Source organism: Scyliorhinus torazame, chromosome 2 (assembly GCF_047496885.1).
Source record: "Scyliorhinus torazame isolate Kashiwa2021f chromosome 2, sScyTor2.1, whole genome shotgun sequence".
In the NCBI taxonomy this organism is placed as follows: Eukaryota; Metazoa; Chordata; class Chondrichthyes; order Carcharhiniformes; family Scyliorhinidae; genus Scyliorhinus; species Scyliorhinus torazame.
In genome coordinates this window covers 261,363,739-261,633,062 of record NC_092708.1, presented here as the reverse complement: position 1 = coordinate 261,633,062, position 269,324 = coordinate 261,363,739, and the positions used below count along the sequence as shown (strand labels likewise).

The window sequence follows — 269,324 nt, the reverse complement described above, 5'->3', positions numbered from 1 at the left end:
GAACCTTCTTTCAAACAATGTTTTCTCTCAATTGTTTCCAGCACGGATCGACTTCCAGGATTTCCAATTCTTTTTTCAGTAATTCCTTTGTCTTGAACAGCCACGTGCTTTCAAGTTATCACACTATCTCTCAGGGGTCCAGCCACCAGTTGTTTTGCAATTACTTCACAGGTAGGAAGATGTCGCCATCCTTATGATTATTACAGATCTCTGGATTTTCATTAGCTGACTTCACCAGGTCAGCATTTTTCAGCTCTCTCCTGAACTTTGATGAACAGTATCGTGGGCAGGGTTGTCGGGGTGGGGATCAATGGGGGAATAGAGGGTCCCGATGTGGAAGACACAGCTATTTGTCAATCTCACAACTTCTCCCAAATCCTTACAGATATTGATTTTTATTAATCTAAATCGATTTACAAGAAAGTGTCTTCCCTACAACTAGCCGTGGCCGCCCTTTCGACAGCATACATATTTTACAATCTCCAAAATGGCCAGAGCACGTATTTAGAAGTGTGTATTTACAGTTTGGTTTGGGCCTTAGCTTGCCTTCGAACCAGTCCTCTAAGGCTTTGTTCCTAGCGTTGTTTTTGCGTGACTTCACCCTCCTTCTCTTTGCCCCCCTTCCCTCTCCTCTCGCCTTTCCTTTTCCTCTCTGTCCCATGGCCCATCCGTGTCTCTATGTCCACCAATCCCCCCCCCCCCCCGCCCACCATGCCTTCCCCCACCGCCCCCCTTACTCTAATGTTTGCTGACTTGAAACATGTTGGTGAAGCCTTCCTCCGATTCCCAGATGGAAATTTGTTTTTCTCCAGCCTGAGAAATTCCGCCAGGTTGGATAGCACCCTGCAGCCTTGAGTAGTGCTGCCAATCGCCAGCCGAGCAGGATTCCCCAGCGGGCGATCAGGGATTCAAAGGCTATGCCATTGAATCCCCCATGAAGAGCTCTGGCTGATCTGATACTCTGAAGGCTACCATTTTGGGGCATGGCTCCACCCTCACAACTTTGGACAATGCCTCAAGGGTTGTCCAGTAACCAATATCTCTGGGGCATGCCCAGAACATGTGGGTGTGATTGGCCGGCCCTTCCAGGCATCGTTCGCATTGGTCCTCCACCTCTATCAGGTCGCCCCTCAACCTCCTTCGTTCCAGTGAGAACAAACCGAGTTTATTCAACCGCTCCTCATAGCTAATGGCCTCCATACCAGGCAACATTCTGGTAAATCTCTTCTGCACCCTCTCTAAAGCCTCCACATCCTTCTGGTAGTATGGCGACCAGAATTGAACACTATACTCCAAGTGTGGCCTAACTAAGGTTCTATACAGCTGCAACATGGCTTGCCAATTCTTATACTCAATGCCCCGGCCAATGAAGGCAAGCATGCCGTATGCCTTCTTGACTACCTTCTCCACCTGTGTTGCCCCTTTCAGTGACCTTTGACCTGTACTCCTAGATCTCTCTGACTTTCAATACTCTTGAGGGTTCTACCATTCACTGTATATTCCCTACCTGCATTAGACCTTCCAAAATGCATTACCTCACATTTGTCCGGATTAAACTCCATCTGCCATCTCTCCACCCAAGTCTCCAAACAATCTAAATCCTGCTGTATCCTCCGACAGTCCTCATCGCTATCCGCAATTCCACCAACCTTTGTGTCGTCTGCAAACTTACTAATCAGACCAGTTACATTTTCCTCCAAATCATTTATATATACTACAAACAGCAAAGGTCCCAGCACTGATCCCTGTGGAACACCACTGGTCACAGCCCTCCAATTAGAAAAGCATCCTTCCATTGCTATTCTCTGCCTTCTATGACGTAGCCAGTTCTGTATCCACCATGCCAGCTCACCCCTGATCCTGTGTGACTTCACCTTTTGTACTAGTCTACCATGAGGGACCTTGTCAAAGGCCTTACTGAAGTCCATATAGACAACATCCACTGCCCTACCTGCATCAATCATCTTTGTGACCTCCTCGAAAAACTATCAAGTTAGTGAGACATGACCTCCCCTTCACAAAACCCTGCTGCCTCTCACTAATACGTCCATTTGCTTCCAAATGGGAGTAGATCCTGTCTCGAAGAATTCTCTCCAGTAATTTCCCTACCACTGAAGTAAGGCTCACCGGCCTGTAGTACCCTGGATTATCCTTGCTACCCTTCTTAAACAGAGGAACAACATTGGCTATTCTCCAGTCCTCTGGGACATCACCGGAAGACAGTGGGGATCCAAAGATTTCTGTCAAGGCCTCAGCAATTGCCTCTCCAGCCTCCTTCAGTATTCTGGGGTAGATCCCATCAGGCCCTGGGGTCTTATCTACCTTAATATTTTTTAAGACGCCCAAGACCTCGTCGTTTTGGATCTCAATGTGACCCAGGCTATCTACACACGCTATTCTCCAGACTCAACATCTACCAATTCCTTCTCTTTGGTGAATACTGATGCAAAGTATTCATTTAGTACCTCGCCCATTTCCTCTGGCTCCACACATAGATTCCCTTGCCTATCCTTCAGTGGGCCAACCCTTTCCCTGTCTACCCTCTTGCTTTTTATGTACGTGTAAAAAGCCTTGGGATTTTCCTTAACCCTATTTGCCAATGACTTTTCGTGACCCCTTCTAGCCCTCCTATCTCCTTGCTTAAGTTCCTTCCTACTTTCCTTATATTCCACACAGGCTTTGTCTGTTCCCAGCCTTTTAGCCATGACAAATGCCTCCTTTTTCTTTTTGACGAGGCCTACAATATCTCTCGTTATCCAAGGTTCCTGAAAATTGCCGTATTTATCCTTCTTCCTCACAGGAACATGCCGGTCCTGAATTCCTTTCAACTGACACTTGAAAGCCTCCCACATGTCAGATGTTGATTTGCCCTCAACATCCGCCCCCAATCTAGGTTCTTCATTCCCCGCCTAATATTGTTATAATTAGCCTTCCTCCAATTTAGCACATTCATCCTAGGACCACTCTTATCCTTGTCCACCAGCAGTTTAAAACTTACTGAATTGTGGTCACTGATCCCGAAATGCTCACCTACTGAAATTTCTACCACCCGGTATTCCCCAATACCAAGTCCAGTTCCGCCCCTTCCCTAGTTGGACTTTCTACATATTGTTTTAAGAAGCCCTCCTGGATGCTCCTTACAAACTCTGCCCCGTCGAAGCCCCTGGCACTAAGTGAGTCCCAGTCAATATTGGGGAAGTTGAACCCTGTTGTTTTTACTCTTTTCCAAAATCTGTCTACCTATCTGCTTCTCTATCTCCCGTTGGCTGTTGGGAGGCCTGTAGTAAACCCCCAACATTGTGACTGCACCCTTCCTATTCCTGATCTCTACCCATATAGCCTCACTGCCCCCCGAGGTGTCCTCCCGTAGTACAGCTGTGATATTCTCCCTAACCAGTAGCGCAACTCCGCCACCCCTTCTACAGCCCCCTCTATCCCGCCTGAAACATCTAAATCCTGGAACGTTTAGCTGCCAATCCTGCCCTTCCCTCAACCAGGTCTCTGTAATGGCAACAACATCATAGTTCCAAGTACTAATCCAAGCTCTAAGTTCATCTGCCTTACCCGTAATACATCTTGCATTAAAACATATGCACTTCAGGCCACCAGACCCGCTGTGTTCAGCAACTTCTCCCTGTCTGCTCTGCCTCAGAGCCACACTGTCCCTATTCCCTTGTTCTCCCTCAATGCTCTCATCTTCTGACCTATTGCTCCCGTGCCCACCCCCCTGCCATACTAGTTTAAACCCTCCAGTGTGACACTAGCAAACCTCGCGGCCAGGATATTTATGCCTCTCCAGTTTAGATGCAACCCGTCCTTCTTATATAGGTCATGCCTGCCCCGGAAGAGCTCCCAGTGGTCCTGATAACGGAAACCCTCCCTCCTACACCAGCTGTTTAGCCACGTGTTTAGCTGCTCTATCTTCCTATTTCTAGCCTTACTGGCATGTGGCACAGGGAGTAATCCCGAGATTACAACCCTAGAGGTCCTGTCTTTTAACTTTCTGCCTAGCTCCCTGAACTCCTGCTGCAGGAGATCATGCCCCTTCCTGCCTATGTCATTAGTACCAATATGTACAACGACCTCTGCCTGTTTGCCCTCCCCCTTCAGGATGCCCTCTACCCGTTCGGAGACATCCTGGACCCTGGCACCAGGGAGGCAACATACTATCCTGGGGTCTCTATCACGTCCACAGAAGCGCCTATCTGTGCCCCTGACTATAGAGTCCACTATTACTATTGCTCTTCTGCGCTTTGACCCTCCCTTCTGAACATCAGAGCCAGCCGTGGTGCCACTGCTCTGGCTGCTGCTGTTTTCCCCTGATAGGCTATCCCCCCCCGACAGTATCCAAAGTATACCTGTTCGAGAGGGGGACAACCAAAGGGGATTCCTGCACTGATTGCCTGCCCTTTCTGGTGGTCACCCATTTCTCTGCCTGCACCTTGGGTGTGACCACATTTATATAACTGCAATCTATGACGCTTTCCGCCACCTGCATGCTCCTAAGTGCATCCAATTGCTGCTCCAACCAAACCATGTGGTCTGTGAGGAGCTCCAGTTGGGTGCACTTTCTGCAGATGAAGGCAGATGAAGCCATCCGGGACGCTGGAAGTCTCCTGGATCTGCCACATCTCACAGTCAGAGCACTGCACCCCTCTAACTGACATTGCATCAATTAATTAGTAAATTAAAATTAAAAGTTTAAAGTTACTGTTAACTATCTGTTTCCTAGCACTAGATTTCTACTATAAATGTGAAAGCTAAATATAGTACTCTCCGATCTCTGGCTTAGATACCCCTCTAAATTATAGTTAAGAAATTATGTTTAATTAGTTACCAATGCTTAATTTTTTTTAATTTAGTGTAGATTCCCAACCAATCATTCAGGTCACAGCTTTTCTGTGATGCCACTTCAGTCCCCCCCCCCCCCCCCACCCCCCCACACACACAATTTGAAAAGGTAATAAAAGTAAAAATGAGTAAAAATCACTTACTTACCTTCGGAGGGTTTTAGATGTTCTCAGGTTCTCTCCCTGACAGAGACTGCTCCTCCTCCTCCGAACGGCTCCCGAAACTAGGCCGCTCTTTTTAAATCACCGCTCCGACTCGCAGCTCCCGCGCTTTTGAAGACAAGCATCCAGCAGAGGGCAGTAGAGCGAAGCTGCTGATTGGCCGTTGCAGGGGAAATTTGCATACGTCCGTGTGCTCACCCTAACTTGGAGACGTACCTGAACAAGAGACCCTAGCTGTTCAAGTGAAGACAAGCATCCAGCAGAGGGGAGTAGAGCGGAGCTGCTGATTGGCTGTTGCAGGGGAAATTTGCATACGTCCGTGTGCTCACCCTAATTTGGAGGTGGTTTGTGGAGGAGCTGTTGTTAAGTGACACTTAAACCCGAAACACTTCTTCAGTGTTTCCCTCCCTACCCCCTCCTCTAACCAAAAAAAAACAACCGCTGTAAGGATCAAGAGGAAGGCTCGAGGGCAGGTAGAAGCGGAAAGTTGAACCGTGATGTCACAGCCTGCAGGTAAGGGACTGGCTGGTGACTGGTAAGTAGTTTTTATTTTATTTTCCCTCGGGTGTTATCGTGCGGGGCAGAGGTTGCTGAGTGAGTGCTTGCTGAGAAGGGGAGTGAATAACAGGTAAGCTCTTTCTTTCTTTTTTTTTTAATCTAGAGGGGATGACAGGGAAGGTAGTACAATGTTCCTCCTGCAGAATGTTTGAGGTGATGGACGCCGTCAGTGTCCCGGCTGATTTCATCTGTGGGAAGTGCACCCATCTCCAGCTCCTCAGGAACCGCGTTAGGGAACTGGAGCTGGAGTTGGATGAACTTCGGATCATTCGGGAGGCAGAGTTGGTCACAGATAGAAGCTTCAGGGATGTAGTTACATCGAAGAATAAAGATAGATGGGTGACGGTGAGAGGTGCTGGGAGGAAGCAGTCAGTACAGGGATCCCCTGTGGCCGTTCCCCTTAGTAACAAGTATACCGCTTTGGATACTGTTGGGGGGGGGGGGACGACTTACCAGGGTTAAGCCATGGGGTACAGGTCTCTGGCACAGAGTCTGTCCCTGCTGCTCAGAAGGGAAGGGGGAAGAGGAGTAGAGCATTAGTCATTGGAGACTCCATAGTTAGGGGGATAGATAGGAGATTCTGTGGGAACGAGAGAGACTCACGGTTGGTGTGTTGCCTCCCAGGTGCCAGGGTGCGTGATGTCTCGGATCGTGTTTTCGGGATCCTTAAGGGAGAGGGGGAGCAGCCCCAAGTCGTGGTCCAAATAGGTACCAACGACATAGGTAGGAAAAGAGATGGGGATGTAAGGCAGGAATTCAGGGAGCTAGGGTGGAAACTTAGATCTAGGACAGAGTTATTATCTCTGGGTTGTTACCCGTGCCACGTGATAGCGAGACGAGGAATAGGGAGAGAGAGGAGTTGAACACGTGGCTACAGGGATGGTGCAGGAGGGAGGGTTTCAGATTTCTGGATAATTGGGGCTCATTCTGGGGTCGGTGGGACCTCTACAAATTGGATGATCTACACCTGGACCAGAGGGGTACCAATATTCTGGGGGGGAAATTTGCTAATGCTCTTCGGGAGGGTTTAAACTAGTTCAGCAGGGGCTTGGGAACCTGAATTGTAGCTCCAGTATACAGGAGGTTGAGAGTAGTGAGGTCATGAGTAGGGTTTCAAAGTTGCAGGAGTGTACCGGCAGGCAGAAAGGTGGTTTAAAGTGTGTCTTCTTCAATGCCAGGAGCATCCGGAATAAGGTGGGTGAACTTGCGGCATGGGTTGGTACCTGGGACTTCGATGTTGTGGCCATTTCGGAGACATGGATAGAGCAGGGGCAGGAATGGTTGTTGCAGGTGCCGGGATTTAGATATTTCAGTAAGCTCAGGGAAGGTGGTAAAAGAGGGGGGAGGGGTGGCATTGTTAGTCAAGGACAGTATTACGGTGGCAGAAAGGACGTTTGATGAGGACTCATCTACTGAGGTAGTATGGGCTGAGGTTAGAAACAGGAAAGGAGAGGTCACCCTGTTAGGGGTTTTCTATAGGCCTCCGAAAAGTTCCAGAGATGTAGAGGAGAGGATTGCAAAGATGATTCTGGATAGGAGCGAAAGCAACAGGGTAGTTATGCTGTGGGACTTTAACTTTCCAAATATTGACTGGAAACGCTATAGTTCGAGTACATTAGATGGGTCCGTTTTTGTCCAATGTGTGCAGGAGGGTTTCCTGACACAGTATATAGATAGGCCAACGAGAGGCGAGGCCATATTGGATTTGGTACTGGGTAATGAACCAGGACAGGTGTTAGATTTGGAGGTAGGTGAGCACTTTGGTGATAAGTGACCACAATTCGATTAAGTTTACTTTAGTGATGGAAAGGGATAGGTGTATACCGCAGGGAAAGAGTTATATCTGGGGGAAAGGCAATTATGATGCGATGAGGCAAGACTTAGGATACATCGGATGGAGAGGAAAACTGCAGGGGATGGGCACAATGGAAATGTGGAGTTTGTTCAAGGAACAGCTACTGCGTGTCCTTGATAAGTATGTACCTGTCAGGCAGGGAGGAAGTGGTCGAGTGAGGGAACCGTGGTTTACTAAAGCAGCCGAATCACTTGTCAAGAGGAAGAAGGAGACTTATGTAAAGATGAGACATGAATGTTCAGTTAGGGCGCTCGAGAGTTACAAGTTAGCTAGGAAGGACCTAAAGAGAGAGCTAAGAAGAGCCAGGGGACATGAGATGTCTTTGGCAGGTAGGATCAAGGATAACCCTAAAGCTTTCTATAGATATGTCAGGAATAAAAGAATGACTAGGGTAAGAGTAGGGCCAGTCAAGGACAGTAGTGGGAAGTTGTGCTTGGAGTCCGAGGAGATAGGAGGTGCTAAATGAATATTTTTCGTCAGTATTCACACAGGAAAAAGACAATGTTGTTGAGGAGAATACTGAGATTCAGGCTACTAGACTAGAAGGGCTTGAGGTTCATAAGGAGGAGGTGTTAGCAATTCTGGAAAGTGTGAAAATAGATAAGTCACCTGGGCCAGATGGGATTTATCCTAGGATTCTCTGGGAAACTAGGGAGGAGATTGCTGAGCCTTTGACCTTGATCTTTAAGTCATCTTTGTCTACAGGAATAGTGACAGAAGACTGGAGGATAGCAAATGTTGTCCCCTTTTTCAAGAAGGGGAGTAGAGATATCCCCGGTAACTATAGACCAGTGAACCTTACTTCTGTTGTGGGAAAAATCTTGGAAAGGTTTATAAGAGATAGGATGTATAATCATCTGGAAAAGAATAATTTGATTAGAGATAGTCAACATGGTTTTGTGAAGGGTAGGTCGTGCCTCACAAACCTTATCGAGTTCTTTGAGAAGGTGGCCAAACAGGTGGATGAGGGTAAAGCAGTTGATGTGGTGTATATGGATTTCAGTCAAGCATTTGATAAGGTTCCCCATGGTAGACTACTGCAGGAAATACGGAGGCATGGGATTCAGGGTGATTTAGCAGTTTGGATCAGAAATTGGCTAGCTGGAAGAAGACAAAGGGTGGTGGTTGATGGGAAATGTTCAGACTGGAGTCGTTACTAGTGGTGTACCACAAGGATCTGTTTTGGGGCCACTGTTGTTTGTCATTTTTATAAATGACCTGGAGGAGGGCGTAGAAGGATGGGTGAGTAAATTTGCAGATGACACTAAAGTCGGTGGAGTTGTGGACAGTGCGGAAGGATGTTACAAGTTACAGAGGGATATAGATAAGCTGCAGCGCTGGGCTGAGAGGTGGCAAATGGAGTTTAATGCAGAAAAGTGTGAGGTGATTCATTTTGGAAGGAATAACAGGAAGACTGAGTACTGGGCTAATGGTAAGATTCTTGGCAGTGTGGATGAGCAGAGAGATCTCGGTGTCCATGTACATAGATCCCTGAAAGTTGCAACCCAGGTTGAGAGGGTTGTTAAGACGTCGTACAGTGTGTTAGCTTTTATTAGTAGAGGGATTGAGTTTAGGAGCCATGAGGTCATGTTGCAGCTATACAAAACTCTGGTGCGGCCGCATTTGGAGTATTGCGTGCAATTCTGGTCGCCGCATTATAGGAAGGGTGTGGAAGGGTGCAGAGGAGATTTACCAGAATGTTGCCTGGTATGGAGGGAAGATGTCATGAGGAAAGGCTGAGGGACTTGAGGCTGTTTTCGTTAAAGAGAAGAAGGTTAAGAGGTGACTTAATTGAGGCATACAAGATGATCAGAGGATTGGATAGGGTGGACAGTGAGAGCCTTTTTCCTCGGATGGTGATGTCTAGCACGAGGGGACATAGCTTTAAATTGAGGGGAGATAGATATAAGACAGATGTCAGAGGTAGTTTCTTTACTCAGAGAGTAGTAAGGGCGTGGAATGCCCTGCCTGCAACAGTAGTGGACTCGCCAACACTAAGGACAATCAAATGGTCATTGGATAGACATATGGACAATAAGGGAATAGTGTAGATGGGCTTTAGAGTGGTTTCACAGGTCGGCGCAACATCGAGGGCCGAAGGGCCTGTACTGCGCTGTAATGTTCTATGTTCTCTGCCTGGTTCCCCCTCCCATTTTGTCCTCGTCTCGTCCAGGGGGGAGCGTACCTCCTCCAACAGTCGCCCATACCGGTCCGCACACTTCCTTTCCCTAGGTCACCCGTGTCCAGCAGTTCTTCTACTAACGAGTGTCCTGGTTTCTGGGGGTCCATCGTTGTTTCCTTGTGGAGGAATTTTTGACCTGAATGTAATGTCAGGTCGTTTCCCCTTGGTAATCGAACCTCTCCGTGAATTCCCCCAGAGTCACTACTCTATCGTTTGCGTTCATGTCCCTAACAGTCAGAATCCTCTCGTCCTGTCCACACCTTATGAAGGTGGCATCCATTATTTGGGAACTGAACCTGTGGGTTTTGCCATTTTTGTTAAACCGAAGCATTACCTCATATGGTACCACGTCTGGCGTGTGGCTACTACCACTGGGCTCCTTGAGTATTTGGCTGCGGGGGGGGGGGGGGGGGGGGGGGGGGAGAGAGAGAGAATGGGAGAGCAACTGGGGCTAGGGCTTGGAGAGACATCCCTGTGCAGGAACTTGCTTCTACGTTCCCCCACTCTGCTTCTGGTTCCTTTTTAAAAATAAATTTAGAGTACCCGATCATTCTTTGCCAATTAAGGAATAATTTATCGTGGCCAATCCACCTAACCTGCATATCTTTGGGTTGTGGGGGTAAAACCTACACAGACATGGGAGAATGTGCAAACTCCACACTGACAGTGACCCAGGGCCGGGATTCGAACCCGGGTCCTCAGCGCCGCAGGCAGCAGTGCAAACCACTGTGCCATGTGCCACCCCCTGCTCCCGCTTCCTTAACTCAACCCTTTCTGGGTTGGTCGCCCAATAGGTTCGGAAGGGCCAGGCCTCTCTCGCTTCTTCTCCTTTGTAGGACCTTGTGCTAATCACTGTGCTACCGTGGCGCCCTCAGTCGGCCGGGATCCATCTGGCCCCGGCGCCTTTCCCGCCTGAATGGACTTGATACTCTCCATGCTTGCTTTTTCAGCGGGTGAGCCAGCAGGCGGTGGCTTTGTCTCCATATAGATAAAAGGCTTCTGTGTCTGCGGGGCTGGAACACTGCTTTCCCATTGGACAGCAGGTCAAAGTCCATCTGTAGCTTCTTCCTCTCCAACAACTTTGCCACAGTTGGGGCAGAGGTGTACCGCCAATCCACGTCCAGTATGGGGTTAACGTGCTGTTGTCTAGCTGCTCTCTCCTTCCTACCTTTGCGTACTTGTACGCAATAATTTCCCACCTTATCACAGCCTTCAGTGCCTCCCAGAATATGAAGGGTGAGACCTCCCCATTTTGGTTGTGGTAACGTAACCATCTATGGCCTGTGATATCCATTTGCAGAATGCCTCATCGGCCAGGAGGGCAGTGTCCAGCCTCCAAGGGGGGCCTTGTGCCTGGCCTGTTTCCAACCTCACATCGACGTAGTGTGGAGAGTGGTCGGAGATTACGATTATACTATTCCTGGAAGCACCGCTTTCCCCTCTACGAAGAAGTCGATCCTGGTACCGGGTGTTGTTATGTTCTGTGTTGTGGCCATGGTAAAGATGCACACAGAACATCTAGTTCTTTAACTAGTAAGATAGTTTATTAACAAAATGAACACGTGGAAAGATAACTAACAAGCTATAATACAAACGGTAACGAATAAGTGAATTCTTCTGGAGCTACTTCTAATTCGACTATCCTCTTGTATGGCTTACTACCAACTGCCCAATCTCTGGAGTCACACCCCACCTGCTGGTTGGACGTCTTATATCTAACGATATGCATACATAAGCATATCACCACATCCCCCTTCCTTTGGAAATGTGAATGTTTAACAAATATAACTGTGCCCGACCAAACATATGCATATCAATTTCAAACATGTCACATATATAAATATAACTGTGCTTAAACAAAACATGATATGCATTTCAATTTCAAACATGCAACATATACAAATATAACTGCTATACAAAACATGACATGCATAACAACTTTAAATGTATCCCAGTACACAGTTCATTACAGGTTGTCTTTCAGGTTAATGACATCTTCTTGTTGGTCTCCTGAGCATTGACTGAATACATGATCTTGTTTTATTTTTCAAAAGGCCGGTTTTCTGTCTGGCTAGTCTTTGAGTCACCAACTCTTTCAGCTTTTTGAAATGATGCTTCCTATTCCATGTGTTCTTGTACATTGGCCTTATTGCCGATGCTCATGTCTTCATCGTCATGGCTGCTATCCGGCCGACAGACTGTGTCCGCCATTCTTCTCTTACCTTTCCTTTATTTTTACATAATCAGCTCTTTCCTTCTCCTTTTCTTCGGAGCTTTAGTGGCATCTCTTCACACAGAGTGGTGAGCTTGTGGAATTCATTACCACAGGACGTAGTTGATGCTAAAACTTTGAATATATTCAAGAGGCGGCTGGGTATAGCACTTGGGGAGAATGGGATCAAAGGTTATGGGGAGAAAGCAGGATTAGGCTATTGAGTTGGATGATCAGCCATGATCGTGATGAATGGCGGAGAAGGCTCGAAGGGCCAAAAGGCCTCCTCCTGCTCCTATCTTCTATGTATCTATGTATGTATCATCCGTGAAGTTTGTGCGGTCCACACTCACATCTGCCTGAGCACCTAGAGCATCATTCTTGCTACTGGTCTCGGCCAACGGAATTAGCTGTTTTTGGGTCCCTTGCTGTAAAAGCTGCTTCTGGATCTACTGCTGTAGTTGTTTCTGGCTCTTCTGCTATAATGGCTGTTTCTGGAGCCTTCGCTGGATTGAGGAGTTTGGGTTGATCCACGGTGCTTGCGCTCGAACGCTGTACTGTATGCCCATCAACTGGTGAGGCATCTAATGTCGGCATACTTTTGGACACTTTTGAAGTTGCAAGTGACTTCAGGAATTATCTGCAAAGCCTTGCATTCCGGTATCTTAGCTCGATCAATTTCCTCAACATTAGACATTACTTTTTCACTGTGTTTTAGTCTCAATTAGTGGCTCATCCTCATAAGATAGAATGATACATGATTCATCTGTTGTTGGAGAACTGCACAAAGATATATCCATCTGTTCTTGCTGCAAGTCTTTTCATGGACTGGCCTCTAGTACTTGGGAATCCACTGCAGGAACTATGCCATGGAGAGGATGATGTGGAGATGCCGGCGTTGGACTGGGGTGAGCACAGTACGAGGTCCCGGGGATTCATGTCACATTACATTCATCCCCCACCATCTGGCCTGCGAAATCCTACCAACTGTCCTGGCTTGAGACAATTCACACCTCTTTAACCTGGGGTTACCCCATCTCTGGATCTGTAAAGATTTAATCACCTGCTAATGCTCGCATTCCAAGCATTGTTTGGCATCTTTGAATTTGTCTATATATGTGTTTCTGGAACAGACCTCTTCATTCACCTGAGGAAGGAGCAGCGCTCCGAAAGCTAGTGACATCGAAACAAACCTGTTGGACTTTAACCTGGTGTTGTAAGACTTCGTACTATGGAGAGGATAAATCATCGTACTTCTCTGGAGCCAATTTCTCCAAAATGGGGATTATTTCTTCAGTTACCAGTTCGCAGTTGATTTGTTCTGTTAATTTGTCTGCTGTTGCAATCTCACTTTCAACCTCTGCACAATCCATCTTAGAGCTTTCACACTCATAGTTGTACTGCACAAATTGGATGCGACTTGTGATCACCTCTTCATTAATGTCAAATAAACTCAATAAACTTTCTCTTCCTCTTCTAGCTCATCATCCACTTCTTCACTTTCCTCATCGTAATCCTCATCGTCTGCAATAGCTTCTCCTGTGAAGTACAACATTGCTTGTGAAATTATGTATTCATGCAAGAAGCGACCAATTTTAAAGTCAGCAGCGAGTCTTGCTGCAGAACCTTCATCCAGCTCTCCATGCTCTGGAACTTCAGGAGAACTAAAAAATTAAAGAGTCATTTGATAAGTTTTCGTAACTGTTCTACCAGTGCCCCAACCCCTTATGCCTCTGCTTTGTTTTAATGATTTTCAATGCGATGTTTTTTCCTTTCTCCCAATCAATCTGGCACCCTGTGCATCCCGTGATTTCTGGTTCAACAAAGAAGAAAAAGTCTGACTCATCAGGCTGCGACTCCATCTCGTATGCTTTTGTGACTGCTTCATTAGTGAAACTCATTTGGCTCAAACGTAAACTCCAGAGTAAAACTCATTGGCTGTCCAGGATCATAAGATTTCCCGACATTCCTCAAACTGGCTGAGGTGGAGATGGTTGACAGGTTCAAATTCCTAGGTGTGCACATCACCACCAATCTGTCCTGGTCCACCCACGTTGACGCTACGACCAAGAAGGCAGAACAGTGCCTATAATTCCTCAGGAAATTAGGCATGTCCACAATGACTCTTATCAACCTTTACAGGTGCACCATAGAAAGCATCCTATCTGGCTGCATCACAGCCCGGTATGGCAACTGCTTGGCCCAAGGCCGGAAGAAAGTACTCAAAGTCGTGAACACCACCCAGTCCATCACACGAACCCGCCTCCCATCCATTGACTCTGTGATTGGGCAGTGGTATATAACTTTGTGTAATATATTTATTACTCTTTTGAACCAGCCGAGTAGATCAAATGAACAGTAGTCTTCTTGTAAAGATAAACTAACTTATTGAGTAATATAAATAAATATTGAGTTGAATCATAGAATTTACAGTGCAGAAGGAGGCCATTCGGCCCATCGAGTCTGCACCGGCTCTTTTGAAAGAGCACCCTACCCGATCTCACACCTCCACCCTATCCCCATAACCCAGTAACTCGACCCAACACTAAGGGCAATTTTGGACACTAAGGGCAATTTTAGCATGACCAATCCACCTAACCTGCACATCTTTGGACTGTGGGAGGAAACCGAAGCACCCGGAGGAAACCCACGCACACACGGGGAGGATGTGCAGACTCCACACAGACAGTGAACCAAGCCGGGTATCGAACCTGGGACCCTGGAGCTGTGAAGCAATTGTGCTGACCACCATGCTACCGTGCTGCCCTTACTTAATACTCAACTAGTAAAACAAAGAAACAATTGTAGAGATAATTAATTAAATTATACAATACAATGCTTTGCTAACTAATAAATTATTTTCTCTCTAGCTTTCCTATACCTGTTCTCTCTGCACTCCTGATACACACTCCTTCAGAAAGAGCGGGACAGCTATTAATATATGTCCTGATAGTGAGACATCTAGTGTTCAGTTGCCTGTACTAGCATTACATATATTGATATAGCGATCACTACAGCCCCCCTTTAAAAAAAAAAAAAAATTCTTGCAAATATTAAAAGAAAATTTTATATTTGAAATGCAGTGGTTACACAGTACAGCAATCACTACAATTATATAAAAGTTCACAAATTCAGTCGATTTGGTCTTCTTCTTCTCCTTGTGGATCATCTTAATCTCAAAGGTGATGAAGCAGTGTTAATGTCCTTGTTGATTGTCAGATTGGAATGTAGTTGTTGTTCAACTTGCTTTGAAATTGTGTGACGTAAGTCAAGATGAGGAAAAATCTGTGTTTGATCTTTGACTTGAAGTAGATCACGACGATTTCTTACAAAAATGTTACCATCTGAAGTTTCAATCAGATAAGATCTGGGAGAGAATTGTCTAATGATATGAGCAATGTCAGACCAACCTCCTTCAGGAAGTCTGAATCGAACAGTATAATTTTCCTTTAGAATTGACAAATCTTTTGCATGCAGATCAAAATACTGCTTTTGCTTCAGTCTTTGTTGCTGAAGTTTCTTCACAACAAGATGTTGTTCAGGATCAGGAATATGTAGCCGAGGTAAAGTTGTTCTTATGCTCCTGTTAAATAACATCTGAGCTGGAGATAAACCTGACGATAAAGGTGATATCTGTAAGTAAGTAGTGTTAAATAGAAATCAAATTGTGAATCTTTTGATTTGCTCAGTAACTGTTTAATTATGTGGACGCCTTTCTCAACCTTCCCATTGGACTGCGGGAAATGAGGACTTGGTGATGTCTTCAAAATTGTAAATTGTTGAAAATTCTTTCCACTCATAACTCGAAAAACATGGGTCATTGTCAGACATGACGGTGCAAGGAATACCATGCCTGGCAAATATTTCTCTGCATGCTTTGATTCCAGTATTGGATTCAAGATGATTCAACTTCATAACTTGCGGAAAATTTGAATAATAGTCAATGACTAAAATATGATCCTTACCAAATGAATGAGAGATCGATACCTACTTTCACCCATGGTGACGTAACGATGTCATGCTGTTGCAATGGTTCCTTGCATTCTTGACCCTGATGTGTTTGACACATTGAACATGATGATACCATGTCAGAGATATCTTCATTTATACCAGGCCAATATATTGATTGTCTGATTCGGCGTTATATATTTCTCTATGTCTAGATGACCTTTGTGAAGTCGAGTAAACATTTTTGACTTCATGCTGTCTGGAATGACGATTCGATGTTGTCTCAGCAAAATACCATCCAAGATGGTCAGTTCAGACTGTATGCTCTGGTATTGTGGACAATGACCTTTTGGCCATCCATAGTGTAAATGATGGATAACTTTGGTCAAAGCGGCATCTTGCTGTGTTTCTGTACAAATTTGTTGAAGTTTTGAATCAGAGGCTGGAAGTAACTCTCTGAAAAGCTGCAGGTGAGAATCAATGTCATTGATTGATTCCTCTTGAAGAATATCAGTGTTGATGGATCTGGGCAAGGTGTCAGCTATGAATAAATATTTATCTGAAGTATATGTAAGATTAAAATCACATCCGCACAGTTTCATCAGAAGTCGTTGTAGTTTTGGTGTCATCTCATTTAAATTATTTTCAATGATGTGGACAAGTGGACGATGGTCTGTCTCTACAGTAAATCTGGGTAAGCCATAAACGCACTCGTGGAACTTGGAAATTCCAGTCACAAGTCTAATCTGGACATACCGACATTCAGTCGCAGTCATGGATCTGGATGCATAGGCGATGGGAACCCAATCATTGAAATGGTCTTGTTGAAGTAGAACTGCACCTATGCCATTCTGACTAGCATCAGTTGAAGTTTTGGTGGGCCTGGTCGGGTCAAAGAAGGACAAGCAGGGAGCTTGGATCAACTGTTGTTGCAAATCTGTCCATTCTTTAGTCTGACTCAGAGTCCAGTTGAAATCAGTATTCTTCCTGATCAGCTGACATAATGCAGTTGTTCTACTGGAAAGATTCTTGATGAACTTCCCTAGAAAGTTGACAAATCTTAGAAAGCGTAAGGCTGCTTTCTGGTCTTGCTGTATTTGCATTGACTTGATGGCTTGTACTTTGTCTTCGTCCGGCTTGATACCATTGGCTGTAATGTTGTCACCTAAGAATTTCAAAGAAGAGGCGGCAAACATACATTTAGCTTGGATCAGCTTTAAACCGTACTTGTGTATTCTCTTGAACACTTCGGAGACGACTCATGTGTTCTTCTGGTGTTCCAGACCAGATGATTATGACATCTACATAAACATGAACGCCTTCAATGTTCTTTGTCATTTGTTCCATTGTATGATGAAATATTTCTGATGCAGAGATAATTCCAAAGGGCATTCTGTTGAAACAATACCTCCCGAAAGGTGTTGAAGGTACAGAGGAGCTTGCTGGAGTCATAAAGCTGCATCTGCCAAAAACCTTGTGAGGCATCGAGTTTGGTAAAAATTCTGGCATTGGCTATTTCTGATGTGATTTCCTCTCTCTTTGGTATTGGGTAGCATTCTGTTCTAATATTACGACTGAGATGTTTAGGATCCATACAGATTCTAATTTCACCCGTTGTTTTTTTCTTTTTTTTTTTACACAGACTAGGGAGCTAACCCAGTCGGTTGTTTTACCTTTGATATGATTCCTTGCGATTGCAATCTTGTTAGTTCAGCCTTCAATCTTTCTCTAAGAGGAGCTGGTGCACACCTTGATGGATGTATCACAGGCTTGGCATCTTTTTTCAAAAGTACCCTGCACTGATATGGCAGTGTTCCCATGCCTTGAAATACATCAGGGTATTCATGTAAAAGTTGCCGGATGTCTTCTTTAATTGTAGCTGATTCACAAGTATTGAGGAAAATTCTTTGAATGAGCTGCAAATCTTTGCAAGCTTGAGCACCCAATAGTGAAGAACGACTGTCATCCACTATCTCAAATCTGATTTGTTTGTGAATGTCACTGTTGGTGGCACTCAAATAACACGAGCCATGTGAGAAAATTGGATTGCCATTATCTTTTAAAGAACACTCTGGAGGAAATATGTCATGATGACTTTTAATCATAGATAAATCTTTGGAATTGAGAAAATTCGTTGAAGCACTAGTGTCTAATTTGAATGAGATTGGAAGATTATTAATACCGACAGTAGTCATCCATTCGTTGCTGACGACGTTGACTTCTTGATCTTTTGTTGCTTGAAGATCCTTTTTATTTTCGTGAAGAGCTTTTTTTGTTGCTAGAAGATCATTCGTGCTTGCGTGCAGATAGTCTTCGTGGATACCTCAACTAAATCTAACAAAGAAAGTATTTTCTAACGAAAAAATTTCATCATCTTGTGTAAAATCTTGTTAAGAGTGTTGATTTGTTCCACTTTGTCAACAGCTCTCACTTTGTTCTTCTTTTTATGTGCAGGAGAATAACTTGTGGATGATTGACACTGAGAAGCATAATGATTCATTCTGGAACATCTCACATTTTCCAAAAGCAGGGCAGTGTCCCTTTAAGTGGGCATTGTCACACCTATGACATGTAATCCTTTGTCGCTGTGACGTATTCGTGATGTTCGCGCATGCGCAGGCCTCTTTTGCAGAGTCTCGCATTTCTGTGCGAGGTGCGCATGTCCCGAGTTGGAAAATGTGTGCGCTGGATAGCTGCTGTTCCAAACAGTCTTCTGTGCTGCTTGCGACACCATTTTTATTTTCTCTGCCTCGTGGTAGACTTTCGCGCCTTTTTCTTTGGGATAAAATTCTCAATACTGACTTTTGGTCTGTTCACTGGAGATGCATTTCTCTATCGTGATTTTCAACATTAAATCATTTTGCCGAATTAAAGCTTCTCGTAGAGTATCAGTTATTCCATAAACAATTTGATCTCTTACAAGAGAATCATGAAGATCAGCATAGTTACAGGTTTGAAATCTGTAATGAAGTTATTCACCAGTTCACCAACTTTTTGGACTCGCTTATGAAACCTGAATCTTCCTAAAATTTCATTAGTTTGCATCTTGCAAGGGTTAGCGAATTCCGCGATAATTTGTTCAAACTTCAACTTATCATCACCAGCATCAAAATTAAACGAATTATATATTTCAATTGCTTGCTGTCCTGCTAGGGTCAAAAGCAAAGCGATTCGTCTTGCATCAGATGTAGCATTTAAATCACTAGCTTCCAGATAGAGTTGGAATTGTTGTTTAAACAACTTCCAATTTAAATTCAGATTCCCAGTGGTTTTAGATGTCTGGGAGCTTGCACTTGGTCCATCGATACTCTGTTTTTGCCGAGGATTCCGAAGTTTCGATGACTTCACCAGTCGAATAGTTGATTCCGATTTTTCTTATTTTTTATTATAATTTTCTTTGTTAGACTTTCTTAAAAGCCTAATTTATCCTGGTACCATGTTATATTATTTTGTGTTATATATTATTCTTTTGAGCCAGCCGAGTTGTTGAAATGAGCAGTAGTCTTCTTGTAAAGATAAGCTAATTTATTAAGCAATATAGATAAAGTTCTTTTTACTTAATACTCAACTAGCAAAACAAAGAAACAATTGTAGAGATAACTAATCAAATTATACAATACAATGCTTTGATAACTAATAACTTCTCTCTCTACCTTTCCTATGTCTGTTCTCTCTGCACACCTGATACACTCCTTCAGAAAGAGCGGGAAAGCTATTAATATAGGTCCTGATGGAAAGACATCTCGTGTTCAATTGCTTTACATAAATTGATCATGTATATTGATATACAGAGATCACTACAGTCAGAGAATTGGTTTGGACACTAAAATCGTGGCAGGTGCCTATTTGATGCCAAATCGCAATTCTCCGTCGCCTCGCTAGCGGCGTCAATGGTCCGGAACACATGTATAATAAACGCTGTTTGTATATCATTAGCGGGGCCGACATGGTCTTCTCCGTGGACTCTGCGAATCTCCGCCTCCGATGGGTCGAGTTCCCGATGGCACAATTCACTTGTGCCTTTAAAATCGTGAAACCGGCGTTGTGGCTGACGAGGGAGAGGAGGTAGGAAATAGAGAAGCGCAACTGTACGCTGCCAGGGCAGACACTGACCGGGTTGTCTGGGGCCCAGAGAATAGGCTGTGTGGCCAGGGTGACCTTTCATGGTACTGCCCAATCAAAGACCGCCATTGCCGCGGCCTGCAAGGCAGCCATCTTGCTGTGCACTCCACTGACCACCGACCTTGGCCCCTAGTTCTGCAGTGACACCGGTCGTATGGGTGCCCCCAATTCTCACATCCCACCCTCTGCCATACTGCACCCCCCCTCAAACCGGCCACCATTATGCAGCCCACTCAAGGGCAACGGCCACTGTGGCCCCCGGCTGCAGAATGTACCATTGGCAAGGGTAGGGCCAACCAACAGTACCCCTGGCAGCAGGGACGGAGGCCAGGGCCAAAGGCCACCACGGTGCCAGAGAACGACAGGGCCAGGGATGCGGAGACACGTGCGGGGGCAGAGTCCACAGTGTCAACCCAGGCCACTATGTAGCCCGGTGGAGTTGGTTGGGCAGGGTGTATATACCTTTCACCCCCCCCTGCAGACATAGATACTGGAATTCAACCAGCAACCGCGGCCTTCCTCCTAGTTGCCACAGCTCTGGGGGATGCCCTGCGGCTGTACAAGCTGGAGCTGCTTGAGGAGGAAGCTGCAGCAGCGGAGAGTGCAGCAGAGGAACAGGAGACAGCTGTCCAGGATGGAGAGCTGGTTGACCAACTGGCCACGGAGGAGGATGTGCAAATGAGGCGCCCCATGAGGCCTCATGTGCACTGCATCATCTATCATTCGAGGACTTACCGAGTCGAGCATGCCACCGAACACTCCAGTTGAGCAGGGAGACCGTGACATAACTGCCAGATTATAGCAGGCCTGGCACGACAGGGGTATGGGGGCAAGACACCCACTCCCAGTGGTCATCAAGATGATGGTCACCCTAAACATTTATATGATGGGGCCCTTCTCTGCACCGAGTGGGGACCTGTCACGGGTGCATCCGCGCCGGCCCTATATGCCCAGTCAGCTCAATGCATCCATTTCAATGTGGACCGAGGCCACCACAGCAGTGGGGTTTGCCGCCATCGCTGACATGCCCCGGGTCCATGGGTTGATCAACAGGATGCATGTCGCCCGACGAGCACCTGCAGATGACACACCCATGTTGCGTTCGCCTGGGTGGCACACATGGTCGGCACCACCTCCTGGCTCCTTCACACGTTTGGACTCCTACAGTTGCACCAGCAGGTGCTGGATGCTCGGCGGCAACCCCTCATGTAGTCCTTGGCTCTGCGACTGCATCTTCACGATCGATGGGACTGTCCTTTCCAGAATCCTGAAACCCGTCTGGATGGCAGCTTGTCCCTACCTCCACCTGATGTACCAATGCAGCTGTGTGGTGCGCACCAGATAGTGTCCAATGAGCGTTTTCACTACAGTGCCCAACCGACGCAAGTGTCTCTGGGATGGTGCACGAACTGATCAAAGGTAAGCAACCCAGTAATACACTAACACAATACCTGACGTTGCAGTGTGCATTTTGTGAACTAAAAATGGCTCTGCCAACTTGAAGGTTAACCTTTTCAAAAATCAAACATCAGAAACTGTAGGGGGAGAAATGTGATAATCAGCTAGCTATTCATAATATTATTTGTACATGTAGAAATAATTATAACTAAGCCGCTTGGCATCTTTTCTGCCACACTATTTTCGCAGGCTTTATTTATCACACAAAAAGATTAAATTCAATAATATGAAACAAATCTTTATTAATAATCTTTATTAGTGTCACAAGTAGGCTGACATTAACACTGCAATGAAGTTACTGAAAATCCCCGAGTCGCCACACTCCGGCGCCTGATTAGGTACACGGAGGGAGAACTCAATGTCCAATTCACCTAACAAACATGTCTTTCGGGACTTGTGGGAGGATACCGGAGCACCCAGAGGAAACCCATGCAGACATGGGGAGAACATGCAGACTCCGCACATAGTGACCCAAGCCGGGAATCAAACCTGGGACGTTGGTGCTGTGAAACAACAGTGCTAACCACTGTGCTGCCCAACTTGAACATACTAAAGCACATCAAACTAGATAAATATCTATAATATCATGCCAATTAGGAATTCAATCTGCTATTTTGGTAATCAAACTATAAGTTTAGCTCAATACTTTGTTTAGCCGCTGGAAGTGACAACCCAGGATAGAGCATGAAAATGAAATGAAATGAAAATCGCTTGTCACAAGTAGGCTTCAAATGAAGTTACTTTGAAAAGCCCCTAGTCGCCACATTCCAACGCCTGTTCGGAGAGGCTGGTACGGGAATTGAACCGTGCTGCTGGCCTGCTTGGTTTGCTTTCAAAGCCAGCGATTTAGCCCTGTGCTAAACCAGCCCCTTATAACAGCTATCTAACAGCTATTAACTTCACATTATATTCCGAAGCAGATCAGCTAGAAATAATCAAAACAACATGTTCAGCAGCTTTCCACAAACAATATAAATGAAGTTCCACTGAGTCACAAGTTTTTTCTAATAAGCAGTTTGATCTTGTAGTTATAATCATGGGCAGCATGGTAGCATTGTGGATAGCACATTGCTTCACAGCTCCAGGGTCCCAGGTTCGATTCCGGCTTGGGTCACTGTCTGTGCGGAGTCTGTACATCCTCCCCGTGTGTGCGTGGGTTTCCTCCGGGTGCTCTGGTTTCCTCCCACAGTCCAAAGATGTGCAGGTTAGGTGGATTGGCCATGATAAATTGCCCTTAGGGTCCAAAATTGCCCTTAGTGTTGGGTGGGGTTACTGGGTTAAGGGGATAGGGTGGAGGTGTTGACCTTGGGTAGGGTGCTCTTTCCAAGAGCCGGTACAGACTCGATGGGCCGAATGGCCTCCTTCTGCACTGTAAATTCTATGAGTGAATTTAACCAAATAAGCCAACACTGCAGGAACATTGACAATGCAAACCTTATGTTCCTCAACTGGAGTTACTGATTGGATAATAAAACAATCTAGATCAGTGGTGGGCAACCTGCGGCCCACCTGGATTCAGAGATATTTTGCAGACCGTTGCCAACTCATGTTGCACTTCCACTGATTTCCGTCTGTGTAGTGTTTTTCCTACCAGTATGACTAAAGTAATACACACATAAAGCAAGGTCTGATTGCTCACAACATTGACTGCGAGAGCCGTGTGCTCCCTCTGCATCCAAAGTGCAAATATTTATTTTGTTTTTGCCACTGGAAGTTGATGGTAGTTCTATTAATATATAAATGACTCACCGTTTACTATAACTCATTATGAAATATTCAGCATGTATTAAATAGATGTAATGTGATTCATGGGGTCATGCTTAGTGAACAAGCCTGATATCAATCTTGCAACCCACTGAGATGAAAGAGGTGGCCCACTCACAATGTGTGTTGCCGATCACTGATCTACATTAGGAAAGGAGTAAAAGAACCTTATGAGCACAGAAATTATTAAAGTGACAACGAAACAGCAAACAAAGCACTATGTGGTCCATTTCAAGAGCAACAGATTTGAAAGTATGTTAAAGTTACATCAAACGAAGGATTAATCACGTTTGGGAGTACAGTACATATTTCTGGATTATATATTATGAAAAAGATATAGGACACTAGAAAAGATGCAAAAAAGAGTTACAAAGGTGATAGCAGAACTAAGAAGTTATACTTATTAAGAAAGGCTGATCAACCTGGGTGCTTTTCTTTATAAAAGAGAATGCTGAGGGGTGATCTAATAGAAGTCTTTAAAATTATGAAGGGGTTTGATCGGGTTAACATAAAGATGATGCATCAATTTATTGGCGAGACCAAAAATGTGTAGTTGCCAATAATTCCATGGAAGGGATTTATGAAAATTTTCTACACCCAAAAGGTGGTAAGAATGTGAAGTTCAATACCAGAAGTGGTAAAGGTTTATAGAAAGAAAAAACTTGCATTAATATAGTGCCTTTCAGCATCATACCTATAGATGTATTTTTGAAGACTATGTACTGTTGCAAATGGGGAATGCGGCAGCCAATTTTATCACAGCAGGCTCCCACAAATAACAATGTGATAATGATCAGGTAATCTGTAGTGAATCTGATTGAGGAAGTGGGCAGAACACTGGGAAATAACTCTCATGCTCTTCTTCAAAATAGAGCCATGAGATCTTTTTCACCCGATAGGGCAGAAAGAGCCGCAGTTTAACATGTTCCCCTAAAGTCCATCAGGGAAACACTCCATCATCAGTGCTTGCCTTTTGTGCTCAACTCAAGTGCATAGATACATTTGAACGGAAGCTGAGTAGGTACGAGGGAAAAAGGAATAGAAAGGTGTGCTGCCAGTGTTAAATGAAGAGTGGTGGGAGGAACCTCGTGTAGAACATAATATAGAATTTGTTTCCATACTGTAAATTCTATGTGATGGTGCCTGCATTGTTTGCTGTCTTACTGAGTGCGTCAAAGGCCAAACAAGACCTCTCCTCTGCAGAACTCACAAATGACAATTCAAAGGAGAACAGAACACTGCAAGATATCAATGTGCCTTACTAAACAAATCAATTTGATCAGCAGCAGCAAAGGAAAGCAATACTTCTGTCAATTATGTCACATAAATTGGCTCATTGTTAAATCTCGATAAATTGTTAAACTACTGGGTTACACATAGGTCTTTCACCTTCAAAATCTGGCTTTAATTCCTGCTCAGACTGATTGGATTAGAGTCTCCTTGCAAATGCTTGTTACATGATTCTTAAATGAAAATAATCTGAACAAATCATGGCTGCTGTGGATACAACTGAGCCAAATGAAGAGGTTGTCAACATCAATTGCTGATTTAGGAAACATTTAACATTGTTCTTCAATGTTCACAGCTGAGACACAATGGGGAAAAATGGAAGAAGCCGTACTCTGCAAACCATGCTAACCCGACCCAGTAATGCTAATTTTTCTGTTCTCCACACGAAGGCTGGTCTGACCCACAGCGCATCAATCTCCAACACAGTAAGGCAAGAAGGAAGGTCCAAAATCTACACCAGCTGGAATGGGGACCAAACCACATGTTGTTTCACCAATCTGACCCACACCAACTGGTAACCCCCCCCCCCCCCAAAGGGTTTGAGTTGCTATCAATTGTGATAAAGTTCCAATTTTCTTTCTATTGCATGGTTGTCTGGAAATCTCTCCACCCTTAACATCTGCCATTGGCATATGGAAGAAGTTCCCATTTCCCCTTACGACAGTTCTTGGACTGCAATAATTACAAGAGCAAAATGCACACTACAGAGTTTGGTGAAACTTCAGTTTGATTTGTTTATTTGGCTGATTTGTTTAAGTCCCTCCTGCGACTTATTGGGAATTTTCACAAAACCCAAAACTCCCTTTACAAAGTTGACTAAAACTTACATGAATTACCATAGTTAATGCCCTTCTACAATTTGACTGCAACTTACAATATGACCCCAGTGTAAATCTCTCTTTTTGGCTGGGACTTACAATTACTCGCACAGTTGGTCATTACTGCTGTTGATTGTAGGCCTGGGTCGAAAGATGACCAATCCCATCGTTCTTTTTTGACTGCAGTGACCACGATCTGGTGCCATTCTCCTTTTATGATGATTCATATCACAATGTCACAAACACATCTCCTGTTGACATCCTGAATTGTCGAGTGGTAAATACCTTTCCAAACCTTTAGTTTATTCCATGTCCTGATCTAGATGGGACTGGATGGGCATAATCAATTCTCATGCTGGTTCCATAACAGAAAACAGTACAATCCCTGCCCAGGTGAGGAATACAATGGCAGTCGTCCTGTACCACAGTTTGTGATAATGTCTCTCCCAGTCTCAGAATTGCATTAGGCAATGGCAATTACCTTGCACCATTGTTTGTGATAATGTTTTCTTCCGGTTTCATAATAGTCAAAGTTGCTTACACTTCTGTGATGTTATAATTAACCCCATCATACCTGTATAGCTGACTTCTGTATGTCATGCTGCGGCTTTTCTATTTATATTTTACAGTTCAAGGTCATGTCCATGTGTTGGCGTTTAATATCTCACGATTTTACAGTTCGAGGAGGAAGGATTCGCAGGTTATGCTCAACCTGTTTGCTACATTACAAATGCACCTTCCTTGACCATCAAATCCTGGTGTGGAACTTGAATCCAGAGCTTCTGGCCCAGTGGGACACTACCCACTATGCCATAAGATGTCACCAGGAATACTGTGATGTTCAATGAAACTTGGTTCACTCTGCATCACTACCAACCCTCAGCTTGAAGAGCACATTTTAATAAAGTAAAAACTGCATAGATAAAATTAAAGTAATTGTCATAATAGTTTATTGACATGAATTTCAAGTTTTCCATCATTACCAAGAATGGCTTGTTATTAGCTTTAGTGATAAAATATAAATTACACCCTGTTTAGGATGCATTAAGAAATCAGAAGCATTGCAAATTCCTCTGTTAAAGCAATGTGTTTTTATTGTTACCCAGTTTAACAAAATTATGCACTAAATATACCCCATTTCTACACCCTCAACAAACCTTGGTACTTCAAACAAATCAAAGAAACAAAATCAAAAGAAGGGAATATGCTTTCTCATAATCTTGTTGAAGCATAGATAGATTCAGTGACCCACTATAGGATGGCATGTGAGCCAATGTGTTACAGTTGATCAATGGTCTCCATGTGGTTCATTCTCTTCCACTTCCAGAAGGTACTTATCTATAAAACTGGAAACGCAAAAGTATCATGCAGTGCAACCTGTTGCATTCAATAGGTTTCTAGTTTGTTACCAATCGCCTCCACAGCAGTGTCTCACAAGCAGAGGTTCAAGTTACTGCTACTGAAACTGCAGCTAATGACCCTGGAATTTAACACAAACGCGGAATGAATCTTGTTCAATGTAGTTTTCTCTGCCCACTTTCATGTCTGCCAAATGTTATAAATATGGGGTCATAAGAAATCATCAGCCCTATGGCTCCCAATTTCAATATTTCAATGTCTGAAACATCAGGTGACAACTAAGCGCAGCTTTATTTCCTGAAGCTGAAAGCTGACAGAAAGTTCAAAGAGCTTTCAACACTCACCATGTCAGTGCAATGTCTACACAAAGTATTACTGACTGTCCTCTTAAGTGTGATCACTTGCAGCCAGTAGCTTCCTGTACAAGATTAGGAAGGGTCATTCACATTTAGTCTTTAGCATCCCCAATTCCATCAGAATTGATAGCAAACATAGCCTCTGCCTCAGGCAAGCAAGGAGAGTCGTAAATCTTACAGATTCGGGTTTCACCTCGCCCTTTCCTCAAGTACAACCTGAAAAAAAAATGAAGGATAGGTAGAAAATGTGCAATTATCTTGCAGCTGTCCCCACAAATAAAAATTTTGCCACCTTTATGTAACAATGTGCCTTTTCACGGTCCTTTACTCTTCATTCACAAGAATATTTAGTCCCCATTATTACGAAAAGACACCTTAAAAGGATCCTTTAATGGCCCAGTTAGTTAATTCAGCAGGCAGCTGAGTCATAATGGATTCAAATCCTGATGGGTATTGGGTTTGTTCTCAGAGAAACAGATGGTTGCTACAGTTAGTTGGAGTTTGAGGGTGATGATCAGCTAGAGTCACTGCTCTTTATTGCTATTGAATACCCTCTGTTGAAAATTCATAAAAGGACGTTGGCTGAGAATAGGATCAACTTCCATGATGGGCTAACTTGTTATCACATCAATATTTCAAAAGTAATTGAATAGAAAACAACCTATTCCAGGGAAATGTGAATGTTTAACAAAGGAGGAGAAGAATTTGGCACAAAAAAAAACAAGAGTACTAGCTCTCCAATGAGCTGGATGCTCCTGACAGGGTCAAGTACAATGTCTTGAGAGGAGGGGCACTGTCTTTACTATAGAAAAGATCCTAAGTGTTACCAAAAGCCTGGCTATAAAGATGAGGTTTGAAAAGTGTTTTTCATAGGAAAAGAGGAAATTCAGAAGACACTTCCAGAGAACAAGTCCAAAGCAATTAAAGTCTTTCACCAATGGTGGGGCAAAGAGAAGGCAGATAGTGAAAGACCAAAATTAGAGGATCAATCGATATGACAAGAGTTGTAAAACTAAAGGAAGTCGCAAAAATATGGCTGGGCAAAGCCTCAAGGGATTTGAAAGACAAGAACTTGGAATTTTGTTTGAGGGATTGGGAATCAATATAGGCCAACAGAAAGGTTACAGGTGAGCTGAATGGTGCAGGTTAAGTTCCAGATACCACCAGCCTTTAAGAACTTTTCGACTTTGCAGATATGAGGATAAAAAGGCAGCAAAGGAAATTTTAGGAAGAGTCTATTAAGATTCAAAAGCATAGGTAAGCATTTGGATGGCAGATAAATGTTGATGAGTACAAGGCAGCAATTATTGCAGAGGTGGAAATTGACAACCTAGATTGTTTATCAACGTTTTCCCCAGATCAAAGCTGGGAACTAAATATTCAAGGGTGTGCGACTTTTCGTAAGGGCAGGCAGGAAAGGGTGGTGGGGTAGCTTTGTTAGTGCAAGGTGGACCAAGTACATTAGCAAGAAATGATCTTGGATCAGAAGATGTGGAATCCATTTGGGTTGAGGTAAGAAATAACAAGAGGAAGCAGATACTGGTGGGAGTAGTCTAAAGGCCCCTATACTGTAGGATGGAGATTAAATCAGGAGATAATGAGGGCATGTAAAAAAGGCAATACATTAATCATGGGTGACTTTAATCTTCATGTGGATTGGGGAAACATAATTAGCAGAGGTAGCCATGAGAAAACATTCATGGATTGTTTTAGGGACAGTTTCCGAGAGCAATATGTTGTGGAACCAACCAGGGATCAGGCTATTTTGGATCTGGCAATGTGTAATGAAACAGATTTAATAAACAATCTCAGGGTAAAAGATCCTCAGTGGTAGAATTTAGTGTTCAGTTTGAGAGTTGCGAAACTTGGGTCAGAAGCAACTGTGCTAAATGTAAATAAGGGGAATTACAAAGGAATAAGGGCAAAGTTGGTTCAAGTTGACTGGGAAAGGAGTTTAGCAGAAAAGACGGTTGATTAGCAATGGCAGACGTTTATGAAAACAATTCATGACTCACAATAAAGTGAGGAAGGAGGATTGTAGGAAGGGGATACATCAACCATGGCTAACCAAGTTAGTTAAGGATAGTATTAAACTCTTCCGGTGGCGGCCATGGAGGAGTAGGTCGCACATTCGATAGCTCCCGCCTGAAATGGACTTTCGGACCTTTTTTCCCCGGATTTTTGGGGACTTTATGAAATAAATTGGTGGAGTGAGCAATCGTAAGGAGGATTTCTCCCCCCCCCCCCACCCCCACCCCCACCGATGTATGGATAGCTGGACCAGAAGTAGCCGTGTGAAACGAGTTAGTCCCGATAGAGGGAAGCGAGTGGAACTGGCAGTGCGGCGAAGCATGGCAGACGGCAAGAACCAGGGAGCGGTGGCTCACTGGCCGAAGGAGCAGCAGATGGAGTTCTTCAAGAGTTGCTTTGCCGAGATAAAAAAGGATACGCTTGATCCGATGAAAGCATCGATCGACCAAATGGTCGCGACTCAAGTGGCCCAGGGGAAAGCGATTAAGGAGATGGAGTTAAAACTATCCAACCAAGAGGATGAGATAACTGTACTGGAGCACAAGGTGGAGGTGCTAGATGACTGCCACAGGAAGATGCAGGAGGAGCTGGAGAGCAGGACCAAGAGGTAGAATTTAAGAATCGTTGGCCTTCCTGAAGGCATTGAGGGGCCAGATGCGGGAGCATATGTGTCGGGTATGCTGGAGTCGCTGATGGGAGCGGGGGCTTTCCCTCGACCCCTAGAACTGGACAGAGCGCACAGAGCCCTCGCAAGGAAGCCCAAGGTGAATGACCCGCCGAGGGCCATGGTGGTTCGTTTTCACCGTTTTTCAGATAAGGAGCGTGCCTTGCAATGGGCCAAGAAGGAACGAAGCAGCAAGTGGGAGAACACTGAGGTGTGCATCTATCAGGACCTGGGAGCGGAGCTGGCCAAGAGACGTGCTGGGTTCAACCGGGCAAAGGCGACCCTCTTTAAGAAGGGGGTGAAGTTTGGGGTGTTATACCCAGCAAGGCTGTGGGTAACGCATGAAGATCAACACTACTATTTCGAGTCGCTAGATGATGTTTGGACATTTAGTAAAGAGAAGTTGGACTCACGTTAAAAGGCACTTAAGCTCCGGAGATGGAATGTAGCGGTGGTTTGTAATTGTGTTCTGTTTACAAGATTGTATTTAGTCTTAGGCAAGAGAATGGGCTGGAGGGAGGGCGGTTTGTTTCGCAGGGAGTTGATACGGGGGGGGGGGGGGGGGCTGAAGTTAGCATTACCCTTCGGGGAGACTGGGTCTTGTTTTAAGTGAGTGTTTCTGTTCTGGTTAATGGTTATGTTAATGTCTTCTTGAGCGCTGTTGTTTACTTACTGGGGAATGTGATCCTGTAAATAGCTTTTTTCTATGTGGGGAGAGGGGTCCGAACAAGAAGGTGATAGTCTGGTCGGTGCCAGAGGCGGGGGTTATCGGGGTCAGCAGACTCTCGGAAGCGTAGTGGGGGGTGAGCTAGTGTTTTGGTGTCTGACTTGGGAGATTAGGTTTCTGGTGCTACGGTGGGGGTCGGGGGTGGCTGCATTGCTGGCAAGGGAGACATTTTTTTCAGGAAATAAATGGGAGGTCGGGGGCGACTGCTGCTTAAGGGGGTGCTCGGGGAAGTGGGGGACGCAGGCTCGGGGCTGGCCAAAAAAGGGTGATGGCTAGTCGGCTGGGGGTGGGGGTGGTAGCCCCCCGTCCAGGCTGATTACATGGAATGTGAGAGGTCTGAATGGGCCAGTTAAGAGAGCACGCGTGTTCGCGCATTTAAAGGGACTAAAGGCAGACGTGGCAATGCTTCAGGAGACACAGTTTAAGGTCACAGACCAGATGAGATTAAGGAAGGGCTGGGTTAGTCAGGTGTTCCACTCAGGGCTGGACTTGAAGACCAGGGGGGTAGCAATTTTGATCAGTAAGCGAGTGGCATTTGAGGCTGGGAGAATTGTGGCTGATAAAGGAGGTAGGTATATAATGGCGAGTGGGAAGCTGGAGGGGGTCCGAGTGGTGCTCATGAACGTCTACGCCCCGAGCTGGGATGACATGGACTTTATGAGGCGCGTGTTAGGCAAAATCCCGGACCTTGAGTCACACAACTTGATCATGGGGGGACACTTTAATACGGTTATTGAACCTGAATTGGACCACTCAAAATCCAGGACAGGGAAGAGGCCGGAGGCGGCAAAGGAATTGAAGGGTTTTATGGAGCAGATGGGGGGGGGGGGGCGTTGACCCCTGGAGGTTCACGGCCGAGGGCAAAGGAGTTTTCTTTTTTCTCCCACGTCCACAAAGTTTATTCCCGTATTGACTTTTTTGTTCTGGGCAAGCGTTGATCCCGAGAGTGGCGGGGACGGAATACTCGGCGATTACAGTCTCGGACCATGGCCCGCACTGGGTGGACTTGCGGCTTAGGGAGGAGAGAGGGCAGCGTCCGCTGTGGAGACTAGACGAGGTGTTAGCGGACGAGGTGGTTTGCGGGCGGGTAAATAAGAATATCCAGAACTACCTGGAAACAAACAACACGGGAGAGGTATCGGCAGCGATGGTCTGGGAAGCCCTGAAGGCAGTTGTTAGAGGGGAACTAATATTGATCCGGTCTCAAAGAGAAAAGAGGGAAAGGGTGGAGAGCGAGAGATTAGTGGAGGAGATACTTCGGGTGGATAGGAGTTATGTGCAGGCCCCGGACGCGGGGCTCCTGAGGGAGCGGTGTAAGCTACAGTTTGAATTGCTGACCACAGGGACAGCGATAGTACAGCTGAGAAAGGCGTAGGGGGCGGTCTAGGAGTATGGGAGAAAGCGAGCAGGATGCTGGCACACCAGCTTAGGAAGAGAGAGGCGGCCAGGGAGATTGGTGGGGTAAAGAATAAGGAGGGTAATTTGGTGAATGACGTTTTTAAGGAATTCTACAGCAAATTATGAGAGTCGGAACCCCTGGCGGGAGCGGAAGGGATGAGGCAATTTCTGGACCAGTTGAGGTTCCCGAGGGTGGAGGAGGGCCTGGTGGAGGGCCTGGTGGCCCCGATTGAGATAGACGAAATTATTAAGGGACGAGAGGGCATGCAGTCGGGCAAAGCTCCGGGGCCGGATGGCTTTCCAGTGGAATTTTAAAAGAAATTTTCAGAGACATTGAGCCCACTGCTGATGAGGACCTTTAAATGAGGCGAGAGAGAAGGGAATCCTCCCCCCTACAATGTCGCAGGCCTCGATCTCACTCATTCTTAAACGGGAGGGGGACCCTGAACAGTGTGGGTCTTACAGGCCAATCTCGCTTCTAAATGTGGATGCCAAACTATTGGCTAAATCTTGGCCACAAGGATAGAGGATTGTGTCCCAGGGGTGATAGGGGAAGACCAGACTGGATTTGTTAAGGGCAGGCAACTTAATGCCAATGTGCGGAGGATTTTAACTATTGTTATGATGCCCTCGGAAGGAGGGGAAGCAGAGGTTGTGGCAGCAATGGATGCAGAGAAAGCTTTCGATCGGGTGGAGTGGGAGTACCTGTGGGAGGTGCTGGGTCGGTTTGGGTTTGGTGAGGACTTTATTCGGTGGGTGCGATTGCTGTACCAGGCGCCTGTGGCAAGCGTGCGCACGAACTGGCGGGGTATTTTAAATTGCACCGGGGGACGAGGCAAGGGTGCCCCCTCTCCCCGCTATTATTTGCTCTAGCCATTGAGCCGCTGGCCATGGCGTTGAGAGCCTCAAGGAACTGGTCCGGGGGGGGGGGGTGGAGCACTGGGTCTCGCTCTACGCGGATGATCTCCTCCTGTATATTTCGGACCCACTGGAGGGGATGGGGGAGGTCATGCGGATCTTGAGGGAATTTGGCAGTTTTTCGGGGTACAAACTGAACGATGGGAACAGCAAGCTGTTTGTGATCCAGGCTAAAGGGCAGGAGAAGAGACTGAGTGAGCTGCCACTTAGGAGGGTAGGGAAGAGCTTTCACTACCTGGGAATACAGGTGGCTCGGAAGAGGGATTCGTTGCATAAGCTTAATTTGACCTGGCTGGTGGCACAAATGGAAGGGGACTTTAAAAGATGGGACATGCTCCCGCTGTCACTGGCAGGGAGGGTACAGACCGTGAAAATGACGGTCCTCCCCAGATTTGTATTTGTATTTCAGTGCCTTCCCATCTTCATCCCCAAGGCCTTTTTCAAGCGGGTGAATAAGATCATCTCGGGATTTGTGTGGGCGAATAAGACCCCGCGAGTAAAGAGTGTGTTGCTGGAACGCAGTCGGGGGGAGGGTGGGCTGGCGTTGCCAAACTTTTGCAACTACTACTGGGCGGCCAATATAGCCATGATTAGGAAGTGGGTATTGGGGAAGGGGTCGGCATGAGAGCGGTTGGAGGCGGCGTCATGTAAAGGCACCAGTTTGGGAACGCTGGGAACGGCACCTCTGCCGTTCTCGCCGGCCCATTACTCCACAAGCCCGGTGGTGGTGGCGGCACTGAAGATCTGGGGGCAGTGGAGGAGACACAAGAGGGTGGAAGGCGCATCGGTCTGGACCCTGATATGTAATAACCACAGGTTTCTACCGGGCAGGATGGATGGCGGGTTCCAGAGCTGGGAGAGGGCAGGTATCGAAAGGATGGGTGACCTGTTTATAGATGGGAGCTTTCCCAGCCTGCAGGCGCTGGAGGACAAATTTAAACTGCCGCCATGGAACGGCGGGGATACAGGATAGAGTAGTTTCCGGTACCTGGGTGGGGGAGGGGAAGGTGTCGGATATCTACCAGGAGCTGTTGGAGGCGGAGAAAACCCCGGTGGAGGAGCTTAAGGGCAAATGGGAGGAGGGGTTAGGAGAGTTAGAGCTGGGTCAATTTACTTAGAAGCCCTAAGTAGGGTCAATTCCTCCTCATCATATGCTAGGCTCAGCTTAATCCACTTTAAGGTGGTCCACCGGGCACACATGACGGCGGCGAGGATGAGCAAGTTTTTCGGGGTAGAAGACAGATGTGCGAGGTGTGCGGGAAGCCCAGCAAACCATGTCCATATGTTTTAGGCATGCCCGAAGCGTGGAGGGTTTTGGCAAGGGTTTGCGAAAGCAATGTCCACGGTGCCAAGTCCAGAGGCGGCGATCTTTGGAGTGTCAGAAGACCCGGGAGTTCAGGGTGTGAAAAAGGCCGATGTTCTGGCCTTTGCCTCCCTGGTAGCCCGGAGGCGGATCATTTTAATGTGGAGGAACTCGAAACCCCCGAGTGTAGAGACTTGGGTCAGTGACATGGCTGGGTTTCTCAGCCTCGAGAAAATAAAGTTTGCCTTAAGAAGATCAATGCTAGGGCTCTCCCGGAGGTGGCAGTCGTTCGTCGACTTTCTTGGAGAAATTTAAAATGTCGGCAGTAGCAGCATTCCGAGAGGGGGGAACTTACAATTAAAGTAAGTTTTAATTTATGTTATTTCATGTGGCGTGTGAAGATAGAGCCGATTGGGGAAATGTCTATTTTTTTACCATGTTAATGTTCAATGTTTACTTTTTTTTTGTTATTGTTAGAAAATTTTACAAATACTTCAATAAAAATATTTTTTAAAAAGGATAGTATTAAACTGAAAGAAGAAACACATAGATTGTGGCATAGATTAGTGGTAATCCAGAAGATTGGGTAAGTTTTAAAAAACAACAAAAGATGACCAAAAAAAAAGAGAGAAGATAAACTATGAGGGTAAACTAGCAAGTGCTATAAAAATAGACAAGAAAAGTGGGGGAGGAAATAAGTACTATATCTATATCTATCACTAGAGAAACTAATGTGGCAAAAGGCCGATAGGGCCCCTGGACCTTATGGGTTGCATCCTAGGGTATTAAAAGTAACTACAGAGATAGTGGATGCACTGGTAGAAATCTTCCAAGAATCCTTAAATTCTGAAAAAGTCCAAGGATTGGAAAAATTCAAAAAGGGAGATGAAAAACAGGTAAATGTAGGCCAGTTAACGTAACATTTGTCATTGGGACAATGCCAAGAGTCCACATTAAAGGATTTGATAGCAGAGCATTTAGAAATACATAACGTAATCAAGCAGAGACAACATAGTTTCATGATGGGAAAATCATGCCTGACAGATTTATTAGAATTCTTTGAGGTGCTAACGAACAGGATAAAGGGGAACCAGTAGATGTATTATACTTGGATTTCCAAAAAGCATTTGATAAGGTGCCGCACTAAAAGCTATTTGATAAGATAAGAGCCCAATGTTTTGGGATAGTATATTAGCATGGGTAAAGGATTGGCTAACTGATAGAAGGCAGAGAGTTGGGATAAAAGGGGCATTTGCAAGATGGCAACCTGTAACTATTGGAGTGCCACAAGGATCAGTGCTGGGGCCACGATCATTTATAATATATACGATTGACTTGGACAAGGGAAGTGAATGTACTCTTGCCAAGTTTGTCAATTACACAAAAATAGATGGGAAAGATGACACAAAGTGGCTCCAGAGGGATTTAGACAAGTTAAGTGAGTGGGCAAAATCTTGGCAGATGAAAAATAATGGAGGAAGATGCAACATTGTGCACTTTGGTAGGTAGAAAAAAGGAGCTGAATATCATTTAAATGTAGAATGACTGCAGAAAGCTGCCACAAAGAGATTTCGGGCCCTTGTGCGTAAATTATAAAAAGCTAACGTGCAAATACAGCAGGCGATAGGGAAGGCAGATGGAATGTTGACCAAAAAACAACCAAAAGGAGGTTAAATAGTACACAAAGTGCAATACAAATCAGATAAACTCCTGCAGCAAAGTGAACACAAGCACCAAAATGGTGCTGAGATGAAATGCATCAATTACATTTTCAACAGCTTATTTAAATATTTTAAATCATAAGGCATTGTGCATTTTTTTCTCTATTCCTTCATGGGGTGTGGGTGTTGCGGGTTGCGCCTGAATTTATTGTGCTTCCCTAATTGCTCTCAAGGCGGTGACGGTAAGCCTCTTTCTTGAGCAGCTGCAGTCTATGTTGTGTACACCCACAGAGTTGTTAGGAAGGGAGTTCCAGGGTTTTGACACAGTAGCTGTGGAGGAACAGCAATATAGTTCCAAGTCAGGATGGTATGTGGTTTGGAGGGAATTTTGCGGGTAGTGGTATTCAAATGCATCTGCTGTCCTTGTCCTTCTAGGTGGCGCAGTGTTCAGGGTTGGAAGGAGCTGTTGAAGGAGCCTTGGTGAGTTGCTGCAGTGCACTTTCTTAATGGTACATACTACTGCCACTGTGCATCAGTGGTGGAGGGATAGAATCTTTGAAGTGGTGGATCAGCTGCAAATCAAACAGGCTGCTTTTCCCTGGATGGAGTCAAGCTCGAGTGTGGAGTTTTACTTATCCATGCAACTTCACCACACTCCTGACTTGTGTCTTTCAGATGGTGGACAGGCTTTGGAGATTCAGGAATGAGTTATTTGCAGGGAACTGGGAACGGTGGCCTGCCGCAGTCTGGGCGAGAGGAGCAGCGCAAGCAGGGGCGAGAGAGCAGCGCAAGCAGGGGCGAGACTGTTGCTGTCAGTGTTGTCCATAAAGGTCCTGACGTTCCAGGTCCCACGATTCAGTGGGTGGGTGGGATGGGATTGGGGTTGACGAGACTGCAAGGCATAAGAGAGAGGGAAAATGTCATCACCCTTTACAAGTGACATCACTAACAGGCAGGCAGATGATCGGTGGATGATGAGTGTTTGTTAGTCCACATCCTACAGCAAAACTTTTCTCCAGTCGCCTCGGATTTTCCTACCACTGGACCAAGACTTCACGCCGCCGGAAGCATGGCGTGGTTGGTGTTAAAAGAATCCACATACAGATACCTTCCAGCCCAACCCCACCCCACCCACTGAATTGCGGTACATGGAACGTCAGGACCCTTATGGACAACACCAACAGACCTGACCGTCGCATAGCCATCATAGCCTGGGAACTCCAACGCCACAACCATGACATTGCTGCCCTGAGCGAGACATGACTGGCAGAAGGTCAGCTTAAAGAAAAGGATGGTGTATACATCTTCTGGAAAGGCAAACCAGAAGAACGGCATCTCAACGGGGTTGGCTTTGCCGTAAAAAACAAATTGGTTAGGCATCTCAAAGAACCCACCTGCGGTGTGAGCGAACCACTCTTGACCCTATGGCTCACCCTGGCCCGGCAGCAGCACATCACAGCCGTCATCTCTACACCCCAGCACTAGATGCATCGCACAAGACAAAAGAAGCATTCTACTCCAGCTTAGATCAATCGCTCTCCCGCATCCCAAAGGGAGACGAGCTGATTCTCCTCAGCGACTTCAATGCTAGAGTCGGGAGGGATGCAAACCTTTGGAAAGGCGTGTTAGGCAGAGTAGGCTTGGGGAAAAGAAATGCCAAAGTACTCCTCCTGGCAAAATGTTTAGAACATAATCTGGCCATCACGAACACCCTGTTCCGCCAGAGAGACTGAAGACCTTCTGGCAACACCCCACAATGCTCCAAGTACTGGCACCTGATAAGACTATATCATCATCCGAGCAAGGGGCCACAAAAATGTCCACATCACCTGCGCCACTACCGGAGCCAATGACTGCTGGACTGGCCTGCGACTAATCCGTTCTACGATCTCCATCATCCTGGCCCCAAACCAGCAGAGGCAGAAAAAAAGCTACAGGAGACTCAATGTCACTGGACTCAAAGACCCCGAGAAGAAAGAGCTACTCAGTCGGCGCCTCACAGTTAACTTGGCGACGATCAATGAGCCAAAGCCGCAGAATTCCCACGGCGCCTTGTCCACTTAAAAGCCACCAGAGTCAGCACCTGCGAGGAGATGTTCAAGCTCTCAACTAGGAAACATCAAGACTGGTTCTACGGGAACGATCAGAAGACGCAAGTAGCTCCTGAACTGGCAACGCCACCAAAACAAGAGTTTTAAGAGGAAACAGACGGCTGAGTGCAACAAAGAACTCGATCTAAAGAACAGATGGTGGGTGGACAGAGCTCAGAAGACTCAGGAGAGGGCACTTTGAGGACCTCCTCAACCAAGACACAGCCTCCGACCCAAGTGCCCTCAACACCATCCCGCAACACGCTACCCACCACCATCTCAGCGTAACCTCATCTCGCCACGAGGTTGAAAAAGCCATCCGACAGCTGAAAAATAAGCCAGATGGAATCCCCACAGAAGAATTAAAATGTGGTGGAGAGGTACTCGTGACAAGAACCGACAACCTAATCACCCTTGTCTGGAAGGAAGAAAGCAGACCAGGTGATCTGAGACACTTTAATTGTGACCATCTTCAAGAAAGGAGACATTTCTGACTGCAGAAATTAGAGGGATTTCCCTACTCTCCTCCAGGGGAAAGGTCATCGCGAGAATCCTCCTCAGCCACCTTCTCCCAGTGGCTGAAGAACTCCTCCCCGAGTCTCAGTATGGCTTCTGCCTATCGAGAGGCACAATGGACATGATCTTCAGCACATGACAAATCCAGGAAAAGTGCAGGGAGTAGCATCAACCTCCGTATGTGGCTTCCTTCGATCTCGCAAAGGCCTTCAACTCTGTCAACCATGAAGGATTGTGAAACATCCTCCTCAAATTTATTTGCCGCAGAAATTAGTCACCATTCTCCACCTGCTACACATTGACATGCAAGCCATGATCGTCACCAATGGAACCACCACAAAACTAATAAGTGTATAAACTGGGGTCAAACAGTACTGCGTTATCGCACTTCTCCATCTTCCTCGCACAACACTCCAACCCATCACCCTTAAGCTCCCGCTGGAGTGGAGCTAACCTACCGGATAAGTTCAACCTCCAATGGCTCCAGGCCGGAACTAAGACCACCCCAACTTCTGTCATCAAGCTGCAGAACATAGACCACCCTTGTTCACGCACACACTAATGGGCCGAGCTACAAATCATCATCGACTCATTCACCGAAGCATACGAGAGAATTGGCCTCAGAGTAAACATCAAGAAAACAAAGGTTCTCTACCATCCCGCTCCTGCCACACAAAACTCGCCCCGACCATCATGATCTCCAGTGAGCCCCTGCACGATATAGCTCAGGGATGTTCAAACTCAGGGTCACAATCTGCAGATGGGTCATGGGCAGGTGTCGCAGAGTGATCGGTCGTGGCTTTCTCGATCGCGGAAGAAGCGCCCAATGGCCACAACTGCCTTTTCAGAATACCGGCCGCAACCCGCCTTTAAATGTGAAAGTTGGAGTTTTCCCGCCAGAAACGGCGGCAGAGAACTGGTCACACACCCGGCACGTCCACTGATGCACCCTGTGGGTCCACGGTTTGGGCGCAGAATCTGGAGGAGAGATTCATCCATTTTGTGACTGCCAGCAAGCAAGAGGACTGTGTGAACAACTGAAGACAGATCATTTTGTAATAAGGAAGAGAGGGCCAGAGACAAAAACAGCCAGGATCTCACGATTGAATCTACTGGAGAGAGCTTCTTAGGAGAGTCCACTGCAAGACAAAGCAGTGCTGGCGTGAGCTATATTCATTGCTCCAGGAACTCTGATAAACAACTTATGAAGAAACTGAAATCGGGAACAAAGCAGTACCAGGATGATTTCTTGCGGTATGACATTGTTAATTTTGCCAATGCAAATCAAGATGCAAAGCCCATGTGTGTTATATGGAGGGAAGTACTGGCAAGTGAAAACTTCAAATCCTCAAACTTAAAAGGCATTTGAAGACTAAGCATGGCGAGTTCAAGGACAAACCTCTTGCAGCGAGAACATAAATTGTCAGCTGAAGTCCTTAGCATAAATGTAACATTGAATGACAAAGCAAGTGAGATCATGAGGACCAAGCAGGTTCATCTGTTACGTCAAAAGTAAGTGAAAATTGTGGGTCGCGAAGGCTGGCCAGCGGGGTCGCGAAGGCTGGCCGGTTAAGTGGGCCCTGGAGGTCGGCCGGTTAAGTGGGCCCCAGGGAAAAAAAGTTTTAAAGACACTGAAGTAGATTACTTCCCATACTCAATAGCCTCCACTTGGCGAAAGCAGACATTAACGATGAAATCCAGCATCGACTCCAATGCACTAGTGCAGTCTTCGGACACCAGAGGAACAGAGTGTTTGAAGACCAAGACCTCAAATCCACCATCAAGGTCATGGTCGACAGAGCAACTGCAATCTCCATCCTCTTGTATGCATCAAAAACATGGGCAAGATACAGCAGACAACTCAAATCCCCGCAGAGATATCATCAATGTTGCCCCTGCAAAATCCTGCAAATCCACTGGCAGGATAGGTGTAACAATGTGAGTGTCCTCTCCCAGGCCAATATCCCCAGTACCAAGGAAGTGATCATGCTCGACCAATTGCGATGGCCGGACCGCATTTTCCACATGCCCGTCACAAAACTCCCGAAACAAGTGCTCTACTCCCAGCTCAACAAAGGCAAGCGATCACTAGGAGGGCAGAAGAAACGCTACAAGAACACTCTGAAAGCCTCCCTAAATAAATGCAACATCCCCATCGACACATGGGAATCGCTTGCCTTAGAACCCACAAACTGGAGAAGAAGCATCCGCGAAGGTGCCAATCACTTTGAGTGTCACAGGGTGGAGTATGCGGAGGCCAAGCACGAACAACAGAAAGAGAGCACAGAATCCAGAGCGTCCCACCCACCTGCCAAACCTGTTGCAGAGTCTGTGTATCCAGGATTGGATTATTCAGCCTTCGCAGAACCCACCTCCCCAGAGTGTCCGCAAGTCAGAGATTCAGGGGCAGCACGGTGGCGTAGTGAGTGAGCCCTGCTGCCTCACGGCGCCAAGGTCCCAGGTTCGATCCCGGCTCTGGGTCACTGTCAGTGTGGAGTTTGCTCATTCTCCCAGTGTTGCGTAGGTTTCACCCCTACAACCTAAAGATGTGCAAGGTAGGTGGATTGGTCATGCTAAATTGCCCCTTAATTGGAAAAGTAGTAATTGGGTACTCTAAATTTTTTTATTTTTTTTAAAGTTGGAGATTCAGCAGTGGTAATGGCATTGTGACTCCCTATTGCTGTTATTTATTATTCCAGGAACTACCCAAGGAATGTTAGAGTCATATTTTTTTTAAACCCTGGCATTTTTACTGCTTTAGTAATGCTTATTATCCACTTTTTTTGCATTTGTAATAAATAGCATGAGTTCAATACCACACTTGTCTCCTAAATTTGTTCCTCAGTCTGATCATATTGAGCCGTGACAATGTAGGACAAATTCATCATAGATATCTACCGTTTGCAACCCTGTGCATTATCTTTCAGGTCTACTTAGGTAATTCCCACTGGTTTTCAAAATGGGGCATTAATTTTGCTTGATTATTAGCACACTGTTGCCTTCAAATTCTCTGGAGACAGGTCCTAGAGTTCAAATATTTTTAAAAACTGCTTGGGTTTCCATTCCAATTATCATCCAGCAATTATCAAGCGAATGATCACATATTATCCTCCGTAGTGAATAGGCACCCTATATTCAGCATCAAGGTCCACATATGAACGCAAGAACTTAATAGGTGGTTCTATGGCCACTCAAACTGCATCTCCATTCAATAAGATCATGGTTGATCAGATCTTAGCCTAAACTTCACTTTCTTGCCTATTCCCCGATAGTTAAAAATTCTGTCTATTTCAGCTGTGAATAAACTCAATCACTCAGCCACCAGCATGAAAATTGATCACTTTTCTATGGTGTCAGAGTGACTAACATCCATAGTGCCATATTTGAGTTAAAGATTTATGCTTCTATATGTGGGGGTCAAACAATTGGAGAATTTTGATCAATAATTCTCAAATAATTGAAACTAATAATTGGGAGAACAACTTTAAGGTGACAGGTTCATAGCACTTGGCAAATGCATTCCAATTGCAAACAGTCCAAGGCAAATTTTAAATCAGATAGTTCACTTTACCATGTAGAAACACATGTGATAAGATTATTGATTTATTCATAGTTTTAGGTGCTAATTGAATGCATAGCTGAAGAATGAAATTATTAAAAATGTCTTGACTGTGGGAATACCATCAGTTTTTGATAATTAGTAAACTATCAAACTTTGGTGCCATGTCTGCAGAAATTCAAAACATTGTGCCATGTCTGCAGAAGTTCAAAACCTTGTTTCATGAAATGTTGCGTAAAAGCCTCTTGTAATGAACAAAACTATTGTTCTTTAGTACATCTAGCAATAAAAATGTATCAAAGCCTTAACCATAAAAAGGTTAATGCAAGCACCGTACCTTTGTAGGAATGGCATACGTGGCGGGTATTAGTAATTTTTTTTAAATGACCAATGTTTGAATAACAAATCATTTTCTAAGTGACAAGACATCTATTTGAACAAATCAGGAGATTTCAGCTGAGAATTAGAAGCCAATGAGTAAATGAGGGATTAGGCCATAGGATTCCCTTAAAATACCTCGTGGGCGAGGTTTCGTTCTTGAATTCCTCCCTTCCTGAATTCTTGAATTGTCTATTTCTTATGCTTTTATGTTTACCACTTTTCACTATGTTCTGACCAGTTTATGTATTATTTGATACAAGTTTTGATTTAGTTCTTATGCAAGTGTGTTGAAGTGAATTATTAGCAACAAAGTTTTATTTTTGGACAACTCCAATCAACCGGACCTTGGGCTCTTATTTGAAGCACTTGTCAAATGCATCCCAATTGCAAACAGTGCAAACAAATTTTAAATCAGATAGTTCACTCTATCATGTAGAAACATGTGAAATGTCATTTTCAAACTGTTTAACACAGAAAAACAGCAAACCTTCCTGTCAACTCTGCGCAATCACATCTGTCGGTTCATAAATCCAGCAAGCACTCACCACCTTATAAAATCATCTTACCTCGTTGTTGATGCATGAGCAATGATGTTTCCACCAATTGGCTTTTTTGGGTCAGCAGCAAACATTGCTGCCCCATCGACCTGTGCCACAACCTGGTTAGTTATTGCCACAGCTACCCCAAACTAGAAGAAGAATAAGTGCAAGATGTTAAAGTGTGATGCACACTGCTCCAATCTCAAGACAAATTATGGAAATCACAATCCTCTTTCAGTTAATGTCCCTTTTGGCACACTGCGCTAAATAGCTGGCTTTAAAAGCAGACCAAGGCAGGCATGCAACACGGTTTAATTCCCATACCAGCCTCCCCGACAAGGCGCCCGAATGTGGCGACTGGGGGCTTTTCACAGTAACTTCATTTGAAGCCTACTTGTGACAATAAGCAATTTTCATTTCATTTCACTAAATATATGCACAAAGGACATATTAACATATCCAGAAAGCCAAAGCAAACAACATTTTTGCCAGCAGAGTTAATAACCCAAAATTACAGAACCCTGTTGCACATATCATTATTTGAAAGAGTAAGAACTGATATTGTGTCAATTAATTCAGACCCTACAGACACATCCCGCTGACTGAAAGCATATAAACTTGAACTGCTGGAAAACAGGGCTATGGAACTTTCAGTAGAATCACACTTTTCAGTGTTCTTTGTGTAGTGCCAATCTTGCAATTTATCTTCATGGAATGTAATATGAAGCTGCATTGCAAACTATTGCAAATCCCTGTGGTCAAATGCGCATATTAAAAGCGGCTAAGCCCCTTTGGTTTTAGATTAATTATACAAATTAATAATACAAATGCCAAATGCTGCAGATTTAAGTAAATCTGAAAGCTGGAAACAATCAGGTCAGGCAGCACCTATGGGGAGAGAAACAGTTGATATTTCAGACCATCAGAACCAGATTTGAAAGGTCATCAACCTGAAATGTTGACTCTTTCTCCAGATGCTGCGTGATCTGTTGAACATTTCCAACATATTCTGCTTTTTAAAAAAAAAATAATCACTTTATTGAGGTTTTTCTTTTTGGCATTGTAACTAACAGCAGCAATATAAACAATGTACATAAAAATATAAACAGTGCAAATAACACCTCCCTCCCCCACAGGTCCCACCATTAATTAACCCCCTAATCTACGCTAACCTAACCCCCCCCCCCCCCTTTCTGCTGACGATTAATTCTCTGCGAAGTCGTCGATGAATGGTTGCCACCTCTGGGCGAACCCCAACAGTGACCCTCTCATGGCGAACTTCATTTTCTCCAGACAGAGAAAGCTAGCCATTTCCGATAGCCAGGTCTCCAACTTCGGGGGCCTCGAGTCCCTCCATGCCAGTAATATCTGTCTCTGGGCTACCAGGGAAGCAAAGGCCAGAACATCTGCCTCTTTGTCCTCCTGAATTCCCGGATCCTGCGACACCCCGAAAATCGCCACCTCTGGACTCAATGCCACCCTTGTATTTAATATCTTGGACATGACGTCCGCAAACCCCTGCCAAAATCCCCTCCGTTTTGGACATGCACAGAACATGTGGGCATGGTTCGCTGGTCCTCCCGCACATTTTTCGCACCTATCCTCCACCCCAAAGAACCTGCTCATCCAGGCCACTGTCATGTGAGCCCGGAATTGAATCAGGCTGAGACTGGCACATGTTGCGGTCGCGTTGGCTCTACTCAATGCGTCCGCCCAAAGGCCCTCCTCTATCTCTCCCCCCAGCTCCTCCTCCCACTTTTGCTTCAGCTCCTCGGTCTGCGTTTCCTCTGATCCCATAAGCTCCTTATAAGTGTCAGAAACGCTCCCCTCTCCTATCCATCCTCTGGAAACTACCCTGTCCTGAATCCCCCTTAGCGGTAGGAGTGGGAAGGTTGGTACCTGTCTACGCAGAAAGTCCCGCACCTGCAGATATCGAAATTTGTTTCCCCCCGCTAATGCAAACTTCTCCTCCAGCGCCCTCATACTCGGAAAGCTCCCCTCTATAAACAAGTCCCCCATCCTAACATATTCTGCTTTTAATACAAATTCATAACTAGGATCCTGCAATTTACCAATCAAATTTCTTCAGTACACCTACGCAGTTGTCCTTTACTTCAACAAAAGAACAGAAGATTTCAAATTATGGGTTTTGATGGGAAGCTAGTGGTGAAAGTCAACAATCAGAGTAAGCAGAGGTTAAGAGCAAATATTCTTCTGCAGAGTTGTTGGAGCATGGAATGCTTTGCCACAGGAATTAGTGAGGCAGAAAGAACACCCCATGAAAGTGGAGAAATATGTGAAGAATTGGAAGACAAGATTACAGGGAGAACACAGGATTGTAAGATTGGACACATTGGCACACAACCCAAAGATGTGCAGGGTAGGTGGATTGGCTGTGCTAAATTACCCCTTAACTGGAAAAAACATTTTAAAATTAGATTTTTTAGGAAAGAGCTACTGCAGACGACATTGATTAGACAGCCTATGTTCTGCTGTAAATGTTTCTGATTCTGAAGAACATTCCTGGAAGCTCGTCCCTAACTATTCTAGTCTAGGAATAAAAAACATTTTGCAGATTGGAAGGTTTTCAATTATTTGGATTCTACTTAATGATAATCCACATACCCAGAGGTTGCCCCCTACAAGGTTTAATATTCACACAAAATGTTTAAAGCTTGCTCAGTGATTCTCAACTCAAAGCAACATTACTGTGCATGTTGCTTCTCTTATCCTTTACCTTCAGACATTTATTACATGTCTACTCTACCTTGCCACACACCCCCTCCAAAAACCATATAACTGGCCTAATTCCTACTTAACCTTGGTCACAAATATATCTCTGAATTCAAAGTTGTTAAAAATATTAACACAAATTTGAGAAGGCTTACCTCATCTGCCAGTCGCAACAACATTCGTAGAAAACGTGCTAGATGCATCTGCCTTGCTGACAGTTCACCTCTACCAGAGTAGTCTGTCCTGTACAAGGCTGTTGCACTGTCCACAATTAACAATGCATATCTACAATTGAAAGAGGTGTTTTAAAAAAATTGCATGCAGCAATCATTACATAATTCTTGACACTATGAGGTCAAAAGTACACAAGGAAAAATTATTTCTCCCATCAAAATTCATCTTCAGCATTCTTTAATCCAGTTGAATTCTGAATGCACTGATTTATGCCTGCCTGGAAATTATTCTTAGTAATTATCGCCCTTTGAGTAAAAACAACCCTGCATCTAATTACTTTGAAATTTTGTTTTCTGATCCTATCCCTCTAACCGCAAGATCTGCTTGTCTATATTATTTAATGCTGCACATACTGCAATGGCTGCCCCCAAGACCTTGAATACTTTCTTTCTGACTTTAGAACTAAAACTTCATAAAACCAATCAGCCCACTGTGCTTGTGCCAGCTCTATGAAAGAGCTACCAAATTAATCCCACTCCTCTACTCTTACTCCATAGTCATGTAACACCACTCACCATAATGAGTAAATAGTTAAAAGATGAGATGGGCAGAAGATTACTTGAAATTTTGCCCAGCATTCTAAATCACGAAAAGCAAGAGAAATCCAATCTAGGCAATTGCCACTCCATCAGTCTACTTTTGATCATTAGCAATGATAGAAGGTGTAGTTGCCAGTGCCAGCAAGCAGCATTTACACAGCGGTAATCTGCTCACCAGTGATCAGTCAGGATTTCACCAGGGTCACTTTGGTTCCAGACCTTAATGCAGTCTTGGTCCAAACATGATTTGAAGAGAGACCAAAGTGACTGCCCTAGCATTAAGGCATAATTTGACTGACTGCGACATCAAGGAACCCTAAATTGAAGACAATGGGAAGACGGGGAAGATAGATAGGGCGAATCGTTCCACTGGTTGGAATCATACCGCGCACAAAAAAAAAGACGATTGTGGTTGTTGGAAAGCAATCATCTCAACCTCGGGAGAGTGATGCAAGAGCTCCTCAGGGTAGTGTCCTAGGCTTAACCATCTTTAGCTGCTTCATGAATGATCTTCCCTCCATTATAAGATTAGAAGTGGGCATGTTCACTGATGACTGCATTGTGTTCAGTACCATTCACAACTCCTCAGATACTGAAGCAGTTGGTGTCCATATGCATCTACCCATCACGCCAAGATATTCAATGATATTACCATCATCAAAAATCTGGTGGTTACCATTGATCATAAATTTAACCAGATCAGCCTTTATATACTGTGGCTACAAGAGTAAATTAGGAACTGGGAATTCTGTGGTGAGAAGCTCACCTCCCGACTTTCCAAAACCTGTCCACCATCTACAAGTATGGGGAGTCAGATGCTGAATTACTCACCTCAATATATCATGTATCTGACATGTTCTTGCAACCATAGTATTTATCTAGCTGGCACAGCTAAGCTTCTGATCAATGGCAAACCTAAAGGATATCAATGATTGGAGATTCAGCAATGAGTATGCTTTTGATTGCCAAGGGAAGGCAGTTACTTTGTCTCGTTAGAGATGGTCATTGCCTGGCACAAATTTTACTCTTCACTTATCAGCCCAAACCTGATGCTCAGTGAAACATCAATCAATCTTGAACTCAACCTTAAAAGAGTATCGGCTACTTTGGTAAAATCGACATTTCCTCTACTAGATGTTTTGTATTTTCTGACTAACATCTATTGACTATGTGTATCAAATGAGGGAAATTGCAATGCTGTAGGCCTGGAATCATTGGGGCCTGGGTTAATAAAAGTTTACCTATGACAATGATAAGTTTAGAAATGAGCAATTCAGAGATGATGTACAATTGATTCAAATTCAAGACTTAGAAGCTGAAGAATCAACAGTAACACCAATTCAACTCTACTTATAAACATATTTAAAACATAAATTCTGACATTTATATTTATTTGTAACAATGGAATCTTTATTAAAATGGAATCCTTACTAAAGGAGAACAGAAAAAACTAAACTAAAAATGCAATAATTAATTAACATCGATTTCAAAGGAGAAAATCTTGCTGGACCAATATTATTTAATATTTTGAGGCGGTAACAGGGAGTGTACAATGCTAATGTAGATGTAAGTGAGCTGGATTATTAAAAGGTGGATAAGGTCAGAGAATGCGGATTCAGGGGACAAGTGGCAGAATGGATTGTTAGCTGGCTTCAAGTCAGAAAGCAAACGGTGAGAATAAATTCAGAGTGGTAGAAGGTGAAGTGGTGTTCCACCAGAAACACTTCCGGTCATAATTTACATAAGTTCTAAATTTGTTGATGACAGCAAATTGGGGCGAAGTCAATATTAAGGAGGACTGCATCAAGTTGAATGATCAGATTAATAAACTTGTAGTGTAATTGACAAATGAAGTTCAACACAGATAAATGGGAGGTCATACATTCTGGGAGGAAGACTATGGAGGTCACTTATTACTTGGAAGGTGCAAGTCTAGGCTGGGTAAAGGGAATAAAAGAGTATAAATACATCACTTACTAAAGGTTGTACCGTAGGTTAGCAAGGCCATAAAAAAGCCAACTTAAAATACTTTTTAAATTTTTTTTTAAATTTAGAGTACCCAATTCTTTTCTTTTCCCAATTAAGGGGCAATTAGGCGTGGCCAATCCACCTACGCTTCACATCTTTGGGATGTGGGGGTGAGACCCATGCAGACACTGGGAGAACATAAACTCCACATGGGCAGTGACCCGGGGCCGAACTCGGGTCCTCAATGCCGTGAAGCAGCAATGCTAACCACTGCGCCACCGTGCCACCCCCTAAACACTTAGCTTTATTTCTAGAAGGATAGACAGGATGTTATGTTAAACCTATACTCAACCTTGGGTTAGATCACAGTTACGAGTACCACATGCAATGTTAGCCATATCATACAAAGGACAGAGGGCTGGAGAACATGCAGATACAATTTATATGGACAACAGCAAAATTTCATGGGTATGTGGACATTTGGAGAAAGAATTGACAGGCTGGTTTCTTTTCTCTCTTGAAAATGGCTTAAAAATCATGATAGGTTTTGATAGAGTGGAGAGAGAGAATATTTTCTTATGGTGGAAAGAGCATAAGTGGAGACCATCAATTGGGTTTGTGTTTATCGTCACGTGCACCGAGGTACAGTGAAAAGTATTGTTCTGCGTACAGTCCAGGCAGATCATTCAATACATGTAAAATCACAGGACATATGATAAAACACAATGTAAATACATAAACACAGACATCAGGTGAAGCTTACGGAGTGTAGTACTACTCAGTAGAGAAGATGTGTGGAGAGATTAGTTCAATCCATAAAAGGGTCATTCAGGAGTCTGGTAACAGTGGGGAAGAAGCTATTTTTGAATCTGTTAGTGCATGTTCTCAGACTTTTGCATCTCCTGCCTGATGAAAGTGGTTGGAAGAGAGAATAACCCGAGTGGTAGTGGTATTTGATTATGCTGACCACTTTCCCAAGGCAGCAGGAGGTGTAGACAGAGTCAATAGATGGGATGCGGGTTTGTGTGATGGGCTGGGCTGTGTTCACGACTCTCTGTAGTTTCTTATGGTCTTGGGCCGAGCAGTTGCCATACCCAGGCTGTGATGCAGCCAGAAAGGATGCTCTGACTCATTGTTATTCGAGATCCAACCCACTACGGTCCTGTCATTAACAAACTTGTAGATGGCGTTGGAGCCAAATTTTGCCACACAGTCATGTGTGTATAAGGAATATTAAAGTGGGTTACGTGCACAGCCTTGCAGGGCCCCGGTATTGAGGACTATCGTGGAGATGGTGTTGTTGTTTATCCTTACAGGCTCTATGGGTCAGGAAGTCGAGGATCCAGTTGCTGAGGGAGGAGCCGTCCTAGGTTTTGGAGTTTTCATATGAGCTTGGCTGGGATTATGGTGTTGAAGGTGGACCTGTGGTCAATGAATAGGAGTCTGACATAGGAGTCCTTGTTGTTCAGATGCTCCAGGGTTAAGTGTAGGGCCAGGGAGATAGCATCTGCTGTGGATCGGTTGTGGCGGTATGCGAATTGCAGTGGATCAAGGAATTCTGGGAATATATGCAGTGGATCAAGGCATTCTGGGAATATAGAGTTGGCATGTCTCATAACCAACCTCTCAAGGCACTTCATAATGACAGACATCAAGGCCACCGGACAGTAGCCGTTGAGGCACGTTGCCTGGTTCTTCTTTGGCACTGGTATGAAGGTGGTCTTCTTGAAGCAGATATAAGATAGTCACCAAGAAAACCAATTAGAAATTCAGAAGGAACTTCTTTACCCATAGAGTGGCAAGAATATAGAACTCACTACCATGGGCAGTGGATGAATGGACTAGAATAGATGAATTTAAGGGGATGCTAGACAATCATTTGAGGGAGAAGGCAGAGACAGAAATGGTTTGGAAGAGATGGTTATGATTGCAGGCTTAGATCAGAAAAAAATGGGAAGAGGCTTGACTGCAGCATGAACACCGACAAACTCATTGAACTTAATGGGCTATTTCTGTACCACAGACCCTATGTGATCCTATTTATTTTTCATGTGAAGAGAGCAGTATGGCTTTGAACCAAAAAGGTAACAGGAGAGTGATTTGTGTGCAGAATAGGGTTTAAATGCAAGTCCAATCCATGTACTGAATATCTAAATGATCCTCATTTTTCCTGGTAGAAAATTAGCCTTTCCACGTGAACTTGAGGAACAGCTATTTCAATACAATAGGTCAAGATTACCGATGAGACACAAAAACAAATGGAACTAATGAAATTAACTTTAATGTAGTACCTGAGATTTTGAACAGTCTTACAAGTGCTCATTAAACAAATTGGTACCTGGATTCTGTCATCATGGCAGATGCTTGGTATAGCAGTTGGGTCTGGTGATCGGTGTTGAAAGCTCGAGCATATGCAACATTGTCAAGTACATCACTTCCTGAAAGGTTGTATCTAAAAAGATACAGGAAAAGATGCACAGGATCACAAAAAGTATTAAGCACAATATCATCTCAAAATTTGCAGCCACTAAATTGGTAGATAAAAGTAAATTATTGTGGATGCTGGAAATTTGACATAAAAACAGAAAGTGCGATAAAAACCTCAGCAGGTCTGGCAGCATCTGTGGAGAGAGAAACCGAGTAAAATTGAATTTAATATGACACTTCGTCAGAACTAAAGAGGTAGAAAAGTAAAGGTTCTATCTTGTTCAAAAAGGGGGAGGGAAGGAGAAGGTTAGGAAGAACAAAAAGGTCAGGGATAAATCAGATGGCGGGAGAGATTAAATGACAAAGATGGAACACAAGGCAAAGGAAATGTTAATGGCTGCAGTGAAGAAACAAAGCAAGAAACAAAGCAGTTCTCCAGAGTATATAAAAACAGAAAATGCTGGATAAACTCAGCAGGTCTGACAGCATCGAGTAGAGAGAGACTGAAGGGTCAAGTGGACTCAAAATGTTAACTCCGTTTCTTATCCAGCATTTTCTGGAGGGTTTTTCCAGGTCTTCAGCATTCATAGTATTTTGCTTTTATATTGGTTCAGAGTAAGCGTTTAAGGGCATAATAAAGAATAACTACATATGAAAGCAAAAGCATGAAAACAGAATGGCACTCAGGGGGAAACAAAGTATCAAAAGGGACAGCACAATCAGGATCTGAAGTTGTTGAACACCATGGAGTCCAGAGGCTGTCAAATGCGTAATCGAAAGATGAGATGCTATTCCTCAAGCTTGCATTGGGCTTCACTGGAACATTGCAGCAGGCAGAAGGCTGAAATGTGAGCATGAAAGCAAGGTGGTGAATTAAAATGGCAAGAACTGGAACGTCAGGTTCATGCTTACGAATTGAGTGGAGGTGTTCAACAAGCGTTAACCCAGTCTCTATTTAGTCTCCACAGTGTACAGACCACTTAATTGGGAGCAGTGAACATAAGTGTGCTAAATTGATGCAGGTAAAACACCTCAAGGAGTGTTTAGGGCCTTGGACACGGAGGAGAGAGAAAGTAAAAGGCAGGTGTTACACCTCCTATCATTACATGGGAAGGTGTTGTAGCTTGGCAACAAGATGTTGGGGGTGAGAGAGGAATGACTAATGTGTTTGGCGGTGGCATTGCTCTGGAGTTGGTGTGAGCCTATGAATGTGGAAGCTGGGAATAGAAACTGCCAAAGTGGGTGGGGGTGATAGCGGCAGGTAGTGGTAAAGCGAGGTGGACACTGGGAACCTGCAAGGCTACGAAAGGCTGGAAGGTGGGGTTGAAAACTGTAGCTTGTTTTTTTCAGCTGGTGGAGACATGATGGGCTGAATGGCCTCATTCTGTGGCATAACTTTTCTATGGATGTGGGGGAGGGGGAAGAAGCAAAATTCCCTCCCTTTAGGCTGCATGGACGGATGGCGGTTTTTAAACTGCAACTTATTCCTGCTCCCAGCTCTTGATCAGGCTAATTTTCCAAGTCTTACCTCCTGCTTTTTTTCATCCTTTCATAGGATGTGACCATTGATGGCAAGGCTGACATTTATTGTCCATTCCTAATTACCTGTGAGAAGTCACCTTCTTGCCAACTGAGTGTCTTGCGAGGCTATTTCAGAAGGCAGCCAAAAGTCAACCACAATACTGAGAGTCTGGAATCACATGTATGCGAAACCAGGTAAGGACAGCAGATTTTCTTCCTGTTATACATCAGAGAATACATTCCTGCTGGTTTATGCGTCACGTGATGCGTAGCAATGTCAGCAGAGTGTTTGCGCAGGCTTTGGGCAGTTCACCATCTTTGACTGTATGAGAAACACATCTTAATAAACCTCTCATCGTGTTTTACAAGTATCCAGAGTGTGGACACCTCCATATATTTTCTCTTTGCGGTCTTGTGCATGAATCACAAAAAGTTGGTTTGCAGGTGCAGCAAGGGCGGCACGGCAGCACAGTGGTTAGCACTGTTGCTTCACAGCTCCAGGGTCCCAGGTTCGATTCCCAGCTTGGGTCACTGTCTGTGGGAGATCTGCACGTTCTCCGTGTCTGCGTGGGTTTTCTCCGGGTGCTCCGGTTTCCTCCCACAATCCAAAAGATGTGCTGTTAGGTAATTTGGACATTCCGAATACTCCCTGTGTACCCGAACAGTCGCCGGAATATGGCAATGAGGGGATTTTCACAGTAACTTCATTGCAGCGTTAATGTAAGCCTACTTGTGACAATAAAGATTATTATTATAATTAAGAAGACAATCAAAATTTTGTCCTTCATTGCTAAAGGGATGGAGTTTAAAAACAGGGAGGTCATGTTGCAGCTGTATAGGGTGCTGGTGAGGCCAAACCTGGAGTACTGTGCACAGTTTTGGTCTCCTTACTCGAGGAAGGATGTACTGGCACTGGAAGAGGTGCAGAGAAGATTCACTAGGTTGATTGCGGAGTTGAGAGGATTGGCTTGTGAGGAGAGACTGTGTAGACTAGGACTATACTCATTGGAATTTAGAAGAATGAGAGGGGATCTTACAGAAACATCTACAATTATGAAAGGACTAGATAAGATAGAAGCAGGGAGGTAGTTTCCACTGGCAGGTGAAACTAGAACTAGGAGGCATAACCTCAAAATAAGGGGAAGCAGATTTAGGACTAAGTTGAGGAGGAACTTCTTCACCCAAGGGGTTGTGAATCTGTGGAATTCCCGACACAGTGAAGCAGTTGAGGCTACCTCATTGAATGTTTTAAGGCAAAGATTGATAGATTTTTGAACAGTAAAGGAATAAGGATTATGGGCTCACCAAGTCCACTAAAAGATCAGCCTTGATCTTATTGAATGGCGGCGCAGGTTCGAGGGGCCGGATGGCCTACTCCTGCTCCTAGTTCTTATGTTCTTACATCCTTATGTCCTACAGGAAGTTCAATTTATTGATCACCCTTATCCATGCAAACTTTCATTGGGCCTTTATCCTCCGATATTTGGGATTCATATGCGATGTCCTTGCTTACAAATTCCGTCATAAACCTAATTCTGTAACTCCCGTCAACCCATATTCTTCGGTCCTCTGAAACTTGCCTTCAGTGTTCCCCTGCTGATCCATTGGAGGCAGAGCTTTCAATTATCTTGGATCCACTTACAGCAACTCTATAAACTTTTGTCTTGTTACATCCTTCCACCAAATATGCATTTTGACCACAATTTTGTTAATTTCTCCAAATTCTTACCACTGCTCAACACAGTTAGTACAATCATTTTTTAAATATAAATTTAGAGTACCCAATTCATTTTTTCCAATTAAGGGGCAATTTAGCGTGGCCAATTCACCTAGCCTGCACATCTTTGGGTTGTGGGGGCGAAACCCACGCAAACACGCGGAGAATGTGCAAACTCCACACGGACAGTGACCCAGAGCCGGGATTGAACCTGGGACCTCAGCGCCGTGAGGCTGCAGGGCTAACCCACTGCGCCACCACGCTGCCCTGTTAGCATAATCATTATGGATAATTGTCTTGGGATAGTGCACCTCATTCAGATCCAGTGTGCCTCAGTAGTCTTATTCACACAACTAACTGGAAGTAATAAGGTCAAACAGTCTTGAAACTTTCCAACTTAATAAGGAATATTTCCCCACACACCCCCTCCCACCCCCACAAGTATAATTGTCAACTATTAACTTTCAAAGGTCATCCAATCTGATGATGATAAATCTATTAGAATTATTACACTGCATAACAAACCTTTCAGCAACAGCAAGAAGGCGTTCTGGCCGGAAAGTACCTTCAGTATCAATGTACATAGCTTTTCCCTCTCCACCACCACGGTCAATAGGTAACTGTAAGCCAATGAAAGGGGAAAAATGAATACGCTTTCAACAAAACAAAAAAAATTTCCTCCTTTAACATCAACAATTTCCATGTGCTTATAACCACCTTCAACTGGAAGGTACTGAAGGAGTTCACTTCACTGCAATAGCATTCCACAATGAATGGATATCATTTCCATGAGAAACTAGTGTCCCCATAATTAATTTGGAATGGCAGAGGCAGATTCTATGCATTTTTCGCAAGTATTTGTATACTACTCATTTCAAATGAAAACTCCCATTAAAGCATGGTGTATTTTTTCCCCGGAGGTATAATTAAGAGCAGGCCCTGAGAAAATATCAAGTGTAGTAAAAGCACTACTGCAGAGAACAAAATAAACAGAGAAGAGCAGATACGTAGGTTCAGAGTGGCACTAGCAGAAAGAAAAGAGCACGGTCAACCGTTCATGAAATATATAAAATCAAATAAACAATACTTGGTGGAGGCGACAGAAGGTGGAGGCGACCTCAGTAAGCGGGATAATTGAGGACTACAATGATTTAACTAATGTGATGAAATGAGAATAATAGAATACTGCTGCATTAGGTACCTGGCATGTCACTGCCAATGTGTGACAGAGCTGGGTCTTCCCAGTACGAAACTCTCCAAACATCTCAGTGATTGAACCAGTCTCAATTCCACCTGCAACAGCAAGCACAAATCATAGTACCACAGCACAATACATTCTGACAGGAGGGTCTCAATCCAGAAAGAAAGAAAACAAATTAATTGCTGGTTAAAACAATAATGGGATAAATTTTTAAGCCACTTATTGTAAAGGATCCCACAGACCACTCGTTTCACCGGGTTAATTAAGATTCACTAGATTGATTGCAGGGATGAAGGATTTGTATTAAAATGAGAAACTGAGCAATTTAGGCCTATGTTCCCTGCAGTTTAGAAGAACATAGAACATACAGTGCAGGAGGAGGCCATTGGGCCCATCGAGTCTGCACCGACCCACTTAAGCCCTCACTTCCATCCTATCCACCTAACCCAATAACCCCTTCTACTGTACCGGCCTCCCCGAACAGGCGTTGGAATGTGGCGACTAGGGGCTTTTCACAGTAACTTCATTGAAGCCTACTCGTGACAATAAGCAATTATTATTATTAACCCTTTTGGACACAAAGGGAAATTTATAATGGCCAATCCGCCTAACCTGCACATCGTTGGACTGTGGGAGGAAACTGGAGCACCCGGAGGAAACCCACGCACACACGGGGAGAACGTACAGACTCCGCAAAGACAGTGACCCAGCAGGGAATTGAACCTGGGACCTGGCGCTGTGAAGCCACAGTGTTAACCACTATGCTACCATGCTGAACGAGAGGAGATCTAGTTGAGGTATAGAAGATGCTAAAGGGAATTGACAAGATAGACGTAGAGCAGATGTTTCCACTTCTTGGACATTTTAGAATGAGAGGCCATAGTTTTAGGCTAAGGCATGGCAGATTTCAAAAGGAAATGAAGAGGAATTACTTCTGTGGAATTCTCTACACCACAGTGCTGTAACACCACAACACTAAACAAATGATGGGTTTTTAATTAGTAGCAGGATTAAGGGTTCTGGGGAATGGACAGGAAGATGGAGAAGAGATCAGTTATGTTTGTATTGAATAGCGAAGCAGGCTCAAGGGGTTGAATTGCCTACTTCTGCTCGTTGTTCTTATGATGAAGTTTGAGGAATCCAGAATTGTGACAAACATATTAATGGATTTTGGTTTTTCTAATTGGTAGCTTAAAATCAGCTTATCTGCATCTGTTATGTGTAGGGATCAAATTGGGAAGATAGAAAATAAAATTTGATCGAAATAAAATACAATCTAGCAATCTACAAATTATTCTTGAAAACTGCATCAACCTTGACATCGCTCTTCCACTTAAGGCAGTGGCTCGTGCAATTTTCCAGTTTTACAAATGTCAGTCGTGCAACCGTGCCACTCCTCTTGTTTAAAACTAAACAGCAAGCTTTTTCCAGCAATTGGTTTCCCTCCCACCCTCAAAGTCTCACCCCTGGTCTCCATATTTTCCACATCTACAAGTGGCCCCTGACAGCATCATGAAGACTCAAGATCTAAATCCACAGGTATGCAAATGACAAGTCAGCTGTACCTCTCAACAACACCCATAATTTCAGACTGCTTGTCCAGCATCCGGTCTTGAATTGGCTTCTCCAACTATGCACTGGGAAGACCAATGCCACGTTATATTCAGCCCCTGCCACAGACCGTGGAACTACACAGCCACACTCATAGAACAAACCAGATTGTTTAGAACATTGGTGTCCTGTTTTGCTCCAAATGAGCTTCCAACCTCACATTCCTTCCATCTCAAGGACTACTTTCATCCCTGACATTGTCTTCCTTCAATCTGTCATAGTTCACCTCACCTGCCTCATTTGTGCATTTGCCAACTCCAGGCACAATTACTTTCATGATCTCCTGGTCAGCCTCTGATCACACACTCCTTCGACATCAGTTCACTCAGTGGTTTACAGCATGAAAACAGGCCCTTTGGCAACTTGTCCAAGCCGTCCAGTTTTTATCACTAAGTTCATCCTAATTACCCGCATTTGGCCCATACCAGCTTTCCCATATAACTGTCTAAATGCTTTTCAAAAGACAAATGGTACCCGCCTCTACTACTGCCTCTGGCAGCTCGTTCCAGACACTCACCACCCTCTGTGAAAAAATTGCCCCTCTGGACCCTTTTGTATCCCTCCCCTGAAACCTATGCCCTCTAGTTTTAGACTCCCCCACCTTTGGGAAAAGATGTTGACTATCTACCTTATCTATGCCCCTCATTACTTTATAGACCTCTATATACAGCTCATCTTATCCCACACCAAGTCCTACTTGCCCCTTATTACCGTCCTCATTGACCTATATCAGCTCCAGTCCTCCAACACAAATATCGAATTTCCATGCTTGTGTCTAAATACATCCATAGCCTCAACCCTCTATACCACTGTAACTTCTTCCAGCTCTGAGCTAAAAGACAAAAGGTGGGATTATCAGGCCCCTCCTGCCAATAGGATCTTCCTGTCCCACCATAGTCAATGGAATGGCTCAGTGCACCCACCACAAATGAACCTGCCGCGAAGAAGAGTCATACAGACTCAAAACAGTTTGTCTCTCCACAGATGCTGCCAGACCTGATTTTTCCCCCCAGCATTTTGTTTTTATTTCAGGTTTCTAGTATCTGCAGTATTTTGCTTTTAGATAACTAAGCACGTTTTCTTAAATATATCCTCTTAAATTCTAGGCATAAATCCATCAGTACAACTGGATCGTAGACTCTGTCTACAACTTGCGTCTGCAAAGAATTGAGAGCTGTGTAGTAGTGGTAAAGGACTGGGGGGAGTAATTTGAGGCTATGAATTAAGAACACCACAAGACACATAATGACATAGAAAAGCAACACATCAGCATAATCACCATAGTCCTATGGCATATTATCACTGCAGTAAATAAGACCAATGACTTTTTAAAAAATTGAAACGCCAAGATAAAAGGCTAAGACCCTGGGAGTAAGAGACTACGGTTGAAAAGGGGAAAGAAAGTAGATAATTTATCTTAAAAAATGTTATTATGTGATGTGATGTGATGCTTTGTGGAACTAAAGAAAATGGAGGTAATGTCATGGTAAAGTAAGTAACACACTGCAACATATCTTGGTCATAAGCTGTCACTAAGAGATAGTTTTCCGGCAGATATTTACTGCCTTATGAACAAAATGAGGAAAATTCAGAGGAGCATCACTGATTGCAGTATCAATAAAATAGGCACAGAATTGGAAGTAGACAGTCTGAGAAAAGAATAGGGAATGAGACAAAAATATATACAATGAGTTATACTATGAACCATCAGTTACAGCACTGATAAAAAATGATGGAAGAAAGTCTGACCACAGCTTTAGTGGGAGGCTCTAAGATCATGTATAGATGCACACAATGCCGGAATTTGGCAAAGTCTATGGAGATATTCATGGCAATGCAAGATACTTACTTCACTGGTGTTTAAAGAGCAACAAGATAAAACATGAAATGGCTAAGCTATGTTGGTGAGGTAGATCAGGCTAGAACTTTGAAGATGATGGATAATGAGACTTAACAATTAATTTAATAATTTTAGAAGGCTCAGTTAATACAGGTCAAGTATCCTTTATCTGAAACCCTCAGGGCTGATTGTATTTCAAGATAATTTCAATTTTAAGATACTGCATCTATTACATTACAATAGCATGAGCCTAGGTTAACTATAGTCTAAAGTAAATAAAATGGCGAGAAAATAAGATGCATTACTGAATAATAAATACAGGCTGCGTGATTTTCCTTCCTGAGACTAAGTGTTGACATTGGGGCAGGATTCATGGACTTCTACGACAGCAAAACTGGCACCGCAACTGGATCGATTCAGTGACAGTTGAGAGGCTACCACCGGGGCAACATGGAACACAGTCGATCCCAATGGAAAATGGTGTCGGACTTGCCAGGGTTGGGATTGACACTCTAGAGGCTGACAAGATGTAGCCGCCTATTAGCACTCCACTCCCCAAGCACACTCATCCCAGCCAACAAGATGGCACTAGTTGCGCTGTGCACACCCATCCCGCTGATGGGCCGGCTGGGGCCAGATGACACATAGGGGGGTGACCTGTGGGGATACCCGTACGGCCGTGGCAATAAGTTCACAGTGGGCAGTCAGCACCGTACGCAGCCGGGCGGCTGCGGCAATGGTGTTCCATGCCCATCCACCCCGACCCTATAGCCCACCTCCTGGACAACCCTCACTACTCTCTCCAGTCATGGATGAAGGCCCCCGGCCAGCGGCACAACTGTCAGCAAACTATGGCGTCATTGGACACTTTCCGTACCCCCTTTCTCTCCCTTATCAGCCACGACGCGTTTCGCGATTTTTAAAAGCACAAGTGAACTTCGCCGCTGGGAATTCCCCCCAGCAGAGAATCACAGAGGGCTTGGAGAATACCGGGTTAGGCCCACTAATGATATGCCATGGGTATTTACGTGTGGAGTGGAACGCATTGACACCGGCGTCGAGGCACCAGAGGATTGCGATTTGGCATGAAATCAGTGGCCACCACCCGATTCTCCGCCCAATCGCGTTTCCCGATTTCGGAGTTGGCCGATGGAGAATCCCACCCAGGATGCTTGGAATAAGTTTTGTTTGACACGTTCGCCACAAGAATCGCAAGGTGAACAGTGCTGACAAACAACTAGACTTCCCGTGCTGAAGGTTGATGACGTTGAAAACAAATACGGTTTTTGATTTTCAGATTTACGGATCAAGGATATTCGACCTGTATTGAAGACTGAAGAGACAGCAAGAGGGAAAGGCTGAAAGGCACACTGTCCTCATGCCTTTGGGGCTAGATTCACATTTGGCTTTTGGAATCTTGATGGGGGGGTTCTTCTGGAGATTAGTGCTGGTTTTTGTTTTTTAAAATCACTATTTTCAGGATTCCTCACAGTATGGAAGAAAATCAGGAGTGCCCCTCAGAGATTCCAGGTCCAGATAGTTAATCTGTTCAAACAGAATGGAAGGCAGTTTCTGACTACAATTATTAGGATTGGAATTAATGGAGAAAAGTAACTCAAAAGGTTCCTGCAGGGAAGTTTTGTTTTCAAATACTATCCCAATCACCCAGTTTAAATATAGCATGCAAGATTGCAGAGTGGAATTTCACAAGTGTTTTTCCCACTATCACCAAGTAAAAAGTTTCAAATAGCACTGTACTGTAATAAAAAGTAAAGTAAAACAGTGTACAGTCTTTTCTTGCCATTGTTCCAGGTAATAAAATACAGATTCTTTTATAATTATGTGAACATATCTTTAGTTTATTTAATCTTCCCTCGATTTCACAAAATCTCTGACTGCACATCGACATGGTTTCATTTTGCCCCTGTGGTTTTTCAAGTGCACACAAGACAGCTTCTCAAGCCTGCCCTGCCATTCAGTATAATCATGGCTAATCTTCAGCCTCAAAGCCACATGCCTGCCCGTTCCCGAAACACCAAAAATCTATCTCAGCTGTTGTGAAGATGTGCTATGTGGAATATAGATTGAACTTTTCAAAAATAAAATTGTGCGCTAAATAAAGGACACCGACTTATTAAGTTGCGTTTGTCAAGACCACAAGCCACTTTATGGAGACACAGAGTGAAATACCCTGTTCTTACCAACATTGTGAATCGTGGCTGACAGGGCTGTAAGATTTGTCAGGAGGCCAAAAATGAGTTTCTCAACATCCGGAAATTGGTTTGGAACCTTGTTCTCTCATTTATCATGGAGGTTTAAAGGCGAGTCAAAGGTCTTATGGAGCTTTGCCATTTGCATCCGATGAATGTTCTTTAGAACAAAGAAAAGTACAGCACAGGAACAGGCCCTTCAGTCCTCCAAGCCTGCGCTGACCATGCTGCCTATCTAACCTAATATCTTATACACTTCCAGGGTCTGTATCCCTCTATTCCCATCCTATTCATGTATTTGTCAAGACACCCTGAAACATCACTATCTTACTGCTTCCACCACCATCTCAGGCAGCGAGTTCCAGGCACTCACCACCCTCTGTGTAAAATGTTTCCCTCGCACATCTTCTCTACACTTTGCCCCCCATATCTTAAACCAAAGTCCCCTAGTAATTGACTCTTCCACGTTGGGAAAAAGTTTCTGACTATCCACTCTGTCCATGCCCCTCATAATTTGTAGACTTCTATCAGGTCGCCCCTCAACCTCGTCGTTCCAGTGAGAATAAACCAAGTTTATCAAACCTCGCCTCATAGCTAAAAATGGCCTCCACACTGGAATCTTTTTCCCCTCTGTAGCGCACAATGACTTACGAGAGACGAGAAGTGATGAAGTCGATCCAGGCGTTATTAAGCGATGCTTGTCCCCAGCAGCTCAGCAACAGAATGAAGCTGCAGGGAGAAGCTCGGGTTCTTATACTCCGCCTTCAGGGCGGGGCCAGAAGTCGGCAGATCCAACCAGGACCCGGGATCTGTCAGCCAATAGCATCTCGGCTTCACAGGTCCCACATGACCCCTAATACGTACCACCACATTCACCCCTTGTTAAAAAGGAACCCGGCGGGGTGGTGGTACGCATGGTGGTAGGGGTTTACAAGGCTGGCCCTGGAACAAATTTCGGACAGTGTTACTACAGCTTTAGCCCTACACTGGGCTATGTACAAGTTTGTGAAAACTATTTACAATATGAGCAAAAGACTTTTTTTTTTGATACAACAACATTCTTGGTGTCACGCGGATTCCCCGAGTCGAGCGGGCGGTCTGGTCTTCCTCGTCGATCGCCTCAGCCCCGGTGGTGGTGCAGGTGCTTGCTCGGGTGTTGTCGTCTCCGGGAGCGTTTCGCTGTTTGTTCCTGCTTTACTCCTGGGCGGACACGGGAGGAGGACCGATCCCCCCGGGAAGGGGGCGGTCGCGGGGTGCGCCGGTGGCAGGGAGGGGATGATCGGTGTCAGGGGTGTGTGTGTGTGTTTCCGGCGGGCGCCAGGTCCCGCAGGGAGACCGTGTCCTGTCGGCCGTCGGGGTACGCCACATAGGCGTACTGCGGGTTCGCGTGGAGAAGGTGAACCCTCTCGACCAACGGGTCAGATTTGTGCACCCGCACATGTTTCCGGAGCAAGATGGGTCCTGGGGCCGCCAGCCAGGTCGGCAGCGACGTTCCGGAGGACTTCCTGGGGAAGACAAGGAGGTGCTCATGAGGCGTTTGGTTCGTGGTGGTACACAGCAGCGACCGGATGGAGTGGAGAGCGTCTGGGAGGACCTCCTGCCACCGGGAAACTGGGAGATCCCTGGACCGTAGAGCCAGTAGGAAGGTTTTCCAGACCGTGCCGTTCTCCCTCTCTACTTGCCCGTTCCCCCGGGGGTTGTAGCTGGTCGTCCTGCTCGAGGCTATGCCCTTGCTGAGCAGGAACTGGCGCAGCTCGTAACTCATGAAGGAGGACCCCCTGTCGCTATGGATATACGCAGGGCAACCGAACAGTGTGAATATGGTGCCAAGGGCTTTAATGACTGGGGCCGCTGTCATGTCGGGGCAGGGGTTGGCGAAGGGGAAACGAGAGTACTCGTCCACCACGTTCAGGAAGTATGCATTGCGGTCGGTGGAGGGGAGGGGCTCTTTGAAATCCAAACGGAGGCGTTCAAAGGGGCGGGAAGCCTTGATCAGATGCGCTCTATCCGGCCTGAAAAAGTGCAGTTTGCACTCTGCGCAGATGTGGCAGTTCCTGGTGACTGTACGGACCTCCTCCACAGAGTAGGGGAGGTTGCGGGACTTTACGAAATGGTAGAATCATTTAGGTCAATTAGGTAGACAGATTTTGGAAAAGAGTAAAAACAACAGGGTTGTGGTGATGGGAGACTTCAACTTCCCCAATATTGACTGGGACTCACTTAGTGCCAGGGGCTTAGACGGGGCGGAGTTTGTAAGGAGCATCCAGGAGGGCTTCTTAAAACAATATGTAGACAGTCCAACTAGGGAAGGGGCGGTACTGGACCTGGTATTGGGGAATGAGCCCGGCCAGGTGGTAGATGTTTCAGTAGGGGAGCATTTCGGTAACAGTGACCACAATTCAGTAAGTTTTAAAGTACTGGTGGACAAGGATAAGAGTGGTCCGAGGATGAATGTGCTAAATTGGGGGAATGCTAATTATAACAATATTAGGCGGGAACTGAAGAACATAGATTGGGGGCGGATGTTTGAGGGCAAATCAACATCTGACATGTGGGAGGCTTTCAAGTGGCAGTTGAAAGGAATACAGGACCGGCATGTTCCTGTGAGGAAGTAAGATAAATACGGCAATTTTCGGGAACCTTGGATGACGAGTGATATTGTAGGCCTCGTCAAAAAGAAAAAGGAGGCATTTGTCAGAGCTAAAAGGCTGGGAACAGACGAAGCCTGCGTGGAATATAAGGAAAGTAGGAAGGAACTTAAGCTAGGAGTCAGGAGGGCTAGAAGGGGTCACGAAAAGTCATTGGCAAATAGGGTTAAGGAAAATCCCAAGGCTTTTTACACGTACATAAAAAGCAAGAGGGTAGCCAGGGAAAGGGTTGGCCCACTGAAGGATAGGCAAGGGAATCTATGTGTGGAGCCAGAGGAAATGGGCGAGGTACTAAATGAATACTTTGCATCAGTATTCACCAAAGAGAAGGAATTGGTAGATGTTGAGTCTGGAGAAGGGTGTGCAGATAGCCTGGGTCACATTGTGATCCAAAAAGACGAGGTGTTGGGTGTCTTAAAAAATATTAAGGTAGACTGAAGGAGGCTGGAGAGGAAATTGCTGAGGCCTTGACAGAAATCTTTGGATCCTCGCTGTCTTCAGGGGATATCCCGGAGGACTGGAGAATAGCCAATGTTGTTCCTCTGTTTAAGAAGGGTAGCAAGGATAATCCCGGGAACTACAGGCTGGTGAGCCTTACTTCAGTGGTAGGGAAATTACTGGAGAGAATTCTTCGAGACAGGATCTACTCCCATTTGGAAGCAAATGGACGTATTAGTGAGAGGCAGTACGGTTTTGTGAAGGGGAGGTCGTGTCTCACTAACTTGATAGAGTTTTTCGAGGAGGTCACTAAGATGATTGATGCAGGTAGGGCAGTAGATGTTGTCTATATGGACTTCAGTAAGGCCTTTGACAAGGTCCCTCATGGTAGACTAGTACAAAAGGTGAAGTCACACGGGATCAGGGGTGAGCTGGCAAGGTGGATACAGAACTGGCTAGGCCATAGAAGGCAGAGAGTAGCAATGGAGGGATGCTTTTCTAATTGGAGGGCTGTGACCAGTGGTGTTCCACAGGGATCAGTGCTGGGACCTTTGCTCTTTGTAGTATATATAAATGATTTGGAGGAAAATGTAACTGGTCTGATTAGTAAGTTTGCAGACGACACAAAGGTTGGTGGAATTGCGGATAGCGATGAGGACTGTCGGAGGATACAGCAGGATTTAGATTGTCTGGAGACTTGGGCGGAGAGATGGCAGATGGAGTTTAATCCGGACAAATGTGAGGTAATGCATTTTGGAAGGTCTAATGCAGGTAGGGAATATACAGTGAATGGTAGAACCCTCAAGAGTATTGAAAGTCAAAGAGATCTAGGAGTACAGGTCCACAGGTCATTGAAAGGGGCAACACAGGTGGAGAAGGTAGTCAAGATGGCATACGGCATGCTTGCCTTCATTGGCCGGGGCATTGAGTATAAGAATTGGCAAGTCATGTTGCAGCTGTATAGAACCTTAGTTAGGCCACACTTGGAGTATAGTGTTCAATTCTGGTCGCCACACTACCAGAAGGATGTGGAGGCTTTAGAGAGGGTGCAGAAGAGATTTACCAGAATGTTGCCTGGTATGGAGGGCATTAGCTATGAGGAGCGGTTGAATAAACTCGGTTTGTTCTCACTGGAACGAAGGAGGTTGAGGGGAGACCTGATAGAGGTATACAAAATTATGAGGGACATAGACAGAGTGGATAGTCAGAGGCTTTTCCCCAGGGTAGAGGGGTCAATTACTAGGGGGCATAGGTTTAAGGTGAGAGGGGCAAGGTTTAGAGTAGATGTACGAGGCAAGTTTTTTTACGCAGAGGGTAGTGGGTGCCTGGAACTCGCTACCGGAGGAGGTAGTGGAAGCAGGGACGATAGGGACATTTAAGGGGCATCTTGACAAATATATGAATAGGATGGGAATAGAAGGATACGGACCCAGGAAGTGTAGAAGATTGTAGTTTAGTCGGGCAGCATGGTCGGCACGGGCTTGGAGGGCCGAAGGGCCTGTTCCTGTGCTGTACATTTCTTTGTTCTTTGTTAATCGAGTGACCCCCCAGGTGGCAGAGGTCCTCGTGGAGGGCTTGGAGGCGGTCTATTTGTGCGTTGGCACATGTGCCGCGGGATAGGGCATCGGACGTCTCGTTCAGCCTTCTGGGACGATACAAGATCTCATAGTTGAAGGTGGAGAGCTCGATCCTCAACCTTAGGATCTTGTCATTCTTAATTTTGCCCCGCTGTGCATTATCGAACATGAAGGCTACCGACCGTTGGTCGGTGAGGAGAGTGAATCTCCTGCCGGCCAGGTAATGCCTCCAATGTCGCACAGCTTCCACTATGGCTTGGGCTTCCTTTTCCACTGAGGAGTGGCGGATTTCTGAGGCGTGGAGGGTCCGGGAGAAAAAGGCCACGGGTCTGCCCGCTTGGTTAAGGGTGGCCGCCAGAGCTACGTCGGATGCGTCGCTCTCGACCTGGAAGGGGAGGGACTCGTCGATGGCACGCAGCGTGGCCTTTGCGATATCCGCTTTGATGCAGCTGAAGGCCTGGCGAGCCTCTGTCGACAGGGGGAAGGTAGTGGACTGTATTAGCGGGCGGGCCTTGTCTGCGTACTGGGGGACCCACTGGGCGTAATATTAAAAGAAACCCAGGCAACGTTTCAGGGCTTTGGAGCAGTGGGGGAGGGTGAATTCCATAAGGGGGCGCATGCGTTCGGGGTCGGGGTCTATTACTCCATTGCGCACTACGTATCCCAGGATAGCCAAACGGTTTGTGCTAAAAACGCATTTTTCCTCGTTATATGTGAGGTTCAGGGCGTTAGCGGTCTGGAGGAACTTTTGGAGGTTGGCGTCATGGTCCTGCTGATCGTGGTCGCAGATGGTTACGTTGTCGAGATACGGGAACGTGGCCTGCAACCCGTGCTGGTCAACCATTCGGTCCATCTCCCGTTGGAAGACCGAGACCCCGTTCGTGACACCAAATGGGACCCTTAGGAAGTGGTATAGACGCCCGTCTGCCTCGAAGGCGGTGTACTTGCGGTCACCTGGGCGGATGGGGAGCTGGTGGTAGGCGGACTTGAGGTCCACGGTGGAAAAGACCTTATACTGGGCAATCCGATTGACCATGTCGGATATGCGGGGGAGAGGGTACGCATCTAGCTGCGTGTACCTGTTGATGGTCTGACTATAGTCTACGACCATCCTTTGCTTCTCCCCGGTCTTTACTACTACCACCTGGGCTCTCCAGGGACTATTGCTGGCCTGGATTATGCCTTCCTTCAGCAACCGCTGGACTTCAGACCGAATAAATATCCAGTCCTGGGCGCTGTACCGTCTGCTCCTAGTGGCAACGGGTTTGCAATCCGGGGTGAGGTTTGCAAACAAGGACGGCGGTTCAACCTTGAGAGTTGCGAGGCCGCAGATAATGAGTGGGGGTATTGGGCCGCCGAATTGGAATGTTAGGCTCTGCAGGTTACACTGGAAATCTAATCCCAGTAATGTGGGCGCGCAGAGTTGGGGAAGGACGTAGAGCCTGTAGTTCTTAAACTCCCTCCCTTGCACCGTTAGGTTTGCGATGCAGAACCCTTTGATCTCTACGGAATGGGATCCTGCAGCTAGGGAAATCTTTTGCGTGCTTGGATGAATGGTCAGAAAACAGCGTCTTACCGTGTCTGGGTAAATAAAACTTTCAGTGCTCCCGGAGTCGATCAGGCATGGCGTCTCGTATTCGTTGACCAGCACCGTTGTTGCCGTCGTCTGGAGTGTCCGGGGCCGCGATTGATCCAGTGTCACCGAAGACCCCGTGGAGCCGTCAATGCTGGGGTCTTTTGTTGTCAACCAAGATGGTGGTGTCCATGAATCGCACGCAGCCAGGGGTGGACAAATTGGCCACCCCCATGGATCGCACGTGGTCGGGGGTGGACAAAATGGCCGCCCCCATGAATCGCACGTGGCTGGGGGGCGGCGCCCATCCTCCCCTCGTGGTGCCCGGGACCCAAAATGGCGGCGCCCGCGGGTCGCACAGGGGGGGGGGGGGGGGGTGTTTGGGATGTGCTGGGCTCGTTCTTCACCGGGGATTGCGGCGACCCCCCGGGACCAGCACACTGCCGCGTAATGGCCCTTTTTGCCGCAGCTTTTACAAATAGCTGCGCGGGCCGGGCAGCGCTGCCGGGGGTGTTTCGCTTGTCTGCAGAAATAGCAGCGGCCCCCCCCGGGATGGTCTGGCGCTTTAACCGCGCAAGCTTGCGAGGGGGGGGGGGTTTGTCGTGACGGGGGTCCACGGAGCCCAAGGGGCTGCCGCGCGGTCGGGGCCGTAGGCGCGGGCGTTTTGCGAGGCCACATCAAGGGAGGCTGCAAGGGCCCGTGCCTCTGAGAGTCCTAGCGACTCTCTTTCCAAATGTCTTTGGCGGATTTGGGGAGAGTTCATACCTACCACAAATGCATCACGAATTAGCAGGTCCGTGTGTTCGATCGCGTTCACCGGCGGGCAGCTGCAGCCTCGTCCCAAAATTAGCAGCGCGGCGTAGAATTCCTCTAGCGATTCTCCGGGACTTTGCCGTCTCGTCGCGAGTTGGTGGCGCACGTAGACCTGGTTAACGGGCCGAACGTAGATGCCCTTCAGCAATGCGCCGTCGGGAAATCCTCTGCGTCTTCTATGAGAGGATAAATTTCCGGACTTACCCTCGAATGCAGGACCTGCATTTTCTGGTCTTCTGTGATCCGGCCGGGGGCCGTTCGGAGGTAGCCTTCAAAGAATGCTTGCCAGTGTTTGAATACTGCTGCCGAGTTCGCTGCGTGGGGGCTGATCCGCAGGCATTCCGGGGCGATCCGGAGCTCCATAGTCTTTTAAGCTCGCTTAATAAATTGCAGCGCACAATGACTTACGAGAGATGAGAAGTGATGAAGTCGATCCAGGCTCTATTAAGCGATGCTTGTCCCCAGCAGCTCAGCAACAGAATGAAGCTGCAGGGAGAAGCTCGGGTTCTTATACTCCGCCTTCAGGGCGGGGCCAGAAGTCGGCAGATCCAACCAGGACCCGGGATCTGTCAGCCAATAGCATCTCGGCTTCACAGGTCCCACATGACCCCTAATACATACCACCACACCCTCCAAAAAGCTTTCCTATTAGCGAATGGTAGAACGACTAGAGGGCAAAGGTTAAGGTTTCGAGTAAGAGATGCAGGAAAAAGCGAGGAAGAACCTTTACTTTTTTTGCAGTTAGTGGTACTGGCCTAGAACCTGCTGCCCATCAGGGTGGTAGAAGAAGAAATAATTACTTCAAAAGGAAATTTGATGGACACTTGAAGGAAGTAAACGTACACGATAAGGGGAGCAACTGGGGGTGTGAAGCTCGATGGTCCAAATGGCTTCCTCCTGTGCCTTAACTGACTCATTTAGGCATACTTAATTCCCAAACTTGTTCCTCTTGCAACTATTACGCCAAACCTATTTACTTCTATTTGTGTCGTTCTAGATAATTTTGCTAGTTCCAAATGCTTCATGCATACTCCAAGTAGTTATTACAAACCTTGGCTCTGGCAGGCAACCAAAGCATCAGAACCCTCAGTCTTGGCTGCAGAGAACAGTATCTATTCCGCAGACTATGATATTTTCTACTCATTCCATTTCACTCTCCACATTTGAATAGCCTCCACCAGCATGGTGCTATGGTCAGTTTGCCATATCTGGTGGTCAACTATGTTAATCAATGCCAGGATTGGTTGCCTGCTGAATGCCAAGATTTGGAAGATCTACTTGGGAGTGTGAGAGGGATAATCAAGTTATCATGGTTCAAGCAGGAACCAACAACAGAGGTGGAACCAAGAATAATATTCTGCTACGGCATTGCAGCTGATCCGCCCCTTGGTTTATACATGTATAGTTTTCAGCAGAGGTCAATGTGCAACAACCAGGTTCAATTTCAGCCTGCCTAGCAATACTGAGGATTACTGCATTCTTCCAACTGCTGCCCTAGATGAGCTAACTCAGCACATGCTGTAGCCATCTGGGATGGCCACTTCCAACTAGGTACAGAGCAACTCGCACAGACTGATGGGTAAAATGGACAAGACATGGACAATGCATATTTGTCACAAAGTCCAGGCGGCATCGAAACTCCATCCTATTAGCATGTTAATCAGGCCGATTAGCAGGTGATGGCCCACCTTTCCCAAAACAAAGGACTGGTACTCCAGCAACCGGGACAGTCCCAGACATTTCGGCGCCACTCCCTGTCCAAGGGAAACGCAAACAACGGGGTCAATGACCGCTTGGGACACGCCCAGCCATCCAGATCCCCGCCCACTTATTGGCTAAGGAATCGAACAGAGTGATCAGGGATCACCCAATTAGTAAGACCCAAATCGAAGAACCACCCAAAAGAGCGTGACCCCCCCCCCCCCCCCCCCCCCCCCCCCGAGTATAAAGAGTTCGCCACATGTTCACTCTCTTTTGGCCTTGGTACCCCGGTCACGGCCATTGCCAATTACAGCAACACCAGAGGCAAGTTCAAGTTCAACGCCCACTACCAGACGGATGAGCCCAGCTGAGCATCAGTTACCACTTCAAATCCAAGAGATCCAGAATTGAACACTGTTTCCTGACCTAAGCCGGGTGCCCGAAGTTAAGTACAGGTTGTCTTAGTAATAGGTGTAGTTAACTAGTAGAGCTTATGTTGCATGACTGATTGTAAGTAAATAAAGTACCCTTGACCTTGAACTAACTAACTGGTGTTTGGCTCTTTGATCGATAGCCAGTTGAAACTTGTGGTGGTATCACTCGATACCTGGCGACTCTAAGCATTCGGACATAGACAATATAGAAAGAAGGCAAATTCACGGATTGCTCTAATTGGAACAGGGAACCCTGTAAGGGCACATCAAGACCCTGCAAGGGTAAATGAAGGCAGAGGTACAGCGCAGCACCACAAGACACAGGAATGCTATAATTGCAGACACGGAGGACATTATGCTCGAGAATGTCAAGCCCCGACTTCCGGTTATGGCTATGCGGAGCTAAGTCGCACGTTCGGCAGCTCACGCTAAAAACTGACTTTTGGGCTCTTTTTAGGGTCCGTTACGGCGCTTGTTCGATGCTTCCCGGTGTGGGAAGGGGACAGCAACATTCCCCCGATAGTGTATGGATTGGACCAGGAGCGGGGCGATTAAAAAAGTGGCATTAAAGCAAAGAAAGGTGCGAGGGAGGAGGACCAAGGTGGGGGCGGGCGGAGACCAGGCAGCGTGGAGGCAGTGGGCGCAAGAGCAGCAGGAGCTTCTCCAGCGCTGCTTTAAGGAACTGAAAGCAGAGCTGCTGGAGCCGATGAAAGCTTCAATTGATAAGCTGCTGGAGACCCAGACGGCCCACGAGGCGGCGATCCGGGAGGTCCGGCAGGAGGTCTCGGAGAACGAGTTTGAGATCCTGGGCCTGGCGGTGAAGGTGGAGGCGCACGAGGCGCTCCACAAGAAATGGCAGGAGAGGTTCGAGGAGATGGAGAACCGGTCGAGCGGAAGAATCTGCGGATCCTGGGTCTCCCTGAGGGGCTGGAGGGGTCGGACGTGGGGGCCTACGTGGTCACCATGCTGAATTCGCTGATGGGAGCGGGGGCCTTTCAGGGGGCCCACCGAGTGCTAGCGAGGAGGCCCAAGCCCAGCGAGCCGCCGCGGGCGGTGCTGATGCGGTTCCACCGGTTTGCTGATCGGGAGTGTGTGTTAAGGTGGGCCAAGAAGGAGCGGAGCAGCAGGTGGGAGAACGCGGAGTTCCGGATCTACCAGAACGGAGGTGGCGAAGAAGAGGGCCGGTTACAACCGGGCAAAGGCAGTGCTGCACAGGAACGGGGTGAAGTTTGGTATGCTGCAGCCGGCGTGTCTGCGAGTCACCTATAAGGACCGACACCATTATTTTGATCCCCGGAGGCGTGGGCCTTCGTTCAGGCCGAAAAACTGGACTCAGACTAAGGGTCTGGGACGAGGGGTCGCGGTGGAGGGATGGTTGCGGATTGTTGTGTTGTGTTTCGAGGGGGGGGTTCTTTGTTTTTCGGGGGTTGATTGTGCATTGTTTTGATTAGGTCCGCCGGGCGGGCTCGTTGGGGGGGGGGTAGGTAAACTGCTTGGGGGGTTGATGGTCGATTGGGGAGATGGGGCCCCTCGGCGGGGAGGGGAAAGTGGCCTGAGTTGGGGGTAGTGGGACCGGACCTGGAAAGGGAGCTACGCCAGAGGAGGCGGGGCCGGAGCTGGGAAGCGCGGGCTTTTCTCCCGCACTGGGAGTGGAATGGATGAGCGCCTGCTGGGGGAGGGGGGTCGTCGATGGAGCGGCGGGGTCAGCAGGAGTCAGCTGACTTACGGGAGTGCAATGGGGGGAGCAATGCAGCTAAGGGGGGGGGGGGAGACAACCTAGCTTTGGGGGGGGGGGGGGAGCCGGGTTGCTTCTGGAATGGCCAAGGGGGAGCTGGAGTTGATAGAGGCGGGGGTCTGCTGCTGTGGGGAACGGGTCGTGCGGGGGGCGCGGGCACGTGGCTGGCCTAGGAAGGGCTATGGCTAATCGGCGGGTGAGTAGCGCCCTTATCCAGCTGATTACCTGGAATGTAAGGGGACTGAATGGGCCGGTTAAGCGGGCCCGGGTGTTCGTGCACCTGAAGGGGCTGAAGGCGGATGTGGCCATGCTTCAGGAGACGCACAGGAGGGTGGCGGATCAAGTAAGGTTGAGAAAGGGTAGGGCAGGTGTTTCATTCGGGTTTGGATGCAATGTATATGCCCCGAATTGGGACGATGCGGGGTTCATGCGGCGTATGCTGGGCCGGATTCCGGACCTGGAGACAGGGGCCCTAACAATGGGGGGTGATTTCAACACGGTGCTGGACCCGGCACTGAATCGCTCTAGGTCTCGGACGGGCTGGAGGCCGGCGGTGGTCAAGGTGCTGAGGGGGTTCATGGACCAGATGGGAGGGGTGGACCCATGGAGGTTTGTGAGGCCGGGGGCCAGGGAATTTTCATTCTTCCCCCATGTCCACAAGGCCTACTCCCGGATTGATTTTTTTGTCATGAGCAGGGCGCTGATTCCGAGGGTGGAGGATATGGAGTACTCAACGATAGCCATTTCTGATCATGCTCCGCACTGGGTAGACCTCGAGTTGGGGGAGGGACCAGCGCCCTCTGTGGCGCCTAGGAGGTGGGGTTGCTGGCAGATGAGGTGGTGAGCGGGCGGGTCCGGGGGTGTTTAGAGAGGTACCTGGATGCTAATGACAATGGAGAGTGCAAGTAGGGGTGGTCTAGGAGGCGCTGAAGGCGGTGGTCAGAGGAGAGCTGATCTCCATTAGGGGACACAAGGAGAGGGGGAGAGGAGAGAGAGGGAGAGGTTGGTGGGGGAGATGGTGAGAGTGGACAGGAGGTACGTGGAGGCCCCAGAGAAGGGATTGCTTAGGGAGCGGCGCAGCATCCAGGCTGAGTTTGATTTGTTGACCACCAAGGCGGCGGAGGCGCAGTGGAGGAAGGCGCAGGGGCCGGTATATGAATACGGAGAAAAGGCGAGCCGGATGCTGGCGCACCAGCTTCGGAAGCGAGAGGCAGCTACGGAGATCGGGGGAGTTAGGGATGGAGGAGGGAGCACGGTGCGAAATGCCGTGGGTATCAATGGGGTCTTCAGGGACTTCTACGAGGAACTGTACTGGTCTGAGCCCCCAATGGAGGAGGGAGGGATGGGTAGCTTTCTGGACCGGCTGAGGTTTCCGAGGGTGGAGGGGGGGGCAGGTGGCAGGGTTGGGGGCGCCGATTGGGTTGGAGGAGTTGGTCAAAGGGATAGGGAACATGCAGGCGGGGAATGCACCGGGGCCAGATGGGTTCCCGGTTGAATTTTACAAGAAGTATTCGGACCTGCTGGGCCCGCTATTGGTAAGGACCTTCAACGAGGCAAGGGGATGGGGGGCCCTGCCCCCGACGATGTCTAGAGCGCTGATTTCCCTGATCCTGAAGCGGGACAAGGATCCCCTACAGTGTGGGTCATATAGGCCGATCTCACTCTTAAATGGCGATGCAAAGTTGCTGGCAAAGATTTTGGCCATGAGGATAGAGGATTGTGCGCCGCAGGTCATACACGAGGATCAGACTGGGTTCGTGAAAGGGAGGCAGTTGAATACTAATGTACGGAGGCTCTTGAATGTTATAATGATGCCGGCGATGGAAGGGGAGGCGGAGATAGTGGCGGCGATGGATGCGGAGGAGGCCTTTGATAGGGTGGAATGGGGGTACCTGTGGGAGGTGTTGAAAAGGTTCGGGTTCGGGGAGGGGTTCGTCAGTTGGGTGAGGCTGCTATATGAGGGACCGATGGCGACTGTGGCCACGAACAGAAGGAGGTCAGAGTATTTCCGGCTACACCGGGGGACGAGGCAGGGGTGTCCCCTGTCCCCCCTGCTCTTTGCGCTGGCGATTGAACCCCTGGCCATGGCGTTGAGGGAGTAGAGGAACTGGAGGGGGCTGGTGCGGGGTGGGGAGGAGCATCGGGTGTCGCTCTATGCGGATGATTTGCTGCTATGTGTGGCGGACCCGGTGGGGGGAATATGCCGGAGGTGATGAGGATCCTTAGGGAGTTTGGAAATTTCTCCGGGTACAAGCTTAATATGGGGAAGAGAGAGTTGTTCGTGGTGCACCCAGGGGAGCACGAGAGGGGGATTGGTGAGCTCCTGCTAAAAAGGGCGGAGAGGGGTCCAGGTGGCAACGAGCTAGGGGGCCCTACTCAAGCTTAACTTCACGGGGCTGGTGGAGCAGATGGAGGAGGAGTTTAAGAGGTGGGACGTGCTGCCACTCTCCCTGGCGGGTAGGGTGCAGTCAGTTAAAATGACGGTGCTCCCGAGGTTTTTGTTCCTGTTCCAATGCCTCCCCATCCTGATCCCCAAGGCCTTCTTCAGGCGGGTTAACAGGAGCGTTATGGGGTTTGTGTGGGCGCAGAAGACCCCGAGGGTGAGAAGGGTGTTCCTGGAGCAGTGCAGGGATAGGGGGGGGGGTTGGCGCTGCCTAACCTTTGTGGGTATTATTGGGCTGACAACGTGGCGATGGTGCGTAAGTGGGTGATGGAGGGGGATGAGGAGGCATGGAAGAGGCTGGAGATGGCGTCCTGTGTGGGCACAAGCCTGGAGGCGCTGGTGACGGCGCCGCTGCCGCTTCCCCCAACGAGGTATACCACGAGCCCGGCGGTGGCGGCTACCCTCAAAATCTGGGGGCAATGGAGACGTCACAGGGGGAGGTGGGGGCCTCGGTGTGGGCCCCGATTCGGGGGAACAACCGGTTTGTCCCGGGGAAGATGGACGGAGGGTTCCTGAGCTGGCCCAGGGCAGGTATTAGAAGGATGGGGGACCTGTTTGTGGACAGGAAGTTCGCGAGCCTGGGTGAGCTGGCGGAGAAGGTCGGGCTCCCACCGGGGAACACCTTCAGATATATGCAGGTAAGGGCGTTTGTTGGGTGGCAGGTGGTGGAGTCCCCACTGTTGCCGCCACACAGGGTCCAGGACAGGGTGCTGCCAGGGGTGTGGGTTGGAGAGGGGAGGATCTCGGCAACGTATCAGGTGATGCAGGAGGAGGAGGCCTCGGTGGAGGAGCTAAAGGGTAAGTGGGAGGAGGAGTTGGGTGAGGAGATTGTCGAGGGGGCATGGGCGGATGCCCTGGGGCGAGTGAACTCTTTCTTCCTCCTCTTGCGCAAGGCTCAGCCTCATACAATTTAAGGTGCTGCATAAGGCTCACATGACCGGGGCAAGGATAAGCCGGTTCTTTGGGTGCGAGGACAGGTGTTAGGTGCTCAGGGAGCCCAGCAAACTACACCCACATGTTCTGGGCGTGCCCAGCGTTGGAGGACTTTTGGAAGGGTGTAGCGAGGACGGTGTAGAGGGTGGTAGGTTCCAGGGTCAAGCCGGGCTGGGGGTTCGCAATATTTGGGGTGGCAGAGGAACCGGGAGTGCAGGAGGCAAAAGTATTCTGGCCTTTGCATCCCTGGTAGCCCGGCGAAGGATTCTTCTTCAGTGGAAGGTCGTAAGGCCCCCCAAGCGTGGAATCCTGGATCAACGATATGGAGGAGTTTATTAAATTGGAGAGGGTGAAATGTGCCTTAAGGGGTTAGTTGCAAGGGTTCTTCAGGTGGTGGCAACCGTTCCTAGACTTCCTGGCAGAACATTAGAAGATGGTCAGCAGCAGCAGCAATCCGGGGGGGGGGTTTGGTTCGTTTTTCTTGAGGGAGCGTGTATCTTTGCCTCTGTGTTGATGAAGGCTGTTAATTTATTAATTATGTATATATGGGGGGGGGTTGTTCTTTTCTTTCTATCTTTTGTTGTTGATATTTTGTGAAAATTTGAATTAAAATTATTTTTTTTAAAAAGAGAATGTGAAGACCCCCCGGAGCAGCAAAGGAATCAGCACACAAACGCACCCCCCTCAGAAACAATACCCGACCCATTCACAGCATTAGCACCCGACCAGTTAATTCGGCCAAGAGTGGCACTGATTGACGGTATTCGGGCTCCCCAACTTGGGTCTGCGATTCCCTTTGGGATAAGTCCGGAATACCGGTATTCGCAGGCAGAGTCCGGGTACACCCCATAGCGTTCCTTTGGGACACAGGAGGGTCCCGAACTCCTCATGTTCCAGGAAGACATTTGGCCCACTACAGATACCCTTAGTGGCTTTACAGGTCACCTCCAGCAGGGATACATCACAGTCCCTGTGGACGTACAGCTCGGTAATATTAGGACAAAATATTTGGTTGTTTTAGTAGACTTGCCCCAGGCAGCAGAACACATTGTATCGATTTCATTAGTACACACAACCTCTCATTCGACCCAGTTAACCGATGCATCTGGAAAATGGCTAGAGCAGCACGAGCCCCCGCCATGCCCACAGTCGGAGATCATGCCCATAGAATCAGCTCAGTCGGAGAGTACGGTTTTGATCCACAAACCATTACCACAGACAAAGCAGTTAGGGAGGTCTTGAAAAGACGTAAGACAGCATTTGCCCAGCACAAGCACGACTGCGGTAAAATCCCAGGTGTTGTAAATATTACAGGTCCCGATCCCAAGCCCCACAAACAGTACGGCTTCCCCCAGCATCCAAGGGAGAGATAGCCAAGGTAATTCAAAACTTATTGAAGCAAGGCGTGATTCGACCCATTGCATCAACAAATAATGCCCCGATTTGGCCAGTAAGAAAACCCGATGGATCATGGTGACTGACCATCGGTGACAGAGAATTGAACAAAGTGACTCCCCTAGCAGCCCCCACCGTTGCCACAAGTCCCGAGACCATGTTGAGACAGGGACTCCAGTCGAAATCTTTTTCGGTATTAGACATCAGTAATGGCTTTTGGTCCATTCCACTGGACAAAGCATGCCAGTATAAATTTGCGTTCACCTTCCAGGGACAGCAGTACACGTGGACGTGCCCTCCACAAGGCTTCCACAACTCCCCCCTCCATTTTCCGCAGACAATTGGCAAACGGATTATCTAAATTTTCCCGCCCTGAATGCCTTGTTCAGTATGTGGACGACTTGCTCTACAGACTGACACCAAGGAAGAGCACATCGCGCTTCTTTCTGAATTATTGGAACTCCTTACAACGATTGGATGCAAAATTAACCCCAAGAAAGCCCAAATTCTTCAGGAAAAGGTCACTTATTTAGGTACAGTCATCACGCATAGGAAGTGTGAAATAGAACTCAAACGGATTGATTCCATCGTCAATTTGCCCTTGCCCCAAAACGTTACAGCCTTCCGGTCATTTTTAGGACTGGTTTGTTATTGTCGGAACCATATCGACTGATTCGCCACAAAGGCAGCCCCACTCTCCGATTTACTGAAGAAACAGGCACCATGGAAATGGCTTCCACAGCACATGGATGCCGTGGATGCATTGAAATGTGCCCCGAGCACAGCCCCCGCTCCCCACTCCCCGTACACATAGAGGTAGCGACCACAGATTGCACCCTTTCGGCCGTACTCCTGCAGGAAAGGCACGATCGTCTGGACCCGTAGCCTATGCCTCACGAGTCTTAGATCCGGTCGAACAAGGATTTTCAGCCTGCGAGAGACACCTATTAGCAGTTTTCTGGGCGGTACAGTACTCCTCGTACATAACCGGACTCAACCCAGTAACCATTTGGACCGAGCACACCCCGACACAGCTTTTATTGGATGGCAGACTAAAAGACGGCACAGTAAGCTAAATTCGAGCAGCGCGATGGACCCTACTCCCACAGGGCCGCAACATCACTGTGAAACTGACCAAAATGCACACGTTTCTGGCCGATAACTTGCATTATTCAGGGACCCCATATGAGTGCGAGATCATAGCCCCAAAACACACCACAGGACCCTTTGTTCCAAAGTCGGTACCAAGAAAGATAGTTATCGGAACCTAGCCCACAGACAAAGCCCTGAAAGAGTGCAGAAAAGATTTACCAGGATGTTACCGGGACTTGATGGTTCGAGCTATAAGGAGAGGCTGGATAGACTGCGACCTTTTTCCCTGGAGCGTAGGAGGCTTAGGGGTGATCTTATAGAGGTCTATAAAATAATGAGGGGCATAGATAAGGTAGATAGTCAACATCTTTTCCCAAAGGCAGGGGAGTCTAAAACTAGAGGGCACAGGTTTAAGGTGAGAGATTCAGAAGGGCCCAGAGGGGCAATTTCTTCACTCAGAGGGTAGTGAGTGTCTGGAATGTGCTGCCAGAGGTAGTAGTAAAGGTGGGTACAATTGTGTCTTTTAAAAAGCATTTAGATAGTTACATGGGTAAGATGGGTATAGAGGGTTATGGGCCAAGTGCGGGCAACTGGGACTAGCTTAATGGTAAAAACTGGGCGGCATGGACTGGTTGGGCCGAAGGGCCTGTTTCCGTGCTGTAAACTTCTATGATTCTATAATTTATGTAGATGGGTCCTCCACAGTCCTCGAGGGTAAAAGGATAACAGGCTGTTGCACTTATGTAGAGGACGCGCTTTAGAAGAGATAGCTTTAAGTTTCCTGGACACTTAGGGTCGCAGGCAGCCGAGTTAGCGGCCATTGCTTACATTGTCCAGCACCCCGATTCATTCCCGACTCCCGCAGACATATATTCAGACAGTTTGTACGTCTGCAACAGCCTTACGGAATTCCTACCCCTGTGGGAATTTGAGAGGATTTATTTCCACGGATGGAAAACCTCGACCCTCAGCCCCACTACTCAAACATATCCTTCAGACAGCTAAAGGCAGAGAATACAGCATGATCAAAGCAAGACGTCACCATCACTCCACCCCACCCGGTAATGTGAAAGCTGACGTCCTAGCAAAGGCAGGCTCACGACATGGCCATTTTTGGCAACCCCCCGAGAGTGCCCCAGTACACACAATTCAGATCCCACAGACCAACATCCAAGACCGAGCCCAGGTACAAAACGAAGACGAAGCATTAAAGGAGATTTTAAAAGGAACCTTCCCAGCCCTCTCTGAAAAATTTTGAAATTCTTTGACGGTCCATGAGGCAATCGTTCTCAAAGATGGAGTTTATGTAGTCCCCACCCAGGACAGAAACGAGATAATTTGCAAGTTCCATGACGGACATGGACATCAAGGGATTGAATCCACCCTTGCCCACTTCCGACCCCTCTGCTGGTGGCCCGAGATGAAAACCGATGTGTCGCACTACATCGACAACTGTTTAATTTGTGCTCAAATCAACCCCGATAGGTATGCGAGAAAAGCCCAGCTCCGACACACCCACCCTGTAAATGGCCCATGGACAAACCTCCAATTGGATTATATTGGCCCCCTGCAGAAATAGTTACAAGTGGTGATAGACACGTTTACGAAATGGGTTGAAGTGTTCCCATTGAGAACAAACACAGCCAAGGCCACCACAAAGGTCTTAACAGAACAGATTTTTACAAGATGGGGACTCCCCCGTAGTATTGAATCGGACCACGGGCCCCACTTTATGGAAAGGGTCATGAAAAATGGAATGATGATGTTTGGAATTAAACATAAGTTCCACATTGCCTATCACCCGCAGTCCAGCGGCATTGTGGAGCGCATGACTCGGACGCTAAAGGCCACCCTTAGGAAAATGGTGCAGCAGCACAATACAACATGGGACACCATGCTCCCATTCGCGCTGGTGTTTATTAGAAACACAGTGTCGAGCTCTACAGGATATACTCCCCATACCCTCATGACCGGACGATCCATGAAGGGTACCGAATACTTATTCGGACTTGATTTGGCCAGCCCCGCAGTCACCACCCTGACCCATGAGAAAGCAGTCCAGCACATGGTAGAGAATATTAAAGCAGCACAGCTCGCTGCAGCTGTTCGACTAGGCGCTAAACGAAAGCAGAGTAAGGCCTGTTTTGACAAAACAATACACCCAACAGTCGGACAGCAACTAATGATCACCTTGTACAACCCTAGTTCGTCCCTCTCCCCTAAATTTGCAAGACCCTATTCAATTTCAGACAAAATAAGCCCCTCGGTTTATAAAATCACGTTTCTAAACGGAAAATCAGGATGGTTCCATGTAAATCACCTTAAGGTTTATGGAACACAGTGCTGCCACTCGCACCACCTATCATTGATGATGGCAGACACTGAGGACCCGCCCACTGACAACCAGAGTTCCCCCTCCCCAGCAGCACGTCCACAGACAAGACCTTGACCACACCCCCAGAATTAAATTTCATCCGGCGCTCGATTCGGCTGTCAGCGACAGCGACAGCACTACCGAAGCCCGAGAGACCCGAACAAAGATCCCTCGAACCAGGCCCCCAGTCACTACAGGCCCAAAGACCCCGACGACGATACTCTCAGCCTCTTTGAAACAATTCATCTGCCCAATCCGGAACCTGACCCACCACCCGACGATAGCGACACCCCCCTGACAACTTCCCTACGGACCATGAAGCACTGGGCACCGCTTGACGAGAAATGACAAAATGGACCCCACATCGGCACACGCCGCGTTAGCACGCAAACTCCATGAAAGAGTTTGGCACCTGGGAGATGGTGACAGCTATGGGCTGGTTTAGCACACTAGGCTAAATAGCTGGCTTTTAAAGCAGACCAAGCAGGCCAGCAGCACGGTTCAATTCCCGTACCAGCCTCCCCGAACAGGTGCCGGAATGCGGCGACTAGGGGCTTTTCACAGTAACTTCATTGAAGCCTACTTGTGACAATAAGCGATTTTCATTTCATTTTTCATTTCACAAGCCTGACTCCCACCATGGTAACCCCTTTGCAAATCTTTTTGAAATGGAATCTTGAGGTGTCCAGATGATGAGAATCAGGAACTGATGGAGATTTACGGTGTCCTGTACCCTGATTGAGCCTGCCCGCTTTTCTTTCTTTAATTTGTTATTTTTTTAAATGTTGAATGTTTCTTCTTTGTGCAACTGTGTGTGTCGATCTGACTGAATTTCTTGATACAATTTATTCTTTCGGCCTCACACCAAAGTTCTTGATGCAGCCATAATTACTCGCCTAACGCCACATGGCAGTTAGTGAAACACGTTTGTCTGGAATCCATATCGTTACAAATTCGTACCGCTCTTGGAAGGTCACTTAGGCAGTGGAGTAACGGCACTGATCCCCGCCATGCCTGGGGACCCCCTATTCATTTGGTCAGCCAAGCTCGGGTAGTGGATCAACGACACTGATCACCGCCCTACCCGGGGATCCCATCCATTCTTGCCCTGCCGCGGATCATACGCACCACCCCATTTGACTACTCGGTTTCGACGAAACTCTTTCTCTGTTCCCCCCCCCCCCACAGTCCTGTGGTTTAAAGAATGCTCTTTGTCATTACTTTTGCCCTTCCCGGCAACCCTTCGATTGCTATCCCTCCACACACTATTTACATGTAAGAAACACTTGGTTGGAAAAATAAGTTTGCAGAGGACGGAGAAATTGTCTGCCCACTCAGCTCATCGACCACAGGCTGCGAGAGAGCTCGCGCTGTGAGACAGAATTTTTTTCCGGATGTCGTCTCCGCGAATGGTTTACAAAAAAAAAAAATGAGGGAGTCACATATGGTGACGATTATAATGGGAAAATTGACATTAAGGAGACACAGACGGACATACGAGATGTTAAACAACACGATGATAACAGACACTATGCTTGTTCCGTTAGAGAGATACGAAGACACTCGACAGTGAAGGAAAACCGAAAGAAGTTGAAGACAACCCTGATGATCGGCATCATGATCGTCGCTGGAACAGTCCAGTTGCGCACGTTACCTACCTCTACCCCCTCACCACACAGGCCCCCGAACACGACCACCCAACGCAACACCCCCAGCCCAGACACTACACCGCACACACACCCAGCCACCGATATCCCACATGGTTTGAGAACCTCATCAAGTGGTACTCACTATCCTACACAGTGGAAGCCTTGCCCGTAATAACCATATTGTACAGTGTCATTCAGACAATTAGATTGTGGAAATGGAGACAGAGAGCCTCCCGTCCCCTAGTATATACATTTAGAGCCCCTTTCCTCTGACTCCAGCAAACCCCACATTCCTTCTGAATTTTTTCTTTAATAAATTCGGCAGTTGTTGTTTTTGTTAATAAAGTTTATTTTCTGTGTATGTGAATGTCAGTGATAGGCAGAAATGTGTTGCTGCTATCGGATATTTTTTGGTATTGTAAGATAAGTTCTTTGTTTGTAAATAGCAGCACGAGTGTAGTCTAGTTAGAGACAGTTAGAGGTTCCCCTTTTACTGAATGTTAAATGGCCCCCTAGAGATTCTTAGACATGTGATGTTTAGGGAAATTAGGTGTATGTTTTTGGACCCATAGGACAGAGTAGAGTAGAACCTGTCCTTGGTTAAGGGTACCCGGCATCCCAAGAGAACAAAGAAGACCCAGTATTGTGATCCTTCACGCTTCGCATTGAGGATCAAGAGGGCGGAGTGTAGCCATCTGGGATGGCCACTTCCAACTAGGTACAGAGCAACTCGCAAAGACTGATGGGTAAAATGGACAAGTCAAGAATCAAGCAGGCTCAGAGCCTGAAATGCGTATTTGTCAGCAAAGTGCAGGCGGCATCGAAACTCCATCCCATTAGCATGTTAATCAGGCCGATTAGCAGGTGATGGCCCATCTTCCCCAAAACAAAGGACTGGTACTCCAGAAACCGGGACAGTCCCAGGCATTTCAGCACCACTCCCTGTCCAAGGGAAACGCAAACTATGGGGTCAATGACACGCCCAGCCATCCAGATCCCCGCCGACTTATTGGCTAAGGAATCAAACAGAGTGATCGGGGATCACCCAATTAGTAATCCCAAATCGAAGGACCGCTCAAAAGAGCGCAACCCCCCCCCCCACCCGGAGTATAAAAGAGTTCGCCATATGTTCAATCTCTTGTGGCCTTGGTACCTCAGTCACGGCCATTGCCAACTGCAGCAACACCAGAAGCAAGTTCGAGTTCAACGCCCACTACCAGACGGATGAGCCCAGCTGAGCAGCTGTTACCACTTCGAACCCAAGAGATCCAGAATTGAAAAGCGACCACTGTTTCCTGACCTAAGCCGGGTGCCCGAAGTTAAGTACAGGTTCTCTTAATAATAGGTGTAGTTAACTAGTAGTGTTTATGTTGCATGACTGATTGTATGTAAATAAAGTACCCTTGACCTTGAACTAACTAACTGGTGTTTGGCTCTTTGATCGCTAGCCGGTTGAAACTTGTGGTGGTATCATTCGATACCTGGCGACTCTAAGCATTCGGATATAGACAATCTAGAAAGAAGGCAAATTCACTGATTGCCCTTATTGGAACAGAGCCACAGAAAAAACCATATAGTAGAGAAAACGCACAACAATGCCAGTGACCGAACCTGGGTTCTTGTGAACTAAATGTGACATATTGGTGATGCCTTTACTTGGAGATTACTTCAATACTACCAGCAAGCAGAAACTTGATTTTTGACCAAATATATACAATACAAAATAGGGAGCTTCTCATTAAGCTCTTGGGAAAATATGCTGCTTACTTCATACAAATTAAATTTGAACTAAACTCCAGGGCTTATTCAAAAAAAATCTTCATTAGTTCTTTTCAAGTTGGAAGAAGCTAGAGTACATGAAAATTACATGGTTGTTTCTGAAGACAAACCAACGATGGAATTATATATTTTGGAATACACTTTCCTCTTCTGCCAAAAGCATCATTCAGCAAAAAACAAAAAAATGCTTTATGTACCATTGCATGAACAATCTACAAATGTTAAAATCCTTCCCACTCATATGCTAAAGGTTCCTTTAACCCCACACTCGAAAAGTGTTAATTTTAAGAAACATAAAATTCTTACATTCGTGGTTTTTCATCATTGCACAATCAAAATGGAGAATGACCACAATATTTTTGAAGAGATTTAAAAATACTATTCTCAATTAAGTTCCTAACTCACTTCACCATAAATTAACCAATGTAGCAGATAACCAACTACAAAATATCCATTCGAGTATGGATATATAAATGTGGGGTTGAAGAAGGGGAAATTTCAATAACTAATTTCAAAGTTGTATTCTCTAATTACAAAGTCATGATAAGCAGTAAAGAGAATGTATTTTCAGGAAAATTAAGGGATACATTAATCCTCCTCAGATTACCATGGGAGGTTGGTCCATTTTAAACAGCAGTCTAGTGAATTAGAGAGTTGAAGGTATACAATCCAACAAAGCAAATAATGTATTATTAATGTTGCCCAGCAACTTTTGGTCAAGGATACAAAAGCAAAATACAGCAAATGCTGGAAATCCGAAATAAAAACAGGAAATGCTAGAGATACTTGGGTCAAGCAGCATCTGTAGAGAGAGAAACAGAGTTAGTTCATCAAAACTTCTTATATTTCTGATAAAATGTAATTGATCTAAAATATTGGCTGGGTTTTGCTCTCCATGAATACTGCCTGGTCTGCTGAGTATTTCCAGCATTTTCTGTTTATAAACCTTTGCCAGTGATTAGTTTACAATCAAACCATGTAAAATCCCTCCTCTGTATCCGATGGCACAAAGTCACATGACAAGGCAATCCATTTGCGGACCCTAGACCAGAAATATTAGGTCATGTGATGTTGCATGTTCATGAGTCAGTTGCAGGCTAACAAGCTGTTTCCAAGCTTCTGGTCACACTCTGTTCATCTTAGGAGATAGATGGTGGGTTTTGGCACATCTGCAGGTAGAATGTGTTTCAATGGCCCTCCCTTTGTTACAGGACAAAGCTTGGGAGACCAATCGTCTGCTGGTCCCTGTTGATTAGAATATGCCCTCATAAAGAGGTCATAGAGGTCAACAGCACAGAAAACTCCCTTAGGTCGATCGCATCTGCGCCAGTCAAAAACAACCACCGAACTGCTCTAATCCCATTTTCCAGCACTTGGTCCATAGCCTTGTCTGCCTTGGAATTGCAAGTGCATATTTAAATAGTTCTTAAATTTTATGAGGGTCTCTGCCTCCACCACCTTTCAGGCAGTGAGTTCCAGACTCCCACACCCTCTGAGTGAATAGGTTTTTCCTCACATCCCCTCTAAACATCCTCCCCCTTACCTTAAATCTATGCCCCCTGGTCATTCATCCCTCTACCAAGAGGAAAAGTTTCTTCCTGTCTACTCTATAATCTATGCCCCTCATAATTTTATACATCTCAATCATGTGCCCCCTCAGTCTCCTCTGCTCCCAAGGAAAACAATCCCAGAAAACAATCCAATCTCTCTTAATACCTAAAACTCTCCTGCTAAATCTCCTCTGCACCCTTTCCATATCCCTCCTATGATGTGGATTCCAGAACTGCACACAATGTGAGATTCCATCAGGCTGAGCTTTTGTCCTGTAACTGCTGTTGGAAATTTCCAGAAACTAGCCAACCTGTGAGTCATGTGACCTGTTGCGGCCATCTTTTGGATCAGCAAGTTCAGCTTTTTGAATAAACAAAAACGTATGATTTTATTTATACAACTTATAATCTCTTTCATGTCACAAGGACATGGCAGTAAAGATAGACAGACTCTCATGAGAAACAGGAATACTCTTTTTACCGATATGTTTTCTTAAAAACATGAACACACCCCTTAAATGCAGCCCTTCCATATTAGGAATATTGTAATACAGATGGGGTGGTTGAAAATAGGTCCTTCAAAGTTGGAGGAGCATTGGTTTACACATGAACAATGCAGCTTGGCAAATTCCAGTTATGTTGGACGCGATTTTATTGCTGCATTGCGCTTAAACTAGAGCGTGACGCTGTCGTTAAATCAAGGGAGGCGCCAGAATTGAGAACCGGCTGTGCGCCGATCCGTTTGCGATCGAATTGGCCCGCTCCCATTGGTGAAATCAGGATCTTGCCTGAGTGTGGCGAGAAACCAATAATCACCACTTAAGCCCAATCTCCATACAATTATCGCTTCTTCAGCCAATTTCAGTTTCTTTGCATCCTTTCCATGAATTAATATTGGGGTCAGATTTTCAAAATTGCATCTTTACCAATGTATCCTATCGGTTTTGGTGAAATTCAAAATATGTGAAATTTATGGCTTTCTTTCCACTCCTGTGAGATCAATAATTTTGAGGCTCAAATTTGGATCAATCCAGAAAATCAAAAGTTTTTTACTTGCACCCTACTGGGCAACCAGCTGGGGGGTTCATAATAAAGTCAGAATTCTACAGTTGGGGATGGAGGTGGTTGTGGCAGCAGCAGCAACCTTCAATAATCTTCAGCTGATCTCCTTCCCTGCATCTTATACACAGCTGTGAAGCAGCCTCTGGCATGAAAGGACTTGGCCATCATGCCTGCCAGCATGTTGAGTCACAAATGAAAACTGGGTGCATTTGGAAGCCAAATTGGTTTAGTTATGCTTTTTTGGTGCTCTTAAAGAACTTCCAACAGACATAATATCTGCCAAGGTTATCAAGAAGATTTGTTGTTCAAAACTGCGTTTCTTGGAGCCTAGGTTGCAGATTAAGTGAAAACATGATATACGGAGCCAGACATATCTACAAAGTATCACTTGAACTACAATATAATATAACTCCTTACATTAAAGCAATGAATTGTGAACGTCTAATTTACGTAGACCCCCATCTTTAAAAAAGGTGACATGATGGACCCAGATAAATCTTGGCTCATTAATTTCACATTAGTAAATGAAAAGATGCTTGAAGCAGTGAAGTCGTCAGATGCAATATATGATTGCGTTGCTGGGGAAGGACCTACTGGAAACAATCAAAATGGTTTCATAAAAATGTTATCTCTTATGAATTGTATTGTACTTTCGAACTTGCCACGGTGATGGACGAGGACGTCCAGAGAATACGGACTACTTCAAATTTCAAAAAGCTAATAGGAATCAGGGGAAAGTCTTTCACTGACTGGGGCCATATCCAGCGCAAAAGGAAATGTCTGTGGTTGTTGGAGGCCCATCATAGCAGTCCCAGGACATTGCTTCAGCAGTTCCTCAGGACTGGGCCCTCGGTTCAATCATCTTCAGCTACTTCATCAATGATCTTCCCTTCTTCATGAATTAGAAGTGGGGTTATACACTGATGATTGCAGTTTTAAGTTAGTTTCCTTTGTACCTCCTCAGATAATGAAGCAGTCAGCTCACATGTAGAAAGGCCTGGGCAACATTCAGGCTTGTTAAATAGCAAGCAAGTAACATCCACATCACACAACTGCCAAGCAATGACCATCTCCTAAGGGATTGTGTCTAACCACCTGCCCTTGACAGTCAATGACATCACCATCTACAAATTCTCTACCATCAACATCCTGGAAGTCACCTTTGACCAAAGCCGAACAGAAAAGGCCACATAAATACTGTACATAGGTCATTAAAATATGAAATAAATATAAAATGTTAAAATGTAATCCATTAGAACAGTGTACAGTATTAAGGAGCAGTCATATGGAAACTGTAGTACAAAGGTCTCCAAGCTGGGGTTCTTGAAAGGTCTATTAAATAAACTAGCACTGGTTTGTCAATTGCATATTAATTGGGTTTTGCTCATTCACTAATATGAGCATTGCTGGCAAGGCCAGCATTTGTGTCCATCTCTAATTGCTTTCTTTATTGTATTCAGGTGATTGGCATTAATCAAAGGTTCACTTGGTGCTTGTTGGAGGAGCACAATATGTAAAGTGACCCCCCCCCCCCCCCCCCCCAGAAGATAAATGTTTCAAATTGTATAAGACTAAACTCCAGTTCTACACTATTTGGCGATCTGAGTTGTACCCATGATTTGCACAAAATAAATGTAAATTGTCTATGGACAGAGCAGGGAAATGTAATTGGGTCCCTGGGTGATGGGAACCCCATACCTGACACAGAAAGATGTTTGGTGGTGCCATATTTTGACTGTAGTAAATAGCAATAAACCTAAAAACGAGGATGTCCTCACTTAAATGTGTATCTGGAGTGCAGTTTAACTGGAAAGGTGAGTTTGATAACTTTACTGTGCCATTGACTGTAAACTGCAAAATAGAAACTTGTTTTTTGGCTAGATGTTTGATGGTCAGTTAAATATATTTTGTGCGACTTCCCGATGCGGCGATGCACTCCTAAGCCGCACGTTTCGGCAGCTCCCGTTCTAACGGACTTTTGGGCTATTTTCGAGAGCCCCAACGGAATTTTCTTTAGACCAAGCCCAGTGTGGGGTGACGAAGGAAGATTCCCCCCCCCCCAGTGTGTGTATGGAAAGGACCACTGGTAGTGGCCAGATTGCGAAGGATCCTTTGGAGCAGCGGCAGAGAAGAGAAGGGAGAAGCAAGATGGCAGCGGATGGAGCCCAGGCGGCATGGGGCCCGGACCAGCAGGAATTCCTCCGACGATGTGTGGAGGAACTAAAGAAAGAGGTGCTGGCGCCGATGTTATTGGCAATCGAGGGACTGAAGGAAACACAAAAGGTCCAGGCGATAGAGCTCCGTGGAGTGAAGGCAAAGGCAGCCGAGAATGAGGATGAGATACAGGGCCTGGTGGTAAAAACGGAGACGCATGAGGAGGGGCTATGGGCTGATGCCCTAAGCAGGGTAAATTCCTCGTCTTCGTGTGGCAGGCTTAGCCTGATTCAATTTAAGGTTCTACACAGAGCACATATGACGGGAGCAAGACTGAGCAGGTTCTTCGGAATGGAGGACAAGTGTGGGAGGTGCTCGGGAAGCCCGGCGAACCACACACACATGTTCTGGTCGTGTCCGGCATTGGATGAGTACTGGGGGGTCGTGGCAAGGGTGAGTTCAAAGGTGTGAAGGTCCGGGTCAAGCCAGGCTGGGGGTTAGCGATATTTGGGGTAGCGGAAGAGCCGGGATTGCAGGAGGCGAAAGAGGCCGACATTCTGGCCTTTGCGTCCCTAGTAGCCCGGCGTAGGATTTTACTCATGTGGAAGGAAGCGAAACCCCCCCGGCGTGGAGGCCTGGATAAACGACATGGCAGGGATGTCGAATAAAATTTGCGTTGAGAGGATCTGCTCAGGGGTTCTCCAGGCGGCGGCAACCGTTCCTTGACTATCTTGCGGAACGTTAAGGGTAGATAGAGAGGCAGCAGCAGCAACCCGGGGGGGGGGGGGGGGGGGGGGGGCACTATTTTTTGTTAGCTCACTATATTATTTAAATAATGTTATTTACTAGTTATTGTATTATTTTTATGTTGATTTGTAAAAACAGAAAAACTTTGTTTGAAAAATTTAATAAAATATATATTTTTTTAATATATATATATATATTTTGTGCCCAAAAGCTATAAAATCACATACTTGCATTTTTGGGAGAGTGCAACATACGCTATATGCGGAAATAAAAATAAAAAAACATGCATTTTTCACAACCTCAGGATATCCTCAAATGATTTACAAAGAAGTGTTATGAAATGTAAGGAAAAAGACAGCCAATTTATGCACAGCAAGGACCCATAAACAAAATGATAATAACCTGATCATTTTTGCTTTTTAAAGTGACTTTGATTGAGGAATGAATGTTGGTCAGGATACTGGGGAGAAGTCCCTTGCTTTTCGCACAAATGGTGCCACAAGATCTTTAACATTATTTCTAAGAGCCAGTGGGGCCTCACACCAAAGACAGTAACTCCAAAACTCACTCAGCCAGTCAATAGGCTGTGTTCTGCTACCAGAGTGGAAGTTGAATCTACAATTTTCTCACTCATAAATAGCAATAAGGCATAGTACAATTTAACCATATCTTCAACCGTCCAACTCCACACCTGCTGCCACCACCCCCATCCCAAATATAAAACTGACTTCATCCTTAAAAATTGAGCAGTAGGTTGCATGTATTTGACATATATTTGTTATGTTAATCACAACCATAACTGCATTTAGCACTTAATGTTCCACAATGCAATGCTTAAAGCTTTTTTAAAAATTAACCCAGTTCCTTCACTTGCACTTCACTACAACAATGGGGAGAGCTTTTTCCACTAAAGGATCTCTTGCATAATGCTATTTAGTTTGTCGAACAGCATAAGAATCAACTTTGGGCAGGTAGTTTCTGATCCAAAATTTAGTCATGATATATATATATATATATATATAGTTTTTTATTGGTTTTTTTTGGCGTACATAACAAATATAAATACGAACAGAACAGTGAGAGTTTCACCAGAGACTGCATAGGGAGTACTATTCAAGTTATTTACAGAGAGATCGGTTTTAACTATTTACATGGATATATCAGTTTCCCCTTTCCGTTCTTTTGTCCTTCCTTCAGACTTTTGCTGAGGCAGTTGTGGTTCCCTGTATATCGCTCCTCGTCGGATTTCCCCTTTCTTTTCTCCCCCCTGGCTCCCATGGTCGTCACTCCTGTCCTCCCCTCCCTTGTGTCCCCCGACTCTCCTGTACCTCTATGAAAAAATAGACAGGAGTATTATGAGCTTTGTGTGGGCAGGGAAGACCCCGAGGGTAAAGAGGGGGTTCCTGCAGCGCAGTAGGGATAGAGGGGGACTGGCGCTGCCGAGCCTGAACGATTACATACTTATGTAACGCCCCCAGCTCTTCTTCCCATTTTCCCTTCAGCTCCTCTATCATCGCCTCCCCCTCGTCTCTCATCTCCTGATATATTTCGGACACTTTGCCCTCCCCGACCCATACCCCAGAAATCACTCTATCTTGGATCCCTTATGTAGTTTGGGAAGAATGTTGCCAGAAAAGGTGGTAATATGTGGAATTCAGGGTGAGAGGAGTAGTGTTCAATTATATACGGTAAGGTTGGAAAGTCCAGTGAAGAGTGGTACGAGAAGTAATAGAGAAACTATCTTGTCCAGGGATACAGGTTATCTTGGGTAATGATATAGCTGGATCGCAGGTGGGAGTGATGCCTACTGTGGTTGATAAGCCAGTGGAAAATTAGACAACTGAAGTGTTGAAGGACGAATGTCCTAGGATTTTTCCGGATTGTGTAGTAACAAGGTCGCAAAGTCACAGGTTAAGACAAGAGGAGAAATCAAAGAGTGAAGATGAAGTGGAATTGCAATTATCAGAAACGATTTTTGATCAGATGGTTGAAAAAGAACAAGAACAGGTGGAGGATGAGGCGGATATTTTTAGTTCAGGAAAATTGGCAGAGTTACAACAGAAAGATGTAGAAATAAAACGGATATATCAGAAAGCATATACGGAAGAGGAATCTGAGAGTATACCAGAGTGTTATTACCGTAAAAGTGATGTCCTGATGAGAAAATGGAGACCTGTACATATGGAGGCGGATAAAAAGTGGGCAGAAGTTCATCAAGTAGCATTGCCGGTAGGGTATAGAAAGGAGGTGTTGCGAGTGGCACATGAGGTACTAGTGGGAGGTCATTCGGGGATAAGGAAAACTCAAGCTAAAATCCAGAAACATTTTTATTGGCCTGGACTACATAAAGATGCAGTTAAATTTTGTCAATCATGTCACACATGTCAAGTGATAGGGAAACCTCAAGCAGTGATAAAAGCAGTGCCCTTAATACCCATTCCAGCATTTGTGGAACCTTTTAGAAGGGTCCTAATTGATTGCGTAGGACCGCTTCCTAAATCAAAAAGTGGGAATCAATATCTTTTGACTATAATGGATGTGTCTACTGTAGCCACCCGAGTTCGCCACTTCCTGACTTAAAATGGAGAAACGCAAAGGGTGAAGGGAAATTCAGCCAACACAGGCAAAGACTAGCAAATATAGAAATCATGTGTATTGAGATCTGTAAGGAACCAGACAGCACTGAAACCAGCAGCCATCTGCATAATAATGTAACAGCATTCTACACAGTAATGTGAGATTCCCAGGCACAATGGCAACAGTTAAGGTAAACAAAGCCAAGCCAGACTCCTCGGCGCCAGCAGGAGCCAAGACAAAGGAAGGCCAACGAACATTTAGGGACCGCCTAGCAATCAGGGAACCGCTCCAGCATTGGAGAAATCGATCCAAGTGATCGGAAAGTAGTCCAATCACTTGGAACCAGGAACGGGGTGTGCGCCGAAGGGCGGGAAGCCATTGGGGACTATAAAGTAAAGCCCCCAAGTTCAAATCGTCCTTCTTTGGCAGGGTCACTCAGCAACTTGAACCAACCCTTGACAGTGACCGGTTTTGTTGCATCCAAGCAAGTAAGTCTCAAGTCAACGCTCGCTACGATAGGTGCTCCTAGCTACCAGTCCATACCAGCTTTTGAATCCCGCTGACTCAGGACCTGAACGAAAGGCCATTTGTTCCCCTGACCTGGTGGGTCAGTCCGAAGCTAAGTATAGGCCTGTTAGTTATAGAAATAGCCTAGAAAGTAGAGTTTATGCATGAGTAGCGATTTACTGCGTATAATAAATGTGTTTTGATTTGTATCTTACTAATTGGTGTGTTGAGTTATTGATCATTACTTGAACTTGAACCTCGTGGCGGTATCATAAAGATACCTGACGACTCTAGAGCAAAGGTTATAAAACAGAGCCAACTGAACCAACCAAAAGTTAGCAACACTACTAGGTTTCCAGAGGCCATTCCAGTACGTAATATTACAGCTAAAAAGATTGTGGAGGAGTTACTTAAATTCTTTACTGGATATGGACTACCACAGGAATTCAATCGGATCAAGGATCAAATTTTACCTCAAAGTTATTCAAAGAAGTTATGGATAGTTTAGGAATAAAACAATTTAAATCAACTGCGTACCATCCAGAATCGCAGGGAGCGTTAGAAAGGTGGCATCAGACATTAAAGACAATGTTGAGGGCTTATTGTCAAGATTATCCAGAGGATTGGGATAAAGGAATTCCATTCGTACTGTTTGCAATTAGGGATCCACCTAATGAGTCAACCAAATTTAGTCCTTTTGAACAAAATTTTTGGTCATGAGGTAAGAAGTCATGAGATCGGGGCTGGTTTAGCACACTGGGCTAAATCGATGGCTTTTAAAGCAGACCAAGGCAGGCCAGCAGCGTGGGTTCAATTCCCGTACCAGCCTCCCCGAACATGCGCCGGAATGTGGTGACTAGGGGCTTTTCACAGTAACTTCATTGAAGCCTACTCGTGACAATAAGCCATTTTCATTTCATTTCATTTCATTTCAAGAGGACCACTTAAATTAATTAAGGAAAAATTGGTGGGTGAGAAATCGGAAATTACATGATTGGATTACGTGTCAAATTTTCGGCAGCAATTAAATAGAGCAGGTGAATTGGCAAGACAACATTTGAAAGTTGCACAAAATGTGGTGAAATGGGTCGCGGTCAAGAAATCCAAAGCCGTAGTTTTGCCAGTGGAGATAAAGTTTTAGTGTTGTTACCAGTCGTAGGTGAACCTTCAAAAGCTAGGTTTTGTGGACCGTTTCAGATTGAAAGGAAATTAAGTGAGGTGAATTATGTGGTAAAAACACCAGATAGAAGGAAGCCTCACCGAGTGTGTCATGTGAATATGCTTAAAAGGTACTTTGAAAGGGAAGGAGAGAAAAAGGAGGAGGTTTTAATGATTCTAACTCAAAATGACAAACCAAATCCAGATGACTGTGAATTTGACATACCTCAAATTAAGTTGGAAAATGAGGATGTTCTTAAAAATTGGGATAAATTGTTGAGTTATCTTCCAGAGGAAAAACAAACTCACCTGAAAGAGTTATTGATATCACATGGGCAAGTTTGTGGAGATAAATTTGGAAGTACTAAAATGGCGATACATGATGTAGATGTGGGAAACGCTGTTCCTATCAAACAATATCCATATAGACTTAATCCTTTAAAATTGGCACAGGTTAACAAAGAGATTGAGAGTATGCTTAAAAATGGCATCATTGAAGTGGGTTGCAGCCAATGGAGCTCACCCATAGTGATGGTACCTAAACCAGACGGTACCCAACGGTTGTGTGTGGTCTATAGAAAGGTGAACGCAGTTACAAGAACGGACTCTTATCCTACCCGACGTTTGGAGGATTGCATTGAGAAAGTGTGACAATCAGCTTTTATTTCCAAATTGGATTTACTGAAAGGTTACTGGCAGGTACCTTTTTCCGGAAGGGCGACGGGGATTTCAGCTTTTGTGACTCCAGATGGTATGTACCAATTCAAAGTTATGCCATTTGGTGTGAAAAACGCCCCAGCCATATTTCAACGGTTAACTAATACAGTTGTTTAAGGATTAACCAATTGTGCAGTATATATCGACGATCTTGTGGTTTTCAGCCAGACATGGAAAGAACATTTAAAACATTGTATGGAGTTCTTCGATCAACTTCAGGTGGCGGGTTTGGTGATGAACCTAGCCAAAAGTGAATTTGGAGAAGCCCGAATCACTTTCCTTGAGGAGTTTCCGATACCCTCAAGACAAAGGGAAATAATGCGATCTCATAGCATGAATGAATTTGATCGAACCTTTGTGCAAAAGATGGGCAGCGTGGTTGCTCCACTGATGGAATTGCTGAAGAAACGTAAAAAATTTCAATGGACAGGGGAGTTTCAACAGGCATCTGACTGCCTGAAAGCTGTGATCACCAATGTTCCTGCATTCAGAATTGCAAGGGGCTCTGTGGTCAGATTGAACTACAGTATCTGATTCTAAAGAGAAATGCCGAGGAGTAGAGGAATGGATGGATCATGCAGAGACTTTCTTGTTCAAAGAGACTGTCAATCGAGAAGGAGTTCGGTTGGAGGAAAAAGAACTGGGGGGGGGGGGAAAAAAATGAACTATATTATGCCTGTTTGCGTGTGTTGTTTTTATTTTTGAACTGGTAAAGTGTTTTTATTGTGTGCATTTCTTAATTGATGGTGCAACGGTGAAAAATGAAACCATCTTGAAGTTGATGGGGTTTTTTTCTTGGGGGGAGGTGTCATGTGAGAGTACCTTTAAGAAATGGATGTAAGCAATGTACCTTTAAGAAATGGAGCTGATCATATTACTGAAGTGAGGTCAGAGGGTGGGGGGAGCTGAGCTCACTTCTGCTTTTGGTTTCAGTTTGAGGAGAAAGCTGGGAGTGTCTGTGTGTTTTGCTGAGAGCTGCAGGAAGAAAACACAGCTTGCTGAGAGCTGCAGGAAGAAAACACAGAGCTTGCTGAGAGCTGCAGGAAGAAAAACACAGAACTGGTCTGTTGATGTCTGCAAATCCAAAGACTATAAATATATTGAATGTAACCTCATGTCTGTTTTTGAAGGTTTTGAAGTCTTTTGGATGTTTAAAGGAACAGTTTGAAGGATTATTTAGTGTTGTAGTCTTTTGGGGTTATCTTTGAAATAATGGGTGTTAAGATATTCAATGTTTGTTTTAAAAGGGTTAACTATAGTTCATAGAATAAACATTATTTTGTTTTAAAAACCATTTGTCCATAATTGCTCTTTCACACCAGGAGAGTATGCCGTGTGCTCCCCACACCACAATCTATTACAAGTTGTGGGTCGGTTGAACTCCATGAAACACTTTGGGGTTCTGTAAACCCGGACCCATAACCCCTACTGCAAAGAAGTCGAGCTGGGAATAGACATTGTATACATAGGGAAGGAAGGAGACTGCAGAATATAATTTTACAGTTATAGCAAGGTGTAGAGAAAAGATCAATTTAATATAAGGTAGGTCCATTCAAAAGTCTGATGACAGCAGGGAAGAAGCTGTTCTTGAGTCGGTTGGTACGTGACCTCAAACTTTTGTATCTTTTTCCTGACGGAAGAAGTTGGAAGAGAGTATGTCCGGGGTGCGTGGAGTCCTTAATTATGCTGGCTGCCTTTCCGAGACAGCGGGAATTATAAACAGAGTCAATGGATGGGAGGCTGGTTTGCGTGATGGACTGGGCTACATTCACAACCTTTTGTAGTTTCCTGCGGTCTTGGGCAGAGCTGGCTCCATATCAAGCTGTGATACAACCAGAAAGAATGCTTTTTATGGTGCATCTGTAGAAGTTGGTGAGAGTCGTAGCTGACATGCCAAATTTCCTTAAGTCTTCTGAGAAAGTAGAGTCGTTGGTGGGCTTTCTTAACTATAGTGTCGGCACGGGGGTACCAGGACAGGTTGTTGGTAATCTGTACACCTAAAAACCTGAAGTTCTCGACCCTTTCTACTTCGTTCCCATTGATGTAGACAGGGGCATGTTCTCCACTACGCTTCCTGAAGTCGATGACAATTTCCTCCGTTTTGTTGACATTGAGGGAGAGATTATTGTCGTCGCACCAGTTCACCAGATTCTCTATCTAATTCCTGTACTCTGTCTCGTCAATGGTTGAAATCCGACCCAGCAAATTTGAAAATCAAGTTGGAGGGGAATTTGGCCACAGTCATAGGTGTACAAGGAGCAAACATTTCTAGTTAAATAGTTACGTTTCTATTGTTCTTCCCAGCACTTCATCTGGACTCCCAACAGTCCCTACCTACATCACAGTAGCATTTCCATTTCCTATATCACCAATCTTTTTTCTTCTTCATAAATTTAGAGTACCCAATTTTTTTTTTGCAATTAAGGGGCAATTTAGCGTGGCCAATCCACCTACTCTGCAGATCTTTGGGTTGTGACGGTGAAACCCACGCAGACACGGGGAGAATGAGCAAACTCCACACAGACAGTGACCGGGTGCCGGGATCGAACCCGGGTCCTCAGCGCCGTAGGCAGCAGTGCTAACCACTGGGCCACCGTGCCGCCCTATCAACAATCTTTATAAAACCCACATTTTCAATTTAATACCAATTTTTAAATCAGCATTTTATAAGGGGCTATTTCTCAAATGTGTCCAGGATAGTTTCCTGCAGCAATATGTTCTAGATGTAACAAAGGGACAGGCAATATTAGATTTAGTTACAAGTAATGAGCCAAATTGAATTAGTAGTCTAACTGTGCGTGAACATTTATCAAATAGTGATCACAAACATGATCGAATTCAATGTATTCAATGAATTCAGCTACTAGAATTTTAGACTTGGGTATGGCTGACTTTAACGGAATGGGACAGAGACTGTCCACAGTAAACTGGAAAGATCTGTTAATGGGTCAAAATGACTGAAGAACAGTGGAATTTTTAAAGAAACGTTTAACGAAATACAGAGCGAGTATATACCCAAGGGGAAAAAGTTCCACTTCACACAAAAAAAAGTCATGGACAATTTAAGTGATTAGGGACTAAAAGAAGGGGTTGACAAAAAGGCGAAACACACCACAGATCCAGGCGAATGGGATAGATACAAAGAGTAGCAAAGAGTCACAGCCTCTTATAAGAGCTACTAAAAGGAATTATGAAAGGAAACATGAAATGGACATAAAAATCAATAAGAAGAAAAGTGGTAGTTATATAAAAGGGAAGGCAGGTAGTCAAGAGCAACGTAGGGCCACTAAAAGCTGAAAATTGAGATATTGTTATTTATATTTGGGAAATGGCAGCCATGTTGAACAATTACTTTGCCTCAGTATTTAGAATTGAAAACGAGGATAACTTGCCGGAATCCTGAAAAAATTAATAGTCGATACAAAACCCTGGTTAGACCCCACTTGGGAGTCTGGGCACCACACCATAGGATGGATATATTGGCCTTGGAGAGAGTGCAATGTAGGTTTTTACAATACAGGTATTAAGTTACGAGGAGAGATTACACAAATTAGGCCCGTTTTCACTAGAATTCAGAAGATTATTGGTGATCTGATCAAAGTCTTCAAGATATTAACATGAAAAGGACTTCCGGTGGTGGAATGTGGCTGGAAGTCGCACGTTGGGTGGCTCCTGCTTGAGACTCAATTTTTTGGAACTTAATGCCTGATCTCAGGAGCAATTTTTAAACGAACAGGTGCAGGAAGACACAAGGAGGAGGGGGATGTCTAAAAACCAGAAGAAAGCCGTCGGGAAGAAGAGGGCAAGTGAAAGTTTGTCATTGAGCGAAAGGGTCATCTTGGCAGCGGTAAAGATGGTAGAGGCTGAATCGCTGGGTGGGACCTTGCCCTTCACAGCAGAGACGATGACCAAGGTGATGGCTGAGTAATTTGAGAAACAACTTTACCAAACACATGGAGGTGATGAGGAAGGAAAGAAGGTAGCAATGAAAGTGGAGGAGCGATTGCCTCAGTGAAGGCGGCTGTGTCGAAGACATTGGCCAAAGTGCGGGAGCAGGGGGAGAAGCTGAAGGGGGAGGAGGAGGCTTCGTCGCAACACAGCGACCAGTTCACCTCGATGGGTGAGGAGCTGCGAAGGGTGGTGGAGGCCAATAAAGGACTGAGAGTGAAGGTGGAAGATCTGGAAACTAGGTCTATGCTGCAGAGCTCAAGAATTATGGGTCTGCCCAAAGGAGTGGAGGGCCCACGGCCGACTGAGTACTTTGCCAAGATATCGGTGAAGCAGCTGGGGAGGGGGAACTGGATCAGGCTCATTGGTTGTTGAGGCGTAAACCAAAGGCAAATGAACTGCCATGGGCGGTAATAATTTGTTTCCACAGGAGGTCCTGATTTGGCAAAACAGAAGCATGTGGTGCAGTGGGCAGGAGCTGGTATACGCATATACCTGGACTTAACAGTGGAGCTGGCGAGAAGGCGGGCAGCACTGTACAGCAGTGGTGTGAAGTTTGGCATGGTGTATCCAGTGAAATTGAGGGCGACCTACAACTCAAAGTACTTTTACTTCGAGACAGTGGAGGCAGCGAAGGCAGAGTGACTAGATGAATCTGGAGGAGGATATGGTCTCCATGGATGGATTAAGGCCAAGAAGAGGTAATGAAAGGTCTGTGGTGTGAGGTGCTATGAAGGGTGAATGCCTCAACCTCTTGCGCGGGTTTGGGGCTGAGACAGGTGAGGTCGTCAGAGGGTGCACCTCACGAGGGCGAGAGTGAGCTGGCTCTTCGACAGTGGAGCGGTCTGTGAGCGGTGCGGGAGGGGCCTCGCAAACCATGTACATATGTTTTGGTCCTGTCCAAAGTTGGAGAGATATTGGAGCGAGGTCTTTAACATCATCTCGGGGGTACTACATGTGGACTTGGAACCTGGTCCTTCAGAGACCATTTTCGGGGTGGCTGACCCTCCCGGGCTGCAGGTGAGTGTGGGGAACAGATGGTTTAGCCGTCACCTCGCTGATTGCCTGGAGGTGGGTCCTGTTGGGGTGGAAGTCAGCTTCTCCGCCCTGTGCCTTGGCGAGGCGGGGGGACCAACTTGAATTCTTAACCCTGGAGAAGTTGAAGTTTGAGCTAAGGGGGGGGACGAAGGAGGGGGTTCGACAATTCACGGAGACTGTTTATCATGCACTTTCGGGAACTTGTTGCCATTGAACATGGAGGGGGGGGGTTCACTTTTTCGCTGTTTTGTTAACTTTTACTTGGAATGGATGGTTGAATGTATCAGACTGTATATTGAGGGGGCTGTTGGTTTTTGGCATTGTTATTTTGTTTATTTTTCTTTTGTTGTTTGCTTGATGAAAATGGGGAGAATAAAAAGATTTTTTAGAGTAAAAAAAATATTAACATGAAAAGACAGGGTAGATGGAGCGGCATGGGTAGTGCAGTGGGTAGCACTGCTGCCTCACGGCATCGAGGACCCGGTTTCGATCCCCAGGTCACTGTCAGTGTGGAGTTTGCACATTCTCCCCGTGTTGCATAGGTCTCGCCCCATAACCCAAAGATGTGCAGTGTTGGTGAATTGGCCAAGCTAAATTGCCCCTTAATTGGAAACAATAATTGGATACTCTAAATTTATTTTGTAAAACAAAGACAGGGTAGATAAAGATAAACTATTTCCACTGGTTGGAGATTCTAAAACTAGGAGGCATAGTCGCAAAATTAAGGCTAGACTGTTCAGGACAGACGTGAGAAAGCACTTATTCACTCAAAGAGTGGTAGAGGTTTGGAACTCTCTCCCGCAAACAGCAGTTGACGCTAGAACAGTTGTTCATTTTAAATCTCTGATAGATGGATTTTTGTTAAGCAAAGATATCAAGAGATTATGGGCCAAAGGCAGGTATATGTAGTTCGGCCACAGATCAGCCATAATCTCATTGAATGGCAGGACAGGCTTGAGGGGCTAAATGGTCTCCTCCTGTATCTATGCACTATACTGAGACCACCCAATTCAGTTCACACAAGACAGCGAATAGAGAGAATCATCTGGATAATGCTTGAACATGGAACATAGAACTTATAGTGCAGAAGGAGGCCATTCGACCCATCGAGTCTGCACCAGCCCACTTACGCCCTCACTTCCACCCTATCCCCGTAACCCAATAACCCCTCCTAACCTTTTTGGTCACTAAGGGCAATTTATCATGGCCAATCCACCTAACCTGTACATCTTTGGACTGTGGGAGGAAACCGGAGCACCCGGAGGAAACCCATGCAGACACGGGGAGAACGTGAAGACTCCGCACAGCCAGTGACCCAGCAGGGAATCGAACCTGAGACCCTGGCGCTGTGAAGCCACAGTGCTATCCACTTGTGCTACCGTGCTGCCCAAACATGGATCGCAAACATAAGAACATAAGAACTAGGAGCAGGAGTAGGCCATCTGGCCCCTCGAGACTGCTCCGCCATTCAATGAGATCATGGCTGATCTTTTGTGGACTCAGTTCCACTTTCCAGCCCGAACACCATAACCCTTAATCCCTTTATTTTTTAAAATACTATCTATCTTTATCTTAAAAACGTTTAATGAAGGAGCCTATACTGCTTCACTGGGCAAGGAAATCCACAGATTCACAACCCTTTGGGTGAAGAAGTTCCTCCTAAACTCAGTCCTAAATCTACTTCCCCTTATTTTGAGGCTATGCCCCCTAGTTCTGCTTTCACCCGCCAGTGGAAACAACCTGCCCGCATCTATCCTATCTATTCCCTTCATAATTTTATATGTTTCTATAAGATCACCCCTCATCCTTCTAAATTCCAATGAGTACAGTCCCAGTCTACTCAGCCTCTCCTCGTAATCCAACTCCTTCAGCTCTGGGATTAACCGAGTGAATCTCCTCTGCACACCCTCCAGTGCCAGTACGTCCTTTCTCAAGTAAGGAGACTAAAACTGAACACAATACTCCAGGTGTGGCCTCACTAACACCTTATACAATTGCAGCATAGTCTCCCTAGTCTTAAACTCCATCCCTCTAGCAATGAAGGACAAAATTCCATTTGCCTTCTTAATCACCTGTTGCACCTGTAAACCAACTTTTTGCAACTCATGCACTAGCACACCCAGGTCTCTCTGCACAGCAGCATGTTTTAATATTTTATCATTTAAATAATAATCCCTTTTGCTGTTATTCCTACAAAAATGGATAACCTCACATTTGTCAACATTGTATTCAATCTGCCAGACCCTAGCCCATTCACTTAGCCTATCCAAATCCCTCTGCAGACTTCCAGTATCCTCTGCACTTTTTGCTTTACCACTCATCTTAGTGTCATCTGCAAACTTGGACACATTGCCCTTGGTCCCCAACTCCAAATCTATGCAAATTATGAACAATTGTGGGCCCAACACTGATCCCTGAGGGACACCACTAGCGACTGATTGCCAACCAGAGAAACACCCATTAATCCCCACTCTTTGCTTTCTATTAATTAACCAATCCTCTATCCATGCTACTACTTTACCCTTAATGCCATGCATCTTTATCTTACGCAGGAACCTTTTGTGTGGCACCTTGTCAAAGGCTTTCTGGAAATCCAGATATACCACATCTATTGGCTCCCCGTTATCTACTGCACTGGTAATGTCATCAAAAAATTCCACTAAATTAGTTAGGCACGACCTGCCGTTTATGAACCCATGCTGCGTCTGCACAATGGGACAATTTCCATCCAGATGCCTCGCTATTTCTTCCTTGATGATAAATTCCAGCATCTTCCCTACTACCGAAGTTAAGCTCACTGGCCTATAATTACCCTCTTTCTGCCTACCTCCTTTTTTAAACAGTGGTGTCAAGTTTGCTAATTTCCAATCCGCCGGGACCACCCCAGAGTCTAGTGAATTTGGGGAAATTATCACCAGTGCATTTGCAATTTCCCTAGCCATCTATTTTAGCATTCTGGGATGCATTCCATCAGGGCCAGGAGACTAGTCTACCTTTAGCCCCATGAGCTTGCCCATCACTACCTCCTTAGTGATAACAATCCTCTCAAGGTCCTCAACTGTCATAGCCTCATTTCTATCAGTCACTGGCATGTTATTTGTGTCTTCCACTGTGAAGACCAACCCAAAAAACCTGTTCAGTTCCTCAGCCATTTCCTCATCTCCCATTATTAAATCTCCCTTCTCATCCTCTAAAGGACCAATATTTACCTGAGCCACTCTTTTTTTGTTTTATATATTTGTAGAAACTTTTACTATCTGTTTTTATATTCTGAGCAAGTTTACTCTCATAATCTATCTTACTCTTCTTTATTGCTTTTTTAGTCGCTTTCTGTTGCCCCCTAAAGATTTCCCAGTCCTCTAGTCTCCCACTAATCTTTGCCACTTTGTATGCTTTTTACTTCAATTTGATACTCTCCTTTATTTCCATAGATATCCATGGTCGATTTTCCCTCTTTCTACCGTCCTTCCTTTTTGTTGGTAGAAACCTTTGCTGAGCACTGTGAAAAATCGCTTGGAAGGTTCTCCACTGTTCCTCAACTGTTTCACCATAAAGTCTTTGCTCCCAGTCTACCTTAGCTAGTTCTTCTCGCATCCCATTGTAATCTCCTTTGTTTAAGCACAAAACACTAGTGTTTGATTTTACTTTCTCACCCTCCACCTGTATTTTAAATTCCACCATATTGTGATCGTTACTTCAGAGAGGATCCCTAACTATGAGATCATGAATCAATCCTGTCTCATTACACAGGACCAGATCAAGGACCGCTTGTTTCCTCATAGGTTCCATTACATACTGTTCTAGGAAATTATCGCAGATACATTCTATAAATTCCTCCTCAAGGCTGCCTTGACCGACCTGGTTAAACCAATCGACATGTGGATTAAAATCCCCCATAACTGCTGTACCATTTCTACATGCATCCGTTATTTCTTTGTTTATTGCCTGCCCTACCATAATGTTACTATTTGGTGGCCTATAGACTACTCCCATCAGTGACTTTTTCGCCTTACTATTCCTGATTTCCACCCAAATGGATTCAACCTTATCCTCCATAGCACCGATGTCATCCCTTAATATTGCCTGGATGTCATCCTTAAATAACAGAGCTACACCACCTCCCCTACCATCCACTCTGTCCTTCCGAATAGTTTGATACCCTCGGATATTTAACTCCCAGTCGTGACCATCCTTTAACCATGTTTCAGTAATGGCCACTAAATCATAGTCATTCACAATGATTTGCACCATCAACTCATTTACCTTATTCCGAATACTATGAGCATTCAGGTAAAGTACACTTATGTTGGCTTTTTTACCTCTGTTTTGAATCCTAACACCTCTCCTAAGTTATATTTCCTCTTAACTTTTCTCCTAATTTTCCTTGTCGTTGAACCCATATCTTCATGTAACAACCTGCCGCGTCGCTTACCATTAATGTTTTTACTTCCCGTTTTATTCCTTTCAGTATTACTAGGCCTATTCACTGAGCTCCCCTCAGTCAGTGAACCCTGTACTGTCGCCCTTATTGATTTTTGACTATGGCTTCTCTGCCTTACACTTTCCCCCTTACTGCCTTTTGTTTCTGTCCCTGTTTTACTATCTTCCAACTTCCTGCATCGGTTCCCATCCCCCTGCCACATTAGTTTAAACCCTCCCCAACAGCTCTAGCAAATACACCCCCCCCCCCCCCCGGGACATCGGTTCCAGCCCTCACAGGTGCAGACCTTCCGGTTTGTACTGGTCCTCCACCCCCCCAGAACAGGTTCCAATGCCCCAGGAATTTGAATCCCTTCCTCTTGCACCATCTATCGAGCCACGCATTCATCCTATCTATCCTGACATTCCTACTCTGACTAGCTCGTGGCACTGGTAGCAATCCTGAGATTACGACCTTTGAGGTCCTACTTTTTAGTTTAACTCGTAACTCCCTGAATTCAGCTTGTAGGACCTCAACCAGTTTTTTTACCTATATCGTTGGTGCCTACGTGCACCACGACAGCTGGCTGTTCACCCCCCCCCCCCCCCCCCCCCCCCCCACCCCCCACCCCCCAGAATGTCTTGCAGCCGCTCCGAGCCATCCTTGACCCTTGCACCCGGGAGGCAACATACCATCCTGGAGTCTCGATTGCATCCACAGAACCGCCTGTCTATACTCCTTACGATTGAGTCCCCTATCACTATAGCAAAGGTGAGAAGAATTACATATACATATTACAACAAGGAAACAAGCCGCTTGGTCCAGCCAGTCTGTGTTCATATTCATTGTCCACTTAAGCAACAGGCATAATTTCATATGCCTGCATTATTCTCAAATCTCTTTCCCCATCTTAAGTTCAACCACCGACACAGAAGAATTTTGTTTCAATCTGTCAATTTAAAATACCTCAATCAAATTGCCTTGTTCCATCAAATATAGTGCCAATTTTCTTTCAACTGACCACTTGACAGCCGTTTGGACTCAACATTGATCTCAACAATTTGGATCATACCCTCTGAACCAGTTTTGTTTATTTTTTTGCGCTGGCTTGGTTTTTCCTCATTCTTTCTTAATCCTTTTACTTTGCATAGAGGCAGCTGTTCTCTTGCCATTCATCTTTCATCTATGCACATTTTTGTTTCTTTATTTGTCTCTTTACCATTCCCTTTGGCTTTTGTACCATGAAACCTTTTGCCATTTAACCAATCATAGACCTCCCTTATGTTTTTTTCCTGGCAACCTCACTCTCTCTTCCACTTGCTTAAAATCTGTTAGATTTCTAACTTTTCACAGTTCGTCATAAAGTTGAAATATTAACTCTGTTTTCACCCCATTGATGTTGCCTGACCCAAGTATTTCCAGCATTTTCTGTTTTTATTTCAGATTTCCAGCATTTGTATTATTTTGTTCTTGTGCCAATTTTCTAGGTCAATGTTCATATTGCAATTCCTCCCAGTATGTGGACCTTAAGATAAGAATAAAATCATAGGATATTAGAGCAGGAGTTGGCCATTCGGCCCATAGAGCTTGTTCCTCTATTCAATAGAATTATGGTTGATCTGATTGTGGCCTTAACTCCACTTCCTGCCACTCATAACCCTTGACTCCTCTGTCGATCAAAAATTTGTCTAATTCAGCCTTGAATGTATTCAATGGCCCAGTCACCACTGCTCACTGGGGGTAAGAATTTCAAAGACTAAATAAAGACCGTCTGAGAAGAAATGTCTCCTCATCCCCATCCTAAATGGGAGACCCCTTATTTAAACACTGTTCTAGATTTTCTCACAAATGGCAACATCCTCCCAGCATCTACCCTGTCAAGTTTCCTTTGGAGCTTATGTTTTAATAAGTTCATCACTCAATTTTCTAATCTCCATCTTTTAAAGTACGTTGAGTATAGGCCCAATCTTTCCTCATAAGACACATGCCATAGCCCAGGAATCAGCTTTGTGAACCTTGCCTCAATTGATTTCAATTGAGCTTTCCCAACAAGTAAGGTGGCCAAAACTGTACACAGTACACTACGTGTGGTCTCACCTCCCTGTCCAGTTATAAAAGGACTTCTTCACCCCATCCCCCTTGCAATAAAGGCCAACATTCCATTTGCTATCCAAATTACTTGCTGTACCTTTTTTATTCTTTATTTGTTTATGGGATGTCGCCAGTGATGCCCACATTCTGCATGCTGATATTTTGAGATTAATATACAAACATACCCAGATCCCTTTGTACTGCAGCATTCAGCAGTCTCTGTCCATTTTAACTACATTGCGTTTTTATATTCTTCCTTAGACGATTCCTTACAAACTCAGATTTTCGCCCCATTATAGTTCATCTGCCAAATTTTTCCCACTCAATTAACCTATCAATATGAATTTGCAGGCCCTTTGTAACATTTTCAACTTGATTTCCTACCTATATTTATACCGTTACCAAATTTGGCGAGAATACAGTCTGGCCCTTCATTCAAGTCATTAATACAGATCGTAAATAGTTGAGACCCCAAGTTTTCACAAAAACATAAGAACTAGGAGCTGGATTAGACAATTCAGGGCCTCGAACATGATCCGCCATTCAGTATGATCATAGCTGATTTCACCTTGGCCTCAACACTTTCCTGCCCATTTTCCATAACCCTGCAACCCATTAAGAATTAAAAATCTGTCTATCTCCTCCCTAAATTTATTCAATGTCCTGGCATCAACCGCACTCTGGGGTAGTGAACTCCACAGATTCATGACCATTTGAGAGAACTAATTTCTCATGTTTTAAATCTGCTTCCCCTTATCCTAAAACTATGACCTCTCGTCCTTGATTGCCCCACAAGAGACAACATCTCCGTCTACTTCGTCAATACCGTTTGTCATCTTGTATACCTCAATTAAATCTCCTCTCATTCTTCTAAACTTGAGTATATGCCGAAACTGCTCAATCTCTCTTCATATGACAAACCCTTCATCTCTGGAATCAATCTAGTGAACCTCCTTTGAACTGCCTCTAATGCAACTATATCACTCTTCAAATAAGGGGACCAAAACTGTACACAGTACTCCAGGTGCGGTCTCAACAATGCCTTGTACAGTTGCAGCAACACTTCCTTACTTTTATATTCAATTCCTTCAGCTATAAAGGCCAAAATTCCATTTGCCTTCATTATTAACCCCTGCACCTGCATTGCTGATTTTCTGCGATTCATGCACGAGGACAGCCAGTTCCCTCTGCACCAATGCACTGAAGTTTCTCTCCATTTAAATAATAAGTTACCTTTCCATTTTCCAAGCAAAATGAATAACGTCACACTTGTTCACGTTCAACGCCATCTGCCAAATTTTGGCCCACTCACCGAACCTATCCATATCTATCTGTAAATTTCTTGTTTCCTTCCTTATTGGAACTTAGTATCCCACCCATTTTGGTGTCATCTACAAATTTGGCTCGGGCAGCATGGTGGTGCAGTGGTTAGCACTGCTGCGTATGGCTCCGAGGTCCCCGGTTTGTTCCCGGCTCTGGGTCACTGCCCGTGTGGAGTTTGCACATTTTGCCCGTGTTTGCGTGGGTTTCGCCCCCACAACCCAAAGATGTGCAGGGTAGGTGGATTGACCATGTTAAATTGCCCCTTAATTGGAAAAAATGAATTGGGTATTCTAAATTTATAAAAACAAAAACAAAATCTACAAATTTGGCTATCGTACCTTGCAACCAAGTCATTAACATGTGCTGTAAATAATTGGGGCCCTGAGGACCAAACCCTATGGCACCCCACTAGTTACATCTTGCCAACCAGAAAAAGGCCCATTTATCCCAACTCTTGGCCTTCTGTCGGTTAGCCAGTCTTCTATCCACGCTAATAAATTAATCAAACACTGTTTATCCCTCATAAAACCATGCTGACTCTGATGGATTGGGTTTTAACTTTGTAAATGTCCTGTTATTAATTCCTTGATAATGGATTCTAACTATTTCCCAATGACAGATGTTAAACTGGTCTATAATTTCCTGCATTCTGCCTCCTTCTCCTCGCCCCCTCCCCCTTTTTGAATAAGGGTGTTACATTAGCCTTTTTAAAATCCACTGGAACCTTTCCTGCATCCAGGGAATTTTGGAATATTATAACCAATGTATCAACTGGGCTGGTTTAGCACAGTGGGCTAAGACAGCTGGCTTGTAATGCAGAACAAGACCAGCAGCGCGGGTTCAATTCCCATTCCAGCCTCCCCGAACAGGTGCCGGAATGTGGCAACTAGGAGCTTTTCACAGTAACTTCATTGAAGCCTACTTGTGACAATAAGTGATTATTATCTCCGCTGCCACTTCCGTTAAAACCCTAGGATGTAGGCCATCAGGCTCTGGGGACTTGTTTTCCTTCAATTCCAATAGTTTGTTGAATATTTTTTCCCTTTTGATGATGATTGTTCGAAGTTCCTCGCTTTCTATTATTTGGGTAAATTATTGGAGAGAATTCTCAGGGACAGGATTTATACCCATTTGCAGACTGGTACAAAAGTGAAGTCACACAGGATCAGAGGTGAGGTGGTAGGATCGATACAGAACTGGTTCAGTCACAGAAGGCAAAAGGTAGCAGTAGAAGGGTGTTTTTCTGAATGGAATGTTGTGATGAGTGGTGTTCCATAGGGATCAGTGCTGGGGCCTCTGTTGTTTGTAGCATACATAAACGATTTGGAGGAAAATGTAGCTGGTCACGGATGACACCAAGGTTGATGAAGTGGCAGATAATGTTGAGGATTGTCAGAGGATACAGCAGGACATAGATAGATTGGAGACTTGGGCAGAGAAATGGCAAATGGAGTTTAATCAGGACAAATGTGAGGTAATGCATTTTGGCAGGTATAAGAGAGGGGAAATATACAGTAAATGGTAAAACTCTTAGGAATATAGAAAGTCATTTAGATCTGGGCATTCAGGTCCACAGAACTTTGAAAGTGGCAACACAAGTGGACACGGTAGTCAAGAAAGCATATGGAATGCTTGCCTTCATTGGACAGGGCATTGAGTCTAAAAACTGGCAAGTCACGCTACAGTTGTCTAGAACATGGGCATGGCCGCACTTGGAATATTGCGCACAAGCCTGTTCCCTGGTTGGTTCCACTACTTATTGCTCCAAGAAACAATCTTGAATACATTCAATGAACTCTCGCTCGAAGCTACCCTTGCCAATTTGATTAATCCAGTCCATGTGCAAATTAAATTCACCCATGATTATTGTTGTATCTTTCTTACAGCCCCCAGCATTTCCTGGTTTATACTGTGTCCAACTGAGGAACTTCTTTTGGGGACCTATAGATTACTCCCAACAGGGACATTTTTCCTTTGCTATTTCTTATTTCTACCCAGGCTGATTCCACGTCTTGATCGCCAGTGCCTGCAACATTTCTCACTACAGCACTGATTCCTTCTTTTACTAGCACAGCTACACCACTTCCTTTTCCTTTCTATCTATCCTTTCAAAATACTGAGTACCCTTGGATATTCACCTCCCAAATCTGGTCTCCTTCTAACCATGTCTCAGTAATCGCCACCAAATCATACCCCTCGTCTCTATTTACGCTGTTAACTTATTAATTCAGACTCAAAGCCTTAAAGTTTGTTCTATTATCAAATTTCCCGACTCTTGTCTGATTCTATGGTGCAATATGACATTCACAAGTTCTGTCACTTCCTTTCAGTTTCTACTAACAACCTCAACACTAATATGCACTCCATTTTCTCCTTTAACTTTGATTTTCTAATTTTCCTTGCAATAGACCCCCCCACACACACACTATTTCGTTTAAAGCCCCATCTACAGCCCCAATTATGCGATTCACCAGGACACTGGTCTCAGCATGATTCAGGTGAAGACGCATCTTCTCACGGAGTAGTACTACACTCCGTATGCTTCACCTGATGTCTATGTATTTACATTGTGTATCCATCGTATGTCCTAGGTTTTTCATGTATGGAACGATCTGTCTGGTCTGCAAACAGAACAATACATTTACTGTGCTTTGGTACACGTGACAATAAACCCAAATTCAAGTTCATTCGCAGCACAAATAAGATAATCCAAACCCCGACACCAGATAAATCCTGGTCATTGTTTAACCCCAATTATGACTACATTTCTCTTCTCTCACCCCACTTGAATAGCTCCCTGTACTACAGTGCTGTCATCAGTTTGCTCATCCTTCCTCCAGTCCCCACTTTTGTCCACACAGGGAGCAAGAATCTCAAACCTGTTGGACAAGGACAAGTGCTGAGGGTCCTGTAACCCTACCTCTAGGATCCCTCTAACTGCCTCACTCAGTCACACCATCCTGACCCTGACCACCGGCCGAATTCAAGTTAATCTAAAGCATATGACTGCCTCTTGAAACACAGCATCCAGGTAACTCACCCTCTCCCCGATGGGTCACAGCATCCGAAGTTCAGATTCCAGCTCACAAAAATATGTTGTATTATGATTTTCTAAATATCCTGCAAATATATCCTTGGTAATGGATTCTAGCATTTTACCAATGGCAGACGTTAGGCTAACTGGCCTAGAGTTTCTGGATTTCTGTCCCCTTTCTTTCTTGAATAGAGGGGTTACATTTGTTATCTTCAAATCCACTGGAACTTTACAGAATCTAGGGAATTTTTGGAAAATTACAAACAATGCACCCCATCTTTGCAGTCACATGGAATCCATAGATTCCCTACAGTACAGGAGGCCATTCGACCCATCGAGCCTGCACCAGCTCTCTGAAAGAGCCTAAGCCCACTACCCTGCCCTATCTCCGTAACCCCACCTAACCTGCACATCTGGACACACTAAGGGGCAATATTGTTTTTTAGCATGGCCAATCCACTTAACCTGCACAACTTTCAACTGTGGAAAGAAACTGGAGCACCAGGAGGAAACCCACGGAGACACGGGGAGAACGTGCAAATTCCACACAGAGAGCCACCCAAGGCCGGAATCAAAACTGGGTCCGTGGCACTGTGAGTCAGCAGTGCTAACCACTGTGCCACCCTTCTATTAAGACCCGAGGATGCAAACCATTAGGTCCAGAGGACTTTTCAACCATTAGTTTTCCTAACTTTGTTTTCTCTAGTAATTGTGATTGTTTTCAGAAACCCCCTCCTTTTCTATTATGAAGACAAATACAAAACATTGTTCAAAGTCTCTGCCATATCAGTGTTTCCCATTACTAATTCCCCAGTCTCACCCTCTGTGGGACCAACACTCACTTTAGCTTCTCGTTCCTTTTTTATATACTTATAGAAGCTCCCTATATTTTGACAATTCTTGCTACTTTTCTCTCAAATGCCAAATTCTATCTCTATTATCATTTTCGATATCGTCTGCTGACTTTAAAAATGTTCCCAATCTTCTTGCCAACCATTAGACTTTGCAGCATTGCACATTTTTCTTTCAAATTCATACCATCTTTTATTTCCTTAGTTTGCCACAAATGGTGCATCATAGAATTTTATATCATAGACTTTACAGTGCAGAAGGAGACCATTCGGCCCATCGAGTCTGCACGACCCTTGGAAAGATCACGCTACCTAAGCCCACACCTCCACCCTATCCCCGAAACCCAGTAACCCCACCCAACCTTTTCGGACACTGGCCAATCCACCTAATCTGCACATCCCTAAACCGTGGGAGGAAACCCTAGCACCCCGAGGAAACCCATGCAGACACGGGGAGAATGCGCAGAGGCTCAGCACAGACAACGACCCAAGCCAGGAATCGAACCCAGGACCCTGGAGCCATGAAGCAACTGTGCTAACCACTGTGCTACCGTGCCGCCCAATATAGTGGACCAAAATATATACATTTATAATATACAGCCATATCTCCTAGAGATATCCTTCAAATGCCTGCCACTGTTTCTCTACTGCCTTACCTTTTAACATATGTTCCCATTCCACTTTTGCCAACTATATTCATAAACATAAATAAAGCCAAGTTTCAGACCCACATTTCTCATCCTAAACTGAATGTGAAAAACTATGTTATGATCACTCTTACCAAGAGGATCCTTTACTTTGAGGTCATTCGTTAACCTGTTTCATTACACATTACCAGGTATAAAAATGTCTCTTTCCTGGTTGGCTCCTGAATGTATTGTTCTAAGAAATTCTCCTAAATATGAAAGCTGCATTTATCACTTTATTTGTCTAAGCCTTATGAAGATTGAAATCTTCCATGATTATTGCAGTACCTTTCTTACAAGCTTTCATTATTTCTTGATTTCTCCTCTGTCCGACAGTGTAGCTCCTGACAGGGGACCTATAAACTAATCCCACCAGTGATTTTGTCCCTTTGCTATTTTCTTATTCCACCTCAACTTGTTCTTCATCTTGATCCTCCGCACAAGATAATGTACCGATCGAACCATTTGTTAACAGAGCTATGCTGGCAATGTCTTATCAATTACATTGTTAAGGGAAAGAGGCAATGGGAATTTGAACACATATAAATAAGGGGTGGCTGAGACATTGGGTTTCTATTAGGAGTGTTGACACCGAACCAAGTCAATAAACTCTCTCAGCAAGTAAAGTTCAATATTATAAATAAGGTATAGTTTTAAGTGGGTTTAATTTAATTTAATGTTGCTGTGTAAGGAAGGGCAAAACTGTAGTTGATTTATGCTAGACAAAGGTGTTTTGTACGTGAGAGTTGGTCAGTCCAAACTGTGCTTCTATTGTGCTTAGAAGGGTTACAACATGAAAAGTAAACAAGCAGGGAGAAGTATAAAGTTGTTGCTTCGTAACCAGGGGAGCCTTTAGGGTTAGAATGTTTTTTGAATTTAGTTTTAGCTGGATTTAAAGCAGTTGGGGCTGGGAAGCAAGAAGCTGAACAGCTCTCAGCTCTGCTATATATTTTTGAAGCTAAGGGAGAGTAAAGAGGTATTGCATCATAATCAAACTTTACATGTTTAACAAAGGTTTTTTTTCTTAAAACTAATTAGTAAATCTGTACCTCCACACTTTCTAAAAGTAAAAGTTACAATCTTTTGAGCCAGGGTTCCATTCTGGAATCTTCCCATCCAGCAGTAAAACCAACTGGGATCGTAACAGAAACGTACCAAATCACTTCACTTCACGGGAGCATTAAAAATTATGATACCAAGCCACACATGGAGATGCTAGATCAGATGACCAAACGCTTGGTAAAAGGTAGGTTTTCGGAAGTGTCCTAAAAGAGGAAAGCAAGATAGTCAGGCAGAGAGAGGAAATTCCAGATCTTGGGGCCAAGGCAATTGAAGACAAGTCTTCTAATTATGGAACATTGATGTATGAGAATGCATAAACGGCCAGAATTAGAGAGACTCGGATATCTTAGAGGGTTGTGGGAATGGAGGAGATTACAGAGATAGAGACACAAGGCCATGGAGTGATTTGAAAACAAGTATGATCATTTTAAAAGTCAAGACATTGCTTAACCAGGAGCAATTGTAGTTAAGCATAGGGGCGATAGGCAAATGGAACTTGCCTAGTTGAGCCACAGCTAGCAGAGTTTTGGATGATTTCAAGTTTCCAAGGAATAGAGTGTTGGAGACCAGTCAGGAATGTGCTGGAATAGTCGACTCTAGAAGTTACAAAGGCGCAGACGAGGGCTTCAGAAGATGAGCTGAGATGGGGTGAAGTTGAACGATATTATGGAGATGAAAATGGATGGTCTTAAAGATGGGACAAGTGAGGCCGGAAGCTCATCTCAGGATCAAATGTAATACCAAGGTTGTGAACAGACCGATTTAGTGGTTACGAATTAGGATGGTTGTTAGGGATTGGAGTTTGGAATGGGGACTGAAAATAATGATTTCACTCTTCCCAACATTTAACTGGAGGAAATTTCTGCTACTCCAGTACATGTTGGGTAGCAGTCTGATAGTGGACAAGTCGAGAGAGGTGATGGCAAGGCAGAACTGGGTGTCATTAGCATACATTTTGAAAAAGTTACATTTAAAAATTGTAACATGCTTCGAATCTTGCCAAGGGCAGCATGTAGATGAGAAATAGGAGGGGGCCAATGATTGATTCTCCAGGGACACCAGGGGTAACTGTACTGGAACAGAAAGAGAAGACATTACAAGCGATTCTCTGGTTTCAATCAGGTAAGAATGGAACCACGTGACAGCAGTCCCACCCAAATCGATGGCTAGAATAGGGCTTGCCACCATTTTGGCTCCAGGAGAATTGTTTCAGAAAACTATCCCAGAAGCACTCAAGAAATTTACCTATTTTCTGACATATGCTAACTGCTGTCCAAGTCTCTAAGAAAGCTCAAATCTATTATAACCATTCTGCCATTGCTACATGCTGGTCTCATTGCTGCATTTATAAAACCTAACTTTTCATTACTGATGCCAGGAGCCCTATGCATGACTTCCAGAATTCTCAAGTTATTTTTTAATTCTTATTTCTACTGTGAAAGTCTTCACTTCCTGCTTACCTCTCATTACTTCTTCTCTTATCATTAAAGTGATTTTATCCTTACTCAATAAGGCGACTCGTCCTTCCCTATCTTAAGAGTCATTATGGCACAGGAGGTGTCCATTTGGCTCATCAAGTCCCTGCGCTCTGTACAGCAATCCAATCAGCCCCATTTCCCCACTCTTTCCCTGAAGCACGACATATTGATCTCCTTTAAGTGCCCATTCAATTTCCTTTTGAAATCATGGATTGTCTCCAGTTCCACCCCATCATCAGCAAGTTCCAGATCATTACCACTCGCTGTACAAAAATGTTCTGCTTCACAGCATCCCCGTATTTTTGCCAAACATTAAATTTACATCTCCCAATCAGTGAACCATTAGCTAAAAGGAACCTTTGTCTACCTGTCAAAATTGTGTACACCTCTCAGATTACCCCTCATTTACTCCAAGGAGAACATCCCCAGCTTCTCCAACACAACATTGCAGTTAAAATCCCTCATACCTGGAACCATTCGATCAATCTCTTCTGCACCACTAAAGAACGTTCCCATTCTACCTAAAGTGTGGTAACCAGAACTGGATGCAATACTCCAGTTGTGGCCCAACCAGAGTTTTATAAACCTTATATATACAGACATCAATTAGGAGGAGTATGCCATTTGGCCCCTGGAGCCTGCCATTCAATAAAATCATGGCTAATCTGCTTGTAGCCTTACCGCCACTTTCCTACCTACCCTATACTCTTTGACTCCCTTGTTCGTCAAGAATCTTTCGATCTTGGATTTTAAAATATTCAACGACCCTGCATCTACCATTCTCTGGAGTTCCACAGACCAACGACAGAGATAAAAATGTCTCCTCCTCTCTGTTTCAAATGCTAGACCCCAAATTTTTAAACTATGTGCCCTAGTTCTGGTCTCTCCCATAAGAAGGAACATAATTTCAGCATCCAGTCTTTCAGTTCCCCTCAGGATATTATATATTTCACCAAGATCACTTCTCATTTTTCCAAACACCAATGGATACAGGCCTAACCTATCCAACCTTACCTCACAAGATAACAGCCTCCTCTCATGAATCAGTCGAGTGAACTTTCTCTGAACTGCTTCTAATGTAATTATGTAATTTCTGAACTAAGGAGACCAAAACCGTACACAGTATTCTAGATGTGATTTCACCAATGCTCTGTACAACTGGAGCAAAACATCCCTACTTTTATATTTCATTCCCCTTTTACAATAAACATTCCACTTGCCTTCCTAATCACATGCATACTATGTTTTTGTGATTCTGTACCAGGACACCCAGATCCCCCTGTACCTCAGAATTCTGTAATATCTCTCCATTTAGATAACATGTTGATTTTCTATTCTTCCTCCAAGTATGCAAGTTCACATTTTTCTACGTTATATTCCACCTGCTAAAGTTTTGCCCATTTACATAACCTGGCCAAAGCCCTTTGCAGACTCTTTATGTCCTCTTCACAATTTACTTTTCCACTTTGTGTCATCAGCAAATTTAGCGACTATACATTTGGTCACTGTATCCAAGTCATTGATATAGATTGCAAATAGTTAAGCCCCCAGCATGAATTCCTGTGGCACTCCACTAGTTACATCCTGCCAACCCGAAAATGACCCATTTAAGCCGATTGTTTCCTGTTCGCAAACCAGTTCCTCTAACCATGCTAATATCTTACACCTACAACATGAGCTCTTATTTTGTGTAGTAACCTTTGATGTGACATCTTGTCAAATGCCTTCTGGGAATCTAAGTACACCACATCCACAGTTTGCGTTTGGCCACATTGTCCACCTGCTGGTTACTTCCTCCATAAACTCTAATAAATTAGTCAACACGATTTCCCTTACACAAAACCAAATTGACTCTGCCTGATTACTTTGAGATTAACTAAGTGCTCCACTTTAAACTCCTGAATAATAAATTCCAGCATTTACCTATCACAAATGTTAAGCTACTGGACTGTAGTTTCCTGTTTTCTGTCTCCCGCCTATCTAGAATAGGAGGGAGACAGAAAACAGGAAACTACAGGAAATTGCTATTTTCCAATGTTAGCCAAAAACAATGCATCTTTCCTCTAGTCTTTTTCTCTCCCACTGGAATATATTTTTTCTGAGTATCATGAAATATCTCCTAAATAACTGCCACTGCATCTCTATTGATCTATCCCTTATCCTAGTTTCTCTGTCACTTTGGCCAGCTCTGCCTTCATATCCTAAAATTGCCCTTACTGGCCATGACCCCCTATCTCTCCCTTCTAGCTTCCTTTCCTTCCGAAAATGGTCATATACCATTGGAATATTCGGGTCCCAGCCATTGTCACCTCGCAGCCATGTCACTTCAATGGCTATCAGATCATACATTTTTATCTCTATGAGATAAAAAATTCATCTGTTTTGTTACGAATGCTTTGTACATTTTGATGGAGCCTTTAGTTCTGTCCTTCTACTATTTTCACCTCTAGCCATAACTGCTGGCTTACTCTTACATTTGCACACACTGTCCCTTCCGACAATGCTCAGTTTAACATTCCCCATATTACAACCTGCTCACTTGAAATTCTTCTTTTTAAAATGTTTTTATTGATTTTCATATTTTATGGTACATAATTCCATTATCACTGACAAAGTCAAAGTTTGCATATTTACATAGTTTCTTCTATCTATCTGGCCACGGTAGGTTAATGGTGGGGAAATCTACAGAAAAGCAGTTGGGGGGGGGGGGGGTTCAAAGAGGAAATGGGAAGGGTACAGGCCCAACATGTTCCCTCTAGGGTAATAGGAAGGAGTAACAAGCCCAGAGATATTCAGGATACAATGGGAAGGAAGAGAGAGGCTTTAATAAGCACAAGGGGAGCAAATCAACAGAGGCCTTAGTGGAAAACAGAAACTGCAGGATGGAGCTTCAGAAACCAATTAGGAGAGCAAAGAGGGGATAGGAGAAATCTCTAGCTGGTAAAAGTAGGGAAAATCCCAAGATATTATATAAGTATATCAATGGGAAGAGGATAACTGGGGAAAAAAGTAGGGCCCATTAGGGACTAAGGGGGAAATCTGTGGGTGGAGTCAGAGAACATTGGTAGGGTGTTAATTGAATATTTCACATCTGTCTTCACCCAAGAGAACGAGGATGCAGATATGAAACTCGGGGGGGGAGACTGTGAGGTTAATGAGTAAGTTGTCATAGGGAGGGACAAGGTATTGGGGGGTGTTGGCAGGCTTAAAAGCGGAGAAATCTCCAGGTACGGACAAATTGCGTCCCAGGTTGCTGTGGGAGGCGAAGGAAGAGATTGCAGGGGCTCTGATTCAAATTTTTCAATCTTCTCTGGCTACGGGAGAGGTGCCGAGGACTGGATAACCGCGAATGTGGTCCCACGATTTATGAAAGGCTGTAGGGCTAAGCCAGGGAGCTACAGGCCAGTGAGTCTCACATCAGTGATGGGGAAACTAATGGAGAAAATTCTAAAGAAGAGGATCTATCTCCACTTGGAGAGGCAAGGTTTGATCAGGAATAGTCAGCATGGCTTTGTCAGAGGGGATTTAATTTTTTGAGCACATGACTAAGTGTGTAGATGACGTTAGTGCAGTTGATGTAGTCTACATAGATTTCAGCAAAACATTTGACAAGGTCCCACATGGGAGACTTATAAAGAAGGCAAATGCACATGGAGCACAGGGGAACTTGATAAGGTGGCTGAGCTTTCGGAAACAGAGGGTGATGTCAAACGGCTGCTTTAGTGACTGGAAGCCAGTGTCCAGTGGCATATCACATGGATATATGCTGGGTCCCCCATTATTTGTCATTTATATAAATGACTTGGATGACTGTGTGTGGGGTAGGATTAGTAAGTTTGCGGATGACGCAAAGATAGGCCGGGTGGTTAACAGCGAGGCTGAGAGTCTTGGGTTACAGGAAGATATTGACGGGATGGTCAAATGGGTAGGAAAGTGGCATATGGAATTTAATCCTGAAAAGTGTGAGGTGTTACACTTTGGATGGAGCAACTTGACATGGAAATATTCAATGAATGGCACCACACTGGAAAGTCCTGAGGAATAAAGAGACCTTGACATGCAAGTAAATAGATCTCTGAAGGCAGAAGGTTAATAGGGTGGTGAAAAAGTCATATGGTACACTTGCCTTTATCAATCGTGGCATAGATTACAAAAGCAAGGAAGTCATGTTGGAGTGATAAAAAACATTGGCGAGGCCACAGCTGGAGTACTGTGCGCAGTTCTGGTCACCACACTATCGGAAGGATGTGATTGCACTGGAGCTGGTGCAGAGATGCTTCACCAGAATGTTGCATGGGGTGGAACATTTAAGTTATGAAGAGAGGTTGGATAGGCTTGGGTTGTTTTCGCTGGAGCTGAAAAGACTGAGGGGTGACCTGATCGAAGTGTACAAGATTATGAAGGGCATGGACAAGGTGAATAGGAAACCAGTTGTTCCCCTTAGTTGAAGGGTCGGTTAAGAGGGGACACAAGATCAAGGTGAGGGGAGGGAGGTTCAGGGTGATTGGAGGAAAAAAAGGTTTACCAAGAGGGTGGTGATGGTCTGGAACACACTGACTGGGAGGGTGGTAGAGGCAGGTTGCCCCATCCTTTACAAAGTACCTAGATGAGTACTTGGCACGTCTTAACATTCGAGGCTATGGGCTAAGTTCTGGCAAATGGGATTAGGGTTGGCAGATCAGGTACCTTTCATGCGGTGGTGCAGACTTGATGGGCTGAAGGGCCTTTTCTGCACTGTATGAGCGGCATGGTAGCAGTGGTTAACACTGTTGCTTCACAGCGCAGGGGTCCCTGGTTTGATTCCCAGCTTGAGTAACTATCTGTGCGGAGTCTGCACATTCTCCCTGTGTCTGCTTGGGTTTCCTCCGGGTGCTCCGGTTTCCTCCCACAAGTCCAAAAAGACGTGCTGTTAGGTAATTTGGGCATTCTGTACACGAACAAGCGCTGAAATGTGGCAACTAAGGGCTTTTCACAGTAACTTTGTTGCTGTGTTAATGTAAGCCTATTTGTAACTATAAAGATTTTATTTTTCTGTGTTTTTTTTTAAGGGGAGGAGCGGGGGGGGGGGGGGGGGTCAAGACCCCACCCCCTCTCCACGGACAGAGGAAAGGGAGTGTACATGCATACATGTTTCAACCCGGAACGTTCTGATTGTTTATCTATTTCTTTCCCCCCTTCTCCTGTGGCTGCGGGCCCTATCTGGCAGATCTGCCCTGTTTAGGCACTTTGTGTTGGTCTTGGCATGCATCACCCAGCATGCTGATTTTGACTCTGCTCCCTCCCTCTCGATTTCAGCCCCCTCCTCTGCGGCTTTGTTGCCCACGTTCTGTGGTCTGCCCTGCAGGCGTTTTTGCTAACCCCCCCCCCACCTCACGCACTCCCCTTCAGGGTCTGGCGGCGCTCCTGTGCCTCCCCCCACCCCTATTGGCTGCTGGCTACGAACAGGTCTTGGAACAAGTCGGTGAACGGCCTCCACGTCTTGTGGAAGCCCTCTTCCGACCCAAGGATGGTGAATTTTATTTTCTCAAGTTGGGAGGGATTCAACAGGTCGAGCAGCTAGCCTGCAGCTTTGGGTGGTGCTGCCGATCACCAGCAGAGCAGGATTCTTCGGCAGGCGATTAGGGAGGCAAAGGCTCGAGGGTTGGCCCCTTCCCCATGAAGAGTTTTGGCTGGTCTGAGGCCCCGAAGACTGCCACTTGTGGGCTTGGCTTCACCCTCGCGTCACAATTTTGGACATTGCTTCAAAGAAGAAAGATTGTCCAGAACCCGACAAGTCTGGGGCAGGCCCAAAACATGAGAGCGTGGTTGGTCAGTCCTCCCTGGCCTTCGGGAAGAACCTGTTCATTCGGGTTCTCGTTAGGTGCACTCTGCGCACCACCTTTGGTTGCATTAGGCTGAGACCTGCACATGTGGAGTTTGCCCTGATCAGTGCTTCGATCCAGAGCCCCCCACCCCACTTCTGTGCCTAGTTCTTCCTCCCATTTTTCTCTCATCTCATCAAGGGGGGGGAAATGTGCCTCCTCCAACCGTCGCCCATACAGAACCCCGCAGTTGCCTTTCTCTAAGTCGCCCGCGTCCAACAGTTCCTCTACCAGCGAGTGCCTCAGCGTCCTTGGGTCCCTACGGAGGAAGTTTTTTAATTTTTATATATCTTAACCCATTTCCTTTAGGCAGTTAAAACCTCTCAAGTTCTTCCAGCTAATCCATCATCGGTGTATAAGTCGCTGCCAACATCCTCTCGTCCTGTTTCCACCTTTAAAGGCGGCGTCCATTGTTGCTGGCGTGAACCTATGGTTGTTACAAATGGGGGCCATGGCGGACACTGCGGTCAGGTCGAAGTGTTGCCTCAATTGGTACCATGTCTGGAGCATGTCTTCCACCACTGGGCTTTGAGTCTTTTGTTAGCAGGGGTGGGAGTGCTGTCGCGACTAGGGCTCGGAGGGAGGTCCCCGTGCAGGAACTCTGTGCCGAGAAGGCTCGAAATTCTTTCAGGAGCTTCATGATTCCTTACATGCTGGCTTGGGGGTCTGAGACGTAGAGGAGCAGGTCATCTGCATAGAGTGAGACTCTATGCTCCCTGCCCTCTCCCTGGATACCTCTCCTACTATTCGCCGCTCCGAGGGCAATCCACCAGTGGCTTGATTGCTAAGGCAAACAGAAGCAGGGACAGTGGGCATGCCTACCTTGTGCTTCTGCACAGCTGAAAGTATTTAGGGTTGGTGCTGTTAGTCTGCACACTCACCATGGGAGCGAAGTGCAGAAGTTTCACCCAGGCAGTAAACCCTGAACCAAGTCCAAACCGCTCCTGTACCATGAGGTATCTCCAGTCAAATCTGTCGAAGGACTTTTCTGCGTTCAGGGAGATGATCACTTCTGGTGTTCTCTCCTCGGGTGGGGTCATTATCATGTTCAGCAGGCGCCTGATGTTCAATGCCTACCCTTGACAAAGCCCATCTGGTCCTCTGCGACCACCTCTGGTACACAGTTCTCCAGTCGCCTAGCCAGGATTTTGGCATCTACGTCGAGCAGCAAGTGTTGGTGCAAGAGCTCCCTTTACTAGTGAGTCTGCGAACATCTCCCGCAAGTGCGGGGTCAGTGCTGTCGCAAATTTGTTTGTAGAAGTCTGCCAGGAATCCATCTGGTCCCGGTGCCTTCCCCCGCCTGCATGGAGTTGATGCTCTCCATAACCTCTCCCGGTTCTAGGTATGGAGCTCTTTCAGAGGGTCGGTGCAGACTCGATGGGCCGAACGGCGTCCTACTGTACGGTCTAAATTCCATGAAGGATGTGATAACTGGATACTTTGAAAGTAATGGTAAAATGGGCAGAGTCAACATGATTTACGAAAAGAAAATCATCTTTGACAACCTGGAGTTTTTCTTTGGGGATGCTACGTATAACATAGATAAAGGAGAACCAGTGGATGTGGGGTGTTTGGGTTTTCAGAAGGCTTTTAATAAGGCGAGTAAACAAAATTAGAGCGCATGGGATTCGGGGTCGTATATTGGTATGGATTGAAGATTGGTTAACAGAGAGAATAGGAATAAACGGGTCATTCTCAGGATGGCAGTCTAGGGTCACAGCTGTTCAAATGATATAAATGATTTGGATGTGGGGACCAAATGTAACATTACCAAAGTTGGGGACGACACAAATTAGGTGGGAATATATGTTGTGAAGGGGATACAAGGAAGCTTCGAGTGGACCTGGACAGGCTAAGTGAATAGGCAAGAGCATGGCAAATGAACTGAGTAAGTGTGAAGTTATCCACTGGTAAAAAAATCAAAAGGGCCAAACATTTCTAAAATGGGGAGATGTTGGGAAGTGTTGATGTTCAAAGGGACCGAGGTGTCCTTGTCACTAAAATGTGCAGATGCAACAATCGATAAGGAAGGCAAATAGTATGTTGGCCTTCATTGCAAGATTTGATTAATGATGTCTAGCTGCAATTGTATAGAGCCATGGAAGGAGTGTACTCCTTAACTGGAGTAGTGTACAGTTTTGGTCTCCTTACCTGAGGAAGGATATACTTGCCATTGAAGGAGTGCAATGGATGTTCACCAGGCTCTTGCCTCAGATGGAAGGGTTATTTTGTGAGGAGAGATTGAGGAAACTGTGCTTGTATTCTCTAGAATTTCAAAGAGCTGATGGTGATCGCATTGAAACTTACAAAATTCTGACAAGGTGCAACAGGATGGACGTAGATAGGATGCTTTTCCCTGGCTCGTGAATCAAGAAGCAATCCCAGAATAAGAGGTAGGCCGTTTAAGTCTAAGAAGAACACTTGTATGGTTCACATGCCCAAATTTGAACTTCTGCTCTAATGTTTTAAATCGCTTTTGTAGTAATCCAGGAGACACAAAGATAAGGGTTTAAACAGATTTATTCTAAACTCGAGGTCAGAATCAAACCCAGGTTCCTGACTGTGGAGAAACAATACATTCAAGCTAAATTGCCTCTTAATTGGAAAAAATGTATTGGGTACTCTAAATTTAGAATAAAAGGGGGACCTTTGAGGAAGTTAAGCCAGGTCTGATAGTAGAAAGTGGCAAGCAATGGAGGCAGTTATACAGCAGCCTCAATCTTTAGAAAACAAGAGCCTATGATTGCATTTATTGTCAGAACTGAGGGTGCAGTAGACAGGGAAGAGGAGTTGAAGACAACGGTTAGTAGTGAAGATAAGTCAGAAGCATTTTTGCCTTCCTGTTGATCTTTGAATAGTGGGCAGTTTTAGTGATAAAAAGCAATGGCTGATAATATTTTAAGCAGTCCAGTCAGATCTGACAATGAATGATTAAATATGTTTTTCAACAAAGATGTTTAAGGCTGCATCCATTGGACTTAATGGAATAGAGATGTGGGTTATATCAAGGGGGAATTAATGGGGCAAGAATGAATGTTAGTTCTAGTGAGGACAAGGCAACAGTGATGGAGAATGTGTGATTTAGGAAATCATTAGCTGCCAATAAATGAAAGGCAAAAAGCTATATGGTTGTGAATTTGAGAGCCCAGCGTTAAGTGACTTGCGGGAGAGTTTCTCCCCAGGTCAGACACAGAAAGTGAGCGGTGGGAGTGGTTGCAGATGGAACGTAGGTGGAGAGTGACACAAGGAAATGATCAGCGACCACATAGGAACATCGGAATTAGGAGCAGAAATATGCAATTCAGCTCGTCGAGTCTGCTCTGCCATTCAATCAAGTCATGGCTGATCTCTTCCTGGTCTTGTTACTTGTTCCCTACATCCTTTTAACCTGTTGTATTATTCAAAAATATATCAATATCCTTCTTTAAACCATTTATTGATTCAGATTCCACTGGGCTATGGGGCAGCGAGTTCCACAAATTCACCACCCTCTGCGAGAAGTAGTTCCTCCTCATCGCCCTATCATTGATAATAACAATGTGGGTAATAAGAGATGGCAAGATTGAGGGGTTGGCAGTATATGTGGGTATGACAACTTATATGGGAGGAGAGATATGGGGAGGAGAGATATGGGGAGGAAAGGAGGGTAGTAAACTCAACAGGATAGAGAATAAGAGTAGACAAGCAGATTAATATCAGGGGATGAGAAGTTGCTCATTGCAGAGGCAGGAAAACAGAAATATATCGGAGGAATTTGGTGTGACATTTGGGTGGGCAGTACAGAACAAGGATTTTAAATGAGCAGTGTAACAGTGGAACAAGGTAATATGCTTAGAGTTGCCGGAAGATGCAATGGTTTGAGCGGAGCAAATGGTGGAAGATATAGCCTTGACAAAGCTCAATTAAAAGGGAAAAATCTTCACCACTACTCAGCCATTTCTTCATCAAGGCCATGTCAGAGTGATCGTCCACATTAAGTCGATAGATGGCAAGGGCTCTATTAGCAAGCGAACATACATTCTGGTGGTAAATGTGGAGAGACGCAGTGATAACTATCTGCAGGCAGAGTTCATAGGTTCAAAGCTACGTGTGACAGGAAGGAGGTTTACAAGATCAGCCCCGGGAGATGCGCAGGGCAGGAGAGAATAGGATGAGGCAACTGGTGTTGCTTGAATTCATTCAAACACTTATCCGAACACAGAAACTTTTGAACAAAATTATATATACCTTGTAGAAGTTTATCAAGTTCCTTCGACCCTGTTGTGACCTGAATGATTTCTGAGCGCCTCAGGTGGAACTCTGTAGCTGTCGTAAAGCCCATCGGCACAAGTTTAGCTGCTTCAGCCTAAAAAAGAAAACAAAGATTAGATAAGGTGGCAGCTGTGCAATGTGGGAGGACATTCAAATTTAACCACAAAGCTCATAATGGAGTGTTAATAAAAGCTATAAATTTCCTCTGAGTCTCTGGTCCTCTGCCAACCTCAGTAAACATTAACTGACAGGGACACAGGAATGCCCTCAGAGCATAATTAAATCAAGAAACCAGATTTTTATTTCCAAGTTTTCAAGAGTTCAATATTGGATTCAAGGACTAAAATCTGATCAAATATTGGTTTTCGTAATAATTTTCTGCCCTTGGGTGCACTTATCCCATTTTGTCTACATGATCTTGCATTTACAATATGTGCTAGTGCCAGAACAATACCTCACTAAAAAACGATTTATTTGATTTCCAAGAGCTGCCTAATTAAATGGACCTAATAAGTCTAAGTCAAAATCTGCTTTTTTTACTTTTATGTGTCATCATTTTATGTGATGGAATGCAAGATGCACCAAACTGATGCGACATGGAAACCTGTTTGAAGGGATTCAAACATGGCAGTTCCGGGAAAGACACTAACAGATTTGGGAGGCAACATGTTCAAGGACAACCACGCCCAAACGTTCTGGTCTTGCCCCAGCCTTGCCGAGTACTGGACAGCCTTCTTCGAGGCTATGTCCAAAGTGGTGGGGGTGAGGGTGGAGCCATGCCCAAAAGTTGCGGTCTTCGGGGTATCAGACCAGCCAGATCTCTTTATCGGGAGGAGGGCAGACGCCCTTGCCTTTGCCTCCCTGCTCACCCGCCGTAGAATCCTGCTCAGCTGGTGGTCAACAGCACCAGCTAAAGCTGCAGACTGGTTGTCGGACCTATTGGAATGTCTCCAAATGGAGAAAATCAAATTCACCATCCGTGGATCGGACGATGGCTTCCTCAAAACATGGGAGCCATTCACCCGACTGTTCTGAGACCTGTTTTTGGCCAACAACTAAGTAGCCAGGATCCAGGAAGAGTTGGCCAAGACATGATAGAAGAGAGGAGAGTGAGGGAAGACCCGGGAGGGGATCAACAAGGGGTAGCCAATCCCAGCGAGAGAGAGAAAGAGGGAGGGAAACAATAGAAGGGAACCAGAAGGGAGAAGGGAACACAAAAGGTGTGTGTGGGGAGGGGGGGAGAGAGAGAGAGAGAGAGGAGGAGAGAGCACAGGGGAGGACAATGGCCACAACAAACACTGCAGTGCGAAAAGAGAAAGAAAGAACGGCAACAAGGAACGACCCGTGGCCGAAGCTTATGCAACTAAACTGTAATAAAAAGCTAATCAAAATGCTAATAACGTTAGGGGGACCTGGGCCCCCTTCCATTTTGTTTTGTAAAATAAAAGGGGGAAAACTCCTTTCTCATTACTTGTTTTTTCTTCCTTTGTTTTTGTGTGCGTATATTTGTATTTATACCATGTACAAAACCCAATAAAAACATTTTTTTAAAAAACATGTTCAAGGATTTTGATGCATGATTTTTATACAAATAGATTGAACTTTTGAAAACAAAACCAGCCCTAGCATCTCTTCTTCCCCAGCAAACTAACAAAACGTCAGAATTAATAGAAACTCAGATTCTCAACTCACTCCCCTCTCTTCATAGTTTCAATTTCTAACCCCCTAATTCACAGTCAAAATTCCATGAACTACTGGTAGTCTTTCAAAAGAGTGGGCTGGATTTTGTCAACAAATGGTTGCACAGCATTACTTCTGTGGGCAGTGTGGCTTTTGCATTACAACCTAATTTCAGTGAGCTTGGCACAAGAACCCACACAGTTCGATAATAATTTCCAATTCAATTTCAGCAAGTTATGTGGTCTTTTTAAATTAAAATGATGCAACAAGTAATGTTGATATTTCCTATAATTAGTGTCACTGGCATGGTGCACACATAAGAACATAAGACCTAGGAGCAGGAGTAGGCCATCTGGCCTGCTCCACCATTCAATGAGATCATGGCTGATCTTCTGTGGACTCAGCTCCACTTTCCGGCCCAAACACCATAACCCTTAATCCCTTTACTCTTCAAAAAACTATCTATCTTTATCTTAAAAACATTTAATGAAGGAGTCTCTACTGCTTCACTGGGCAAGGAATTCCATAGATTCACAACCCTTTGGGTGAAGAAGTTCCTCCTAAGCTGAGTCCTAAATCTTCTTCCCCTTATTTTGAGGCTATGCCACCTAGTTCTGCTTTCACATGCCAGTGGAAACAACCTGCCCGCATCTATCCTATCTATTCCCTTCATAATTTTACATGTTTCTATAAGATCCCCCCTCATCCTTCTAAATTCCAACGAGTACAGTCCCAGTCTACTCAACCTCTCCTCGTGATCCAACCCCTTCAGCTCTGGGATTAACCTAGTGAATCCCCTCTGCACACCCTCCAGTGCCAGTACGTCCTTTCACAAGGAGACCAAAACTGAACACAATACTCCAGGTGTGGCCTCACTAACACCTTATACAATTGCAGCATATCCTCCCTAGTCTTAAACTCCATCCCTCTAGCAATGAAGGACAAAATTCCATTTGCCTTCCATTTGCCTACCTGTAAACCAACTTTTTGCGACTCATGCGCTAGCACACCCAGGTCTCTCTGCACAGCAACTTGTTTTAATATTTTATCATTTAAATAATAATCCCTTTTGCTGTTATTCCTACCAAAATGGATAACCTCACATTTGTCAATATTGCATTCCATCTGCTAGACCCTAGCCCATTCACTTAGCCTATCCAAATCACTCTGCAGACTTCCAGTATCCTCTGCACTTTTTGCTTTACCACTTATCTTAGTGTTGTCTGCAAACTTGGACACATTGCCCTTGGTCCCCAACTCCAAATCATCTATGTAAATTGTGAACAATTGTGGGCCCAACACGGATCTCTGAGGGACACCACTAGCTACTGATTGCCAACCAGAGAAACACCCATTAATCCCCACTCTTTGCTTTCTATTAATTAACCAATCCTCTATCCATGCTACTACTTTCCCCTTAATGTCATGCATCTTTATCTTATGCAGCAACCTTTTGTGTGGCACCTTGTCAAAGGCTTTCTGGAAATCCAGATATACCACATCCATTGGCTCCCCGTTATCTACCGCACTGGTAATGTCCTCATAAAATTCCACGAATTTAGTTAGGCACGACCTGCCCTTGATGCTAGATTCCAGCTATTTCTTCCTTGATGCTAGATTCCAGCATCTTCCCTACTACCGAAGTTAAGCTCACTGGCCGATAATTACCCGCTTTCTGCCTACCTCCTTTTTTAAACAGTGGTGTCACGTTTGCTAATTTCCAATCTGCCGGGACCAACCCAGAGTCTAGTGAATTTTGGTAAATTATCACTGGTGCATTTGCAATTTCCCTAGCCATCTCTTTTAGCACTCTGGGATGCATTCCATCAGGGCCAGGAGAATAGTCTACCTTTAGCCCCATTAGCTTGCCCATCACTACCTCTTTAGTGATACCAATCCTCTCAAGGTCCTCACCTGTCATAGCCTCATTTCCAACAGTCACTGGCATGTTATTTGTGTCTTCCACTGTGAAGACCGACCCAAAAAACCTGTTCAGTTCCTCAGCCATTTCTTCATCCCCCATTATTAAATCTCCCTTCTTATCCTCCATAGGACCAATATTTACCTTAGCCACTCATCCAGAAAGCAAAACTGTTTTTTTTTTTTTAAATTGCAGTTCAGTATGCTGAAAAACACAAATCAAGCTCCCAATACTTTTTCATTTATTTTTGCACTTATACATGCTTCAGACCACATATGCATAATCCATCATATGTACACAAAATATATTTCAAGCTTTCAAGTTAATTGTGCGAGCTGACAACAGTTTCAATCCTATAAATGGCATTGTAATCCTGGACGAGACAAGGGGAAATTAAATAAATCATAGTTTTCACTCCTGGAGGTAATTCGAACTTTGATGGTGTAAAGTGAACAACAGCCAACTGGCAAACTGTTCTAAATCTCTCCAATGAGGCGGCACGGTGGCGCAGTGATGGGCTGCACATTCAGAGGGTGTCTAAATAGCTGGTCAACAAGCTCAGCCCGGGTGCACATTTTGGAGTACACATGCATTACTTTGTCTTTAAAAAATTACTTCCAACAAGACATCAGAAGACTTTTGAAAATATATTCTTGAAAGAATGAACATTTTTAGGAAAGATTGGGAGGGGAGAGATTTAGAATTAAAAATAATTAGGTAACAATTTAATTGGAACTAACCTCATAAGTCACCTGCAAATTTGAACCCCCTATGCTATTTAGCAGGCCTGCAAACCTTACAAACCCCCCCCCAAATTAGGCAGGGGGCACATAATGTAATAACGAGTACACATAAGCAAACACTATTGCTGCACGCCATTTAAGAAACATACACCAAGTGATAAAGGATTAGGACCACTGCAAAATAAAAGTCCCAGGCATTTCTGGACTGCTCCATGTCTTGTAACATGAAAAACAGACCTATAAACCACAAAAGTTTGTTAAATTTAGCATGCCTCACAAAATTCACATATGGAGTTACTGAATACCATGTCCATTCTACTATTGATTGAGTCATGTTTTACTTGTTCATGAATTCATTCTTCAAGATTGTCCAGTAACCGCTGACTTGTGAAAAAAGAAATTCATGTTTTCACATGGAGCATCCTTCATTTAGAATACATTTGCAAGAATTCGTATTTAAAACATTCTGGATTAAATTCAGTCTGTGAAAATATGTGTAACATTCCCCACATAAACTAGTGTGCAACCCATCAATAATGGCTACTTACTGCCACCAACAGCTGGTTTAGTGCAAGCTCCCATGAAACCACAAGATGAAGGAAAGCAATATCATGCTGTTCCATCATTCTGGCCTCCCCCACTACTTGCATCATTCACTAGTTTCACTCAAAGAAAACACAAAAATTAGAAGCAGGATTACACCATTTGAGTCAGCTCCTCCATGCAGTCAGATAATGGCTGATCTGATTTTGGCCTCAACTCCATTGTCAATCCCCTGTAACCGTGGACTCCGCTGTCGATCAAATATCTAATTTAGCCTTGAATGTATTCAATGACCAAGCCTCCAATGCTCTCTGGGGAAGAGAACTGCACAAACTAACAAATCCTCAGAGAAAAAATTCTCCTGCTCTTCATCTTAAATGGGACACCCTTTATTTTTAAACGGTGTCCCTTAGTTTTGTACTCCCCAAAAAAGTGGAAACATTTTCTCAGCATCCACCTCATCAAGTTCCTTCAGAATCTTATATTTTCCAATAAGGTCACTTCTCATTTTTCTAAACTCCCAACGGGTAAAGGTCTAGCATACTCAATCTTGCCTCGCAAGATAACTGCTTCATCTCGGGAATCAGTCAAATGAATTGTCTCTGAACTTCTTCCAATACAATTATATTTTTCTTAAGCGAGGAGGCCAAAACTGTACACAGTACTCTAGATGCAGTCTAACTAATGCCCTGCACAGCTACATCAACACTTTCCTACGTTTATACTCAATTCCTCTTACAATAAACAGCAACATTACATTTACTTTACTAATCACTTGCTGCATCTGCATTCCAACAATTTGATTCCTACTAGGACACCCATAACCCATTGTACTGGAAAGCTCTTCAGTTTCTCATCATTCAAACAACATACTACTTTTGTACTCTTTCTGCCAAAGTGGGCAAGTACACATTTTCCAATATTACACTCCATCTGCCCAATATTTGCCCACTTAATTAACCTATCTCAATCACTTTGTAGACTCAAGTCCTTGTGACAACTTACCTTCCTACCTATCTTCGTACTGTCAGCAAATTTAGCGACCATACGTTCAGTCACTTCATCAAAATCATTGATTATAGTGTAGATAATTGAGGTCCCAACACAGTACTGTTAACAGCGTCCCAACCTGAAAATGAGCCATTTATCCCTACCCTCTGCTTCCTATTAGATTTTTAAAAAATTTTTTATTAAATATATTTTATTCAAGATTTTTTTGGCCAAACAGAACAGTACACAGTTTTTCTTTTTAACAACAATAAAGCAATATAAATAACAGTGGCCCGTTTTAAACAAATAAATAAATAATATATAAACAAAAACTAAATGGCAACTGCCTTATCAAAAATAGTTACTCTCCAAAAGTACAATCTAACAGTCCAATATACATTACCTAAAACAAATTCCTGTACATATACAGTGACATCCCGGAGAGCCCGCCTGCCCGGGTCCTCCCCCCCCACCGCCCCGGGTTGCTGCTGTTGCCTTCTTTCTTTTCCATTCCCTCTATCATTCTGTGAGGTAGTTGACGAACGGTTGCCACCGCCTGGTGAACCCCTGAGCCGAACCCCTTAATACGAACTTGATCCGTTCTAGCTTTATAAACCCTGCCATGTCATTTATCCAGGTCTCCACGCCCGGGGGTTTGGCTTCCTTCCACATAAGCAATATCCTGCGCCGGGCTACTAGGGGCGCAAAGGCCAAAACATCAGCCTCTCTCGCCTCCTGTACTCCCGGCTCTTCTGCGACCCCGAATATAGCCAACCCCCAGCTTGGCTCGACCCGGACCCCCACCACCTTCAAAAGCACCTTCGCCACCCCCACCCAGAACCCCTGTAGTGCCGGACATGACCAGAACATGTGGGTGTGATTCGCTGGGCTTCTCGAGCATCTCCCACACCTATCCTCTACCCCAAAAAATTTACTGAGCCGTGCTCCAGTCATATGCGCCCTGTGTAAAACCTTAAATTGTATCAAGCTTAGCCTGGCACACGAGGACGACGAGTTTACTCCACGTAGGGAATCAGCCCATAGCCCCTCTTCGATCTCTTCCCCCAACTCTTCCTCCCATTTCCCTTTCAGCTCATCTATCATGATCTCCCCCTCGTCCCTCATTTCCCTATATATATCCGACACCCTACCATCCCCCACCCATGTCTCTGAGATCACTCTATCTTGCACCTCCTGCGTCGGAAGCTGCGGGAATTCCCTCACCTGTTGCCTCGCAAACGCCCTCAGTTGCATATACCTAAACGCATTCCCTTGGGGCAACCCATACTTTTCCGTCAGCGCTCCCATACTTGCAAACGTCCCATCCAGGAACAGATCTCTCAGTTGTACTACCCCAGCTCTTTGCCATACTCCAAATCCCCCATCCATTCTCCCCGGAACAAACCTATGATTATTTGTTATCGGGGACCGCACCGAGGCTCCCGTCCTTCCTCTATGCCGTCTCCACTGCCACCAAATTTTTAGTGTTGCCACCACCACTGGGCTTGTGGTGTATTTCTTCGGTGAGAACGGCAACAGTGCCGTCACCATTGCTTGTAGGCTGGTCCCCTTGCAGGACGCCCTCTCCAATCTCTTCCATGCCGCTCCCTCCCCTTCTCCCATCCACTTACACACCATTGAAATATTGGCGGCCCAGTAATAATCGTTTAGGCTCAGTAGTGCCAGCCCCCCCCTATCTCTACTACGCTGCAAGAACCCCCTCCTCACTCTCGGGGTCTTCCCGGCCCACACAAAACTCATAATACTTTTCTCAATTCTCTTAAAAAAAGCCTTCGTGACCATCACCGGGAGGCACTGAAACACAGAGGAATCTCGGGAGAACCACCATTTTAACCGCCTGCACCCTACCTGCCAGTGACAGGGACACCATGTCCCATCTCTTGAAATCCTCCTCCATCTGTTCCACCAATCGTGTTAAATTAAGCCGGTGTAAGGTTCCCCAATTCTTGGCTATCTGAATCCCTAAGTACCGGAAATCTCTTGTCACCTTCCTCAGCGGTAAATCCTCTATTTCCCTGCTCTGCTCCCCCGGATGCACCACAAACAACTCACTCTTCCCCATATTCAATTTGTACCCCGAAAAATCCCCAAACTCTCCAAGTATCCGCATTATCGCTGGCATCCCCTCCACCCGGTCCGCAACATACAACAAATCATCCGCATACAAAGATACCCGGTGTTCTTCTCCTCCCCTAAACACTCCCCTCCACTTCCTGGAACCCCTCAGTGCTATGGCCAGGGGCTCAATCGCCAATGCAAACAATAACGGAGACAGGGGACACCCCTGCCTCGTCCCTCTGTGAAGCCGGAAATAATCAGACCTCCGTCCATTCGTGACCACACTCGCCATCGGGGCCCTATACAGCAACTGTACCCATCCGATATACCCATCTCCAAAGCCAAATCTCCTCAGCACTTCCCACAGATAATCCCACTCCACTCTGTCGAATGCTTCCTCGGCATCCATCGCCACCACTATCTCCGCTTCCCCCTCTGGCGGGGGCATCATCATTACCCCTAGCAACCTCCGTATGTTCGTGTTCAGCTGTCTCCCCTTCACAAACCCGGTTTGGTCCTCATGGACCACCCCCGGGACACAGTCCTCTATCCTCGTCGCCATCACCTCGGCCAGAATCTTAGCATCCACGTTTAAAAGGGAAATGGGCCTATAGGACCCGCATTGCAGCGGGTCTTTTTCCTTCTTTAAGAGGAGCGATATCGTTGCCTCTGACATAGTCGGGGGCAGCTGCCCCCTTTCCCTAGCCTCATTAAAGGTTCTCGTCAAAAGCGGGGCCAGCAAGTCCATATACTTCCTATAAAATTCCACCGGGAATAAGTCTGGTCCCGGGGCCTTCCCTGCCTGCATGCTCCCAATCCCTTTCACTACCTCCTCCATCTCAATCTGTGCTCCCAGTCCCGCCCTCTCCTGTTCCTCCACCTTAGGGAATTCCAGCTGATCCAGAAAGCACATCATTCTCTCCTTCCCTTCCGGGGGCTGAGCTTTATATAATCTTACGTAGAATGCCTTGAACACCCCATTCACTCTCTCCGCTCCATCTCTCCCTCCTCATCTCTCACCCCCCCTATCTCCCTCGCTGCTCCCCTCTTCCTCAGTTGGTGGGCCAGCAACCGGCTCGCCTTCTCTCCATATTCGTACTGTACACCCTGTGCCCTCCTCCATTGTGCCTCTGCATTACCCGTAGCCAACAAGTCAAATTCTACATGTAGCCTTTGTCTTTCCCTGTACAGTCCCTCCTCCGGTGCCTCCGCATATTGTCTGTCCACCCTCAAAAGTTCTTTCAGCAACCGCTCCCTTTCCCTACCCTCCTGCTTTCCTTTATGTGCCCTTATAGATATCAGCTCCCCTCTAACCACCGCCTTCAACGCCTCCCAGACCACTCCCACCTGAACCTCCCCATTGTCATTAAGCTCCAAGTACCTTTCAATACACCCCCTCACCCTTAAACATACCCCCTCATCCGCCAATAATCCCATGTCCATTCTCCAGGGTGGGTGCTGTTCTTTTTCCTCTCCTATCTCCAGGTCCACCCAATGTGGAGCATGGTCCGAGATAGCTATGGCCGTGTACTCCGTCCCTGTCACCTTCGGGATCAATGCCCTTCCCAAAACAAAAAAGTATATTCACGGATAGACTTTTATGAACATAGGAGAAAAATGAGAACTCCTTACTCCTAGGCCTGCTAAATCTCCAGGGGTCTACTCCTCCCACCTGCTCCATGAAGTCCATGAGCACCCTAGCTGCAGCCGGCCTCCTCCCGGTTCTGGACCTCGATCTGTCCAGCCCTGGGTTCAGCACCGTATTGAAGTCTCCCCCCATTACCAACTTTCCCGCCTCTAGGTCTGGGATACGTCCCAACATACGCCTCATAAAATTTGCATCATCCCAGTTCGGGGCATATACGTTCACTAGAACCACCGCCTCCCCTTGCAATCTACCACTCACCATCACGTATCTACCCCCACTATCTGCCACTATGGTCTTTGCCTCAAACAGTACCCGTTTCCCCACTAATATAGCCACCCCCCTGTTCTTTGCATCTAACCCCGAATGAAACACCTGCCCCACCCATCCTTTGCGTAGTCTGACCTGGTCTATCAGTTTCAAATGCGTCTCCTGCAGCATAACCACATCTGCCTTTAATTTCTTTAGGTGTGCGAGTACCCGTGTCCTTTTAATCGGTCCGTTCAGCCCTCTCACATTCCACGTGATCAGCCGGGTTGGGGGGGCTCTTTTACCCCCCCCTTGTCGACTAGCCATCCCCTTTTTTAATCCACCTCCTCGCCCGGTTCCCACGTGCCCGTATATCCCCCCGACGGCACCCTCCCGCCTCGACCACCCCACCCCGTACCAGCTCCCCCTTCTCCCCAGCAGCAGCAACCCAGTTAACCCCCCCGCTAGATCCCTTTCTAGCGCAGTTGCACCCCCCATGTTACTCCCAGAAGTCAGCAAACTCTGGCTGACCTCGGCCCCCACTGTGCGAGGCCCCCTCCTTCCTGCTTCCCTGTTCCCGCCATGATTACCATAGCGCGGGAACAAAGCCCGCGTTTCCCACTTGGCCCCGCCCCTAATGACCGGCGCCCAGTTCCTCATCATTCCTCATCCTCCCTCCCCCCCCCTCCCCCACAACATGGGGAAGAGAGAAAAGTTACAGGGTCGCAAGATTAACAACTTGAAAAATCATCCCCTCCCCCTTTTTCCCCCCTTCACCCCACGTAATCACCCCACCACTTTGTCCCAAACGTTCTTTTTCTTGTCCACCTATTCCAGCTTCTCGTCCACAATAAATGTCCACGCCTCTTCTGCCGTCTCAAAGTAGTGGTGCTTCCCTTGGTGTGTGACCCACAATCTTGCCAGCTGCAACATTCCGAATTTGACCTTCCTTTTGTGAAGCACCGCCTTAGCCCGATTAAAACTTGCCCTCCTTCTCGCCACCTCCGCACTCCAATCTTGATATACGCGGATCACCGCGTTCTCCCACCTACTGCTCAGAGTTTTCTTCGCCCATCTGAGGACCATCTCTCCGTCATTATAGCGGAGAAATTTCACCACTATGGCTCGAGGTATTTCTCCAGCCCTCAGTCTTCACGCCATAACTCGATAAGCTCCCTCCACCTCCAACGGGCCCGTCGGGGCCTCCGATCCCATTAACGAGTGAAGCATCGTGCTCACATATGCCCCGACGTCCGCCCCTTCTGCGCCTTCGGGAAGGCCAAGAATCCTTAAATTCTTCCTCCTCGCATTATTCTCCAGCACCTCCAGCCTTTCCACACACCTTTTGTGTTGTGCCTCGTGCATCTCTGTCTTCACCACCAGGCCCTGCATTTAGTCTTCATTTTCAGCGGCCTTTGCCTTCACGACCCGAAGCTCCTGCTCCTGGGTATTTTGCTCCTCCTTTAGCCCTTCAATCGCCTGTAATATCGGGGCCAGCAGCTCCTTCTTCATCTCCTTTTTTAGTTCTTCCACACAGCGCCGCAGGAACTCTTGTTGGTCAGGGCCCCATACCAAACGGCCACCTTCCGACACCATCTTGCTTTGTGCTTGCCTTCCTTGCCGCTGCTCTAGAGGATCCTCCGCAATCCGGCCGCTTTCCTCTCCTTTTTCCATCCGTATCCAGGGGGGATTCCCTTCTGGTTTACCACACTGTTTTTAGCCGTTAAAATTGCAGTTGGGGCTCCTATTAAGAGCCCCAAAATCCGTTCCACCGGGAGCTGCCGAAACGTGCGACTTAGCTGGTCATCGCCGCACCCGGGATCCTGCTTCCTATTAGTTAACCAATCCTTTATCCAGGCTAATATATTACACCCTGCACTCTTGATTTGGCTGCAACCTTTCATGTGGCATCCTCTCAAATGCCTTTTGGAAGCCCATGTACACCTCATCTCCAGGTTCCCCCTTATTCACCTTGCTTGTTACTTATTCGAAGAACTCTGATAAATTACCAAACATAATATACCCTTCACAAAGTTGTGTTGACTCTGCCTGATTGTATTGTGAGTTTCTAAACGTCCTGATACAAATCTCCTTAATAACTGATGAAAATGAAATGAAATGATTGTAGCATTTTCACAGCATGGGAGCTTGACAGAAAGGTATGGTAATAATCATGAGGGATTTTAATCAGATGAGGAGTTCATAGAATACTTCCGGGATAGTTTCTTAGAACAACACATTCTGGAGTCAACGAGAAAGCAGGCTATACTAGGCCTGATATTGGCAATGAGACAGGATTAATTCATAACCTCATAGTGAAAGCACTCCGAGGTAGGAACGATCCCATAACTTCCTGGCCCTGCAGCGCAGATTTGGGTGGAACCCTAAAAATGCGCTGGGGAATCTGTCTGCGAGGTTGCCAGGTAAGGAATTACGCTGCAATTGTCCAAAAGCACCACTGGACAATTGTGCTGTGCTGGGAACCATTCGATAAAATTTAAATTGCAAACTACAGATGGTTCTGTGCCCCCCCCCCCTCCCCTAAGTAAATAAGGGCAATAATGAGGGCATGAAAGCAGAGCTAAAGCAAATGAGGTTCAAGGATCACTCAACAGAGATACAGTAGCAGGCTAATTCACAGGGATATTTCTAAATACATAGAATAGATGCATTCTAATGAGAAAGAAAAATTCCAAGAGGAGGATCCACGATCAGTGGCTAATGAAAGAAAGTTGAAGACAGTGACAAACTTAAAGAGAAAGCATAAAATTGTTAAAGACAGGTGGCAGGTCAAAAGATTGGACAGGACATAAAGCATTGCATAGAATGACAAAAAGATTAATAAGGAGGAAAAAAATTAGAGTTCAAGAGAAAGCGAGTTAGAAATATAAAGACAGATAGTAAGAGTCCCTATAGATATTTAAATAAGAAAAGAGCTAACAAAGTGGGCATCGATTCCAAAGAAAGGGAGTCTGGGGAATTAATAATGGAAAGTAAAAAGATGGTAAATGAATTAAATGGGTATTTTGCATCATTCTTCACTATAGAAGATACAAGTAGCATCCCAGAAATTGCTGTAAATCAGGAAATGGAAGGCAGGAATTTAGGAAAACTACACTCACCAGGGAAGTGATATTATGCAAATTGTTGCAGCTGCGGGCTAGCTATCCCTGGGAAGAAGTGACTAGTGAGATAGTTGACGTGTTGATTTTAATCTCCCAAAATTCCCTAGATTCAGGGAAGTTTCCATTAGATTAGAAAATAGTAAATGTAACTCCTTCATTCAAAAAGGGAGGCAGAAAGCAAGAAACTACAACTTGGTTAGTCCAACGTTTGTCATACGGAAAATGTCAGAAGCCATTATTAAGGCTGTTATAGAAGAGCACTTGGAAAAATAAAAGGCAATTAGTAGTCAGCATGGGTTTGCGAAAGGGAAATCACGTTAACCTAATTTGTTGGGAGTTCTTGAAGGAGTCACATGTGCTGTGGATAAAGGCGAGCCCGTAGGTTTACTGTACTTAGATTTCCAGAAGGCATTTGATAAGGAGCCACATCAAAGTTCATTGCGGAAAATAAAAGCTCATAGTGTAGGGTGCATGAAAGAAAATTGGCTAGTTAACAGGAAACAGAGTAGATATAAATGTTTTTTTAAGGTTGGGAAGCTGTAACGAGTGATGTGCCTCAGGTATGAGTACTGGGGCCTCAACTTTTCACAATTCATGTAAATGACAGATGATGGGACTGAAGGAATGGTTCTGAAATTTGTTGATTATGCAAAGATAGATAGGAAAGTAAGTTGTGACATGGTCAGGGACGGAGGAAAGGGCCATCTGGGATGGGCTAGGTATAGGATGGAATTAAGGGGGCGGGAGTTAAGTGAGGAAGATGACGAACAGTAGAGGGGATTGGAGGCGTAAGCATCCGGTAAGGCTGGCAACGTGTAACGTCCGGGGAGTAAATGGGCCGGTTAGAGACGCACCTCCGTGTGAAGGACCAGGTTAGGTTAAGGAAGGTGTGGGTCGAGCAGGGTTTTCACTCGGGGTTTTATTTGAAATTGAAGAGAGTGGCAATTTTAATGAGCATAAAAATGGGATTTGTGAGTGCGAAGGAGCGGAGGGATTCGGGTGGGAGATATGTGATTGAGAGTGGGGTACTGGAAGGGGCACCAGTGGTGTATGCCCAAAATTGGGATGATGTGGGTTTTATGAGGGAGTTGCTGGCAGCGATCCCAGATTTGGCCACGCACCAGTTGATCATGGGAGGAGATTTTAACTGTGTCCTAGAGCCGAGGGTGGATAGGTCGAGCCCCAGATCGATGGGTAGGGTACGAATGGCGAGGGGTGTGGGGGTGGGGTTTATGGAGAGGATGGGTATGGTGAACCCATGGCGTTTTCAGAACCCAGGGAGAAGGGGGTACTCCTTCTTTTCCCACATCCATAAGGTGCATTCGAGGATTGATTACTTTGTAGTGAGTCGGGAGATTTTGGTTGGGGTGGAGGGGGCAGAGTATGCGGGGATAGTTGTCTCGGACCATGCGCCCCACTGGCTGGAGATTCGGTTTAGAACTCACGAGGGCAGAGGCTGGGGTGGAGGTTTGACTCGGGGTTGTTGGCGGATGGGGGTTTTGGGGGGGTGGGGGGGGGGGGGGGGGATTATTTTGTTTAATTTTTATTAGGAATTTACTGCTCTCCAGGTCCTATCCAAGAGTCGCTTTAATGTCCCCAATGACTCTGACTCCACCATCTCCGCTGGCAGTGCAATCCACGCACCCACCACTCTGTGTAAAGAACTTTCCTCTCACATCTCCCCTATACCTTCCTCCAATCACCTTAAAATTATGTCCCCTCGTGACAGCTATTTCCGCCCTGGGGAAAAGTCTCTGGCTATCCACGCCTCTCATCACCTTGTACACCTCTATCAAGTCCCCTCTCTTCCTTTTTCGCTCCAGTCAGAAAAGCCCTAGCTCCCTCAATCATTCTTCATAAGACATGCCCTCCAGTCCAGGAAACATCCTAGTAAATCTGCTCTGCACATTCTCCAAAGCATCCACATTCTTCCTATAATGAGGCGACCAGAACTGGACACAATATTCCAAGTGTGTGTGGTCGAATCAGGATTTTATAAAGTTGCAGCAAAAACCTCACGGCTCTTAAACTCAATCCCCCACCATACGTCTTCTTAACAACCCTATCAACCTGGGTGACAACTTTGAGGGATCTATGTGCGTGGATCCCAAGATCCCTCTGTTCCTCCACACTTCCAAGAATCCTGCCTTTAACCATGTATTCAGCATTCAAATTCGACCTTCCAAAATGAATCACTTCACATTTATCTAGGTTGAACTCCATCTGCCAGTTCTTAGCCCAGCTTTGTATCCTGTCAATGTCCTGTTGTAACCTGCAACAGCCCTCGACACTATCTACAACTCCACCAACCTTCGTGCCATCGGCAAACTTACTAACCCACCCTTCCACTTCCTCATCCAAGTCATTTATAAAAACCACAAAGAGAAGAGGTCCCAGAACAGATCCCTGCAGGACACAACTGGTCACTGACCTCCAGGCGGAATACTTTCCATCCACTACCACTTGCAGTCTTCATTCGGCCAGTCAATTCTGTATCCAGACAGCCAAATTTCCCTGTATCCCATGCCCCCTAACTTTCTGAATGAGCCTACCATGGGGAATAAAGACTGGTGCTCCTCGAAGATCCATGTCATTGACGTTAAAACTATGCCCGATGTAAGCTGGCTTCAGCATCAAGTGAGAGTTGAAAATCTTACATAAAGAGTTAGCATTTAAAATCCAGAATTGTCTTTACTTTTTAGCTGTACAGTCATTATAGTTTTCAGGAGAAGCACCTTAGGAGAAAATCTCTTCCATAGCACTTGCAAAAAATATTTGCAATTAATAGAAGGTCTAGTTCTACTCTTACCAGTATCTTCTCCGCTTTAGCTTCACTGATGCCCTTGATATTTAGTAGTTCCTTCTTTGGGGCATAGGCCACTGCCTCCACGGTATGGAAACCAGCCTCTTCCAGTTTTTTCACATCATTAGCACTAATTCCACATTGCTAAGAATAGAAGCAAAGTCAATTCAATTTTATAGGAATAGCAAGCTCTAAAATTAAGTTAAACATGTTAAAGCTAAATCACATTCATTTACTAAATCTGAAATTATAATAAGATGGTTGTTGCCTGTGTGGTTCTTCAGGGATCACAGGTAAAACAGAGATTATAGCAAAATGACAATTGAATAGGTTTTTAAAGAGGATGGAGGGAAGAGACAAGGGAGAGAGAGTTTTGAAAGGGAGTAGCAGAGGTCAGGCATATGTTGATTGCAAAACAGATATCACTGGTGAATGGAAGAGGATGGGGAATGAGGAGTGAGCTGTTAGAAGTCAAGAATGCAAATAGAAGAGAAGGCAGAACAAATTATTGAGGTGAACTGGGCGAGGCAGTGGAAAAGTGTACAGTGAGGTATTTTGGCAGAAGTGATAGGAAGAGGCAATATAGATTTACAGGAACCGTTGTAAAGAATGTGCAAGTACAGAGGGACCTGGGGGTTCATGTGCATAGATCTTTGAAGGTGCCAGGATGCTTTGAGAGTAGTTAGCAAAGTATACAGGATCTTGCACTTCATAAATAGTGGTGTTGAATACAAAATCAGGGAACCAACGCTGAACTTTCAGAAAGCTCTGGTTGGGCCTCAACTTGTACTGTGTCTTGTACTGGTCATTACAAATTAGGAAGGATGCGAGGGTCCTTGAGAGGGTGCACAGGAGATAGGTTTGAGGGATGATGGATTCTATTTCCAGGCTTAGGTTGGAGAAGTTGAGCTTTCTCTCCTTGGAGCAAAGATGATTGTGGGGAGATTTGATAGAGATACAGAAGATTGTGACAGATTTAATGTAGAAGATCATGACAGATATATTCAAGATAGAGAAATAAAAGCAATTTCCATTAACTGGTCAAACAAGGATTAATCCAGGGTTCTGCCATCTGTGGTTCTAAAGTCACATGCAACTCTTTGACATCTCATTTGCAGCTGCCAATTGTTTCCAATTGGATCTCATTAAGATGAAAAGACTAAAAATGTTACGCCAAGAAAAAAGTAAAAGCAATGTTTTTACCGTGGGGATAAAAAGCTGTTCATTATGCTGCACTTTAAATGATTACTTAAATGGAAAAACATCATGCTCTAAATAAACTGAACAGTATGGCTACAGCACAGTTATATATAATGTCTTTGGTTTCAGGAGCAAAATGGCCATTTTTTAACTATATCTCCGCTATATTCGAAACAATAATGACATTATTGTTTCTAATATAGCGGAGATGATAAATTATTGCTGAATGTGTTATTGAAAGCATTTTTTAAAAATCATGAAAATCAATAGTTAAAAAAGATTCTTCATTCTACAAATTGTAAGTTAAAGTTTACTCTAAAGATGCATTTACTGTCAAAGTTCAGTTAAAAAAGACAAAGAGCTTTTTTTCTTTCTATTGATACATAAATCCAAAGTGTATTTAAAATTCAATACATGTATTTGATTAAAAATCCACCAGAGACACTTGGCAATATGGCAAACAATTGATTTAGAAGTTTTGAATTGGTCTTACGGCTCCCAATATTTTCTTCTCAATTTTCTTTTTAAAAGGCTCTTCATATTTTGCTGATTGCTGGACTAGAGAAAACAGGTTTAAGCTTTTGGGCAAGAGGGACATGAAGAATCTTTTTTACGCTGTGAGTGGTAATGATCTGGAACTCACTGCCTTCAAGGATGGTGGAAATGGAGAGAAGCAATGTTTTCAAAAGAAAGGTGAATAGGCACCAGAGGTAAATAAACTTTCAGAACTAAAAGGATCAAGCGGAGGAATGGAACTGATTTTATGGATGTGAGGTTAGGCATGGGCCAGTCACAAGGAACACCGTGGAAGATGGACTCAGCTCTATTGACGGATGAAAGATTTTACAGAAAGATAGCTTCAGTAATTAAGGAGAATATAGAGATTAATCAGAACGGGGAGGTCTCTCCCTCCACTTATGGAAGCTGTTGAAGGCGGTGGTGCAGTGGTAGGTGATTGCATAATGGTCCATAAGGATACGGTGGATAGGCAGCGATTGGTGGGTGCTATTTTGGAGGTGGGGAGGCAGTACCCTAGAGCCCTGACCAGGAAACTCTCGGCAGAGTGGAAGCAGCTGCAGGGGAATTTGATTTGTTGCCGAAGGTCAAGGTGAACGTCCGGCCAAGATTTCTTACTGAATTTCAGTCTCTCTCTCGACATTCTTGCCAATGGCATTTTTTAGTAAGGTGGACAGGTTAATCTCGGCTTTCATATGGGCTGGAAAGATGCTACGGATTCGGCAGGTGTTTCTACAAAGAAATCAGCGCTCCCGAACTTGCTGCATTATTACTGGGGATGAATACAGAGAAGGTCCGCCAATGGTGGGGGGGAGGAAAGAGCAGGTGATGGTAGCATCGTGTGTGGGGGGTACATCAGAGGGCTCTGAATGGCTCTTTACCCAGGGAGGTATACAGGGAGTCCAGTGGCGGCTTCATCCTTAAAGGTTTGGAACCAGCTGAGGCGCCGTTTTGGCGTGGGGGGGGGGGTCGATACTAGCCCCAATCTGTGGGAATCACCGGTTTGCCTCGGCAGGGATGGATGCAACATACAGGCGGTGGCACAGGGAAGGGGTGGAAAAGGTGAGGGACTTGTTCGTGGAAAAAGGTTTGCAAGCTGGGAGAGTTGCAGCAGAAACGGGAGTTGCCGGGGCGGGGTGGCGGCTGATTGCCCGACGGCGAATGCTACTGGAGTGGGGTCGGTGGAGCCACCGAGGGTGTCGGCGTGGTTGGTTGATGTTGCAGAATTCTTTAAACTGGAGAAGATAAAATTTGCCCTCCGGGGCTCAGAAGGGTTTTTTTGGGCAAGATGGAGGCTGCTCGAGCCCCTACTGTCCGTTGCCCCGGTGGCGGGGGGTTAAGGGGAAAAAAGGTGGAAAACCTCTGGAGGCTACATGGATAGCACATTTCTGCTTAGAGGTGAAGGCAGAAAGATACTGGTTGCTCACCAGACAAACAAGGAGTACAAGGTAGCTGCAAGTCCCAAGTGCTTCTCACTCTCTAACTGGTATTGAATTCCGAATATTAGTGAAGACGGTGGTTTTTCTGGGAGTACAGGCACAGCCAAGTCGACGGCACCACGAGTGGCTGAGCAGAATGAAGGGGAAAATTGGGAATGCAACAGGGCATTCATTGTTTGGGAGAATGGACAAGTGCTCCTGTGGCTGCAGATGGATGGTACAAGGATGGTTTTGTTATGATCTTCGCTGTGGTAAGTAAAGTTTGTATATCTTATTTTAGAATCCAAAAACCCAGGTATTTATTAAAAGAATTAAATTGCACGGCTGATGGTTTCAATCAAATGAATGTTACTAATCAAAAATCAAAGACCATGAATACAAATAATCAGCTATGTTAACAATAATAAAAGTACAGTAAACTCAGTTACAATTTGAACCAACCATCTTCACTCCACTTTCCCTCAACACTTATTTGACTGACACTTCAAATACTTCAAGACAGATGCTTATAAAAGAAATTGAAACATAAACTGCTTGGTCTGAGTACCGCTTTCAAGATTTGTATACGGGTTGAGATTTCTTGGACCTTCCACTTATTTACAGCAAAGTTCTCTCCACAAATTTCCTCCAACACTCCCATAGTTGCAGACCCCACATTAAACACAGGTAGCTCCAAGGCCCAAGCGTAGCCACCTCAAGTCAGAACTCTCCTGGTTCTAATATTCTTGAATTTTACATCCAAAACACACTCTCTCAGCTTGGCAATACCACAAGTCCAACTTACTGTTAGGAGTCCTTCTGTTAACACACGTTTTAGACGATACAACTGAACTCTATTTGCAAGATATATTTTCTCTTCTGCAGCTTGCTTGTTCTAAAATGTAAAACCAAACTGCTTCAACACAGAACCACACCCACAATTTACACACCATATAAATTAATTTGTTGACATTTTTTTAAAAAAAATTGTTAATCTTCCAGACAACTTGGTTGCGTGATTTTATTGGAAGCCAGAAACTTTTTTTTTTTAAAAACAGGATTCTGCTCTTGGAGAAATCTAGCTCTGAAAGGACTATTGCCCCACCGTTCCTCCCCACCCACCAAAAAAAAACGCAGCCTGTCACAGCATGTTGCCTCCTTGATTTTGGTGCCAGGATGTCATTGAGTGGCTGCAGAAGAAGGCGTGAACAGCCAGAGGTCATGACCCATCATTACCAACATGGGTAGATGGAGAGATGGGTGTTTGAATAAGTGCCCTTGTGCAATGTGTCCATAGGGTTGCCATAGTCACCTGATCTCTGATGTCGTCCTTAGTGTACAAGGGCTTACGAGCAGAAGCCATTTGATCCACCACATGAACTGTGGACTGCGCAGCTAACAATTGAGTGGGCTTTGATAGTTCTAAGAGAGCCACAGCTATGAGAAATTGCAGATGATAATTCAAACTTCAGTCTGCAACTTTGTACAGTATATTGGTCAATGGGCAAGTCAGTATAGCTTTGAATATTTCAGTATGTGCTCCAAAGGAGATGGAGGCAGATTTGAAAATAAATTGGAAATTATTCCAGTCTCATTAACAAAACTATGAAATTGCCACAGAATTAAACAAGAAACTGAACAAACAAGAGTAGCAACTCTATTATCAGTGCCGGGGAAAGTGTGCTACAAGCTTTATTGCACCTTCGACCTCACTGAGAAACACAAAAATCAGGTCTTGCGAAAGTTTGGAGGCCTTAAGGACCCACTTATATATTTTTTTATATAACCTTTATTGTCACAAGTAGGCTTACATTAAAACTGCAATGAAGTTACTGTGAAAAGCCCCTAGTCACCACATTCCGACGCCTGTTCGGGTACACAGAGGGAGAATTCAGAATGTCCAATTCACCTAACAGCATGTCTTTCAGGACTTGTGGGAGGAAACCGGAGCACCCGGAGGAAACCCACGCAGACACAGGGAGAACCTGCAGACTCTGCACAGACAGTGACCCAAGCCAGGAATCGAACCTGGGACCCTGCCGCTGTGAAGCAATATTGCTACTCACTGTGTTAGTGCTGCCCACTTTGAGCGCTCTCCTAATGTTACTTATGAATGCTGTGTGTTCAACAGGAATGCCAAAGGGCACAAAGCTCAGGTAGAGGAAAAGAACATTGATGGCATTGGGATGTCTAGCTGAATGGTAGAGTTTGAGCAACTGAAGAATGATCTGATCAGAGATAGGGATGTCTGAGGATCAAGAGATCCTGCTGTGAAAAGAAACTTGCTCTCAAGAAAGCTACTGACATGTGTAGAAGCTCTGAAGTGGTCAATCAGATGCAGGGAATTGATGAGGCAGTTCAGGCCTTTCAAGTGCAAAACAATGGAGAGAAGGAAGAATCATTTGCAGAAGAGTAAGAAGAAAGGTCAAGGCCGGAGCAACGGATGTAAGAATTGCAGAAGACACCACATAAAAGAAAAGGAAGCATGTTCAGCATGGGAAAAGCAGTGTTCTAACTGCAAGACATTGAATGACTTTGTACAGTGTTTTGCTGTAAAGAAGGAAAACAAGCCAAAACAGATGGTTGTTGGAGAGGTGTTAGATGATGAACCTGACTAATCGCTTTACACCTTTGAACAGGTTGGCATCTTCAAGTCTCAAAGAAAAAATGGTTTCTGACTACTGGAATGATGGCTGCAAATGGACAGTATCAAGTTAATGAGATAGATACTGATGCTTTGTGCAACATAATGAGCTTTGCAGACCTGTGTGAAGTTGCTCAAGGCTGTGACCAAAACTGAATCCATTAAATGTAACGTTGAAGCTATATGATGGACAATGCGCACCCCAAGAGGGCAAATTAAGGTGAGAGCCTATGCAATGGGAATAAAGAAGATTTCTGGTTCCAAATAGTAGACAGGAAGCAATATCCAGTCATCACAGCTGAAACAAGTCAAAAGCTTGGACCACTCCTACAGACTGGATTATCAACGTGGTAGCATTGAAAATTTTGGAAAGCTGAGTGTGCATAGATCCAAAGGACTTCAATAAGCTTTGGAGAGCTCTCACTACCCCATGCCAACTATTGATGAAACGTTGCCACAACTAACTACCTTGGATGCCAAGGATAGATACTGCCAAGTGAAACTGTATGAAAACAACATTTTCCTGACTATGTTCTGGCCACCACTTGGGAGGTACATATGGTCGTGCATGCCATTTGGCATTCCTATTGCTCCGGAAGTGTATCAATACTATCAGCATGAGATAATTAATGATCTTCCAGGTGTGTAAGATGAAAAAAGCGACCACAGACCATGATCAGAATCTCGTGAGATTGTTCGATGTCTCGAACAATCTCACGAGATTCTGATAAAGCTCGTCAGATGAATGTGAAGCTGAATAAAAAGAAACTGCAAACGTAGATAAATGGAAGCACACAAATAATGTACTGACAGCAAAACGAGTCTGCCCTGTTCCTGAAAAGGTAAGAGCTGTAGCCAAGATGCAGCAACCAACTGATATGAAGGCAGTGATTTATTAGCTACCTGGCAAGGTTCGTACCTAACTTGTTAGCAGAATGTGAACCACTATGCAAACTCAATGCAAAGGATGTTCAGTGGCATTAGGGCACAGAACAGAAGCAGCTTTTACTCACATCAGACAACTTATGATGAAAACGCCAGTTCTTAGGTACTACAATGTTAATGAAGAAGTTACCCCCTCAGTGTGATGCCAGCAAGGCAGGACTGACTGCATGAGGACAACCAGTTGCAATTTTCATCCACAGCATTAAATCAAACAGAACACCACACACTGATTGAGAAAGTGTGTCTGGCTGTTATCTTTGCAAGTGAGCATTTTAATAAGTACCTGTTTGGGCGAGATAAAGTGACATTAGGGTCGGACCACCAGTCACGTCAAAGCATCTTTCAAAAACCATTTCTATCCAATCCATTTCTTGGAAGATGGCATTGCCAGATGGATTCTGGGAAATTAGGTTGATCAGGTGAAGCAAGTATCAGTAGAGAAGGTTTAGGGAACAGTTGTTACGGTGTCATACGGTTTAGACTAGCTTTGAAAAGGAAACAATTAGTAGAGGGCCAATTTCAGCAAGTTAAGAATATACAAGCGCTGATAAATTTGAATTACAGATTTGCAGGGAAAACTGTTGTCGAGCAATGTGAGGAATTTAAATAAGAGATAGTTTAGATACAATCTAGGATTATTCCCACAAGGGGGAAAAGTTATGGCAACGAAAACTCACTGGATAACAAAAGAGAAAGGGAGTAAGATTGAAGAAGAAGGCATATGACAAATGTCAGATTGATAATACAAGTGAACATATAAAGTTCAGAGGGGAAGTGTAAAGAGAAATAAGAGGTGCAAAGAGAGAGTACGAGAATAGACAACTAACATAAATGGAATTTGAAATTATTTCATGAGCAAATAAAAACAGGAGATCAAAGAGAGATGGGGCTGATTAGGGACCAAAAAGGAAACCGGCACTTGCTGACAGTGGGAATAATGGAGGTACGAAATGAGTACTTTGCATGTCTTTACCAGGAAGAAAATGCTGCCAATCTTAGTGAAAGGGAAGTTAGTTGAGACACTGATTGGATTAAAAAATGATCGAGAATGTACTCCATGGGCTCCCTGCACTTCAAGTGAGTTACCAGTCAGAATGGGATGGATCCTAGGTTACTGAGGGAACGAAGGGTTTTAATTCTCCTTGGATACAGAGGTGGTGCCAGAGGACTGAGAATTGCAAATGTTACACTCTTATTTCAATAAAGGTTACAAGGATAAAACCCAGTAACTACAGGCCAGTCAATTGCATTTCTGTGGGGAAAGTTTTCAAAATGATACCCAGGGCAAAATGAAGAGAAACTTGGACCAAAATTAAGAACAACTTGGACATGTGTGGATTAATTAAGGGAAAACCAGCATGAATTTCTTAATAGAAAATCATGTTTCACTAAACTGATTTAGTTTTTTGAAAAGGCAACTAAGAGAGTTCATGAGGGCCGTGCAGTGCATAAGGAATTCCAAAATACATTTGATAAAGTACCATATAACAGGTTTGCAAGAAAAGTTGAAGCCGATGGAATAAAAGGGGTTGTGAAAGCATAGACATTAAGTTTCCTGAGTGACAGAAACAAAATAATGAAGAAAACATGTTTTTTGGACTAGAAGTGTTGTGGTGTACAATGCAGACCACTGTAGGGAAGACAGTGGTGTTTCCCTGGATTAGGACCACTGCTTTTCTTTGTCTATTAGACTTGGACTCAAGTGTACAGGCCACAATTTTTAAATTTGCAAATCACAAAAAATTTGGAAATGTAGTAAACAGTTAAGAGGATGTGGCAGGGGTTTCAGTGGTGGCCATGGTGTGAGTGGTCACATAGTTGGTGGCTCCTGCTCATGGCGGTGTTTTTGGACCTTTTCCTCAGCTTACGGGTGGTTTTGTTGAGGGGAAAAAGGTGCAGGAGTGGTGGAAGGAGAGGGTGTCCCACCGGTGGATGGATTTATGGACCAGGAGTGTTTTTAAAAGAAAGGAGCAGATGCGAGAAGTTGTACCTGCGACACAGAGGAAGTTGACTGGGGGTATGGGTCCAGCTCTAACATCTCAAGTGTTCTATGGAGCAGCTGGTGGACTTCTTCAACAAGAGGTTCACCCAGCAGAGGAAGGAGACTGGCAAGAACGGTAGACGCAATTAAGGCAGGGATCGACCGCCTGGAAACGAGGCTGGAAGCCCAGAGTCAGGCAATCCAGAAGGTGCAGGAAACGGTGGGGGAGCACGAGGAGCAGCTTACCCCAATGGCGGCCGAGATGGGGGTGATGAGTGATACTCAGAGGCGGCTGCAGAAGAAGGTGGAGGGTTTGGAGAACCAGTCCAGGAGGCAGAATCTAAGGATCGTGGGGCTGCCTGAGGGCAACGAGGGAGTGGGCGCTGGCTCGTTCGTGGCTAGGATTTGAGAGGAGTTACTGGGAGAGGGGGCCTTCGAGATGGACCAGGCGCACAGGCGCTGATGAAGAAGCTGCAGGGTAACGAGCCACCGAATGTGATGGTGGTGCGGCTGCACCGGTTTTTGGATAAGGAGCGGATCCTGAGGTGGGCCAGGCAGACGAGATGATGTACTTGGGAGGGCAGTGAAGTCCGGGTGTACCAGGACCTGGGTGCGGAGCTGGCCAAGAAGAGAGCGGGGTTCAATAAGGTGAAGGCGGCCCTCTATAAGAAGGGGGTGAAGTTTGGAATGCTGTACCCGGCTAGCCTCTGGGTGGCGTACAATGGCCGGGAACTTTATTTTGGGATGCCGAAGGAAGCAATGGAGTTTGTGAGGGACGATGGACTGGTAGGTGAAGGAGGACATTGAACTTTCATGGAGGTGTTCGTTTTGGTTTTTATTTCTTTGTGGGCCATTGTCCTCTGTTCTTCTGTGGGGGATGGGTGGTTGCTTTTTTCTTTGTTTTTGAGTTTTCAATGTTGGTGTTGTTGTTTGTACCGGGTTAGTGTTTGAACGGGGGAGGGACCAGGCTGATCAGATGGAATGTGAGAGGGTTGAATAGGCCGGTCAAGAAGGCTTGCGTGTTCGTGCATCTGAGGAGTCTAAAGGCGGACGTGGCATTTCTGCAAGAAACGCATCTGAAGATTGGGGATCAACTAGGCTTAGGAAAAGCTGGGTAGGGCAGGTATTTCAGTCAGGATTGGACTTGAAGACGAGTGGGGTCACGGTATTGATAAATAAATGGGTAGCTTTTGAAGTGGGGAGCATAGTGGCAGACTCAAGAGGGAGGTATGTTATGGTGAGTGGGAAATTGGAAGGGATGCTGGTGGTATTGGTGAATGTTTATGACCTGAATTGGGACGATGTAGAGTTCATGAAGTTGGGAAGATCCTAGACCTGGACTCGCACTGGTTGGTTACAGGGGATTTTTAACACGGTATTGGATCCAAAGTTGGATCGGTCGAGTCCGGGGCGGCGGAGGCAGGCTGTTGAGGGAGCGGCAGGAACTGCAGATGGAGTTTGGGTTATTATTCATTATTCACGGATAAGGCGGTAGGGCAGTTGAGGATGGCGAAGCGGGCAGTCTATCAAAAGGCGAGTAGAATGTGAACCATCAACTGAGGAAGCAGCAAGGGAGATCAGTAAAGTGAAGGAACAGGGTGGGGAGAGGAGACGACGACGATACGGTCTTGGATCCCGTGGGGGTGAATGAACTGTTTGGGGATTTTTATAGGAGGCTGTATGAGTCAGAGCCCCCTGCCGGGGTGCAGGGAATGAGGCGATTTTTAGAGGGGTTGGTGTTCCTGAGGATATGGAGGACCTGGTAGAGGGGCTGGGAGCCCCCATTGGGCTAGTGGAGGTGGTGGAGGGTCTTGGGGCGATGCAGGCGGGGAAGACCCTGGATGGGTTACCAGTGGAATTCTTCAAAACATTTTCGGGGGGCCTGGAGCCTCTGCTGGTGAGGGCGTTTAATGAGCCGAGGGAACAGGTGGTGCTCACCCCCGACGTTATCGCAGACCTCAATCTCCTTAATTTTAAAGAAAGACAAGGATCTGGAGCAGTGTCTTACAGGTCAATTTTGTTGTTAAATGTGGACCTCAAGTTACTGGCCAAGATTTTGGCTTGAAAGATGGAGGACTGTATGCCGGGGGTGATCGGGGAGGACCTGGCGGGGTTCGTTAAAGGGAGGCATCTGTCGGCCAACATCAGGAAGTTACTGAAAGTTATAATGATAAGGGACGAAGTGTGGAGATGGTGGTCGCCATGGATGCAGAGAAGTCCTTCGATCGGGTAGAGAGAATTATTTGTGAGGGGTGCTGGGGCAGTTTGGGTTTGGACAGTGGTTTGTGTATTGGGTCCGGTCACTGTACCAGGCACCAGTAGCGAGTGTGCGAGCAAACCGGGTGAGCTCAGACTATTTCAGGCTGCATCGGGGGAACAAGGCAGGGACGTCCAGTCTCCCCACTGTAGCCACCTAAAATGGCTGATTCCCTATTAATTTGGCCAAAACCCGATTTAAAATGGCTAACCGAAAAGGCTGATGGGAAAAGCAGCCAACAGGACACAAACGGACAGCTGCAGACAGAATAGCGTATTCGGCTCTGGGGAAGTCGGCCCAGATCGATACTCAAGACTATTAGCAGCACATCAACCCAGACATCTGCAGTTTAATCGGCTATCCCCGGGAACAATTGCAACATATTAGCAATTGAATGCCGGACCAGACCTGTCAGCACCTGCAGTGGCTGAAACAAAGACAGGTGAACGACCACCCCCCGATCGAGGAATCGCCCCGTTATTGGACATATCGAACCCAGTGATTGGGAACATGTCCAATCACTTAGGACTCGGGGTCAAGGGCCGCCCCGAGAGGCGGGAAGCCCTGAGCCCTATAAAGTGAGGGGCCAAGTTCAGATCGCTCTCTCTCTCCCTTCTTCTCCTGCTCGCGACCTTCGCAAGAACACCGACCGGAAACTGTAAGTTTGACTCCAGCGATCGCTACCCGATAAAGACCCCTAGCCATCGACCTGTATCAGCCTTTTGAATCCCGCGGGCCAGATCCAATTCGATAAGCCATTCGTTTCCTTGACCTGGTGGGCCCTTCCTAAAATTAAGTATTGGCCACTAGTGGTAGGTTTCGATATAGATAGTAGGATTATTGTGTAAGCATTAATTGTTGTATATAATAAATGACCGTTGATTTCAATCTTACTAAGTGGTGTGCTGACTTATTAATCATAACTCGAGCTTGAACCACGTGGCGGTATCAGAAAGATACCTGGCGACTCGTGAGCAAAGGTGACACAATCAGAAGTAATAAAACTAAGGCTAAAAAGAGCAACACCATTGCTCTTTGTCTTGGTTATAGAGGCACTGACAATGGTGGTGAGACCGCCAAAGCGGGGGGGGGCGGGCGGTTCTCGGGGGGTATAAATTTTAAATGGGGAAGAGCGAGGGTTTTCTGATCCAAGCAAGGAGGCAGGAGAAGAGACTGCGGGAGTTGCCGTTTAGTATGGTGGGTGGAACCTTCGGTACTTGGGCATTCAAGTGGCGCGGGGGTGGGAGCCGCTGCACAAGTTGAATTTGGCTCGGTTGGTGAAGCAGATGAAGGGGGACTTTAGGAGGTGGGATGTACTCCTGCTGTCAATGGCGGAACGGGTGAAATCGGTGAAAATCATTGTCCTCCCGAGGTTCTTGTTTGTGTTCCAGAACCTCCCGATTTTTATTCCAAAGGCTTTCTTTAGGAGGGTGAATGCGATGATTTCAGGATTTGTTTGGGCGGGTAAAGCCCCCCGGGTGAAATAGGTGCTGCTGGAGCGGAGTGGGTGGCTCTCCTGAATTTCATGAATTATTACTGGGCTGCGAATATAGCTATGGTTAGGAAGTGGGAAGTGGGGTCGGGGTCGGTGTGGGAGTGGATGGAGGCTGCCTCTTGTCGGGATACACGTTTGGGGCATTGTTGGCAGCGCTTCTGCCGTTCTCGCCGGCCAGGTACTCCACAAGCCCTTAGGGTGTGGGGACAGTGGCGGCAGCACCTGAGGCTGGAGGGGGCTTCGTTTGAGCACCGATTTGTGAAAATCACCAGTTTGTTCCGGGGGGGGCTGGATGTGGGGGTTTCGGGGGTGGCATTGGGCGGGGAGTGAGCGGTTTGGGGATCTGCTCATTGAGGGCGGCATGCCGAGCTTGGAGGAGGAATTTGAGCTGCCCGTCGGGAATGGGTCCGGTATTTGCAGTAGAGGCACTTTGTTTGGAGGCAGGTACCATTCTTTCCTCACCTGCCGCCCCATGACAAGGTGGTGTCAAGTACAGGGGTAGGGCAGGGGAAGGTGTGGGAAATTTACAAGGAGCTGATGGATTGGGAGAGAGCTCCGATAAGAGGAATGAAGCGCAAGTGGGAGGAAGAGTTGGGTAGGGAGTTGGAGGCTGGCCTGTGGGAGGAGGCCCTGAGGAGAGTGAATGCATCCTTGTTATGCGCTAGGCTTAAGTCTTATCCAGTTTAAGGTGGTCCACAGGGCACATATGACTGTGGCCAGGATGAGTAGGTTTTTTGAAGGGGTGGAGGATAGGTGCGGGCGGTGCGCGGGGGGCCCCTGCGAATCATGGTCACATGTTTTGGGCATGTCCAAAGCTTGGGAGATTCTGGCAGGGGTTTGCCGATGTTAGGTTGGAGGTCCTGAAGTAGCGATCTTCAGTGTCGGAAGGCCCGGGGGCAAAAGAGACGGAATGAAGGGACTTGGGCCCCCGAAACCGGGGGGGGGGTGGGTGAATGACCTGGCAGAGTTTCTCAACTTAGAAAAAATAAAGTTCACCTTGAGGGGTTCTGTGGAGGGGTTTACCCCTGTGTGCCAAAGAAGCAAATCTGCGTGTTTCCCAACTGGAAACCCTGGATGAACAGGGATATCCACTGCTTGCTGAAGTCTAGGTCTGAGGCGTTTAAGTCAGGCGACCCTGACCTATTCAAGAAAGTCAGATATGATCTAAGGAAATCCATCAAAGATGCCAAAAGACAGTACCGGACCAAGCTCGAATCCCAGGCTAGCAACACGGACCCCCGCTGACTATGGCAAGGACTGCAAGACATAACGGGCTACAAGATGAAGGCATTTAAAATCACCAGCTCCAACGCACCCCTCCCTGATGAGCTCAACGCATTCTATGTCCGCTTTGAGCAGGAGGTCAGTGAGAGCACGCCCTCCACCCTGGAAGCCTCAGATGAACTTGTATCGGAGGTTACCATTGCAGATGTCAGAGCAGCCTTCTCGAATGTCAAACCACGGAAAGCCACTGGCCCGGATGGGGTACCCGGGCGAGCACTCATGTCTTGCGTGGATCAGCTGGAGGGGTTATTTGCAGACATCTATAAACCTCTCTTTACAATAATCTGAGGTCCCTATCTGCTTCAAGAAGACGACCATCATCTCTGTACAAAAGAAAAGCCAAGCAGCGTGCCTTAATGACTATCGTCCAGTGGCTCTGACATCCATCATTATGAAGTGCTTCGAAAGGTTAGTCATGGCACGAAACAACTCCAGCCTCCCAGATTGCTTTGATCCACTACAGTTCGCCTACCGCTGCAACAGGTCCACAGCAGAAGCTATCTCCCTGGCCCTGCACTCAACACTGGAACACCTAGATAACAAAGACACCCATATCAGACTCCTATTTATTGACTACAGCTCAGCCTTCAACACCTTTATTCCTGCGAAACTCATCGCCAAACTCTGTGGCCTGGGCCTCGGCTCCTCCCTCTGCAACTGAATCCTGAACTTACTAACCCACAGACCATAATCTGTAAGGATAGGCAACAACACCTCCTCCACGATCATCCTCAACACCGGTGCCCCAGAAGGCTGTGTCCTCAGCCCCCTACTGTACTCCTTATACACCCATGACCGTGTGGCTAAATTCCCCTCCAACTCGATTTTCAAATTTGCTGATGACACCACCGTAGTGGGTCGGATGTGAAACAATGACGAGACAGAGTACAGGAATGGGATAGAGAATCTGGCGAACTGGTGCGACGACAATAATCTCTCCCTCAATGTCAACAAAACAAAGGAGATTGTCATCGACTTCAGGAAGCGAAGGAGAACATGCCCCTATCTACATCAATGGGAACGAAGTAGAAAGGGTCGAGAGCTTCAAACTTTTAGGTGTCCAGATTACCAACAACCGGTCCTGGTCGCCCCATGCCGACACGATAGTTAAGAAAGCCTACCAACGACTCTACTTTCTCAGAAGACTTAGGAAATTTGGCATGTCAGCTGCGACTCTCACCAACTTTTACAGATGCACCATTGAAAGCATTCTTTCTGGTTGTATCACAGCTTGGTATGGTTCCTGCTCTGCCCAAAATCGCTTGAAACTACAAAAGGTTGTGATGTAGCCCAGTCCATCACGCAAACCAGCCTCCCATCCATTGCCTCAGTTTATAATTCCCGCTGTCTCGGAAAGGCAACCAGCATAATGAAGGACCCCACGCACCCTGGACATACTCTCTTCCACCTTCTTCCGTCAGGAAAAAGATACAAAAGTTTGAGGTCAAGAACAGCTTCTTCCGACTTCCGGGTGCGGCTATGCAGAGGTAGGTCGCATATTCGGTAGCTCCCGCTTGGAACGGACTTTTGGGCTCTTTTACAGGGCCCCCACGGCATTTGTTTGACATTTCCCGGTGTGGCAAGAAGACTGCAGCATTCCCCTGACAGTGTCCCCCAGGAATGTTATGTCGTTTGGCTACCAGACCCGGCAGAAACAGTAAAAGATTTGGCTTTGGCTGCAGGTTTAGACAAAAGCCTCTTCCAGCATGCAGGCGGGGGAAGGGCAAGCTTAAAGCTGCAATCTGACTTGACTCTATCAAAGGTGAATTCTAGCAGCAGAGGGAACAACTGTGAAAAGATCTACCAAGGCCATTGAAGAAGCAGGGACGAGGCTTCCGGTGGCAGCCATGGAGGAGTAGGTCATGCATTCGGCAGTTCCCGTCTGGAACTGACTCTCAGACCTTTTTCAGGGGTTTCCATAGACTTTTTAAACGGACCAGAAGTGTAACGGCCAAAGGAGCGGCACTGGAGCAACGGGAGAAGCGAGGGAAAGAAAACAAAATGGCGGCGGCCAGGGACAAAGGGGAGGTGCAGGAGTTCATCAAGCGCTGCTTCGAGGAGCAGCGCGAGGAGATGCGCAAGGAGATGTTGGCGCCTATGCTTTCGGCAATTGAAGGACTCGGGATCACCCAGAAGGTCCACGAAGCTAAGATCCAGGAGGTACAGAAAAGAGTCAGTCAGAACGAGGACGAGCTCGTGGGCCTGGCGATGAGAGTGGAGCAGAACGAGGCGCTACACAAGAGGTGGGCGGGAAGACTCAAAGACCTGGAGAACAGGTCGAGGAGAAAGAATCTGCGAATCCTGGGTCTCCCTGAGGGAGTGGAGGGGGCTGATGCCGGGGCATACGCGAGCACGATGCTCGAGGCGATGATGGGCACGAAGGCCCCTTCGAGGCCGCTGGAGTTGGATGGGGCACATCGGGTGCTGGCGAGAAGCCCCAGGCAAATGAGCCGCCAAGGGCGATGGTGGTAAGGTTCCACCGGTTCACGGACAGAGAGTGGGTCCTGAGATGGGCCAAGAAGGAGCGGAGCAGTAAGTGAGACAATGCAGAGATCCGAATATACCCGGACTGGAGCACGGAGGTTGCAAAGCGGAGAGCGGGTTTCAACCGGGCCAAAGCGGTGTTGTACCGGAAAGAAGTGAAATTCGGAATGCTGCAGCCAGCGCGACTGTGGGTCACATACAAGGGCCAACACGATTACTTTGAAACGCCTGAAGAGGCGTGGACCTTTGTACAAGCCGAAAAGTTGGACTCTAACTGAGGGTTTGTGGGGGTGGGGGGGATGTTTTGGGGTTTGATGTGTGATGGTTGTTGTATATAGGGGGTCAATCACGCGCAGGAAATGTTACATGGGCTGGAGGGGAGAGACAAGGCTGCGACAGGAGCTGCGCCAGAGGGGGCGGAGCGGGCTTTGGAAAGCGCGGGGTGTTTTCCCGCGCGCGGGAAGAAAGGCGGGAAGGGGAACGAAGGAATGCATATGGATTGGGAGACTCCCACGCGGGGAGGTCAATAGGACAGCGGGGGAAGCCGGGGTCAGCAGGCGTCAGCTGACTTACGGGAGTGACATGGGGGGAGCAAAAAAGCTAGACAGGGGTCTAGCGGGGGGGGGAGGGGAGGAAAAAGGGTTGCTGCTGCACTGGCCGAAAGGGAATGGGACACAGAAGAGGTGGTCGGGACGGGGATCCCCCCTCTGGGGGACTGGAGGGTGAGGGAGGCGTGGACACGGGACTGGCGCAGAAAATGAGATGGCTAGTCGGCAGGGCGTTGGGGGGGGGGGGTGTGAGGGTGAGAGCCCCTCCAATCCGGCTGATAACGTGGAAAGTGAGGGGCGTGAATGGGCCGGTGAAGCGGGCTCGAGTGTTCGCGCACTTAAAGGGACTGAAGGCGGATGTGGCCATGCTCCAAGAGACACACCTGAAGGTGGCGGACCAGGTCAGGCTAAGAAAGGGATGGGTAGGACAGGTATTCCACTCGGGACTGGACGCGAAGAATAGAGGGGTGGCAATATTGGTGGGAAAGTGGGTGACATTTGAGGCCAAGACTATTGTAGCGGACAATGGAGGGCGATATGTAATGGTGAGCGGTAGGCTGCAAGGGATGTGGGTTGTGTTGGTAAACGTATACGCCCCAAACTGGGATGATGCAGGATTCATGAAGCGCATTCTGGGGCGCATTCCGGACCTGGAGATAGGAGGCCTGATAATGGGAGGGGACTCCAATACAGTGTTGGATCCAGCACTAGACCGCTCCAAATCAAGGACTGGAAAGAGGCCGATGGCGGCCAAGGTACGTCGGGGGTTTATGGATCAGATGGGAGGAGTGGACCCATGGCGGTTTGCAAGGCCGCAGGCCAGGGAATTTTCTTTCTTCTCCCATGTACACAAAGCCTACTCCCGGATAGATTTCTTTGTTCTGGGTAGGGCGCTCATCCCGAGGGTGGAGGGGACGGAGTATTCGGCTATAGCTCGGGTGGAGGAGCAAGAGGTGGCTGGTTTGGGGGCATCAATTGGGTTGGAGGAGCTGAGCAAGGGTTTGGGGAGCATGCAGGCGGGGAAGGCCCCGGGACCGGACGGATTCCCGGTGGAGTTCTACAGGAAGTACGCAGACCTGTTGGCCCCGCTACTGGTGAGGACCTTTAATGAGGCAAGAGAGGAGGGGACCATGCCCCCGACAATGTCGGAAGTGACAATTTCTTTGATCCTAAAGCGGGACAAGGACCCACTGCAATGTGGATCGTACAGGCCGATCTCGCTCCTCAATGTGGATGCAAAGTTGCTGGCAAAAGTGCTGGCCACAAGGATCGAGGACTGTGTCCCGGGGGTAATCCACGAGGACCAGACGGGATTTGTAAAGGGCAGGCAACTAAACACCAATGTGCGGCGGCTCTTAAACGTGATAATGATGCCATCGGAGGGGGGAGAGGTGGAGATAGTGGCAGCTATGGACGCGGAGAAGGCCTTTGACCAAGTAGAGTGGGAGTACCTCTGGGAGGTGCTGCGTAGGTTTGGGTGCAGGGTAGGGTTTATCAATTGGGTTAAGCTCCTTTACAGAGCCCCGATGGCGAGTGTAGTGACGAACCGGCGGAGGTCGGAGTACTTGCGACTGTACCGAGGGACGAGGCAGGGGTGCCCCCTGTCCCCCCTGTTGTTCGCATTGGCGATCGAACCATTGGCCATGTCATTGAGGGAGTCTAATAAGTGGAGGGGGGTGGTCCGAGGGGGAGAAGAGCATCGGGTGTCGCTATGTGCGGATGACCTGTTGCTGTACGTGGCGGATCCAATGGAGAGGATGGTGGAGGTCATGCAGACTCTAAGGGAGTTTGGGGAGTTTTCGGGCTATAAGCTCAATGTAGGGAAGAGTGAGCTCTTTGTATTACAGGCGGGGGACCAAGAAAGAGGGATAGGGGTGCTACCGCTGAGGAGGGCGGAGGGGAGCTTTCGGTATCTGGGGATCCAGATAGCCAGGAGTTGGGGGACCCTACATAAACTGAATCTGACGAGGTTGGTGGAGCAAATGGAGGAGGATTTCAAAAGATGGGACATGTTACCGCTCTCGCTGGCGGGTAGAGTGCAGTCGGTCAAAATGGTGGTCCTTCCGAGGTTTCTGTTTGTGTTTCAGTGCCTTCCCATCGTGATCACTAAGGCCTTTTTTAAGAGAGTAGGCAGGAGTATTATGGGGTTTGTGTGGGCGAAGAAGACCCCGAGAGTAAGGAGAGGGTTCCTGGAACGCAGTAGGGACCGAGGAGGGTTGGCGCTGCCAAACCTGGGCAGCAACTGTGGCGATGATCCGCAAGTGGGTTATGGAGGGAGAGGGGGCGGCATGGAAGAGGATGGTGATGGCGTCCTGTAAAGGAACGAGCCTGGGGGCGTTGGTGACGGCACCGCTGCCGCTCTCGCCGACAAAGTATACCACGAGCCCAGTGGTGGCGGCAACGCTAAGGTTCTGGGGCCAGTGGAGACGGCACCTTGGTGCAATGGAAGCATCGGTGTGGTCCCCAATCAGAGGTAGCCACCGGTTTGTCCTGGGGAAGATGGACGGGGGGTTCCAGAGCTGGTATCGGGCGGGGATTGGAAGAATGGGGGACCTGTTCATCGACGGGACGTTTGCGAGCCTAGGGGCACTGGAGAAGTTCGAGTTACCCCCGGGAAATGCCTTTAGATATATGCAGGTGAGGGCTTTTGTGAGGCGACAGGTGAGGGAATTCCCGTTGCTCCCGGCACAAGAAGTTCAAGATAGGGTGATCTCGGGTGTATGGGTCGGGGAGGGCAAGGTGTCGGAAATACACCAGGAGTTGAAAGAAGAGGGGGAAGCGCTGGTAGAAGAGTTGAAGGGTAAATGGGAGGAGGAGCTGGGGGGAGGAGATCGAGGAAGGTCTGTGGGCTGATGCCCTAGGTAGGGTTAATTCCTCCTCCTCGTGTGCCAGGCTCAGCCTGATACAATTTAAGGTGGTCCACAGAGCGCACTTGACGGGGGCGAGGTTGAGTAGGTTCTTTGGGGTAGAGGACAGATGTGGAAGGTGCTCAGGGAGCCCGGCGAACCATGTCCATATGTTTTGGTCATGCCCGGCACTGGAGGGGTTCTGGAGAGGAGTGGCGGGAGCAATATCTCAGGTGGTGAAAGTCCGGGTCAAGCCAAGCTGGGGGCTAGCAATATTTGGAGTAGTGGACGAACCGGGAGTGCAGGAGGCGAAAAAGGCCGGCATTCTGGCCTTTGCGTCCCTAGTAGCCCAGCGAAGGATCTTGCTAATGTGGAAAGAGGCGAAGCCCCCCAGCCTGGAGGCCTGGATAAATGAGATGGCTGGGTTCATAAATTTGGAGAGGATTAAGTTCGCCTTGAGAGGGTCTGCGCAGGGGTTTTACAGGCGGCGGCAACCGTTCCTAGACTATCTCGTGGAGTGTTAGAGGAAGGTCGGTCAGCAGCAGCAGCAACCTTGGAGGGTGGGGGGGGGAAGAGAGTGTTCTGGGGGGGGTGGGACTGCCTGGGAGGGTGGATGAGCAAGAGATAACATGAAGGGTTGGGGAAACTGGCACGTACGGGTGAGGGCCAGAGTACAAAGCTGTGTAAATATATCATTTTGCAATGTATATATCTTGCTCTGCGCGATTTCTCGTTTTTCATTGTTACGGGGGGGGGGGGGGGGGGGGTTATTGTTTGTAAGGGAGAAAAATTGTGTTAAAAAACTTTAATAAATATTTTTTTTTTTTTAAATAAAAAGAACAGTTTCTTCCCTGCTACCATCAGACTTTTGAATGGACCAACCTCGTATTAAGTTGATCTTGTCTCTACATCCTAGTTATGACTGTAACATTACATTCTGTAGTCTCTCCTTCCTTCCCTATGTACGGTATGCGTTGTCTGTATAGCATGCAAGAAACAACACTTTTCATTGTATACTAATATAAGTGACAATAATAAATCAAATCAAAGAGGTGGCAGCAGTTTATTGACTTCTTCGAGAAAAGTTCAGATGTCAGCAGGGTAAAATGGGGAGGCAGGGGAGTTGGGAAGGGGGATAGTGGGGTATTTTGTTGAGTTGGTTATTTGCAGCTTGATTTGATTTGTAATTATGTTTGTTTTAATATGTAAACGCCTCAATAAAAAAAATTTTTTTTTTTTAAAAAGAGGATGTGGCATACAGTGGACAGGCAGGCTGGTAAAATGAGGGAACACATGGCAAATGGAATTTCAGGTGTGTAAAGTGATATATTTCAGTTGGAAGAATGAGAGTCAATATAAATTATAGGATACAATTTTAAAGAGGGTGCAGGGACAGAAAGACTTCTGGGTCCATTTGTGTGGTAAAGGTACAGAAAGGCATTGAAAAAGCATATAGGATCTTGGACTTTGCAAATAGAGGTGTAGAGAGAAACAAAAAAGGAAATAATGGTGAAACTTCATAGACCAAGCATAACCCAGGTAATTATAGGCCAGTGAGTTTGATGTCAGTGACAATGAAATTGTTGGAAAAGATTCTCAGAGATAGGATCTATGCACATCTGGGTGAATGGTCTTATTAGCGACAGACAGCATGGTTTTGTACGAAGGAGGTCATGTCTCACTAATTTAATTGAGTTTTTTGAGGTGGTGACAGAAATGATTGACGAGGGAAGGGCTGTGGATTTAGTCGACATGGACTTTAGTAAAGCATTTGACAAGGTCCCTCGTGGCAGGCTGGTGCAAAAGATTAAATCACAGGGTCAGAGGCGAATTAACTAAATGGATTCCAAACCTACATGGCCATAGAAGACAGAGGGTAGCAGTGGAAGGGTGTTTTTCCGAATGGAGGTCTGTAACTAGTGGTGTTCCGCAGGGGTCAGTACTGGGACCTCTGCTCTTTGTCATACATATAAATGACTTGGAAGAAATCGTAGGTGGTCTGATTAGCAAGTTTGCGGATGATACTAAGATTGCAGGAGTTGCGGATAGTTATGAAGACTGTCAGAGAATAATACAGCAGGATATAGATAGGCTGCAAAATTGGGTGTAGAAATGGCAGATGGAATTTAACCCGGACAAATGCAAGGTATTGCATTTTGGTAGCTCCAATTCAGGTGAGAGCAATAAAATAAATGGCAAAACCATCAGGAGCATCGACACACACAGATCTGGACGTGCAGGTCCACAGATCCTTAAAGTGGCAGCAATGGTGGAAATGGTGGTAAAGAAAGCTTATGGCATGCTTGCCTTCATCGGACGGGGCATCGAGTATAAAAGTTCACAAATTATGTTTCAGTTATATAGAACGTGGTTAGGCCACATTTGGAATACTGTGTCCAATTCTTGTCACCACAATCCCAGAAGGACATGGAGGCTTTGGAGAGAGTACAGAAAATGTTTACCAGGATGTCGCCTGGTATGGAGGGTATTAGCTATGAGGAGAGATTGAATAAACTTGGATTCTTCTTCCTAGAAAGAAGGAGGCTGAGGGGCAACCTGACAGAAGTTTATAAAATTACGAGGGGGGAAAAAGATAGGGTGAACAGTTGGAGGCTTTTTCCCAGGGTGGAAATGACAATTACAAGGGGGCACAAGTTCAAGGTGAGGGGGGGGGATAGGTTCAGTGTAGATGTGCGGGGAAAGTTTTTTTTTTTTATACACAGAGAGTGGTGGGAGCCTGGAATGCACTGCATGAAAAGACAATGGAGCAGATTCAACTTATACAAGACATTAGTTAGACCCTATTGTATACAGTTCAGGGTGCAACAATATAGGAAGGATGAGAACGCATTGAAGAGAGTGAGAAAGTTTACACGTATGGTTTCAGGGTTGAGAAACTTCCATGAGGATCGTTTGGAACTGCTCTCCTTGGAAAGAGGGCAGCAAAGAGAAGATTTGATAGAGTAGATAGGAAGATATTGTTCCCGCTCGTAAAAGGATCAAAAACGAGTGCGCACAGGTTTAAAGCATTTGACAAAAGTAGCAAATGTGATGTGAAAAAAAACTTCACATGACGAAGTGGTTCAGATCTGGAATGCACAGCCTGCAAGTGTGGTGGAGACAGCTTCAATCGAGGCATTCAAGAGATTAGATGATTACTTGAATAAAATCAACATGCAGGGGTACAGGGAAAATATAGCCAAGATCTGCAGTCTGACAACAGCAACACAAGCAAATACTTTTCCCACAATGCTCAGAAGGGATACTTCAAAGTTATTGTCATCGCTGTGGTTGCCCTATGTGGGGTCACAATCTTTGCAGCATCTATAACCTGGGGACTGCTTCCTCCCTCCAGCAGAAACAGGGTTCGTGCACATGTTGCAGGAGTACCAGTTTCCCACGCTTGATGAGTACCGGCAGAATTGCGCCAACACCTGTAGCTTTGTCCATGCACGCAAGTCATTAACTTTGCAAAGCTCCTTAAGGGGCAATTTAGCCTGGCCAATCCATCTATCCTGCACATCATTTTGGGTTGTGGGGGTGAGACCCAGGCAGACATGGAGACAATGTGCAAACTCCACACAGACAGTGACTCGGGGCCATTATCGAACCCGGGTCCTCGGCGCCATGACGCTGAGCACTGCACCACCGTGCTGCCGTCTGTCCATGTGAAGTTTGCACATTCTCCCAGTGTTTGCGTGGGTCTCACCCTCACAACCCAAAGATGTGCATGCTAGGTAAATTGGCCACACTAAATTGCCCGTTAATTTGAAAACATGAATTTGACACTCAAATGTATATTAGAAAAAACAAAAGATGTTGTGGACAAAAAGACAAAGGGAATGTAAATGGTGGTGATCATGGTTAAGAAGGATGTCGATAGTGGCACATGAGTGGCACAAGAGATCAGAATGTGTTAATCGCAGAACAACGGTAAGAAGTGTGTCAAATGACTTCCGGGTGCGGCGATGACCAGCTAAGTCGCACGTTTCGGCAGCTCCCGTTGGAACGGACTTTTGGGCTCTTAATAGGAGCCCCAACGGCAATTTAAACGGCCAAAAACACTGTGCGGTAAACCAGAAGGGAATCCCACCGGACACGCATGGATAAGGGAGAGGATAGCGGCCGGATTGCGGAGGATCCTCTGGAGCAGCGGCAAGGAAGGGAAGCTCAAAGCAAGATGGCGTCGGAAGGTGGCCGCTTGTTATGGGGCCCGGACCAACAAGAGTTCATGCGGCGCTGTGTGGAAGAGCTGAAAAAGGAGTTGAAGAAGGAGCTGTTGGCCCCGATATTACAGGCGATTGAAGGGCTAAAGGAGGAGCAGAGGACACAAGAACTGGAGCTTCGGGTCGTGAAGGCAAAGGCTGCTGAAAATTAAGACGAAATACAGGGCCTGGTGGTGAAGACAGAGACGCACGAGGCACAGCACAAAAGGTGTGTGGAAAGGTTGGAAGTACTGGAGAATAACTCGAGGAGGAAGAATCTAAGAGTTGTGGGTCTTCCCGAAGGCGCAGAAGGGGCGGACGTCGGGACATATGTGAGCACGATGCTTCACTCGCAAATGGGATCGGAGGCCCCGACGGGCCCTTCAGAGGTGGAGGGAGCTTATAGAGTTCTGGCGCGAAGACCGAAGGCTGGAGAAATACCCCGAGCTATAGTGGTGAGGTTTCTCCGCTATAATGACAGAGAGACGGTTCTCAGATGGGCGAAGAAAACTCGGAGCTGTAGGTGGGAGAACGCGGTGATCCGCGTATACCAGGATTGGAGTGCGGAGGTGGCGAGTAGGGCAAGTTTTAATCGGGATAAGGCGGTGCTTCACAAAAAGAAGATCCAGTTTGGAGTGTTGCAACCGGCGAGATTGTGGGTCACACACCAAGGGAAGCACCACTACTTTGAGACGGCAGAAGAGGCGTGGACATTCATTGTGGACGAGAAGCTGGAATAGTTGGGCAAGAACTTTTGGGACAAAGTGCTGGGGTGATTATGTGGGGTGAGAAACAAGGGGGGGGGGGGGAAATGGTTTTTTCAATTTGTTAATTTTGCGATCCTGGAACTTTTCTCTCTTCCCCATGTTGGGGGGGGGGCTGGTTGGAGTATGAGGAACTGTGGGCTCCGGCCGTTAGGGGCGGGGCCGAGTGGGAAACGCGGGCTTTGTTCCCGCGCTATGGTAATTATGGCGGGAACAGGGACGCAGGAAGGAGGGGGCCTCGCACAGTGGGGGCCGAGGACAAGGGGGGAAGCCGAGGTCAGCCAGAGTTCGCTGACTTCTGGGAGCAACATGGGGGGTGCAACTACGCTAGAGGGGGATCTAGCGGAGGGGGGGGGGGGGGGAGGTTAACTGGGTTGCTGCTGCTAAGGAGAAGGGGGAGCTGTTATGGGGTGGGGTGGTCGAGGCGGGAGGGCGCCGTCGGGGGGATATACGGGTACGTGGGAAGCGGGTGAGGAGCTGGGTTAAAAAAGGGGATGGCTAGTCGACAAGGGGGGGGGTAAAGAGCCCCCAACCCGGCTGATCACGTGGAACGTGAGAGGGCTGAACGGGCCGATTAAAAGGGCACGGGTACTCGCACACCTAAAGAAATTAAAGGCAGATGTGGTTATGTTGCAGGAGACGCATCTGAAACTGATAGACCAGGTCAGACTACGTAAAGGATGGGTGGGGCAGGTGATTCATTCGGGTTTAGATGCGAAGAACAGGGGGGTGGCTATCGTAGTGGGGAAACGGGTACTATTTGAGGCAAAGACCATAGTGGCAGATAGTGGGGGTAGATATGTGATGGTGAGTGGCAGATTGCAAGGGGAGGCGGTGGTTCTGGTGAACGTATATGCCCCGAACTAGGATGATGCAAATTTTATGAGGCGTATGTTGGGACGTATCCCGGACCTGGAGGCGGGAAAGTTGGTAATGGGGGGAGACTTCAATACGGTGCTTGATCCAGGGCTGGACCGGTCGAGGTCCAGGACCGGGAGGAGGCCGGCAGCGGCCAGGGTACTCAAGGACTTCATGGAACAGATGGGAGGGGTAGACCCCTGGAGATTTAGTAGGCCTAGGATTAAGGAGTTCTCATTTTTCTCCCATGTTCATAAAGTATACTCACGGATAGACTTTTTTGTCTTGGGAAGGGCACTGATTCCGAAGGTGACAGGGACGGAATATACGACCATAGCCATTTCGGACCACGCTCCACATTGGGTAGACCTGGAGGTAGGAGAGGAAAAAGAACAGCACCCACTCTGGAGAATGGATATGGGCTTATTGGCGGATGAGGGGGTGCATCGAAAGGTACTTGGAGCTTAATGACAATGGAGAGGTTCAGGTGGGAGTGGTCTGGGAGGCGTTGAAGGCAGTGGTTAGAGGGGAACTGATATCCATAAGGGCACATAAAGGGAAGCAAGAGGGTAAAGAAAGGGAGCAATTGCTGAAAGAACTTCTGAGGGTGGACAGGCAATATGCGGAGGCCACCGGAGGAGGGACTGTACAGGGAAAGACAAAGGCTACATGTGGAATTTGACCTGCTGACCACGGGTAAGGCAGAGGCACAGTGGAGGAGGGCACAGGGTGTACAGTATGAGTATGGAGAGAAGGCGAGTCGGCTACTGGCCCACCAATTGAGGAAGAAGGGAGCAGCGAGGGAGATATGTGGGGTGAGAGATGAGGAGGGAGAGATGGAACAGGGAGCGGAGAGTGTGAACGGGGTGTTCAAGGCATTTTACGAGAGGTTATATAAGGCTCAGCCCCCGGAAGGGAAGGAGGGAATGATGCTTTTCCTGGATCAGCTGGAATTCCCTAAGGTGGAGGAGCAGGAGAGGACGGGACTGGGAGCACAGATTGAGATGGAGGAGGTGGTAAAAGGGATTGGGAGCATGCAGGCGGGGAAGGCCCCGGGACCAGACGGATTCCCGGTGGAATTTTATAGGAAGTATATGGACCTACTGGCCTCGCTTTTGACGAGAACCTTTAATGAGGCCAGGGAAAGGGGGCAGCTGCCCCCGACTATGTCGGAGGCAACGATATCGCTCCTTTTGAAGAAGGAAAAAGACCCGCTGCAGTGTGGGTCCTACAGGCCCATTTCCCTTTTAAATGTAGATGCTAAGCTCCTGGCTAAGGTGATGGCGACGAGGATAGAGGACTGTGTCCCGGGGGTGGTCCACGAGGATCAAACTGGGTTCGTTAAGGGGAGACAGCTGAACACGAACATACATACGGAGGTTGCTAGGGGTAATGATGATGCCCCCACCAGAGGGGGAGGCGGAGATAGTGGTGGCGATGGACGCCGAGAAAGCATTCGACAGAGTGGAGTGGGATTATCTGTGGGAGGTGCTGAGGAGATTTGGCTTTGGAGAAGGGTATATCGAATGAGTACAGCTGCTGTGTAGGGCCTCGGTGGCGAGCGTGGTCACGAACAGACAGAGGTCTGACTACTTCCGTCTTCATAGAGGGACGAGGCAGGGGTGTCCCCTGTCTCCGTTACTGTTTGCATTGGCGATTGAGCCCCTGGCCATAGCACTGAGGGGCTCCAGGAAGTGGAGGGGAGTACTCAGGGGAGGAGAAGAACACCGGGTATCTTTGTATGCAGATGATTTATTGCTGTATGTTGCGGACCCAGTGGAGGGGATGCCTGAGATAATGCAGACACTTAGGGAGTTTGGGGAATTTTCGGGGTACAAATTGAATATGGGGAAGAGTGAGTTGTTTGTGGTGCATCCGGGGGAGCAGAGCAGGGGAATAGATGACTTACCGCTGAGGAAGGTGACAAGAGATTTCCGGTACTTAGGGATTCAGATAGCCAGGAGTTGGGGAACCTTACTTAGGCTTAATTTAACAAGATTGGTGGAACAGATGGAGGAGTATTTTAAGAGATGGGACATGGTGCCCCTGTCACTGGTGGGTAGGGTGCAGGCGGTCAAAATGGTAATCCTCCCGAGATTCCTTTTTGTGTTTCAGTGCCTTCCGGTGATGGTCACGAAGGCTTTTTTCAAGAGAATTGAGAAAAGTGTCATGAGTTTTGTGTGGGCCGGGAAGACCCCGAGAGTGAGGAGGGGGTTCTTGCAGCGTAGCAGGGATAGGGGGGGCTGGCACTACCGAGCCTAAGTGAATACTACTGGGCCGCCAATATCTCAATGGTGTGTAAGTAGATGGGAGAAGGGGAGGGAGCGGCGTGGAAGAGATTGGAGATGGTGTCCTGCAAAGGAACCAGCCTACAAGCAATGGTGACGGCACCGTTGCCGTTCTCCCCAAAGAAATACACCACAAGTCCAGTGGTGGTGGCAACACTAAAAATTTGGGGGCAGTGGAGATGACATAGGGGAAGGACGGGAGCCTCGATGCGGTCTCCGATAAGAAATAACCATAGGTTTGTCCCGGGGAGAATGGATGGGGGATTTGGAGCATGGCAGAGAGCTGGGGTTGTGCAACTTAGAGATCTGTTCGTAGACGGGACGTTTGCGAGTCTGGGAGCGCTGACGGAAAAATATGGGTTGCCCCAAGGGAATGAATTTCGATACATGCAACTGAGGGCTTTTGCGAGGCAGCAGGTGAGGGAATTCCCGCAGCTCCCGATGCAGGAGATTCAAGATAGAATGATCTCAGGGACATGGGTGGGGGATGGTAGGGTGTCGGATATATACAGGGAAATGAGGGACGAGGGGGAGATCATGGTGGATGAGCTGAAGGGGAAATGGGAAGAAGAGCTGGGGGAAGAGATTGAGGAGGGGCTGTGGGCTGATTCCCTACGTAGGGTAAACTCGTCGTCCTCGTGCGCCAGGCTAAGCCTGATACAATTCAAGGTTTTACACAGGACGCATATGACCGGAGCAAGGCTCAGTAAATTTTTCGGGGTAGAGGATAGGTGTGGGAGATGCTCGAGAAGCCCAGCAAACCACACCCACATGTTTTGGTCATGTCCGGCACTGCAGGGGTTCTGGGTGGGGGTGGCAACGGTGCTTTCAAAGGTGGTGGGGGTCCGGGTCGAGCCAGGCTGGGGGTTGGCTATATTCGGGGTTGCAGAAGAGCCGGGAGTGCAGGAGGCGAAAGAGGCTGATATCTTGGCCTTTGCGTCCCTAGTAGCCCGGCGAAGGATATTGCTTATGTGGAAAGAAGCCAAACCCCCGGGCGTGGAGACCTGGATAAATGACATGGCAGGGTTTATAAAACTAGAACGGATAAAGTTCGCACTAAGGGGTTCGGCTCAAGGGTTCACCAGGCGGTGGCAACCGTTCATTTACTACCTCGCAGAACGATAAAGGAAATGGGAAGGTAACAGCAGCAACATAAGGGGGGGGGGGGGGGAAAGAGAGCTCGGGCGGGTCCTCAGGGGTGTTTTTGTAGATATTTGTATTAGGCTATGTATATTGGATTGTTTGATTTTATTTTTGGAGTTATTATTTTTGATATGGCAGTTGCCATTTAGTTTATATATATATTATTTATTTATTAAAAACGGCCACTGTTATTTATACTGTTTTATTGTTGTAAAAAGGAAAACCTTTGTATTGTTTTGTTTGGCCAAAAAATTTGAATAAAATATATATATATTTTTTTAAAAAGTACGTCAAATGACAACCTAGAATAGGGAACAGATGGCCATCGTGGGGTGGGGGTGATGGTAGTCAGGGAAAAACAGATCGATGGATGAAAATAAATTGATAGAAATAAAGGCGGCGTGACAGTGGAGGAGAGAGTTCAGAATGTGAAGTTGTATTAAGTCCGGAAAACTGTTACGTACCTAAACAGAAGATGAGGTGCTGTTCCTCCAGGTTGTGTTGGGTTTCAGTGGAATATTGCAGCAGGCCAAGGATGGACATGTGATAGAAACCTACTTTTCTTACAGGTAATAAAAGTTGAAGGGAAGAAATGATTTAGTGACATTATACTATAAAAAATCATATATTAGCCATGACAGCAGAGAATGCTGAAAGCATGGGAAAAGATCGGATAAGGAAATCAGTTTTCAAACTGACTACCCACGTTGCAGAATAGACTCATTATTATCATTACTGGGCAAACATCCCAGTTCTAGAAAACATGGTGGAAACAGGTGGGTCGATCACACCATATTATGGAAACATAAGAAAAATTCTCCCATGCCACATTATCTCTTAAAACTTGATAGACAGACATTTTGGTCAATTAGATGAATTATAATTATTTTAACCCAATCACAGTCAGAAAGGGGACAGAGCCTCAAAAGATTATGATTCCCTTAAGAGACCAGGAGAAAACCTTTGCTCGCTCTCTCTGAATTCATCTTTAGCCTAACCTTTGAAACCTATTCTTTACTTTGCAAACTGCTATTTCCTTTCGTTTCATTTTTGTATTGTGCATTTTGATCTGAAGAAATTACCACAAACTGAATTGTATTTTGAATTCAACTCTACCATCTGTATTTGCGTTGGACAAACAGCTTTCTAGATTCTGTATTCGCATAAAATTTGACTTGATCAGTAGACTTTAAAACTGACATAAATAAAGCTATTCTTGACTTCACCCAAGAAGCTCAGTCTTAGAGTTCTGTAGATTAGTATATAGTGCGGCGACACATAAATATATTAACAAAGTACAGATCCATCAATTGGAATAGTCAGCAAACGGTAGAGGGGAGAATTGACGGAGTCGGACGAACAGAGGAAGAACGGAGTGGCCCGAAGGCAGGCCGTGCCGGAGGGGCCCCCAAATAACAGTGTGGCCCGAAGGCAGAATTGCAGACCGAATGACCGAAAGACTTCAATCCGAAAATCGGCTAGGCTGAAGTAAGACATCAATTTTGCCTCAATTAGTCTCAAGCCACAACGGATCGCGGAACTTCCCCTACCGAGAAAAGAACACGAGAAGAAAAGGCTGAAATATTGAGGTTGCAAGTACTTTAGTCAGTTATTTATTGGAGGAGTTAAAAGGGATGACAGTACAAAGTCCCCACTGCTTCTAAGATGTTCGGAAGAGTTATGGGGGACAATAGTCCTAAAAAAGCCCCCATTGCTTCCAAGGGTGCTGCAGAGCTTTCCTTGGTCTCGAGGGGCAGCCGAGCTCCACCAGTTATGTCGACTGAAAATTGTTCAGAGATCTCAAATCTCCTTCTGTCATGGCTAATATATGATTTTTAATAGTATAATGTCACTAAATCATTTCTTCCCTTAAACTTTTATTAGCTACAAGAAAAGTAGGTTTCAATCAACATGTGGACATGAGAGCAGGGTGATGAGTTGAAAAGGCAAGTAACAGGAAGGTCCATGTCCTGCTTGCGGATGTTCAACAAAGCGGATGTTCAACAAAGCGGTCACTCAGTCTTCATTTAGTCTCTCCAATGCAAAGTAGACCGCATTGGGAGCAGCGATTGCAATAGACCAGATTGAAGGAGGTGCACATGAAGCGCTGCTTCACCTGAAAACAGTGTTCAGGCTCTTGGATGGTGAGTGGACAGGAGGTAAAAGGGACTGACTGGCGTTGCACCTTCTGCGATTGCTTGGGAAGGTGCCGTGGAAGAGGATGAGGTGTTGGGGGCGATGAGAGGAGTGGACCAGAATATCCCGGAGAGAACAGTCCCTGAGGAATGCTGACAGGGAGGCGGGGATGTGTTTGGTGGTGGCATCATGCCGGAGCTGGCAGAGGATGATCATTTGAATGCAGAGGCTGGTGGGGTGAAAAATTAGGACAAGGAGGACCCTATTATGGTTCTGGGAGGGAGAGGAAGAGGTGAGAGCACTGGTGTGGGAGATGGGTCAGACACGGTCGAGAGCCCTGTCAACCACAGTGGCTGCCAAACCCTGAAGAAGCAAGACATGTCATTTTGGAAAGTGACAACATTGGAACAGATACGACGGAGGTGAAGAAACTGGGAGAATGGGATGGAGTCCTTACAAGATGTGGGGTGTGAAGAGCAGTAGTCGAGGTAGCTGTAGGAGTCGGTGGGTTTGTAATGGATACTAGTTGACAATCTGTTCCCAGAAATGGAGATAGAGAGGTGAAGGAAGGGAAGGGTTGTAGATGGATCATGTGAAGGTGATAGAGTGGTGGAAATGGGAAGTGATATTGATCATTTTTTCCAAGTCCAAATGGGAACATGAACCAGCACCGACAGTCATTGATAAACTCATAAAAGAATTGTGGGAGGGGCCGGAGTAGGACTGGAACGTATCCCATAAAGAGACAGGCAAAACCAGGCCCCTTACAGATATCCAAAGCCACATCTTTGGTTTGGAGGAAGAGGGGGTTGGGTGGTTTGAGTGAATTTCCCTAATCCAAAATACAAGCAATTCAAACCTTTGTAACACAGCTTAAGATGCTCTCTTAAAAACATAGAGGCAAATTGCAGTTTTAAACTGCACTGCTGGATGCTTTGCTAAGTGGATAGTTATAGGAAGAAAATTTTTAATTTAATTTTTTTTTCCCAATTAAGGGGCAATTTAGCGCAGCCAATCCACCTACCCTGCACATCTTTGGGTTGTTGGGGTGTAGTAAAAATATTTAATTGACCCATCTTTACACTTGACCAAAATCCTAATGAGAATACTGACTGAAGAATTGGAGCAGATCAATCTCAAGGCAGAGCCATGAGCAAAATACACAAACACACCCTAACAATTAGAGAACGATAAGCAAAATACAGCTGATGTTCATGAGTTAGAAGAAAATCGGATCACATTTAAGCTCCTTCAACAATAAAGTTTTTTTTTGTAACACTTACCTCCAAACGAGATATAGCTTGTGGGCCAAAACTTTCCTCTTCAACTGCAGCATTCTGCTCAGTTCTTACTTGCATTGCCATTTTGGAACTTCAAGTACAGAAACTGAAATTTAAATACAATTATAACTGACAATTAATTTTAGGGAAAGTACCAACATTTCAGCAGTTTTGTCACATTGTTGCTACAAACCATGCCCTGCACCAAACCAACAGTTGTTCTTAAATTCAAAACAGATTGCTCCAAGAAAAGACAGTTATGGGAAACAATTGCAAATAAAATATATTAACATAGATATACACAAAACAAATCATATGCTTCGAAGTTCATTAGGAATTGCACAGTAATATGAAATAAGGTACCCGGGAGGAATCAAAATTTCAAGAAGTTCACTGGAAAGTCAAAATGAGAATGTGGAAATGATAAATATGTGGAAACATTCATTATTCCCTGTAACTCGTCATTAACCAAATAGTGTGCAGCTTGAAATACATGCTGTATACGCTCCTTTAAGACTTCAACATTACAAAACATACATTCTAGATAAGTTTAACAGGGATTAATGAACCTCTGACTCGGTTATAATTACAGAGTTTATAGGATTATGATGTTTTGGGATTTTGTTTTTAAATTTAAAGTAAAATAACGAGGTCATGCGACCTGTTCTTAAGTGTGCCTGACAGTGACCCTGGGTAATTGTACTGTTAGAGATCAAAGGAAGTCTGATGGCAGCAGTGTATGTGTTAATAGTGGAGATTGAGGATCTCCAAAGTCCCAGAAAATTGCAGAGAATGTTGGGTACTAAACAGTTGTCCAGTTAGGTCCAACATGAAAAGACAGTTGGGCTTTCAAGGATAGTTAATTAACATCTCTACCTAGATACACGACCCAAGTGATTCACCTTGCCATGGTGAAGGATGAGGAGGAAACTATTGCAAATACCAAGGTTACAGGGGTTCCGAGAATATCACAGAACATCACATAGTGTTTTGAGTCTGCCTGGATCCAGAAAAGAGGGAGCAGCTGGAGGCCAAAAAGCTCTCTATGATTTGTTGTGTAAGAATGCAGGTGCAGTTCACGCTTGGATTGAGTAGACCAAATTTGTGGGGAATTAAAATTAGGCTAGAAGTGGCTTGGACGAGAGGGAAGGTCTCTGGGATAAGAAAACCTCATGGGAATGACAGTTCTAAGATTGCAAGTTACCAGGCAGAGGAACGAACAGGAATAAATTGGAGGGAGCAGAAATTACTTTGGATTGATTCTGGGAAAACTGAATTCTATCTGAAGGACAGTTTAAAGTATATCTGTGAAGTGCATTGTTTTGGTTGCACTAAGAATGGGGGGGGGGGGGGGGGCATTCCACTTTGCTTTTTCAATACAAGTTACCTACAAAGATAGTGTTTAGTTATTATTGATTTTTGTTATGTGTTACAGGAAACATCTTAAAATCTGAAATTCTTTCAACTATTAACTGGCAGTTTGAATTTATTTTACAAAGTTACTAACACTACAGGGATTGTAACAATTCTCATATTGAGGGTCATTGGAATGATCTAACAATTGAAAAACTGGAAATGTTCTTATTCAAGAAGGACAACAGAGACTCAGCTGCAATTACAAATGTTATTCTTAAGCTTGGTTATCACGAAATTAATAGAATCAGCCATTGAAAGCAGACTAAAGAACAACCACATGAAAATACACTCCACAATAAGTTATTTGGCTCATCTCTGCCTGCTCTGCCATTGTCTGCAATGGTGTCTCTTTGTCTCTTATTATTTAATTCAAATTTCTAACCCTCTTTCTCAAATATATCTTTTGAAAAGTTTGAATTTAATCAGATGAATTCGGAATTTAAGATTAAGACTTCTTGTTCCTAGATTCATCTACAAGATAAAAAAGTGTCATTCTTAGCTACTTCACCAATTATTCATAGCTGTCCAAAACCCAAAGCTATGGTAACTTGATGGGGCCTGTGTAAACAACCAGGAGACAAACGTACATATATTTCAAATACAGCTTTTATGTAGCTCCTATATAATAGAAAAATCATTCATGGGTGGTGTTGATGGTGGTGGTTGTAGCAGTGTTTAAATCTTCCCCCATTGCTTTTGAGAACTATATATATCCTTTTGAGGAAAACTACCCCTAGGATAAACAAAATACATAATAATTCATTCTACAGCATATTCCATGTTAATGGCCAAGTAGTACCATTCTCCCATCAAATTAAGCACATTGTGGGTTTAAGGGGTGGCACAGTGGTTAGCACTGCTGCCTCACAGCTCCAGGGTCCCAGGTTCAATTCCAGCCTCGGGTGACTGTCTGTGTGGAGTTTGCACTTTCTCCCAGTGTCTGCGTGGGTTTCCTCTGGGTGCTCCGGTTTCCTCCCAGTCCAAAGATGTGCAGGTTAAGTGGATTGGCCGTGCTAAATTGCCTCTTAGTGTCCAAAAGGTTAGGTGGGGTTACTGGGTGTGGGCTCAGGTAGAGTGCTCTTTCCAAGGGCCGGTGCCAACTCGATGGGCCAAATGACCTTCTTCTGCATTGTAAATTCTATGATTCAGAGCCACATTCAAGAAACTTGAGCGTGTCACCTAACCAGGGTTTTTCAAATTGTGGGTCGCAACCCACGGGTGGGTCAAGGGCGGGTGTAGGGATGGTCGTGGAGCAATCGGTCACGGCATTCGTGATCGCAGAAGCGTCCAACAGCCACCACCAGCTTTTAAGAATGTTGGCCGCAACTGCCCTTTAAATGCGAACAATGGAGTTTTCCTGCCAGAAGCAGCGGCAGAGAGCAGGTCACATGCCTGACACATACACGGATGTCACACACCCTGTATGTGCGTGCTTTGGCCGCAAAATCACAGAGGAGAGATTCCTCCATTTTGTAGCTGCCAGCAAACAAGCAACAAGACTGTGAAGAACTGAAGATGGATTGTTTTATAATAAGAGAAGGCCAGAGACACAAAGAGACCAGCATCTCACAACTGAATCTGCTGCACAGTGGAGTCCACGGCAGGACAAAGCTGTGCTGGTGAACTGTATACTGAGCGAACAACCTATTAAAAAACTGAACTCGGGAAGAAAGCAGTATAAAGATGATTTCTTGAGGTATGGCTTTGTTAATTATACCAATGCAAACCCTCAAAACTTCAAAGGCATTTGAAGATTAAGCATGGTGAGTTTGAGGACAAAGCTCTTAATATTTTTTCAAAGGATGCACGAGAACTTAAATCATCAGCTGGAAGTCCTTAGCAGAAATGTAACTGTTATGGGTCCGGGTTTACAGAACCCCAAAGTGTTTCATGGAGTTCAACCGACCCACAACTTGTAATAGATTGTGGTGTGGGAAGCACACGGCGTACTCTCCAGGTGTGATACAGCAGAAATGGACAAATGGCTTTTAAAACAAAACAATGTTTATTCTATGAACTCAAGTTAACCCTTTTAAAACAAACATTGAATATCTTAACACCCATTACTTCAAAGATAACCCCAAAAGACAACACTAAATAATCCTTCATACTGTTCCTTTAAACATCCAAAAGACTTCAAACCTTCAAAAATAGGAGCATATTGGGTTCCATTCAATATGTTTATACTCTTTGGATTGCAAAAATCAACAGACCAGCTGTGTTTCTTCCTGGAGCTCACAGCAAAACACAAACACTCACAGCTGCTCTCTCAAGCTGAAACTCAAAAAACAGAAGTGAGCTCAGCTCCCCCCACCCTCTGACATTAATTCAGTAATGTGATCAGCTCCATTTCTTATAGGTACATTGCTTAAACATCCATTTCTTAAAGGTACTCTCACATGACAGTAACATTGAATGACAAAGCAATTGAGATCGTGAGGACTAAGCAGGCTCACCTGTCGCAATAAAGAGAAGCAAAAATGGTGGGCCATAAAGGTCGGCCGACGTAGGTCACGAAGGGCAGCCGGTTGGTAAAAGTGGGTCCCGGGAAATAAAGTTTGAAAAACACTGATCAAAATTAACACCCGAGGGCAGTACTGAAGGTGTGCTTCATTGTAACAAATGTCGTCTTTCAGTTATTAAATTAAAGGCCGACTGGCACTCTTGGGTGGAACGAAAGTTCCAATTATACCATTCACAAAGTAGGGGTGTTTCCTTGAATTCAGAATTCCCAAACTCTGAACAGTTCTCCGTAGAACTGTCCATCCATCTACCTCTTCGTCCAAGCTTTTGGCCATCTGACCTAATATCGTCATTCGTGACTGTTTTATATTTTACTTTATAACATTCTGTGATGGGCCTCGAGATATTTTATTACATCAAATATGCCATATAAATAAAAGTTGTTGTTGTAAACAATATTACGAAAACAGGTTTTTTAGTCTTCTAACTCATGGTTGCTTTTTCGTAACAAATCGACTAGTGATTTCACCTCAAAAAGGACTTCAATTGCCGTGTATGCAGAGACATCCTGAGTTTGTGAAAGGTACTATGTAAATAGATATATTTTCTTCCTTAGATATAGGACAAATAAATCACACAGTAAATTTTAGGTTAGGAGTTCAAATATCACCTGCAGAACAGTTCCACCCAGCTCACAATGTGCTATGTCAAATCTCCCAGATACTTTTTCAGATACTAATGTATTTAAACTTTACACCATAGTAGCATCCCCTAACGTTAACAGAGAGTTATTTGTCACACTCTGGAATGACAGGAAACGTGAAAGGCACGGTGGAGCAGTGGTTAGCACTGCTGCCTCACAGCACTGTGGACCCGGGTTCGATCCCGGCTCTGGGTCACAGTCCTTGTGAAGTTTGCATATTCTCCCAGTGTCTGCGTGAGTCTCACCCCAACAACCCAAAGGTGTGCAGGTAGGTGAATAGGCCATGCTAAATTGCCCCTTAATTGGGAAAAAATGAATTGAGCACTTTAAATTTATTTAGAAAAAAGAAGTGACAGGAAACAGGAGCTGTTTGTGGAGAGACATGGCATTGGGTGAACAGTGCTAAAAGCCAGGCTTTGGGTGGGAGTTGTGAGGGGTGTTAATGAAATTATATTAGGAAGGAGGAGAGGTTGAGAGTTCCTAAGAGGATGATGGTCCGTTGGAGCTCAGAGAGGCACATTTCCTCTGCCATTTCGTCAAAAGCAATCACCAATGTTATGGGCCAGGGTTTCAAGAACACCAAAGTGTATCATGGAGTTCACCTGACCCACAACTTTTAATAGATTTTGGTTATGTGGAGCACAAGGGCCCACTCTACAGGTGTGATGCAACAGAGAGCTAAAGTACTTTTAAAACAAAACAATGTTTATTCTATGAATCCAGTTAACATTTTATAAACACACAGTAAACATCTTAGCAACTCAAATAATTCCCCCCAAAGAATACAGTACTCTATAAGTAACCCATAATCTTTCCTAACAACATCCATAAGACAAATACCCTCTTTAACACAGACATCAGGTTTAAATTCTCTACTGAGAGCAGTTAGCACCTTTAAATTAGTAAGTGATCTGAAGGCCTTCTTTTCATACAGAGGGGTCAAAATTACACCTTGTTTGGCTGGATGCAGCTCCAACTCCGAAAACAAAACTAAACACACACTGTAGCTGCCAGCTCAAAAACGAAAGTAAAGCAGACTGACAGCCCAGCTCCACCCACACTCTAACATCACTGCAGCTATTTGATAAACACCCATTTCTTAAAGGTACTCTCGCATGACACCAATAACTTGCATTTATAGAGCACCTGTAACTTTGTAAATAAAACCAAGGGATTCAACAAGAACATAATCAACAACGACAGGAGAGATCAGGAAAAAACAACAAAACTATTGACCATTGTAAAAGCTGATGTGGGGGGGGGGGGTTATGAATGAAGCCCATGGAGGATTTGAAAACAAGGATGTGGACTTTAAAACAGGCCAACACCTGGGGGGTGGCGGGGTTTGTGTATGTAGACGAGCAAGCACAGGAGTGATGAACGAACAGGTCATGGACTCTTTTTCAATGTTTAAACCAGAATGGGTCACAGAGCGATTGGTCACAGAGCGTTTGCGATCGCGGGAGACGCGCCCAACAGCCACCGTTTTTTAAGAATGCCGGCCGCAACCAGCTATAAAGTTGAGAATGCCAGCCTTGGGGTGGCATGTGGCGCAGTAGTTAGCACTGAGAACCCGGGTTCAAATCCCGGCCCTGGGTCACTGTCCGTGTGGAGTTTACACATTCTCCCAGTGTCTGCGTGGGTTTCACCCCCACAACCCAAAGATGTGCTGGTTGCCCCTTAATTGGAAAAGAAAGAAAAAAAAAAAGAATGCCAGCCTCAACGGGCTTTTAAATGTGAATGATGCAGTCGTCCCACCAGAAGCGGCAACAGAGAGCAGGTCACACACTCGGCTCGTACACTGACGTCGCGTGCCCTCTACGTCCTGATTTTGCCTCAAAATCAGAGAGATTCCTCCATTTTCTAGCTGCAAGCAAACAACAGGAATGTGAAGAACTAAAGATGGATAGTTTTGCTATAAGGAAGAGAGGCCAGAGACCCTAACAGGCCAGGATCTAACAACTGAATCTGGAGAGAGCAGCTCAGGAGAGTCCAGGGCAGGACAAAGCAGTGCTAGTGGGAACTGTACACAGAGCTCCAGGGTCTCTGGTGAACAGCCTACTTAGAAGAAATTAAAGTTGTGAACAAAGCTGTATAAAGATGATTATTTGAGGCATGGCTGTTAATTGTGCCAATGCAAAACAGGATGCAAAGTCCACGTGTGTTTTATGCAGGAAAGTACTGGCAAATGAGAGTTGGATGCTAACTAGTCTTACCTTGCAGACATCTTTTCAATTCTAAACGAACTGAACCTCAAATTGAAAGGGAAGGATGATGATTGTTTTTCAGCACTGTAAAGATGCTTTCCAAAAGGTATTGAAAGTTTGCAAGTGCAAGAACAAAGCCAAAACTACTACATGCTCCCGACGCTTGGGTCTCAACCCCACAACCCAAAAATGTGCAGAGCAGGATTAGTCACGCTAAAATTGCCCCTTAATTGGATTTTTTTTTTTAATGTTCGCCCCGTTGCTATGACACATCGAAGAAAACAGTGTTAGTAAGGGAACGGTCAATAGACTGGCAAGCCTTATTCAATTGCATCTGGCTGCGTGAGATGGCTGCGCTGAGGTTTCCATAGAAGTTTCAGGTTTTGAAAGAGAAGAGATAGGTGAAAAATCCTTTTGAGTTTGAGACCCTAGAGTCAATTATTAACTTACAGCTGGCTGCAAATAAAGAGACTGAACTTCTGCACCTCACTTCTGACAGCACATTAAAAACACACAAGTCCATGTGCTGTCAGCATTCTGGAGTAGTGTCTCCAAGAAGTATCCAGTGCTGAGTAAAACAAGCATTTTGTTGCTATTACCCTTCACAACGACCTACATGTGCGAGGTTGGATTTTCCGTCCTCACAAAGATGAAGATAGCACAAAGGAACCGGCTGAATTCTGCACCTGATATGCACATTGAGAGTTCGTGAGGACCAAGCATGCTCATCTGTTGCATTAAAGGCAAGCAAAAATGGTGTGTTGCAAAGGTCGGCCGGCATGGGTCCCAAAGGTCAGCCGGTTGGTAAAAGTGGATTCTGGGAAAAAAAGTTTCAAAAACACTGGTTTAATCCAATGCTGATATCAGGATGCCACTTGTGATGCCTTAAGAAGTGAGGATCAATATAGTGGATCAGATTAAGTGCAGGGCTTTGGACCAAGAAATTGGTGTACAACGTGGTGTACAATTGGTGCACTTGATCCATGCCCACAAAACTGACAAAACACATTACTTTCTACCCCAGTGTATTTACATAATTTTTTGCCAAATGTGGCTAATACCAAGTGTCAAGTTGTCAAATCTGATAATACCGTTTTAAATGAAAATAACAAATTGGGGCGTCACGGTGGCACAGTGGCTATCACTGCTGCCTCACAGCACCAGAGACCCGGGTTCAATTGCAGCCTTGGGTGACTGTGTGGAGTTTGCATGCTCTCCCCGTGTCTGCATAGGTTTCCTCCAGGTGCTCGGATTTCCTCCCACAGTCCAAAAATGTGCAGGTTAGGTGGATTGGCCATGATAAATAGCCCCTTAGTGTCCAAAGATGTGCAGGTTAGGTAACGGAAATAGGGCAAGGGAGTGGGCCTAGGTAGAGTGCACTTTCAGACGGTTGGTGCATACTCAATAGGCTGAATGGCCTTCTTTGGCACTGTAGAGATTCCATGTAAGTATATAAAATACTGTTAAGTCCACCATCCCCATGTATGTGTTCATCGCTGTCCTTTGATCCCTCTGTGGAGGACTGCAGTCGAACACCGCACCTTAACAGATATCTTCAGATCCACTTTGACCACAGGCGAGATTCCAGAGGACTGGAGGATAGCCAATGTTATTTCCTTGTTTAAGAAAGGAAGCAGGGATAATCCAGCAAATTATAGGTGGGCGAGCCTGACATAAGTGGTGGGGAAGCTTTTGGAAAAGATCCTGAGGGACAGGATATATATGCACATTTGGAGGAAAATGGACTAGTTAGTGACAGGCAGCATGGTTTTGTACGGGGAACCAACTTGATTAAGTTTTTTGAAGAGGTGACAAAGAAAATTGATGAGGGAAGGGTTGGGGATGTAGTTTATATGGAGTTTAGTAAGGCGTTTGACAAGATCCCACATGGCAGACTGGTACAAAAACTAAAATCACATGGAATACGGGGTGCGCTGGCTAGATGGATACAGAACTAGCTTGTTTACACAGTAGCGGTGGAAGGGTGTATTTCTGAATGGAGATTTGCAACTAGTTGGGTTCTGCAGGGATCAGTGCTGGGACCTCTGTTGTTTGTAGTGTATATATAAATGATCTGGAAGAAAATGTGGGTGGTCTGATTAATAAGTTTGCAGATGACACGAAGATTGGCGGAGTTGCTGATAGTGTCGAGGATTGTCAGAGGATACAACAGGATAGATAGATTGGAGACTTGGGCACAGAAATGGCAGATAGATTTAATCCGGACAAATGCGAGGTGATGCATTTGGGAGGATCAAATTTAGGTATGAAAATGAAAATGGTATGAATTATAATGTAAATGGCTGAACCCTTCAGAACATTAACAAACAAAGGGATCTGGGCGTTCAGGTCCAAAGTTCCCTAAATGTGGCAATACAAGTAGCCAATGTGATTAAGAAGGCATATGGCATGCTTGCCTTCATCAGCCAGGGCACTGAGTACAGGAGTTCGGAAATCACATTGCAGCTATATAAAACCTTGGTTCGGCCACATTTGGAGTATTGCATGCAGTTCTGGTCACCACATTATCAGAAGGATGTAAGACTAGGAGCAGAAGTAGGCCATCTGGCCCTTCGAGCCTGCTCTGCCATTCAATGTGATCCTGGCTGATCTTTTGTGGACTCAGCTCCACTTTCCCGCCCAAACACGATAACCCTTTATTCTTCAAACAACTATCTATCTTCATCTTGAAAACATTTAATGAAGGAGCCTAAACTGCTTCACTGGGCAGGGAATTCCATAGATTCGCAACCCTTTGGGTGAAGAAGTTCCTCCTAAGCTCAGTCCTAAATCTACTTCCCCTTATTTTGAGGCTAGGCCCCCTAGTTCTGTTTTCACCGGCCAGTGGAAACAACCTCCCCGCATCTATCCTATCTATTCCCTTCATAATTTTATATGTTTCTATAAGATCCCCCCCCCCGCAACCTTCTAAATTCCAACCAATCTACTCAACCTCTCCTCGTAATCCAACCCCATCAACTCTGGGATTAACCTAGTGAATCTCCTCTGCATACCCTCCAGCGCCAGTACGTCCTTTCTCAGGTAAGGAGACCAATATTGAACACAATACTCCAGATGTGGCCTCACTAACACCTTATACAGTTGCAGCAGAATCTCCCTAGTCTTAAAACTCCATCCCTCCAGCAATGAAGGACAAAACTCCATTTGCCTTCTTAATCACCTGTTGCACCGCAAACCAACATTTTGCGACTCATGCACTAGGGCACCCAGATCCCTCTGCACAGCGGCATGTTTTAATATTTGATCATTTGAAAAATAATCCCTTTTGCTGTTATTCCGACCAAAATGGATAACCTCACATTTGTCAACATTGTATTCCAACTGCCAGACTCTAGCCCATTCACTTAAACTATCCAAGTCCCTCTGCAGACTTCCAGTATCCTATGCACTTTTTGCTTTACCACTCATCTTCGTGTCGTCTGCAAACTTGGACACATTGCTCTTGGTCCCCAACTCCAAATCATCGATGCAAATTGTGAACAATTATGGGCCCAACACGGATCTCTGAGGGACACCACTAGCTACTGATTGCCAACCAGAGAAACACCCATTAATCCCCACTCTTTGCTTTCTATTAATTAAACAATCCTCTATCCATGCTACTACTTTCCCCTTAATGCCATGCATCTTTATCTTATGCAGCAACCTTTTGTGTGGCACCTTGTCAAAGGCTTTCTGGAAATCCAGATATACCGCATCCATTGGCTCCCCGTTGTCTACCGCACTGGTAATGTCCTCAACAAATTCCACTAAATTAGTTAGGCACGACCTGCCCTTAATGAACCCATGCTGCGTCTGTCCAATGGGACAATTTCCATCCAGATGCCTCGCTATTTCTTCCTTGATGATAGATTCCAGCATCTTCCCTACCGAAATGAAGCTAACTGACCTATAATTACCCGCTTTCTGCCAAACTCCTTTTTTAAACAGTGGTGTCACGTTTGCTAATTTCCAATCTGCCGAGAGCACCCCAGTCTGGTGAATTTTGTAAATTATCACCAGTGCATTTGCAATTTCCCTAGCCATCTCTTTTAGTACCCTGAGATACATTCCATCAGGGCCAGGAGACTGGTCTACCTTTAGCCCCATTAGCTCACCCATCACTACCTCCTTAGTGATAACAATCATCTCAAGGTCCTCACCCGTCATAGCCTCATTTCCATCAGTCACTGGCATGTTATTTGTGTCTTCCACTGCGAAGACCGACCCAAAAAACCTGTTCAGTTCCTCAGCCATTTCCTCATCTCCCATTATTAAATCTCCCTTCTTATCCTCTAAAGGACCAATATTTACCTTAGCCACTCATTTTTGTTTTATATATTTGTAGAAACTTTACTATCTGATTTTATATTCGAGCAAGTTTACTCACATAATCTATCTTACTCTTCTTTATAGCTTTTTTAGTAGCTTTCTGTTGCCCCCTAAAGATTTCCCAATCCTCTAGTCTCCCACGAATCTTTGCCACTTGGTATGCTTTTTCCTTCAATTTGATACTCTCCTTTATTTCCTTAGATATCCACAGTCAAGTTTCCCTCTTTCTACCGTCCTTTCTTTTTCTTTGTATAAACGTTTGCGGAGCAGTGAAAAATCGCTTGGAAGGTTCTCCACTGTTCCTCAACTGTTTCACCATAAAGTCTTTGCTCCCAGTCTACCTTAGCTAGCTCTTCTCTCATCCCATTGTAATCTCCTTTGTTTAAGCACAAAACACTAGTGTTTGATTTTACCTTCTCACCTTCCATCTGTACTTTAAATTCCACCATATTATGATCGCTCCTTCCGAGAGGATCCCTTACTATGAGATCATTAATCAATCCTGTCTCATTACACAGGACCAGATCTAGGACCGCTTGTTCGCTTGTAGGTTCCATTACATACTGTTCTAGGAAACTATCGCGGATACATTCTATATCCTCCTCAAGGCTGCCTTGACCGACCTGGTTAAACCAATCGACATGTAGATTAAAATCCCCCGTGATAATTGCTGTACTATTCCTACATGCATCAGTTATTTCTTTGTTTATTGCCTGCCCCACCGTAATGTTATGATTTGGTGGCCTATGGACTACTCCTATCAGTGACTTTGTCACCTTACTGTTCCTTTTTTTTTAAAAATATATTTTATTAAAGTTTTCAAACACAATTTTTCCACCTTACAAATCAACAAAAAAGATAACACAATAACTAATAGATAACATTTTAATAAAATAGTGAACTAACAAAGTAACAAAAAATAGTGCTCCCCCCACCCCCACCCCAACCAGAACAAGACAGGTTGCCCCCCCCCCCTCCCCCCACTCTGGGCTGCTGACGATCTATTTTCCCTTAACGTTCCGCGAGATAGTCAAGGAACGGTTGCCACCGCCTGGAGAACCCCTGAACCGATCCTCTCAACGCAAACTTCATCCGTTCCAGTTTTATGAACCCTGCCATATTGTTTGTCCAGGCCTCCACGCCGGGGGGTTTCACTTCCTTCCATACGAGTAAGATCCTTCGCCGGGCTACCAGGGACTCAAAGGCCAGAATACCGGCCTCTTTCGCCTCCTGCACTCCCGGCTCATCCGCTACCCCAAATATAGCTAACCCCCAACCTGGCTTGACACGGACCTTCACCACCTTTGAAATCACTCTTGCCACTCCCCTCCAGTACTCATCCAGTGCCGGACACGACCAAAACATGTGTGTGGTTCGCCGGGCTTCCAAAGCATCTCCCGCACCTGTCCTCCACCCCGAAGAACCTGCTCAGCCTCGCTCCAGTCATGTGTCCTCGGTGTAGAACCTTGAATTGTATCAGGCTAAGCCTGGCACACGAGGAAGAGGAATTTACCCTACTTAGGGCACAAGCCCACAGACCCTCCTCAATCTCCTCCCCCAGCTCTTCTTTCCATTTTCCCTTCAGCTCCCCTACCAGCGCCTCCCCCTCGTCTCTCATCTCCTGATATATTTCGGACACTTTGCCCTCCCCGACCCATACCCCCAAAATCACTCTATCCTGGATCCCTTGTGTCGGGAGCAGCGGAAATTCCCTCACCTGTTGCCTCGTAAACGCCCTCACTTGCATGTATCTAAAGATATTCCCCGGGGGCAACTCATACTTTTCTTCCAGCGCTCCTAGGCTTGCAAACGTCCCGTCGATAAACAAGTCTCTCAATCTCCTAATTCCTGACCGATGCCAGCTCTGGAACCCTCCGTCCATCCTTCCTGGGACAAACCTATGGTTGTTCCTGATCGGGAACCACAACGAGGCACCCGTCACACCCCTGCCGCCTCTATTGCCCCCAGATCCTTAAGGTTGCCACTACTGGGTTTGTGGTATACCTTTTCGGGGAGAGCGGTAGCGGCGCCGTCACCAGCGCCTTTAGGCTCGTTCCTTTACAGGACGCCATCTCCAGCCTCTTCCACGCCGCCCCCTCTCCCTCCCTCATCCACTTGCGAACCATCGCCACATTGGCGGCCCAGTAATAATAGTCCAGATTCGGCAACGCCAGTCCCCCTCTATCCCTGCTGCGCTGCAGGAACCCCCTCCTTACCCTTGGGGTCTTCCCTGCCCACACGAAACTCATAAAACTGCTATCTATTTTCTTAAAAAAGACCTTAGTGATTCGAATGGGGAGACATTGAAACACAAAAAGAAACCTTGGGAGGACCATCATCTTGACCGCCTGCACTCTGCCCGCCAATGAGAGCGGCAGCATATCCCACCTCTTGAAATCCTCCTCCATCTGCTCCACCAGCCGCGTCAGATTGAGTTTGTGTAAAGTTTCCCAGCTCCTGGCTACCTGAATCCCCAAATATCGGAAGCTCCTTTCCGCTCTCCTTAACGGCAGGCCGTCTATCCCTCTTCCCTGATCCCCGGGGTGTACTACGAAAAGCTCACTCTTCCCCATATTAAGCCTATATCCCGAAAAATCTCCAAACTCGCTCAATATCTGCATAACCTGTCATCCCCTCCACAGGATCCACCACATACAGCAGTAGGTCATCTGTGCAGAGTGACACTCGGTGTTCCTCTCCCCCTCTAACCACCCCCCTCCATTTCCTAGAGTCTCTCAACGCTATGGCCAGTGGTTCAATTGCCAGCGCGAACAGTAATGGGGACAGAGGGCACCCCTGCCTTGTTCCCCTATGTAACCGAAAATACTCCGATCGCTGCCGATTTGTGACTACACTTGCCACTGGGGCCCCACAGAGGAGTTTAACCCAACTGACAAACCCCTCCCCGAACCCAAACCTCCTCAGCACCTCCCATAAATACTCCCACTCTACCCTATCAAATGCCTTCTCTGCATCCATCGCTGCCACTATCTCTGCCTCCCCCTCCGCTGGGGGCATCATTATCACCCCCAACAGCCGTCGCACGTAAACATTCAGTTGTCTCCCTTTTACAAACCCTGTCTGGTCTTCATGCACCACCCCGGGACACAATCCTCGATCCTCATCGCCAGCACTTTTGCCAGCAACTTGGCGTCTACATTCAGGAGCAAGATAGGCCTATATGACCCGCATTGCAGCGAATCTTTATCTCGCTTCAGGATTAATGATATCGTCGCCTCCGACATTGTCGAGGGTAGAGTCCCCCCTTCTCTGGCCTCGTTAAAGGTCCTTGCCACAGCGGGGCCAACAAGTCCACGTACTTCCTATAAAATTCCACCGGGAACCCGTCTGGTCCCGGGGCCTTCCCTGCCTGCATGTTCCCCAGCCCTTTAGTCACCTCGTCCATCCCGATTGGCGCCCCCAGACCTGCCACCTCCTGCTCCTCCACCTTCGGGAACCCTAGTTGGTCCAAAAACTGTTGCATCCCCCCTTTTCCCTCCAGGGGTTGGGACCTACATAGCCTCTCATAAAAGGTCTTAAACACCTCATTTACCTTCCCTGCACTCTGCACCGTAGTTCCCGTTTCATCCCTAACTCCCCCTATTTCCCTCGCCGCTATCCTCTTACGAAGCTGGTGGGCCAGCAGCCGACTCGCCTTTTCCCCATATTCGTATCTCATCCCCTGTGCCTCTGCCTTCCCTGTGGTCAGCAGGTCAAACTCCGTCTGAAGTCTTCGCCTCTCCCTATATAGTCCTTCGTCTGGGGCCTCCGCATATCTTTTATCCACACTCAAAATCTCTCCCACTAATCTCTCCCTTTCTTTGCCCTCTTTTTTCTCCTTGTAAGCCCTAATGGAGATCAACTCTCCCCTAACCACCGCCTTCAGCGCTTCCCATACTACCCCCACCTGGACCTCACCATCATCATTGGCCTCCAGGTACCTTTTAATACATCCCCGCACCCTTCCACAGACTCCCTCGTCCGCCAATAGTCCCACATCCAGTCGCCAGAGTGAGCGCTTTTCCTTCTCCTCTCCTAGTTCCAGATCCACCCAGTGCGGGGCATGATCTGAAACGGCAATGGCTTCCTTCCACCCTCGAAATCAGTGCCCTACTCAAAACAAAGAAATCTATCCGGGAGTAAACCTTATGAACATGGGAGAAAAAGGAAAACTCTTTGGCCAATGGCCTAGCAAATCTCCACGGATCCACTTCCCCCATGTGCTACTTTAAACCCCGAGCACCTTGGCCGCTGCCGGCCTTCTTCCGGTCCTGGATCTAGACCGATCTAACCCTGGATCCAGCACAGTATTGAAATCCCGCCCCCCCCCCCATTACCAGGCTTCCTACCTCCAGGTCCGGGATACGTCCCAACATCCACTTCATAAATCCCGCATCACCCCAGTTCGGGGCATATACATTTACCAGCACAACCTCCATTCCCTGCAATCTACCACTCACCATCACATATCTGCCATCGTTGTCCACTACTATATTCCTAGCCTCGAACGACACCCGTCTCCCCACCAATATAGCCACCCCTCTATTTTTTGCGTCCAACCCGGAGTGGAACACCTGCCCCACCCATCCTTTCCTTAACCTAACCTGATCCGCCACCTTCAGATGCGTCTCCTGAAGCATGACCACGTCTGCCTTCAGTCCTTTTAAGTGCGCGAACACTCGGGCCCCCCGCCGACTAGCCATCACCTGCTCTAGGCCAGTCCCCCAGGCGGCGCACTCCCGTCACGACCACCTCTTCCCTTGCCAGCTCCCTCTCGGTCCCAGCAGCAGCAACCCAGTTATCCCCCCTCCTCCCCCCCCCACCCCGCTAGATCCCCATCTAGCATGGTTACTCCCCCCATAATGCTTCCAAAAGTCAGCTGACTCCAACTGACCCCGGCTTCCCCCGCTCTCTCCTTGACCCCCCGTGTGTGGAACTCCCATCCTCCTTGCGCCTGTCTTCCCGCCATCATCACCCTAGCGTGGGAAAAAACCCACGCTTTCCTAGATCAGCCCCGCCCCCCTATGGCGCAGCTCCCCCTACAGCCCCATTCCCATTCCCCATCCCCCACCTATGTCCCTTTTTCCACCAGCGCCCACATTTCTGAGTGTCCCCCTGTCAAAGAAAAAAGGGATTCCTCTCTTCCCATCTATCGTCCCGATACGGTGAACCTCCCATTCCCCAATTTACATTTCTGTACATCAACATCGTCATCTCCCCCACAGCATCAGTCCCTCAGCTTGGGTCCAATTTCTCTTTTTGGATGAAGGTCCATGCCTCGTCCGACGTTTCAAAATAGTAGTGTCTATCTTGGTACGTGACCCACAGTCGCGCCGGCTGCAGCATCCCAAACTTTACTTTCTTCTTGTGAAGCGCCGCCTTGGCCCGATTAAAACTCGCTCTCCTTCTCGCCACCTCCGCGTTCCAGTCCTGATACACTCGTATCACCGCATTCTCCCACCTGCTACTCCGTACCTTCTTGGCCCAGGTCAAAACGGCCTCTCTGTCGGTGAAGCGGTGAAATCTCACCACTATCGCCCTTGGTGGCTCTCCAGCCTTGGGTCTCCTCGCAAGGACCTGGTGAGCCCCTTCCACCTCCAGGGGGCCCGGGGGGGGGGGCCTCAGCTCCCATTAGCAAATGAAGCATCATGCTCACATAAGCCCCAACGTCAGCTCCCTCCACTCCCTCGGGGAGACCCAGAATCCAGAGGTTCTTTCTCCTCGATCTGTTCTCCAGGACTTCGAGTCTTTCGATACACCTCTTGTGTAGCGCCTCGTGCCTCTCCATTTTTACCGCTAGGCCCAGAATCGCATCCTCGTTCTCAGCTGCCTTCTCCTTCATCCCACGGAGCTCTAGCGACTGGGCCTTTTGCGTTTCTTTTAGCCCTTCGATTACCAACAACATCGGCGCCAGCACCTCCTTCTTTAATTCCTCCACACACCGTCGAAGGAATTCCTGCTGATCCGGCCCCCATGTCGTCTGGTCTCCATCCGCCACCATCTTGCTTCTTCCTTCTCTTCTCTGCCGCTGCTCCAGAGGATCCTTCGCAATCTGGCCACTACCACCGCTCTTTTCCATACACACTAGGGGGGACTCCTTACTTCGTCACCCCACACTGGGTTTGGTCCGAAAAAATTTCCGTTGGGGCTCCCAAAAAGAGCCCAAAAGTCCGTTAGAGCGGAAGCTGCCGAAACGTGCGGCTTAGCAATGCATCGCCGCAACCGGAAGTTCACCTTACTATTCCTGATTTCCACCCAAATGGATTCAACCCTATCCTCCATAGCACCGATGTCATAGAATCATAGAATTTACAGTGCAGAAGGAGGCCATTCGGCCCATCGCGCGGCACCGGCTCTTGGAAAGAGCACCCTACCCAAGCCCACACCCCCACCCGATCGCCATAACCCAGTAACCCCACCCAACACTAAGGGCAATTTTGGACACTAAGGGCAATTTAGCATGGCCAATCCACCTAACCTGCACATCTTTGGACTGTGGGAGGAAACCGGAGCACCCGGAGGAAACCCACGCACACACGGGGAGAACGTGCAGACTCTGCACAGACAGTGACCCAAGCCGGGAATCGAACCTGGGACCCCTGGGCTGTGAAGCAATTGTGCGAACCACTATACTACCGTGCTGCCCAGAATCATCCCTCACTACTGCCCGGATGTCATCCTTAAATAACGCATCTACACCACCTCCCTTACCATTCACTCTGTCTTTCCGAATAGTTTGATAACCTTGCATATTTAACTCCCAGTCGTGATCATCCTTCAACCATGTTTCAGTAATGGTCACTAAATCATAGTCATTCACAATGATTTGCGCCATCAACTCATTTACCTTTTACCGAATACTACAAGCATTCAGTTAATGTACCCTTATGTTGGCTTTTATACCTCCGTTCTGAACCTTAACACCTCTATCAGTAACCTCTCCTAAGTTATTTTTCCTTTTAACTTTTCTTCTAATTTTCCTTATCGTTGAACCCATATCTTCATGTAATAAACTGCTGCTTCGCTTTCCATTCATGTTTTTACTTCCCATTTTATTCCTTTTCGTAATACTGGGCCTATTCACTGAACTCTGTACTGTGGCCCTTTTTGATTTTTGACTATCACTTCTCTTCCTTACACTTTTCCCCTTACTGCCTTTTGTTTCTGTTCCCGTTTTACTTCTCTCTGACTGCCTGCTTCGGTTCCCATCTTCCTGCCACATTAGTTTAAACCCTCCCTCTTCCAATGTGAAAGCTTTGGAGATAGTGCAAAGTGCAAAGAAGGTTCACCAGGATATTGCCTGATCTAGAGGGTGTTGGCGACAAGGAGGTCAAATAAACTAGGATTGTTTTCACTGGAAAGACAGAGGCTGAGGGGAGACCTGATAGAGGTCTACAAAATTATGGGAGGCATAGACAGGGTGGATAGTCAGAGGTTTTTTCCAAGGGTGGAAGTGTCAATTACAAGAGGGCACAGGTTCAAGGTGAGAGGGGGAAGTTTAAGGGCGATGTGCAGGGTAAGTTTTCCACACAGAGTGGTGGGTGCCTGGTACACGCTGCCAGACGATGTAATGGAAGCAGGCACATTAGCAACATTTAAGGGGCATCTGGATGGATACATGAATAGGGAGGAAATGGAGGGATGCGGACCGAGTACGAGCAGTTTTTCTTTTAGTTAGGGCATCATGATCGGCAGGCTTGTAACGCTGAAGGGTGTGTTCCTATGCTGTACTTTTCTTTTTAATAATCATTATTGTCACAAGTAGGCTTACATTAACACTGCAATGAAGTTACTGTGAAAAGCCCCTAGTCGCCACATTCCGGCACCTGTCTGGGTACACAATGGAGAATTCAGAATATCCAATTCAGATCACAGCACGTCTTTCGGGACTTGTGGGAGGAAACACCCGGAGGAAACCCACACAGACACAGGGAGAACGTGCAAACTTCACAGACAGTGACCCACACCGGGAATCGAACCTGGGGCCTACTGTGCTGCCATGCCACCCATTTTTCTTTGTCCTTAACAGAGATGGGTTTGTAGGACAGGTGAGAACCACATTCAGAGGCTATTCAACTACAATGGGCATCACAGCCAGCATTAAAAGTCAGACTATTGGTTGGATAAGGGCTTCTTGAAGTGCCTCTGGGCCAATTCTTCTCCTCCTCTACTTCCTCAGCCTCGAAAATCAATCGTAAGTCCTTTCCTACAAACTTGCATTAGTGAACTTAACACATGCCGGGAGATGGGCCTGCACTCGTGATGGACGAGGGGGGGAGCTGTTTCGTTATCGACTGTGGCCGGTTCGGAAAGTGCCTACCGGCCTGTCCGGGGGGCAAGTCCAGAAGGTAAGCAGAGAGTGAGGGGGCTTTCAATCCCCTTAACGCCAACAGGTTGGGTCGGACTAACCCCTCCATTACTACTGAATCCGCGCTCTGGGCTCCAGCCACCGCCTGAAATCACTCACTCCTTTACCTCAGAATACGAGGCTGGCGTCTGCCCTCCGCTTCCGCCAGGGTCTGTCCGTTAACGGGCCCTGACTCTCGCGCTGCCTCAGACGCTGCTGTTGACTATTCCATAAAGCGCGCCATTTCGCGGTGACGTCTGACGCAGGCGAGCGGTGCGCCAACCGTTTGCAGCGGCAGCGGAGGAAGAGGAGCGTGCGCGAGCCCTGCCCCACACAAGCACGCGCCCAGCGGGGGCAGTTGGTTCAAATTGAACGTGGACCAAAACATCCTGCTGGAGTGAGCAAATGACATGAATGGATCGCATAATGTGTTTTGGTGATGATGTTGCTTGAATTGAGGTGAACAGATTTTCGAAAGCAAAACCAGTTCGGAGTAATTTTTTTAATTTCTGCTTTCACAAGGGCTGGGCGGCGCTGACATTTATTGTCCGTCTCCCCCCCGCCCCCAGAACCAACCCACCCCATTGAGTATGAGTTTCAGCCTTGAGCTGCACCACCTGCCGCATATCTCCGCCACCAGAGAGGTCATGGTTGCTCAGAGTTGTTGCCGAAACCAGATCGGGGAGACCCGGGCAGAGCTCCTGCAGCACAAGTCCGGCGATGGGGGGGATTATTATTTTGCAACCGCATTGTTTCCATTGGCATGATTTAAAAGCTGTCCAAAAAGGAGGTATTTGAACAATTTTTGAGGAAATTGGCGGGACACCAGGAAAATCTGGGACTCTCCCAGAAAAAAACAGGACCTAAGGTCACCCTGGCTTCAATGGATCAGATCACCTGTTTTGATGATGTTGGTGCAACATAGGTGTCACATTTGATCCAAGATAGGCTTCTGATCGCACGTTCATGCCAACTGTAAGATAACTGTTTTCCACCTCGGTAGCATTGCTTTACTTTGCTGCTGACTCAGCTCATCTGCTGCTGAAACCCTCATCCATGCCTTTGTTACTTACATGATGTGGAGATGCCGGCGTTGGACTGGGGTGAGCACAGTACGAAGTCTTACAACACCAGGTTAAAGTCCAACAGGTTTGTTTCGATGTCACTAGCTTTCGGAGCGCTGCTCCTTCCTCAGGTGAATGACTTGAATTGAGGTGAACAGATTTTGCATCTCCTCATTCACCTGAGGAAGGAGCAGCGCTCCGAAAGCTAGTGACATCGAAACAAACCTGTTGGACTTTAACCTGGTGTTGTAAGACTTCGTACTGTGCTCACCCCAGTCCAACGCCGGCATCTCCACATCATGTAAGTAACAAACCTGTTGGACTTTAACCTGGTGTTGTAAGACTTCATACTGTACTTTGTTACTTACAGAGTTGGCTATTCCAATGCACCCCTGCCAGGTCTTCCACATTCTCTTGATGTGGAGATGCCGGCGTTGGACTGGGTTGAGCACAGTAAGAAGTCTTACAACATCAGGTTAGAGTCCCAACAGGTTTGTTTCAATGTCACTAGCTTTTGGAGTGCAGCTCCTTCCTCAGGTGAATGAAGAGGTATGTTCCAGAAACATATATATAGACAGATTCAAAGATGCCAGACAATACTTGGAATATGAGCATTAGCAGGTGATTAAATCTTTACGGATCCAGAGATGAGGTAACCCCAGGTTAAAGAGGTGTGAATTGTGTCAAGCCAGGACAGTTGGTAGGATTTCGCAGGCCAGACGTAGGGGGATGAATGTAATGTGACATGAATCCCAGGTCCCGGTTGAGGCCGCACTCGTGTGCGGAACTTGGCTATAGGTTTCTGCTCGGCGATTCTGCGTTGTCACGCGTCCTGAGAACGCTTACCCGGAGATCAGAGGCTGAATGCCATTGACTGCTAAAGTGTTCCCCGACTGGAAGGGAACATTCCTGCCTGGTGATTGTCGCCCGATGTCCGTTCATCCGTTGTCGCAGTGTCTGCATGGTCTCGCCAATGTACCACACTTCAGGACATCCTTTCCTGCAGCGTATGAGGTAGACAACGTTGGCCGAGTCGCACGAGTATGTACCGCGTACCTGGTGGGTGGTGTTCTCGCGTGTAATGGTATCCATGTCGATGATCTGGCACGTCTTGCAGAGATTGCCATGGCAGGGTTGTGTGGTGTCGTGGTCACTGTTCTGAAGGCTGGGTAGTTTGCTGCAAACAATGGTTTGTCTGAGGTTGCGCGGTTGTTTGAAGGCAAGTAGTGGGGGTGTGGGGATGACCTTGGCAAGATATTCATCTTCATCGATGACGTGTTGAAGGCTGTGAAGAAGATGTCGTAGTTTCTCCGCTCCGGGGAAGTACTAGACGACGAAGGGTATCCTGTCGTGTTTGTCTTCTGAGGAAGTCGGTGCGGTTTTTTGCTGTGGTGCGTTGGAACTGTTGATCGATGAGTCGAGCGCCATATCCCGTTCGTACGAGTGCATCTTTCAATGTCTGTTACGCTGCTCCTCGTCTGAGCAGATCCTGTGTATACGGAGAGCTTGTCCATAGGGGATGGCTTCTTTAATGTGTTTAGGGTGGAAGCTGGAGAAGTGAGGTTATCTATGGGTTTGCAGTAAAGCGAAGTGCTGAGGTGACCGTCCTTGATGGAGACTAGTGTGTCCAAGAATGCAACTGATTTTGGAGAGTAGTCCATGGTGAGTCTGATGGTTGGATGGAACGTATTAATGTCATCGTGTAGTCATTTCAGTGATTCCTCGCCGTGGGTCCAAAGGAAAAAAATGTCATCGATGTATCTGGTGTATAACGTCGGTTGAAGGTCCTGTGCGGTGAGTAGGTCTTGTTCAAACTTGTGCATGAAGATGTTGGCGTATTGGGGTGCGAATTTGGTCCCCATGGCTGTTCCGTGTGTCTGGATGAAGAACTTGTCGTCGAAGGTGAAGACGTTGTAATCCAGAATGAAGCGGATGAGTTGCAGAATTGCGTCTGAAGATTGGCAGTTGTCGGTGTTGAGTACTGAGGCTGTTGCAGCAATGCTGTCGTCATGGGGGATGCTGGTGTAGCATGCCGAGACGTCCATTGTGATGTCTCGGCACTCTTGAGGCTATCCAAAACTCTGCTGCTTGTGCCTCAACTCACAACAAGCCCCATTTTGTTTTCATCCCTGTGTCTGTTGACCATCATGGTTAAGCAATATATTTGATTTCAAAATTCTCATCTTTGTTTTCAAATCCCCTCTTGTCCTTGCCCATCCCTATCCTTGCAATCTCCTCCAACCTCGTGACCCTCTGAGATATCTGCAGTCGTCTAATTCTGGCATGTTGTGCATTCCCAATCATTCTTCCTGCAATCTGTGGCCATGCCTTCAGTTGCCATGGCCCCAAGCCCTGGAATTGACTCCCTACACCTCACTACCTCGCTTTCCTCCTTTTAAGACACTCCTTAAAACCTACCGTGGGGCAGCACAGTGGTTAGCACAGTTGCTTCACAGCTCCAGGGTCTCGATTCCTGGCTTGGGTCACTGTCTGTGCGAAGTCTGCATGTTCTCCCCGTGTCTGCGTGGGTTTCCTCCGGGGGCTCCGGTTTCCTCCCACAGTCCAAAGATGTGCAGGTTAGGTGGATTGGCCATGCTAAATTACCCTTAGTGTCCAAAAAGGTTGGGTGGGGTTACGGGGATAGGGTGGAGGTGTGGGGTTGGGTAGGGTGCTCTTTCCGGGGGCCGATGCAGACTTGATGGCTGAATGTCCTCCTTCTGCACTATAAATTCTATGATACCTCTTTCACCAGGTTCTTTGTCACCTGATCTAAATGGCTCAGTGTCATAAACTGTTTATCACCCTCATGTGAAGTGACTTGGAATGTTTTATTATATTACAGTTGCTATATAAATATAAGTTGTAGTTGGTTGAAGAATAAATTTGGACAGTTCATGGGGCATATGTTCTGAACTGGAAATTTTGAAAAGGATCAGGATAGATAAGTCCCCTGGGCCAGACGGGATATACCCAAGGTTACTACGGGAAGCGAGGGAGGAGATTGCTGCGTCGTTGGCGATGATCTTTGCGTCCTCACTCTCCACTGGAATAGTACCGGATGATTGGAGGGAGGTAAATGTTATTCCCCTGTTCAAGAAAGGGAATAGGGAAATCCCTGGGAATTACAGACCAGTCAGTCTTACGTCTGTGGTGAGCAAAATACTGGAAAGGAGAGAGATATGATTTATGATTATTTAGAAAAACATAGTTTGATTAAAGATAGTCAGCATGGCTTTGTGAGGGGCAGGTCATGCCTCACAAGTGTCATTGAATTCTTTGAGGATGTGACGAGCCACATTGATGAAGGTTGGGCAGTGGATGTGGTGTAAATGGATTTCAGTAAGGCATTTGTTAAGGTTCCCCATGGTAGGCTCATTTAGAAAGTTAGGGGGCATGGGTTACAGGGAAAGTTGGCTGTCTGGATGCAGAATTGGCTGGCCGAAAGAAGACAGCGAATGGTGGTGGATGGAAAATATTCCGCCTGGAGGTCGGTGACCAGTGGTGTCCCACAGGGATCTGTGCTGGGACCTCTGCTCTTTGTGGTTTTTATAAATGACTTGGATGAGGAAGTGGAAGGGTGGGTTAGTAAGTTTGCCGATGACACAAAGGTTGGTGGAGTTGTAGATAGTGTCGAGGGCTGTTGCAGGTTACAACAGGACATTGACAGGATGCAGAGCTGGGCTGCGAAGTGGCAGATGGAGTTCAACTTAGATAAATGTGAAGTGATTCATTTTGGAAGGTCGAATTTGAATGATGAATACATGGTTAAAGGCAGGATTCTTGGAAGTGTGGAGGAAGAGCGGGATCTTGGAGTCCACGTACATAGATCCCTCAAAGTTGCCACCCAGGTTGACAGGGTTGTTAAGAAGGCTTATGATGTGTTGGCTTTCATTAATGGGGGATTGAGTTTTAAGAGCGCGAGGTTTTGCTGCAGCTTTATAAAACCCTGGTTAGACCACACTTGGAATATTGTGTCCAGTTCTGGACACCTCATTATATGAAGCATGTGGATGCTTTGGAGAAGGTGCAAAGGAGGTTTAACAGGATGCTGCCTGGACTGGAGGGCATGTCTTATGAAGAAAGGTTGAGGGAGCTAGGGCTTTTCTCACTGAGCGAAGAAGGAAGAGAGGTGACTTGATAGAGGTGTACAAGGTGATGAGAGACATGGATAGTGTGGATAGCCAAAGACTTTTCTCCAGGGCAGAAATGGCTGTCACGAGGGGACATAATTTTAAGGTGATTGGAGGAAGGTCTAGGGGAGATGTCAGACGTAGGTTCTTTACACAGAGAGTGGTGGGTGCGTGGAATGCACTGCCAGCGGAGATGGTGGAGTCTGAGTCATTAGGGAAATTTAAGTGACTCTTGGACAGGCACATGGACAGCAGTAAATTGAAAGGCTATAGGTTAGGTTGATCTTAGATTAGGATAAGTGGTCGGCACAACATCGTAGGCCGAAGGGCCTGTACTGTGCGGTACTGTTCTATTGTTATGGGCCAGGGTTTAGAAAACTCCAAAGTATATCATGGAGTTCACCTGACCCACGACGTTTAATAGATTGTGGTTATGGGGAGCACAAGGACCTACTTTATAGATGTGATGAAACAGAGATCTAAAGTACTTTTAAAACAAAACTATGTTTATTTGTGAATCCAGTTAACACTTTATAAACCCACAGTAAACATCTTAGCAACGATCAACACCAATAACCCCCTCATCAGTATTCTATAAGTAACCCATCATAACTTTCCTAACAACATCCACAAGTCCAAAAGACCCTTTTTACAGGAAGACAGCAGGTTTAAATTCTCTACAGAAACAGGTATTACGTTGAAATCCTCAAATGATCTGGAGACAGTCTTTAGAGTGCAGAGAGCGATCAATGCACCTCCTGGTTGTGACTACAGCTTCTTCAACTCTGAAAATGAAACTAAAACACACACACACCAGCTTTTTGCTCAAAGCGAAAGTAAAACCAAAGTCACAGCTCAGCTCCACCCACACACTGACATCACTGCAGCTGTTTGATAAACACCCATTTCTTAAAGATATATCTGCCACAGCTATATGATAAACATCCATTTGTTAAAGGTACTCTCACATGACACAATGTTCTAACTCAAATTGGTCCCTTGGTGAATACAACATCCCATATCACAGTTACCTCCCCTACGATTTGTTGATCTGTAAATTCCTTTGAGATTCAGTATAAAGCTTGAAGATGTTCCCATACACATCTTTCATTACTCTGCTAGGATATTTTATTTATATCATATATTTTAGCAGTCGTACAGGGCATCAATTTAGCATCTCAGGACTTCACTGAAATGTTGGGGCAGCATGGTGGTGCAGTGGTTAGCACTGCTGCTTCACAGCGCCAAAGACCCAGGTTCAATCTCGCCCATGTGCACAAGGTGTATTCCCGGATAGACTTTTTTGTGTTGGACAAAACGCTGCTGGCTGAGGTGGTAGATGCTGAATATTCAGCAATAGTGGTGTCAGATCACGCCCCACACTGGGTAGACCTGCAAGTTAGCAAAGGGAAGGCCCGGCGCCCGCAATGGAGGTTAGACGTGGGGCTGTTAGCGGAGGAGGAGGTGTGCGAGCGGGTGAGGCAGGTCATTCGGGGGCATATAAGGATCAATGATACGGGTGAGGTTTCGGCCGGGGTGATTTGGGAGGCACTGAAGGCAGTTATTAGGGGGAAACCTATCTCAATTCGGGCCCATAAACGAGAAGGCTGAGCGGGTGGAGTTAGACAGGCTGGTAGGCGAAATTTTACAGGTGGACAGGAGATACGCAGGAGTCTACAGATGACGGGCATCTGAAGGAGCGTCAAAGACTGCAGCTGAAATTTGGGCTCCTGTCCACAGGTAAGGCGGAGGGACAGCTGAGGAGGGTAAAGGTGGTGGTGTATGAATATGGGGAAAAAGCCAGCAGGATGCTGGCGCATCAGCTGAGGAAACGGGAGGCGCCGAGAGAGATTGGGAAAGTAAGAGATACAGGGGGGAAGGCGATTCTGGGTCAGGCAGGGATGAATGATGTGTTTCAGGATTTTTATAGTGGATTGTATAAATCTGAACCCCCAGCCGTCGAGGAGGGTATGTAGTGATTTCTGGGAGGGCTGGGGTTCCCGAGGATAGGTGAGGAGTTGGGAGCCCCAATTGGGCTTGGAGAGGTTATAGACCTCTCCAAGGCAGCACGGTAGCATTGTGGATAGCACAATTGCTTCACAGCTCCAGGGTCCCAGGTTCGATTCCGGCTTGGGTCACTGTCTGTGCGGAGTCTGCACATCCTCCCCGTGTGTGCGTGGATTTCCTCCGGGTGCTCCGGTTTCCTCCCACAGCCCAAAGATGTGCAGGTTAGGTGGATTGGCCATGATAAATTGCCCTTAGTGTCCAAAATTGCCCTTAGTGTTGGGTGGGGTTACTGGGTTATGGGGATAGGGTGGAGGTGTTGACCTTGGGTAGGGTGCTCTTTCCAAGAGCCGGTGCAGACTCGATGGGCCGAATGGCCTCCTTCTGCACTGTAAATTCTATGATTCTGTCTATAGACGGGCTGGGGGCGATGCAATCGGGTAAGGTCCCGGGACCTAACGGATACCCGGTTGAGTTCGATATAAAGTTTTCCGGGCTGTTGGGGCCGCTCCTGGTAAAGCTTTCAATGAGTCGAAGAAGCAGGCAGTGCTCCCCCCAACGTTATCGCAGTCATCGATTTCCCTTATTTTGAAGCGGGATAAGGAGGGCTGTGGCTCGAATAGGCCAATCTCCCTGCTAAGTGTGGATGTGAAACTGCTGGCAAAGATCTTGGCCACACGCACAGAGGATTGTGTTCTGGGTGCTATTGGGGAGGACCAGACCGGATTTGTTAAGGGACAACACCTGACATCCAACATTAGACGGCTCCTAAATATAATAATGATGCCTGCGGAGGAGCGCGAGGTTGAGGTGGTGGTGGCCATGGATGCCTTTGATCGAGTGGAGTGGAAGTATTTGTGGGATGTCCTGGGAAGGTTTGGTTTCGGGCAGGGTTTCGTGGATTGGATCCGGTTGCTATATCAGGCACCGGTGGTGAATGTAAGGACCAACCGGGTTCGAGCGGAGTATTTTAGTCTGTGCAGGGAGACGAGGCAGGGGTGTCCACTCTCCCCTCTACTGTTTGCCCTGGCCATAGAGCCTTTGGCAAAGGCGCCGAGAGTATCGAGCATTTGGCAGGGGATAGTGGGGGGCAGGGTTTCGCTCTACGTGGAGGATCTGCTCTTTTACATAACAGCCCCGTTGGGGGGAATTATGGGGATACTGGAGGAATTTGGTCGGTTCTCAGGTTACAAGCTGAATATGGGCAAGAGTGAGGTCTTTGTGATTCAGGCAAGGGGGCAGGAGAGGTGTCTGAGGGAGATGTGGTTGAAAATGGTGGGAAGGAGTTTTAGGTACCTGCCGATTCAGGTGGCAAGGGACTGGGATCAGCTACATAAACTAAAATTGGGCACGGTGATTGAACAAATGAAAGGGGAGTTCCATAGGTGGGATGTGCTCCCCCTGTCATTGGCGGGGAGAGTACAGACTGTGAAAATGACAGTCCTCCCGAGATTGCTGTTCGTGTTTCAGTGTCTTCCAATCTTGATCCCCAAGGCATTTTTTAGGAAGATGAATGCGGCGATCTCGGGTTTTATATGGGCCTGGAAAGCCCCAAGAGTGAAGAAGGTCATTCTTGAGCGGAGGCGCGGGGAAGGAAGCTTGGCTCTTCCGAACTTTAGTAATTACTACTGGGCAGCTAATATATCGATGGTTAGGAAATGGGTAGTGGGGGAGGGGTCGGTGTGGAGCGAGTAGAGACGGCATCTTGCAAGGGCATGAGTCTGAAGGCTTTGTTTTTTTTTTTAAATATATTTTATTGAAAATTTTTTCTAAACAACATTTTTCCCTCTTACAAAACAAACGGAACGATAACAAAATAGAAATTTTTAACAATACACAAGTAACAAAACCCCATTATCTATTGACCTACACTAAACTAAACCCCCCCCCTCTTCCCCCCTCCCCCCCCTTCCCCCTGGGTTGCTGCTGCTGGTCATCTGTCTTCCCTCTAACGTTCCCTTAGGTAGTCGAGAAATGGCTGCCACCGCCTGGTGAACCCTTGAGCCGATCCTCTCAGGGCAAACTTTATCTGCTCCAGTTTAATAAACCCCGCCATATCGTTTACCCAGGCCTCCAGTCCGGGGGGTTTCGCCTCCTTCCACATAAGTAGGATCCTGCGCCGCTTTCGCCTCCTGCACTCCCGGCTCTTCCGCAACTCCAAATAGAGCTAACCCCCAGCTTGGTTTGACCCGGGCATTCACCACCTGCGAGATCACTCCCGTCACTCCCTTCCAATATCCTTCCAGTGCCGGGCTCGCCCAAAACATATGTGCATGGTTTGCCGGGCTCCCGCCACACCTCCCACATCTGTTCTCCACTCCAAAGAACCTGCTCAATCTTGCCCCCGTTATGTGTGCTCTATGTAGCACCTTAAATTGAATCAGGCTAAGCCTGGCGCATGAGGAAGAGGAGTTTACCCTGCTTAGGGCATCAGCCCACATACCCTCTTCTATCTCCTCCCCTAATTCTTCTTCCCACCTTCCCTTTAGTTCTCCCACCGACTCCTCCCCCTCTTCCCTCATCTCTCTGTAAATCTCTGACACCTTGCCCTCTCCGACCCACACCCCTGAAAGCACCCTGTCCTGTATCCCCTGTGTCGGGAGCAACGGAAATTCCCATACCTGTTGTCTAGTAAACGCCCTCACCTGCATATATCTCAAGAAATTTCCCCGGGGTAACTTATACTTTTCCTCCAATGCTCCCAAGCTCGCAAAAGTCCCATCTATGAATAAATCTCCCACCTTCCTAATTCCCAACTGGTACCAGCTCTGAAATCCTCCATCCATTCTTCCTGGGGCGAACCTATGGTTGTTCCTGATAGGGGACCCCACCAGGGCTCCCCGCACCCCTCTCTGTCGCCACCACTGTCCCCATATGTTCAGTGTTGCCGCCACCACCGGGTTCGTGGTATACTTTTTAGGTGAGAGCGGTAGCGGTGCCGTCACCAGCGCCTCTAAACTCGTCCCTTTACAGGACTTTCTCTCCAGTCTTTTCCACGCCGCTCCCTCACCCTCCATCCTCCATCTACGTATCATTGCCACATTGGCGGCCCAATAATAATCTCCCAAGTTCGGTAGTGCCAGTCCTCCTCTATCCCTACTACGCTGAAGGAACCCCCTCCTTACTCTCGGAACTTTCCCTGCCCACACAAAGCTCGTGATGCTCCTATCTATTTTATTAAAAAAGGTCCTGGTGATTAATATAGGGAGACATTGAAATACAAATAAGAACCTCGGGAGGACCATCATCTTAATTGCTTGCACCCTGCCCGCCAGCGATAAAGGCTGCATGTCCCACCTCTTGAAGTCCTCCTCCATTTGTTCTACCAGCCGTGTCAAATTAAGTCTGTGCAAGGTTCCCCAGCTCCTAGCGATCTGAATCCCCAGGTATCGGAAGTTTCTTTCCACTTTCCTTAGCGGTAAGCCTTCTATCTCTCTATTCTGGTCCCCTGGATGTATCACAAATAATTCACTCTTCCCCATGTTTAGCCTATACCCCGAGAATTCCCCAAACCTCCTCAAAATTCGCATAACCTCTATCATCCCCCCCGCTGGGTCCGACACGTATAGCAATAGGTCATCCGCGTATAATGAGACTCGATGTTCTTCTCCCCCTCTAATCACCCCTCTCCATTTCCTGGAGTCTCTCAACGCCATGGCCAGAGGTTCAATTGCCAACGCAAACAACAATGGAGACAGCGGGCATCCCTGTCTTGTTCCCCTATATAATCGTAAATACTCCGATCTATGTCGACATGTAACTACGCTTGCCGTTGGTGCCCCATAAAGAAGTCTAACCCAGCGAATAAACCCGTTCCCAAACACAAACCTCCTTAACACTTCCCATAAATACTCCCACTCCACCCTATCATATGCCTTCTCTGCGTCCATTGCCGCCACTATCTCTGCCTCCCCCTCCACTGGGGGCATCATTATCACCCCTAATAGTCGTTGCACGTTAACATTCAGTTGTCTCCCTTTTACGAACCCTGTCTGGTCTTCGTGCACCACCCCCGGAACACAGTCCTCTATCCTCGATGCCAGTACCTTTGCCAGCAACTTGGCGTCCACGTTCAATAGTGAAATAGGTCTATAGGACCCGCACTGCAACGGATCTTTGTCTCTCTTCAAAATTAACGATATCGTCGCCTCCGACATCGTCGGGGGTAGAGTCCCCCCTTCCCTGGCCTCATTGAACGTCCTCGCCATCAACGGGGCCAACAAGTCCACATATTTTCTGTAGTATTCCACCGGGAACCCGTCCGGCCCCAGAGCCTTCCCTGCCTGCATGCTTCCCAGTCCCTTAATAACCTCATCCACCTCAATCGGCGCCCCCAGGCCTGCCACCTCCCGCTCCTCCACTTTCGGGAACCTCAATTGGTCCAGGAACCGCCGCATCCCCTCCTCTCCCCCTGGGGGTTGAGACCTATACAGTTCCTCATAAAAGGTCTTAAACACCTCATTTATCTTTCCTGGCCTTCGCACAGTGTCTCCCCTTTCATCCCTAATTCCTCCTATCTCCCTCGCTGCTGCCCTCTTTCGCAGTTGGTGCGCCAACAGGCGACTAGCCTTTTCCCCATATTCGTACCTTCTCCCCTGTGCCTTCCTCCACGTACCTCCGCCTTTCTGGTGGTCAGAAGGTCAAACTCAGTCTGGAGTCGTCTCCTCTCCTTGTACAGCTCCTCCTCCGGGGTCTCTGCAAATTCCCTGTCCACCCTTAAAATTTCCCCCAGTAATCTATCCCTTTCCTTGGCCTCTGTTTTCCTTTTGTGGGCCCCAATAGAGATCAGCTCTCCTCTGACCACCGCTTTTAGTGCTTCCCAGACCACTCCCACAGGGACCTCGCCGTCGTCATTGACCTCCAGGTATCTCTCAATACACCCCCTCACTCTTGCACACACTCCCTCATCCGCCATCAGTCCCACATCTAATCGCCAGAGTGTTCTCTGCTCCCTGTCCTCTCCTACTTCCAGGTCCACCCAATGTGGGGCATGATCCAAAACCGCTATCGCTATCAGCTTCTTCCACCCTAGAGATCAACGACCTTCCTAAAACAAAAAAATCTATCCGGGAGTACACTTTATGGACATGGGAGAAGAAGGAATACTCCCTAGCCCTAGGTCTTAGAAATCGCCATGGATCCACTCCCCCCATTTGGTCCATAAACCCCTTAAGTACCCTGGCCGCTGCCGGCCTCCTTCCGGTCCTTGAGCTGGATCTATCTAGCCCCGGGTCCAGCACCGTATTGAAGTCCCCTCCTAAAATCAAATTTCCTGCCTCCAGGTCCGGTATACGCCACAGCATCCGTCTCATGAATCCCGCATCGTCCCAATTTGGGGCATACACATGAACCAACACGACCTCCAGCCTACCACTCACCATTACATATCTACCTCCGCTATCTGCTACGATGTTCTTTGCTTCAAATGCTACCCGTTTCCCCACCAAAATGGCCACCCCTCTGTTCTTTGTGTCCAGTCCTGAGTGGAACACCTGCCCCACCCATCCTTTCCTTAGCCTATCTTGGTCCGCCACCTTTAGGTGCGTCTCTTGGAGCATAGCCACGTCTGCCCTTAGTCCTTTCAAATGCGCGAGCGCTCGGGCCCTTTTTATCGGTCCATTCAGGCCTCTCACGTTCCATGTGATCAGCCTCACTAAGGGGCTACCTGCCCCCCTCCCGTGTCGACTAGCCATTACCTTCTCTAGGCCAGTCCCATATCCCGCCTCCGCGCTCCCGCTCGCTCCCCCAGCGTCGCACACCGTCCCCGACCACCCACTCTTTAGCCATTCCCTTTTGGATTTCCGCAGCAGCAACCCAGTTGTCGTCTCTCCCCCCCCCCCCCCCGCTAGATCCCTATCTAGCTTGATTCTTGATTGCTCCCCCCATATCACTTCCGTAAGTCAGCTGACTTCAACTGACCCCGGCTACTCCTGCTCACTCCTCGACCCCCCCGGTGTGAGGGAACTCCCATCCGCCTTGCGCCTGTTTTCCCGCCTTATTCTTTCTGGCGCGGGAACATCCCTTTACCCGACCCGCCTCTTATGGCGCAGCTCCCTTTCCCCTCCCCCTCCCCTTCCCCATTCTCCGACTATGTCCCGTCTTTCCCCCCTCACCGGCGCCCACATTTCCCCAGTGTCTCCCCCCTTCCCTGTTTACTTCTCGATTAACTTTCACCATAACATTATCAAAACCATAACAATAACAATTCCCTGCAGCATCAGTCCCTCAGTTCCGGTCCAGTTTCTCTTCTTTAATAAAGGTCCATGCTTCCTCCGCCGTCTCGAAGTAATAGTGTCTCTCCCGATACGTGACCCATAGTCTTGCCGGCTGCAGCATCCCAAACTTCACCTTCTTTTTGTGCAAAACCTCTTTGGCTCGGTTGAAGCTCGCCCTCCTTCTCGCCACCTCCGCACTCCAATCCTGGTATATCCGTACCACCGCATTCTCCCATCTGCTACTCCGCACCTTTTTAGCCCATCTCAGGACCTCTTCTCTGACCTTAAGGCGGAAGAATCACACGATTATCGCCCTCGGTGGTTCTCCCGCTTTTGGTCTTCTCGCCGGGATCCGACCTGCCCACTCCACCTCCATGGGGCCCGCAGGGGCCTCAGCACCCATCAGTGAGCTCAGCATCTTACTTGCGTACGCTCCACAGTCCACTCCTTCCACACCCTCAGGGAGACCTAGTATCCTAAGGTTCTTCCTTCGCGCTCCGTTTTCAAGGGCCTCGATCCTTTCAGCACACTTTTTATGAAGTGCCTCGTGCATCTGAGTCTGAACCGCCAGGCCCAGGACCTCGTCCTCAATACCTGACACCTTCTGCTCCACCACGCGAAGCTCACTCTCCTGGGTCTTTAAAGTCCCCTTAAGCCCCTCAATTGCCTGTAGCATCGGGGTCAGTACCTCCTTCTTCAGCAGGTCCACGCACCGTCTCACGACCTCGTCCTGCTCAGGCCCCCATGTCGCCTGCGATTTCTCCGCCGCCATTTTGTCTTCCACTCCCTCTGACCTTATGGTCGAAGATTCTTCAGGCTGCAGCCGCCGCCGCCGGTTTTTTCCTCCGTCGTTTGGGGGGGACTCCCTTCCCACACACCCCACACCGGGTTGCTCGGCCGAAAGAATCCCCGTTGGGACCCCGAAGGTCCGTCGGAGCTGGAGCCGCCGAAACGTGCGGCTAGCTCATCCTCACCGCAACCGGAAGTCGTCTGAAGGCTTTGTTAACGGCACCTCTGCCTTTCTCACCAGCCCGGTACTCCACAAGCCCAGTGATAGTGACAGCCCTGAGAGTGTGGGGGCAGTGGAGGCAGCATATAAGACTGGAGGGGGCATCGGTGTGGTCACTGATTTGTGATAATCACAGGTTCGCTCCGGCGGGGCTGGACGGGGGCTTTAGGAGGTGGCAGCATGCAGGGATTGAGAGATTTGGGGACCTTTTCATTGAGGAAGGTTTCCCAAGCCTGGAAGAGCTACAGGAGGAGTTTGAGTTGCCACGTGGGAACGGATTTCGGTACCTGCTGGTTCAGGATTTTGTCCGGAGGCAGGTTCCAAGCTTCCCTCGCCTCCCTCTAAGGGGACTACAACAGAAGTTGATGTCTAGAACAGGGATTGGGGAGGGGAAAGTCTCGGAAATATATAAGGAACTGATGGAGTGGGAAGGGGTCCCAATCGGGGAGGTGAAGAGGAAGTGGGGGGAAGAGATGTGAGGGGAGCTGGAAGCCAGGTAATGGGAGAAGGCCCTGAGGAGAGGTAATGCATCCTCGTCGTGTGCCAGGCTTAGCCAGTTTAAGGTGGTCCACAGGGCTCATATGACTGTGGCCTGGATTAGCAGGTTTTTTAAGGAGGTGGAGGACTGATGTGGGAGGTGTAGGGGGAGTCCTGCGAACCATGTACATATGTTTTGGGCGTGTCCGAGGCCGAGGGGATTCTGGCAGGGATTTTCAGATGTCATGTCAGAGGTTCTGGAAGGGAGGGTGATCCCAAGTGCAGAGATGGCAATATTGGGAGTGTCAGAAGATCCGGGAGCCCGGGGGGGGAAGAGAGGCCGACGTTTTGGCCTTTGCCTCCCTGGTGGCCCGGAGACGGATTTTGCTGGGATGGAGGGACTTGGAGCCTCCAAAGTCGGGGGTGAGGGTCAGTGACATGACAGGGTTTCTTAAGCTCGAGAAGATTAAGTTCGCCTTAAGGAGTTCATTATAGGGGTTCGCTCGGAGGTGGCAGCCGTTCATCGACTTCTTCAAGGAAAATTGACCATCAGCAGGAGGTGTGGGAGGGGCATGAAAGTGAAAATTAAGGGCAGGGAATCTAATGTACAGGTAGCTAGGAGTTAGGGCTGGGGGAAGTTGGGTATGTTATTGTGGGGGTTTTGCGAGTGTTGGATTGCTATGTTAAAATTATAAATGCCTCAATAAAATGTTTACTAAAGAAAAAAACTTTTAAAAAAGGATAAATATTCACTACTCAACATGGAAAATTTATTCACAACAGCACACACAAATACACGATAAGGTCATTACAAAAGAGGTAGAAAACTCATGTCTTCTTTAGTCTACTGAAGAAATAGAGGTTGGAGGTTTATGGAGATGAAGTCACATCGGCTTCGGGCTTGTTCTGCTGCGTTAACTCCCAGAGTCATGTCTCAGGTAAGAGGCCGTCAGCTCTCAGCAAAGTTATTTTACATCAGGATATTGTCCGCATGCTTCTGCATGTTCAGATCCTCGCTCAGTTCACATCACCCCGCCCTCCCTAATTTACCATTAATTGGACTCCTGTTGAAGTTGTCTTTATTGGTTAATCTTGTGAATTCCTCATTTATGGGTGCATGTAATTTATATCCATCGGCTATCATTTCATGTATTTGCGCAAATACTTTCCCTTTGTTAAAGTCATACATAAAATTCATAGAATCTCCACAGTGCAGAAGGAGGCCATTTGACCCATCGGGTCTGCACCAACCCTCTGAAAGAACATTCCACCCAAGTCCACTCCATCACCCTATCTCACTAACCCCTTAACCTAACCCACACATCTTTGGACACTGAGGGGAAATTTAGCATAGCCAATCCACCTAACCTGCACATCTTTGGACTGTAGGAGGAAGCCATCCATCCGGAGGAAACCCACATGGACACGGGGAAAACGTGCAGACTCCACACAGCCACCGAAGGTCTGAATTGAACCCTGATCCCTGACGCTGATGCAGCAATTTTTAAATGACTTATTATAAAAGTCCTTAATAATGATTGATGTTTGGGGAATATAACTGCAGGGCCACTGGCATGCATCCAGGTATGTAAATGCTGATTGCAAGGATATCTTGAAACTTCTGGCACACTGGTTCCAGATGAACGAGAGGGACAAAAAAAGCGGAAGCACGGGATTGGAGACATTTGCATTTGTTTTTAGATTTAAACAGGCCACTGGTTATAACTAATAAATGAAATTACAATCATGTACAATCTTAGCTCAAAGGTGTAGTGTTCCTCCAAATTCCAATGATAGATTCTATTATATGGGCGGCACAGTGGTTAGCACTGTTGCTTCACAGCACCAGGGGTCTGGGTTTGATTCCCGGTTTGGGTCACTGTCTGTGCGGAGTCTGCACGTTCTCCCTGTGTCTGAATGGGTTTGCTCCAGGTGCTCCGGTTTCCTCCCACAAATCCCAAAAGATGTGCTTAATAGGTGAATTGGACATTCTGAATTCTCCCTCACTGTACCCGAACAGGACTGTGGCACCGTAGTGTGGCAACTCGGGGATTTTCACAGTAACTTCATTGCAGTGCTAATGTAATCCTACTTGTAACACTAATAAAGATTATTATTATATTTGGTTTGTGGTGAGGTTTGCTGGAAATCACTCTGAAGACCAGCATGGATTTCGGCAGTTGAACCCTGCCCCCCGCATCAAACCTGCCCTCACAAGGGGAAGAGCTCTGACAATTCAAAGCCATGGCAAAAAATCTCTTCAACAGACTGATCAAGGATTACCAAACCCAAATCCACAGGCACCATCACTCAGTTCCCCTTGTTCTAATAGCTTTAAGAAAAAAGACCCACTGGGAAAACCCCCAACATCAAGAAACAGTCGGAAGGAACCCAGTCCTCCCAGGATACAGAATCTGCCCAGGCCATCAAAGGAAATGGGCACAGAATAACAGGAAATACACTGCAGAAGAGGCCCTTCGGTCCATTGAGTCTGCACTGACACATGGAAAACACCTGACCTTATCTAATCCTATTTGCAAGCACTTGCCGCATAGCCTTGATTGTTAAGACGTACCAATCAAAGTGTTCATCCAGGTACTTTTTAAAAAAAATTTGTAAAATATGTTAAGAATTTTTAACAAAATTTTCAACCATACAAAACAACCCCCCCCCCCCCCCCCCCGTAACACAAAAGAAAGAAAGCTCGCATAGCAAGACATGAACATGACAAGTCAATATGATACAGAGCTTTGTACATTGGATTCCTCCCGTACATATCAGTTTCCCGGATCATTCATATATTTTCTTGCTCAAATGCCCCCCAGAAAGGCTCCCCCCCCCGCCCAAGAAAGATCTCCCCCCCCCCCCCCCCGGGTTGCTGCTGCTGCTGTCCGCCCTTCCTCTAACGCTCCACGAGATAGTCTCGCCCCCGTCATATGCGCTCTGTGAATTACCTTAAACTATCAGGCTGAGCCTGGCACACGAGGAAGAGGAATTAACCCTACTTAGGGCATCAGCCCACAGCCCCTCCTCAATCTCCTCCCCTAGCTCCTCTTCCCATTTACCTTTTAGCTCCTCTACCAAAGCCTCCCCCTCTTTCATCTCCTGGTATATCGTCGACACCTTGCCTTCCCCGACCCATACGCCCAAAATCACCCTGTCTTGAATCCCCTGTGCCGGAAGCAGCGGGAATTCCCTCACCTGCCACCTCACAAACGCCCTCACTTGCATATACCTGAAAGCATTTCCCGGGGGTAGTCCAAATTTCTCCTCCAGCACCCCTAAGTTCGCAAACGTCCCGTCGATGAACAGGTCCCCCATTCTTCTAATCCCTGCCCGATGCCAGCTCTGAACCCCCGTCCATCCTTCCTGGGACAAACCGATGGTTATCCCTGATCGGGGACCACACCGAGGCTCCCATCGCTCCCCTATGTCGTCTCCACTGCCCCCAGATCTTTAACGTTGCTGCCACCACAGGGCTCGTGGTGTACCTTGTCGCCGAGAGCGGCAGCGGTGCCGTCACCAGCGCCCCCAGGCTCGTTCCTTTGCAGGACGCCATCTCCAACCTCTTCCACGCCGCCCCCTCTCCCTCCATCACCCACTTACGGATCATCGCCACGTTGGCTGCCCAGTAGTAGCCACCCAGATTCGGCAACGCCAACCCTCCTCTATCTCTGCTATGCTCCAGGAACCCCCTCCTTACCCTCGGGGTCTTGCTCGCCCACACAAATCCCATAATGCTCCTGCTTACCCTCTTAAAGAAGGCCTTGGTAATCACAATTGGGAGGCATTGGAATACAAAAAGAAACCTCGGGAGAACCACCATTTTAATCGACTGTACCCTGCCCGCCAGCGAGAGTGGCAACATGTCCCACCTTTTAAAGTCCTCCTCCATCTGTTCCACCAGCCGCGTTCAAATTAAGTTTGTGCAGTGCCCCCCCAGCTCCTAGCTACCTGAATCCCCAAGTATCGAAAGCTCCTTTCCGCCCTCCTCAACGTCTATCCCTCTTCCCTGATCCCCCGGCTGCACCAAGAGCTCACTCTTTCCCACATTGAGCTTATAGCCCGAGAAGTCTCCAAACTCCCTGAGGATCTGCATGACCTTTTTGGGGCAGCACGGTAGCATGGTGGTTAGCACAATTGCTTCACAGCTCCAGGGTCCCAGGTTCGATTCCGGCTTGGGTCACTGTCTGTGCGGAGTTTGCACGTTCTCCCCGTGTGTGCGTGGGTTTCCTCCGGGTTCTCCGGTTTCCTCCCACAGTCCAAAGATGTGCGGGTTAGGTGGATTGGCCATGCTAAATTGCCCATAGTGTCCAAAATTGCCCGTAGGGTGGGGTTACTGGGTTATGGGGATTAGGTGGGGTGACTGGGTTATGGGGATAGGGTGGAAGTTTGGACCTTCGGTAGGGTGCTCTTTCCAAGAGCCGGTGCAGACTCGATGGGCCGAATGGCCTCCTTCTGCACTGTAAATTCTATGTCTATGTCTATGTACCTCAACCATCCCCTCCACTGGATCCGCCACATACAGCAACAAGTCGTCTGCGTACAGCAACACTCAATGTTCCTCTCCCCCTCGGACCACCCCCTTCCATTTCCTGGACTCCCTTAACGCCATGGCCAAAGGTTCAATTGCTAATGCAAACAGCAGAGGGGACAGGGGGCACCCCTGCCTCGTCCCTCGGTACAGCCGGAAATACTCCGACCTCTGCCGGTTCGTGACCACACTCGCCACCGGGGCTCTGTACAGGAGCTTAACCCAACTAATAAACCCTCCCCCGAACCCAAACCTCCTCAACACTTCCCAGAGATACTCCCACTCTACTCGGTCAAAGGCCTTCTCCGCGTCCACAATCTCTGCCTCTCCCTCCACCGATGGCATCATTATCACATTTAGGAGCCTTCGCACATTGGTATTTAGCTGCCTACCCTTTACGAATCTCGTCTGGTCCTCGTGAATCACCCCCAGGACACAGTCCTCAATCCTCGTAGACAACATTTTTGCCAGCAACTTAGCATCTACGTTGAGGAGCGAGATCGGTCTATACGACCCGCATTGCAGTGGGTCTTTATCCCGCTTCAAGATCAAAGAGATCGTCGCCTCCGACATTGTCGGGGTCAGAGTCCCCTCCTCCCTTACTTCATTGAAGGAGCAACGGGGCTAACAGGTCTACATACTTCCCATAAAACTCCACCGGGAACCCATCCGGCCCCGGGGCCTTCCCCGCCTGCATGCTCCCCAGTCCTTTAACCAGCTCCTCCACCCCAATGGGCACCCCCAAACCAGCCACCTCCTGCTCCTCCACCCTCGGGAACCCCAGTTGGTCCAAGAATCGTCGCATCCCCTCTTATCCCCCTGGGGGCTGGGACCTATACAGCTCCTCGTAAAAGGCCTTAAATGCCTCATTCACTTTCACCGCACTCCGCACCGTAGTTCCGCTGCCATCCTTGACTCCACCTATTTCCCTCGCTGCCATCCTCTTACGGAGCTGATATGCCAGCGTCCCATCCTCTTACGGAGCTGATATGCCAGCACCCGACGCGCCTTCTCCCCATATTCATATATTGCCCCCTGTACCTTCCTCCACTGTGCCTCTGCCTTCCCTGTGGTCAACAGGTCGAACTCCGTCTGGAGACTTCGTCTCTCCCTGAGTAGTCCCTCATCAGGAGCCTCTGCATATCTCCTGTCCACCCTTAAAATCTCCCCCACTAACCTCTCCCTTTCCCTGCCCTCTCTCTTCATCCTATGAGCCCTGATGGAGATTATCTCTCCCCTGACCACCGCCTTCAGCGCCTCCCATACTACTCCCACCTGCACCTCCCCGTTGTCGTTGGCCTCCAGGTACCTTCCGATGCACCCCCGCACCCTCCCACACTCTTCCTCGTCTGCCAGCAATCCCACGTCCAACTGCCACAACGGGCGTTGGTCCCTCTCCTCCCCCAGCTCTAGCTCCACCCAATGCGGGGCGTGGTCTGAAATGGCTATGGCCGAATACTCCGTTCCCTCCACTTTCGGGATCAATGCCCTGCCCAAAGCAAAAAAATCTATCTGGGAGTAGGCCTTATGTACATGGGAGAAAAAAGAAAATTCTCTGGCCAAAGGCCTGGCAAATCTCCACGGATCTACTCCCCCCATCTGATCCATGAACCCCCTGAGCACCTTGGCCGCCGCCGGCCTCTTCCCCGTCCTAGATCTGGAACGATCTAATGCTGGGTCCAACACCGTGTTGAAATCCCCACCCATTATCAAGCTCCCTACCTCCCAAGTCTGGAATACGCCCCAACATCCGTTTCATGAATCCAGCATCGTCCCAGTTCGGGGCGTATACATTTACCAATACCACCTCCGTCCCCTGCAACCTACCGCTCACCATCACGTATCGGCCTCCATTGTCCGCTACTATGTTCTTGGCCTCAAACGCCACCCGCTTCCCCACCAGTATTGCCACCCCTCTATTCTTCGCATCCAGCCCCGAATGGAACACCTGACCTACCCATCCCTTCCTTAACCTGACCTGATCTGCCACCTTCAGATGTGTCTCCTGAAGCATGACCACGTCTGCCTTCAGTCCCTTTAGGTGCGCGAACACTCGGGCCCTCCTAACCGGCCCGTTTAGGCCTCTCACATTCCACGTGCTCAGCCGGATTGGGGGGGCTACACCCCCTCCCCCCCCCCCCCCCACCCGCCGCCGACTAGCCATCTCCTATCTTAGGCCGTGCCCGCGCCTCCCGCACCCTCCAGTCCCCCCGACGGGGAACCCCCGTCCCGACCACCTCTTCCATTTTCAGTTCCCCCTCGGCCAGTGCAGCAGCATCCCTATTGTCCCCCCCTCTCCCCCCCCCCCTCCCCACTAGATCCGCATCCAGCTCTTTTGCTCCCCCCATACTACTTCCGTGAGTCAGCTGACGTCTGCTGACCCAGGCTTTCCCCGCCTTCCCGTTGATCTCCCCGTGTGGGAGTCTCTCTTCCACCTTACCTTCCTCCATCCCCCCCCCCCCCCTCCCTAGCGCGGGAAAAAGCCCACGCTTTCCTGAGCCAGCCCCGCCCCTGTGGCGCAGCTCCTGCTGCGGCCTTATCCCAGTTCCCCCATCCCCGAGTCTCACCTCCCTCCAGCCCCGACACCCACATTGCCCACTGTCTCGTCAACAGAAAAAAAATTTAACAAGAACTGTTCCCACATCCCCCTCCATCATCCCACTCATGAAACATTCTTTACCCATATTTACAACCCCGTATACAGTCAACATCCCCCCACACAACAACAGCCTTTCAGTTCGAGTCCAATTTTTCCGTTTGGATAAAGGTCCAAGCCTCTTCTGGCGTTTCAAAATAGTGGTGTCGGTCCTGATAAGTGACCCACAGTCGCGCAGGCTGCAGCATTCTGAACCTGACTCTTTTTTTGTGCAGCACCGCCTTGGCCCGGTTGAAGCCAGCTCTCCTCTTTGCCACCTCCGCACTCCAGTCCTGGTGGACTCTGATCACCACATTCTCCCATCTACTGCTCCGCACCTTCTTGGCCCATCTCAAGACACTTTCTTTGTCCGCGAAGCGATGGAACCTCGCCACTATCGCCCTTGGCGGCTCATCAGCCCTGGGTCTCCTCGCCAGGACCCGGTGAGCTCCTTCCAGCTCCAGGGGGCTCGGAGAGACCTCCGCACCCATCAGCGAATGGAGCATCATGCTCACGTACGCCCCGGCATCAGCTCCCTCCACTCCTTCTGGGATACCCAGAATCCAGAGATTCTTCCTCCTCGACCTGTTCTCCAGGACCTCGAGTCTCTCAGCCCACTTCCTGTGCACCGCCTCGTGCACCTCCATCTTTACCGCCAGGCCCAGGATCTCGTTCTCATTAGTTTTATCCCTCACCTCATGGAGCTCCACCTTCTGGGTCTCCTTCAGCCCCTCGATCGCCAACAGCATTGGCGCCAGCAGCTCCTTTTTAAGCTCCTCCACACAGCGCCTGAGGAATTCCTGCTGGTCCGGCACCCATGCTGCTCGATCTCCGCCCTCCACCATCTTGTTTTTTCCCCCTCGTTTTTGCCGCTGCTCCAAAGCCTTTTTCTCCGACGCTCCACCACTAATCCCTGCCATATAAAGTAACGGGGACCTTACTTCACCTTCCCACATGGGATTCAATCAAAAAATTTCCGTTGGGGCTCCTCTGGAGAGCCCAAAAGTCCGTGATAGCGGGAGCTGCCGAAATGTGCGGCTTAGCTCCGCATCGCCGCAACCGGAAGTCATCCAGGTACTTTTTAAAGGATGTGAGGCAACCTGCCTCTACAGCCCTCCCAGGCAGTGCATTCCAGACTGTGACCACTCTCTGGGTAAAAAGCTTTTTCCCTCCTAAACCTCCTGCCCCTCACCTTGAACTTGTGTCCCCTTGTGACTGACTCTTCAAATAAGGGGAACAACTGCTCCCTATCTAACCTGTCCATGCCCCTCATAATTTTGTACAGCTCAATCAAGTCGCCCCTCAGTCTTCTCTGTTCCAATGAAACCAACGCCTATCCAAACTCTCTAAAAAAAAATTTTTAAATTAATTATGAAGAGTACCCAATTATTTTTGTTTTCCAATTAAGGGGCAATTTAGTGTGGCCAATAAACCTACCCTGCACATCTTTGGGTTGTGGGGGTGAAACCCACGCAGACACGGGGAGAATTTGCAACCTCCACACAGACAGTGACCTGGAGCCGTGATCGGACCCAGGTCCTCAGTGCCATGAAGCAGCAGTGCTAACCACTGCACCACCGTGCCGTCCCCCCTCTCTTCATAACTTAAGTGTTCCATCCCAGGCAACATCCTGCTGAATCGCCCCTGCAACCCTCCAATTACATCCTTCCTATAATGTGGCGACCAGAATTGCACTCAGTACTCCCAACAGTGGCCTCACCAAAGTTCTATACAACTCCAACATGACCGCCCTGCTTTTGTAATCTATGCCCCGATTATTAAAGGCAAGTGCCCATATTCCTTTTTCACCACCCTATTAACCTGCCCTCCCGCCTTCAGAGATATATGCACAAACACACCAAGGTCCCTTTGTTCCTCAAAACGTCCCAGTGTCATGGCATTCATTGAATACTTCCTTGTCAAAGTTCTCCTTCCAAAGTGTATCACCTCACACTTTTCGGAGTTAAATTCCATCTGCCACTTATCTGCCCATTTGACCATTCCGTCTCTATCTTCCTGTAACCTAAGACATTCACCCTCACTTTTTTTTAGAAATGTTTTTTATTGGATTTTTGAACAAAGTATATTTGCCGTTATGTACACAGGATATGATATATAAGTAGGCATCTGTTTGTGCCGGAGAGACCATTCCAGAGGGCAATCCTCGAATGGGTCTGGTGTTGCCTAAAGCGTCTCCCGGACGGATTTCGCCGCCGTTGTCTTCTCGTGCTCACTACCGCTTCAGCCGTCCCTCCCGTCTTCCGCCTGTATTCTCTTTTTTCTCTGTTCCTGTGGATGTCAAGTTAGTTAACGTTTCCCCCCCCCCCCACCTACCTCCCTGGCTCTCCTCTATTGTTCCCTGTCTCTTCCCTCCTTCCCCCCCCCCCCCCCCCCCACCCTGTCGTTCGCCTTTCCTTCTTAGATTGAGCTGCCCCCCCCCCCCCCCTCCGGTCTATCTCTCCCTCTCATGCTTTGGCTGTTTTCCCCTGGTTCTTGGCTACCTGGCTATTTATTCTTCTACTTGTTTGTTGGCCACAAACAAATCCCGGAACAATTGGGTGAATGGATCCCACATTCTGTGGAAGCCGTCGTCTGACCCTCGGATGGCGAATTTGATTTTCTCCATTTGGAGAGATTCTGAGAGGTCGGACAGCCAGTCTGCAGCGTTGGGTGGTGCTGCTGACCGCCAGCCGAACAGGATTCTACGGCGGGCGATCAGGGAGGCAAAGGCAAGGGCGTCCGCCCTCCTCCCCAGGAGTAGATCTGGCTGGTCTGAAACCCTGAAGACTGCCACTTTCGGGCATGGCTCCACCCTCACCCCCCCACTTTGGACATTGCCTCGAAGAAGGCTGTCCAGTACTCCACAAGTCTGGGGCAAGACCAGAACATGTGGGCGTGGTTGGCCGGGCCTCCTTGGCACCGCTCACATCTATCCTCCACCTCCGGGAAGAACCTACTCATACGAGTTCTTGTTAAGTGGGCTCTATGTACCACTTTTAGTTGTGTCAGGCTGAGCCTTGCGCACGTGGAGGTGGAGTTGACCCTATGCAGTGCTTCGCTCCAGAGTCCCCACCCTATTTCGATCCCCAGATCCTCCTCCCATTTCATTCTTGTTGCGGCCAGTCCAGTGTTGGCCCCTTCTACCAGTCGGTCATACATGTCGCTACAGTTTCCTTTCTCTAATATGCTTGCGTCCAGTAATGTCTGTCATGGCGGTTGTGGGTAAGTCCTTGTCTCCTTTCATAGGAAGTTTTTGAGTTGCAGGTACCTTAGCTCATTCCCCCTGGCTAGCTGGAATTTCTCTGTCAGTTCGTCCAGTGTTGCGACCCTGCCATCGGTGTATAGGTCCCTGACTGTCAGTGTCTCCCCGTCCTGTCTCCACCTTTTGAAGGCGGCGTCAGTCAGTGCTGGTGTGAACCTATGGTTGTTGCAGATGGGAGCTTTGTCCGACATTTTGGTCAGGCCAAATTGCTGCCGTACTTGGTTCCAGGACTGGAGGGTGGCTATCACCACCGGGCTGCTGGGGTGTTTTTTGGGTGGGGATGGGAGTGCCGCCGTGGCGAGGGCCCGGAGGGAGATACGAACACCAGGATTAGTTTGTCTAGTGCTTTGAAAAAGGTCTCGGGGATGTAGATCAGGATAGATCTAAGTAGGAAGAGGTACCTGGGCAGTACGTTCATTTTGATCGATCCTCTAGACTCTCCCCGTGAGGGAGAGTGGGAGTGTGTTCCATCTTTGCAGGTCCTTTTTTACTTCCTCTGTCAGACTGGTGAGGTTCCATTTGTGGATCCCTTTCCAGTCATGGGCTATTTGGATCCCCAGGTAGCGGAATTTGTGTCGGGCTTTTTTAAACGGTAGTCCCATTAGTGCTGCCCCACCTGCTTGTGGGTGTACCGGGAAGATCTCGCTTTTGCTCATGTTGAGTTTGTAGCCCGAGAAGGCACCAAACTCTTTCAGGAGCGCGATGATTCCGTCCATGCTGCTTTGTGGGTCCGAAATGTAGAGGAGCAGGTCATCTGCATAGAGTGAGACTCTGTGCTCTCTGCCGCCCCTTCAGATCCCCCTCCAGCTTTTTGCCGCTCTGAGCGCAATTGCTAGTGGCTCGATCGCTAGGGTGAACAGCAGCGGGGACAGTGGGCATCCTTATCTGGCGCCCCTGTGCAGCCGGAAGTATCGGGAGTTGGTGTTTGTACGTACGCTCGCCATGGGAGCGTTGTATAGGAGTTTTACCCAGGAGGTGAATCCTGTTCCAAGCCCGAACCGCACCAGTATCTCCGTGAGGTATTTCCATTCGACTCTGTCGAAGGTCTTTTCTGCATCTAGGGAGACGATCACCTCTGGAGTTCTCTCCCTGGATGGGGTCATTATCACGTTCAGCAGACGCCTAATGTTGGAGGTAAGCTGTCTACCTTTGACAAAGCCCGTCTGGTCCTCTGCGACCACCTCTGGCATGCAGTCTTCTAGCCTTTTGGCTAGAATCTTGGCCAGTATTTTGGCATCTGCGTTCAGCAGTGAGATGGTCTGTATGACCCACATTCCGTTGGGTCTTTGTCTTTCTTCGGTATCAGCGAGATTGAGGCCTGTGCTAGCGTGGGTGGCAGTGTGCCCCTAGCCAGCGAGTCTGTGAACATCTCCTGCAGGTGCGGGGCCAGTGCTGTCGCAAATGTTTTGTAGAAGTCCGCTGGGAACCCGTCTGGTCCCGGCGCCTTCCCCACCTGCATGGAGCTAATGCTGTCCATGATCTCTCCCAGTGCTAGTGGTGCTTCCAGGCCCCGTTTTCTGCCCTCCCTCACGACTGGTATGTCCAGTCCATCAAGGAACCGTTTCATCCCGGACTCCCCCATTGGGGGCTCTGAGGTGTACAGCCCTTGGTAAAAGGCCCTGAAGGCTTTGTTGATCTTTTCTGGCTCTATTTCTAATGTGCCTCTAGTATCCCTGATTTGTGCAATTTCTCTGGTGGCTGCCTGCTTTCTCAGCTGGTGTGCCAACAGGCGGCTGGCTTTGTCTCCATGTTCGTATAGGGTCCCACGTGCTTGGCGGAGTTGAAGCACTGCTTTCCTGGTGGAGAGGAGATCAAAGTTCCTTTGTAACTCTTTCCTTTCCGCGAGGAGCTCTACGGTCAGGGTCTCGGAGTATTTAAAGTCTACCTCCAGTATGGAGTCGACCAGCTGCTGCCTAGCCGCCCTTTCCTCCCTATCTCTTCGTGCTTTGAAAGCGATGATTTCCCCTCTCAGTACCGCCTTTCGCGCTTCCCAAAAGGTGGGGGGGGTGATTGTTCTGATTGTTCTCCGTGTACTCTGCTATGGCCCGCGATATCTTTTTGTTGAAGGCCTTGTCAGCTAGTAGGGCAACGGCCAACCTCCATATGGGGCGTTGGGCCCTGCCCGTCTCCAGGCTCGCGTCCAAGGGGCTGTTTAGCACAGGGCTAAATCGCTGGCTTTGAAAGCAGACCAAGGCAGGCCAGCAGCACGGTTCGATTCCCGTAACAGCCTCCCCAAACAGGCGCCGGAATGTGGCGACTAGGGGCTTTTCACAGTAACTTCATTTGAAGCCTACTTGTGACAATAAGCGATTTTCATTTAATTTAATTTCATGTCGTGTGGAGCGTGGTCTGATATCACAATTGCGGAGTTTTCCACTTTGTCTATCCCTGGAAGCACCGTTTTCCCCACCACAAAGAAGTCAATTCTGGTGTACACGTGTACTGGGGAGAAGAAGGAACAATCCTTCTCCCCTGGGTGGGTGAACCTCCAGGGGTCCACCGCTCCTATCTGTTCCATAAAGTGACTGAGTTGCCTTGCCATGTTTGAGGTTTTCCCCGTCTTGGGGTTTGATCTGTCAGTCGTTGGGTCCTGTACACAGTTGAATTCCCCCCCATGATTAGCCGGTGCGTCGATATGTCAGGGATTTCTGCCATGGTCTTCTTGATGAAGCTCGTGTCGTCTCAGTTGGGCACATACACATTAACTAGTACTACCGGTGCCCCATCCAGGGTCCCGCTAACCATGACGTACTGTCCCCCTGGGTCCATAACCGTCTTTGTCGCTCTAAACGTCCATTTGCTGATCAGTATTGCCACCCCCCTGGCCCTCGTCTTGTAACAGGAATGGTAGGTCTGCCCCACCCAGTCCTTTCTTACCCGCAGTCGGTCCTGCCCTCTCAGGTGCATCTCTTGAAGGAAGATTGTGCCTGCCTTCATGTTTCTTAGATGGTTGAGGACTCTGGATCTTTTCACTGAGCCGTTGAGTCCCCTTACGTTCCAGGTGACTATCCTGGTGGGGGGCTTCTGTTCCCATTGCTCCTGTGGGATTAACCATATTTACCTGGTGGACACGCCCCTGCCCTCCAGGGTACCCCCTTGTTAGGGGGCCATCCAGGCGGCCCCTGTCACTGCTCTCTCCATGCGGCCGGGCCCCTGCGTTCCGGGGTTTCCCTCCGTTCAGGGGCCCCCGGCATGGCCGCCCGCTGTGCGGCCGCCACGCGGGTAGCCTCCTGCACTCTGGGGTCTCCCTTCGCCCAGAGGCCATACTGGGTGGGTGCTTGCAGTGATTCCTTGTTCCGAACCCTTGGTTGTGGCACTTTGTAGCCCTATTGCTGCTCCTTTTCTAGCCTTGTTTGTCCCTCCGTCCCTGTGTTCCACCCCCCACTGTTCCCTCCCTTCCTGTGCCCCCCCCCCCACCCCCGCCCTGGTCCCTCCCTTTCCTCCCCCTTTCTCCCCCTCTCCCGTTTATCCCTACTTTGTCCCTCTTTCCCCTGCTCCTATCCTCGTTTGCACTCCCACCTGTTGAGTGGTTCCCCATCCCTCTGCCTGGCACCGTCCCCCCTGTTAGGGGCGTGCTGCTGCCCTGCTTTTTTGCATGTCCCCGGTACTAGCTTTCTTGCTAGTGCGGTGACCCCCCTCTAGGGAGTTACTGTCTCACTTCTCCCCTGCCCAGCCTCTGCGTTGTTCTGCCCGCTCTTCCCCCATCCTACCCTGCGCTCCCCCCGGTTGCTCTCCCTTCTCCGCTACACTCGTACCCTCGTGCTGGGGCCTGGATTCCCACCTGTGGTGGTTTGTTGGGTAGCGGTTTGCTTTTTGTTCAGGGTGCGCTCGCCATGTTGGGGGGGGGGCGGGCCTGGCATTGCCCCCCCCCCGTCGGCATGTTGTTGCCCCTTGCCAGGGGCCCCATATTTCTAACCTCGCTGTTGGTTTCCAGCCCGTGTTCCTCAATAAACCTGTTTGCATCGGCGGGGGCTGTAAAGAAATACTCTCTTTCGCTGGGTACAGCATACCAAAGCGCACATTGTTCTTGTGAAGGGCTACTTTCGCTCTATTGAAATTGAATCTCCTGGCGAGGTCTGCCCCAATGTCCTCGTACACTCTAATGAAGTGTCCTTCCCATTTGCAAGTTTTGTTTTGCCTGGCCCAGCGCAGGATTATTTCCCTGTCTTTGTACCGGTGCAGTTTAGCTATAACTGCCCTTGGGTGTTCCCCCGCCCTGGGCTTCGGTCGCTGCGCCCCACCGGTCTGGTGGGTTGGGGAAAGTTTCCCTTCCCACTAATTTGCCCAGCATCTCGGCCACATAGGCCGTGGGGTTTCTACCCTCGATCCCCTCTGGTAGGCCCACTATCCTGACATTTTGTCGTCTTGAGCGATTTTCCTGGTCGTCCACCCTGCCCTTTAGGCTCCCCTGCGTTGTGCCCAGTCTCGCTACTTCTTTCTCCAGGGCCGTGATCTGGTCGCTCATGTCAGTCGCGGCATTTTCCAGCTCCTTAATGGTCGCCTCTTGGGTTTCCAGTTTCTCCTCTTGGGCTTCCAGTTTCTTCTCTGCTCTGCCCAGTGCATGCTGCATGTCCGCCAGGGCCTTGGCCATTGCTGCCTGTACTGCGGCCTCTATGTCTGCTTTGGTCCCTACCTTGCTTTCCTGCTGGTGTTCCCTCAGCCCCTCGGCAAAGGCTGCCTTCCAGTTCCCCTCTGGCCCAGGGGGAAAATGCTCCTGTCTGCCCAGTTCTTTTTGTTGCGGCGAGGCTTCAATTCCGCCGCTTCGTGCGCCGATTAGCTCATCTGAGTGGACTCGCGTATTGCCCCGTTTGCTTTTGGTGCCCTTTCTCCCTCTGCTTTGGCTATCTTTTGGCATTTTTCCACCCTTTTCTTTAAACCCTCCCCCCCTCATTTTTTTTCTTCTTTTCCCCATTTCTTTTTTTCTTCCCCCCCCCCCCCGCCCCCACACACACTTCTAAAAAGACTCTTTTCAGGTAAGTTGTTTGTTTTTGAGAAACATGGAAAGAGAGGGGGAATTTTCTGTCCCTTTAACAGTTTTCTTTTCAAAGTTTTTTTCTCCCCCCAAAAAGAGGAAGTTCTTGTTTTCTTTTCTCCTCACTCACCCAGGGACCAGAGAGAGAGAGAGAGAAAGGCTCCTCGTCAGACCGGGAGTCCCCCTTTGTTCCGCCGCCTGCCTCGTGGTTGCTGCCGGGGGGGGGGGGGGGGGGGGGGAGGGGGGGGGTTGAACCTCATTGCTGGCTTTGGCTCGGGCCGCCGCTCCTCCTGCCCCTCATTTCACTGCCCCGCGTTGTTGCCCTGTGCCCTGCTGCCGCGCGTGCAGGGGGGGGGGGGGCTCTTCCTGTGCCGCTTCTCCGCCGCCCACGTTCTGCTGTGCGGGGGGGGGGGGGTGACTCGGGCCGGCTCGCGCTCCGATGCGCTAGCTCCGTTCCAGGAGGGGGGGTGCGACTCTCTCCGGCCGCTTCCTGGTCTCCGGCCCCGGCTCCTCTCGCACACCTTTCCTCCCTCGTGCCACAGCTTATCGTTCCGGTCCCTTGTGGCCTCTTCTCCTTCTCCCCGGGGGGCTCCCTCTGTCACTCGCTCTGCTCCTTCGCGCTCAGGTCTCCGACTTTGCTCCGTTTCGGAGTCTGGGTCGCTCCTCTTCTTCCGCACTCTCTTGCTGTGCGGGGGCCCAGTCGGACAAGTTTGCGCACTTAGGCGCAAGTTCTTCGCGGGGAACGGGACGCAACTGTGTTACCCCTTCAGGAGCTCTTCTACCCGCGACCGCTCTCTCTCACCCGCACTGTTAACCACCCAGCCAATCTTTGTGTCATCTGCAAACTTACTGATCCTACCCGTCACATCGTCATCTCTGTTGTTTATATAAATGACGAAGAATGGGGGACCCAGCACAGATCCCTGTGGTACACCACTGGAGACTGGCTTCTGGTCACTAAAGCAGCCGTTTCCGGGTTTGGGTCGCTGTCTGTGCGGTGTCTGCACATTCTTCCCATGTCTGCGTGGGTTTCCTCCGGGCGCTCCAGTTTCCTCCCTCCAGTCCCGAAAGACGTGTTTGTTAGGTGAATTGGACATTCTGAATTCTCCCTCAGTGTAGCCGAACAGGCGCTGGAGTGTGGTGACTAAGGGATTTTCACCGTAACTTCATTGCAGTGTTAATGAAAGCCTACTTGTGACACTAATAAGGATTATTATTAGTACATCCTCTTGGGTGAAGACAGATGTGAAGTACAAAGAACAAAGAAAAGTACAGCACAGGAACAGGCCCTGTGGCCCTCCAATCCTGTGCCGACCATGCTGCCATCTAAACTAAAATCTTCTACACTTCCGGGGTCCGTATCCCTCTATTCCCATCCTATTCATGTATTTGTCAAAATGCCCCTTAAACGTCACTATCGTCCCTGCTTCCACCACTTCCTCCGGCAGCGAGTTCCAGGCACCCTCTACCCTCTGTGTAAAAAAACTTGCCTCGTACATCTCTTCTAAACCTTGCCCCTCGCACCTTAAACCTATGCCCCCCAGTAATTGACCCCTCTACCCTGGGAAAAAGCCTCTGACTATCCACTTTGTCTCATTCAATACCCTACCAATGTCCTCTGGCTCTAACCACAGGTTGCCCCCTTGGTCCCTAATGGGCCCTACTCTTTCCCTGGTTACCCTCTTCCCCTTGATTAACTTACAGAATGTCTTGGGATTTTCCCCACTTTTAGCGGCTAGAGCTTTCTCCTATCCCTTATTTGCTCTCCTAATTGATTTCTTAAGCTCCATCCTTCACTTTCTATACTCCACTAATACCTCCGCTAATTTGCTCCCCTTGTATTTGCTAAAAGCTTCTCTTTTCCTTCTCATCGTATCCTGAATATTTCCGGTCATCCATGGTTCTCTGGGCTTGTTCCTCCTTCCTGTCATCCTAGAGGGAATATGTTGGGCCTGTACCCTCTCCATTTCCTTTCTGAACGCCCCCCACTGCTCTTCTGTAGATTTTCCCAGAAGAAACTCTTCCCAGTCTACTTTGGCCACATCTGCCTTATTTTACTAAAATCCGCACTCCCCAATCCAAAACCGTTTTTTGCAACTTGTCTCTCCTCAGATGCTGTGAGATTGTCCAGCAGTTTCTGTTTTGTTTCAATTGCAAAATGTGGACAGAAAGCTCTGACAACAATTTACATTTATCCAGCACCTTCAACATGGCAAATTATCCTAGCATTTTTCACAGAAGCGTCAGCAAATAAAATTTGATAACGAGTACATAAGGAGATATTAGGACCGATGTCCAAAAGCAAGGACAAAGAGGTAGGTTAAAAGGATTGTCCTGAAGGCTGAGTGAGTGGTAGATAGGTGGAGAACTTTAAGGAAGGAATTCCCATCTTAGTGCAGGGTTAGGCAAGCTTTTTGGCTGGAGGACTTCATATGGGAATGGGAATTTTATTGGTGGGGGTCGGGTGGCGGAGGGTGCTGGCCAAAAACGCTCAAGAAATTAACAATTGTAAGAAAGATAATTTTGGTACAAATAATCATAAAACTTATTATGACAGTTAGACTATCATAACGATGCACTATGTACAACACTGAAACTAAAACCCGTTTGGGGAGGATCTTTTCATTTAGTCAGTGGTCAGGGATGGGGGGGCAATGACAGCGAATGAGGTAGGTCAGGGCAGCATGTTGGCACAGTGGATAGCACTGCTGCCTCACAGTAGTTGATTCCGACCTTGTGTGGTTGTGTGGTGTTTGCGCGTTCTCCCCATGTCTACGTGGGTTTCCTGTGGGTGCTTCGGTTTCCTCCCATAGTCCAAATATGTACAGGTTGGGTGGATTGGCCAAGCTAAATTGCCCCTTAGTGTCCAACGGTTAGGTGGGGTTACAGGTTTGCCTAAATAGGGTGCTCTTTCAGAGACCCGGCGAACACTCAATGGGCCAAACGGCCTCCTGCACTGTAGGGATTCTATGAAATAATTCTAGGCTTGGGGATCGAGAGATATTAGAGTGGAAGAGCCTCAGCCCTTGCAATTGTCCTACAGGTTCACGTTTCTTGGAGTCTGTATGGTTGAGAGCAGGAACTGTTGGGTGGATGATGGTGCAGGAAGCCATTCAAATGTTGGGGAGTAAAGTGGGATGGCGTAGTAGAAATAGGAATGTAGTGATAGTAGGGGGCAATATAGTCAGGGGGCTAGATAACACTACCCTGCAGTTGAGAGCATGGGTCCTCAAGGCTGTGTTATCTGCCAGGGTTTGGGACATCTCCTTTGGACTGGAGAGAAACTTGAAGTGGAAAGGGGAGAATCCAGTGGTCGTGATCCATGTGGGTAGAGCGGCATGTGGTGCAGTGGTTAGCACTGGGACTACGGCGTTGAGGACCCAGGTTCAAATCCCGGCCCTGGATCACTGTCCTTGTGGAGTTCGCAAATTCTCCCCGTGTCTGCATGGGTTTCACCCCCACACCCCAAAGATGTGCAGGTTAGGTGGATTGGCCATGCTAAATTGCCCCTTAATTGGAAAAAATAATAGGGTACATAATTTTTTTTATAAATGATCCATGTGGGTACCAATGACAGATCAAGGTTCAGGGCTGATGGGCAACAAGGTGGTGCAGTGGTTAGCACTGCTGCCTCACAGCGCTGATGATCCGCATTCGATCCCAGCCCCTGGTCATTGACATGCGGAGTTTGCACATTCTTCCCCCTGTCTGCGTGGATTTCACCCCCACAACCCAAATTGCCCCTTAATTGGAAAAGAAAGAATTGGGTACTCAAAATTTTTTTTTTTTAAAGGATTCAGGGGCTGACTGGCTGCCTTCTGCTCCTAATATGTTCTTACGACATAGATAGGACTAGGAGAAAAGTTTCGGGATTATGACCAGCTTGGGGCTAAAATAAAATGCAGAAACACAAAGCCACGAGCAAATTGGTGTAGGACCACTAAGGTCAAGAGAGTTAGATGTGTGGCATGAAGACTGGTGTGGGGAAATGGATTTGGGATTCTGTACTGGGGAAAGTGGGGACAGCACCACTGGGACGGTCTTTACCTGAACCGTGCTGGGGCAGGTGTGTGTTGTGTGACAATCAAGTGTTCTGATGAGTCATATAATTAGGGCAGTTGAGAGTGCTTTAAACTAAATACTGGCAGATGGGGTGAAAGGAAAGGACAAGGCAATAGTAGAGGTAGTGGCATTAGGAATGATAACTTGAGTGTAGTAGGAAGGGAAAGAGCATATAAATACAAGAGTGTGCCTGCAGATGAGGTAAACATTTGTAAAAAATAGAAAAAAGACTCTGTATCTAAATGCACATATCATCTGTATTAAAACAGATGAATTGTCAGCTCAAATAGGAATGAATATGAATGACCTGATAGCCATCACAGAGACATAGGTGCAAGGTATCCAATATTCAAGGATACTTGACATTTGAGAATACAGAAATCTGGGAGAAGATGGTGGGGTGGCTCTGTTAATTAAGGTTGACATTGATACAATGTCTGCTTTAGCACACTGGGCTAAATCGCTGGCTTTTAATGCAGACCAAGGCAGGCCAGCAGCATGGTTCGATTCCCGTACCAGCCTCCCCGAACACGCGCCGGAATGTGGCGACTAGGGGCTTTTCATAGTAACTTCATTGAAGCCTACTCGTGACAAGTGATTTTCATTTCATTTCAATAGTGAGAGATGACCTTTGTTCTAAAGATCAAGATGTTGAATAAGTTTGGGTACAAATACAAAACAGAAAGGTTGGGAGTCACTTGTGTCTGTAGTATGTTAAGGCCCCTTAACAGTAACTACTCTACAGGATGGGATATACAGGAAGAATTACTGGGGACTTGTAAAAAATAAATAGACCTGCGGATTGGATTAATCAGATTGCCAAAGTTAACCTAGAAGATTAATTTGTAACATAATTTTGGGACAGTTTCTCAGAGCAGCATATTCTAGAACCAACCAGACAGTAGGCTATTCTAGACCTGGTTATATGCGATAAGGCAGGATTCATTTTTTTAAAAGATAATTTATTGGAGGTATATCAAATAAGTACAGAGACAGGAACAATCAAAGAACCATAACAAACCGTGAAGCAGTGACATATATAACATTATAATATAACATGGTAAACCCACCTACCTCCCCCAGAGAGCTTTTTTAAAACCAAAATATCCCTCAATTCGCCCCTTCCCCCAAGTAGAAGATAATTAATATATCCCTCAGACCACCATCACCCCCCCACTGACATTTTAGTACTTCTGGACGAAGTGAACAGCTTCCACCTCATGGAGAACCCCTCATCCATCCCTCTAATGGCACACTTAATTTTCTCCAAGTCAAGGAATTCAGCTAGGTCCTACATCCAAGTCCCAGTCCTTGGCAGTTTTGTGTCCCGCCAATTCAGCAGGATCCTCCTCTGGGCTAACAGGAGGCAAACACCACTGCGTCGGCTTCTTTTCCCACTAGAACCAATTTCAGACAAGCCCAGAACATGTGGGTATAGTTCATGGGGGACCCAGTGCACTGCACGCAATGGTCGTCTACTCCTGAGAAGAATCGACTCATATGTGCTCTGTGCACCACTTTGAATTGGATAAGGCTTAGTCTGCCACATGTTGAAGAAGCATTAATCCTGCACAGCGCCTCTTTCCAAATCCCCCCTCGTATCGGCAACAAATTACCCCCCCCCCCCCCCCCCTTCCTAGTTCCTCCTCCCATTTTAGCTGAATAGCTTCCACTGATGCTTCCTTATTCTTGGTCAGTTCTGCATTGACTTCAGAGATCTTGCCTTTAGAATCATAGAATCTACAGTGCAGAATGAGGCCATTCGGCCCATCAAGTCTTCACCAGCCCTTGGAAAGAGCACCCCACTCTAGCACACACCTCCACTCCTTAACCCAGTAACGCCAATTAACCTTTTTGGACACTAAGGGCAATTTATCATGGCCAATCCAACTAACCTGCACATCTTTGGACTGTGGGAGGAAACCGGAGCACCCAGAGGAAACCGACGCACACACGGGGAGAACGTGCAGACTCCACACAGACAGTGACCCAAGCCAGAAATAGAACCTGGGGCCCTGGAGCTGTGAAACAACTGTGCTAACTACTATGTTACTGTGCTGCCCATAATCAGCTCTTCCATACCCTACTTGCGTACTAGATTTTGTTGGAATCTGCACATCAATTATTGAGATATATTGTTCACAGACAGTGGCAGAGGTAATAAAGATTATATCAACAATCAGAAGTGAAAAAATTGACTGATTTCAGTAACTCTATCCAACCCCTAGAGGAACTAATGATTGTTGTTTTATTACTGCCATTACAGAAGAAATCTGTTAACTCAACTAGGCCATGATCGCACATAAGAATTTCCTATCTGTAGGGTTAAAACTATCAATTGTGTAAACCAATTGAACCAAAGAAGTCTGGGTTGTTTCAGCCTCCCAACCAGCATTTACACTTGATCCCTCAACAACTAGGCTGAGTGCAGAAATTAAACTTTCGAATTGTGGGACAAACCAGTCACTGACATCGCTCAAGACAGTGACCTAGTAGTACAAGAGTGCATTGCACCACTCATTTTTTCACTCTCCTTTCCCAATCTCGTCCTCCGATAGGAGCCTATCCTATAGTCCGAGGCATAGCAACATTGGGAATGAACTCACTTCCTTTTTCAGAAAGCCTTAATTTGAAGGTACCTGAATCCATTTCTGTTAGGTAACTGGTAAACCTCCGCCAGCTCTGACAAGTCTCCAAATTTGAACCTGGGACCCTGGTGCTGTGAAGCCACAGTTTTTATGATGTTGTATGGGGGACAAATAGCGTCCAAGACACAAGGGAGAACTTCTCACTCATCCTTAGAAATGTCTGTGCGGAGTCTGCACATTCTCCCCGTGTCTGTGTGGGTTTCCTCCCACAAGTCCCGAAAGATGTGCTGTTAGGTGAATTGCACTTTCTGAATTCGCCCAGTGTGTCTGAACAGGCGCCGGAATGTGGCGACTCGGGGATTTTCGCAGTAATTTCATTGCAGTTTTAATGTAAGCCTACTTGTGACAATAAAAGATTATTATTATATTATTATAAGTCCTCAAACCATCACATCCCCAGCCGGTCTCACTCCCTGAACCTAGCATTTAGTTTTGCTGGGACAAATCTATGGTTATCACAAATTGGAACCCTCATAGAATTTACAGTGCAGAAGGAGGCCATTCGACTCATCGAGTCTGCACCGGCTCTTGGAAAGAGCTCCCTACCCAAGCCCACACCTCCACCCTATCCCCATAACCCAGTAACCCCACCCAACACTAAGGGCAATTTTGGACACTAAGGGCAATTTAGCATGGCCAATCCACCTGCACATCTTTGGACTGTGGGAGGAAACCGGAGCACCCGGAGGAAACCCACGCACACACGGGGAGAACGTGCAGACTCCGCACAGGCAGTGACCCAAGCCGGGAATTGAACCTGGGACACTGGAGCTGTGAAGCAATTGTGCTAGCCACTATGCTACCATGCTGCCCGCCGTCCCAAAGTGCTGCTGGCATTGATTCCATACCCTCAGTGCAGAGATTATCACTGGATTTGATGAGTATCTGACGAGAACGGCAGAGGTTCCGAACCAGTGACCTCAAGGTGGTCCCTTTACATCAGGCTTCCTTTACCCCACCCCACACCGAACTTTGGTCCTCTATCCACTGCGCTTCGTTGTACATCCACACCAACAAGGGACCAAGCAGCGAACCGAATCACTTGTAGAGTTTGGCAAGAAATCCTTCTGGGTCCAGGGGTTCCCGGACTGCATTGCCCCCACACACTCCATCACCTCCCGAAGACCTATTGGAGCCCCCAACCCCTGTGCTCTTGCCTGTTCTACCGTCGTAAATTCCGACCTACCCAAAAAGCATTGTCTCCTCTCATCCCTCGGTCGCGGCTCCAACCGATATAATCTCCGATAAAAATTCCATTGATACCCTCTGGATCTGTTATCTCTTTGCCCCCCTCACCCCTCAACTGACCTATTTCCCGAGCCGCCGCCTGTTTTCACAGTAGGTGAGTAAGCATTCTGCTGGCCTTCTCCCTATATTTATATACCACCCCTCTGGCTTTAGTAGAAGCCAGTTTTAACTTCATCTGGAGTCTCTATCGCTCCTTAAGTAGCGCCTCCTCAGGTGATTCTGAGTATTTACGATCAACTGCCAAAATTGCATCCAACAGCCTACACTATTCTGCTAACACCAACCTCAGCCTGTGCAAATGGATCGAGATGAGCTTTCCCCTAATCACAGCTTTCAGTGCCTCCCACATCACACCGGCAGAAACCTCACCCGTGTTGTTCTGGCCCATATAATTTCAAAAGCACCCTCTATCCTCTCACAACTCCCTTTATCTGAAAGAAGTCCTATGTCCAGCCTCCAATGGGGCCTTTGGGAATACGCCCTCTCTGCCCATAGATCCACCTGAGTGCGGTGCGTGATCAGACATCAAAATTGCCGAGTATTTCGCCCCAGCTACTCTTGTCATCAATTTCTTGTCCACAACAAAAATGTCTACCTGGGAATAACCTTTATGGACATGTGAAGAGAAGAAGAACTCCCTTGACCTGGGTCTCTCAAAGCACCACAGATCCACGCCCTCCATAAGCTGCATAAACCCCGACAGCTCGCCATCGCCGACATCTTCCCGGGTCTGGAGCACGAAAGGTCTAGCTCCAGGTCTAGCACCGTGTTAAAGTCTCCGCCAAGAATCAATCTGTGAGTATCCAAATCTGGGATTAATGCCAGAATCCGCCTCATGAATTCTTCATCATCCCAGTTTGGGGCATAGCTGTTGCAAAGTGCCACCAGGGAACCCTCCAACCTCCCACCCACCAGCACAAACCTACGACCCAGATCGGTCACAAACTTTCCGACTATGAAAGCCACCATTTTGCTGATCAGCACAGCCACCCCTCTTGTCTTCATATCAAGCCCCGAATGAATGACCTGACTCACCCAGCCCTTCGTCTCATCTGGCTCGCCACTTTCAAGTCAGTTTCCTGTAAAAAAAAATTAAGCCCGCCTTTAAATTGTTCAAATGCATGAACGCACGCAACCTCTTAACATGTCCATTTACCTCAGGGCGCCGAGGATGCAGGATCGATCCCCACCCAGGGTCACTGTGTGGAGTTTTCACATTCTCCCCGTGTCTGCGTGGGTCTCACCCCCACAACTCAAAGATGTGTCTGGTAGGTGAATTGGCCACGCTAAATTGTCCTTGAATTGGAAAGAAAAGAATTGGGTACTCTAAATTTACTTTAAAAAATCAGGTCAATTTAGTCCCGGGACGTTCCAAGTTAGTAATCAAATAAGGGGCAACCTCCCCCTATAAATCAACCATATTTCTGTCTAAGCCAATTGCCCCAGGTTGTGGTTTCATGCCCCATAAGGTGTCCACCACCATCGACTCTTATACCTCTGCGTCCGAACGGCACTCTAAACGTCAACCTTCTCACGCTTTCCCACCCAAGCACCGCCCCCAATCTAAACCAAAGAAAGAAGATAACTAAAACCCTCCACCACCCCCCCCCCCCCCCCCCCATCTCCATTTTGTACTCCACATCTCTTCCGTTTACTAGATTTCCGGCCAATATGGTGGCCCCCACAATAGGCCCTCGCCGTCCCTGATCCCGCCTCAGCACCTGACACATCATAAACTCTGTCCCGCCCATCATATCTCCCCCAAAACCTGTGGTAGTCAGCACTGTTGTATTCTATTGTATAAATGGGTATTATGGTAAGGCCCCTGTACTACAGGTATGGGGGTAGATCCCTGCCTGCTGGCTCCGCCCAGGAGGTGGAGTATAAATGCGTGTGCTCTCTGAACAGCAGCCATTTCGTAAGCTGCTGTAGGAGGCCATACATCTGTGTAATAAAGCCTCGATTACATTCTACTCTCGCCTCGTCGTAATTGATAATGCATCAATTTATTACACAGAGATTTTTCAGAGATGGACCTCCGCATCAAGCCGGATCGCCTGCAGCTGCAAGCAGACAACTCCAAAAAGGACTTCCAACATTGGCTAGCTTGCTTTGAAACATACATCGGGTCTGCACCAGGCCCAATCTCAGAAGCTCCAGATTCTGTACACGCGGCTGAGCTCCAACATTTTTCCCCTTGTCCTGGATGCGCCTACCTACGCAGAGGCCATGCGCTACTGAAGGAGAATTACGCTCAGCAGACCAACAAGATCTACGCCAGGCACCTCCTATCCACACGGCACCAACTTCCCGGTGAGTCTGTGGAAGATTTCTGGCGTGCCCTGCTCGCCCTGGTGAGACTGTGACTGCCAGGCCGTTTCGGCCACTGAACATTCGAACCTGCGAATGAGAGATGCGTTTGTTACGGGCATAGGGTCTGACTACATCCGCCAGCGCATCTTAGAAGGGGCTACGCTTGACCTCACGGCTACAAAGAAACTAGCGCTCTCGTTCACAGTTGCCTCACGCAACGTACAGGCTTATGCCCTCGACCGCACGGCCCACCCCCCCTGTGCATCGTGGACCCCGCCAGCGGCCACCCTATCGTGGACCCCATCAGCGACCGCCCTCAGCCAACCCCACGCCTGCGCCGCTCCAACCAACCCCGGGGGACCCAAGTGCTACTTCTTCGGACAGTCAAAACACCGCCGGCAGCGCTGCCCGGCGTGGAGTGCGCTGTGTAAGGCCTGCGGCAAGAAAGGACATTTCGCTGCAGTGTGCCAGGCCCGCTCAATCGCCGCTATTGTCCAGGCAACCCCCACGTGCGGCCTGTGGGCGCCGCCATCTTCCTCTCCTCATAGTGGCCTGTAACCCCACTATGCAAAGGTTTTGGCGTCACTTGTGGTTTTCAAGTTTGTCCACCTTGTCACGCAGCTTATTATGGCTGTCAGCCACCAAGGTAAGTTCTGCTTCTAACGAGGCCAGCCGGTCCTCGTGATTGGCTACGGATTCCTCCATTTTCTGCAGTGATGCCCCTGGGCTTCAAGTTTCTGTTCCATTCTTTCAACAGCCGCCTAAATTGGGTCTGTAACTCTGGCCTGGTCTTCAGAGGATTCCAACCTCTACTTTTTAAATTGGAGCGTTAGGAAGTCCACCTGTTGATTGGTGGACCATTGTGCCCGAAGCACCGATCCCGAGCCCACCGCCATTGTGCCTTTTGCTTTTCCCCCCGCTTATCTTGGGATGCTAAGTGCCGGATATATCGTAAAATGGAGCTGCTTTCGCCGTTTTAAGTGTGCAGTGCAATCTTGCCGCATTCGGCCGTCTGATTGGTGCTTAACGGGTCGGAATATACTTCCCCACGTGGGAGCCACCATGTTCGCGACCATCTACAGCATGGTCGCCACTGGAAGTCCAAGACAGGATTAATTAATGACCTCACAGTAAAGGAGCCTCTAGGTCAGTGCTTTTCAAACATTTTTTCCAGGAGCCCACTTTTACCAACCGGCCGACCTTTGTGACCCATGCCGGCCAATCTTCGCACCGCACCATTTTTGCTTACCTTTAATAAGACAGGTGAACCTGCCTGGTCCTCTCAATCTCACTTGCTTTGTCATTCAATGTTACCTTTCTGTTAAGGAATTCAGCTGATGAGGCGGCACAGTGGTTAGCACTACCGCCTCACAGTGCCAGGAACCCATATTCGATTCCGACCTTGCGTGACTGTCTGTGTGGAATTTGCACATTCTCCCCGTGTGTGCGTGGATTTCCTCCGGGTGCTCCAATTTCCTCCCACAGTCCAAAGATATGCAGGTTAGTTGGATTGGCCTGTTAAATTTCCCCTAAGTGTCGAAAAGGTTAGATGAGGTTACGGGGAAAGGGCGGGGGATTGGGCTTAGGTAGGGTGGTCTCTCGCAGGTCGGTGCAGACTCGATGGGCCGAATGGCCTCCTTCTTCACTGTAGGGATTCTATTATTTAAGAACCTGAGCCCGGTCCATGCCGCCACCATTCTCCCAGGGATACCATGCACTTCCTCTAAAGACCTGCACCATTGGACAAAGATCCTCATCCAGAACAATATTCTCAATGGCGGCCATCACCCCAATGCACACAGCACCGCTGAGGCAAAAGCCCGCTCACCAGCAACAGCGGCCCAACTCAGCCAACTTCGACCGCCATGGTCAAGCAAAAATTATTTACGATTTAACTCAGTTCCTCTTCGCAAAACACTAATCAGGATCCTCCAGGGATATAGCGCAAGTCAAAAATCACAAGAGAAAGACAAATATGAAATGTGCACCATGATATAATAGAGAATTACAAGGTGAGCAGAGCTAGGTGGCATGGTGGTGCAGTGGTTAGCACTGCTGCCTCACGATGCCGAGGACCCAGATTTGACCCTGGCCCCGGGTGACTGTGCGCGTGGAGTTTGCCCAAAGACGTGAAGGGTAGGTACATTGGCCACACTAACTTGCTCCCTGATTGGAAAAAAATGAATTGGGTACTCTAAATTTATATTTAAAAAAAATAAAATAAAACAAGATGAGTAGAGCCAGAGCTCATGGAAACACAGTCGCTCCCGCACTCACATCACCTGACCATACCACAGTATTTAAATTAACAAAAGAAAATAACAGGATTAAGCTAGCAATAAAGGTTTTTTTCAAAATAACTGAAATACACTTCTACCCTGAATGTCTTTCTGGAAAATATCACAACAGATTTGGTCACCTACATGTCAAACACAGGAGAGTCCACGGCAGGGTTGGAGGATGTACAGATTAGGGGCTGAAAAAGAACCATTGAGCCTAAAATAGCTAATTTACCTAGTTTATCTAACCCCAACTGTATTCCCCAAACGTAACCCCTGTCACAATGTGTGGATATTGTAAAGTACATAAAGAGTTAATGTAATGTTACTACTCTAGTCACAAGATGGTGCTATGGAGCAACCATATAAATATCACATGCCGCCTTGACTTCTGGGAGATATGATGTGGAGATGCTGGCGTTGGACTGGGGTGAGCACAGTAAGAAGTCTTACAACACCAGGTTAAAGTCCAACAGGTTTGTTTCAAATCACCAGCTTTCGGAGCACTGCTCCTTCCTCAGGAGAATGAAGAGGTAGGTTCCAGAAACATAGATATAGACAAAGTCAAAGATGCAAGACGATACTTTGAATGCGTGCATTTGCAGGTAATGAAGTCTTTACAGATCCAGAGAGAGGGTGTTGCCAATTTAAGGGAATACTATCCCACGAGCGTCACCAATAATGTTGCTCTTTAGAGTCTGAGGCTCTTTTTATGATATGATGTTATGTCCCAACAGCGTCGCCAATACTGTGGGTGTTTCTGTTTCTCTTACTGAACCACAAGGCTTTCTCATATATCGGTCAAATGACCACACAACCAGTTTGTCAGTTCAAGTTCAAAGATGGTTTATTCACACACAAGGGTTACTTCGACATGCAAGCACAAGAAACTACAAGTTAAACTACACCTATCAGCTACAATAACCTATACTTAACTTCAGGCGACCGGCATTGTAAGGCCTTTTTCTTGATTACGTGGCTGGTTTGAAGAAGTGGCTCTGTCTCTGCTGGGCTCAGCCGTCAGGTAGCGATAGTTGGTCTTTAACTTGGCTGGTCGTTATGCTGCAGTTGGGCTGGCACAGGCCGGATTCAAAGGAGCCTGCACAGGCCAGGTCCAAAAGAGACTGAACACATGGCTGTGTCCCTTTTTATCCCTCTGGGATTTCGCGTTTTTTGGGGCGGTCCTTGATCTTGGACCCAGTAGTTCGACAGGGCTTTGATCACTGCCTTCGATTTCGGCCAATAAAGGGGCGGGTGCCTTGGTGGCTGGGCGGGTCCTTAGCAGTCATTGACCTTGGCAGTTGGGCTCTCTGAGTAAAGGGAGTGGCGCCGATCAGTCTGTGGCTGTATCGGTTTCTTGAGTGCAGTCCTATTGTTCTGGGGAAATGGGCCATTAAAATGCAAACGAGCGGGGGTTTCGATCAGGTCTAGCTATCTGGGTTGCAAATACACAGAAGCTCTGTATCTGTCTGAGTCCTGGGTTGGCCACAATTCCCATGGTCCTTTGCAGGTGGCCATCTCAGATGGCTACATCCCGTCCTCTTGATCCTGAACGCGAAGCGTGGTGGATCACTGTTGATCCCTTATCATCCTTGGTGTGCCGGTCACCCTTGGACAGGTTCTACGCTACTCTGTCCTATATTTTGGGGCATTTACCTAATTCTATTAACATATCACAAATTACTAATTTCTAACGGGTCACTACAAAATATTTCAGTATTAAACATTTAACTTATCCGCACAATTGAATCTCTAACTAACACTATCTAAACTACTCTTATGCTGCTGGTAAATATCAAAAAGAACGTATGTACAGTACAAAAATTTAAAAACAGCAGCATTACATTTCTACTTAATCTAGCAAAGTTTACAGAGGTACATGGTTACAATTCTTAGCAGCTGTTAAAATGTTTGTTGAGTTTGTTGAATTCCAAAGAAGGGGGCTCGGACTGTATATATCCAGGAGAGGGAGGCTCTTGCTCGCCATTTGCGGAGTTGAAGTGTCTGAATGACACTGCAGATTATTGCAATTACTAGAAGGGCCTCTACTGTGTACGAAAGGGGGTACCATTTGGCAATGTTTTCAAACCAAGTGGGGGTTTCAGTGTCTATCTCTATGTGTGGTGTAGTGTCCGGGCTAGGGGTGTCATGTTGTGTGGTAGTGTTCGGGGCGGGTGTAGTATACATTAAAATAGTCCGTTGCGCGCACAGTTGCAGAAGTCCAGCGATGATCAAAACGTATGTCAGCGGTCCTTGCTTCATCTTGTCTTCTTCTGTTTTCCGTGTGATCCTGGGGGTGCAAGCATAATATCTGTTATTATCTTTGGTTAATATCTCGTTTTATTTGTCTTTCTCTCCTTATTACAATTTCCCATTATGATCGTCACCATGTGTGGCTTCCTCATTTGTTTTTTGAAATAACATTTAAGGAGACAAGAAATGCAAATTTTTAAGTACAGAGATTCTCACAGCTTATGGTCGATGTAGAGAGTGGGTGGACAATTTCTCCGTCCAGTCTTTTCTTTACTGCAACCATTGGTGGTTGAGGCTCATCTTAACCAGCTGAATTTTAGGGCGGCCAGTTTTATAAAGTTTCTTCGTCCCAGGGTCCAGAGGTAATTTGCGTGTAGCAGCATGTGTGGCAACGAAGTGTGTCATATGTGTAAATAGCAGGTGGGGAACGACCAGAGGGTCGCGGAAGATAAAGTGTACAGACTGTGGCAAAGGGCATTTTTTAAACCGCCATAAAAGAGGAGAGAAGGGGGAACTAAGACCTGCCAAAGACAGTGTAGAGTATAAAGAACCATTCCAGAGTACTCGAAGTGACGGGAACATGAGGTGCATGTGGGCCGTGGCAGGGCAAGAATGGGTGGAACCCCTGGTAGGGCGTTGATCAGTGCCGTTGCTCCACTACCCGAGCTTAACTGACCGGATGCATTTGGGGTCCTCAGGTAGGGCGGGGATTAGTGCCGTGACTCCCTACCTGGGTGACTGAAACGAGTGGAAAGAATTTGTAGTCATATGAGATCCAACAATTGTACCTTTAACGGTCATTGGTCAGTAAATTGCATCTGTGTCTCAGTGAGAAGAGTAACTATGACTATCAAGAAATTAGGTTTCAGGCTGACGTCAATTAAAACCATGTATTGAGAAGAAAAGAAGAAGGAAAAAGGAGAAGACGGGCTCAATCAGAAATTAGGACACTTTAATACTTAGGCGGTGTCTCTTTCTCATTTTCTGGACACCTCAGGGTTCTGTACCAAACCGCGTTGTAAAAGCATTACCGAAACCAGAGTCAGAATCTGAATCATCACCATTTCCCGGTTGCCAGACTCATGTCTGCCGTTTTTGTGCCGTGGCCGCGTGGGCCGTCGTAGGATCCGAATTGTCATGTCTTAGCAGTCTACAAGAGTTGTCGCAGTGCCAAAGGGGGGTTCGTTTGTCGTGAGGCATAGGGGCGGTGGCAGTGAAGGGCAAGTCACTGTCTTCGGGCGGTGGCTGTGGAAGGGGAGGTGGGGGGGGGGGGCGAAGATATCCTTGTCGTGGTTACGGGGTCTGGGGTGACTGGGGACAGAGAGATTGTACCATTGGTCAGTGATAGCAATCAATTCGGGAAGGCTGTCGCTATCGTCGGAGTCAAGTTCAAGGTGGAAGTCTGTACCTGTGGGCGGAGACAAGGTCGGGTCTGTGGGCGTGGGCGTGCTGGCATGGTTGGGGGAGGGTCGGACAGGTTGTCGATGGGCGGGGCGGAATCGTCTCCCAGAGAGATGTAGTGGGAGTGGCTACATTGGGTTCCATAGACTTTGAGTTGGTTGATGTGGAACCAACCAGTTTTCCCATTGGGGTACATTATCTTGTACACGGAGGGGCTCACTTTGGCCGAGATGGAGTAGGGTCCTGCAAATTTGGGGAAGGGGAAAGAATTGGGGTTCTGGAGGGAAACCATTACTTGCTGACCGACTGTATATTCTACAGGGTGGATGGTTTTGTCAAAGCAGGCTTTACTCTGCTTCCTTCTAGCGCCTAGTCGGACAGCTGCAGCTGCTTTAATATTCTCTGTGACTTGTTGGACTGCTTTTACATGGGTGAGGGCGGTGACTGTGGGGCTTGCCAAATCGAGACCTAATAAATATTGAATTCCTTTCATGGGCCGTCCGGTCATGAGAGTATGGGGGGTGAAACCTGTGGAACTGGAAACGGTGTTCCGAATAAACATAAGGGCAAATGAGAGAACTGTGTCCCATGTGGTATTATTCTGTTGCACCATCTTCCTACTGGACGCTTTTAAAGTGCGATTCGTTCTTTCAACAATGCCGCTGGATTGGGGGTGATACGCTATGTGGAATTTTTGCTTGATTCCAAAAATTGTTAGACTATTTTGCATGACTCTGCCGGTGAAGTGGAAACCTTGGTCTGACTCAATGCTGTGGGGGAGACCCCAGCGTGTAAATATCTGTTAGGTCAAAATCTTAGCTGTGGCCTTTGCTGTGTTAGTCTGTGAAGGAAATGCTTCTACCCATTTTGTAAAGGTGTCTATGACAATTAAGACGTATTTGAAACCATTTCTGCAAGGGGGGAGGGGGCCAATGCAGTCGACTTGCAAGTTTGTCCAAGGGCCATTAACAGGTTGGGTGTGGCGTAATTGTCCTTTCTTTGTGTATTGTTCCGGATTGTTCCGAGCACAGATAAGACAATTCTCTACATAATGTGTGACATCGGTTTTTAAATCAGGCCACCAACACAATGGTCTTAAATGGGCAATGGTATTGTCTATCCCCTGATGTCCGTGTCTGTCATGGAACTGGTAAATGAGCTGATTTCTGTCCTGGGTGGGGACCACATAAATTCCATTTTTCTAAACTATGCAGCCCTGTACCATCAGTGAGTCCTTCCATTTATCGTAGGGGGCTGGGAAGTTGGCATCTAAAATCTGTTTGAGTGTCGTCTGCCTTTTGGGCCTGGACTAAATCCTCAATATTGGTCTGGGAAACCTGGACTGTGTGTATTGGTTTGCTTTCGGGGGGCTGCCAAAAGCGACCATGGTGTGATCCTGCCTTGGCTAGGGCTTCTGCCTTTACATTACCGAGTGGGGACGAACGATGATGGCTTCTCACTTTAATTATACCGTACGTACGTTCTGAGGCTGTCCTAAGAATATGCTTTAACAACGGGGCAGAGGGTAGGGGTTTTCCATCGGCTGAAACAAATCCTCTAGATTCCCACAGGGGCAGGAATTCTGTCAAGCTATTGCATACATATAGACTGTCCGAATGTATGTCTGTGGGGTTGGGAAAGAATCTGGGTGTTGCACTACATATGCTATGGCTGCGAGTTCTGCTGCTTGCGATCCTAGGTGGCCGGGCAATTTTAAAGATATTTCTTCGAATGCGCGTCCCTGCGCGTCTTCTACAAAAATTCCACAACCAGTTATTCTCTTTCCATTTTCTATTGTGGAGGAACCATCTACATAAATCTTTAAGGCGTTGCCTGTGGTCTGGGAATCCTGTGTTTTACTGCCTGCACGTGGGTGTAGTGACTTCAGGATAAAGGGTCCTGTGTGGTGTTGGGCTGCTATGATCTGGCACTCGTGGGCTCCCTGCATACTGAAGATTATCGGCTAGAAATGTGTGGGTCTTGGTGCGTTTGACTAATGTCCCTGCCTTTTAACAGCAGTGTCCAGCGAGCTGCTCTGATTTGGCTGACTGAACCGTCCTTTAATCTACCATCTAACAAGAGTTGCGTTGGGGTGTGCTCAGTTAAAATGGCTACTGTGTTAAGGCCTGTGATGTACGCGAAATACTGTACTGCCCAAAAGACTTCGGGCAAGTGCCGTTCACAGGCTGAGAATCCTTGCTCTGCGGGGTCCAAAGCTCTTGCGGCATAGGCTACGGGTCCTAAGCGATCATGTCTTTCCTGCAGGAGTACTGCTGATAGGGTTCGGTCGGTGGTTGCTACTTCAATGGCATAGGGAAAGTGTGGGTCTGGAATTTGCAAAGCGGGGGCTGTGCCTAGGGCGCGTTTTAATTCATCGATGGCATCTGTGTGCTGCGGAAGCCATTCCCATGGGGCATTCCTTTTAAGGAGTTCTGAGAGCAGGGCTGCTTTTGTGGCAAAACCATCTGTATGACTGCGGCAATATCCTACTAAACCTAGGAATGACCGGCGTGCAGTGACATTGTGGGGCAGAGGCAATTTAACGATTGACTCAATTCGTTTGTGTTCAATTGCTCTCTTCCCATGGGTGATAATGGTGCCTAAATAAAGAACCTTTTCTTTTAAGAGCTGGGCTTTTTTGGGGATGACCTAGCATCCAATGGATTGCAAAAGACCAAGTAATTCCGAAAGAAGCTTTACATGTTCTTCTTTAGCGTCTGTTTGCAGGAGTAAGTCGTCCACATACTGTATAAGGCATTCGGGTCGGGAAAATTTTGAAAGTCGGTTGGCCAATTGTTGGTGGAAAATGGAGGGGGAGTTGTGGAATCCTTGCGGGAGGCAGGTCCACATGTACTGCTGCCCTTGAAATGTAAACGCGAACTTTTTTTTTTTTTTTTTTTTTTTTTTTTATAAATGTTTTATTGAAAATTTTTTCCCAAACAACAATTTTTCCCCTCTTACAAAGCAAACGCAACAATAACAATACAGAAATTTTAAACAATACACAAGTAACAAAACCCCTTTATCTTTGACCTAAACTAAACCCCCCCTCCCCCCCCCCCCCCCCCCCCCCCCTGGGTTGCTGCTGCTGGTCATCTGTCTTCCCTCTAACGTTCCCCTAGGTAGTCGAGAAATGGCTGCCACCGCCTGGTGAACCCTTGAGCCGATCCTCTCAGGGCAAACTTTATCTGCTCCAGTTTAATGAACCCCGCCATATCATTTACCCAGGCCTCCAGTCCGGGGGGTTTCGCCTCCTTCCACATGAGTAGGATCCTGCGCCGGGCTACTAGGGACGCAAAGGCCACAACGTCGGCCTCTTTCGCCTCCTGCACTCCCGGCTCTTCCGCAACTCCAAATAGAGCTAACCCCCAGCCTGGTTTGACCCGGGCCTTCACCACCCGCGAAATCACTCCCGTCACTCCCTTCCAATACCCTTCCAGTGCCGGGCATGCCCAAAACATATGTGCGTGGTTTGCCGGGCTCCCGCCACACCTCCCACATTTGTCCTCCACTCCAAAGAACCTGCTCAATCTTGCTCCCGTTATGTGTGCTCTATGTAGCACCTTAAATTGAATCAGGCTAAGCCTGGCGCATGAGGAAGAGGAATTTACCCTGCTTAGGGCATCAGCCCACATACCCTCCTCTATCTCCTCCCCTAGTTCTTCTTCCCACTTTCCTTTTAGTTCGCCCACCGACTCCTCCCCCTCTTCCCTCATCTCTCGGTAAATCTCTGACACCTTGCCCTCTCCGACCCACACCGTAAACGCGAACTTATACTGACAGGCCTTGTCAAACGGGATGGACCAAAAGCCATTGCTCATTTCCAGCACTGTGAAGTACTTTGCCTGTACTTCCTGCTTGAGGATGGTGTCATGTGAGAGTACCCTTTAAGAAATGAGTGTTTAAGAAATGTACCTTTAAGAAATGGAGCTGCTCATGTTACTGGGGTGATGTCAGAGTGTGGATGGAGCTGAGCTCCACTTCTGCTTTTTTAGTTTCAGTTTGAGAAAAGCTTGGGTGTGTCTGTGAGCTGCACTGCTGTTGATCTCTGCCATCTAAAAACTATCTATGGGATCATTTGGTGAATTCAGAAGAAATATAAATGTTTTCAGTCTTGAATGTAAACCCTGATGTGCTCCTGTTTGGAGGTTTATTACGTCTTTTGGATGTTAAAAGAACAGCATACAGATTACTTAGTGTTGTATTCTTTGGCGGGGGGGGGGGGAGGAGGGTATTTGATTTACTGGTTGCTAAGATGTTCACTGTTTGTTTTAGAAAGGTCAACTTGAGTTCATAGAATAAACATTGTTTTATTTTAAAAACCACTGGTCCATTTTCTGCTATACCATACCCGTAGAGTGAGTCATGTGCTCCCCATACCACAATCTATTAAAAGTTGTGGGTCAGGTGAACTACATGATACACTTTGGGATTCTCTAAGCCCTGACCCATAACAATTGGGGGCTCGAGGGTGATAAAAGTCTATCTATTAGATTGGCTTAGTGAACTTAAAGTCAGTGAGGGGTGAGCATATTGTGGTTGCTTTTCAGGTGTGGTATTTTAGTTTAAGTGGGGAGTGTGTTGTGGACAATGGCTCTTTCTGAGGCTCAGAAGTTTTTGGGGGTGGAGACTGTCACACGCAGTACCTTACGGAGAGAGACTAAAAGCAGACTGTTAGATTTGGCAAAAACATTGTAGTTAACATTACCTGACAAAATGCGAAAAGATGAGGTAATTATGGTGGTGGCTAAGCATTTAAAGTTGCCTGAGATACAGTCTGACTCATTAGAAATGGCAAAAATTCAGTTGCAAATTAAACAAATGGAACATTAGAAAGACTTAAAGCAGCTTGAATACGAAGGAGAGCGGAATGAGAAAGAGAGAGAGAGGAAAAAGAAAAGGAGAGAGAAGAAAGGAGAAAAGAAAGAATAGCCCTAGCAGAACAAAAAGAAAGAGAAAGGGAGATGCAGATCAGGGAAAAAGATAAAGAGAGAGAGTTTGAACTTCAGAAAATGGCCATGAAACATGACAGTCAGTTAAAATTGGCAGACGTAAAGGGAAACGTACAGTTGGATGATAGTGATGAGGATCGTGAGAAAGAGCGTCATAGTCGAAGGCTTGGTGGGAATCTATTTAAATATGTCCAAACATTGCCAAGGTTTGATGAGAAGGAAGTGGAAGCCTTTTTCATTTCATTTGAGAAGGTAGCTAAACAAATGAAATGGCCACAGGACATGTGGGTATTACTTATTCAAACAAAGCTGGTAGGTAGAGCTAGTGAAGTGTTTGCATCACTACCGGAGGAGGTATCTGGGACGTATGAGGAGGTGAAAAAATCCATCTTAGGTGCATATGAACTAGTCTGAAGCTTACAGACAAGGGTTTAGAAATTTAAGGAAAGAATTTGGTCAAACATACATGGAGTTTGAAAGGCTCAAACAGAGTAATTTTGATAGGTGGATAAGGGCTTTGAAAATAGATGAAACGTATGAAGCTCTCAGAGAAATTATACTTTTGGAGGAGTTAAAAAATTCAATTCCTGATGTCGTGAGAACTCATGTCGAAGAGCAGAGGGTTAAAACTGCGAGGTTAGCAGCAGAAATCGCAGATGATTATGAATTAGTTCATAAATCAAAGCTTGGTTTCCAACATCAGTTTCAGCCTGTGAGGGATAGAAACCTGGGACTTGAGAAATACTCAAGTGGTAAAGGTAAAAGTGATCTGATGGGAGAGAATAAGGAGAGTGTACCTCAGATTAAAAAAGAAATCCAGGAGGATTGGAAAAGAATTGAAAAGTTTCAAATGTTTTCATTGTAATAAACTAGGCCATGTAAAGTCACAGTGTTGGTGGTTGAAGAAAAGCACTGGGAAGGCTGATGTGGTAAAACAGAATAAGACAGTGGGGTTTGTTAAAGTGGTAAAGGAAAGCCCAAGTGAAGCGAAGGAGCTGCAAAAGATTGTACAGCCTGATCAAGAGGTAATTGATACAAAGGTGCCAGTTCTCTTTAAAGAATTTAATTGTGTGGGTAAAGTTTACTCATGTGTATCAGGAGGAGTAGGTAAAGAAGTCATAATTTTAAGAGATACGGGAGCTAGTCAGTCTTTAATGGTAAGAGATGGGGAGTTATGTAGGTTGGGAAGAATGTTGCCAGAAAAGGTGGTAATATGTGGAATTCAGGGTGAGAGGAGTAGCGTTCCATTATATAAGGTAAAGTTGGAAGGTCCCGTGAAGAGTGGTGAAGTGGTAGTAGGAGTAATAGAGAAACTATCTTGTCCAGGAATACAGTTTATCTTGGGTAATGATATAGCTGGATCGCAAGTTGGAGTGATGCCTACTGTGGTTGATAAGCCAGTGGAAAATCAGACAACTGAATTGTTGAAAGACGAATATCCTGGGATTTTTCCGGATTGTGTAGTAACAAGATCGCAAAGTCACAGGTTAAGACAAGAGGAGAAATCAAAGAGTGAAGATGACTTTGAAGTGCAATTGTCAGAAATGATTTTTGATCAGATGATTGAAAAAGAACAAGAACAGGTGGTGGATATTTTTAGTTCAGGAAAACTGGCGGAGTTACAACAAAAAGTTATAGAAATAAAACTGATGTATCAGAAAGCATACACGGAAGAGGAATCTGAGTGTATACCAGAGTATTATTACCGTAAAAGCAATGACTTGATGAGAAAATGGAGACCTTTACATATGCAGGCAGATGAAAAGTGGGCAGACATTCATCAAGTAGTATTGCCGGTAGGGTATAGAAAGGAGGTGTTGCGAGTTGCACATGAGGTACCAGTGGGAGGTCATTTGGGAATAAGGAAAATTCAAGCTAAAATCCAGAAACATTATTATTGGCCTGCACTACATAAAGACGTAGTTAAATTTTGTCAATCATGTCAAGTGACAGGGAAACCTCAAGCAGTGATAAAACCAGCGCCCTTAATACCCATTCCAGCATTTGCGGAACCTTTTACAAGGGTCCTAATTGATTGCGTAGGACCGCTTCCGAAACAAAAAGTGGGTATCAATATCTTTTGACTATAATGGTTGTGTCTACTAGGTTTCCAGAGGCCATTCCAGTACGTAATATTACAGCTAAAAAGATTGTGGAGGAGTTACTTAAATTCTTTACTAGATGTGGACTACCCACAGAAATACAATCGGATCAAGGATCAAATTTTACCTCCAGGTTATTCAAAGAAGTAATGGATAGCTTAGGAATAAAACAATTTAAATCAACTGTGTACCATCCAGAATTGCAGGAGCGTGAGAAAGGTAGCATCAGACATTAAAGACAATGTTGAGGGCTTATTGTCAAGATTATCCAGAGGATTGGGATAAAGGAATTCCATTCGTACTGTTTGCAATTAGGGATGCACCTAATGAGTCAATCAAATTTAGTCCTTTTGAACTAATCTTTGGTCATGAGGTAAGAGGACCACTTAAATTGATTAAGGAAAAATTGGTGGGTGAGAAATCGGAAATTACATGACTGGATTACGTGTCAAATTGTAGGGAATGATTAAATAGAGCAGGTGAATTGGCTAGACAACATTTGAAAGTTGCACAAAATGTGATGAAACAGGTCACGGACAAGAAATCCAAAGTTCGTAGTTTTGCCAGTGGAGATAAAGTTTTAGTGTTGTTACCAGTGGTAGATGAACCTTTAAAAGCTAGATTTTGTGGATCTTATCAGATTGAAAGGAAATTAAGTGAGATGAATTATGTGGTAAAAACATCAGATAGAAGGAAGAATCACAGAGTGTGTCATGGGAATATGCTTGAAAGGTACTTTGAAAGGGAAGGAGAGAAAAGGGAGGAGGTTTTAATGATTCTAACTCAAAGTGACGAACCAAATCCAGATGACTGTGAATTTGACATACCTCAAATTAAATTGGAAAATGAGGATGTTCTTAAAAATTGGGATAAATTGTTGAGTTACCTTCCAGAGGAAAAACGAACTGACCTGAAAGAGTTATTGCTATCACATGGGCAAGTTTGTAGAGATAAATTGGGAAGTACTAAAATGGCTATACATGATGTAGATGTGGGAAATGCTGTTCCGATCAAACAACATCCATGCAGACTTAACCCTTTAAAATTGGCACAGGTTAACAAAGAGATTGAGAATATGCTTAAAAATGGCATATTTAAAATGGGTTGCAGCCAGTGGAGCTCACCCATAGTGATGGTACCAAAACCAGACGGTACCCAACGGTTGTGTGTGGACTATAGAAAGGTTAATGCAGTTACAAGAACGGACTCTTATCCTATCCCACGTTTGGAGGATTGCATTGAGAAAGTGGTACAATCAGTTTTTATTTCCAAACTGGATTTACTTAAAGGTTATTGGCAGGTACCTTTATCCAAAATGGCGAAGGAGATTTCAGATTTTGTGACTCCAGATGGTATATACCAATTCAAAGTTATGCCATTTGGCATGGAAAACGCACCAGCCACATTTCAATGGTTATCTAACAAAGTCGTTTCTGGATTACCCAACTGTGCGGTATACATCGACGATCTGGTAATTTTCAGCCAGACATGGAAAGAACATTTAAAACATCTGATGGAGTTATTCGATCGACTTCTGGAGGCTGGTTTGGTGATAAACCTAGCCAAAAGTGGATTTGGAAAAGCCCGAATCACTTTCCTTGAGGAGTTTCAATACCCTCGAGACAAAGGGAAATAATGCGATTTCTTGGCACAAGTGAATTTGATCGAACATTTGTGCAAATGTTTTGTAGCCTGATTGCTTCACTGATGGACTTGCTTAAGAAATGTAGAAAATTTCAATGGACAGCAGACTTTCGACAGGCATTTGACTGCCTGAAAGCTGTGATAACCAATGCACACATGTTGGAGAATTACAAGGGACTCTATGATCGGATTGAACTAAAGTATCTGACTTTAAAGAGAAATGCTGAGGCTAAGAGAATTGGACGGATCGTGCAGAGACCTTCCTGTTCAACGAGACTGTCAATCATGAAGGATTTCAGTTGGAGGAAGAAGAACGGGAAAAAAATGGACTTTATTATTGTACCTGTTTGCTTGTGTTGTTTTTTTGCAACGAAAAGTATATTTACTGTGTGCATTTCTTAAAGGATGGTGAAAAGGTGAAAAATGAAACCATCTTGAAGTTGATGGGGGTTTTTTTTTTTTTCTTGGGGGGGGGAGGTGTCATGTGAGAGTACCCTTTAAGAAATGGGTATTTAAGAATGGAGCTGCTCATGTTACTGGAGTGATGTCAGAGTGTGGGTGGAGCTTAGCTCCACTTCTGCTTTTTTAGTTTCAGTTTGAGATAAGCTTGGGTGTGTCTGTGAGCTGCACTGCTGTTGATCTCTGCCATCCAAAAACTATCTATGGATCATTTGGTGAATTCAGAAGAAGTATAAATGTTTTCAGTCTTGAATGTAAACCCTGATGTGCTCCTGTTAGGTGGTTTGTTATGTCTTTTGGATGTTAAAAGAACAGCATACAGATTACTTAGTGTTTTATTCTTTGGGGGGGTGTATTTGATTTACTGGTTGCTAAGATGTTCACTGTTTGTTTTAGAAAGGTTAACTTGAGTTCATAGAATGAACATAGTTTTGTTATTAAAACCACTGGTCCATTTTCTGCTATACCATATCTGTAGAGTGAGCCGTGTGCTCCCCATACCACAATCTATTAAAAGTTGTGGGTCAGGTGAACTCCATGATACACTTTTGGATTCTCTAAGCACTGACCCATAACAATGGTCTCAGGACTCGTGGCAACGGTGGGGGCTGCTAAAGGGGTTACCTTGTTAACGATCGACTACCGAGAACTTAATCGCCATGAACCATCGGGTTTCCTTATGGGCCAAATAGGGACATTATTTGTTGACGCTCTTACTCCTTGGTCGAATAAGCTATGAATAACTTTAGAAATGTCATCCTCGACTTGCTGTGGGAAACCGTATTGCTTCTGTGGCTTTCGATCGGGACCTGAAATTGTGACCATACCTGGGATCTTCCCACAATCGTGTTTGTGTTGTGCGAACAAAGTTTTGTGTTTCACGAGGACCTCTCTAATCATCTGGTCTGCACTAATTGTTTGCGGATTAAACCAATAGTCTCCTACTGAGCAAATACTATGTTCATAATCCCCTACTGTGAAAGTAGCGGGGGCCCTAGCTGCTTTGGCCATTCTCCATATACATTTGTTAACTGGGTCAAACGAAAGGTTATGGGAGCTCATAAAATCGATTCCTAGAATGTGCTCGGCTGTTTGGGGCAAGTTGACTAAAACAACAGTGTATCTGGCGCTTATATTCCCTATCTGAATATCTACGGGGGCTGTGATGTATCCCTGTTGTATGTGTCGGGTAAATCCACTAAGGGTGATGGTGTCTGTGGTGGGCCATTTGTCACATTGAAACATGATGGAGGAGTTTAAAGTGGTGCGGGACCCTCCTGTGTCCCAAAGAAATGTTACTGGTTGTCCCCGGACTGTGCCTGTGACTACTGGTCTGCCTGATTTGTCCCAGAGTGTGTCGCAGACCCAAGTTGGGGAGTCCGAACACCGTCAATCTGTGGAATTGACCGCTGAATAGTTTGAACAGGCACTAACACTATGCATGGGCCTCACATTGTTCCTGGGTGGGGGGTTTGGTTGTTGGTGACGGTGCTGGTTCGGGGGGTTTTGTCGGCAATCGCGGGCGTAATGTGTCCACAATGGTAGCAACTTCGTGGTGCCTGTGCTCTGGGGTGCTGTCCCTCATGTTTACCCTCGTTTATCCATGCTGTGTCCTGGTTAGTCCTGACTGGTGCATATTTGCTTTGATCTGTTCCTGATCTGCCCGTCTGTGTAGGGATTGTTCCCACGCTCTGGAGTCTCTTCAAAACCCAAACTTAATTATGTGTGTGGTCTGCGGGGTCGTATTTCACACAAGCCTTTTGACCTGCTTCTGTGGCATGCAACACTAAAGTGCGGGACCATTTAGTGGTGTCGTCCTCATTGAAGTGTGTGCGGTTCAAATCCCCAAATACTGCCTTAAAATGGATCCAAAGGTGACTTGCAAATGCGGTCGGATGCTCTCCTTTCTTTTGCCTACAATGGTTTAAACCTTCTACCGGATCTCCCTTGTTGTACCCGATTGCGTCTAAAATGGCCGTTGTCATCTCCTGTAGGGTTCCTCCTGCTACATTCTAGGGTTCTGGCAAAGCTGATCTCATGGACTGACTAAGGCTCATAACTATGAGTTTGACTTCTTCTCTCTCGTCTAGACCGTACATAACTTTTTGTTGGCCCACTTCCTCAAAGAAGCTGTGCGGGTCTGCGTGGGCTGGAATGGTACGATTTTGGTGCAAGCATCTCTCAACTGGGTTATGGATAGTTGGGTGGTGTAAACGAAATCAGGCTCATCCTGATATGATGACTTGCGCTGCGTGGTAACCGGATTCATGGTGGGGATGGTGGGTGGGGTTGCTGCCTGTGCAGTCGGTGGTGTGGGTGCTTTTCCTTTTTGGGGCATGGGTGGCTCGATTCTGATTTCCTGTATCCTCAACATATCTCTGGACGCTTTCATTTAAATTCTTGCCAATCGGGGGCATCTTCCTCATCTAAATTTTGTCCAAAAGTATAACGGAAGCCATTCTGCACTGAAAGCAGTGACTGTAGTTTCTCTATTTGTTGTCTGCATTTCACGTGGTCTACTGTACTCTGTCTCTGTTCTTTCGTGGAGCTGTGGAGCGCTCGCAAAGCTGCTTTTAAATCCGCGCATTGACTCGTTAACTGTGCTATCTGCTGTTCTGTTTCTTCTCTTACCAGGACTGCGCGCTGTGTATCTTGGTAGGCTTTATCGCACTGGGTCTGAAAGCTGTTAAGGTGAACTAAACAAGATTGGTGTTCACATCAGCCATCTCCTTATCCTTAGCTGCCAACTGTTCCCGGAGTTGCTCAATTATCTTTTCACTTTCCCTATTGTTTCCCTCATTCTGCTAGTCTTTCTCAACTAACTTCACAACCTCCTCTGTGCCTCGCAACTGTGCCAAACAGGACACTATTGCCATCGGCTTTCGGACTTTCACTGCATTTTTCTTATGGACCTCGGTTAGGTTGTTCCACCAGGTTTGTCCTATGCTTCGTGGACCTGACTCATCATTTGCACAAAAATTGGACCAAAGGGTCCATCCTTTCCCCTTTAAATACTTCCTCAACTCTTCCTCCTGTATGGGGCATTGCTCTGCGACCTCGTGTTCCTGTGGGTTCATTAAACGTTCCATCGCTTTTGTGGCCATTGCTACTAATAACTCTTTTCCTACCTCTAATCTCTCGTCTCCTCCTGTTAATCTCGGTTTCCTATCGTTAATTTCGGACAGGGGATAAGGCGGTGATTTGAACTGCGGGTATGGCCCAAGCTATTTTCCGGTTCACAATTCCCTCGATAGTTTTGACACAATCTAATGAGTTTACCTGTTATTACACATGCAGGTTAGTACACACTTCCGAAATTCGGTGATTTGGTCGATATGAGCTTGCACTTGTGGTTCTTTCTTTCTCTCGCAATTGGATTTCAAAGTTTTGTGGGTTCTCTCGGAGTGACAAAATCACTTCTAAATCGAAACCCACCAGAGTCGCCAATAATGTTGCCAATTTAAGGGAACACTATCCCACGAGCGTCACCAATAATGTTGCTCTTTAGAGTCACCAATATGATACTGAGGCTCTTTTTATGAGATGATGGCATGTCCCAACAGCGTCGCCAATACTGTGGGTGTTTCTGTTTCTCTTACTGAACCACAAGGCTTTCCCGTATATCGGTCAAATGACCACACAACCAGTTAGTCAGTTCAAGTTCAAAGATGGTTTATTTACACATAAGGGTTACTTCGACATGCAAGCACAATATACTACAAGTTAAATTACACCTATCAGCTACAATAGCCTATACATAACTTCAGGCGACCGGCACTGTGCAAGTGGATAAGGCCTTTAACTTGATCACGTGGCTGGTTTGAAGAAGTGGCTCTGTCTCTGATGGGCTCAGCCATCAGGTAACAATCGTTGGTCTTGAACTTGGCTGTCTGGTCGTTATGCTGCAGTTGGGCTGGCACAGGCCGGGTCCAAAAGAGACAGAACACATGGATGTGTCCCTTTTTATCCCTCTGGGATTTCGCGCTCTTTGGGGCGGTCCTTGATCTTGGACCCAATAGTTCGACAGGGCTTTGATCACTGCCTTCAATTTCGGCCAATAAAGGGGCGGGTGCCTTGGTGGCTGGGCGGGTCCTTAGCGGTCATTGACCTTGGCAGTTGAGCTCTCCGAGTAAAGGGAGTGGCGCCGATCAGTATGTGGCTGTATCGGTTTCTTGAGTGCAGTCCTATTGTTCTGGGGAATGGGCCATTAGAATGCAAACGAGCATTCGTTCGATCAGGTCCAGCTATCTGGGTTGCAAATACACAGAAGCTCTGTATCTGTCCGAGTCCAGGGTTGGCCACAATTCCCATGGTCCTTTGCAGGTTAAAGAGGTGTGAATTGTCTCAAGCCAGGACAGTAGGTAGGGTTTCGCAAGCCCAGGCCAGATGGTGGGGTGTGAATGTAATGCGACATGAATCCAAGGTCCCGGTTGAGGCCGTACTCATGTGTGTGGAGTTTGGTTATAAGTTTTTACTTGGCGATTCTGTGTTGTCGCACGTCCTGAAGGCCTTGGAGAACGTTTACCCGAAGATCAGAGGCTGAATGCCCTTGACTGCTGACGTGTTCCCCGACTGGAAAGGAACATTCCTGCCTGACGATTGCCGCACGATGTCCGTTCATCCGTTGTCGCAGCGTCTGCATGGTCTCGCCAATGTATCAAGCTTTGGGACATCCTTTCCTGCAGCGTACGAGGTAGACAACATTGGCCGAGTCGCACGAGTATGTACCACGTACCTGGTGGGTGGTGTTCTCATGTGTAATGGTGGTACCCATGGCGATGATCTGGCACATCTTGCAGAGATTGTCATGGCAGGGTTGTGTGGTGGCATGGTCGCTGTTCTTTTTTTAATTAAAAAAAAAATTTAGAGTATCCAATTATTTTTTTCCAATTAAGGGGCAATTTAACATGGCCAATCCACCTACCCTGCACATCTTTGGGTTGTGGGGGCGAAACCAACGCAGACACGGGGAGAACGTGCAAACGCCACACAGACAGTGACCCAGGGTCGGGATTCGAACCCGGGTCCTCAGCGCCGTGAGGCAGCAATGCTAACCACTGTGCCCCTGTGCTGCCCCTGTGTGGTCGCTGTTCTGAAGGCTGGGTAGTTTACTGCAAACAATGGTTTGTTTGAGGTTGCGCGGTTGTTGAAAGGCAAGTAGTGGGGATGACCTTGGCCAGATGTTCGTCTTCATCGATGACGTGTTGAAGGCTGCGAAGATGTCGTAGTTTCTCCACTCCGGGGAAGTACTGGACGACGAAGGGTATCCTGTCGTGTTTGTCTTCTGAGGAGGTCGGTGCGGTGTTTTGCTGTGGCACATTGGAATTGTCGATCGATCAGTCGAGCGCCATATCCCATTCGTACAAGGGCATCTTTCAGCATCTGTAGATGTCTGTTACGCTCCTCTTCATCCGAGCAGATCATGTGTATATGGAGGGCTTGTCCATAGGGAATGGCTTCTTTAATGTGTTTAGGGTGGAAGCTGGAGAAGTGGAGCATCAGGAGTTTATCCGTGGGCTTGTGGTAAAGCGAAGTGCTGAGGTGACCTTCCTTGATGGAAATGAGTGTGTCCAAGAATGCAACTGATTTTGGAGAGTAGTCCATGGTGAGTCTGATGGTGGGATGGAACTTACTGATGTCATCGTGTAATCGTTTCAGTGATCCTTCACTGTGGGTCCAAAGGAAAAAAATGTCATCGAAGTATCCGGTGTATAACGTTGGTTGAAGGTCCTGTGTGGTAAGGGGGTCTTGTTCAAACTTGTGCATGAAGATGTTGGCATATTGAGGTGCGAATTTGGTCCCCATGGCTGTTCCGTGTGCCTGGATGAAGAACGTGTTGTCGAAGGTGAAGACGTGTTCCAGAATGAAGTGGATGAGTTGCAGAATTGCGTCTGGAGATTGGCAGTTGTCGGTAGAGTACTGAGGCTGTTGCAGCAAAGTCATTGTCATGGGGGATGCTGGTGTAGAGTGCCGAGACATCCATTGTGACGAGGAAGTTCCTGGTTCAACTGGTCCATGGGTGCTGAGTTTCTGTAAGAAATCCGTTGTATCGCGACAGAAGCTGGGCGTTCCTTCTACGATGGGTTTCAAGATGCCCTCGATGTAGCCAGAGAGGTTCTCACACAGGGTCCCATTGCCTGATACGATAGGACGGCCTGGTGTGTTGGCCTTGTGTATTTTTGGGAGGCAGTAGAGATCTCCAACGCGGGGAGTACGTGGGATGAGAGCACGTAGGGTGCTCTGAAAGTCTGGATCCATGGTCTTGATCAGTCTGTTGATGGCGGGTGTGTTCCTTGGTCAGATCTGCGGGTAACTGTCTATAGTGTTCCTGGTTGTTGAGTCGTCGGTACACTTCGTTGCAGTAGTCCGTTCAACCGACAGAGTACCCTTCATTGTCCAGTACTTCCCCGGAGCAGAGAAACTACGACATCTTCGTTGCAGCCTTCAACGAGTCATCGATGAAGACGAACATCTTGCCAAGGTCATCCCCACACCCCCACTACTTGCCTTCAAACAACCACGCAACCTCAAACCACTGTTTGCAGCAAACTACCCAGTCTTCAGAACAGCAACCACGACACCACACAACCCTGCCATGGCAATCTCTGCAAGACGTGCCAGATCATCGACATGGGTACCACCATTACACGTGAGAACACCACCCACCAGGTACGCGGTACAGACTCGTGCGACTCTGCTAACGTTGTCTACCTCATACGCTGCAGGAAAGGTGAGACCATGCAGACGCTGCGACAATGGATGAACAGACATCGCGCGACAATCGCCAGGCAGGAAATGGTCCCTTCCAGTCGGGGACGGGCATTCAGCCACTGATCTTCGGTTAAGCGTTCTCCAAGGCAGCCTGCAGGACACGCGCAACGCAGAATCGGCGAGCAGAAACTTATAACCAAGTTCCGCACACGAGTACGGCCTGAATAGGGACCTTGGATTCATGTTGCATTACATTCACCCCCCACCATCTGGCCTGGGCTTGCGAAATCCTACCGACTGTCCTGTCTTGAGACAATTCACACCTCTTTAATCTGGGATTACCACTCGGGATCTGTAAAGACTTAATTACCTGCAAATGCTCGCATTCAAAGTATCGTCTTGCATCTTTAAATTTGTCTATGTATATGTTTCTGGAACCTACCTCTTCATTCACCCGAGGAAGGAGCAGTGCTCCGAAAGCTACTGATTTCAACCAAACCTGTTGGACTTTAACCTGGTGTTGTAAGACTTCTTACTGTGCTCACCCCAGTCCAACGCCGGCATCTCCACATCTTAATATATACATCACCGGGGGTTCTGACAACTGTTTCAATGGTTGTCCATCCCTCATGGGCAGGGTCAACTAGATGCTTATGTTTACCTTGAGGGCTAATGGGTCCTCTATGGCAGATGTTGGGGTCTAGTAATTGTGCTGACACATTCCCTCTCGATCCCCTACACCGAACCTTGTATCATTGGAACATAAGTCTTCAACCATATGCTTGAGTTTGAACTATTTTGTAGTTCAACCAATTAAACTAAAATAAACTGAGGTACAAATTAAAAGGGCCCACTCCTTAAAAGCTCACTGCCCTAAATAAAAATAAAGAGCAAATGAAACTTTAAAACATAAACCAAAAGGTAATTAAAAGGTTCAATAAAGCACCCAGACCCTGCGGTACCTACTGGGCACAGAAGGCCTCAATGGTGCCAGTGGACACTGCATGCTCCATCTCCAGGGACACCCAGCCGCGAATAAAGCCTTGGAAGAGGAGCAGACAGCTGACATTGTTACGGGTTAACTCATGATGGCCAATTATTTTGACGAGCATCATCTCAGGAATGTTAGAGGGCACAATTACTCTCCGAATCAGGGATAGGCAAGATTAATAGGCTTCATTCTTCGGCTGCACCATCCTGAGATCGCATTGCTGTCAGGCCTTCACACTTAAGACTTGTGGACGACTTCCGGTGGTGGCCATGGAGTGAGTGGTCGCACACAGGGCAGCTCCGGCTTAAAGGCATAGAACTGAGCTCTTTTTACCCGAAAACAGGAGAAATTTTGACAGGAAAGTGCAGTTGAAGGTGGGAGGAGAAGTTCCCCCCCAAGAGTGGCATGTCTGCTGGTTACCAGAACCGGCAGAAGGTGAAAGACCTAGCCAAGGAACTGGAAGAGTCATGTGGTGCAGCAGCAATTGGAAAGATGGCAGAAGGGTTGGCGCAGGTTATAAAACCCCAGATGGAGCAGTTGATGGCTTTTATTAGAGAGGAGTTTCACCAACAAAGAAAAGATTGCAGGAGGATCGACCGAGGCCTTCACACCCCTGAAAGGCTCGATGCAAAGGGTCGAGAAGTGTTTGGAGGCACAGGGGTCGCAGATCCGGGAGATGGAGAGGGTGATGTCGGACCACAGTGATCGGGTGGTGGCATTGGAGGAGGAGGTGGGGCTCCTGGAGGAGCTTTGCAAGTCACTAAGGGCAAAGGTGGAAGAGCAGGAGAACATGGCTAGAAGGCAGAACCTGCATATCGTCGGCCTGCCTGAAGGAGTGGAACGCACAAGTGCCACGGGATATATCTCAGGATGTTGGCAGGCTGTTGCCGGAAGGGGTGCTGGACAAGGCCCCAGAGGTGGATACAGCACACAGGTCTCTAAGGCAGAAGCCAAGCGTGGGGTGATGATCATAAGGCATGTTTGTGGAGAAGGAAAAGATCCTGTGGTGGGCCAGGGAGAAATCAAACTGTGAATGGGAGGGGAACAAGGTCCAATATACCAAGACATCGGAGCAGAACTGACAAAAAGGCATGCTGGGTTCAACAAGGCCAAGGCAGCTCTTTATCGTCAGCAGATTAAGTTTGGGGTGCTGTACCCGGCGAAACTGTGGTGACATTCGAAGGCTGGAAGTATTATTTTGAAACCCCAGAGGAGGCCAATGACTGGAGCATAAACTGGGAGAGAACTGAACTTTGAGGGAGACAAAGGAGTTGTCACAAAGGCATTCAGAGGACACGGGTACTGTGGGGGTTTGGAAGGTGGGGGTACCATACTTTCTTCTCAGTTGGAGTGTTTTCGTTGGGACAATTACTCATTAAAGGGGTAATGTGTGTGTAAGAGGGCAACTGTGCCCGCCCCTGTGTGTGTAAGAGGGCAACTGTGGCCCTCCCCCCGCCAGACTGTTCACTTTTCAGAGGAGACAATCTGTGGTTTTGGATGTGTGTTTGAGTGGGGAAGCAGGAGGTCCATGGGGAGCCATTTACACAGATCAAGGAGGAAATGGTGGGGGCGGGGCAGGGGATGGATCGGAGGAGCCGCCACACTGGCAGGTAATGCTGGTGAACGGAAGTGAGGTGGGGGAGATGTTTGCAAGGGAAGGGTATGGGGGAGCGAGGGAAGGTGGGAAGAGATAAGGCATGGCAGGGTTGGAGAAGAAGAGTGGTCATGGGCGAAGAAGGGGGCCATTTTGGGTGGGCCCTGTACAGGGTGAAATTGAAGGGGATAGAGTAGGTAGATGAGGATGTTGGACAGTAGAGGGGAGTGGAGGTGCAAGCCTCGAGTAAGGCTTGTAACATGGAATGTGCGGGGGCTCAACGGACCGGTGAAGAGATCTTGGATCTTTGAGTACCTAAGGAGTCTGAAGACGGGGGTGGTCTTTCTGTGGGAGATGCACCTTTGCGTGAGAGACCAGGTTAAGCTGAGAAAGGGATGGATGGGTCAGGTACTTCACTCAGGGTTTGAGGTCAGGTACTTCACTCGGACGGTGGCCATTTTGCTGGGTAAAAAAATGGGGATTGAGAGTGCGAAGGAAGTGAGGGACCTGGGTGGGAGATATGTGATGGTGAGCGGGGTGACGCTAGTGAATGTATACGCACCAAATTGGGATGTGTGCCGTTAGTGAGGGTGTTGTTGGGAGCGATTCTGGACTTGGCAACGCATCAGTTGATTTTAATTGCATGCTGGAGCCGAGGGTGGACAGGTTGAGCCCCCAGTCAAGGGGAAGGCTGCGGATGGCGAAGGAACTGGGACTGTTTATGGAAAGGATGGGTATGGTGGACCCGTGGAGACTTAGAACCGGGTGGGAAGGAGTACTCCTTCTTTGCACACGTGCATAAGGTGTACTCCAGAATTGATTTTTTTGTGGTGAGCTGAGGTGTTGGTGGGGGCGGAGCATGCGGGGATAGTCATCTCGGACCACGCGCTGAACTGGCTGGAGGTTCAACTTAGATGAGGACGGGAGCAAAGGCCGGGATGGAGGTTAGATTCGGGGCTGTTAGCGGACAAGGGGTTCAGTGAAAAGGTGCGGTCGGTGATTAAGGTCTCTGTGGAGTTGAACCAAAACTAGAAAGTATCAGTGGCCACATTCTGGGAGGTATCGAAGGCGGTGGTTCGGGGGGGGGGTGGGGGGAGAGGAGGAAGGTTATCTCACACAAAGCACAAGAAAATAGGAAAAGGAGAGCGGAGCATGAACGATTAGTGGGCGAGATAGTCAAGGTGGACATGGAGTATTAGAGGTCCCCCACTGCGGAGGGACAGTCAGCAGGTTGACGAGGGGAAGGGCAGTTGGCAGCTATGGAGGGAGAAGGGGGTGCAGTATGAATCTGGAGAGAAGGCAAAGCACATGTTTAGCCCATCAGCTACAGAGGCAGGCCACGTCCAGGAAAATGTTGATGGTATGGACAGGGAAGGGGGAGGTAGCATCGGAACCGGGGAAGATAACGAGGCATTCAGGGGATATTATGAGGAATTGTAAAGGAGGGCAGACCCGGGAGTGAAGATGGGGATATGGGGCAGTTTTTAGACAGGCTGGAATTTCTGCGGCTGAATGAGGAGAGGAGGCAGGCGCTAGAGGAGCCTTTAGGACTCAGAGGCAATAGAGAGCATAAGAGGGATGAAGTCGGGAAGGCCCCAGAGCCAGATGGTTAGCCGGTGGAATTTTTAAAGGAGTTTATGGCAGAATTGGCACACCTACTGGGGTATTTAGCGAGGCACTGGGAAAGGAGGAGCTGCCTGAGACAATGACACAGGCGACAATTACCCAATAACAAAGAAAGGGAAGGACCCTTTAGAATGTGGGTCGTACAGGCCCATGTCACTGTTAACTATGGATGTAAAAGTGTAAGTTAGTGGTGGGGAAGAGGTAAAGATGCGTTCCAATGGTGGTTGCAGAGGATCAAACGGGTTTTGTAAAAGGCAGGCAACTCTCGAGCAATATAACACGATTATTGAATGTGAATATGACCCCGTTGAGAGGACGGGTACCGGAGGTGATGGTGTCTATGGACGCGGAGAGGGCATTTGAACAAGTGGAGTGGTGGGTACCTGTTCGAGGTGCTGGGAAGTTTTGGGCCCAAGCTTGTGGCATAGGTGTGTCTGTTGTACGTACCCATGGTGGCAAGTGTACAGACCAATGAGATGAGCTCACGGAGGTTTGGGTTGTATCGGGGAACGCGGCAGGTGTGCCCGCTGTCGCCACTACTGTTTGCACTGCCAATAGAGCCCTTGCCGATGGCCATTATGGGGTCAGCAGAGTGACAGGGGATTAGGAGGGGAGAAGGGAGCACCGGGTGTTGCTGTATGCGGATAACCTGCTATTATATGTCAGACCCGCTGGAGAGAATTGTGGACATACTAGAGGGGTTCGGGGCTTTCTCAGGCTATAAACTGAATGTCAGAAAGAGTGAGTGAGGTGTTTCCGGTGAATGTGGCGGATCGTGGAGCCAATCTTGGGGTGTTGCCATTTAGGGTTGCCAGGGACAGGTTTAGGCATTTCGGGGTTCAGTTGACGGAGGAGTGGGTAACGATGCACAAATGGAACTGAACAAAGTTGGTGGAGGAGGTTAGCGAACACTTTACGAGATGGGATACGTTACACCTGACACTGTCGGGGAGGGTCCAGGTGGTTAAAAGTGAACATTTTTGCCAAGGTTCCTGGTTGTAACCGGATCCTCCAGATCTTCTTTCCAAAGGCCTTTTTCCAGAAACAGGATACAGCGATTTCAGATTTTATGAACGGGGAAGGTACCTAGGGCGAAGAGGGCCCTGATACAGTGCCAGAGGCAGAAAGCGGGGTGGCATTACCAAATCTGTTGCACTATTTGGGGGGGGGGGGGGGGGGGAAGGAGAGGGGTTACAATGGAGGGGGAGACATTTAAAAAAAAAATATGTTTATTAAGAATTTTTCAACAAAATTTTCAACCATACAAGTGTCCCCCCCTGGGTTGCTGGCTGCTGCTGACCGAACGTCATCTAACGCTCCACGAGATAGTCTAGGAACGGTTGCCACCGCCTGGAGAACCCCTGCACCGACCCTCTCAAGGCAAACTTTATCCTCTCCAACTTGATAAACCCTGCCATGTCATTTATCCAGGCTTCCACACTGGGGGGCTTCGCATCTTTCCACACTAACAAGATCCTTCGCCGGGCTACCAGGGACGCATAGGCCAGAATGCCGGCCTCTTTCGCCTCCTGCACTCCCGGCTCGTCCGCTACTCCAAATAATGCTAGGCCCCGACTTGGCTTGACCTGGACTTTCACCACCTTAGATATAGTTCTCGCAACTCCCCTCCAGAACCCATCCAGTGCCGGGCACGACCAGAACATATGGGCATGGTTCGCCGGGTTTCCGGAGCACCTCCCACATCGTCCTCCACCCCAAAGAACCTACTCAGTCTCGCCCCCGTCATATGCGCTCTGTGAATAACCTTAAACTGTATCAGGCTGAGCCTGGCACACGAGGAAGAAGAATTAACCCTACTCAGGGCATCAGCCCACAGACCCTCTTCAATCTCCTCCCCTAGCTCCTCCTCCCATTTACCCTTCAGCTCCTCTACCAGAGCCTCCCCCTCTTTCATCTCCTGGTATATCGCCGACACCTTGCCCTCTCCGACCCATACGCCCAAAATCACCGTCTTGAATCCCCTGTGCCGGGAGCAGCGGAAATTCCCTCACCTGCCGCCTCACAAACGCCCTCACTTGCACGTATCTGAAAGCGTTTCCCGGGGGTAGCCCAAACTTCTCCTCCAGCGCCCCTAGGCTCGCAAACGTCCCATCAATGAACAGGTCCCCCATTCTTCTAATCCCTACCCGATGCCAGCTCTGAAACCCCACGTCCATCCTTCCTGGGACAAACCGATGGTTACCTCTGATCGGGGACCACACCGAGGCTCCCATCGCACCCCTGTGTCATCTTCACTGCCCCCAGATCTTTAGCGTTGCCGCCACCACCGGACTAGTGGTGTACCTGGTCGGCGAAAGCGGGAGGGGTGCCGTCACCAGCGCCCCCAGGCTCGTTCCTTTGCAGGACGCCATCTCCAACCTCTTCCATGCCTCCCCCTCTCCCTCCATCACCCACTTACGGATCATCGCCACGTTGGCTGCCCAGTAGTAGCCTCCCAGATTCGTCAACGCCAACCCTCCTCTATCTCTACTACGCTCCAGGAACCCCCTCCTTACCAACGGGGTCTTGTTTGCCCACACAAAACCCATAATGCTCCTGCCTACCCTCTTAAAAAAGGCCTTGGTGATCACAATTGGAAGGCACTGGAATACAAAAAGAAACCCCGGGACGACCACCATTTTAATCGACTGTACTTGGCCCGCTAGCAAGAGTGGCAACATGTCCCATCGTTTGCAGTCCTCCTCCATCTGCTCCACCAGCCACGTCAAATTAAGTTTGTGCAGGGCCCCCCAGCTCCTAGCTACCTGGATCCCCAAGTATTGAAAGCTCCTTTCCGCCCTCCTCAACGGCAGGTCGTCTATCCCTCTTCCCTGGTCCCCTGGATACACCACGAAGAGCTCACGCTTCCCTACATTGAGCTTATAGCCAGAAAAGTCCCCAAACTCCCTTAGAATCTGCATGACCTCCACCATCCCCTCCACTGGATCCGCCACATACAGAAACAGGTCGTCTGCATATAGCGACACTCGATGCTCCTCTCCCCCTCGGACAACCCCCCCTCCATTTCCTGGACTCCCTTAACGCCATGGCCAAATGTTCAATTGCTACTGCAAACAACAGGGGGGACAGGGGGCACCCCTGCCTCGTCCCTCGATACAGCCGAAAGTACTCCGACCTCCGCCGATTCGTAACCACACTCGCCACCGGGGCTCTATATAGGAGCTTAACCCAGCTAATAAACCCTCCCCCGAACACAAACCTCCGCAACACTTCCCAGAGATACTCCCACTCTACTCGGTCAAAGGCCTTCTCCGCGTCCATAGCTGCCACTATCTCTGCCTCTCCCTCCACCGATGGCATCATAATCACATTTAGGAGCCTCCGCACATTGGTGTTTAGCTGCCTGCCCTTTACAAATCCCGTCTGGTCCTCATGAATCACCCCCGGGACACAGTCCTCGATCCTCGTAGCCAGCACTTTTGCCAGCATCTACATTGAGGAGCGAGATCGGCCTGTATGACTCACATTGCAGTGGGTCCTTATCCCGCTTCAGGATCAAAGAGATCATCGCCTCCGACATTGTCGGGGGTAGGGTCCCCCCCTCCCTTGCCTCATTGAAAGTCCTCACCAGCAACGGGGCCAACAGGTCTACATACTTCCTATAGAACTCCACCGGGAACCCATCCCGTCCCGGGGCCTTCCCTGCCTGCATGCTCCCTAGTCCTCTAATCAGCTCCTCTAACCCAATTGGTGCCCCCAAACCAGCCACCTCCTGCTCCTCCACCCTCTGGAACTTCAGTAGGTCCAAGAATCGTCGCATCTCCTCTTTTCCCACTGGGGGCTGGGATCTGTACAGCTCCTCATAGAAGGCCTTGAATGCCTCATTTACTTTCACCGCACTCCGCACCGTAGTTCCCCTTCCATCCTTGACTCCACCTATCTCCCCCGCTGCCATCCTCTTACGGAACTGATGTGCCAGCATCCAGCGTGCCTTCTCCCCATACTCATACGTCGCCCCCTGTGCCTTCCTCCACTGTGCCTCTGCGTTCCCTGTGGTCAACAGGTCGAACTCCGTCTGGAGACTTCGCCTCTCCCAGAGTAGTCCCTCGTCAGGGGCCTCTGCATATCTCCTGTCCACTCTTAAAATCTCCCCCACTAACCTCTCCCTTTCCCTGCCCTCTCTCTTCTCACTATGAACCCTGATGGAGATTAACTCTCCCCTGACCACCACCTTCAGCGCCTCCCATACTACTCCCACCTGCACCTCCCCGTTGTCGTTGGCCTCCAAATACCTTACAATACACCCCCGCACCCTTCCTCGTCCGCCAGCAGTCCCACATCCAACCGCCACAGCGGGCGTTGGTCCCTCTCCTCCCCCAACTCTAGTTCTACCCAGTGCGGGGCGTGGTCTGAAATGGCTATGGCCGAATATTCCGTTCCCTCCACTTTCGGGATCAATGCCCTGCCCAGAACAAAAAAATCTATCCGGGAGTAGGCCTTGATAACATGGGAGCAAAAAGAAAATTCTCTGGCCAAAGGCCTGGCAAATCTCCACGGATCTACTCCCCCCATCTGGTCCATAAACCCCCGAAGCACGTTGGCCGCAGCCGGCCACTTTCCGGTCCTAGATCTGGAACGATCCAGTGCTGGGTCCAACACCGTGTTGAAATCCACACCCATTATCAAGCTTCCTACCTCCAGATCCGGAATACGCCCCAACATACGTTTCATGAATCCAGCATCGTCCCAGTTCGGGGGGTATACATTTACCAATACCACCCACGTCCCCTGCAACCTACCGCCCACCATCACGTATCGACCTCCATTGTCCGCTACTAGGTTTTTGGCCTCAAACGACACCCGCTTCCCCACCAGGATTGCCACCCCTCTATTCTTCGCATCCAGCCCCGAATGGAATACCTGTCCTACCCATCCCTTTCTTAACCTGACCTGATCTGCCACCTTCAGATGTGTCTCCTGAAGCATGACCACGTCTGCCTTCAGTCCCTTTAAGTGCGCGAACACTCGGGCCCTCTTAACTGGCCCATTTAGGCCCCTCACATTCCACGTGATCAGCCAGATTGGGGGGCTACCCCCCCCCCCCCCCGCCAACTAGCCATCTCCTATTTTAGGCCAGTCCCGTGCCCGCGCCTCCCGCACCCTCCAGTCCCCCAGACGGGAAACCCCCACCCCGACCACCTCTTCGGTTTTCAGTTTCCCCCCTCGGCCAATGCAGCAGCAACCCTATTTTCCCCCCCCACCCTCCCGCTAGATCCAAATCTAGCTCTTTTGCTCCCCCCATAATACTTCCGTAAGTCAGCTGACTCCTGCTGACCCCGGCTCTCTCTCTCTTCCCCCCCCCCCCAGTGTGGAAATCCCTCCTCCTCCTTGCGCTCCTCCATCCCCCCCCCAAACGCGGGAAAAAGCCCACGCTTTCCTGAGCCAGCCCCGCCCCGTGGCACAGCTCCTGTTGCGACCTTATCCCAAATCCCCCATCCCCAGTTCACACCTCCCTCCAGCACCGGCGCCCACATTCCTCTCAGTCTCCCCATCAAAACTCTTCCCCCAACCCCATCCATCGTCCCACCCGTGAAACATTCTTTATTAATATTTACAATCCTGTATACAGTCAACATCTCCCCCACATCCACAGACCATCAGTTCGAGTCCAATTTTTCCGTTTGGATAAAGGTCCACGCCTCTTCTGGCGTTTCAAAATAGTGGTGTCGATCCTGATACGTGACCCACAGTCGCGCTGGCTGCAGCATTCCGAATCTCACCCTTTTTGTAATGCAGCACCGCCTTGGCCCGGTTGAAGCCAGCTCTCCTCTTTGCCACCTCCGCGCTCCAGTCCTGGTAGACTCGGATCACTGCATTCTCCCATCTACTGCTCAGCTCTTTCTTGGCCCATCTCAGGACACTCTCTCTGTCCATGAAACGATGCAACCTCGCCACTATCGCCCTTGGCGGCTCGCCGGCCTTGGGTCTCCTCGCCAGGACCCGGTGAGCTCCTTCTAGCTCCAGGAGGCTCAGAGAGGCCTCCGCACCCATCAGCGAATGGAGCATCGTGCTCACATACGCCCCGGCATCGGCCCCCTCCACCCCTTCAGGGAGACCCAGAATCCAGAGATTCTTCCTCCTCGACCTGTTCTCCAGGACCTCGAATCTCTCGGCCCACCTCTTGTGCAGCGCCTCCATCTTCACCGCCAGGCCCAAGATCTCGTCCTCGTTGGTTTTGTCCCTCACCTCTCGGAGCTCTACCTCCTGGGCCTTCTGGGTCTCCTTCAGCCCCTCGATCACCATCAGCATTGGCGCCAGCATCTCCTTTTTAAGCTCCTCCACGCAGCGCCTGAGAAACTCCTGCTGGTCTGGCCCCCATGCGGCTCGATCTCCGCCCTCCTGTTTTTTCCCCCTCGTTTCTGCCGCCGCTCCACTTCTGGTCCCCTCCATACACAACGGAAGGGGGACCTTGCTCTCACCTTCCCACTCGGGAATCGATCAAAAAATTTCCGTTGGGGCTCCTCCGGAGAACCCAAAAGTCCATTCTAGCGGGAGCTGCCGAAATGTGCGGCTTAGCTCCGCCTCGCCGCAACCGGAAGTCAGGAGGGGATCGAGTCTGAGGGCCATGGTGACGGCGGCACTTCCACTGGCACTGAGGAGGTACACGGAGAGCCAAGTGGTACAGTCCATGATGATTGAGGTGTGGAACCAGTTGAAGACACTTTAGGATGGAGGGGATGTCAGTGCTAACATCACTGTGAGGGAACCATGGGTTCAAGCCAGGGGAGTCAGACGTCATGCGTAGGAGATAGAGCTGGTGAGGGCGAGGGATTTATATCTGGAGGAGAGGTTCACAATTCTCGAAGAGCTGCGGGAGAGCATGGAGCCTCCAAAGGGAAGTGAATTCAGGTATATGCAAGTGAGGGATTGTGTGTGGAAGGAACAGAGGGGTTTCCTAAGCTGCAGGAGTACACCCTGCTGGAGCTGTTGCTGCTCCCAGATATGGAAGGGGAGAGTAGGATTGGGGCTATTTACGGTTGGCAGGGGGAGCGTAGATGGTGAGGATTAGGAAATTGGGAGGAGGAGCTGGGGGGAAGGGGGAAAGAAAAGAGGGGAGATAAGATGGGGAGTGTGGAGTGAGGCAATGCGCAGGGTGAATTCGACCTCCTCGTGTGCGAGAATGAGTTTGATTCAATTTAAGGTTGTGCATAGGGTGCAAATAATTCAGACAAGGATGAGTGGGTTCTTCCAGGGGGTGGCGGGAGTGTGAGAAGTGTGAACGAGGACCAGCAAATCGTACGCATATGGTGTGGGGGTTGAGAGAAGCTGAAGCGAGACTGAGGGGGAATTGAAACAGTATTGAAGATAGCGGGGGTAGAGGCCAGACCCCATGGTGACAATTTTGGGATATTGGAAATGCCAGAATTCCTCCATGTGTCGGAAGAGGGCTTCCACAGGACGTGGACGCCGTTCACCAACTTGTTCTATGACCTGTTCGTAGCCAGCAACCAACAAAGCGGAGGGGGAGGGGGTGTGGGCACAGACGAGCCACAGATCATAAATGAAAAGGAAGGGGGGGCAAAAGCCCATAAAAAAGATAAGACACAAAGGGCATAACCGCAGGGCAATGCCCAAGGGCAAGCGGAGAACCAGAGAGCAGCGGTACACTAGGAAATACACACTAGGGCCAACACTAGGCAGGGCAACTGAGGCAGCTCGGACGCAGGGGGCACAAAACCACAGAAAGGGGGGGGGGGGGGGGGTGGAGGAGAAGAGAACATGTAGATGTAAATATTTATGTGATCCATGTTTGTGTTTTGTTTTTCTCGTTCTTTAGTCTATCTCTCTTTTGTCATTTTAATTTTGCCGTGGTTGCCTTTGTTGGATATTATGCACAGTTATGACACTTGTAATTTAATGTACAATTGGATTTTGTTCACTTGTCACGTGTTCCGAGGTACAGTGGAAAGTATTTTTCTGCGAGCAGCTTAACAGATCATCAAGTACATGAAAAGAAAAGACATAACAGAGCAACACAAGGTACACAATGTAACTACATAAACACCGGCATCGGGTGAAGCATACAGGAGTGTAGTGTTAATGAGGTCAGTCCATAAAAGGGTCGTTTAAGAGTCTGGTAACAGCACGGAAGAAGCTATTTTTGAGTCTGTTCATGAGTGTTCTCAGACTTCTGTATCTCCTGCCTGATGGAAGAAGTTGGTTGAGTGAGTATGCCGGGTCTTTGATTATGTTGCCTGCTTTCCCTCGGCAGTGGGAGGTGCAGATGGAGTCAATGGATGGGAGGCAGGTTCGTGTGATGGACTGGGCTGTGTTCACGACTCTGAAGTTTCTTGCGGTCTTGGGCCGAGCAGCTGCCATACCAGGTTGTGATGCAACCAGATAGGCTGCTTTCTATGGTGCATCTGTAAAAGTTGGTAAGAGTTAATGTGGCCATGCCCAATTTCTTTAGTTTCCTGTTGTGATTTCTTAGTGGTAGCGTCGACGTGGTTGGACCAGGGCAGATTTTTGGAGATGTGCACCCTTCGGAATTTGAAACTGCTAACCATCTCCACCTTGGCCCCATTGATGCCGACATGGGTGTGTACAGTACTTTGCTTCCTGCAGTCAATGACCAGCTTTCGTTTTGCTGGCATTGAGGGATAGATTGTTGTCGCTGCACCACTCCACTAGGTTCTCTATCTCCCTCCTGCATTCGGACTAGTCGTTATTCGAGATCCGGCCACTATGGTTGTACCGTCAGCAAACTTGTCAATGGAGTTGGGACCAAATTTTGCCACGCAGTCGGTGTGTACAGGGAATAGAGTAGGGGCTAAGTACGTACTGAGAACTATTGTGGAGGAGGTGTTTATTCTTACTGATTGTGGTCTGCGGGACAGAAAGTTGAGGATCCAATTGCAGAGTGAGGAGCCAAGTCCTAGGTTTTGGAGCTTTGATATGAGCTTGGCTGGGATGATTATGTTGAAGGCGGAGCTGCAGTCAATAAATAGGAGTCTGATGCAGGAGTCCTTGTTGTCGAGATGCTCTGGGGATGAGTGTAGGGCCAGGGAGATGGCGTCTTCTGTGGACCGGTTGCAGCGATATGCGAATTGCAGTGGATCAATGCATTCTGGGAGTTTGGAGGTGATGCGCTTCATGACCAACCTCTCAAAGCACTTCATTACGATGGAGGTCAGGGCCACCGGATGGTAGTCATTGAGGCACATGGTTTGGTTCTTCATTGGCACTGGTGGGGATCTCGGAGTAGAGTAGGGACAGGTTAAAGATGTCCGCGAACATATCTGCCAGCTGGTCTGCGCAGGCTCTGAATGCACGGCCAGGGATCCCGTCCGGACCCGTCGTCTTCCAATGGTTCACTTTCAGGAAGGCAGATCTGACTTCGGAAACTGTGATGGTGGGTATGGGCGTGTTAGGAGCTGCTGGGGCACTCGCCAGGAGATTGTTGGTTTCCTGCTCGAACCGAGCATAGAATGTATTGAGTTCATTGGGGAGGGGTGCGCTGCTGCTGGAGATACTGCTCGGCTTCGCTTTGTGGCCCGTTCTGTTGTTTAGGCCTTGCTACCATAAGACATAGGAGCGGAAGTAAGGCCATTCGGCCCATTGAGTCCACTCCGCCATTCAATCATGGCTGATTTAAACTCCATTTACCCGCTCTCTCTCCATAGCCCTTAATTCCTCGAGAAATCAAGAATTTATCAACTTCTGTCTTAAAGACACTCAACGTCCCGGCCTCCACCGCCCTGTGTGGCAATGCATTCCACAGACCCACCACTCTCTGGCTGAAGAAATTTCTCCTCATCTCTGTTCTAAAGTGACTCCCTTTTATTCTAAGGCTGTGCCCCCGGGTCCTAGTCTCCCCTGCTAATGGAAACAACTTCCCTACATCCACCCTATCTAAGCCATTCATTATCTTGTGTTTCTATTAGATCTCCCCTCAACCTCCTAAACTCCAATGAATATAATCCCAGGATCCTCAGACGTTCATCGTATGTTAGGCCTACCATTCCTGGGATCATCCGTGTGAATCTCCGCTGGACCCGCTCCAGTGCCAGTATGTCCTTCCTGAGGTGTGGGGCCCAAAATTGCTCACAGTATTCTAAATGGGGGCTAACTAATGCTTTATAAAGCTTCAGAAGTACATCCCTGCTTTTATATTCCAAGCCTCTGGAGATGAATGACAACATTGCATTTGCTTTCTTAATTACGGACTCAACCTGCAAGTTTACCTTTAGAGAATCCTGGACTAGGACTCCCAAGTCCCTTTGCACTTCAGCATTATGAATTTTGTCACCGTTTAGAAAATAGTCCATGCCTCTATTCTTTTTTCCAAAGTGCAAGACCTCACACTTGCCCACGTTGAATTTCATCAGCCATTTCTTGGACCACTCTCCTAAACTGTCTAAATCTTTCTGCAGCCTCCCCACCTCCTCCATACTACCTGCCCCTCCACCTATCTTTGTATCATCGGCAAACTTAGCCAGAATGCCCCCAGTCCAGTCATCTAGATCGTTAATATATAAAGAGAACAGCTGTGGCCCCAACACTGAACCCTGCGGGACACCACTCGTCACCGGTTGCCATTCTGAAAAATAACCTTTTATCCCAACTCTCTGCCTTCTGCCTGACAGCCAATCGTCAAGCCATGTTAGTACCTTGCCTCAAATACCATGGGCCCTTATTTTACTCAGCAGTCTCCCGTGAGGCACCTTATCAAAGGCCTTTTGGAAGTCAAGATAGATAACATCCATTGGCTCTCCTTGGTCTAACCTATTTGTTCTCTTTTCAAAGAACTCTAACAGGTTTGTCAGGCACGACCTCCCCATACTAAATCCATGCTGACTTGTCCTAATCTGACCCTGCACTTCCAAGAATTTAGAAATCTCATCCTTAACAATGGATTCTAGAATCTTGCCAACAACCGAGGTTAGGCTATAATTTTCCATCTTTTTCCTTGTTCCCTTCTTGAACAGGGGGGGTACAACAGCGATTTTCCAATCCTCTGGGACTTTCCCTGACTCCAGTGACTTTTGAAAGATCATAACTAACACCTCCACTATTTCTTCAGCTATCTCCTTCAGAACTCTAGGATGTAGTTCATCTGAGCCCGGAGATTTATCAATTTTTAGACCTCTTAGTTTCTCTAGCACTTTCTCCTTTGTGATGGCTACCATATTCAACTCTGCCCCCTGACTCTCCGGAATTGGTGGGATATTGCGACAACCACCAAAAGTCTGTAACACTAGTCTATGACTCTAGCTTGGTCTGATATTCCCTCTTGGCATCTTGGATGGCTTTGCGGAGGTCGTACCTGGATTTTGTGTATAGGTCAGGGTCGCCTGACTTGAATGCCTCAGACCTGTCCTTCAGTAAGGAGTCAATCTCGCGATTGAGCCATGGTTTC

The 269,324-nt window shown here is 47.2% G+C and overlaps 1 protein-coding gene across 1 annotated transcript; it reads right to left on the bottom strand.

Moving 5' to 3' along the window:
* Positions 1 to 26,146: 26,146 nt before the first annotated feature.
* On the bottom strand, positions 26,147 to 191,665 carry rad51 (RAD51 recombinase). The gene is made up of 10 exons (XM_072486302.1): positions 191,488 to 191,665; positions 171,895 to 171,997; positions 139,606 to 139,743; positions 123,798 to 123,915; positions 55,062 to 55,153; positions 54,386 to 54,480; positions 50,534 to 50,647; positions 45,610 to 45,739; positions 42,749 to 42,870; positions 26,147 to 27,150 (listed from the first exon to the last, which is right to left on the bottom strand). The coding sequence occupies exons 2-10, from the start codon at positions 171,973 to 171,975 to the stop codon at positions 27,027 to 27,029; spliced, it is 1,014 nt and encodes a 337-aa protein (XP_072342403.1). The 5' UTR covers positions 171,976 to 171,997; positions 191,488 to 191,665; the 3' UTR covers positions 26,147 to 27,026.
* Between the last annotated feature and the right edge of the window lie 77,659 nt (positions 191,666 to 269,324).

Bases quoted from the DNA above. Each gene is read 5' to 3' on its own strand.
- rad51 (XM_072486302.1), bottom strand. From the start codon at position 171,975: ATGGCAATGCAAGTAAGAACTGAGCAGAATGCTGCAGTTGAAGAGGAA. The intron at 45,740-50,533 runs GTACCAATTTGT...TTTCAATTGTAG, and splicing joins GCCATGATGACAGAATCCAG to ATATGCATTGTTAATTGTGG. The intron at 42,871-45,609 runs GTAAGCCTTCTC...TTCTTCTTCTAG, and splicing joins TGTTGCGACTGGCAGATGAG to TTTGGGGTAGCTGTGGCAAT.